Raw genomic sequence first — 288,358 nt, 5'->3', positions numbered from 1 at the left:
CTTCCCTCTCAGTTTCTGAAGACTGACCCAAAGGATAGACTGTGGCCCAACCTCTGGGCCAACATGAGCGGACAAGATGTGCTAAGACCCCTGACTGACCATGTGTTTGCTGGTACATGATGCAGGTAATTGATGGAGCACACTAGACTTTGCAGTATGTGTGCCCCATAAACTAAGGACCAGCTGAACTTGCATGGCAGAAAGACAAGCCTCCAGTATGTGTGACGATACTAATTGGCACAGCATGGCAAGGTAAGGCCGTGATGCTGTGAACAAGCAGGTAGGTGTTAAGTGAAAGATTGCTCAGAGAGCAAGCGAGCATCCCTGAGATGCAGCCAACTCTAGTCCACAAGCTGAGTACCTGTTCCTGAGCAGAAAATGTCCCTGTTACAGTCATTCAATACAAATTGCTGATGTGCCTGGTAAGGTAAGTTTGTGCTTCCAAATCACACTCAGATGTCAAATACCAAAGTCCACGGAGGAGGAATGGTATACATGTATCTTGCCCTGATCTGCTGTCTGGTCTCAGGTAATGTGGAGGTGACTTGGAGCAAGTGGTGAGCTGAACCTGCCAGGGACCCATTCTGGTCCTTGTTGAGTTTTTCCAACATTGATCTTGTTTGGCGAGTTTGGTAAGCTGAGAGTGTGAATATTAATGAGGTGAGTTTTGCTGAGTGAGAATCTCACCATGCCACTCGCAAAAAACAAAAAGGACAGATCGAAAAAATCTTGAGATCCAGATGGGCCTCACTGCACTCATCACCCAATTCTGGCATACATCTTACCATAGCCCACACCACTCAGAGCTCTGTTACAGACCACCACAATTCCAAGTTTCTTGAAGGGGCAAGTGTGTCAGAGGATTGAAGAGGCCAGTCTTGGCTCATTTTAAAGGGGAGACAAAAGTAATCTAGGTAGTAGCGCCAGTTAGTTTAACGTTACTGCTAAGTCAAGAATTATGATCTTTAATTGAAGCTGAAACTGTTGAACTAGCTGAAGCAAACATAATTTTAAACAGCCAGGTGGAAGTTTCAGATCAAAGGATCACGCAAAACCAACCAGATGGCATTCATTGGGGTGTGATACATGTTGGGCAGAATGTGTGTGTGTGCGTGTGTGTCATGTGCATGTGTAACATGGCGGGTTGGTGACGACTAACATTCCTCAAGATTATGGCTGATCACCCCTGGCCTCAACTTCTCTTTCATGCCAGATCCACATTGTCTTCATTTCCCCAGTATTTCAAAATTTTATCTACCACCTCTTCGAATACTTTCAGTGATTTAGCCGACACAAATTTCTGGAGTAGACAATTCTAGATGTTCACAACTTTCAGGGAGAAGAAATTCCTTCACATCACAATTTTAAATGGAGGCCCCTTACTCTTTTACTGTACCCCTTAGTTTGTGTTTCCCCCATTAGTGGAAACAGCTTCTCAGCATCCATTCTGTCTGAATCTTGTGTGTCTTAATGAGATCACACCTCATTTTTCCGAACTCACATATACAAAATTCTAAGCTGTTCAATCCCAGTTCATTCTTGTTCTCAAGAATCAGCCCTGTGCAGTGCTTTTGAACTGCCTCCATTGCCTGGATATCCTTTCTGAAATACGAGAATCAAACTGGACTCCAGATGCCAAGCTGAGGCCCAGAAATGGCCATTAATCATTAACATTTAAAGGCCTAAATTAGTGGTGAGTACAATTTACATGTTCTAAAGGCTCTTGTGGTGCAGAGTTAGGGTCCCTACCTTTGAGTCAGGTAAGGCCAGGTTCAAGTCCCACCCATTCCAAAAGGGTCTCTGAACAGGTTAATTAGGAAAATATCCATAATTCAAAACTCCTTCAGTCATAAAAAGGATGTTCAATTTAATAAGGTAGAATTGGTCATCAAAAGGGTAAGGGCTGATTAGGGATAGTCAACATGGCTTTGTGCATGGGAAATCATGTCTCACAAACTTGATTGAGTTTTTTGAAGAAGTAACAAAGAGGATTGATGAGGGCAGAGTGGTAGTCATGATCTATATGGACTTCAGTAAGGCATTCAACAAGGTTCCCCATGGGAGACTGATTACCAAGGTTAGATCTCATGGAATACAGGGAGAACGAGCTATTTAGATACAGAACTGGCTCAAAGGTAGAGTGATAGTGGAGAGTTGTTTTCCAGACTGGAGGCCTGTGACCAGTGGAATGCCACAAGGATCAGTGTTGAGTCCACTACATTTCAGCATCTTTATGAATGATTTGGATGTGAGCATAGGGGGTATAATTAGTAAGTTTGCAGATGACACCAAAATTGGAGGTGTAGTGGACAGCAAAGAAGGTTACCTCGGATTACAATGGGATCTTGATCAGATGGGCCAATGGGCTGACAAATGGTAGATGGAGTTTAATTTAGATAAATGTGAAGTGCTGCATTTTGGGAAAGCAAATCTTAGCAGGATTTATCCACTTAATGGTAAAATCCTAGGGAGTGTTGCTGAACAAAGAGACCTTGGAGTGCAGCTTCATAGCTCCTTGAAAGTAGAGTCGCAGGTACCAAAGAAGACATTTGGTATGCTTTCCTTTGTTGGTCAGAGAACTGAGTACAGGAGTTGGGAGGTCATTTTGCGGCTTTACAGGACATTGGTTAAGCCACTTTTGGAATGTTGCGTGCAATTCTAGTCTCCTTCCTGTCAGAAGGATGTTGTGAAACTTGAAAGGGTTCAGAATAGGTTTAAGGAAGTTGCCAGGGTTGGAGGATATAAGCTGTAGGCAGAGATCCTTCCGGCAGGAAGGAGACAAGAATTGCACGCAATATTCCAAAAGTGGTTATTTTTCCTGGAGCGTTGGAGGTTGAGGGATTACCTTATAGAGGTTTATAAAATCACGAGGGGCATGGATATGGTAAATAGACAAGGTCTTTTCCCTTGGGTGGGAGAGTCCAGAACTAGAGGGCATAGGTTTAGGGTGAGAGAAGAAAGATATAAAAAAAGACCTAAGGGCAACTTTTTCACGCAGAGGGTGGTGCGTGTTTGGAATGGGCTACCGGGGAAGTGGTGGAGGCTGGTACAATTGCAACATTTAAAAGGCATTTGGATGGGTACATGAATAGGAAGGGTTTGGAGGGATATGGGCCAGGTGCTGGCAGGTGGGACTAGATTAGGTTCGGATATCTGGTCGGCATCTCTAGAAGTGCTGTACATCTCTATGACTTTCTGACTCTAATTAAAAAGAGGGTGAAGATTCCCATTTTCAGAGGCCATCCTGTGTGCCCTAATTACATGGGAGAAAAATTCAAAGTTATGCTGGCTTCAAGAGACGTTCAGATGTCCAAGACATCGAGGCACGTATCGATGCTAATGAATGGTCCACCATTTGTTTTGGGATGGAGGGAATGAAGGGTAATGAGAATACAACAGTAAAGTGGAGTTGAGGATTCTCAGAGCACCCACAATCTCATCAATTGGCAGAGCAAACTCAGTGGGCTGAGTGGCCTACTTTTGCTTCAACACCTTGTCTTAGCTGAATAATCTTCCGCAAATGAAGCAGGCATTAGGCTTTGCTGGATGCTCTATGGGCTATCAAGTGCACCTCCACTGCAAAACTCTTCCCTTTTGACACTGCTGGCCATGATCAACCTTGCCAATGTTCTTGTGCCCCCACCTCTTCTGACCCTACCTGAGGGCACTGCCAGCAAGCCAAATGACGCAAGATTTAATTCTCTTGATTATCCAGCTGCCCCTGTTGTTGCAGCATACACAAGCAGTTCACCTTTCTGTTTGTGTGACAGTTTCTGAGACCAGATCAAATCTCCTCCCTCAACTGGGAACAGACTCGAAAATGACAAGCATTGAGTCATCACAAGGCTCAACAATATCACAACACATAATGGAAAAAAATAAGAGTAGGAAAATAAATTAAATATATGGAAAATGACTAAAATTGCCTATTTACCATAAATCCTGAAACTGTGTATCCCTTAGCAATATGCATCCTAAAATATCGCAACACAATTACTGTGAAATTGATATTGGATACCAAAGCTACTTCTGTGATTTAGGAAGAAAAATAAGCAAGGTTGTCACAACTCCATAAATCACTTGCTCGATATGTTATTAAACTAAGGTAATGGGCTTTATTGTCATGGCAAGTAAATATTCACATATACAAACAGATTGCCAAATGCTATCAATATGTGCAGTGTGTCAAGCAGCAACAGCAACTTACATTTAAATAATGCTTTGGTGCAGAAAAGTATTCGAAATATTTCACAAAAGTTAGCTGACAATGTGAACACTTCCCAATATCCTCTGCCACTGCCCAAACCCTTAAAATGTGCTGTTATCACCCTCTCAATGAAACAATCTTAATCCCTTTACCTTTTGCAAACTATCATTTCAAATCAAAGCTCCCTCTCGCCTTCAAAATTCTTGACATTTTTGTTGCCTTCCTAAGCTGTCCCCACTTTCCTTCGAATTCCATTTAATAGGATAGGGCAGCAAAGTGAGAATAGGAAGAGGAGTAGGCCATTCAGCCCATTCAATTATATCATTTCTGATCATCTCCCTCTCTACCAATTTCTTCCATATCCCATGATGTCATTAGCCTCCAGAAATCTATCAATTTCTATCTTGATGTTGCTCAATGGTTAAGCTTCCACCACCTCTAGGGTAGAGAATCCAAAGAATTCACCACCCTTTGAGTGAAGACATTCCTCCTTAATTTTAATTTTTTTAATTGCCTGCATGTTACATCCCCACCAGCCAGGCCACCACACACTTATTCACATTGTATTTCATTTGTCATGTTCCAACACATTCACATTGTCTGCCCAAGTGCACTTGCATCCTCCTTACAACTTACCTTCCCAAGTAGTTTCGTGTCATCTGTAAATTGTAACATTATTGGACGAGTAATCCAGAGGCCACAACTGACACCAGCAAAACTCCCAGCGTGACAGTTGGAGAAATTTTAATGAAATAACTGGAATAAAAAGTTGGCCTCAGTAATACTGACAATTTGACTGTTGAATTATCTTAAAAACCTATGAATGGACGACTTGCATAGGAAAGGAAACATTACACCCTTGGTTTGGTCTCTGAGTGATTCCAGTTGACACTAAGATACCTCTCATATGGCGTAGTAAATCACCTTGGTTGTGTCAAACCATTAAGGAAAAGTAAGATTAAAATTAAATGGACCACCCCATATTAATGAAGGCACATCCAGCTCACTCCACTTTGCAAAGTTTTCTTCGAACATTTGCAAACATACGAACAAGGAACAGGAGTCCACTCTTTGATTCTGGATTAGTGGTGCTGGAAGAGCACAGCAGTTCAGGCAGCATCCAAGGAGCAGCAAAATCGATGTTTCGGGCAAAAGCCCTTCATCAGGATGAAGGGCTTTTGCCCGAAACGTCGATTTCGCTGCTTCTTGGATGCTGCCTGAACTGCTGTGCTCTTCCAGCACCACTAATCCAGAATCTGGTTTCCAGCATCTGCAGTCATTGTCTTTACCTAGTCCACTCTTTGAGCCTACCCCATCATTAAATAAGATCATGGGTGACCTGATTTGAACCTCCACTCCACATTCCTGCTTATCCTGGTAATCTTTCATCCCTTTGACAACCAACACATCTACCCGTCTTAGAAATATTTAAAGTTTTGCATCCATTGCTTTTTGAGAAAGGGAATTTTAAAAGCTTACAATTCTGTGAGGGAGAAAAAACAAGCAAGACACAAAATTGGAGATTTGTGTCAAAATTGGAAGGGTTTAGAGACAGGTCAAACAACACCCTGACATCATAATACTTACAGGATTGTATCTTACAGCTAATATCACACAGACCATAATCGCTATCTCTGGTCCTTCGTGTCCCATCGATAGGACAGACTTTTCAGAGATGTTGGCCAAATGGTATACAATCAAGAAGCAACTGTAATGAAATCGAGAATTATACACCAGCTAGGGAAATGGTAAATCTAAACAGGAACACTTTATTGAAAATGCTCACACTTCCAAAGCCAGTTCTAAACTGGACCCACATCCATCCCTTCAAGTCACCTGACCAGCTCTCCTAAAGGGAGATATAAATAACACCCCTCCCCTATCAATTTAAAAATCCCATTAATACACATACATATAACAATTATAATAAGCATGCAAGCATTGTAGCTAACATAAATACATTGTCACAAATATATACAAAAAATTATGGAAAAAGAAAGTTACTCTACTGTAGTTTAGGTTGATGTGATCAGTCTCTTGGGAGGGATGGTGATACTATGAAGACCATCTCTTCATCTCAAGTACCTGTTCTAGTCTAGTCTCCCAGGCTTCCAGAAGCCCCTGTTGTTCTGCTGGTATATCCCTTTTTGACCGGCTCTTACTGCCCTATGACACTGCTGTTGTTCTCTCCCTGGGTAAGGCTTGGAGACACATGACTTAGTTGACACTATCTGGACTGGCTCGGTGTTTTGAGAGACATCTTTTCATTGCTGAGGTGCAGCAACCAGCTGGACCATGTGCCTTCTCCAGGCCAGTTCATCCCTAGTCTGTACCATATATGACGACGGTCCTGTTTGAGCCACCATCACCACTGTGATCTATTTATCCCCTGACAGATAATTCCAGGCCAATATGGTCTCTCCTCTGTGGATACCCTCTGTGGTCACTCAGTAACACAAAGTGCCTGACATAAAGGAAGTAGGTGAACCTTTTGACTCTGAATACGATGCTCAAACCTATTTTTTCAACTTGAGCATAATTCTCCGCCCACTTTGTTAGTGATCTCAATGCAAACACAATGGACCTTTCCTCCACATTTGGTAACATGTGACAGTATAGTAACGCAAACCACCAGCCGCCCACCTTCCCCTCTCCCCACCCCCCCCACCCGCGGAGGCAAAGCATTGCATGTTGTCCATGAGGTTCCCACTCCTCAGGCAATCTGTCATTCTTGATTTTTTTCTACCACCTCTCTGCTGTCTTCCGGCCACAGTAAGTCAAACATGTTTCTCAGCTGGCAGTTGAACATTAAGGACATCGGCGAGCATTGAGTCTTTATGTGTGGCCTGATACTGTACGTGCTGAGGGCCTAGTGACCCCTTCCCTTGTGAGGGCTTAAAGCTTGCTTCAAGGTTTGAACTAATCTCTCTGCCTGGCTGTTTGGCACAGAGTGATATGGAGCCAATTTCACATGTCTGACTCCGTGATTTTCTAGATGTTCCTCAAATTCTTGTGCTACAAACTGTGCACAATTGTCACACACGATTTGTTCAGGGGTTCCCAATCCTGGTAAATATTTCATCCAGGTCCGTCTACCATTTCTTCTGCTGATACTTACTTCATGACCGTCACAGCATCCACAACCAGCAGTAGTATCTGTCCCTCTCCTTGAATCCCCAGCCACGGTGCTTGAGACCACTCCCGTGGGTGAAAGGATGATAACTATGGCACCTTTCTTACTAATGTGCAAGGCTTTCATGTTCTCATTTTCTCTTCAATCTGGGAGTCCATGTTTCACCACCAAAAATAGCTCCTGACTATCTCTTTCATTTGCATCATACTTGTTCCAGCACCTTCCCTCTTAACAGGGAGGAAGAACAACTTTCATTCACCACATTAAATACCCATCCAATACAGACAACTCTCACCTCCTGGACAGGTAGGGGCATAATGCTGAGCAGTTTCCATGACTGTGCTCTCTCTCAGGACTACCCAGCTCAAAATCGGTTTGCTCCAAGTAAGCATTTCCCACCTGACAGCAGCACCTTGTCATCCTGGGAAAAGTACATTATTTTTAGTTTCCATTCCGTTACCTTTTACTTCCCTTGGTAGTGGCAGCCTTGACAGGGCATCTGCATTTCTGCGTTTCTCCAATTGTCAGTATTTGATCTCATATGAGCGGACTGACAGAGCCAGTGCCCACCTCTGATGGTATTCCTGTGTATGGGTCAAAGATGGAGGTTAGAGGTCCATGATTGTTCAGTAACATGAAATGCCTGCCATAAAGGAAGTGGATGAATGTTTTAATACTGAATATGATGCTCAATCTTGCTTTTCCACTTGAGCATAATTCTCAGCCTACTTTGCAAATACAATGGGCCTTTACTGTCCATTCAGTAATGTGTGACAGTACAGCACAGACCCCCTAAGGCAAGTCATAGCATAGCAACCGCAGTGACAACTTCTGGTCAGAACGCATTAACACTTCCAACTTTTTAAAGGCTGACTTCACCTTCATGTACTCTTTATGGAGTCTTTAAAACACTTGTATTTCTCCCTTTTCACTTGTAAGCCATGCTACTGTAATCTTTTTAGGGTTGTTTATACATTTTTAAAATGCTCCTCTTTGGAGGATCCAGTAATCAAAATATTGTCCAGATTACATTGGACTCTTGGCCCTCTTTGGTAATATTTAACCCATAGTGCCTGGAATACAGCTGGTGCTGACGTGATGCCAAAATGAAGTCCATTTCAGTGGAAAAATCCCCAATGTGTCATTATTGTCGTCATACCTTGGTGCACGTTTTATGGCATGACCTGCCTCTATAGCACGCAAAGCAACACTTTTCACTGTATCTAGGTACATGTGACAACAATAAACCAATCAATCAATCAGCATTGGCTGAGACTCCATTGTAACCTTTACCTGTAGGTAGGCATGCAACAGATCAACCTTTGAGAATTTCTTTCCCCCGCCAATTCACGGAACAGGTCCTCAATAGGTGGAAGTGGGTATTGATCTGCACTCAGAGCTGGGTTGACTGTAACCTTAAAGTCACCACAAATCCTCACCATGCCACGATTGGTTCCAACATTCCCAGATTCACCAGCCATTTCACCTCCACCTCTACCTTATACTGGATGGCACACTATACCCTTCAGACTCCTGGGGCAAGGCTCTGGCTTCAGCTGAAATTTAGTTTTGATTCCCTATATTTCCTCCAGGGCTCCTTTAAAGATATCTTTGTCCTTGTCCAGGATCTCTTGTAAACTCATGTCTGAGTCCATTAGCCCATTAACCATGCCCTAGTTCAACCTTAATTTTTGTAACAATAAGTGCCCAAATAATGCAGGGAATTCACTTTTCAATACATGATGTTGCAATTCTGCCCACTGGTCCTTTAACTGAACTTTCACCAATACATAGCCCTTCAGTAGCACCACTTGTTCCATGTATGTCTGCAATATAATCTTGACAGGCTTCAACGGTAGTGCCCTCGGTTTCTCCCTGTAGACGGCTTTGAGAATCAGGGACACCACTGCGCCTGTATTGATTTCCATTTTTACTGCCTTCACTTCTGCTTTGGGAAGAATCCAGAAGTCATCAGCTTCACCCCATACTGACAGGATGTTTAACCAAAGCCCTGCTGACTCTGGGCCCTCTGCTACTCCTGCAGATCCAACTGACTCCCAGTCTACTCCCTGGTTGGCAGCATTTATTTTATGTCTTGTCTCCAGGATTGTTTCTTCATGTCTGAGGCCAGAAACGAAATAGCCCTGCAAAGCATTTTGGAGGAGGTCTCTGAATTCACATTACTCCACTACTCTCTTTAAGGTGGCCACAAGTTGGGCGATTGACCCTTCTATGTACTGTACCCATTTGTAAAAACAGAAACATTGTGTGATCATCAGAGGTTTGGGTACAAATTAATTTCATAACACTGGTATAATGATGTCCTCAGCCATTTTGTTGACCATTAAGAACAAATGAAAGTGTTCTATGTATAAAGTTCACATTTTCAGACACTTCATCAAACGGTCCCATCACTCCAAAATGGCCTGCCATTTTGTTTTCCCATCACACAAGTTGAGGAGCCATTTACAGATGAGTCCTATTGGGTGAAGTCTCCGATGTTGGCTGCTCCTTCACCGGCTGTGTTAGTTACCGCTCGTCCCTGGTGTCTCCTGCACCCCGAGACTCCTTGCAACCACCCTCTGAGATAACACCAATAGCTCTTGGGTGTGTACTCGACTCCTCAGCTGTCATCCCAGCTGCCACTCTCAGCCTGCTCCCAAGTGAGTACCTTCTTTCCTGCTGTTGACTGCTGCCTGAATCCCCTTACAGATGCTTCCCTGAGCGTTACCTCCTTACACCATTTATAAAGTCGTGGCAATATCTCCTTCAGAAAAACAAATATGGCGTTTGCACACAGTTCATGATATGAACTGACAGCCTCACAGCACCAGGGATCCGGGTTAAATACCAGCCTCAGACAAATGTGTGTGTGTGTGTGGAGTTTGCATGTTCTCCCCATGTCTGCGTGGATTACCTTTGGGTGCTCCGGTTTCCTCCCACAAACCAAAGATATGCAGGTTAGGTCAATTGGCTATGCTAAATTGCCCATAGTGTTTAGGGATGTGTAGTTTAGGTACATTAGTCAGGGGTAAATGTAGACCAGTATGGAAATGGGACTGGGTGGGTTACTCTTCGGAGGGTTGGTGTGGACTTGTTGGGCTGAAGGGCCTGTTTCCACTACTGTAGGGGTTCTATGATTCTGTGAATGCCGCTTTCATGTAATGCTGATGTTTCCTTTGGACCAGGAATCATACACAGGGTATCAATGGTTAATCTGAATAGGAACACTTTATTGATGGTACTCATGCCTTCACAGCCAGATCTCGACTGGATCCAAATTCCTCCCCTCCAGGTCACTAGACCAACTGATATAAAGGGGCAGCACACCCAAATACCTACATACTAGTAGTGACCCTGGAGGTACTCAATACTGATTCTGAATACCACAAAGCCTGTTGGAAGTAGGTCAAAAATCCTAATGATTAACACCTATTGCCCTCCTTCAAATAATGAATCAATTACAGTACCAAGGCCTCAGCATATGTTCCAAAAAGGAACTTCAATGTCCATTGATGACTGAGCTGACTTCTGAAATACATATCTTCCAGACTGGACCTGTGGCAGGTGCTGGGAGAATCTACATGACAAAAGTTCTCACTCGGTCATGTCCTCCATAACTGTATTCGTTCTATCAGTTCCAGAACTAGCCCTCCCTGTAGCTCGCCATTCTAGTACAATTGGAACACCGGCATTTGCATCTGTCAGCAATTGTCAAACCAAAGTCCACTAGTGCCTTGAAGGACCAGGGTCAAACTCTCACCCATTCTTGCCTTCAAATCTATTCCATGGTTTGATCCTCCCTATCTCTTTCGCGTCCTACAATCCTACATCCCTCTGAGATATCTGTGCTCATCTAACTCTGGCCTCTTGACCATTGCTGATTTTGTTTTGCTCTATCACTGACAGCTACGCTTCCAGCAATGCCCGAAACTATAGAATGTACTTCCTACAACTCACCACCTCTTGATATCTTTTCCATCCTTTAAGATGTTTCTTCCAACCAAGCTTTTGCTCACTCACCTTATTCGTTCCATATATTGTTTAGAAAAACATTTTGTTTAGGAATGTTTCTTTGGATCACGGTGTTATAATTTACAATGTTAAGGATGCTATACAAAGAAAATAGAACAGTACAGCACAGGAACAGCCCTTCGGCTTATGATGCTGTGCCAAACACGATGCCAAGTTGAACTAATGGGACGACATGCTGGCTCAGTGGTTAGCGCTGCTGCCTCAGTGCACCAGGGTCCCAGTTTCGATTCCAGCCTCGGGCGACAGCCTCTGTGGAGTTTGCACATTCTCCTCATGTCTGCGTAGGTTTCTTCCCACAATCCAAAAATCTGCAGGTTAGGTGAATTGGCCATGCTAACTTGCCTATAGTGTTAGGTGCATTAGTCAGAGGGAAATGGGTTTGGGTGGGTTACTCTTCGGGGGGTCGGTGTGGACTGGTTGGGCCGAAGGACCTGTTTCCGCACTGTAGGGAATCTAATCTGAATCTAATCTAATCTAATCCCTTCTGCCTGCCCATGGTCCATATCCTTCTATTCCTTGCTTATTCATTTGCTTGTCTAAAAACCTTTTGAGCATCCCTATCATATCTGCCTCCACCATTACCCCTGGCAACAAGTTCCAGGCACCTATCACTCTCTGTGTAAAATCCTTGCCTCTTGCATTTCCTTCGAACTTTTGTCCTCTCAACTTAAATGCATGCCCTCTATTATTGGACATTCTAATCTGGGAAAAAAGATTCTGACTGTCAACCTTATCTATGCCAGCTTCTAGAGAAAATAACTCTAGTTTGTCCAGCCTCTCCTTATAGCTCATTCCTTCTAATCCAGGCAGCACCCTGGCAAACATCTTCTGCAGCTTCTCCAAAGCCTCCACATCCTTCCTGTAGTGTGGCGACCAGTACTCTAAGTTTGCCTAATCAAACTTTTATAAAGTTGTAACATCACTTCCTGACTCTTGTACTCAGTACTCTGACCAATGAAGACAAGCATGCCATATGCCTTTTTTATCACCCTATCTATTTGTATCTGCTACACAACTGCACATTATTGTTGTCAGATGTTGTGGTGAGGAGTTTGTAGTATGCAAAGTAAGAAATAGTCCTGGGAGGATTTGGTAGTTGTGCAACTGCTGGAGCGATGTGAGTACAGCACACTGTTAGTATAAAGGGGCAAAGGAAAAGGTGCATGCCCTTGGAATAAGACAGATGTTACAATGTGCCCTTGTCATTGTATGTTGAACGATGTAATAGAGAGAAGGGATTTTCTATAAGTGCTGGGAAAGTAGAAAGAGATTTCATTGCTGCAGTAGGTGGAAGATCAGAAGCAGTGCTGCTTCTTTGAGCTCACAGAATCTCTTCCTACTGAAACTCTGTCTTGGAGGTCACGTTAATGGCATTGATTCTTCAAATCTGCAACAAATTAGCTCTGAGGAATCTCTGATGGAAGCTGAGTCACACTAATCATTCTCCTTTCTCTGACCTCCTCTACAAGGACATACAGGAAAATCTTAGGGATTTCCTTCATAATCACTAATCAGTAATCCTTGATAAAGCTCCAAGAAGTACATTTTCACATTTGCTACATTTCTAGTAGTCTAGCAGAGCAGATAGCCCGCCAATTAAGTAACCCTTCCAAACTTTCATTCCATTTATTGACTCTTTAATTTTTAAAGTCATTTTAAATTTCATTTCAACAATTTTCACTCGTATTTCCAATGCACCCGAGCCTATACATAGTTATAATAATCTGATCACAAGATATTTCACACAAGCAGCTTAATTCACTTTAGTTGAGCTCTGTATTTGTTTCTAACAATTTAGGAGCAAATTACACCACAGTATCAGTACAAAAGGGAAAACATTCTCCCTAAAGCTCTACAAATAATCCATTGCCTTTGTTCAGTCAGAACAGGAAACAAACATTAACCCCCATTCTGAACGATCACTTTTCCACATAGCATGATATCAATTTGGTTAGTTACCAAGGTTTGAACACTGCCAGAATCCCAAAGTATTCAGTTGTGCCTCATAAGCTCTTTTGATGGTTAATTAAAATGTAATTTAATGAGAACATTTCAGCAATAAGTTCATTCTTTGCAGATGTTAAATGAAATAACAAGATTTGGGGTGAACGAGGGAGTTACTGACAACCCACTGCTGAAACACACAAACTTAGCAGAACTTTCTTCATTATGTGTAATTCATCACGCCCTCAGTGAGACATTTTCATATTATTAGAGTTCCTAGCTGCATCTGGGTAAACAAATCCCCACTGAATTCCCACCTACTGCTGCCTGAAATGAATATATTTGCATATTACTAAATTTCCCTTCATTTACAGCCCACTAGGAAAACATTAAAATTGCATTTCAGCAGTAGAAGTGACAACTAATGGGGATTCCCTGCAACAATAATGTGCTTGTGAACTAGAAGAGTAATTAGCCTGTCTGGTGCAAATGATAGGTTCCCAATGGCCGCAGTGCCGAGCTGTGGTAATAAGTGTACACATAATGACAAGCTAAGATAAAATTGAAACGATGTTAGACATGTAACAACAGTAAATAAGAAGTAGAAATGAAATAGTATTTTCTCAAGTACAGAAATATTGTCTGAAGCCTGCTACACTGTCTTGTCACACTTGCTTGTCCAGCATCCAGTACTGGGCAATCAAAACTTCCCTCTGGTTAAATGTTGAGAAGGTCAATGCTTTTGTCTTTGATCCCAGCGTAAATGTCTGTTGCCTAGTTGTTTATTCCATTTCCCTTTCTGGTCATTCCAGTTTAGTTGGCATCCTCATGTCCTGCCCAACAGCAAGACGGCCTACTTACATCTCCATAATATCGCCTGTCTCTGCTGCTGGAAATCTCATCCATGAATTTGTTAGCTCCAGTCTGGACCATACAAGTACTCGTTTAGCCTAAAATTATATGTGAAGTGATCCAAAACTCTGCACTTGCATGCTAAATTATGACATGTCAGGCTCACCCACTCCTGCGCTCATCTAGATGTTACACCTATAAACCTGGTGTTCAAATTTGTCCGTGGAGATGCCTTCTTTCAACAAACTTTTTCAGCCCCACGACCTTCTAAATGTTAAAACTGCTGTATTATAGCCTCTTTGCATCACTCTGCCATTGGTGCCTGTGCCTTCAGTTACCATGTCAAGACCTAAGTGCTGAAATTCCCTCCCTACACCTCTCTCCCATCCTTTAAGACACACGTTAACATATAACTCTTTGGCCAACTCTTTTTTAACTCATTTGTGGGATGTGGATGTCGCTGTTTAGACCTGTATTAATTGCTCATCTCTAGTTGCCTTTGAGAACCTTGTAGTGAGCTGCTTACTTGAACTGTGGGAGTCGATAAAATGTATGTAGACCATGAGAGAGGGAGTTCCAGGATTTTGAGTCAAGGTTTGGTCACCTGTTATTAAATTTGCTTATGCAGTTCACATGTTAAATTTTGTTGGTAAGGATTCTGGTGTGTAGTGACTATTATACCGCACTCCAACATAATATAATTGCAAGTTCTTGTTATCAATTTTCAAAAGCTGTTGGTTGAAGCACCATGTAATGGATCTATTAGCAACATTGAAGCTCAAAAGAAAAATGGGCAATGGAAGCATAAGTGTAGGGATAGAAAACAGTGAGTTGTGAATTTTTGAAATGAATGGAGGTGTGCATTGAAGTTCACAAAGGGTCAGTACCAAGACCACTGTTGTGTTTGATATGCATTAATGACTTAGAAGAGTATAAAGGAAGTAGGAGTATACTTAAGCAGGAAATCAGGAGCGCAGAATGGGGACATGAGATAGCTTTGGCAAATAGAATTAAGGAGAATCCAAAGGGTTTTTAAGGATAAAAGGGTAACTAGGGAGATAATTGGGCCCCTCAAAGATCAGCAAGGCGGCCTTTGTGTGGAGCCACAGAAAATGGGGGAAATACTAAATGAATATTTTGCATCAGTATTTACTATGGAAAAAGATATGGAAGATATAGACTGTAGGGAAATAGATGGTGACAGCTTGCAAAATGTCCAGATTACGGAAGAGGAAGTGCTGGATATCTTGAAACAGTTAAAAGTGGACCTGATCAGGTGTACCTGAGAACTCTGTGGGAATCTAGAGAAGTGATTGCTAGGCCTCTTGCTGAGATATTTGTATCATCGATAGCCACAGGTGAGGTGCCGGAAGACTGGAGGTTGGCAAACGTGGTTCCACTGTTTAAGAAGGGCGGTAAGGACAAGCCAGGGAACTATAGACCGTGAGCCTGACCTTGTTGGTGGGCTAGTTGTTGGAGGGAATCCTGAGGGACAGGATGTACATGTATTTGGAAAGGCAAGGACTGATTCGGGATAGTTAACATGGCTCTGTGTGTGGGAAATCATGTCTCACAAACTTGATTGAGTTTTTTGAAGAAGCAACAAAGAAGATTGATGAGGGCAGAGCAGTAGATGTGATCTATATGGACTTCAGTAAGGCGTTCGACAAGGTTCCCCATGGGAGACTGGTTACCAAGGTTAGATCTCATGGAATACAGGGAGAACTAGCCATTTGAATACAGAACTGGCTCAAACGGAGAAGACAGAGGGTGGTGGTGGAGGGTAGTTTTTCAGAAAGGAGGCCTGTGACCAGTGGAGTGCCAGAAGGATCGGTGCTGGGCCCTCTACTTTTTGTCATTTACATAAATGATTTGGATGCGAGCATAAGAGGTACAGTTAGTAAGTTTGCAGATGACACCAAAATTGGAGGTGTAGTGGACAGCGAAGAGGGTTACCTCAGATTACAACAGGATCTGGACCAGATGGGCCAATGGACTGAGAAGTGGCAGATGGAGTTTAATTCAGATCAATGCGAGGTGCTGCATTTTGGGAAAGCAAATCTTAGCAGGACTTATACACTTAATGGTAAGGTCCTAGGGAGTGTTGCTGAACAAAGAGACCTTGGAGTGCAGGTTCATTGCTCCTTGAAAGTGGAGTTATAGGTAGATAGAATCGTGAAGAAGGCGGTTGGTATGCTTTCTTTTATTGGTCAGAGTATTGAGTACAGGGGTTGGGATGTCATGTTGCGGCTATACAGGACATTAGCTAGGCCTCTGTTGGAATATTGCATGCAATCCAGGTCTCCTTCCTATCGGAAAGATGTTGTGAAACTTGAAAGTGTTCAGAAAAGATTTACAAGGATGTTGCCAGGGTTGGAGGATCTGAGCTGCAGGGAGAGGCTGAACAGGCTGGGGCTGCTTTCCCTGGAGCGTTGGAGGCTGAGGGGTGACCTTACAGAGGTTTACAAAATTATGAGGGGCATGGATAGGATAAATAGGCAAAGTCTTTTCCCTGGGGTCAGGGAGTCCAGAACTAGAGGGCATAGATTTAGGGTGAGAGGGGAAAGATATAAAAGAGACCTAAGGTGCAACTTTTTCATGCAGAGGATGGTTCGTGTATGGAATGAGCTGCCAGAGGATGTGGTGGAGGCTGGTACAATTGCAACATTTAAGAAGCATTTGGATGAGTATATGAATAGGAAGGGTTTGGAGGGATATGGGCCATCTGCTGGCAGGTGGGACTAGATTGGGTTGGGATATCTGGTCGGCATGGATAGGTTGGACCGAAGGGTCTGTTTCCATGCTGTACATCTCTTTGACTCTATGACTCTATGACTAGCCTTTTGGAAAATTCCCGGGCACAATTTCAAAATCTTCAACTTACATGTGGAATTGCAGTAAGAAAGTAATAGATTTCTCGAGATTGTAAATGTGCTGGTGGAATGAGAGGACAAATGAAAGATAAAAATCGAAGCATGAATACATGAAATAATGCATTTTAGTAGGAAGAACAAAGAATAGCAATTCTGGGCATCACTTTTTAGGAAGAATATGAAGGCTTTGGAAAGGATCCACAGGAAATATCGCAAGGATTTTGCGAGAGATTGGAGTTACTTGAATAGACTGTGAAGGTAATATCATTCTGCTTTGAGCAGAGAAGGAGGACATTTTATGGCTTTTTTTCTTAATCACCAAGATTTAGTTGAGTCGCAAAGATAAACTGTTTGTAAAAGCTGGGCAATAATCAAAAGAAAGATATTTAAGGTGATAGACAAAAGAATCTGGACAACATGAGGCAATGTTTTTACGCAATGAATGATTAAGATTTGAATTGCATGCCCATTGACAAAGTGATCCAATAGGAGATTACAAAAGATTGCAGGGCTGTAGGGAAAGATCTGCAGAGTGATACTTACTGGATTGATTTCTTAAAGAGACTTGATGGGCCAAACGGACTGTTTTTGTGCTATTCCATTACATGATACTACGTCATGGGTCTTTTTGCAATCATTTGCCAACCACATTGAAGCAGTTAAAACTCAGGGCTGGATTTTCCTAGGAGGATTGCAGCTTGTCTTCTGCACACCACCTTGACTCGTGCTTTTATTTGTAAGGACCAATGGTAATGTTTAAAAAACACTTCATTCAGGAAATGTGTAATTGCTTATTTTGTATGAAATTTTGATACTTTCTAAAAGTTAAATTGTAAAGTTCATTGTGAACTAATTCTTACACTGAAATGGTTTGACATTTAATTAGAAATAAGGTCGCTGCTCTCTTTTATAGCATTACTTCCATGTGTGATCTTTGAGCACTGATCAATCAAGTTTCCAGGTACTAATTAGACAAAAGCATACTGAGAAGTATTCAGATACAAGCAAAAATAAAATGAAGCCAATTTCCTGGCATGTCTCTCCATACGGTGTGCAATAAAGGGCTGTTGAATTTGTGGATTGACATGATGCCACTGCAAATGGCTTAAAGAATAACTGTACTGTACATCAACATAAATACATCTATTTTCGCCAAGATAATGTATAGCATCAAATAAAAATACAGCAATGGAACAAAATTGAATTTCATCATATCTCAAGTAACAGATGGAGGCGAATGTGCAGAACATTTATTCCATTACCCACAGTTAATTGATTCTCTTGAACACCCATTATACCCATGATAATAATATCACTATATGGCATAGTTCCACTCTAAAAGAGCAATGCTTTGCTTACATCAAGTTGTAATCAGGTTAGTCAGACAGCAAGGAGTAGCTACAGGAAAAAAATGAGGCAGTCAACCTTGAACATTGATGACTTCAATCATTGCTCAACTACATTGCTCCTTGGTTGAATACCGATTGCTCAGAGTTCTGATTCCTATTGGATTAGGAAGGAAGGAAAAGAATAAAGGAAAAGGGGAGCAAAGAGAAATGTAATCCTTGGGAGAAGATGAGAGAAAAGAACAAGATTTCTCTCTCCATTTTCATATATTACCAGGCCTCATAAGTGAAGATTATGCCTCTGGTCTCAAAATCCACATCCTTGCCATCCTGTAACACCCAGAATGAACTGGGTAGAAAGTGAAACAACTGCATTTTATTAGGTTTGGGAATTGAGGATTAGTCAGCAAATCAGAAGAAAACCAATGGGAACATTCCACAAAATGTTATTTTTCTCTTTGCTTCAAACTTTTCTATTTATCAATTATGAAGTATTATAGGTGGGGAGGTTGGTGGTGAGGAAAGCTCAACTGCATTTTACAGTTTTTGCTGGTGTTGGTTGAGGGAGGCAGAATGGAAAATAAATGGTTGCCTTGCTTTTCCCATGCTGTCAGCTCAGTGAATCAAACATCTGACAGCACATTTGCAACCATCCAGCAGAAAGGCCTCCATTTTGCAGTAGGAGGATGGTCTCTTGCATCAGACAGAATGGTGATGCCATCAATAGCAGGTTAGTTACAGTTACCAATCTGAAGGACTCTGCTCTCTCATTCCCTCCTTGTCTCTTATGAAAGACATGAAATAAATGAATTTTCAAACATAGAATGCTGCCACCTTCACAGCAGACTGTATATCCACATGTAGCCACGATTCTGTCTTCAGTCCTTTTCGTCTCCTTAGACTTTATGTAAATCACTTTCAATCCATCCAATGCTTGGAAAATAGCAATCAACGAGACATTGTATTAAGCTGGGACTTCAGCTAGTTTAATGGCTTGTTAATTGGTTATTTTAAAATGGTGGATTAATTTCCAATTTTCATGCTCACTCACATTTTGTGATATTAGAAACTGGTGTGATCACACATGAATGCCTCACGGACATTATCAAGCTGGAGTTTATGTAAGCTCTCGGGGCTGGGAGTGGGAGTGTGGTGCAGATACCCACCCAGGTCTCAGCTGTAAAACTAACTCACTGGACATGGTTGATCCAACTGAGTAACAGAGTCTGTTCCATTTCTAACTGGCATTGGAGGGCAGTGGACCTGGGAAATGGTTTGTGATGTTTAGAGGATCTACCAGATGGCATCCAGATGCTATGAGGTAAGAGGCCATTAAATCCCTAGAAATACAGCAAATGACTCTTGCTACCTTTGCTGAGTAGCAATTTGCTAACACCTCACATTACAACAGTTTCAGGGTGGCATTAGCAGCTCTGAAATGTCCATGTTTGTCATCAGCAACTCAATAGGAGAGACAACGGAATGGACCAATAAGTAAGCAGGTCTTTAATTATAGGGGAATCTTGTTGGGAGGGGCAGGGATTGTGGCTGCCCATGGCAAAGCAGGCAAGATCCCAATGGCAATAAAAGCAATGCACTGCTGATACCACAGACCTGAAATAAAAACATAACATGCTGACAGGAATCAGCAGATCTGGCAGCATCTGTGGAGAGAAAAGCAAACCTAATATTTTAAGCTTAACATGACTGTTCTTTGGAACTGGACCCAATGTTGCCTAATTTCAGGAAGACCCAAAGTATATCATTTAACTCAGGATCAAGGAGCTTGAGACTTGAAATCCTGTCTGCCAGGCAATCAGAGGCCCAGAGCTCTCCTGTGCTCAGCAGCATCACTGGGAAGGTAGTGTTTGCATCTGGCATAATATATCACCAGGACTTTAGATCATGGAGAATCCCTGGGATTAACAATTCATGAAGGGGGTCAGCAGCAAGGGTCGGGGAGCATCCCTGTGGCCACTCCAACACCTCCTCCACCATTCTTGATATTGAGACCTTCAATCAGATGCTAAGTTCCTTTGAACAAGATAGCATCCCATCAGGAACCCCTTAGCAACATTGAAGAGTTTGCCTGTTATGTTCCCTGCACAGCAAAACACCCTATCCATGACTGGGTTAATGTCAGTGAGGGTGGGTTGAAATTCTTAATATCCACTATGAGTACCAATTTCCAAACGGGAAGGCCTCTCACAGGTTTTCACACCCATATTCAGGGATGGAGTCCACAACAAGAACTCTCCTGCCCAGTTAGATGTTCCCCCACCATCAATTCACAAGGGAGAGAGAGGTGTCATTGAATTCAAAACATTGACTCTGTTCCACTCACCACAAATGCTGCCAGACCTGCCGAGTTTCTTCAGCAATTTCTGTTTTTGTTTCAGAGAGTACAGGCTCCTGCATTAGGAACTATATGAGATAATTCAGTAGCATTTGCTTTCCCCTTCATTTTCCAATAATAAATTACAAAAAAGAATTCAGATATAAAGTATTTCCACAATTTCCTCTGCCTGATTATATGCATTTACCCAGGCATCTCAAAGGCACAACACTTTGAAGTTCACTGCCTATCCTGTATTAGTAAAATCCTACAATTAGCAGTGAGTGCTGAAAAAACATGTTATTTTTGGCTCAAATGCCAAATGTTTGGACATCAAGTACCTGGATCTGCATCAAATAGTTCAATGGATCTCAATGGAGGTAAAATAATAGAAAATTGGAGCTTTTCTTCAAGATCTCTTTGAAAAGACAGTAAAGCAACAATTCAGGTTGGTGCTGAGGTCTTCCATTGGGTCCTAAGTTATTAGCTGCCCTCCTGGCTGAATCTACAATTTGTATGGATTTGAGGGTGCTAACTGTTGAACCAAAATCTTCTTGAGGAGCCAGGACCAGGTGGCAAGACAACACAAGACCTGTGTTGATACCTTAAGACAAGACCCACCAAATCAAATGCCAATCTGGCATTGGTAAGGACACTGGCAGGCTTTCATGTGGCCTAAGATCTCACACTCAGAAGTGCTACCGAGAAGGGCATGTCTACTGCCAAGAGGACACCAAGGATGGTGGAAGACCAAGTTGTAAGTGGTTTGTGGTGGAAGATTTTAATGAGTTTGGGGGTCACGGGTTAATTCCGTTTGCAGCTGGGTCAGTCCCACTACGGTAGATGATGCCTTGAATGGTCCTTAGTTTAAAACTTTGGGACCTCAATTTGCAGAAGGGTGAGAAAGTCAACTATTGACCTTTCCACCCTGAACTTAATTTGGGTGGAATTGAGAAGCTGAAAGGGCTCAGGTACACCGTCATATTGCTTAGTTAAATGTCCTTCTCCTTTTCACGTTCTCCACATCTGGGAGCAGCGTATTCTACCCTGGGCTTTAACAGGATTGGGAATAAAGGGCTTTGTGACAGTAAATGAGGAGAAGTAGATTTGACAGGTGGGAGTTTGCCTTACCCTGAGGACACAATTGACAAAAGAACTGAAGGATAGATAAGAAAAGATTTATTCTCTACAGTGAGCTGTTGTTAGTGACTCAAAATGGCAGTGAAAGCGGAGTTCCAGTAAAAGGAAATCAGATATACGCTTGAAAATGACAAATTTGGAGGAAATGGGAAAGCAGAAAGGGAATGTGAGACTGATTTGACGGCTTTCTTAAAGATTCAGTGAAGGAATAATGACTTCATCCTGTATTCTCTAATACTGTTTTCCTGATCCTTATTTGACAGCATAAAATACTGAGTTTTTTTCAATAATCAGACTACAACATGTCTTCAATTGTTATTAAATGGAACTAGCGAAGGAATTGGAGAATGCTATTTCCTCACTACTGGCACGGTTTTATAATGAAGTACAGGTACCTGAGAGAGGTTTCAATACAGTAATCTAATCAAGATACTCAAATAACATAATAAACCACAGAAGCAAAGTCCTCATGATTTTGATGCTCATCCCAAGATTAAATTGCAACCTTGAAGCCCCTCCAATTTCTTTTACTGTTTGTAATGTCTTGTCTCAATTTCATACAGGGAGTCTAGTCCATTTGTAATCAGTTTTGATGCTGGTAGTGGCTGACAATACACTCCATGTCCTTGATGTCTAAATTTAATTTCTTTTATTGATTATGGTGGGCAAAGCAACAATGAGAATCTTGAAACAGTTGCAACAAATCCTGAAAAAAATCATCTGTCTTACAGGGTCACCTTAGAGTCTTGGCAGCTGACAAGGTGTCTCACCACCAGGGGAGAAGGGATGCTGGAAAAGCACAGCAGGTCAGGCAGCATCCGAGGAGCAGGAAAATTAATGTTTCGGGCAAAAGCCCTTCATCATGAATGAGGCTGGGAGCCTCCTGGGTGGAGAGATAAATGGAAGGGGGGGTGGGGCTGGGGAGAAGGTAGCTAAGAATACAATAGGTGGATGGAGGTAGGGATGAAGGTGATAGGTTGGAGAGGAGGGTGGAGTGGATAGATGGGAAGGAAGATGGGCAGGTATGACAGCTCATGAGGATGGTGCTGAGCTGGCAGGTTGAAACTTGGGTAAGGTGGGGGCAGAGGAAATGAGGAACCTAGTGAACCCATTGATGCCCTGGGGCTGAAGTGTTCCGAGGCAGAAGATGAGGTATTCTTACTCCAGGCATCGGATGGTGAGGGAATGGCAGTGGAGGAGGCCCAGGACCTGCATGTCCTCGGCAGAGTGGGAGGGGGAATTGAAATGCATTCCACCCCAACCTTAAATTCACATGGACCATCTCTGTCACCTCCCTCCCCTTCCTGGACCTCTCCGCCTCCATCGATGATGACTGACTTAACAGTGACATTTTTTTTACAAACCCACCGACTCCCACAGCTACCTGGATTACACCTCTTCCCACCCTACCGCCTGTAAAAATGTTAATCCCATATTCCCAATTCCGCTGCCTCCTCCGCATCTGCTCTCAGGAGGATCAGTTCCACCACAGAACACACCAGGTGGCCTCCTTCTTTAAAGACCATAATTTCCCTTCCCACGTGGTTAAAGATGCCCTCCAATGCATCTCATCCATGTCCCACACCTCTGCCCTCAAACCCCACCCCTCCAACTGCAACAAGGATGGAACCCCCAGTCCTCACTTTCCACCCTACCAACCTTTGCATAAACCACATCATCTGCCGACATTTCCGCCACCTACAAACGGACTCCACCACCAGGGATATATTTCCCTCCCCACCCCTATCCACTTTCCACAAAGACCATTCCCTCCATGACTACCTGGTCAGTTCCACGCCCCGCAACAACCCACCCTCCCCTACTGGCACCTTCCCTGTCACCGCAGGAATTGTAAAACCTGTGCCCACACCTCCACCTTCACCTCTATCCAAGGCCCCAAAGGAGTCTTCCACATCCATCAAAGTTCCACCTGCACATCCACCAATGTCATTTATTGTATCTGTTGCTCCTGATGCAGTCTCCTTTACATTGGGGAGACTGGACGCCTCCTCACAGAGCGCTTTAGGGAACATCTCTGGGACACCCACACCAATCAACTCCACCGCCCCATGGCTGAACATTTCAACTCCCCCTCCCACTCTGCCGAGGACATGCAGATCCTGGGCCTCCTCCACCGCCAATCCCTCACCACCCGACGCCTGGAGGAAGAATGCCTCATCTTCCGCCTCAGAACACTTCAATCCCAATGTGGACTTTACCAGTTTCTACATTTACCCTTCCCCCACCTTACCCCCGTTCCAAACTGCCATCTCAGCACCATCCACATGACCTGTCCTACCTGCCAATCTTCCTTCCCACCTATCCGCTCCACCCTCCTCTCCGACCTATCACCTTCATCCCCACCTCCATCCATCTATTATACCCTTAACTACCTTCTTCCCAGCCTCAACCACCCCCCCCACCTCCCATTTATCTCTCCACTCCAGAGGCTCCCTGCCTCATTCCTTTTGCCTGAAACATCGATTTTCCTGCTCCTTGGATGCTGCTTGACCTGCTGAACTTTTCCAGTACCACTCTAATCTAGACTCTGATCTCCAGTTCTCACTTTTGTTGAGAAGATCAGAAACCTGAGCACAAGCTCCCCAGAATTTTCTGAACACTTTCTGTAATCCCCCTCCACTTGAAGTTTCTTGGAAATTTGTCCCATGTCCTTTGTGCCTAAGAAACCTCTGAAGATGTTTTGTTTAGTTCAATGCCGGCAACCATCTGACAACTCACTTCAGCCAGGTCAGTGAGAGTTGACATAGGGACCTCACAGCCAAAGTGTTCATTGAACTTCTATTCTATAATTTCCACTAGATATTGACCATAAGATCATAAAACCATAGATACAGGAGCAGAATTAGGCCATTCAGCACATTGATTGTGTTCTGCCATTGATCATGGTTGACTGGTTCTCAACCTCACTCTCCTGCTTTCTCTTTGTAAATCCTTGACCCTCTTATTGATCAAGAAGCTATTTTTCTCTATTTTAAAAACTCTCAATGACTTGGCCTCCACAACACTCTGCACCAATGAGTGCACAGATTAACCACCCTCTGGCTAAAGAAATCCCTCCTCACCTCGTATCTAAATGATTGTCCCTTCACTCTGAGGCTGCACCTTCAGGTTCTAGTCTCTCCTCCTAGTAGAAACACCTTCTCCATGTCCACTCTGTCCAGGCCTCTCAGTATTCTGAAAGTTTCAATGAAATTCCCACCTCATCCTTCTAAACTCTAGTGACAACAGATACAATCGATTAATCACAGGTATGTGCTCTGATTGTACAATTTCTTGTCCTGCTTGAGATGATTGAGCATTCTACTGCAGCCCTTTTAAAGAGTTAATGCCACCTGTTTTTATCTTTACTGGTTACTCAAATAACAAGTTGTAGATGGCCCAAATGAAAATGTGACTGTGTGAATTACTGTAGCTCTCCAACAGGATCAAGCTGACAGCTGGAGAATTTCAATCATCTGTGTGGCATGGTGGGGGAGTTTAATCAGACATGACTGTTCTCAAAAATCACTATACGTTAGCAGCAAGCACGAAGAATTGAAATTTTATTAGCACCGTATATATTAATGGTCTGAATTTTCTGACATCCAGACAGTCGTTATATCATCAGAGATGGCAGCTGCCCATTAAGACACTATGCTCCTCTTCTCCCCACTCTTGACTCAAATTTCCGTTTCCTCCAGATCCCTCTTTCCCCACAGGTGGATGTGACCCCCCCCCCATCACCACCCCTCCACTCACTCCAGTCCGCATCCCACTTCAACCTCTGGGTGCTAACATCCCTTAACCTGCAATGGACCCAATCTGCCTCCACACATACACTGCCAACATGTTTTGGTTTTAATTTGTCATTACATCAGGTTTTTACTTAACCTAAAAAGGACAGGATTATTATTTCATAAGAGAAATTGAACCGGTATGTATGGATTCTACACATCCCCTAATTCTGGCAAGAAGCTGCTATTTCTTAAGACTCCTATCAGCAACTCACAGAGACCCAAGAGCACATGTTGTATTTCAGCTTTGAAGACCAGAAGCCTAAAAGGTACAAACAGCAAAATGTCCCATGTCACATATTAAGTTGCAGCTGGAAGCTGTGATTGGAAAACAGGGAACTGCTGGAAAATGCGATCAAAACCAGAAATAAGAAATTGTTAACAAGAGAAGGAAAACTGTATTATTGACAAGTGTTACAGAAATATTAGGGTTAACTAATAATGGGACCCTTACATATTCAAACAAAAGACTGACAAGTCCTTCAAAAAGCACTAATTAAACTGAGGAAAAAAAATCAACAAATTGCTAGAGGAACTCAGCAGGTCTGACAGAATCTGTGGAGATAAAACAGAGTTAACACTTTGAGTCTAGTCAGAGTGGACCTTGCATTTCCTCAGATTATTTCTAATGTGGAAAGTCTGAAGTGACAGTCTTTGATTGACACCATTTTGCATAACTCAGCCATGGAGTAGTCTGGAAACTGTGCTTGCCCTGAGTTCAGAAATTGCAGTCTAGCCATAGGTTGGTGGTTGAACTAAAACAATGTTAAATTATATAGCACAGATATACATTAATATAAGGACCAAGTTCATGACAGTAGCTTAATGTAATATATATAGCCAGCTCAACATGATGACAGCAGCAACTAAGGATTCTTGACCTCACTTTCCTCACTCTTTCAATTAGTATAGCATAGAGTGCAACTATCTTTCATTCAACAAAAATAAATGTTATATATAGACTTTCTTATTCTCCAATCCAAATGTTCAGTTGCCCCTAATCCTCACTACAGGACAAAAGTGAGGACAGCAGATGCTAGAAACCAGAGTTTAAATCAGAGTGGTGCTGGAAAAGCACAGCAGGCCAGGCAGCATCCGAGGAGCAGGAAAATCAACGTTTCAGACAAAAGCCCTTTTTCCATTCCTGATGAGGGACTTTTGCCCGAAACCTTGATGTTCCTGCTCCTCGGATGCTGCCTGACCTGCTGTGCTTTTCCAGCACCACTCTGATCTAAACTCCTCACTACAGGAACCTAATCCTTCCCCTCTCCCAGCTGCTGCCCAATTTCATTCAATGAAAAAGAGGGATAAAGATTTTGGATAATTCTTGATAAATTCTACTTGAAATGTTACTGAGCAAGATCCAAGGGACTGGAGCAAGTGGATGTTGTAACACCCTAATTACTTTCTCTATGTAAATGTGAAAAACCTTTTACTTATCCAGCCAAATATTACATGGGGACACTTTTTTCTCATTTCCCAGATGCACTGTTTGCTCTATCTACCCCTTCACTGGGTTTTTTTTCTTTTACTAATAATCCTTAGTTCTCCTTGAGGACAACTCTGAGGATGGTTAGCAGTCAACCACACAGCTCTGCAGGTCTGGAGTCATAAGTAGGCCAGACTGGATAAAGCACATCAAGAAGGCAGCTCACCAACACTTTCTCAATTTGGAATGGGAAGTAAATGCTGGCAGCCAGTGATGGTCACAGTCAATGAGTGAATAAAAAAAGCCAGCTAGGCTTTTCTGTTAAGTTGGTGTTTTCATCGCCACCCTTACTACTATTTGCATTTATATTCAAGATTTACTTAATTAACTAAACTTAATTCCCCCAGCAGCCATTATGGGATTTGAATTTAAATCTCTAGCTAATCAGACTAGGTTATTGGATTACTAGCCCAGTAACATAACCACGATGTTACCGTATCCTTATCTCAATGTTGGCATAATTCTTTCCCTCCATGCCATTGGTCTTTCCTATCTCCTGAATCTTCTTCCCCTGTCCAATTCACAGAAAGGCTTTCCTTCCTATTGCCTCCAATTCATCAAGGCATTCGCCTTTCCTGATTTGAGTATCAGTGCTCATGCCTAGTACTGCTGTAATATTTGAGATGGTTAGTGGAAATTATGGTCAGAATTGGTCGGCTGTTTTGTAAGGTAATGAATTTGTATACATGGCACATAACAAATCATGGCAACATCAAATAGCAGGAAACAATTTTCAAAGGAACATGGAGACATACATTCTGTAAACAAAGCAAAGAAATTGCGGAATAATTATCCGGTGACTCCGTTTCTATGTATTTTCTTCTGCCATTTCCTAGGAGGCTACACCCTAAGAGAAACCACAAGTGAGACCCATGATTTTCTATTTTCTTTAGTTACAATTAATAGATATAAATTCACATATTGTTTGTCTTGTAAATGTCCTGTAACTACAGCTTCCAAATGGGAGTAACACATCATGGTATCAGTCCTAGCTTCCTACTTATTTTCTTTTTCACTTTAGAATACATGGGGAGGACCTCATAAAGACAGACACTAACTAGTTGGACCATGTGTTTTATAATATCATACACGGCGAGCATGCACACATCATGACACAGTTCTCCCATGTAAAAAGTAATTTTTACAAGAAACAGCTCACAGGTGATTGAAGAACTTCTAAAACAAATCTTTGCAAACATGTAGATTTGGCAAAATAATGACTATTACATAAACATTAGAAATCAAGTCCAGAAACTAGTTGACAAAATCATTCTGAAATTAACCTAGGCTGTGCTGTAGAGTCAGGTACAAAAGACCTTTCTTCTTTGTTTCAGAGATGTGCTCTATTTACTGTAATGGACCAGACCAGATCCCACCCCCACCCACCCAAATATTTTAAGAAGGGAGCTAGACCCTAACTTTTTCTTGTTTTAAAGGTAGATGTTAAGTGTATGTTCCAGATGGATGATCAAACTACTTAATGTTAAGCAAAACACAATTTATTTAAACACGATAGCTGAAATGCAAACAAAAGAAAGAGGAATTTAGAATAACTTAACTGTTGGAAAACTTAAACAAATAACAGATCAAGTACCGATCATTAATTAACTGTTCCAATAAAGTGACGGTCCATACACATACCCCTTGGCAAAAAGAAAAATTCAGACACAGATTCTTACATGCAGTTCTCCAATCCAGGAGGAAGCAGTATCAAGGAAACTTTCAGAGACAGTAGCAGCTAGGAATCATTCATTGAAGCTTTCAATTCTCCTGAGACCCCAAACAGCTCCTGATTGCTGAAAAAAAAAACAAAACCTAGAAATCCTGATCTGAGAGAGTTGGTCACACCCATTCAAGGTCTCCTAAACTGTTTACTTAAGCTATCTTCAGGAACCAGTTCTTTGCCTCTGCTCTTAAAGTCTCACTTTAAAAAAAATGGCAAACTAACCTTTTCAAGTGACAGTATTGTCATGTTGCTTTCTTTCTGAGCCAGTTTGTTGTTCATAATCTCAGCAAATTTATTAGTAGCCTGTGTATTTGGTGCGCATTCCTGGTTAATTATCTTTGCACGATTAGTTTTCATGTTGTTTAAGTGTTTCGTTCCTTATCTGGGAATGATTCCATTCATTGTTTGTCAGTTAGATGTGATTTAAGTGCTGGACTTTTCTTGAACATCATCCATGACATGCCTGATCATGGCCACATCTCCATGGCTTGAAGAATCACATGTTAACTTCGAGTTATGACTTCAAGTTCAATATAATTTGAGTGTCTATGATCTTTTGCACTAATTTGAGAAGCTTTGCACTGGAAGCTTACAAAATTTCATGGCCTAAACCTATCCATGCAACTTTCTTTTAATTGCACCTGTTTAGAGATTATTGAAAAAGTTATTTTCTTGGTCCAAGGCACTCCTAATCATATTTTAAAAGCTTTTGAACTTTTTTCCAACTTACTAAAATTCTGACAACTATAAAAATAAATTAAATTAATAAATGATTCCGTATAGCTTTCTAAGTCATTCTTAGATATTTAAAGTTAAATGTCACACAACACCAGGTTATAGACCAACAGATTTATTTGGAAGTACAAACTTCCAAGGCATTGCTCCTTCATCAGGTCGCTAATTCTGTGTCCTATGATCCTACTCCATTAACTACCTGACAAAGGAGCAATGCTCCGAAAGCTAGTACTTCCAAATAAACCTGTTGGACTATAACCTAGTATTGTGTGATTTTTAACTTTGTCCACCCCAAACCAACACCAGCATTTCCATATCTTAGTTATTTAAAAACACAGGTTGCTCATAAGTGGTAAACTAGATACTGATTAAAATACTAATTTGAACAATAAATCCATTTTCAGCTGTTTTAATTTGTATGGAAATGTTACCATGTTTAAATGTACTGAGGAATATTTTTAAAACATATTTTGAAAAATTATATTCTAAAGTATTTCCAATTATGTTTGACAATATGCAAATAGCTTTCTGATTGGAAACACACTTTAAAAACTGAAGCATTTTTGGGGGCATTTATGCTTAAATTTCCAAGTCTGCCAAAGTGGCTAAAGTTTTAGAATGCTTAAGGAAAAATCTTTCTTTTGTCTTGGCTTGAGGTACTGAAGGCATAATGAACATACAAGCCTGCATGGTGAAACTATTTGAATGTTTTGCATGCTTTTGCAATTCTAACTGTGTATAAATTAATAAGTAAACAAACTTGTATTTATAAAGCACCTTTTACAATTTCAGTGCTTTTTCGTTTACTTCAAGCCAATACTGCAACCTGCACACTGCTCTTTATCCCTAAGTAAGGCTGCTTCACTCCTATATCTGCATCTGTACATTGCAGGTTATCAAATACAGCTCTCTAGTGTACTGTATAAGACCTTTCTCTTCCAACGCTCATTCTGGTCTGTTGTTGTCCATCCTAGTGATGTCAGAGTATGTCATCAGTTGCATTATCACCCAGATTGACATGGTTCCAGAAGCCTCAGAGGACTGGGGACAAGTAGTTGTGGGGGTCAGTGACATGTTGAATGGGCTGGTAATTTTAATGATTCCCTAGGACTGCAAGTAGGTTTGTATCCTCTAACCTATCCTGGGTAAATATTAAGCTTAAGGGATTAGAATCCTAAAAGTTCATTGGCTTTAATGGAATTTTTAGTGAGATCACCTATTGGAAAATATAATTTCCAAAGCAATCCCAATGGAAAGCTGCATTGGGAATTTCACATGATCTTAATGCATAACTCTAGTCTATGTTGTGTCAACATCTCTTTCTGGCCATTGGCATATCTGGATAAAAAATGTGGGTTCTTTAGTTGCAGGTAAGACTGTGTACTGACAGTGTTCATGAGTAAATCATGAACAGTAGATCTGACTTCTATCATTGCTGCTTGCACTCAAATCAGAGTGCATGTTTTAGGACTAATGAATCACAACATATCAAAGTGGGTCATGACCAACAGTAGTTTAGGGCACGTTTCTTAAAAGTGTATACGCATTACATCACTACAGGTCCTACAAACAGTAATATGATCAAGATCTATTAAATTGTTATCTGCAAGGGTAAATTGAAGGTTAAAAAATTGACCAGGATTAGATTAGATTAGACTTACAGTGTGGAAACAGGCCCTTCGGCCCAAGTCCACACCGACCCGCCGAAGCGCAACCCACCCATACCCCTACATTTACCCCTTACCTAACACTACGGGCAATTTAGCTTGGCCAATTCACCTGACCCGCACATCTTTGTGACTGTGGGAGGAAACCGGAGCACCCGGAGAAAACCCACGCAGACACGGGGAGAACGTGCAAACTCCACACAGTCAGTCGCCTGAGTCGGGAATTGAACCCTGGGTCTACAGGCGCTGTGAGGCAGCAGTGCTAACCACTGTGCCACCGTGCCGCCCACTCTCTACTCTCTACTCTTCTTCAAACAGTGACATGGAATCATTTCTCTTTAACTGAGAGTTCAATTGTTTGATCCAAAAGATGTCACATCTGCTCAAGGGATATCGTGACTAGATGGGCTGAATGAAGGCCTTTCCTGAAGAAGGGCTTATGCCTGAAATGTCAATTCTCTTGCTCCTCAGATGCTGCCTGACCTGCTGTACTTTTCCGGCACTACACTCTCGACTCCGATCTCCAATATCTGCAGTCCTCACTTTCTACTTGATGGGCTGAATGGCATCTTTCTATTATGTCAATGACTGTGACTCTTCCTTTGTACTGCTAACTATTGAAGGACAATATTTTTATGACTGCATTTACACAATTAGGAAATGTGACTTTTTTGAAAAAAAACTAATGATAAAATGTCACTGTCCCGCACTGCTTATTTAGATATGATGTATTAGAGCTGCTATGGGGGAAATATTTCTGAGGACCACACTCTTCCATAGAAGTAATCTCATTATGTCATGTCAAAGCATTAATTGGATCTGTCAAGCATAGATATGGGTTGAAACATTTAGTAATCGAGTAGCTGCTTGCTCCAGATGCTGCATTTGGTCCTTGTTCATTATCATAATTGGCAGTTCTATATTCAGAGACCTCTCAAGCTGGGATGAATATGACAATTTTCCGCCATTTATTTAGTTCATGTTTTCCAAATAGTGAACTTTGCATCATTAAGCACTCAATGCAATTAATCCTGACACAAATGTGTATATAAAATGCAATTTGAGGAGCAAATTCTTTTTATTTTACTGGTTTAATGTGCTTCTGGATATATTTATATCTCACAATAAATACATGTTTGTAGCATACGCTAATCTATATGGACTGGTAGCATGGCGCTTTGCCACCTATACAACAGAACAGAAGTATACAGTGAATGTTTTATGCTTTTTCAAACAGAAATATCAATGATATAAGTGTAACCTCATTGCTATACGTCCTAAAGAGGAGCAGACATGCCTTTATAAATAAGAATGAAAAGGACTGAGGATGCTGGAAATCAAAAACAAAAATAGAAGTTGCTGGAAAAGTTCAGCAGGTTTGGTAGCATCTGTGGAGAGAAAACAGAGTTAACTTTGAGTCCAGTGGCACTTCTTCAGAACTCTGATTTCTGAGGAAACATTATTAGGGGACTGAAATCATTAACTCTGATTTCTCTCCACAGATGCTGCCAGACCCGCTGAGCTTTCCAGCAATTTCCATTTATGCCTCTATAAGTTGAGAACTGTGACATGTTCCATCACACTCCAATCCAATTGCTCTGAGATTATCCAATAGAAATGAAAGCAACACATATGTTCAGGTTTATTGTAAAATAACATCTTCATTCAATACTAGTTCACTACAGAATGATAAAATATGCTCAGTTGCAATCCAAATGTAAGAATCTATCTAAAGTAAATAACTTCATCACTTCTACATTTTATTTCATGACACTCAAATAAATCTTATTGATTTAGAATGCAAGAATTATTTTAAAGTATTCTATTGTCTTTATTGAGATGTACTATGTTTATTGTGATCTGGCTTTGAGGTTTCAATTTTAGTAATGTGGTATACTTTATAGGTTTTGCTATTAAATATTAAAAAAGAGACAAGTTAAATACTGATGTGAAAAAAGACATCCATGTAATCACTCACCTAAATATAACTGTTAATTGATCTTGCCCACGCTAAATTTAAAAGGAGAGTAATACAATAGATGACGGACATTATGACTGATTTGGAGGACAGTCAATTGAATTAAAGCACAGGTATATTCACGTAACTGAGAAATGAGGTCATTTTGCAATACAGAATTAGCATTTCTCAATAGTCAGTTATTATTAGAGAAACAAGCATTTGTGGAGTAGATTCTGTCACTGGGTGTGTCAAGGCCACTTTAAAATGAACTTCTGCAACAAAAATATCTTTAGAAATTAGTTCCTACCCCTCATTGCCCAGACCAATGTTAAACAACACACTGAGTGCATCATTCAAAATGTACAGTTCAATAAATTACACAAGGACATTATTAGCCAAACAAAAAGAATGAATATGAAACTAACGACGAGAAATTATTGTTCCCTGCTTGTTCGTTATCTGTTCTTTACAAGGAAGGAGCAATAATGTGCCTTAATTTAACAGTTCATTCGAATGGGTTGCAAATTCAAGAAGTGTGGTACGTCATTTACACTGCAATAATGAATACAGAGCACAGAGAGCAAGCTAATTGTTGAAGCAAAAGACATGTTTATAAAGAATAGCCTTTGATTCTAACAGTAGTGATGTGAATCCAGACCGTATTCCTTCTGTTTCACATGGAATACTCTGCATTGTAGATTTGCATCAGCTGAAAATGTGTTGCTGGTTAAAGCACAGCAGGTCAGGCAGCATCCAAGGAACAGGAAATTCGACGTTGCTCAGGACATGCTCTGGCCCGAAACGTCGAATTTCCTGTTCCTTGGATGCTGCCTGACCTGCTGTGCTTTAACCAGCAACACATTTTCAGCTCTGATCTCCAGCATCTACAGACCTCACTTTTTACTCGAAGATTTGCATCAGCTGCTTGACTTACCTTCTGTCTGTCCAATAAACACAGGTGGCCTAAATATGAAATTTGCCATGAACAGGATCCCAGAGCTAAAATAGATTTTGGGAAGTGATCTCAAAGGACAGCACAAGTATGATTTTAGTTGTGACACTTATGATGAGGAAATTCCCACATCTGTAAAGAAATAGAAATGCAAATTTCCATATCATGTGCTGTAAGATTGGTCAGTTGGTATTTACATTGCAGTGATGGCCCTGCAACAAGTATATTTTACTCACATACAAACAAATCAGCAACTGGAATTGGCCATCCAGCCTTTCAAGCTTAATGCAAGGTATGACTCCAGCCAGCAAAGAATTTTCCCCTTAAATTTCAGTGACTCCACTTTTGCTAGGACTCCTTGATGCCATACCCAGCAGAATGTGTTCTTCATGTCAGAGGGCTGTCACTCTCACCTCACCTCTGCAATTCAGCTTTTTTCGTCCATGTTTGAACCAAGCCTGTAATGAGGTCAGGAGCTGAGTGGCTCTGGCAGAGACCAAACTAGGCATCACAGAGCAGGTTATTGCTGAGCAGGTGCTGTTCAGGGTAAAATGTTTGATGATACTTTCCATCATTTTACTGATGATTGAGATAGACTAATGGGGCGGTAATTGGCCACTGTTGTTACTGTACTGGAACAGCTTGGCTCAGAGGGCAGCAAGTTCTGGAGCACAAGTCTTCAGTCCTATTGCCAGAATAGTGTCAGAACCACAGGCTTAGTAGTATCCACTGCTCCAACCGTTCCTTGATTGAACATGGAGTGAATTGGATTTGCTGAATACTGGTATCTGTAATGCTGGGAATCACTGGAAAAGATGGATCATCCACTTGGCACTTCTGGCTGAAGATTAATGAGAATGCTTCAGGTTATTTTTTGCATTGATGTGCTGGGCTCTTCCATCATTGAGGGTGGGGATATATGTGGAGTTTCCTCCTCCAATGAGTTGTTTAACTGACTACCAGCATTCTCAACTGCATGTGACAGGACTGCAGAGCTTGGATCTGATTGATTGGTTGTGGAATCATTTAGCTCCATCTATGATTTGTTGCTTATGCTGTTTGTCATGCAAGTAGACCTGTTTGGTAGCTCCACCAGGTTGACACCTCATTTTCATGTTTCGCATGCCCTCCTGCACTCTCCATTGAACTAGGGTGATCCCTGGCTTGATGGTACTGGTTGAGTGGGGTATATGTTGGATTGTGGTGGAGTACAATTTTGGTGCTGTTGATGGCCCACAGCTTAAAGGTAATAGTACCACACAAGTTGGTGGAGAGTATTCTCAATGTGAAGGCAGGACTTTGTCTCTACAAGGACTGGGCAATGGTCACTCTTACCAATGCTGTTATGGGTGATGCACCTGCAGATTGGTAAAGATGAGTTCAAGTATGTTTTTCCCTCTTTTTGGTTCCCTCACCACTTGCTGCAAACCCAGTCTAGCAGCTATGTCCTTTAGGGCCCAAACAGCTCGATCTATAGTACTGCTGCCAGTGGACATTGAAATCACTCACCCAAATTAACTTGCACCCTGGCCACCCTCAGTGTTTCCTCCAAGTCTTGTTCAATATGGAGGAGTACTGATTCATCAGCCAAGGGAGGACAGAATGTGGTAATCTGCAGGAGTTTTCCTTGCCTCTGTTTAACCTGAAGCCATGAGACTTCATAGAGACAATGTTGAGGACTCCCAGGGCAATTCCATCCTGACTGTACACCATTGTTGTGCCAGCTCTGATGGGTCTGTCCTGCCAGTGGGTCAAGAATAGTGATGGTGATGGTGCTATCACAAATGCTGTTCATCAGGTATGACTCTCTGAGTATGATGATGTTAGCCCCCAGGGTCGACAGGGCTGTTTCTGTTGTCTTTTTTACTGCTTGGGTTGATTCCCACTTGTACGTCTGGTTTCAACTCTTTGTTGAGACTTCATAGCATGGTTTCATCATTAGACTCTGAATTCTTATTGAATTCAGATTCCACTATCAGCCACGGCAGGATTCGAACCTGGGTTCCCAGGACATTACCTTGGTCTCTGGATTAGAGGACTAGCCTGATGGATAATAAATCAATTCCTCATCAATATTTTCTCACATTATGCTACTTTTGCCAGAACTTTGACCACTCACTTGACTTTTCTATATCATTTTATAATTTATGATCATTTTATAATTTACTTGTCTCCCTATCTTTGCGTCATCAGTATATTTGAGACCCAATACCGTCTCTCCTTTCATTCATGTCATTTACATAAGCAATGAAAAGTTAACAACTGGTTCCTGTGGCACTCTACTCAAGACATCCCACAAACCAGAAAATGACCAATTTCTATCAACAGCCATCCAAACTTCTATCTGTATTTGCATATTACCATTAGACCAGTGCAAAGAGCTGTCCTTAACCCAATGTTGCATTATGGCCCATTTCAAAGCCCAGGATGACATGCTGAGGATATGCACTAAAGGTTGGCGCATCTGTTGCCAAGACGTGGTGGGGCAAGATCACTGTCTGAGCCCTTCCTGTCAAAGTGTAGACAAATGCCTGTTCCACTGTTAGAGCATCTCGTTGCATCAAGATGAATGTAAACAGTTTGTTACATGAGTAGACATGTCTTTGTTTTTGCATCTACAGGAACACTCTGAGGAGTGTCAAATTCCAATGTATTATTTGTTTCTTCTCTGCAAAAAACTGTACAGAACTGTTTTCAGACTTGTTGTATGGACATTTTTTTTATGAACAATAATTCTTTGTGCAATTAAAAGAATCCACCCCAAAAACCCTCACTCTCATTCAAATCAGCTGCAAGAAATTCAAACCACATCAAATCTGAAATAAAATAAATGAAATGACACTGCAAGTCAGGCAATTACAAAGGTTGAGACTGCTTTCCTTCTGCCTTCTGGGTCTCCTTCTCTGCTTTAGCTGCATTACACTCCCCTATATCTAATAAAATCAGAGAACCCTAACCTTAGGGTAGTGATTGCCTCCTGGTACAAAATGCCTGGGTAATCTTTCCCCTTCCTAATGTGTCTCAGTGCCTGTGGATCGGCCTCCAGTGTGACAGGATCAAAGCTCAGATACTTTCTGCAGATGGATTTGCCTAGATCACACTGTACTTCGGTTCTGAAAAAAAAATCACTGCAAACTCAAACGTTAATTCTGTTTCTCTCTCCACAATTGCTGCCAGATGTGCTGAGTTTCTCTAGTATTCTATGTTTCATTATAAAAAGTTAGCATTTGAGTGTAGCAATAAATTAAAAAGGCGGATGGCCTTTATTGCTGGGGAGCTGGAGTTTGAAAACAGGTGTTGTCTAGTTGTTCCTTAAAACAGGTTTGACAACTCCGACCAGAGTATTATGAATAAATTTACCCAGGTGCCCCACAATACCGAAGCAGTCAAATCACCACAAACAGAAACCGGTACCATGCCAAACATTCCTAACTTTATTAGGAAACAAGTTACAATAACCTTTAATACTAAACATACTATCTCTAATCCTATTTGGCCCCTTAAGCTTACAATACTTCCTGAGTCTCTTGTTGATTTACAGCAGTTATACTCTTCCTGGCTCTGTCTCTGGGTATGATTCTGGGTCTGCGAAGCTGCTTTTCTCTCTTCCTCTCTCTCTCTCTCTTTCTCTATCTTTCTCTGGATGGTCAGCTAGTCTCGGCCTCTTGCCATGTTGGTCTCCTCAGAAAGGCTGAAGAAGTGAGATTGCTCTGTAGGTGAACCTTGTTTTTATAGAGGAACTTTGATTATCCAAATTTCGGATTATCCGGACAAGATCGCAAGGTCCTGATGCCTGGCTAAATAGTGTTATCTGACATTCGATTATCCAAACATTCGATTTTCTGAACAAAATACTCACCGCCCATGTCATTTGGATAATCGAGGTTCCTCTGAATACCTTTTTGGAGGGTTCTCTGGTACTTTCTGCAGTCTGGCCAATGAGGGAGACACAATTAATAGTTTGAAACATTGTCAATCATTTGGATGGCTTGCTACTGTTTATTTCTTTGTAGCAGGACCCAGTGTCTTTCTGTCTGGACCTTCCTTTGTTTGCTGGGTAAGTTGTTGGGGGTGTCTGTCCAGGATCACTGTTGCCTTTTACGTTATGCTAATGTAATTAGCACCTGGCTGTTGTGTTTGCATTGTGTCTGGTGTATGGCTTTTGTGATTTCAGTGTTTTATTTGGCTAATGTACCAGCATCCTTTGTTATTTGGCCAAGTTAGCATCTATCGGTGTTTTGGCAGATAGGGGGCTGCTACACAGGGAAGTTTTAGATTAGATTACTTACAGTATGGAAACAGGCCCTTCGGCCCAACAAGTCCACACCGACCCGCCGAAGCGCAACCCACCCATACCCCTACATTTTACCCCTTACCTAACACTACGGGCAATTTAGCATGGCCAATTCACCTGACCCGCACATCTTTTGTGACTGTGGGAGGAAACCGGAGCACCCGGAGGAAACCCACGCAGACACGGGGAGAATGTGCAAACTCCACACAGTCAGTCGCCTGAGGCGGGAATTGAACCCAGGTCCCTGGCGCTGTGAGGCAGCAGTGCTAACCACTGTGCCACCGTGCCGCCCCAGAGTCTTGGGGGAAGTGTACACAAATGCCAGCACCGGGGAGTGTGTCAATTTTAACATGACATTCTTGAGGCTGATGGACTCACCAGTCTCAATGACATCTACAGGGCTTTTAGTAATTGAAAAGATAAACCAAGGGTATTTATTGGGGCCTGGTTCTGGAAAAGTGCCAGATGGAATTATGGTTGAGAAACACAGAAATGCAGAATTTCTTACTCACCATGCAGTTTAACCCAATAGAACCCACGAATGCATCTCTATTCTCTGAACTTCTTTATTCCAATGTATTTCTGGCCAGTACCCCCAACATTTCATACTCCTAAATATGGGGTCCTTTCACAACTCATTACTTACAAGTTATGTTCACCTAGAGGAGAAAGTGAGGTCTGCAGATGCTGGAGATCAGAGCTGAAAATGTGTTGCTGGAAAAGCGCAGCAGGTCAGGCAGCATCCAAGGAACAGGAAATTCGACGTTTCGGGCATAAGCCCTTCTTCAGGAAGAAGCCCTTCTTCCTGAAGAAGGGCTTATGCCCGAAACGTCGAATTTCCTGTTCCTTGGATGCTGCCTGACCTGCTGCGCTTTTCCAGCAACACATTTTCAGCATGTTCACCTATAACCTATGTCATCACTGACCCACATTGATTTCTGGTTAAATGATGCTTTGATTCAAATCTCTCTATGGCCTCAACACTTGCGCTCTCTGTAGTCTCCTTGAAAGTCACAATCCTCCAAGATCTCTGACTTCTTGAGCATCCCAATTATAATTGCACTACCATTGGTGAGCATGCCTTTGCCTGGCAAGGTTTTGAGCTCTGAACCTCCCTCCCCATGGCAAAAAGTCAACCTCAAATCTACACTTGCAGCCAGGTGTGTCTGGTCTATTCTGTTTCTGGTCAATGGTAAGCCCCGAATTGTTATGCTGGGGGGTTACAGTGATGGCAGTATTGTAGAATTTCAAGGAAAGATACTTTTGACCCTCTTTTGTTTGAGATGGTCATTTCCTCATTATTATGTGGCACCAAAGTTATTTCTTGCTACTATAAGTCCAAACTTGAACATTGACCACATCTTGCGATATGATGAGCCAAGCTTTTGGTGACACCGTCTAATATTTGCTTTGGCTCCGAACCAATTTTTTTCTCCATACACCTCAGCGAAGTGCAGGAGGACACATTTATGCCAGTTAAAGGTACTATGTGATTGCAAGCATATAAATATTTTCAATAATCTGATGCTGACAGTAAAAATATGGGCGCGTCTGGATTATGACAGGGAGCGATGTAGTACACCTATTCATCCTTCAGAAGGTTAGCCTGGTGAATCAAATTACAGTATCATTTGATATACTGATGGAGACTCTGAGTTGTACATCATTAAACCTGAGCATCAGCCTGATAGCCTTCACAGACCACAGAAGACAGTAAGCTGTTTATTAATGTTTCACCCTGAAGATAACATTTCAAATTACAGCTGAAATGTTATAATTATTTCATTAGTTCTTAGAAAGTCTTGCATTTATATGGCGCCTTGCAGAACCTCAACATATCCAAAGTTTTCTTATCTATCCACCAAAGTACTTAATGTAAAGTAGGAAGCACCACAGCCTCTTTGTGCTCAACAAGCTTTCACACAATATAACAAAAAAACAGCTAATCCCTGAGTGCTGTTAGTCCAAGAATAAATACTGGCCAGGACACAGAGGAAGAATGCAACTTCAACTAAAGCCATGGAATCATAGCCAAGACAGCAGCTTCATCCAAAATACAGTTTCTCTCAATGCAGTTCATTTCATTCCTGCAGTGGAGTGTCAGCCTGATTTAGTATATGGGACTTGAAGCTATGTCAAATGAATTCTTGAAATAGGTATCAACTCATTGCTACACCATGCTATAAATAATGCAATGCAGTGCCAATACTGTAATTTGACTAGCCCTAGGATACTCAATTAAACTAATTTAGACTGCTGATATATATCAATTCAAATTTTATTAATTTGCAATCATGCAAGTCGATTCAGTCCTGATTTTTTCAAAGAATACTTTTAAAAGCACAATACTTTGTCGTCAACAGATTCAATACAATCAAATCTTTGCCATTTGACTAGTGGGTTCTGTAGGTGTCCCACTGGAAAATAGTAAAATTATACAGATATTTTTTTCATCCCTTAATCGTTGCCAAGGAATTATATTCACCATTTTCCTCTGTCCTTTAAGCGTAACCCTGACCAGGAAAGCAAGCAGACATTCATCGGGTGCAGCCTGGATAACACACCAATCATATATTTCCATAGCTGTGGAAACAGTTGCCAAGCAACAATTTACGAAGAATTCCTCACACTGATTGTTTTTATCAGGGCCCACAGTCTTGAACTGCACAGACGTCTTGTTATTTGATGAGAAACCTTGTATTTTAAAAGCTCAGTTACAATCAGAACAACATGTTGTCCAATTTTTTTTTCAGATTTGAGTTTGAGTTCAGCTTTGAAGTTCCAAATGCTTATGCAAAGCTGAGTTCATGCGTTTATTTTCTACAATTCAATATGATGGTCGTGTTTGACATGATTTAGCTGATAACAGTTTAAAAAATGTAGCTATAACCATAGCTTGTGGTTATAGATTTCACCCTTTTAAATTGGATTTTAAAAAGAAACTATATCCATGTAATATTAATAGAACATCAATTTATATAGCAACGTTAGCATCAAACATTCCAAAGGCGCTTCACAAAATTTGCCACCACAAGGAATCAATAGAACAAATGACTGAAACCTTGTCTGAAGAGGAAAGATTGCACTGAAGGCAGAAAGAGAGAGAGGGGGGGAGAGAGAGAGAGAGAAAGAATGGCAGAAATGTTTGAGGGAGGAGGTTCAGAGCTCAGGAACTTGCCAGGTAAAGGAATACTCACCAATGGTGGTGGTGCATTCAGAGATGCTCACTAAGCCAGAGATCTTGGAGAATTGTGAGTTTCAAAAAGGTTGCAGCGAGAAGGAGCATTGACATTATAGAGAGATTTGAAATCAAGGATGAGAATTGTTAAATCTAGCATTGCAAAACTAGAAATTAATGCAAGTTATTTTGCATGTGGCTAACAGATGAACAGGACTTTGTATGAGGAGTGAGTTTTGGACGACCCCATGTTTAAGGAGGTTGGAGATTGTGGGAATCCAGAGGCTGCAAAGGTGTAGATGGGGGCTCCCTGCAATTAAACTGCACGATGAGAAAGGATTCCTGCATTTCTAGGTTTCCCAACCAGAATTCCTATTAGCCCTGCTCCAAAATAAATACTGTCAGTTTATCTTTACAATTACTGAAAGCTCTGTAGGCGACCTTGAGCAACTGTTGTGTCCATGAGATGGTGTAGTCGGCCATAAGTTTTGCCTGAATAATCAGACTGCTTATCTGACAGCCAGTACGGAAAGAGCACAAATACTAGGAAGTTCAAAGTCATTGTCTTTGATCCTTGCTAATGACTCCATTCCTCTCTTTGTCAGAACTTTCCAAACATGACAATTGACAACCTTTATGTTATTTTTGACCCTGAGATGAACTTCCAACCACACATCTATGCCACCTCAGAGAATGTTTGAATTTTTTTTGCCAGGGCTGCTATCTAGAAACAGGCCTACTTGACAGGGTTGGCTGGTTGGTTGGTTGAAACCCAATGAGTCTTGTTGTGCCGTGTCTCTACCCGGGTTCAACTCCCACCTGCTCCCGAGGTGTGCAATAACATCTCTGAACAAGTGGATTAGAAAAATAGGTTAATTTTTTTTAAATAAAGCAGAACCAACATTTTGATTTAGTCCCTTCCTGCTCTCCCAACCCAATCCCCCCTCAACTTTAATAGTTAGCATTGCCCATAATTGGATTTGCATGTAAACATTCAATTGGCTACATGAGTGTTTTACTCGTGGTGTTTAACAGGTTAAAAAAAAGTGGTGATTTTGGTGGTGGGACAGTCACTTTGTTGAGTGTGATAACATTTCTGGGTATAAAAAAAAAGCAGACGCACAACAAGTTCAGGCACTGGAGAGGCCTATCTGCCTACTGTCTACCCCTCTTTTGCAGATATGTTTGGGGCTGGGTGTCCTTGGAGAAGGAGCACATGGTGTCCAGCAATGCTTTTGTTGCCTTTAGAGAGAGGTGGGTGCCGCTGGGGATACAGTGCCTTATTTCCCCCGCCAACTACATTTTGATTTAGCTGCTCCTCCCTCTCCTTACCTCCCCTTCAGTTTTGATGGTTAGCACTGCCCTTAATGGGTTTTGCAAGCTAATATCCCATTGGTTATCTGCATGATTAAATCGTAGTACCTCATGGATAAAAGCAAACATAGAATGTCACAGTGATTTGATAATGGGAAAATACTTGAACGAACAGTTCTGCCAACCATCTGCCCAAATTTTGGGTCTGCTACGTGGATGACACCCTTTGTCATCACTAAACAAAATAAATTAGACGAAACCTTCAAGACCATCAACAATATCCTTACCATCATAAAATTCACAAAAGAGGAGGAAAACAACAACAAGCTGCCATTCCTAGATGTCACAGTAGAGCAAACTGCCAATTGGGAACATCAAACGAGCATCTACAGGAAAACAACACATACGGACCAAATACTGAACTACAGAAGCAATCATCCCAACACCCCCACATGAAATTGCACCAGAACATTACTTCAATGAGCAACCACACACTGCAGCACAGAGGAACTACGAAGAGCAGAGGAGAATTACCTACATGGTGTATTAAAAAAGAACAGGTACCCAATGAACACAGTCTGCTGATCTCTCAGCAACAAACCCAAATAAGCAGATAAAATGCACCCAAACACCTTAGCCATTCTCCCTACATCAAAGACATCTCAGAAATGACTGCCAGACTACTCAGATCTTTTGGCATCATGGTAGCCCACAAACCCACCAAAATACTAAAACACCAATTAATGAACTTAAAAGACCCTATACAGACAACAAGCAAAATGAACATCATTTACAAAATACTTTGCAAAAACTGTAACAAACACTACATTGGATAAACAGACAGAAAACTAGCCACTGGGATACATGAACATCAACTAGCACAAAAAGACATGACCCTCTCTCATTAGTATCCTTACATACAGATAAGGAAGGACACCACTTCGACTGGGACAACACATCCATCCTAGGACAAGCCAAACAGAGACATGCACGAGAATTCCTAAAAGTATGGCATTCCAACCAGAACTCTGTTAACAAGCACACTGACTTGAATCCCATGTGTCACCCTCTGAGAAATGACATCACCAATACAGGAAATGACATCAGCACAGAAAATGACATTACCAACCCAACATAGAACATAACACCAGTGCTTCACCAGAGGCTCACTAATGATGTTACCTAGTATGGTGATGAAATGTCTGAAAACGAACCTTCCAGCTCAGCGAGCAAACTTACATCCAGAATCTCAACCTGAGCTGCAAATCTCAAAACTTGCTAAACACCATTCTGTTGTGTGTAAAAGCATTTCGGGTTTTAAAAAATAGAAATTTAAAAAGAAGTGAAGCAGACCCAGGGTTAGGTCTACAGAACTGTCTGTCCCAGGCTGAGATGAGTGTGTGTACACCATAAGCAGGGGCTCTACTTTGGTGTTCAACAATAAACAAAGTTCCTTTCCAGTCAGACTTCTTGAGTTATTACTTTCTCACAGAGACAACCTCATTGTTGCAGGAATCAACCTCAAGAATCTTTTTCAAACTGCCTTCAATGAAGTAGATCATGCTTTAAATCAGAAGATGATACTTGCTTGTGACACATCAAAGGACGATATTTAATGAAGGCGATGGAATCTTGCCCACCAACTGAAGGGTTGGTGAGACTCCCATGTTTCATCTCTTGTCAATCCAGTATTTAATCAGGAAAGTTCATGTGTTACCCATGATCAAAGATTCTGGAGGCAGAACTCCTGATCTGTGCTCTGAGAGTTGCTAATCAGGCTGTGCATTGGTCAATAGCACCATCAGGAGATTAGTGGCAGCTACTGGCAATGCACCCAACTGAGGCCCAGAATTTATTGAGAGCTACAGACCAGCAAGTGCTGGTGTAATATGGATCACAGGGTACCTGGGGCCTGGTGGGAGAATGGTCTTGGCAGCTAGAACAGGAGATGGTTCTGACTGCTGTGCAAGTGCCCACTTTGAATGAGGGAGCTCTCCGAAAGCCCACAGACTACTCTACCAGGAATTGCCTTGTCGGCTCCCCACAAAGACCATCTCTCACCCACCTCTGTGAAGACCAACAGCGATAGGATTGCAGACCATCTTCCTGAGATTTACCTATATCATTAATATTTAAATAATGACCACAATAATTGGATAATTCATCTCCCACTCAAATTCCCCTCTGAGGCCTGAGGAGATATTCTTGACCCTGGCATGAAGCACAGCCTTTGGGAATTATGGTCTGAGCTTCATGGAGCAATAACTACCCCTTCAATGTACTGTCCTCTACTACCACTTCAACCCTTTTTATTTCCCCAACTTAAATAACTCTCTGATTGACAGTGCTGTGGTCAGTTTACTTATTCTCTCTGCAGTCCCTGTTCTTATCTACAAAAGAGCCTTGTAGGCTTTTGGAGAAATAGAAGAACAGAAGCTCCTGTTTTGCTCATAGCTGGATGCTGATATCCGCATCATTTATAGTCATACTGCCTTGTTCCTGACCATGGATCAAATCTGAATGACTTGGCCTTGGGGGCTATGACTGTCTCTAGGGCAAAGCGTAGAGGCAACATTCTCCCTCCCTGATGCATCATAAAGCTCAGAATCCAACTCATCAACTCTGAGCTGATGTTTCTCAAGCTGCAAACACCATACCAGCAGAGATGACTAACACTGGAGGCCACCAGATGAATATCACTTGCCCTGCCATCTGTATGGTGTTTTATTTAACTATTTAGGTTTTCAAGTTTTTAAACATTGTGCGGCCATACAGGCCAATGGTGAGACCACTTTTAGAATACTGCATTCAATTTTGTAAATAACAAAATGTTGTTAAACTTGAAAGGGTGCAGAAAAGATATACATGACTATTTCTGGGGTTGGACAGTTTGAGCTCTAGGGAGAGGCTGAATAGGCTGAGGCTGTTTATCTTGGAGCATCAGAGGCTGAGGGGTAATGTAAAATAGGTTTACAAAATCATGAATGGCATGGATAGGGTGAATAGCAAAGGTCTTTTTCCCAGGAGAGGGGAATCCAAAACTAGAAGGCATGGGCTGAGAAGTGGTAGATGGAGTTTAATTCAGATAAATGCAAGGTGCTGCATTTTGGGAAAGCAAATCTTAGCAGGACTTATACACTTAATGGTAAGGTCCTAGGGAGTGTTGCTGAACAAAGAGACCTTGGAGTACAGGTTCATAGCTCCTTGAAAGTGGAGTTGCAGGTAAATAGGATAGTGAGGAAGGCGTTTGGTATGCTTTCCTTTATTGATCAGAGTATTGCGTACAGGGGTTAGGACGTCATGTTGCGGCTGTACAAGACATTGGTTAGGCCACTGTTGGAATATTTTGTGCAATTCTGGTCTCCTTCCTATCGGAAAGATGCTGTGAAAATTTAAAGGGTTCAGAAAAGATTTACAAGGATGTTGCCAGGGTTGGAGGATCTGAGCTACAGGGAGAGGCTGAACAGGCTGGGGCTGTTTTCCCTGGAGCATCGGAAGTTGAGGGGTGACCTAATAGAGGTTTACAAAATTATGAGATGCATGGATAGGGTAAATAGATAAAGTCTTTTCCCTGGGGTCAGGGAGTCCAGAACTAGAGGGCATAGGTTTAGGGTGAGAGCGGAAAGATATAAGAGAGACCTAAGGGGCAACTTTTTCACGCAGAGAGTGGTACGTGTATCGAATGAGCTGCCAGAGGATGTGGTGGAGGCTGGTACAATTGCAACATTTAAGAGGCATTTGGATGGGTATATGAATAGGAAGGGTTTGGAGGGATATGGGCCAAACTATGGGCAGGTGGGACTAGATTGGGTTGGGATATCTGGTCAGCATGGACGGGTTGGACAGAAGGGTCTGTTTCCATGCTGTACATCTCTATGACTCTATGAGAGGGGAAAGATTTAAAAGGGACCTGAGGGGCAACTTTTTCACACAGAGGGTGGTGCGTGTATGGAATGAGCTGCCAGAGGAAGTAGTGGAGGCTGGTACAATTACAACATTTAAAAGGCATCTGGATGAGTATATGAATAGGAAGGGTTTAGAGGGATATGGGCCAAATACTGACAAATGGGAAATACTAGTTTAAGATATCTGGTCAATATGGATGAGCTGGACCAAAGGGTCTGTGTCCATGCTGTACAATTCTATGACTCTAGAAATTGGCTATTTATAGATTTTACTTCAAGTAATAACTTTATTCAATTGATTGATTACCTTCCCTGGTGGACTGGTGGTTAGGGTTCGGTACTCTTTCCACCGTGGCCTAGGTTTTATTTCCAGTCAGGGAATGGGAGCTTTCCTCTGTTTGTTTATCATAGTGACAGTGTTCCTGAAGCAGGAAATGAAGTGTGTAGCTGAGAAGTGATCCGTTTTGGGGTGTCACAAAGACTCAGTGATTTGCACTGCTGCCTCACAGCACCAGGGACCTGAGTTTGATTCCAGCCTCAGGCAGCTGTCTGTGTGGAGTTTGCACTTTCTCCCTGTGTGTGCGTGGGTTTCCTCCGGGTGCTCTGGTTTCTCCCACAATCCAAAGATGTGCAGGTTAGGTGAATTGACCATGCTAACTTGCCCATAGTGTTCAGGGTGTATAGGTTAGGTGCATTACACAGGGGAAAATGTGGATTAATAGAATATGGGATTGGGTGGGTTGCTCTTCGGAGGTTTGGTGTGGAGTTGTTGAGCTGAAGGGACTGTTACCACACTGTAGGGAATCCATGATTCTGTAGGGAATCTACGATTAAATTCCGATAAATGCTTGAAGAATTTACCATAACTTACCCATGTGAGAAGAGGCTCCAGATGGCAGCACATGATAAACAGGATGTATTATTGTGGATTCAAGAGCCTTAACAAATATCCCTCTGGACCATCAGCTGACTGAACAAGGAGTGGCCACCTACATCAAAATGAATGTCAAACTTATTTACTAATGGATTCAGACTCAAGAATGTCTGGAACTCTAAATGCCAAATATCATTTGGCTTGCAGTGGGTACTTTAACCAAACGTTTATGTTCAAAATGCTGATGTATTAACTGGAAGTCCATAATATACTGAAGCATGACACCGATTGAATTTTTAAATTGTTTTAGTTCTTAATTTAAACCAATGTCCTAATGTAGAGAAACTGAAAAATACTTCCCAATGAATCACTTAATCTGCTTTCACGTGAAGTCAGACTTTGATAAGTTGTGGGCAGCACGGTGGCACAGTGGTTAGCACTGCTGCCTCACAGCGCCTGAGACCCGGGTTCAATTCCCGACTCAGGCGACTGACTGTGTGGAGTTTGCACGTTCTCCCCGTGTTTGCGTGGGTTTCCTCCGGGTGCTCCGGTTTCCTCCCACAGTCCAAAGATGTGTGGGTCAGGTGAATTGGCCATGCTAAATTGCCCGTAGTGTTAGGTAAGGGGTAAATGTAGGGGTATGGGTGGGTTGCGCTTCTGCGGGTCGGTGTGGACTTGTTGGGCCGAATGGCCTGTATCCACACTGTAAGTCTAATCTAATCTAAAAAAAAAGTTTCACAATTTTTAATTCAAACATTACCCAGGGTTTCTGTGATGATTTTACTTCTCCCCTCTCCCGCTGTACGTTGTTGATTTGTTGTTGATGATTTAGGTGATGTTTCTAAAATCCCCTCATCCTATTGTACTTTAGTGTTCTTCCCTAAGGTTTCAGTAATCATTAATGGAGGGGAGGAGTTGAAGCAGGAACTGGCATCTACAAAGTGTTCGTTCTTCATTATCCTGAGGAGCTCCTGGCAGTGGTAGGCCTGGAGTGTGGACTTTTGGCAGTGATAGTGGTGTTGGGAGGCAGGACGCCTGGTGGTTGTAGGCCTTCAGCCTAGCTTCTTGGTGGTGTTGGAAGGCAGAAGCAGAGTTGGGATCTCCTGGGGCATCAGCAGCAGCATTGCTGTTCTCAGAGCGGGAACGTCTTGATGCCTGAAACATATTGCAGAGACCTTGTAGAAGTCCCTGAAGCTGTGTTTGAGATCTTAATTTGAACTGAAGGTGAACTCTTACTTAAATAATTGTTTTAAAATCCTTATTGTAAATGAAAATGACACCGGATTGTAGCGACAAAACACTTTTCACTGTATCCTCAAGATAAATGTGACAATAAATCATTCATAAATCAACAGTTTACAGAGGAATCTTCAACAAGAAATGATGCTGTGAGCTATGGAGAGGCAGTGCCAGCAAATACCCTGAACTGGCCAAAGGATTTTGCCCAAAGCAGCTGGTCACAATGCATATTGGGTCGTAGTGAGTAGTAATGGAGATAGTGGTTGTTGACTGCACCATTCAATGCATGTGATGCAGCATCAGAAGAAAATCTCCTGTCCAAGTCACAAGGTTGGACACTGATTTGTTGTGCTAAATGTCAAATATGGTCTGCATCCCCACAACAATAGATAAAAACAATGAAGATATATTCTGCCTTTAATGTAGAAAATGTCTCTGAAGTGCTCCATAGAGATGCAGTTCCCATTTACATCGCCAGTTTCTCAGAAGTTGCTGTGTACCAGAGCCAAGAAATTTGGTTCCATTTTTTATTCTCTCTCTGTCATTTGTCTTGAGTTGGCTTGTGTTCAAGAACATCAATAGGATAAGTGAGATTCACTGTTTCAAATCACATTAGCAACAAGGTCTCGTAAGATTATGATATTAAAAATGTTTTCAGACCTTTATTATCAAACATGCCTATAAGGTTCCAAAGGGTTTTTTGTAACCATCTAAGTTTTATTAAAGATCAAAGCAGTGCATTTGTACACTGTGTCATGTGTGATTTCATATATGGTATTACCTTTACTAACGCTGAAGAAATATTCTGATACTTCAATACGCTTTCAGATTGAATTGGAATATGTCAAGTGTGGTAAAGCCAGAAAATATTCCAGTAAGAAAATACTCAGACCCACAGTATAAAAGTGTTATGATAACAGAATTTATTCAGAAAACACATTCACATCGTGAAGACTGATTTACAGTGTTACTCATATTGAAAAATTCTTATGCAACTATTAATTATGTTAAAAACATGTAAATATACAATAATACAGCAACAAAATAGATCAACAATTCTGCAGCCTACAAGGCATGCTGAATGTTATAATAAAGGAAGGTAAGTGTTTGGAAAAATGCAGTTGCACACTGTAGCCTGTACAGTATAACTTGCCATGGTCGTGTGACTTGAGGTGTTCGCTTTCTATATTGAGGCATGAAAGTGAACACCATTAAAACCCAAACATGAAGCTGTAAAGGTGAATGCGAAATACAATAAAATTAGGAACCAATACTCTATATCTACACAGAGACACCAAAATGCATATAAATTCATCAAGGTCTGGAAATACTTCTCTGTGTTGTTCACCGCCCGAGCTGTTCTGCACAAACAGGGTTCACGGCAGGTATCAAATTCTTTCCTTTCAAAGCATATAGCTATCCTTGGAAGTCCCTGGGTTTCAAAATAACTTATTTCTCATTTCAGTCCATAGATTTAAAAAGTACATGGACACAGTCTTCTCAAGAGGTCAGAATGTACAAGAGGTCAGAATTGGAACACCCGTGGGTAGACAGCATTGTAAAATTGGAGGAGTCTACTGTCAAGGGAGAGAATTGAAAACAAGGATCAGAATTTTAAAAGTGAGGCAATGGTGGGTCAGTAGCCACAATTGCAAATTGCATAAAGAATGTAGAGAAATTGAGGTTGACAGCACAGAAAAAGGCCCTTCAGTCCACCAGATCTGTGCCAGTCAAAAACAAACACCTAACTATTCTCAACACTTGGCCTTATGTGCCTTGGTATCACAAGTGCACATTGAAATAGATCTTAGATAAAATGAGGACTAACAGCCACACTCACCACCAAAACCTGGGAATAGTACATCAAATAATAACCATGTGTTGCTGGTTAAAGCACAGCAGGTTAGGCAGCATCCAAGGAACAGGAAATTCGACGTTTCGGGCCAGAGCCCTTCATCAGGAATGAGGAGAGTGTGCCAGGCAGGCTAAGATAAAAGGTAGGGAGGAGGGACTTGGGGGAGGGGCGATGGAGATGCGATAGGTGGAAGGAGGTCAAGGTGAGGGTGATAGGCCGGAGTGGGGTGGGGTGGAGAGGTCAGGAAGAAGATTGCAGGTTAGGAGGGCGGTGCTGAGTTGAGGGAACCGACTGAGACAAGGTGGGGGGAGGGGAAATGAGGAAACTGGAGAAATCTGAGTTCATTCCTTGTGTTTGGAGGGTTCCCAGGCGGAAGATGAGGCGCTCTTCCTCCAACCGTCGTGTTGTTGTGTTCTGCCGGTGGAGGAGTCCAAGGACCTGCATGTCCTCGGTGGAGTGGGAGAGAGAGTTAAAGTGTTGAGCCACGGGGTGGTTGGGTTGTTGGTCCAGGCGTCCCAGAGGTGTTCCCTGAAGCGTTCCGCAAGTAGGCGGCCTGTCTCCCCAATATAGAGGAGGCCACATCGAGTGCAGCGGATGCAATAGATGATGTGTGTGGAGGTGCAGGTGAATTTGTGGCGGATATGGAAGGATCCCTTGGAGCCTTGGAGAGAAGTAAGGGAGGAGGTGTGGGCGCAAACGTGCGCCCACACCTCCTCCCTTACTTCTCGCCAAGGCCCCAAGGGATCCTTCCATATCCGCCACAAATTCACCTGCACCTCCACACACATCATCTATTGCATCCGCTGCACCCGATGTGGCCTCCTCTATATTGGGGAGACGGGCCGCTTACTTGCGGAACGCTTCAGAGAACACCTCTGGGACGCCCGGACCAACCAACCCAACCACCCCGTGGCTCAACACTTTAACTCTCCCTCCCACTCCATCGAGGACATGCAGGTCCTTGGACTCCTCCATCGGCAGAACACAACAACAGGACGGTTGGAGGAAGAGCGCCTCATCTTCAGCCTGGGAACCCTCCAACCACAAGGAATGAACTCAGATTTCTCCAGTTTCCTCATTTCCCCTCCCCCCACCTTGTCTCAGTCGGTTCCCTCAACTCAGCACCCCCCTCCTAACCTGCAATCTTCCTGACCTCTCCGCCCCCACCCTACTCCGGCCTATCACCCTCACCTTGACCTTCTTCCACGTATCACATCTCCATCACCCCTCCCCCAAGTCCCTCCTCCCTACCTTTTATCTTAGCCTGCCTGGCACACTTTCCTCATTCCTGATGAACGGCTCTGACCCGAAACGTCGAATTTCCTGTTCCTTGGATGCTGCCTAGCCTGCTGTGCTTTAACCAGCAACACATTTTCAGCTCTGATCTCCAACATCTGCAGACCTCACTTTTTACTCAAATAATAACCATGTCTTGTTTCCCAAAGCTGACTCCTTAATCTCACTGTCATGAGCATGACAATGTGACAGTCATATTATGGGAGCCTGTGTCATGGGACTATATCTGAAAATTAGGCAAATTGAGAGTACACTGTCCTTGGTAATCTTCTTGAGTCCAGAAAATGTCATTTTAATGTGTATGGAAGGTTTACTACCTCTACTGACATCACTAGGAATTTGAGGGAACAAATCATATCTAATGAAGGCTAACCACCTTTGAAATAAGACCATAAGACGTAGGAGTGGAAATAAGGTCATTCGGTCCACCGAGTCCACTCCGCCATTCAATCATGGCTGATGGGCATTTCAACTCCACTTATCAGCATTCTCCCCGTAGCCCTTAATTCCTTGTGACATCAAGGATTTATCAATCTCTGCCTTGAAGACATTTAGCGTCCCGGCCTCCACTGCACTCTGCGGCAATGAATTCCACAGGCCCACCACTCTCTGGCTGAAGAAATGTCTCCGCATTTCTGTTCTGAATTGACCCCCTCTAATCCTAAGGCTGTGTCCATGGGTCCTAGTCTCCTCGCCTAACGGAAACAATTTCCTAGCATCCAGCCTTTCCAAGCCATGTATTATCTTGTAAGGGTCTGTTAAATCTCCCCTTAATCTTCTAAACTCCAATGAATACAATCCCAGGATCCTCAGCCATTCCTCGTATGGTAGTCCTACCATTCCAGGGATCATCCATGTAAATCTTCATGGATTTACACGCTCCAGTGCCAGTATGTCCTTCCTGAGGTGTGGGGACCAAAACTAGACACAGTACTCCAAATGGGGCCTAACCAGAGCTTTATAAAGTCTCAGTAGCACAACAGTGCTTTTATATTCCAACCTTCTTGAGATAAATGACAACATTGCATTCGCTTTCCTAATCACGGACTCAACCTGCATGTTTACCTTTAGAGAATCCTCGACTAGCACTTCCAGATCCCTTTGTACTTTGGCTTTATGAATTTTCTTACCATTTAGAAAGTAGTCCATGCTTTTATTCTTTTTTCCAAAGTGCAAGACCTTGCATTTGCTCACGTTGAATTCCATCAGCCATTTCCTGGACCATTCTCCCAAACTGTTTAGATCCTTCTGCAGCCTCCCCACTTCCTCAGTACTACCTGCCTGTCCACCTAACTTTGTATGATCGGCAAACTTCACTAGAATGCCCCAGTCCCTTCATCCAGATCATTAATATATAACGTGAACAGCTGCGGCCCCAACACTGAACCCTGCGGGACACAGTTTGTCACCGGCTGCCATTCTGAAAAAGGACCTTTTCTCCCAACTCTCTGCCTTCTGTTAGACAGCCAATCCTCAATCCATACTAGTAGCTCTCCTCGAACACTATGGGCCCTCACCTTGCTCAACAGCCTCCCGTGTGGCACTTTATCAAAGGCGTTTTGGAAGTCTAGATAGACCACATCCACTGGGTTTCCTTGGTCTAACCTACTAATCACCTCTTCAAAGAATTCCAACAGGTTTGTCAGGCATGACCTCCCCTTACTAAATCCATGTTGACTTCTTCTAATCAGAGTCTGCTCTTTCAAGAATTTAGAAACCTCATACTTAATGATGGATTCTAGAATTTTACCAACAACTGAGGTTAGGCTAATTGGCCTATAATTTTCCATCTTTTGTCTTGATCCTTTCTTGAACAAGGGGGTTAAAACAGCGATCTTCCAATCATCCGGGACTTTCCCTGATTCCAGTGACTTTTGAAAGATCTCAACCAACACCTCCACTATTTCCTCAGCCACCTCTCTCAGAACTCTAGGATGTATCCCATCAGGGCCAGGAGATTTATCAATTTTAAGAACTTTTAGCTTTTCTAGCACTTTCTGTTTTGTAACGGCAACCATACTCAACTCAGCCCCCTGACTCCCTTTAATTGTTGGGATATTACTCATGTCTTCCACTGTGAAGACTGACACAAAGTACTTGTTAAGTTCTCCTGCTATTTCCTTATCTCTCATTACTAGGCTTCCAGCATCAGTTTGAAATGGCCTAGTGTCTACTTTTGCCTGTCGTTTGTTTCTTATGTATTGAAAGAAACTTTTACTATCATTTCTAATATTATTAGATAGCCTACCTTCATATTTGATCCTCTCCTTCCTTATTTCTCTCTTTGTTTCCCTGGTTTTGTAGCCTTCCCAATCTTCTGATTTCCCACTGCTCTTGGTCACTTTATAGGATCTCTCTTTTTCTTTAATACATTTCCTGACTTCCTTTGTCAGCCATGGCTGTCTAATCCCTCCCCGGATAATCTTTCTTTTCTTGGGGATGAATATCTGTACAATGTCCTCAATTATACCCACAAACTCCTGCCATTTTTGCTCTACTGTCATCCCTGCTAGGCTCTGCTTCCAGTCTATTTTTGTCAGTTCCTCTCTCATGCCCTCATAATTAACTTTATTTAACTGTAACACCATTACATCCGATGTTGCCTTCTCTCTTTCAAACTGCAGACTGAACTCTACCATATTATGATCGCTGCCTCCTAAGGGTTCCCTTACTTTAAGATCTTTTATAAAGTCTGGTTCATTACATAGCACTAGGTCCAGAATAGCCTAGTCCCTCGTGGTCTCCATGACAAGCTGTTCCAAAAAGCCATCCTGTAAGCATTCCATGAATTCCCTTTCTTTGGATCCACTGACAACATTATTTATCCAGTCCACCTGCATATTGAAGTCTCCCATGATCACCGTGACCTTGCCTTTCTGACATGTCTTCTCTATTTCCCGGTACATGTTGCGCCCCTGGTCCTGACCACTGTTAGAAGGTCTGCACATAACTCCCATTATGGTTTTTTTGCCTTTGTGGTTCCTCAATTCCACCCACACAGACTCCACATCATCCGACACTATGTCATTCAGTGCCATAGATTTAATTTTGTTCTTAAATAACAAGGCAACCCCACTCCCTCTGCCCATCTCCCTGTCTTTTTGATAAGTTGAAAATCCTTGGATGTTTAACTGCCAGTCCTGACCCCCCTGCAACCACGTCTCTGTGATGCCTACCACATCCTAACCATTCACGATGATCTGTGCCATTAGTTCACCTGCTTTGTTACGAATGCTATGAGCATTCAGGTAAAGTGCCTTAATGCTAACTTTCTTATCATTAGAGATATTGGGAGTCATAAGATGTCCTGAGTTATCCTTCCTTTTTGCTACATTCCCAGTCTGCCTCGAGTCTAAATCCGCCTGCACATATGCTGTCCTGTTGCTAATCTTTCCATTTAACTCCATACTCCCTGTCGCTTTCATTTTTCCTTCCCCCAACTCAGAAGTTTAAAGTCCTACTGACCACCCTATTTATCCTCTTCGCTAGAACATTGGTACCTGATCGGTTCAGGTGGAGACCGTCCTAACGGTACAGATCCCCCCTGTTCCAAAACTGATGCCAATGCCCCATGAAGTGGAATCCCTCTTTCCCACACCAATCTCTTAGCCATGTGTTTTCTCCCCTAATTTTCTTATCCCTCTGCCAATTGGCACGTGGCTCGGGCAGTAATCCGGAGATTATGACCCTTGAGGACCAGTACTTCAATTTCCTTCCTAGTGCTTCATAATCCCCAAACAGGTCCTCCACCCTAGCTTTCCCTATGTTGTTAGTACCAACGTGGACCACGTCAACTGGATCCTCTCCCTCCCATTCCAATATCCTTTCAAGCCGGTCGGAGATGTCCCGCACCCTGGCACCGGGCAGGCAACACACCATGCGAGACTCCCGATCCGGCTTGCAAAGGATATTATCTGTTCCCCTGATTATAGAATCCCCTATAACAACTACTTGTCTTTTTGCTCCCCCCTCTTGAATGGCCCTCTGCACACGGTGCCATGGTCAGCTGGCTCATCCTGTCCAGAGCCCTTTTCTTCATCCATACAGGGAGCAAAAATCACATACCTGTTGGACAAGGTCAAGGGCTGAGGCTCCTCCACTCCTGAACTCAGGTTCTCCCTACCTGCCTCACTTACAGTCACATTCTGATGTCCCTGATCACTAACTGAATGTGAATTACTTAATCTCCCAGGTGTGACTGCCTCCTGAAACAAAGCATCCAGGTAACTCTCCCCCTCCCGGATGTGCTGCAGTGTTTGAAGCTCAGATTCCAGATCATCAACTTTGATCCGGAGTTCTTCCTGCAACCAACACTTGCTGCAGATGTGGTCACTGCCATTCACAATGGGATCAGCCAGCTCCCACATCATACAGCTACAGCACACCACCTGCCCAGCCATCTCTGCTTAGTTAATTACTTTGTTACTTTGTACAGGTTTGAGTTAAAATATTTTCTGATACCTCTCTGCTATAGTCTTTTCCTAAAAAAGAATTAATGGATAAACTGTTTATTAAAGCTAACAATTACATCAGCTTTCTCAGAGGTGATCAATGTTGACATAACTGAGTAATAGAATTTTGCTGGGAATTCCCCCGATTGATAGCATTCATTTATTTTTTACATGTTCCATTTATCAGTAGCTAAATTTAAACCAAGGGGAACAGATCACTCTGTCACAGTATGCAATTTATTTGTGTGACAAGTAGCATTGTGCAATGCAAGTAAATTCTCACTCTTGATAGGATCTACCACTGGATCTTTATTTTTACTTAATTTTTTGCTGTCACTAAAGTCATAGAATCATAGAACTTGGAAAGAGACCCTTCGGTTCAACACATGCGCGCCAACCAGACATCCTACTCTGACCTAATCCCATTTGTCAGCAGTTGGCCCATAGCCTTCTGAACCCTAATAAACTGATTGGCTCTTCCCAAGGCCTCATTTACCATTAATGGGTTTCTTCCAGATGTGCCAGAACCAATTAACAGGTACTGGCCTCATTAATAGCTAACCTCCACTATCTGTTGAAAGATGCTCCTCCTGGAGTCTCTGTGTCTGTCAGAACTCCTTTAATCAAGAGTCAGGCTACAATTAGGCCTCAAACCAGGCCTGTTCTTTTCCTTTAACTGCAAGAGAAGTACAGTAATAATTCCAAAATCCACAAGTCATTTCCAGTCCAATTCAAAATTGATAAAAGAATTTAACAAAAATATTAAAAATTCAGAAAGAATTCTAACAGCAAACTTTGCAGCAGATGATTATTGCTATTTGAAACAAAATGCCTTATGGTGATAGCAGCCTTTTAAGTTGTGACAGCCATTTGCTTTCAATTGTAAACAGAAAATTAGCCCGAAGATGCATTTTCAATTTGTGCCACTCACTGGAACAACACAAGGTTTTAATGACTCAGCAACTATTCAGGACTGATGCTCAGAGCATGATACAAAGTATGCAATACCTATGATCATTTTCAAAAAATCTTATTGGCATTCCTTTCAATGATTTTAAGTAATTTGCTGTCAGGAATCCACCATTGCCTTCTCTTTGTTTAGGGCAATCTAGTGATTAATGGATATACCACCACCTACAGAAGGGGCATTAGTCTGAGATAAAAAAAGATTTATTGCATGATATTAATAAATATTAGTTCATTTGGTTAGGTATAATTACTAGGATCTTAGGGAGCTGGTATCACTACATCTGCTCCCTCTGAAAGTCAGACTAAAACTGCTTATCTCTACCTGCAGAATTTGTGTAGCATCAGTAGGATAGGTGAAGCCATTGTAACATAACTATTAGGAGGAGAAAGTGAGGACTGCAGATGCTGGAGATCAGAGCTGAAAATGTGTTGCTGGAAAAGTGCAGCAGGTCAGGCAGCATCCAAGGAGCAGGAGAATCAACATTTCAGGCATGATCCCTTCTTTCCTGAAGAAGGGCTCATGCCCGAGACATTGATTCTCCTGCTCCTTGGATGCTGCCTGACCTGCTGCACTTTTCCAGCAACACATTTTCAGCTCTAACATAACAATTAACCTCATAAGAATCATTACTTTATACAACATTTCCCCAAACATCTTTCCCCAGATATAACCATTTGTACAAGCATGTGCGTAACTATGTTATAAGTACCATTCCCCCCAAGATGTCAGAAATGCAAAAGTTTGAAGGCATTTGATAAGGTTCCACATCAAAGGGTATTGCAAAAATAAATGCTCATGGTATGGAGAATAACAAATTGGCACAAGAGAAATTTGACTGTCTAACAGCTAGCAAAGTCTGCGTGAAAATGGATCTTTTTCACTTTGGCAAGATGTAATGAGTGGTTGCCACAGGGATCCATACTGAGAACTCAAATGTTCATAATTTATAAAAATGATTAAGGTGGAAGGATGGAAGGTATTGATGCCAAATTTGCTAATGACACAAAGGTAGATAGGAATGTAAGTAATGAAGAGAACATAAGAAGATTACAATTAAAATAATAGTTTAATTGAGTGGACAAGGGTGTTGCAAATGAGTTGAATGTGGGAAAATGAGAAGTTGTCCACTTTGACAGGAAGAATTAAAAACAAAAAAGGGGTGGCTCAGTGGTTAGCATTGCTGCCCCACAGCACCAGAGATCCAGGTTCAATTCAACCCTCAGGCCACTGTCTATGTGGAGTTTGCACATTCTCCTTGTGTCTCTGTGGGATTCCTTCCATAGTCCAAGGGTGTGCAGGTTAGGTGGATTAGATGTTCTAAATTTTCCCATCATGCCCAAGGATGTATAGTTTAGGTGTGTTAGCCATGGGAAATACAGGGTGACAGGGAGATGGATCTGGGTGGGATGCTCTTCGGACTGTCAGTGTGGATCCATTGGACCAAATGGCGTGTTTACACACTTTAGGGATTCTATGAAACATTCATTTAAATGGTGAGGATTTGTGGTTCAGAGATATTGAGTGATCTGGGTGTCCTAATGCATGAATCAGTAATGTTAGTAGGGAACCATAGCAATAATTAGGAAAGTTAATTGAATATTATCACAAGGGGAAATGAATACAAAAGTGGGCAGCTTCACTTATTTTACAGGGCACTGGTGATTATGCAACTGGGGAATAGCATACAGTATTGGTCACCTTCTTTACAGAAGGATATAAATCCATTGTTGGCTGGTCAGAGAAGGTTTGCCAAACTAATACCTGTAATGTATAGGTTCTATTGTGAGGAAAGAGTGGAAAGGCTAGACTTGTATCTGTGGATAGAAGAGAAAAGGCAATTTGATTGAAACATATAGTATCCGGAACGGTCTTGACAGGCTGGATGTGGAAAGTATGTTTCCTGTTATGGGAGAATCAAGAACTAGAGGTCAGAGTTTAAAAATCAGGAGTAACTGATTTAAAACATGGATGAGGTATTTATTTTTTTCTCTCAGAGGGTTATATGTCCTTCAAACTCTCTCCTGGAAAAAGTGGTGGAAGCAAACAACTTGAAAATTTGAAAGCAGGGGTAGACAGGCTCTTGATAAGCAAGAGGTTGAAAGGTTATTGGGGGTGGAAGGAATATAGACTTCTGGTCAGATCAGCCATGATCCTATTGATTGGCAAAGCAGGCCTGAGGGGCAGAATAGCCTTTTTCTGCTTGTTATTCACATGTTCATATCCTTCTTTAAATAAGGTGACCAATATTGTAGACTATGCTCCAGAAGTGATCTCACCATTGCACTCTGAAACATATTTTGTGTACAATTCCCCTCACAATTAATAATAGCATTCAATTAGCTGTATCTGCATGCTAGCCTTTTTTAATTCATGCACTAGGACACTCAGATCCCTCTGCATCTCAGTATTCTGCAATTCCCCACCAATTAAGAAAATGTGCTTCATTTTTATTCTTCCTGCTGAAATGGACACATTCATGTTTCCCACATTATTCTCCATTTGCCTGATCTTTGTCAATCACTTAATGATCTATGTCCCCTCATACTTTCCTTTGACTCCTTAACTTTCTTATCTATCTTTCTGTTGTCAGCAAATTTAGTAACCATATTTTTGACTCCTTCATCAACATTACTGATATAAGTTGTAAAAGGTAGAGCATTATGGGACCAGGCCAGACACCCTCAAAATATTTTGAGAAAGTGGCCAAGACCGTAACTTTGCTAGTTGTTTTAAGGTGGTGTAACAATCCCCATAAACACCCCTTCGCACAAAAGGTCATATCAAACTTAGGGTCTTACAGGGAGATGTCAGAGAGGGAGAGGAGAATCAGCATTGACCTGCTTCTTTGGGCCCAGCAGCTTTTACAACTGCCTGAATGCTTTCAGTGAACAGCCAGACCAAACCAAACCGGAGAAAAGCCAAGCTGGGAGAACTGGCCACTCGCCTTTCATTGTTTTTTTTAAACTTAAAACCTGTTGCCTGAGGTAGTATCTGTTAGCCATAATCAAAACCGGCCTAAAACCCTTCAACTTAGACTTTTCAGAGTCCGTGTCTTTTACAACCTCTCTGAAAGAAAAACAAGGATGGCACAACCTGGTTAAGGGAGCAGCATCATCACAAGAGGTCCCAGCACAAGAGGTACAAGAATCATTACATCTAGCCAAGTGAAAAAAGACATATTTAAAAATTCTGTATGCCCTTCTGGCTAGAAAATCTTCTATCCATGCCAATACATTGCACACTGCACCATGAGCTTTTATTTTCTGTTATAGCTTCTGTGGCCAGCAGCGAAAACTCAGAATGGTGTGTTGCTTCCCTGGTGCCAGGATCAGGAATGTCTCAGAGAAGATGCAGAATGTTCTCAAGGGGGAGAGGGGCCAGCAAGAGGCCATTGCCCACATTGGAACCAACGACATAGGAAGGAAAAAAGTTGTGATTCTGAAGGGAGATTACAGAAAATTAGGCAGGAATTTAAAAAGGAGGCCCTCAAGAATAGTAATATCTGGATTACTCCCAGTGCTATGAACTAGTGAGGGCAGGAATAGGAGGATAGAGCAGATGGATGCATGGCTGAGGAGCTGGTGTATGGGAGAAGGATTCACATTTTTGGATCATTGGAAGCTGTTTTGGGATGGAAGTGACCTGTACAAGAAGGATGGATTGCAACTAAATTGTAAGGGAACTAATATATTGGCAGATTTCTAGAGCTGCTTGGGATGATTTAAACTAGTAAGGTGGCGGGAGGAGAGGCGGGGAGGAGGTGGGAAGAGAGCGTGGAATAGGACTCAGGGAGATAGTGAGGAAAGAGATCAATCTGAGACTGGTACAGTTGAGAATAGACATGAGTCAAACAGTCAGGGCAGGCAGAGACAAGGTAGGACTAATAAATTAAACTGCATTTATTTCAATACAAGGGGCCGAGCAGGGAAGGCAGATGAACTCAGGGCATAGTTAGGAATATGGGACTGGGCTATCAGAACGATTATAGAAACATGACACAGGGATGGGCAGGACTGGCAGCTTAATGTTCCAGGATAAAAATGCTACAAGAGGGATAGAAAGGGAGTCAAGAGAGGAGAGGGAGTGGCATTTTGGTAAGGGATAGCATTACAGCTGTGCTGAGGGAGGATATTCCTGGAGATACATTCAGGGAAATTATTTGGTTGGAACTGAGAAATAAGAAAGGGATGATCACCTTATTGGGATTGTATTACCTAATAGTCAGAGGGAAATTGAGAAACAAATTTGTAAGGAGATCTCAGCTATCTGTAAGAATAATAGAGTGGTTATGATAGGAGATTTTAACTTTCCAAATATAGACTGAGACTGCCATAGTATGAAGGGTTTAGTTGGAGATGAATTTGTTAAATGTGTACAAGATTATTTTCTGATTCAGTATGTGGATGTACCTACTAAAGAAGGTGCAAAACTTGACCTACTCTTGGGAAATAAAGCAGGGCAGGTGACTGAGATGTCAGTGGGGGAGCTCTTTGGGGCCAGAGACCATAATTCTATTAGATTTAAAATAGTGATGGAAAAAGATAGCCCAGATCTAAAAGTTGAAGTTCTAAATTGGAGAAAGACCAATTTTGATGGTTTGAGGCAAGAACTTTCAAAAGCTGATTGGGGGCAGATGTTCACAGGTAAAGGGATGACTGGAAAATGGGAAGCATCCAGAAATGAGATAACGAGAATCCAGAGAAAGTATATTCATGTTAGGGTCAAAGAAAAGGCTTGTAAGTATAGGGAATGCTGGAAGACAAAAAAAAATTGAGGGTTTGATTAAGAAAAAGAAGGAAGCATATGTCAGGTATAGATCGGATAGATCGAGTGAATCCTTAGAAGAGTATAAAGGCAGTAGGAGTATACTTAAGAGGGAAATCAGGAGGTCAAAAAGGAGACATGAGATAGCTTTGGCAAATAGAATTAAGGAGAAGCCAAAGGGTTTTTACAAATACATTAAGGACAAAAGGGTAACTAGGGAGAGAATAGGACCCCTCAAAGATTATCAAGGCGGCCTTTACGTGGAGGCTCAGAAAATGGGGGAGATACTAAACGAGTATTTTGCATCAGTATTTACTGTGGAAAAAGACATGGAAGATATAGAATGTAGGGAAATAGATGGTGACATCTTGAAAAATGGCCATATTAAGAGGAGGGAGTGCTGGATGTCTTGAAACGCATGAAGGTAGATAAATCCCCAGAACCTGAACAGGTGTTCCTAGAACACTGTGGAAAGTAGAGAAGTGATTACTGGACCTCTTGCTGAGATATTTGTATCACGATAGTCACAGGTGAGGTGCCGGAAGACTGGAGGTTGGCTAACATGGTGCCACTGTTTAAGAAGGGTGGTAAGCCAGGGAACTATAGACCAGTGAATGAGACATCGGTGGTGGGCAAGTTGTTGGAGGGAATCCTGAGAGATAGGAGGTACATGTATTTGGAAAGGCAAGGACTGATTCAGGATAGTCAACGGGGCTTTGTTCATGGGAAATTATGTCTCACAAACTTGATTGAGTTTTTGAGTAACAAAGAGGATTAGTGAGGGCAGAACAGTAGATGTGATCTATATGGACTTCAGTAAGGCGTTCGACAAGGTTCCCCATGGGAGACTGGTTAACAAGGTTAAATCTCACAGAATACAGGGAGAACTAGCCATTTAGATACAGAACTGGCTCAAAGGTAGAAGACAGAGGGTGGTGGTGGAGGGTTGTTTTTCAGACTGGAGGCCTGTGACCAGTGGAGTGCCATAAGGATCGGTGCTTAGTCCACTACTTTTTGTCATTTATATAAATGATTTGGATGTGAACATAAGGGGTATAGTTTGTAAGTTTGCAGATGACACCAACATTGGAGGTGAAGTGGACAGCGAAGGAGGTTATCTCAGATTACAACAGGATCTTGATCAAATGAGCCAATGGACTGAGAAGTGGCAGATGGAGTTTAATTCAGATAAATGTAAGGTGCTACATTTTGGGAAAGGAAATCTTAGCAGGACTTGTACACTTAATGGTAAGGTCCTAGGGAGTGTTGCTGAACAAAGAGACCTTGGAGTGCAGGTTCATACTCCTTGAAAGTGGATACACAGGTAGATAGGATAGTGAAGAAGGCATTTGGTAAGTTTTCCTTTATCGGTCAGAATATTGAGTACAAGGGTTGGGAGATCATGTTGCGGCTGTACAGGACTCTGGTTAGACCACTGTTGGAATATTGCGTGCAATTCTGGTCTCCTTCCTATCGGAAAGATGTTGTGAAACTTGAAAGGGTTCAGAAAAGGTTTACAAGGATGTTCCAGAGTTGGAGGATTTGAGCCATAGGGAGAGGCTGAACAGGCTGGGGCTATTATCCCTGGAGCATCGGAGGCTGAGGGGTGACCTTATAGAGGTACATCAAATTATTAAGGGCATGGGTAGGATAAATAGACAAAGTATTTTCCCTGGGGTCAGGGAGTCCAGAACTAGAGGGCATAGGTTTAGGGTGAGAGGGGAAAGATATAAAAGAGACTTCAGGGGCAATTTTTTCACACAGAGGATGGCACATGTATGGAATGAGCTGCAAGAGGAAGTGGTGGAGGCTGGTACAACTGCAACATTTAAAAGGCAGTTGGATGGGTATATGAATAGGAAGGGTTTGCAGGGATATGAGCCAGGTGCTGGCAGGTGGGACTAGATTGGGTTGGGATATTTGGTCGGCATGGACAGGTTGGACCGAAGGGTCTGTTTCCATATTGTACATCTCTATGACTCTATGACTCTATAACCTTTGCCATGGCAGCTTATAAAATGCCGTCTGAAAATCTAAGCACAATACATGAGCCTGTTCTACTTCACTCAAAGCACATATTCTTTCCTCAGAGAGCCCAATAATCAGTTAAAAATGATTTTCTATCACAAAACCATGCTATCTCTTGACTGACCACCTTGAATGTTTCTCAGTGTCCTGCTTTAAAATATTTATTCATGGTTTCTAACACCTTTCCTGTGAAAGATTTTACAGTAGATTCCTGATATTGGGTCTCCCATCCTTTCTAAACTAAAGGTGCTCCAATCACCATTATTCGTTCTCATGGAACATCTCCTGAACCTGTGAAATTTTGGAAAATTACAATCAATTCACCAACCATCTCCCAGCCATTTCTTTTAAGATCCGAGGAAGATGTATTTCAGGACTGAGGGACTTGTCAGAGTGGAAACATTGAGGCTAACAAAGTGGATGCTTTTATTCCAGCACCTGTATTGACGCAGCTAAGCCATGTTACACTGATACAGCCAGTGTTCATATAGACAATAACAAAATAGTCAGAGGAGATCATTCAGCCTTGAGTTTGCTCCACCATTCAAGAGCATCATGGCTGATCTGACTCTGCTCACGTCCACTTTCCTGCCCTTTCCCTTTAACCTTTGGTTCCCCTCCTTATCAAGACTATATCTATCCTAGCCTTAAATATATACAAGGACTCCGACACCTCCCCCCCACCCCCAATCCTAACACACAGTTCTTTGCGGCAAGTTACAAAGACTCACAACCTTCTGAGAGAAGAAATTCCTCCTCATATCAGTCTTAAATTGTTGTACTTTTATTCTGAGCCTTTGCCCTCTGGTCTTAGACTCTCCTTTGAGGGGAAACATCCTCTCAGCATTTACCCTATCCAGCCCCTTAAGAATCTCATGTTTCAATTAGATTACCTCTCATTCTTCTAAACTCCAGTGGGTAGAGTCGCAACCTGTTTAACGTATGTTCTTTGACAATCCTTCCAGTCCAGTGGTGGAACTTTCTCAGAACTGCCTTTTTTTTTACTTTAGGGGACTGAAACTACAATTTCCCTTAATTCCAGATATTACAGATCAGTAAAGTCTAAATGAACTCATTCACTGCGGCAGATGCAGCTTGTAATCATGCCACTCCTGGGTATTAAAAAATAAGATTGCTGAGTTTGTTGAATTTGCAGCATTTTGATGGTACTGATTCATTTCTGGCACAATCTGGCTGTAGTTATTAATATCCATCCCTGGAAGAAACCTCTATTTTTTTCCATCAACTCTATCAAGCATTATGCTCTCAAATCAAGTACTTTCAGTCCAACTCATGCACTCATTTTGCAATGTGAAAAAGCTGACTGGCACATAATCTCGCACAAAGGCATTAATCAAGCTACATTTTGAAGAAAATGTCTTATAATTCTTCAGGAAATTCTCACATGCCCTTCTGAATAATAATATTCTTTATCCCATTGCATGTGGTGGTCACTTGTGTAACTTCCAAGTGCTGCCTTTGTAACAGAGGGCCACTGATCCTGGTTTAAAGACCTCTGTTTGTCAGCCTTAGCATTTGACCTTGGTAAGTTCTAAATGGATAGGTTCTCGTTGAAACCGTAAGAGAGCCAAAATCAACAGTTTTTTATGCTCTTTCCATGCAGATTCCAGTGGACTCCTGAGGAGTCAGTCCCTTAGCCATCAATTTCTCTTCTGACTGCAACCCCCTCCCTCCCACGCCACCCCTCCCCACCCCACCAACCCAATCATCAGCATGATGGCTCAGTGGTTAGCACTACTGCCTCACAGTGCTTGGGTCCCAGGCTCAAGTCCACCCTGTGAGTAACTGTCTGTGTGGAGTTTGCACATCCTCCTGTGTTTGTGTGGGTTTCCTCTGGGAGCTCCACTTTCCTCCCACAGTCCAAACAATGTGCAGGTTGGGTGGATTATCTATGCTAAATTGCTCACAGTGTCCAGGGATGTGTAGGTTCACCACAGGAAATGCAGGGTTATGGGGGTGGGGTGGGTTTGGTTGGGAAGCTCTTTGGAGGATAAGTGTAGACTCAATATGTCAAATGGCCTTCATCTACGCTGTACAGATTCTATCTGCCTTTCTGTTTGAATATGATTTAGTGCTGCAACTTCCAATTTTAAAGTGACATTATAAGTGTATGTTACTGTTAAAAATTGAGGGCGGCATGGTGGCTCAGTGGTTAGCACTGCTGCCTCAGAGCGCCAGGGTTCAATTCCAGCCTTGGGCGAATGTCTGTGTGGAGTTTGTACATTCTCTCCATGAGAGAAAGTGATAACTGCAGATGTTGGAGAGTCAGAGCCAAAAAGTGTGGCGCTGGAAAAATACAACAGGTCAGGCATATCTGAGGAAGAGTTTTGACATTTCAGCATAAGGACTTCCTGATGACTTTCCAATTCCTCAGATTTTGTCTGACCTGTATGTTTTTCCAGCACCACACTGTTTGATTCCCATTTTCTCCTCATGTCTGCATGGGTTTCTTCTGGGTGCTCCATTTTTCTCTCACAATCCAAAGATGTGCAGGTTTGGGTGGATTGGCCATGCTAAATTGGGTTTGATGTCTGTGGATGTGTAGGTTAGGTGGATTAGCCATGGGGAATGCAGGGCTGCAGGGAGAGGGTGGGGGGGGTGAGTCTGGCCCGGATGCTCTTCGAAGACTTGGTGTGGACGTTTTGGGTCAAATGCCCTCTTTCCACACTGTAGGGATTCTATAGACTGGAATGAAAATAACAAGAAATTCAGTTTGAGAATGAGACTTTTAGAGGCTAGAAATAATTTATTTTCTGGTACAATTGCCGCATCCTAAACCTTTTCCAACTGTGACCCCAATTTGAGGCTTGAACATTTTTGTGTCCCCCTTACTGAGAACTGAGGAGGAGTGGGATGGGAGAAGAGGCCTGTGGGAACAGGGGCGTGGCTGTTTGAGTGGGAAAGCAACTGTCCTAACCCAGTCACACAGACTTAGTGGCCATTGCTGCCTCAGAACACATGACCCAAAATCCTCAATCTTGGATCCCGACCTCCCCCTGAGACTGAGAAGCCTTGATCTAGGATTTAACACTGTAGTATCAAAAAAATGTTTTTGTTTAATTAGATCATTTGTCCCAGATTGAGATGGGAATGGACCTTATGGTTAATTATTGTTCTATTGATTTTCTTCTTAACAGTATCACACAGTACCGATCAAAGTCAACTCTTGCCAAAGTGAGAATTCTAAGAGGAAGAGATAAAGCATGTGGTTTCAAATTACTGCTTAAAAATGAAATTGAAAGAAACTTCAAATCTGTTGAGCATGGTAATTAATTCTAAGAGGCACCAGTATTTTATGACTCTGATATTACAACAGGTTGACTTTGGGATGATCTTACTTGCACCACTGATTCTAAGTGTATTTATGTACAATAGAGAAACAGATTATTTGGTCCAACTGGCCTAAGCTGGAGCTTAGTTTTCACAGAAGCCTTCTCCAAAGCAAATGCATCTAACCATATCAGCATATGTTCTGTTTGTTCACTCTCATTTACTTATATAACTTCACCTTCAACTATTCCATGTGATGGCAAGTTCCACATGCGTTGTATAAACGAGTTTATCCTAACTTTCTTGTTGGGTTTATTAATGACTATCTTATATTTCTGAGCCACCGGTTGTGGAAATCTCTCACAAGTGAAAGCATCCGTCTGGAATTTCCAAGGAGTTGCAGCTTCCTGCACATTGCCACACTGCTCCTTTTTTATGAAATGAAAATACTCCATGGATCTGACAGGAGATTTCCATCAGGGCTCCTTCAGAAAAACAGCAGTTGGGAGAAATGAAAACATCCTCCAACTTTTTCACAGCAATCAGTTTCAGTATTCTGTAATGTAAGGGTCCAGGATCACAAACAGCCACCTTGACAGTTCCTGTGAAACATTAAGTACACAGGGTAAGTGTGAGGTCAGAGTGCTGGGAGATTAAGATGCCTGATGGCTGGGGTTGGATGGTAGGTCTATGGTGCCAAGTAAGTTGCATGTGATGTGGGTAAGTAGGTTGGAGGAGGCTAGAGAGTTAGGGTGATGAATGGGAAAGATGCCATGGTGTAAAGTGGCAAGGCAGCCAGTAAGCAATGATTGCTTAAGGTACCTCGGAGAGGGTGGAACATATTTGGCTGGAGGTACTCTGACAAGGTAGAGGGGTCTTGGGTCCAGAGCGCAGTGGGCGAGGAACAACCCCAATCCAGGGCAGGAGGTTCAGTCAGGCAATGGGAGAGGAGATGTCAGGAGAATTGGGTATCAGATCACGGCTTGTAAGGAATCTTGGGGAATTATACTGTGGTTTATGTTGGAGGAGTGGATCAGATTCATAGTTACTCAGGAATTAGATGGCATCTAATAGTCTAGTGTTTCCTTAGTAACTCAATAACTCTGTAATTAAACTAGAATTGCAGCAGGATCCCCCACATTCTCCAATTTAAGTGGAAACTTTAAGAGGGTTCCAGGCATAAGTGGGCATTGCATAGTGGAATCTTCAATTTCCCAGGCAATTCCTTTGGAGTCTGCTGCAGTGCCATACCATGCAGTTGTTAAATGCAACTTCCATCTGCATTTCAGAAACAATTAGCTTGCCATTAAAAAATTAGGGTCATTTTCCTCTCTGTCTACTCTAGCAAACCCCCTCACATTCGAATAGAGGTGATGTCAGTGGTCAGGATTGGCAAGAAGGTGACGTACGGGAAAATGTACGGGCACTGATCAGAAGTCAGTACAGTGCTGGAAACTGGATATTATTCTGTTCAGTTCATGGAAGCCCTACAGTATGGAAGCAGGCCATTTCCCAGGGTTAACTCACCTACCCTGCACACCCCTGGAAACTATGGGAATTTAGCATGGCCAGTCCACCTAACCTGCACATCTTTGGACTGTGGGAGAGAACCAGAGTACCCAGAGGAAACCCACACAGACACAGGGGGATGCATAAACTCCACAAAGACAGTTGCTCAAGGGTAGACTTGAACCCAGGTCCCTGGTACTGTGAGGCAGCAGTGCTCACCACTGAACCACCATGACGCTGCCTTACGACCAGCAATTCCAGATGTGCATTTGCATATCTGGCATTAGGTCTCTAAATATTCTGTCATCACTAGAGACAATTCTGGAGTGGAAGGTAAAGAACCCAGTTTCCTAGTCCGTGTAGGAACCAATAGTATGGGTATTTAGGTCCATGTTTCAATACAGAACCTCAAAAGTAATCAGCACTGAATAATGGGGAGCAAAAGAGCTCAGATGAAAAGCAACTTACAATCTACAAGTCAATAGAGCTAAATGAAAGTGATGTGGATAGAGATAATTAAATACAACGAGACAGGAAGGGACAAAGGGTTCAATGCTAATACTGCACTAGCAAATAAAGCCCATCCAAAGAATAATATGGCTGCTTAATCAGTAGTTTGCCAGATGGGCAGAGTGGCAGACAAATTAGGCAGCAGGTACATTGGATGCCAGATAAGGGATGGAGTGTTGAGGCTAATTTGGGGAAGGGCTGTTAGGTCTGGTGACAGGGATGGGGACATTTTTGGAGTGGGTTACAGAGTGGAGTGGTGGGCCATTTTTAGCTCCCTCAAGTGGCAGAGAGATTGTCGTTCATTACTCAGAAATTGTATCTGTCTGCTGAGTTGGGTAGATGGGCTGTCCAGGTCCAGCAGCTGAGGTTGTCACCTGTGATCCCATCATGGTGCCAGGCTGGAGAATTGGATGGTGGTGTCTGGTGTGGAATTGTGTTTGAGGGGATTGTTTTGGTGGAGCTGTAGGTCAGAAGCTTAGGGGTTCAGTTTAATAGTTAGCGAGGAGCTAAACTAGTTTTTTAATCACCTGATGTTTCATGGGCTACAATTAGCTAAAGTGAAGCGGAATCTTCTGAATTCTGCAGCTTTAATGAATTCTTCTATAAAATTCAGGAAGCTGGAAATTGTGCTCTGGAGTATTCAATTTACTGGGCAATTTGCGTAGAGATCCTGCATGGTTCCAACACACAATCTGCAATTCCCTCCCTAAGGGCATTGTGGGCAATAGGGACTGCAGCCATACCAGAAAGCAGTCCGCACCACCTTCTTAAGGGCAACTAGGGATGGACGATAAATACCAACTGGCCAGTGATGCCCTCATTTCACAGCCTGTGCTGCTTCAACAACTATCTGACTACCAGAATATATGGCTCGAAGTTCCAAAGGTTCAAAAATATATTTTCCAGAGTGCATAACGTTTGAAAAATAAACAGAATGAGAAAGGTAGTGTAGCCCCAATAATAAAGAAAATGGTTTAAATTCTGTAGTAAGAAAGAATATCAGGTCAAATCAAGAAGTAGAGTTAGAATGGTTGGAAATTAAAAACAACAATGGTCAGAAAATGCTCGTGTAAATAGCTTATAGGCTTCCTATTGGTACTTATATAGCGGGGCTGAATGTTAAGCAAAGAAAATTGGAGTTTGTAACAAAGACGCATGTAGTAATTGTGAGGGAATTCACTTCTTATATACTGAAGATGAATTTGTGGAATATTTTCTGACAGCATTACAAAAATGAAGTAAGGTAAATTAGTAACATCATACTAATTTACTAATGGGAAAAATGACCATAATACAATTGAATTCAAATTTTGTAATGGAAGTTTATATCTTTCAAATCACCTTTTAACTATGCATGATTTTTAGGACATTTCACCATGTGAAAATACTATTATGTTGAGGTTGGGTAGGATGTTGGTGAGGCCTCTTTTGGATTACTGCGTCCAGTTTTGGTTGCCCTGTTATAGGAAGGATATTAAGTTGGATAAGGTTCAGAAGAGATTTATCAGGATGTTTCCAGGAATGAAGGGTTTGAGTTATTAGGAGAGGGTGGATAGGCTGGGATTTTTCCTTGGAGTGAAGGAGCTTTAAGGGTGATCTTATAGAGGTTTCTTAAACCATGAGGGGTATAGATAAGGTGAGTGGCAGGTGTCATTCCCTAGGGTGGAGGATTTTAAGGCTTAGGGGCATTTTTAGAGGTGGGAGGAGAAAGATATAAAAAAGACATGAGGGACAATTTCTTTTCCACGGAGAGTGGTTTGTGTGTGGAATGAACTTCCAGAGGAAGTGTTGGGTGCCGGTACAGTTACAACTTTTAAAAGACATTTAAATAAATACATGACTAAGACAGTTTGCAGGGATATGGGCCAAGCCCAGGCAGGTAGGACTAGTTTAGTTTGGGATTATGGTCAGCATGGATTGGTTGGTCCAAAGGGTCTGTTTCTGTCTATACAACTCTATCAGACCAGATTTAGCAGAAACATCAATTTCTAGGGCAATTTCCAGCTGTACATGAAATATCTTAATTCCTATATTTCTTAGATCTTATTTAACCTTTTGTGTTGCTCTAAGGGGAACAACTTAGCTTCTTCCATCTCTCCAAATATCCAAAAGCATGAATAAAGGTCATTTTTAAGGAACATCTCAGATCATATTGGTACTCTTTCTCCTTCCTACTAAAATATATCCCAAATCACCTTTTAACTATGTCTGTTTTGACTGTCAGCAATGTCATGTCTGCATATTTCACTGGCCTGAGCAAGGCTGTTAATATCTTTTTTATTGTTAATAACATTTCCAAGTTTTGTATTAGATCCCAATTCTGAAATAATGCCTTATAGACCCAAGTTCAGACCATTATCATAGATCAAAAAAAAGTTGAGGCTTTAGCGCTGACCCAAGCGCTGACATGATGATGCACTTCCCTTCAGTCAGAAAATCAACTGTTCACCGCTTTCTATCCCTTAACCAAATTGTCCCTTGAATCCAATGAACTTTAATCTTGTTGACTAGACCACAGTCATTTGTGATACCAGTTTGAAATTTTTAAAATTAATTTTCTATTGGCGGTCATATCTCTGAAATCACCTCGTTTCAATGTGCTTTTTTAAAGAATGTTTCATCACGCAGAAATATCACACCATATTTAGCAACAGCTACAGGTTTGGGGCAATTTTCAACTGTACATGGAAGAGCTTAATTGCTGCATTTAGCAAATGTTTCATGTCCATCTTGTCAATATTCAATTCTTTTTAACTTTGAGCTGTTCTCAACTTTGGAGAAATTCCAAATAAACTGCAGGATGGTGCAGGGAGATGAAGAAGTGCTAACGACTCATGGGATTGAAAGGAATTATTATCAGAAAGGGTAGACAACTCATTAGACATATACTCAATTGTCTTTGAACACGGCTGTTATTAATAGACTTTCCTGATTAGCAGGCATATACTTGCATTGCACAAGACTAGACTGTGAAGGTGAAACAGTGCCATCTTTTGCAGATGTTTGTGTAATGCAATGCTTCAAATAATTTAATCTGAATTATTCAGTTTTACAATAATCTGCTCTAAGTATAGTATTTCTTAACATCCATAAAGAATGAAATTCAGTCCTGGGAAACATGGATCTTAATCTCACCTTCATCTACATTCTCAGCATACAGAATATGCCCTCTTTGTGATCCATACATTGATCTGAAAGAACGACAATTTTACACATGAAATAATCAGATTAAAGTACAAACAGGATAAAATGTAACTGTTTTATATTCCTCTCCTGCTATTTTCTCCATATACACTGTTAATTTAGTACAGAGATCTACGGACAGAAAAAGGCCTTTCAGCCCAACATGCCTCCGCCAGTCGGAAACAAACACTTCATTATTCTCATCACAACTAATATCATTCTAACCTAAGTGAGTTCACTTTATTTTTTTATTGTCTGCACGGACCTTGATCTGTGTTGCACTATTACTATTTAACATTCAGTTCCTCCTTGCTATACTCAGTTTATCTTTCCCCATTGATATGACCTCTGTAGAGAACAGTAACATTTTTGTTATTTACTTTTAAAATCCAATATTCCAAATGTTTACTGAAAGATTTAATACACAAACATAGAACAATAGGTGCAGGGATTGGCCATTCTGCCAGTCAAGCCTGCACTACCATTCAATATGATCATGCCTGATGAAGCAATTTTTGTGTCCCTTTCCCGTCTTTCTCCATACCCCTTGACCCCTTTAGCCGTAAGGGCCATGTCCAGCTCCCTCTTGAGTATATCTAGTGATCTGGCCCCCACAACTTTCTATGGTTCACAACTTGACATAAAGAAATTCTTCTTCATCTCAGTCCTGAATGGCTTACCCCTCATTCTTAGATTGTAATCTTTCATTATGGACTTTCCCAACTTTGGGAATATTCTACCCATATGAAGCATGTCAAGTCCCATCAGGATTTTATATGTTCCTATGAGATCCCTCCTCATTCTTCTCGATTCCTGTGAGTACAAGCCCAGTTGATCCAATCTAATTTGCTGGGTTGAGGCTGTGGAGGGAAGCCACAGGTCCGAGGCTTCTCTGATTCACTGCACAGGAATAAAGGTGGGGAACTGGCTCTCCAGTTAGAATCACAGAATCCCTACAGTGTGAGAGCAGGCCATTGAGCCTATTGAATCTACACCAATCCTCCGAACAGCATCCCACCCAGACCCCCACCCACACCCTTCCCCCCTCTCCACAACCGCCCCCCCCAACACACACACACACCCACCCCCCTCCCCGACTCTATCCCTGTAATCCTGTGTTTCCCATAGCTAGCCTACACATCCCTGAACAGTATGAACAATTTAGGATGGCCAGTCTACCCAACTTGTACATCTTTGCTCCAGTCAATTCATTAACATCTAAGTATCAATTTACCCCATCTTTTACCATACATCACACATTTTCCCAATTACTGATATTGACAGGCTGAAAGGTCTGTCAATGCAAATAAATTCCTAATTTTCCCTTATACTTCGTTCTTAAATCGTGGCGATACATTAAGAATTTATTTGCATTTGGAGAAGCAGAGATTAATCAAGGACTGTCAGCCTGACCTCTGACCAACTTGATCGACTTTTTCAAAGAGGTGACCGGTTGTGTGGATGAGGTGTCTTGGGTCACAGGATGTGTCCAAGCAGTTTGTTTTGGAATAAATTGTGTAATTAAGAGAAAACTGGACAACAGCAATTTGCTTAAAGGAACATTTATTGAGTAATAATAAAAGGAAGGAAAAAGGAAAGACTGAACTATGAACATTTGTTAATAATAAATAAAGATAAAAAGGAAGGAAAAGAAAGCAATGAGCCTCATTCCCTCCTGCACTTCCTTCAGTTGTCAACTGGTCTGGAGGCTTAGATTTATTGCTGGCACCATTCGTGTTTCTGGTCCGAGGTGAAGTCTGGTGACTTGGAATGAAACTCTCTCTCTCTTATACCACGTAACAACTGGCCAGCACAGAAAAGCAGATACAGAAAACAAGCTGCTTGCAAATACAGAAAACACATTTTGATTATGCCATCTGCACTGCATCTAAGGATGTTCACAGGACTCATTCAAGATTATGCAGCTGTTGAATATCATCAACTATTTTATCCCTTCTGCTTATCCTATACACAAGGGCAATGCTTTCTACTTGGATTTCAGCAAAGCTGTTAATAAGGTCCAGCATAGAAAACTGATAATGAAGGTAAGAGCCCACGGGATCCAAAGAAATTTGGTAAATTGGATTCAGAATTGGCTGAAGATGCAAAAAGTTGAGGTGTATTTTTTCAACGGGAAGCTAATGTCCATGTGGGGTTCCAGAAGGATCAGTGTTGGGACTCTTGCTGTTTATGGTTCATACAAATGATTTAGACTTGAATGCAGGAGGGTTGTTCAGTACGTTTACAGTTTTTTTTCAGTATTTACCACAAAAGTTGGTGAGGTGATAAATAGTGAGGATAGCCTTAGATTACAGGAGGATATAGATGGGTTGGTCAGAGACAAGTGGAATCCTGTGCTGTTCAATAATATTGCCATGAGAGTTAGGGCACCTGAAGGACATGGGGCTGTCTTAATTGCAATGTGAACATTCCCCTAGAGCTTTGAGAAAGTTGGACCCACTAAAAGGGAATCAGAATATAGACTGGGAACAACTGGGTAATGGCATGTACTGGACAATCACAGGGCAGAAAGGGATACGGAGTTTATGCTGAAAACAAGCAGTGGAAATAGGAACTGTGTGTATGTGTGTGTGTATGTTGGCGGGGGGAGAGGGGAGGTCGCAGGGTGGTGGGGTCAAGGGGGTGTCGCTGAGGGCCTGTCTCGGACAGATGTTGATTGCATTCAATAGGCAGAGGCCAGACTCTGAGACAGGGATGGGTTGGTGCAGGCTGGTGTTCTCCTGGATAACCCTGACATATTCCAACAGAGTAAATACCACAGAATTGGTTGACAAGAAAAGAAAGCCTCTGCTCACAACCACACTAGTAAGGGGAGCAGAGATCGTTTACCTCATTATCACACCGGGCCCAGGAATGACTTGGTTATAGTACCCGCAGGAACAATATTGTACCACAGGGTGTAATATCACGTCACTTCACACATTCTAAACCTGATTCTTTCACAGTTTCTGGGCAGGTGTCCATTTGAAATAGAGCATTTGTATGAAATCCTATTTGATTTATGGGGATGACTAGTTGTGGGGTCAAATATATTGTATTCCCAGGATAAGGAGAAGGGTCAGCTCTTCGTGATACAAACAAGGATTGTCAAAAGATTTGTTGTTGCGTCACCATAGTCTTACCAGACCATAGTGGATGCTCTCTCATTAGAGAGATAGAGAAGCAACTGGTGGCGATTTAACCTGAGGGTTATCAGACCTCAAGCGAAAGAAAAGGTTGAGAAGAAGAGTCCTTTATGGTAACCTCAAACCAGTGATGAGAATTGAACTCACACTGTTAGTATCACACTGCTTTGTAAACCAATGATCTGGCCAACTGAGCTAAACCAATTCCCTGTCAAAAGATGCCACAACTGCATTCAGCACAGAGATATCAATTATCAATAGTCAAGATGATACTGAACCTTCAAAGATCAGCTACAAAAAGTTCCTGGGGATGAGAATGTGATACAGACAGGAGAGGTACATGAAGATCAGACTATAGCTATCCATTTAAACAAGGTCATAATGCAGTTGGAGTCTCATGCACACTCCATTAATGAGTTAATCAAGGAGGACAGCAATGCTTCTGCTCAGGCAGCAAGGAATGACGCATGTAAATTTTATGCCAATTGAAGGACACTATTGGTGTAGGGGACTCGAGAGAAGCCCCTGCTCCTTCTTGCATTAGTAATCGGCACCTCATGACACCCAATCCTTACAGCAACTGTCTGAGCCCATGTCAGCTCTGGCTGGCTACTGAAGCCTTACCAGTTCCTGTGGACTGTGGTCAGTCAAGCCACATAATCACAGAATAGTGTAGAAGCTGATATTAAGAAAGGCCCAACAGCATGCAACAGTATACCCCATGGAAAACATTGGAGTCATTCAAAGTGGGCTTTCTAGGCGTTTCCACCGTATGTGGTGAAGTGGAACACACTATAACCTTTACTGTCCTCAAAGACTAGCAGGTGAGGGGAGAACTTTTTAGATGGGTCCATGAGTGAGTTGAAGTCTGAAATCGCATGGAGGTGATGGCCCAAGTCCATGCAGCACCTTAGGTAATAGATTCTGGCAGTGGAACATACTGTCTAATGACTAGCATCAATTAGTACAGAGCTCACAACAACACCTGGTGTCCAGTAGCTGAGCGGCCCAAGGAAAGAACAAATATTTGAGGAGTGAAAACAAGACTGGGAAATTTGGCCAGCTTTAGTCAGAGGAAAAATTCTCCAGAAAAATTAAACACCATGAAAGGCAGCCCTGGAGTTAAATATTTCCAGACTGGGAAAATAAACATATTGGGAGCTCAGAATCATTTCAGTGTTATTGGGGGGGAATTGGGTGTCTATGTTTCATTTACATTATTCTTTTATAGCAATGTGTCACTTACAAAGCCAATGTGTGCAACCCATCCCCAATTGCCCTTGAAATGAGTGACTAGCTAGTCCATTTCAGAAGGCAGTTAAGATTCGATCACATTGTTGTAGATTTGGAGCACGTGCGCCAGACGAGGTAAAGATTGCAGATTTCTTCCCTAACACATTAGTGAACCAGATCAGTTTGATTGATGGTAGTTGTCTTTGGGTTTGCATTACCAAAATTAGTTTTTTATTCCAGATTTATGAATTAATGTTAAACTCCATCAGCTGCTATAGTAGGATTTGAACTCATTTACCCAAAGTATTTGTGAGGGCTTGTGGATTACTAGCCCTTAACATTATCATCATCAGGATTGTCTCTCTCTGTTTTCTGCAGTCAAAACCAAGTTTAAAACTTAAGGAAATCAGTTCATCTTTCCTTCAGCAGTTGTTGTCAGATGTGCCTTCTAACGGGTAGTTCAGTGACCTTTTATTATTAAATCAGCCATCTCTTGCAAAGCAGTGGAAGCATCCAAAGAAAGACAACTGAAAAGCCACAATCTGTGCAGCATAAGAATCACAAAGATCATCTCAGAAACCGATGATATAAACCATTGAATAGGCTCTGCAGTTTTTCTGCCCATAACTCTGTCTGTGTTGTATAAGAAGGATCTTAGAAGGGGATGAGAGTTTTAACTTGTAGTGTTATGTGCCAACGATGTCAAACTATTTACCTATAGCTAAAGTCTAATTACTTCTAATAAATGGTCATTCTTGTTAAGTGCAGAAACCCGATTTCTGTATTCTGTCAATCTGGGTCTGCAAATCAAGTAAACTGGGAGGTTTGTGTACTTATTTCAAAATCTTGACATCTATGATGATTCGAGAATAGTGAGACTTGATTGCTAGCACATAACTCTAGTGAGACGTAATATTCAGGACAGTCAAAGAGTTGGAACTGGTGTTCCTACAAATTGCAAAATGAAAGAAGTAGAGTGAATGTTAATTTAATAATGGAGGCAAGAGTTCAAAATTGGGAATATGTAGTGGATCAAAGTGTGAGGAAAATGCAACTGAGGGGGAAAAAGAATGTGGGAAATGATAAACAGGTGACAGGAAGGGATAGAGAATGCAGATAAACAGATACAACTAAAGATTACAAATATAATAAATGGACAAATCTGAAAGCACTTCATGTGAATGCATCTAAAACAAAATAGGTGAACTTGCTATACAAATTGAGATAAATAAGTACAATCTAGTGGCCATAACTGAGACATAGCTGCAGGATGCGACCTGAATTTTGAAGGGGATGTGGCTTTTAGGAAGGACAAGAAGCTAGGAAAGTTTACAGATGTGGCTCTGTTAGTCAAAGATAACAGCAGTTACAAGAGGACAGTAGTTACATTAATTCAGGAAACCAGGATATAGAAATAGTGTGCAGGGGTGAGGAATGATAAAGGCAAGAGGTCACTTGTGGGAGTTGTGTGCAGGCCCCCGTAACAGTAACCACATGGTCGGACAGTATCAAGGGAGAAATAATGGGAGCTTGTCAAAGGGGTACAGCAATATTAAATACCCGTTCGTAAGTACAGGGAAATGTTCATATGTCACATCATTAAAACTACCTCCACACATGGGATCGTGTTCTTTAGTACAACCATTCATCGTACTTACAGAAGGATATTAATACATTGGAAACAACTTCTGTTTTTGTTTCTGATTTATAGCATCCACAGTTCTTTCAGTTGCCTGCATTTGGTCAATATGCCTCTAAACCTTTCCTATCCGTATACCTGTCCAAATGTCTTTTAAATGTTGTAACTGTACCTGCATCTGCCACTTCCTCTGGCAGTTCATTCCAAATACCAACCACATTGAGTGAAGTTGTCTCTCAGGTTGATTTTGAAATTTTCATCTCTGATCTTAAACTTAAGCCCTCTAGTTTTGAATTCCCCTACGATATGGAAAAGACCTTTGCTATTTACCTTATCTATGCCATCATGATTTGATTTATTGTAATCACGTAAATCTCTACAAGGTCCAAAAGACCATAAGACATAGGAGTGGAAGTAAGGCCATTTGGCCCATCGAGTCCACTCTGTCATTCAATCATGGCTGATGGGCATTCCAACTCCAATTACCCACATTCTCCCCGTAGCCCTTAATTCCTTGTGACATCAAGAATTTATCAATCTCTGCCTTGAAGACATTTAGCGTCCCGGCCTCCACTGCACTCTGCGGCAATGAATTCCACAGGCCCACCACTCTCTGGCTGAAGAAATGTCTCCGCATTTCTGTTCTGAATTGACCCCCTCTAATTCTAAGGCTGTGTCCACGGGTCCTAGTCCCCTTGCCTAACAGAAACAATTTCCTGGCGTCCACCCTTTCCAAGCCATGTATTATCTTGTAAGTTTCTATCAAATCTCCCCTTAACCTTCTAAACTCCAATGAATATAATCCCAGGATCCTCAGCTGTTCCTTGTATGTTAGACCTACCATTCCAGGGATCATCCGTGTGAATCTCCGTTGGACATGCTCCAGTGCCAGTATGTTCTTCCTGAGGTGTGAGGACCAAAACTGGACACAGTACACCAAATGGGGCCTAACCAGAGCTTTATAAAGTCTCAGTAGCACAACAGTGCTTTTATATTCCAATCCTCTTGAGATAAATGACAACATTGCATTCGCTTTCTTATTCACGGGCTCAACCTGCATGTTTACCTTTAGAAAATCCTCGACTAGCACTCCCAGATCCCTTTGTACTTTGACTTTACGAATTTTCTCACCGTTTAGAAAGTAGTCTATGCTTGTATTCTTTTTTCCAAAGTGCAAGACCTCGCATTTGCTCACATTGAATTCCATCAGCCATTTCCTGGACCACTCTGCCAAACTGTCTAGATTCTTTCGCAGCCTTCCCATTTTCTCAGTACTACCTGCCTGTCCACCTAACTTTTGTATCATCGGTAAACTTCGCTAGAATGCCCCCAGTCCCTTCATCCAGATTATTCATATATAACGTGAACAGCTGCGTTCCCAGCACTGAACCCTGCGGGACACCACTTGTCACCAGCTGCCATTCTGAAAAAGAACCTTTTATCCCAACTCTCTGCTTTCTGTCAGACAGCCAATCCTCAATCCATACCAGTAGCTCACCTGGAACACCATGGGCCCTCACCTTGCTCAGCAGCCTCCTGTGTGGCACCTTATCAAAGGCCTTTTGGAAGTCTAGATAGACCACATCCATTGGGTTTCCTTGGTCTAACCTACTTGTCACCTCTTCAAAGAATTCCAACAGGTTTGTCAGGCACAGCCTCCCACTACTAAATCCATGTTGACATGTTCTAATCCGATTCTGCTCTTCTAAGAATTTAGAAACCTCATCCTTAATGACGGATTCTAGAATTTTACCAACAACTGAGGTTAGGCTAATTGGCCTATAATTTTCCATCTTTTGTCTTGATCCTTCCTTGAACAAGGGGGTTACAACAGCAATCTTCCAATCATCCAGGACTTTCCCTGACTCCAGTGACTTTTGTAAGATCTCAACCAACGCCTAAGCTATTTCCTCAGCCACATCCCTCAGAAGTCTAGGATGTAGCCCATCGGGGCCAGGAGATCTATCAATTTTAAGACCTTTTAGCAACCATACTCAACTCAGCCCCCTGACTCCCTTTAATTGTTGGGATATTACTCATGTCTTCCACTGTGAAGACTGACACAAAGTACTTGTTAAGTTCTCCTGTTATTTCCTTATCTCCCATCATTAGGCTTCCAGCATCAGTTTGAAGTGGCCAAATGTCTACTTTTGCCTGTCGTTTGTTTCTTATGTATTGAAAGAAACTTTTACTATCATTTCTAATATTGCTGGCTAGCCTACCTTCATATTTGATCCTCTCCTTCTTTATTTCTCTCTTTGTTATCCTCTGTTTGCTTTTGTAGCCTTCCCAATCTTCTGATTTCCCACTGCTCTTGGTCAATTTATAGGATCTCTCTTTTTCATTAATAGATTTCCTGACTTCCTTTGTCAGGCATGGCTGTCTAATCCATCCCTGGATAATCTTTCTTTTCTTGGGGATGAACGTCTGTACAATGTCCTCAATTATACCCACAAACTCCTGCCATTTTTGCTCTACTGTCTTCCTCGCTTGGCTCTGTTTCCAGTCTATTTTTGTCAGTTCCTCTCTCATGCCCTCATAATTACTTTTATTTAACTGTAACACCATTACATCCAATTTTGCCTTCTCTCTTTCAAACTGTAGACTGAACTCTACCATATTATGATTGCTGCTTCCTAAGTGTTCCCTTACTTTAAGTTCTTTTATAAAGTCTGGTTCATTACAAAGCACTAGGTCCAGAATAGCCTGCTCCCTTGTGGGCTCCATGACAAGCTGTGCCAAAAAGCCATCCTGTAAGCATTCCATGAATTCCCTTTCTTTGGATCCACTGGCAACATTATTTACCCAGTCCACCTGCATATTGAAGTCTCCCATGATCACCGTGACCTTGCCTTTCTGACATGCCTTCTCTATTTCCCGGTACATGTTGTGCCCCTGGTCCTGACCACTGTTAGGAGGTCTGCACATAACTCCCATTATGGTTTTTTTGCCTTTGTGGTTCCTCAATTCCACCCACACAGACTCCACATCATCCGACGCTATGTCATTCAGTGCTATAGATTTAATTTTGTTCTTAACTATCAAGGATCCCCACCCCCTCTGCCCACCTCCCTGTCTTTTTGATAAGCTGAAAATCCTTGGATGTTTAATTTCCAGTCCTGACCCCCCTGCAACCACATCTCTGTGATGCCTACCACATCATAATCATTCACAATGATCTATGCCATTACTTCACCTGCTTTGTTACGAATGCTACAAGCATTCAGGTAAAGTGCCTTAATGCTAACTTTCTTATCCATAGAGATATTGGAAGTCATAAGATGTCCTAGGTTATCCTTCCTTTTTGCTGCATTCCCAGTCTGCCTCGAGTTTAAATCCGCCTGCACATATGCTGTCCTGTTGCTTATCTTTCTATTTAACTCCATACTCCCTGTCGCTTTCACTTTCCCTTCCCCCCAGCTCAGAAGTTTAAAGTCCTACTTACCACCCTATTTATCCTCTTCCCTCGGACATTGGTACCTGATCGGTTCAGGTGGAGATCATCCCAACGGAACAGATCCCCTCCGTTCCAAAACTGATGCCAATGCCCCATGAAGTGGAATCCCTCTTTCCCACATCAATCCCTCAGCCATGTGTTTACTTCCCTAATTTTCTTATCCCTATGCCAATTGGCATGTGGCTCAGGCAGTAATGCGGAGATTATGACCCTTGAGGAACTGTACTTCAACTTCCTTCCTAGTGCTTGATAATCCCCAAACAGGTCCTCCACCCTAGCTTTGCCTATGTTGTTAGTCCCAACGTGGACCACAACAACTGGATCCTCCCCCTCCCGCTCCAATATTCTTTCAAGCCGGTCAGAGATGTCCCACACCCTGGCCCCGGGCAGGCAACACACCATGCGAGACTCCCAATCCGGCTTGCAAAGGATACTATCTGTCCCCCTGATTATAGAATCCCCTATAACAACTATTGTCTTTTTGCTCCCCCCTCTTGAATGGCCTTCTGCACCATGGTGCCGTGGTCAGCTGGCTCATCCTGTCCAGAGCACTTTTCCTCATCCGTACAGGGAGCAAAAATCACATACCTGTTGGACAAGGACAAGGGCTGAGGCTCCTGCACTCAGGTTCCCCCTACCTGCCTCACTTACAGTCATCCCTCAACCTCATATGCTCCAGGGAAAAAAGTCCCAGCCTACCCAGCCTCACCTTATAACTCAAACCCACAAGTCCTGGTAATACTCTGATAAATTTTTTCTGCACCCTTTCCAATTCAATAATATCCTTCCCAGAGCAGGGTAACCAGAACTGTAGACAGTACTGCAAACATGGCCTCACCAATTTCCTGTACAGCTGAAAATGACAATATTACGACTAAATATTCTGACCAATGAAGGCAAACGTGCCAAATGTCTTCTTTACCACCTTGTATATCCATGACACCAACTTCAAAGATCTTACTGCAGATTAAACTTAGAGCAGTCGTGATCTTACTGGCTGGCAGGGCAGGCTTTTACCCCTTGTTCATAGTTAATGACTTCTGGGTGTCACACATAGGAGGCCGAATGGATTGACTCCTGCTCTGTCACCTGCCCCCTCAATCGCAAATTAAAATTTACTTTACAAATCCCTAACTGATGTATAATCTCATCCCGGATTTTAAATTTTCATACATGTGGAAATATCTAACGCGCTAATGGGATGCACTCTGGAAAGGTCAGAAAATTATCATCTCCAACATATTCTCCAATGTTTCATTGAAGTAGCTTTTCATTTGTTATGAAAGTGTATGTGTACTGTAATAAATGTAGATGTTTTCATTGTACTTATTATAATTTCACTCATAATTGTTGCAATTCCTGTAAGTATTTTGTTTATTTTACGGGTACAATATTTTTTGACAAATAACTTGTACTATTACAAATCTTTCAATGCCACATAAAATTTCAAACAGAATCTAATGTAACATCTAGAATATTTAAGTACATCTTTTACCTTGAAGAAGCTTGCCCCAGACATCTAAATACAGCAATCTTACTTCTACATTCATATTGATGAAGAGGAAGTAATTCATTCTTTCCTGTCACACTTAAAATATAATACTCTTATCAAAGACTTATAATTCTGTAGAAATGACATTGTTTTGAGGCCTCTTCTAATATACCATTTAACTGACAATAATATGAAGTACATAGGGTTAGGATTAGGTCACCTAGTCCCTCAATCCTGTTCGACCACTCAATACGATCATGGCTACTGAATCATCTTTGCCTCATATTCCTTAAAAACTTTGGCTGCCAAGAATGAATGCAGAAAAGATGCCTGAATCAGCACAAGGCATACCTAAAAATTAGGTTCCAATCTGCTGGAACAGATGGGGGTGATATGGAATCAGTATTCTATCAGCAGAACAAAACAATCCTACAAACAAAGGACCAGATCACAGCTCTGCAGATCTTCCTCATCCAGTTATGAATAAATGTGAGGAATGAAATAATTAAGAGGAGAAGGCTCTATGAACTCCCCATCCTTAATGCCTGAAGAACCCAGCACTTGAGTCAGCTCCACATTCAATGAGAACATTACTGGTCTTTGATTTGCATCCCTTAATACTTCAGTCTCACAAAAGAAAATCAATCTCAGTTGCACAATTGTTTATTGATCAACATCAACTCCATTTGTGCAAGATAGTTCCAAATGTCTACCATTTTTTGAGGAAGAAGTGTTTCCTAATTTCAGTCCTGAAAGTTATGGTTCTAATTTTTCAACTGTGCTCCTAACTCTCGACTCCCAACCAGTGGTGTTTCTCCTAACTACTGTTATCTTCATATCTTAAACTCCAATGATATCACCCTTGAACCTTCCAGATTCCAGAGACTTTAATTATATCTTGCACCTATTCACATGTATCTGGAAATCAAGTCTCTTTGGTTTTTCACTGTTTCTAGCATTTCAGCATTTATAAAGTTTGGTCGAAGATGGATGACCTCACATTCTCATTCACTTAATCTATCAGTGTCTCTTTAAACTTCAGATTTCCAAAATACACTGCTTACGATACCATTCAACTGTGTGTCAACACCAAATTTAGATAAGCGGCATTGATCATCAAAATCATAAATAAAATTAAATGTTACCCTTTGTTTTTGAACAGAAAGTTATGTAACAATATTATTTCATGTAGCAAACATTTAAGCAGAGTAATTAGTGGTAAATATTGAGACATAGAAAAAAAGCAATGCATATGTTGTGTGTTAATTGTAAAGTTATCTTGCAAATGAAGTGCATTCAGAAATCTATCCTAGCTAATTACTGATCACACAATTTGTTTGTCTAAGTTTTGTTGACTAGCTAAAGATTGCAAGGGTCTTTTATTTTTCTTGAACTAAAAGTGCAACTGAAATACTTCAAGCTGCATGGTGCATAAGAAGCTACAAGAAATCAATTTATAGCTATCATACAAATTTAAATAAATTTGACCGTCCTGAGGCAACATTCCCTGAATCGAAATAAAATAATCTTGTGAAACAACTAAGTTTGGTTCCATAATAAGAACAAAAGAAGTTACACAGTATTAAGGATACAAACGGGTGGAATTTATTCTGAGGAATGGCAGAGGAAACATTTTAATAGCAATTAGCCCTGTTTCATAGGTCACTATTGAAAATGGAATCAGAAAATGAATTGAACATAATTTATCCTCTGAGCCTGGTTGAGTGCATTGTTATACAGGCATTAACCAATCAATTGCTAGTGAAACTATGTTTTTACCACTTATAACTTATTTATGCCTTGTTTTCAAGATTAGCTTCCATTTCAAAACAAAATATGCCAGAAATTATACAGTGAGTCTTCAACATTTGTAAACAGAATACAAATGGACATTCCTAACATAACCACTTGACAGAAATCCTAATATGAGCTAACCAGCCACAATGTGCAATTTGTCTACTACCAAACAGCAGCAACATAAATCATTAAGAATCTGAAAATGAAACAATATTTTATTGGCATTTTTATTTCTTGCATATAAAGTTATAAAATCTTACACATAATGTGTACAGTTTTTTTTTAACTGAGAGATAGCATCTGGGAGACTACATATTTTGTAAGGTGAGAAATAAAACATTTAAAATAGTTACCTAGGAACTTCCATTATAGGAAGTGTTGGTCAGCATTTTTCAACTGTTTACATTTCTAATTGAGGCACTATTCTGAGGTTTGCAATATTCTGCCACATCAGGAAATCTATGCCCAAATGCAAAACATTGTTAAATTCAAATATTGTGCTCCAATAAATATTCTACTGACCTGGATGTATTTTAAATGAAATCTGAGATGTCAGAACAGTGCTTCTCCAGTATGCTGTACCAGAGTCAATAGTATTTACAAATGTATGATTTAGGAGCAGCAGTAGGCGACTTGATCCCTTGAACCTGCTCTGTCATTCAAGAGGATAATGGTCACCTTTAATTTAATAAAATGTCAATTTTATTTGTAACCAGTGAATTTGTATTTTCCTAGTTTTGTAATGCTGTAGTAAAGGAAAAGGAGCTTCCTTGGGGCATCCAGGAGATCAGACAAGGCACATTTTCAAAGGAGCAGTTTCTTATGCTTCCTCTCTTTAGATTTGTAATCTCCTCCAATTTATTTTTGAATGTGGATAATAGATAATGTAAGGTAATACATGAAATTGTTGGTGAACAACTCTCATCAAAGTACAGTTCACCTTTGACTTTTTTCCATTATACTGTTTTTTACCCAAAAAAACTAATAACTAGCTCTCAGAATAGTTTTTCCTGCTCTATCTTTATTATACTAGAATTTCAATAATATGAAAATACAACTGTGCAAATTAAAAATTATACTTTCAACATACCTCGAATGATCACAGTATGATGGGTAGTAGGGATACCACAATTGATCTCAGCATCCCTCAGTTCCAAGACTCAATTCTTCCAGGGCTCTTGGAATGATTTCTTATAAAGAGGGACCCATAGAAAACTCATGTGACTAGATATCAAGGATAAGATAGGATATCTCTTACAGTTAAATAAATCTCCCAACACTCACCATCATGGACTACAGTTTCCCATAAGGGACGAATTTGCCAAAAGGAAATTTAAAGTAGTTTGATAAGCAATTTAATTACTCATTTCTTGGGATTCAAAGTTAAGTCAAAACCTTAACCTTAACCTATAAACATAAGTTCAAATTTAAATTACCCTTTATAAATGTATTGTAACTATTTACCAAAACTCTTCAAAAGAAAACTGTATGTTGATGAATTCAACAATTATAGCTTTACTAAAACCTAATAACCAATCTCAAAAGCTTTATAATAACAATGTTATGGTAGTGAATAATAACTCACAACAAAATACAACCTTGGATTCTCAAAAACATGAAAAGCATTAAAATTATTTCAAGCTGCATCAGCTGAAAAACTATCCTTCAGATTTGTCCAAATTTTTTCCCTCACTATACAAGGGATTAAGCCAATTTTTCACAAACTAATAGGTTGAACGTTGGGATGTTTTGACAGTTTTATCAGAAAACCAGGTAAAATAAATCTTGTCATTCTTTGTATAGTTTTTGAACCAGTGAAATGTACTCCATGTTATCACCGAGAAAATATAGTATAAGAACTGGTGAAGACAGAACATATTCAGATTTAACAGAACAGTTCCACACAAATTTCTTCTGTAGAGTTGAAAGAAAACAGATCCAAATTATGAGCAAGTGCTACTGCATCAGGAAAACATGTCCAAGCTTTTGTTTTACATGTCACAAATATTTTCCAACACAGTGATGATTGAGGAAACCCCATGAGAGTAAAATCCAATGTCTTTCAAGATTATTCCATGTCCATTTACACAATTGCGTATTGTTCATATAAGAGGTCCCGTATTTTATAATAATCTTCACATAAACATCCCTCCAGTCCAATACGTCCTGTCTCAGTCTGCAAAGAAAATACAAAGTGCAATAAGAACTTAAAAGTGGATCCATCCCCACTTCAGAAGCAATTGTAGGAAAATAGGTCTTAGGAGCAGAATTAAGCAATTTGGCACTTCAAGTTTACTCCAACATTCAACAAATCTCAACTCAACTTTCCTATCTGCTCCCCCATATCTCTTGTTTCATGCAGGAATCACAGAAAACTAGTATGTAGGTACAGCAGGTAACTAGGAAGGCAAATGAAATTTTGGCATTTATTGCGAACAGAGGATAAAAGTGGGGGATATTGCTGCAACTGTGCAAGCATTAGCGAGACGACACCTGGAGTTATAGAACATAGAACATTACAGCGCAGTACAGGCCCTTTGGCCCTCAATGTTGTGCCGACCTGTCATACCAATCTGAAACCTATCTAACCTACACTATTCCATAAGACATAGGAGTGGAAGTAAGGCCATTCGGCCCATCGAGTCCACTCCGCCATTCAATCATGGCTGGTGGGCATTTCAACTCCACTTACCTGCATTCTCCCCGTAGCCCTTAATTCCTCGTGACATCAAGAATCTATCAATTTCTGCCTTGAAGACATTTAGCGTCCCGGTCTCCACTGCACTCTGCAGCAATGAATTCCACAGGCCCACCACTCTCTGGCTGAAGAAATGTCTCCGCATTTCTGTTCTGAATTGACCCCCTCTAATTCTAAGGCTGTGTCCACGGATCCTAGTCTCCTCGCCTAACGGAAACAATTTCCTAGCGTCCACCCTTTCCAAGCCATGTATTATCTTGTAAGTTTCTATTAAATCTCCCCTTAATCTTCTAAACTCCAATGAATACAATCCCAGGATCCTCAGCCGTTCCTCGAATGTTAGACCAACCATTCCAGGGATCATCTGTGTGAATCTTCGTTGGACACGCTCCAGTGCCAGTATGTCCTTCCTGAGGTGTGGGGACCAAAACTGGACACAGTACTCCAAATGGGGCCTAACCAGAGCTTTATAAAGTTTCAGTAGCACAACGGTGCTTTTATATTCCAACCCTCTTGAGATAAGTGACAACATTGCATTCGCTTTCTTATTCACGGACTCAACCTGCATGTTTACCTTTACAGAATCTTCGACTAGCACTCCCAGATCCCTTTGTACTTTGGCTTTATGAATTTTCTCACCGTTTAGAAAGTAGTCTATGCTTTTATTCTTTTTTCCAAAGTGCACGACCTCACATTTGCTCACATTGAATTCCATCAGCCATTTCCTGGACCACTCTGCCAAACTGTCTCGATCCTTCTGCAGCCTCCCCACTTCCTCAGTACTACCTGCCTGTCCACCTAACTTTGTATCATTGGCAAATTTCGCTAGAATGCCCCCAGTCCCCTCATCCAAATCATTAATATATAATGCGAACAGCTGCGGCCCCAACACTGAACCCTGCGGGACACCGCTTGTCACCGGCTGCTATTCCGAAAAAGAACCTTTTATCCCAACTTTCTGCCTTCTGTCAGACAGCCAATCCTCAATCCATACCAGTAGCTCACCTGGAACACCATGGGCCCTCACCTTGCTCAGCAGCCTCCCATGTGGCACCTTATCAAAGGCCTTTTGGAAGTCTAGATAGACCACATTAACTAGGTTTCCCTGGTCTAACCTACTTGTCACCTCTTCAAAGAATTACATCATATGCTTGTAATGTACTTAAAGTTGGCGAATCTACTACCGTTGTAGGCAAAGCATTCCATACCCTTACTACTCTCTGAGTAAAGAAACTACCTCTGACATCTGTCCTATATCCATCACCCCTCAATTTAAAGCTATGCCCCCTTGTGCTCACCATCACCATACTTGGAAAAAGGGTCTCCCTGTCAACCCTATCTAATCCTCTGATTATCTTATATGTCTCTATTAAGTCACCTCTCAACCTTCTTCTCTCTAAGGAAAACAGTCTCAAGTCCCTCAGTCTTTCCTCGTAAGACCTTCCCTCTATACAAGGCAACATCCTAGTAAATCTCCTCTGCACCCTTTCCAAAGCTTCCACATCCTTCTTATAATGCAGCGACCAAAACTGTACACAATACTCCAAGTGCAGCCGCACCAGAGTTTTGTACAGCTGTAGCATAACCTCATGGTTCTGGAACGCGATCCCTCTATTAATAAAAGCTAAAACACTGTATGCCTTCTTAACAACCCTGTCAACCTGGGTGGCAACTTTCAAGGATCAGTGTACCTGGACACCGAGATCTCTCTGCTTATCCACACTACCAAGAATCTTACCATTAGCCCAGTACTTTGCATTCTGGTTACTCCTATCAAAATGAATCACCTCATACTTGTCCGCATTAAACTCCATTTGCCACCTCTGCAGCTTATCTATTGTCTCTCAGCTTTATTCCCGATGAAGGGCTTTTGCCCGAAACGTCGATTTCGCTGCTCCTTGTATGCTGCCTGAACTGCTGTGCTCTTCCAGCACCACTAATCCAGAATCTAGTTTCCAGCATCTGCAGGCATTGTTTTTACCTTATTGTCTCTCTGTAACCTACAACATCCTTCGTCACAATCCACAACTTCACTGACCTTCGTGTAGTCTGCAAATTTACTAACCACATTTCTACGCCCTCATCCAGGTCGTTTATAGTGGACCCAACAACGATCCTTGCGGTACACCACTAGTAAGTGGACTCCAAGATGAACATTTCCCATCAACCACCACCCTCTGCCTTCTTTCAGCAAGCCAATTACTGATCCAAACTGCTATATCTCCCACAATCCCATTCCTCCGCATTTTGTACAATAGCCTACTGTGGGGAACCTTATCGAACACCTTGCTGAAATCCATACACCCACATCAACCAGTTTACTATCATCTACCTGTTTGGTCACCTTCTCAAAGAACTCAATAAGGTTTGTGAGGCACGACCTACCCTTCACAAAACCATGCTAACTATCCCTAATCAAATTATTCTTTTCTAGATGATTATAAATCCTATCACTTATAACCTTTTCCAACACTTTATCAACAACTGAAGTAAGGCTCACTGGTCTATAATTACCAGGATTGTCTCTACTCCCCTTCTTGAACAGGGGAACCACATGTGCTATCCTCCAGTCTTCTGGCACTATTCCTGTAGACAATGACGATTTTAAGATCAAAGGCAAAGGCTCGGCAATCACCTCCCTGGCTTCCCAGAGGATCCTAGGATAAATCCAATCCGGCCCAGGGGACTTTTCTATTTTCACAATTTGCAGGATTTCTAATACCTCTTCCTTGTGAACCTCAATCTCATCTAGTCTAGTAGCCTGTATCTCAGCATTCTCCTCAACAACATTGTCATTTTGTAGAGTGAATACTGTCGAAAAATATTCTGACTCCACACACATAGTTTTGCATATAGTTTTGGTCCTCTTACAGGAGGATTGATATAGATGCATTGGGGCAGTTCAGAGGAGATTCACTAGATTGACTGCAGAAGTGAACAGTTTGTCTTATGAGCAGTTTAGGCCTATACTCTGTAGAAGAATGAGAGAGAAAATTGAGATATGTAAGATGCTAAAGGGGATTGACAAAGTAGATGTCAAGCAGCTGTTTCCTCTGGTGGCAATCTAGAATGAGAGGTCATAGCTTTAGGTAAGGGATAGGAGATTTAAATCAGACATGAGGAAAAATTATTTCTCTCAAAGAGTCATGAATCTGTGGGATTCAGTATAGTGAATGCTGGTACATTGAATAAATTTGAGAAGGATGTAGACAGATTTTTAATTAGTAATGGGTTGAAAAGTTATCAGGAGTGGGCAGCAAAACAGAGTTGAGGCCGAGATGAGATTGCTCATGATCATATTGAAAGACGGAGAAAGATCAAGGGACTGAACCCATATTCTTAAGATTCGAACACATCCCCAGAACATTAATCTGAATCACTAACCCAATTATATGACCGCTACACCAGCGCCTCCACTGGAGTGTTATAAATCAGTTTTATTTTCACTTTAAGGTATTTCATCTCAGAAAGGTGTTTATCATGAACATCAATCTGAGACTAGAAGACAGTGCAGCAGCGCACAAAACTTTCTGAAGTTTTATATTTATAATTGGTGCTGTAAAACAGAACTAGATAGAAAAAGGTTAAAATGCATTCAGAAATGTTGTCTATCACTAAAGAACAGTATACTTTCCCTGTGCTTTTACCTAGATACAGAGCAAAGAGCAGGATGAATAGCTTATTACACACAAGCTTCATCTTGCTGTACAACTTACTGTAACAATGGGTTTTTACATACTCAAACATAAGCTAACAAACATATGATAAAAAGAACAAAATGCTTAATTTGCATTTTCCTTCCAACTAATTTTGCTCGTCAAGGGTTTTACAAAGATAAACCCAATTTGTTTTCCTGACTTATCAGATTATGACAAACCAAAGGAGATTCATTTTCGCCATACAGGAATGATAAATCTTATTCTGTACAGATGTCTGTTACCTGCTGTTGGTCTTTTCATACCGTTAACTTCTAAACAAAAATACTTACTCTTCGAACAGCGACCAAATTGTTGCAGACCAAAACACCTCCAACAAATTCTGCTTGAATACCTTCCCGCAAAAGAACTTGTTTAAAATCAGATAACCTTGGCTCATTAATGAAGACTGCTTGATGACCAGGAACCTAAAAATGTTGGAGTAAAAATTCAATTAAAATCACTCTGCAATTTTGCATTTTCACGGTTATCTTACTGAATAAATGAGAACTTTACACAATTAGTGCAACAAATTAGATGGCTTACAGGGTAGAGTCAGAAACAATTTAGTAAGTAGATTTTTAATTAGTAATGGATTGAAAAGTTATCAGGAGCGTGCAGCAAAACAGAGTTGAGGCTGAGATGAGATTGCTCATGATAATATTGAAAGACGGAGAAAGACTAAGGGACTGAACCCATATTCTTATGATTCGAACACATCCCCAGAACATTAACCTGAATCTTAATGACTGATGCCAGAAAATGAGTTTTTTTATTCAAAGCAAATCCATGGTTGAATGATATGGAGTAGAAATAGTGGGCACATAGTGAGAAAGCACAGCATCTTGCTTGTTGATAATTTTATCACTGACCACTACAATGTTTTGTTTTAACAGGATTAGTGCAGCAAAATTTTGTCAAGTTCCAATATTGCATCTGTATTCAACATTTTACCATATTTATAGAAACAAGGTATGCCTCAGACTGTTTTGTTACTAAAAATGAGAAATTGATGTGTAACTTTTCATGACTGGTCTTAGATGATTCCAGAAGAAAATATTTGAAGACCAACTATCAAGAGTTTAGCAGAAGTCAGCCTTAGGTTTATTTCTCTGCAGATACTATTTGACCTGCTGACTGTTTTCAAAAGATTATGTCGCTATTTCAGAAGTTCTTTTAGGTCATTGGAAATTGTGAGAAATGATTTGCATTTGTATTTTATCTTGGAAGTTGGGTGATTACATCAAGATCATATTTATTGCCTATTCCTGGCTGCTCTGAGGTAACGGCAATGACCAATCCTCACTGTGATGCTGGCCCTATTAGGGTAGGGAAATAAAAGTTTTGACCCAATGATGATAAAGGTGGTAGCAAGATATATCATGTATTCTCATGAGACTGATGCCTTATGCTTTCAAGGCAACAAAACTTATGGGAATGAAAACTGTTGCCAATGTATGTGTAATAAACTAATGCACTAAATGTTGCAGACAGTCTGTTCTAACCGTAGTGGTTTGACAATGTTTGGAGTTGCTCATGAATTAAGTGATAGGGGGATATAATCAAAGGGTCTGCTTCGTCCCAGATGATGCTGTATCCAGCTGGTAAGTAATGACCATTCCATTACATGCATGGTTTGAACTTTATAGCCACTGCATTGTTGAGATTGGTCTGGTTAAATATTTGATCTATGGAAACCTCAGGACATTGTTGATAGGTAATGTTTAAGGTAAAAGGGGAATTTCTTTTGTTGGAAATGGTCAGGGCTCATATATAGTTTGAATATTACCAAGCACATATCAGCCCAGGGCTGTTTATTATTCACATTCCACTAAAGGCTGACATGACTAATCAATTAGAGAATTCCACACATTCACTACCCTGTGGGAGAATAAATTCCTTTGCATCTCAGTTTTAAATGAATTCTGCCTTATTCTGTTACTTCAGAATTAGAACTAAATTTATTCTCACATGTAAAGTACAAAAGTAGTGAAAAATTTACAATGTTGCCCCTCAAAGCACTATCTTAGGCACAAATCTTAGATACAAATAGAGAAATTAAAAAAAAAGGTTACTTTGTCCCCTAGTTCAAGATTCCTTCACTAGAAGAAACATCTTCTCAACATCAACACAATCATGCTCTTTCAGAATGTTCTGTGTTTCAATAAGCCATCCTTCATTCTTCTAAACTTTATTTAATAAAGGTTTAACCTTCCTCCTACAAATCAGCCTAGTGAATCTATTTTGAATGACTCCAATGCCAGGCTAGGCTTTATAAAATACAGGGACCAAACTGTACATGGTGGAGTGTGGTCTCACTAACACCCCTGTAACAAGACTTAGTTGTTTTTAAAGTCCAACCCCCTCTGGCAATAAAAATCAAAACATCATTTCCCCTAATTACTTGCTACATCTACATGCTAACTTTTTTGTGTTTCATCCACAAGAACACCCAGATCCATCTGCGCTGCAAGTTTGTGCAATCTGGCAGAGATGAAAATGGTTATACAAAGCATGTTGCCCTGAAGTCTGGCACTGATTCCATGGGGATGCAACGATTGCCCTCAAGTAAGCAGGCCAATACTCCTTTCTGTTGCTAAGCCACCAACTATCCTAATAAAGCCAGTTTTGCCAAAGCTCACTAGTGCTTAAGCAGTCAAATATTCTCATGATGTCAAATGTAGCTACTTCGTTTCTCAAGCATTCAATTCTTGTATGGAATAGGTTGATGAAATTCAGAGTCAAAAAGTTCTGGCAGGGCTCAAACTGAACATTTGCAAGCAGTTTATTGATGAGAGATGGACCCTAAGACAGACAATCTGCAGCACCTAGCAAAACTGGTGAGAGGAGAAACTGGGACTGGGAATCAACATCACCAACAGATATGTCAAGAAAAGGATCCCAGACAAGCAGTTAGAAACAGAGACAGATTTATTGGAGTTGATTGATGAGTAATTTTACTTTAAACTGAAGAAGGGAAGAAAATTGTAATTAGCCTGAAAGTAGGGAAGACAGTTTTACTGCATTCAATGCCCATTCTATGTCATGTGTGGTTGATACTTCATGTGGCCTAAATCATCGCATGTGTCTATGTCTCCAGCTGTGAAAAAATTGAGAGTGAGATTTTGGATCCGTAGCGATGGCTGGAATCAATGTGATACATCTGCAAAGCTGAGAACTACATGGATAACACATTTAACAAAATAGTCACTGTTGGGTTAGCCGATGGCCAGAGGTTGCACAAGATGGCTGCCCACTGGCATTTACTTGGCATAAATATGGTGGAGAAGATTTTTAACTGCAGGAACAGAATTAGCTTGCTGTGTGCAGAAATGAAGTGAGATCATAATTTAGGACAATGGTAGTTTGGAGAAGCAGATAAATTCCAGGTAACAGGGTCCAGGCTGGACAAAGGATCTTACAAATTTATATAAAAGGAGTTCTGCATAAACCCACAGTTGCAGGTGTCTGTTAAAGACAGTCTGAGAAGACAGCCCAAAGTTTGTAGTTTAGCAAGAATTTTTTTAAAAGTATGATCCCACAATAACAGAGACAAATGGTAAGGTAAAAGAAAAATGACATTATGTCTTGTAAAACCCTAGGAGTTCAGACAAGTTCACTGAGCTGTGAAAGTAATTGAGTTTGTCTTATTAATGGAATAGTTGTTGTCTTATTGAGTGAATGAGTTAGTGGAGAAATATTTAGAGTCGGGTCAGTAAATTTAATTTAGAAGACATCATGTGACTAGAACGAGTTATAGTTGCAGCTGCAAGATGGAGGGACAGAGTTTAGGTCAGGTAGGAAAGAAGCTGCTGAACTCATAGGCTTAAGAGTTCTACCATTAGGTGTAACCATATAACTCCGTACATAATTAATCTTCTATTAGAACTTATATAAATTTGATAGCAATTAATAAGAATTAGCATCATTTTGTATCGCCTGTGATTAAAGTAGTAAGAAATAATAAGATGGGTAAGAGAATTTGATAAAGACAGCAAGGAATATAATGAATACCAAAATTCAAACAATCCTCAGAAATAAACAGGTCTGGTAAATGTCTGAAAAAAGAACCCCCATTAACATTGGAATGTAAATTAATGGGATACGCTGTAAGATCCCAAGGCCAGATGTTAACGATGTCTGGTAAACATCATGAGATCATACAGGGAGCATCCACAGGGGTGTCCATCATTGGTCGGGTGTTTTACAGAATTAGATGCAATCCTGTGAAAGGATTAAGGGGAATGGAACAATGACATCAATGTTGCATGTAATTATTGTAATGCAAAATGTATAAAAATTATGTATTTGGCTAGGGAAGCCAAAGTGTCACTGAACTCTCTTCCAATCTGAGCAGTGATTAAGAGGGCAACTGGACCCCACATGAAAGCCAGATTCGGAGTGGTCTCTGGCTTCTCGCACGTGTGGTAAAAGATCACTTGTATTGCTGAACACAGAACTGGAGACTCCTCTTTGTATCTCTCATCTCTCCACAATGAACACATCACAGTTTAAGACAAGACTGGTAGACAAGGAACAGGGGATGGCTAGGCAATCTAGAACAACTAGGCAGGATGTGTAGTGCCCCCTGAGTCTATCTAATTCATGAGCCATTTTCCATTTTGAAGAGTGGACAATGAAATAAATCAATGCATTGGCTTTTCTGACAGTATGCATTTCTCTAGAAAAGAACCAATTTGTTTTTATACAAAGTTATAGCTTCTGACAAGGGCAAAGGCAGAATATTAATTCCATTTGTAATTTAATTAAATCTAAATTTTAGTCATATTACCAACTGTTAAATTTCAGTTATTTTGTTTACAAGCTTTAATCTATTGTTTCTGGTCACTCAACTCAACTTACATTGAAGAGGAGAAAAACTTAGAAAGGCCATCAACAAGATGTCCTCAACATCAACTCTTTCTAACATTAACATGTCTTGACACTTAACTGTACAAGGTTTTCTCTTTCAAGTGAGACAATTGAAGTGTGTTTCTAAATCTGTTCTGCCCCGTTCCTTTTTTATAAAACATATATAAAGAATCAAATAAACCCTAGTTATTTCATACTAATTACTGGCTTCCAGGAGTCAAGTAAAACTTTAATTTTGATCCAAAATGAAGTTGAGATTTCTAAAGTTAAATGAACCATGGATGTGTATGTTCGAAATATAAATTTACTTTAAGTTATACATCTTCAGACCCATGATTATGAAATGTTCCTGTTGCTAGACCTTTGACTGATAAATAATTTCACATGGTCTGTGCAAGAGAAAGCTAGAACATATTTTGAAATCCAGAGTAATAATATTGCAAGCTATATCTTAATACAGAAGCTGGATAAATAATTGAACTATGGCACTTAAATGTCAATATACATTTCACATTTAAAAAATCTTGTTTTTTACTTAAAGACTCATTAACTTTATAAAAGTTCAACAAATCACAATGCAAAGTCAAACTGATTATGGTCTGATCTCCAGTAAAACTATGATCAATAATGCACCTCTTAAACCCACAATCTCTAGAATGTACATGATAAAATCGATCCCTGCAAACTCCCCTGTAAGTCAGACATCATTCAGATTTGGAAATAATGCTGCTCCTTCCTTGCAGATGGGCCAAAATATTGGAACACTCTATCTACAGCACTGTAGGAATACCTTCACACAATGGCTGCAGCAGTTCAAGGTAGCTGCTCATCACCACAATCTCAATGCTTACTTTGCCAGCGACACCAAACATCGTATAAACAAATGAAAAATAAGTCTCTTAATTGAATTTCCATACCTCATTTGGTGACAATGGTTCCAGTGTGGGAATTACATCAAGATCTTCATTGGTCTCTTTTTCATCATCATCAAAAAGGCTCTTCATAGCTTTTTGCTGAGCTGCAACTTGGTCAGAGTTATGTGTAGATGAGGGAGCATCAACCTGCATTTCTCCTTCTTCATCCTCTCTTAACTCACCTTCTTCCAGAATGACCCCTGTATCTACCTTTGAAACCCTCATATCCAAGACACCATCTATCCAAGCTAACTCTGCATCCTTTGCTTTACAGAACTGGAGAGAGCTGACTAAAGAATCCTTTAGTCTAACCTGTGAAAATGAAATATCCAAATATTACGAAATCATAGAATAATACAGCCATTCAGCCCATCATCTCTGTACAGGAATAAATGCTGTAATTTTATCAGGAAGTAATGGAAACTATAATACTTTGATCCAGAATATAACATTTTCAAATTTAGAATGGATTAAAACTCTTTTGAAATACAATTGAAAAATAACACAATTAAAAGAACTTCTTTAGTTCTTCCAAAGATAATTTCTGGTGTACTTTTGAATGTTTTTCCCATTGTTAATTTAAGAAAATTGTTTATAACATGTAAAAATACTGAGCAACAAAACATTTGTTTCACTGATAACTTTGAGCTTTCAGCTATGGTTTTTGCGTCCTTCACTTTAACAGATTTAGTCAAAGATTAAAATTGTAAATTCAGTGCTAACAATCTCAATGCTTTAATTTTTCAACTGCTAAGCAGCTTAATACGTGTGTTGTCATAATTTTCTTTGGAAAACATCAAACTTAGGTTTCACATAAAATTAATTTGTAGCAATATTTAGTGCCTCTGGCAGAGTTCCAAAGAATTGAAGCTGCTGCAATAACAGGATGTTAAATTTATAAATAACATTCATTAAAGGCTGGGTGTTGCTGTTCAAAGCTGCAAATTAGTGGTAATTTCTACCTTATTAGAGAATCTTATATACAAATTATCTTTCCAAAAGAATGAAGATACAATCACTTAATTACATACTTTGACTAAATGTTTTAAAGCAACAGTTGTGATTTGCTGCTTCCTAGTTCTGGACTCAAGTGAACTCAAGAAATTGTACGGTTACTTCCAAATTTTATTACAAAATATGAACAGAAAAGAAAGGACTTGTTCTTATTTAGCTTCATTGAAAATTTCAAAAGCAATTCATAGCTAAATAATGATGTGGAGATGGCAGTGTTGGACTGGGGTGGACAAGGTCAGAAGTCCATGACACCTGGTTACAATCCAACAAGTTTATTTGACATCACAAGTTTTCGCAGCACTATTCTTTCACCAGACGGAATGAAGAGAAACTAGCAGGCACATGATTTATAGGCAGAGAGATCAAAAGATCAATGGAGTATCAATGGGCTGAATAACAGTTTTCTGCAGGTGATCAAAAGTGAGGACTGCTGATATTGGAGATCAGAGTTGAAAGTGTGTTGCTGGAAAAGCACAGCAGGTCAGGCAGCATCCGAGGAATGGGAAAATCGAAGTTTCAGGCAGAAGCCCTTCAGTAGCAGGTTCCTGATGAAGGGCTCCTGCCCGAAACTTCAATTTTCCTGTCCGTTAGATGCTGCCTGACCTGCTGTGCTTTTCCAGCAGCAAACTCTCAAAGGTGATCAAAAGTGTCAGACGGTGTGCGTAAAGTGTCAACAGCTGAATAGCAAGTGAAGGGAGGACTTATGGTCCGATTAACTGAGGCAGAGAGATAATTACAAAAATATAAAAGAAGATGGTGCTAGAAACAAAACCAAATGCTGGAATAACACGAATTGTAACCCCACCATACTGTTTCTGTATCTGTAAAATCTTCCTTACTGTTCTGTTTTGACACAATCACCTTGATAACTTGTTGTGATCCCTTTACCTTAATTAATTTGTAGAGTTTTGAATTACTTGTTACTTTGGTTAGACCCTTGGCACACCAATCTTACACCTATCATGTTATTCCAGCCATTTGGTTTGTTTCCAGCCCCACCTTACTTTTTAACTTTTTTATAATTATCACTCTGCCTCATTTGCTATTCAGCTCTTGACATGTTACTCACACTGTCTGGTAGTTTTGATCACCTGCAGAAACCTATTATTTAGCCAACTGACACTCCACTCACACCATTTGTACGATATTTTGATCTCTACTTCTAAAATTCTGTGCCTGTGTGCTTCTCTTAACTCCACCTGACAAAGGAGCAGCATTCCAAAGCTTGTGATTTCAAATAAACCTGCTGCTGTGTGAAATCTGATCTTAGCCAAATAAGGACAGTAACTTCACTTTAAAAATGAGTTGTGTAAGCAAGTATGAAAGTCAAATTACATGAATGCTCAAACAGTAAAAAATGAACTTAGTTAGTAGTTTTTGGTAGTGTGAGGCCAAAAGATAAATGATAGACAAAAACCTGGGAGAATGGACTGTTCTGCTTTGAGTAAAATCTTAGGATCTATTCCTCTCACCTACACAAGTTAACAGGAACTTGGTTTAATGTTGCACCCAATGCAGAACCCATTCAGTACTGCCAAGTGCCTATCAGCCCATCTTTTGTTAAACTTTTAAAGTAGGGAGGGAATCCAGCAGCTAACTTAAAAGTGTCAATTTTGAGAATTCATTATCCTGCCAACATATTAATTTTAAATTAGGTTAACAGCAGAAATCTGAATAGCTAATAATTATATATATTCTCAAGTTGTATTACCTGGTAGATATGCGTCTCACTAGTAGCATCTATTGTTTCTTGAAGCTTTGGTGTGTAAACTTTAATGTCCTTTCCACCAAATGCTTTGCATGCTTCAGCCAGATCTTGGCTAGATTCTGGAGGCCCATGAACAATGATCAACTGTCGGGGTTTCATCTGATTAATAATTTTTTTAATAGAGTCACCATCTGAGCGTCCTTCATAATCAATATATGTCACCCTGGCTCTGCAAGAAGATGGCAAATTACTTGATGAGTTGATATATTTTGTCTTAGTGGAAGAAGAATAAGCAGATTTTTATGTATGCAAGGTTTATCAGCTCAAACATTAAAAATCAACCCTACTAACCTGATTTCTATGGTTTCTAAAGCTGAGATACACTTTGTTGGAACATCAGATAAATCCTGATCCATAGGCTCCTCGCCATTACTCAGACCAGAATCGAGTTTGCTCTTCTCTTCTTCTGCTGCTTGAAGTTCTGGAACCAAGAAATCCTCAGCTCTAAAATAAAGGATCAGCAATAAACAACAAGGAAGCACAAGTGAAGGTAGCTCAAGTTTGGGTTCCACATTGGTTTTTACAGGTGCAACACTGAAATGTTTTGGTTTAAAATAAGTCTGTGACAGGAACAGAAAATAATTGTCTACAACAAGAAATATAGTCACTTGGTACTTGAATATTGCTGAAAAGACCTTTATTGAATTTTCTCATTTTCCATCAGTACAAGTATGCCATTTCAAATAATTGCACCAACTTCTACTACAAGAGAAAAGTTGCTAATTGGTTGGCAAGTCAACACTGATTGGCCAAGATGCTACTATAGAAAAGTGAAATACAATCACATGTAAAAGGACAAATGAAATATTAATAAGGTTTACGAAAATCTTGATCAAAATGTTTGGAGGAAGCTAGAGAAGGTGACTATCCCAAGGGTTGCACATGGGTCCAGGAGGAGGGAGAGACAAAATACTCACTCACAATCACAGAGAGTGTATTCTGTGCCTTTGTTGTTTCAGTTGCAACAGCAGGACTCAAATGGGCACATATTCTTAGAGTTTGGATTGCAAAAGGAGTTTGGAGATGGAACAGTAATTTGCAAGAATGAATAGGAGCATTGTTAGGATTTGAGGAAGGACATATTGTATGAAAGTGAGGGGATTCTACATCAGGGATCTGTTCTGAGTCCTCTGCTCTTTGTGATTTTTATAAATGACTTGATAAGGAAACGGAAGGGTGGGTTAGTACGTTTGACGATAACATAAAGGTTGATGGAATGGTGGATTGTGTGAAGGGCTATTGTAGGTTGCAATGGGACATTGGCAGAATGCAGAACAGGGCTGATAAGTGGCAGATGGAGTTCAATCTGGAAAAATGTGATGTGATTCATTTTAGAAGGTCAGATTTGAATACAGAATTCAGGATTAAAGGCAGGATTGTTGGCAGTGTGGAGGTACAGAGGGGATCTTCGGGTCCATGTCCATAGATCCCTCAAAATTGCCACCCAATTTAATAGGATTGTTAATAAGGTGTATGGTGTGTTGGCTTTCATGAGGAGGGGGATTGAGTTTCAGAGCCACAAGGTTAGGCTGCAGCTCTATAGAGCCCCAATTAGACTGCACTTGGAATATTGTGTTCAGTTCTGGTTGCATCATTATAGGAACGATGTGGAAGCTTTAGAAAGGGTGCAGAGGAGATTTACCAGGATGCTGCCTGGACTGAAGGTCATCTTTATGAAGAAACGTTGAAGGAGCTAATGCTTTTCTCATTGGAGCGAAGAAGGATGACCGATGACTTGATAGAGGTGTACAAGATGATGAGAGATACAGGGTGAATAGTCAGAGACTTTTTCCCAGAGCAGAAATGGCTTTCTCAAGTGGGCATAAATTTAAGGTGATTGCAGGAAGGTTTAGGGGAGATGTCAGAGGTTAATTCTTTACACAAGAGTGGTGGATGTGTGGAATGCATTGCCAGCAGTGGTAGTAGAGTCAGATACATTAGGAGCATTTAAGTGACGCTTGGATAGGCACATGGATGATGGTAAAATGAAGGGTATGTAGATTAGTTTGACTTTAGAGTAGGATAGAAGGTGAGCACAATACCAAGGGCCGAAGGGCCTGCGCTGTGCTGTACTGTTCTATATGTTCTGAATGCAGAAGCATCATAATTCCGCTCCCAACTTCAGTAATGGCATAACAGTAAAAACTCAGACTAGGGAAAAGCCAACCAAAGTTTGCTTAAAACAATGCACTAGTTATAATTCTATTGATGATTTTGTACATTTACCAGAAAATAATAGCTTGTTTTATGAAGTATATTCAAATAGCTTTTGTTGAAAAACTGAAGGTCCACAGGATGTTGAATATTAAAGGTTCACTTTGAATGTTCAAGGGTTTTCAAACTGTCTACATTTATTGAACTAACAATTGCTGTGCTGACAGCAAGCAAGAAAGCTAACATTTTGCAACATAAAGCAGAACATCTTGAATATATTTAGCAGTTTGAATGTAATTCCACTTGTTAAGAGTTTTGTGCTGTAAGTGAGTATGTTAAAAATGAATTTAAAAACTGAATAGCACGGAGCATTAATAAAATGACAGGAAGCAAGATAACGTTATAGAATGAGGACATACTTTGCAGGTCACAAATCCAATTCCTAATTCTTTTTCTTTACTGACTGATGTCTGAGAAAGACAAATGTAAGAATGAACCAGCCAAACATTAATAGTAAAGCATAACTAGAAATTCATTATAGATAGTAATAGTAATAGTAAAATGATTTTGAGAAATCTAACAGATAAAAATGAATACCACAATGCCCCAGCATCATTGGTCTCTACACAAGTAGATTACATATATTGTATTTAAAATAATACCAGAACAATTACACACAGATATCTCACATAACTTGAATATCCATGACAAAGCCTTATTTTTGTGTTCAAACCAAATCAACTACCCTAAGATTTTTGCATTGTTGAAGCTGTCCACGTCTGTTAAACCTAGAGTTTATCACAGTCACATTAGCCCAGGAAACAACTACTCAAATTGATTTTATGTGACACGAATATTTGTCATCCAAGGCACAAATCGTGACATGGATGAATATGATATATGCTCAGCAGCTGATTCATGTTCAGAATTAAGTGGAAGGAAAGTAAGTCAATAATATCACAACATTTACAGCGAATTCTGTGACACAGCACTGAAAATTTGCCTGAAAGATTAAGGAAATCCAGCACTGCATACTTATTGACTACTTAAGTGTCTGGGTTTTGAATTATCTGGAAATACAGTTTCCTAAAAAGACATAGTTTAAGAAATTAAATAACGGTATGTTACACTAAAATTACTATGTAAATTTCCAAAAATTAAAATCAACATCATTTAGTGAACCACTGGAAAGTGAGGTGTGGGTCCAACTGTATTTACTTAAATGGTTAATTTAGCCATCATCAAAATCTTTGGAATTGATAGCACTTTTAACATTCTGCATTTCAGGAATAATGTATACTCTCAGAATTCTCCAAATAGTATGTACATGAAAGTATGCTGTAGGTAATAAACTTATGAATGAATTGCCATCATGATATAGCAGGGAGGAGAAAGTGAGGACTGCAGATGCTGGAGATCAGAGTTGAAAATGTGTTGCTGGAAAAGCGCAGCAGGTCAGGTAGCATCCAAGGAGCAGGAGAATCGAAGTTTCGGGCATAAGCCCTTCTTCAGGAATGAGGAAGGTGTGCCAAGCAGGCTAAGATAAAAGGTATGGAGGAGGAACTTGGGGGAGGGGCGTTGGGAGGTGGAAGGAGGTTAAGGTGAGGATGATAGGCCGGAGAGAGGGTGGGGCGGAGAGGTCGGGAAGTAGATTGCCGGTCAAGAAGGTGGTGCTGAGTCCGAGAGTTGGACCCTTCCACCTATCGCATTCCCAACACCCCTCCCCCAAGTCCCTCCTCCCTACCTTTCATCTTAGCCTGCTTGGCACACCTTCCTCATTCCTGAAGAGAGGCTTATGCCCAAAACGTCGATTCTCCTACTCCTTAGATGCTGTCTTATCTGCTGCGCTTTTCCAGCAACACATTTTTCAGCTTAATCATGATATAGCAAACTAGCATATAGCGCCATCATGTGGTTAAGACTGACACAATGCATTAAAATAAGAGCTGGCAAGGGAATACTGTGGACAAAGAGCTGCAGTATAACGGTTCAGTAAAAGCTTTTTTTTGTTATAAGGATTGTGTGACTATATTGTAGTTACCCAAACTCGTTCTACAGTAATTTCATTAACTCAGTCATTTTCCATGCAATGATTGCACATGAGGAGGCCATTCAATCCATTTATGACATTTTGTTTTGCCGGAGCAATTAAAGTTAATCACAATGACACACACTTTCTCACTGAATTTTCATCTGCTTCAAATGTATCAACAAACTATTTCCTGTATGTTATATTCCAGAGGCCCAGATGGTAAAAGATAGTACTGGAGCCAATTATTCACAAATGCAGACATTATAAACCTGCACCTATTCACCCAACAATCCATTTCAATCTGTTCCTTTTTAAAAGGCACAAGTGAATTCCCAGTTTATTCCTAACATCTAGAATATAATTAGATGCAATGAATATACAATTACCATTGTGTCCCCAAATAACATGACCTCACTCACATACATTCGTGTCACTTGCCTCAAGTATTGTTCCTCAAGGAACTGATTGAAATGAGTAATTGGGTGAGTAAGTGTGTACATCTGTGGTCTACAGTGTGTACATCTGTGGTCTACAGTGTGTACATCTGTGAATAATTGGCTCCGGTTCTATCTTTTACCATCTGGCTTTCTGGATTTTCTGCTAATAGTATAGGTACAGTTGTGTTACATTTATATCACTGAATTAATAATCCAGAGAATAAAATTTCAAATGCAACCACTGAAGTTTGAGAAATTGAAATCAGTTGTAAAAACTCTAGAAATAAAAAGGTACTGGCAGAAGTGACTAGAAACTATCAAATTATTGTAAAAATCTACAAGCTCACTGACGTCACTGAGAGATTAAAACAAATTATTCATATTCGAAGAAACAAATATGTACTGCAGGATAAAGCAAACAGAAAATGTGAAATTTAACTTTGCAACTGACAGAAATGTAACTCAGCAAGTCAGGAGGGAGAAACAGAATTAGTCTAATAGACTGATAAAGGGATTTTGACCTGAAGCATGAATTGTTTCTCTCTCAACAGGTGGTGCATGCTGCTTAGTATTTCCAGCATTTTCTGTTTTCATTTCAAATTTCTATATTGTATTTTTGTACAAGAATCTCAGGATATATCTATACACAAATTGCACCAAATAACTATAAGCGTTTTGCACAAGAAATTAGGAATATCACATTCATAAGGCATCTTGATTTATTTACAGACACCTCATATTAAATGGCTTTCACATTTTGAACTAAAGTTTGCCAAAAGATTTTTTTATGAATAGTATAGCCATTTTAGGTTAGATTTATTCAAGATACCTTATTATTTCTCCATATTCATCCCACTTCATTCTTTCCTCTGTCGCTGGAAACATGGGGTATGATTTTTTAGCCTGTTTGAAAAAGCTTCCTTTGCGACTGCTCTCACTTTTCATCATGAGATCATGTTTGGTTTTTCCAGCCAAAGGTTGGTCCATGTCTTCTTCAACATCACTCTCATCACTGGAGTCAACATCTCGCCTACAGGAAAAAAAATCAAGGACAACTATTAGTTTATTCCACACCTGAGAGAAATAATTCAATTTCATTAATTCCAGCATTTCATGTTTTACTTAAGATTTCCAGTGTCTGCAACATCTTGCTTTTATAATCTATTAATTTAGTACCAAATAAATAATGTCCTATAGTCACTGCAGGTTAAACTAACATTGAAATAACACAGTGAATTTTTGTTCAAATGGTGAAATTTAAATATACTTTAAACATGTAATGCTCATATTTTGTTACTTTGTTAACCCTATACAGTCTGATTTTGAATCAAAGCGCTCTTGTCTATATTTTACAATGATTAGAAAAAAAACCTGCACACTATACAAAGAACCATTTTGAAAGTATTTCTTGTTATACAAAAAGTAATAGCATGTAGCTGACACCACAATGTCTTCAAAATATCACAACATCTCATTAGTGACAGCATAACTTAGTGCGTATTAGCTTTGGAACTGAGGCCACTTCAAATTTTAAAATGTATAATGGACAGTTTTAGTTCCTTTGGAATCATGCAAAGATTATGGAACAGTCAGGTCTCAATAATGGAGGTGTATTTGGTGAATGATTGAAATTTCACCTGGCTAATGTGGGAACAGGAAACAACTGTAGAATTTGCCCTGAAGGTGATTAACTGAGATACAGGCTGCGAAAATAATGGATTTGATGAAGCATTTGGATGTTTCCCATTCATATTTTATTTTTGCAACGCAATGTTCAGCCAAGTATTCAAAAAATTTGACATCTATTTAGTTATACATTCAAAGTTTGATCCTTACTTTCTGAGTCACATTCAATTGAACATTTAAGTTAATAAAGAGGAGTATGCCACATCAAAACTTTACAAAAGATTTGCAATCCAAGTTATCAAGGACAATTATGACCTATTAAAGGTCTAATATCTTGAAGTCAAAGCTGGCTATAAATTGTAGCCATATTAAATCAGAACTCTACAACATAATTCTTTAAATGTGATTCAAAAAAATTACTATTTCAAAAAATTAGAAATAAAAATACAATATTTTAAAGTATCATTAGAAAACAAAAGTTTTAGTTTATAGTTGCTCAGTGTTGTTTTAACTAGTAGATCTTTCTTCCTGCAATGCATTTAGTCTCAGAACTGTGTAAATTCTGTGCCATCCACTTTGTCTATAGCACAATAGACCATGGATAACAGTAATGTGGTCTTCATCCAAGAATAAGAGCTGCAAAACCAGACTGCAATCTTCCTTAATTCTCTGAGCCTTGGTATAAGGTGAAAAATGCTAAACCGCTAACTGAGGCACAAAAGCAATGACAGGGTATATTTTGTATGTTTTGTACATTAATTTTAGATGTGTTTATTCTTTTGGATTAATGTAAGGCCAAAGGTCCATACAATTATGAAATTTTCACTGTCTGCTGAAAGATCACCAACATATTGTCTACAAAATGTCCCATATTATATCTTCAGAAAGCAATCATAATAAAAAAGCAATCCCAATCATTGCTTTGTCAGTTTTAACAACTCGAATACTCACTCCTTCTCTTGTTCCTGCTTTTTAGCTGCCTCTTTCTTGAGCTTTTCTTTCTCTAGATACTCTTCCAACTCTTTCCCTTCTAATTTTACACGACGTCTAATCTATTGGTGAAAAATTTAAAAACATCGGTGAAAGTTGACCCACAATTACATACTTCAAGATTTAAATATTTTTAAAATCAGATGCTCAAACATAGTTGATCAAGTCACTCAAGATGTTTTCATCTGTACTTCACTAATACCTCCAATATGAAGCCTTTGTTTTTGTAGTTGCATTCTTACCTCTATATCCATTTTTTTGGTGTTAGGATTATCTATCAAGTACCGTGCCAGTGTTCCAGGTGTCGTTCTGTAAGTGAGAATTACAGAATTTTTTGGATCTTGGCACCATTGTATGAAAAGATCACGTGAAAACCCACATTCCATGTCCGACTGACTGGCCAATACAACCTTTGGACTGGGCACTCGGGCCAGGTCTGATAGGCTGTGGCACAAAGAAAGGTGACGAAACTGAAAGGGATTGTTTCGCTTGTCTTCAAAACATCTCATTAACTTGTCGCTCATCCATTCTACCTAAAATTGAAGAAATATCATTCAGTATTTTATTACTGCCCTAATACTACATCAATAAACTTAATTTGAGGTAAATGTTGCTATCAGCAGAACTTAAGTAAAACAGATTCACTATTTTAACAATAGAATGATTGTAAAGTGTTGCACACAAGGATTCACACAAGACTTCTGTTTTATCAAAAGAACATTCTAAAATTATTTTTAGCAACAGTCAAAAAAGTTTGAAAAATGATTTCCAGTTAAGGTTACTGATCAGAATCAGATCTTTGTTACTAAACCAACTGACCACTACACACAAGTGTTACAAAGAAGAGAATTATTACACATGAAAAGAAAGCCACTGTTATTGTGGGAACATTTCAAAAGGTGGGAGTCAAATCTGCTTATAAGTAAATGCTGTTATACAGAAACTTATTTGCAAAACTTCCTCCTCCAGCGAGTTGTTTAATTGTCACCACCATTCACGACTGGAGGCAACTGGACTGCAAAGATTAGATTGATCTATTGGTTGTGAGATCACTTCGCTCTATCTTTGGTGGAGTGGGGATTATGTCAGGTCATAAGGTTAGAGATTGTGATTGAATATAATTCTGCTGATGATCCTTTCTGTGGGTTTAAACCTTGCTGTGATGGGGAGGCTCGAGTCTTCCGTTGATCCCAACAGCAATACCATCAGAATTTCTCAGGTCCTGGTAGGGCTGTCCATGATGGTAAGGTCGGAGGGGAAGAAGAAGAAAAAGTCCAATCCAAGACAGGTCCTCAATGACAATTCAGGCAGAAGATACTTGTGTAATATCAATGGCTGAAACAGCGGATGAAGGTTGCAGTAGTCGGGAGATCACCAGTCTTTGAGGTTTCCTTATCACTGGAACTGGATCAACCTTCCGTCAAGGACCATGTCTGTTAAAATCCAAAAGCATTCCCACATGAAAAGATGTCCTACACAAGGTGTCTACCTAGAGGAATTCAATCCCACCACGCACACAACACAAGCCCTGCAGCGTTTGACAAGAGGTGACAGGGATAGGATTGAGACATGTGGAAGTGTCTAGCTTCAGACCAGCATGTTGGCAATGGAATTGACACAGTTGTTTTGCTCTTGGAATAGGAACAGGAGCGCACTTTGGCAGCTTTCTTCATGACTGAGCAGCCCTCTTCAGGATCCACTTTGCTCACCTGACATGGGCAAAGAGTCTAGAAAAGTAGTCTGTCACCAACATGGCTAGAAAACCATATACAGTGGTGGTTACATCTTCTTCTGGAGAGGAAAAATCCGATGGTCAACGCAGAACACATGGAATAGGATTGCTATCAAGAACAAACTCATAAACATTGGGAAGGAACCATCGGAAAGGAAGGACTCAGGAATTGTAACTCCAACAGGATTCTCCTGCCTACCTAATGTATGGGACACATCACCAATACACTGTTCCACCAAAATGACAAGTTTGACACTTCTTGGGGGCACCCATGATCAAAGGATTGTTCAATCCCAAGACCTAAAGGACGTCCTCAACCAAAGCAATGACCAGTGCAGATAACTGCAGGACAGGCACCGGCTCATCCACTCCTTCAAGTCCAACAAATGCCAACAGACTAAGCTAAAGACAAAGAAACAGTTCAGAGAAAGGTCAACTCTGAGCAGCTTCAAGCGGCAAGCATACTAGCGAATATCCAACAATGTCATCACCAGAAATTCCACATAGTTAATTTTAATGGACTGAGGAGATCTAGAAAGAGTTAAAGGCAGCCAACATCTTATGCTTTAAAGAAACCAATGGCTACCAGACCAGGAAACACAAACACTGGTTTAATGAGAAAGATCACATCATCCAAGATCTCACTGTTAATAAGAGGGAAGTTCTCCCATGACCGGCAAAACGACATCATTAATGAGGCAAAGTGGAGAACTCATCAAACAACAAAGGCAGTCACAAAGAAGAATTGGGGTAATCAAAAACCATGGTGGAGTGAGGAAGCTAAGGAACTGCAACTCCTTGCTGATAAGCACGACAGCCAAGATATCTTCACTGCTACCAAGGCAATATACAGACTCAATACTTTGGCCTTAAACCAATGCGGAGCAAGTATGGCACCCTTTTCAGAAACAGAGTAAACATCAGCCCCTGATGGACAGAACACTTCAAAGAACTCTGAAGTCATGATACAATCATCAATGAAGATGCGTTTGAGGAAATCCCCGAAATCTTCATCAAAGGTGATCTTGGACTGCCACCTAGTGTGAAAGAAATTGAAACCTCCTTTAGACACATGAAGAATGGAAACGCTGCAGGAGTAGATGGGATTCCAGCAGAGATTTTCCAACTTGGAGGGGCATAGCTCACTTGTCATCTCCATCAACTGTTCCTGAAAATCTGGGACAAAGAAGAAATCTCTGCTAAACTCAGAGATGCTGCCATCTCACTGTCTTCAAGGAAGGGGACAAGTGGACTGTGGGAACTACCAAGGAATGTCTCTACCCTCCATGGCCAAGGCGATTATTGCCTGAAATATTGCTAGGCGCCTTCTCTCAGTCTTGGAGGAAATCTTTCTTGAAAGCTGAGCCTTTTGAAAGACTTCCAACTAAACAATGTAACTATTGACTTGATTTTCACTGCTCGATAACTCAAGAGAAATGCCAGAATCAACATTAACCACACTACATGACCTTCATCTACGTAACCAAGACTTAGTCAATCAAGAAGTGCTGATTGTGTCAAAGGCCAGCTTCCAAGTGAAATTCACCAATGTCCTCCTCCAGCTCTACATCAAGATGACAGCGATGGTCTTCATTGATGATATGACAGTATCTTTTGAGGTCAAGAAAGGAGTTAAGCATGAATGTGTCATCATCCTTTGCCTTTTCTGCACCTTCATCGACACCATTCTTCATCTTGTCAAGAACATGCTTCCCAGTTTGTGACCATGTTCACAGGATGGACAGACTACTATTCAATCTTAACTGTTGAAATCCAAGGAGGAAAAGACACCGATCTCACTTGTGGACCTTCACTGTGCATATGACAATATCATCTCTGCTCTCTCAGAAAAGAAGCTTCAAGGCTCTCTAAATGGTTTCACAGAAGCATTCCAAAGAATTGGTCGCAGCCTCAACCCCAATCTCAAGAAGACTCAAATCGTTTATCAACTTGTCCCACATATAATTCTGGTCCATCTCCCCATTAAGATCAAAAGTGAAACCCTCCAAAATGGGAGCATTTCCCCTACCTGGAAAACTACCTGTTATCTAAGGCTGACATTGCTGCAGAGGTTCAATATCGCATCCAATCTGCAAGCATCATTTTCTGACACCTAAGGAGAGTCTTCAGTGACCCTGACATCCATGCTGATAACAAGATCCAAGGGTTTAAGGCAGCCATTCTTCGACTCTTCAATATGGCTCCCAAACCTGAACTCCCATGCATTGACAGCTTTGTTTGAGGCAAGCCTTCAATGTAGGCTTTCCTTTGACCGTCTCTCATTCAAGCGCCTTCATTGAACGGAGCAAAGCAATTTGCTTTAGCAGTTGGACATCTTAAGCATGTAGCCGACCCAGCAGAGCTGGTTTCAGATGATCTTGGACTACAAATAGACGCCTCCTTGAGACCTAGAAGAAATGAGGACTGCAGATGCTGAAGATCAGAGTGTGCGGTGCTGGAAACCTGATGAAAGGCTTTTGCCTGAAAAGTCGACTCTCCGGCTCCTCAGGTGCTGCTGGACCTGCTTTGCTTTTCCAGCACCTCCTTGAGAAGTACTATCAAAGTCGTTGAAATGTATTCTGTGCATCAACTGAAGCAGCTAGCTGCACCAACATCAAGGCTATGATCATCCAAAACAAACTCTGCTGAGTTGACTACATGCTTAGTACCAAGTTCCGACCACTAAAGCAAATCGTTTTCACCCAGTTCAAGGCAAGCACTTGAATGAGAGGACAACAAAGGAAGGACATCCCTGAAAGCTTCCCTCAAAAAATGTAACATAGCTGTCAAAACATGGGAGACACTAGCTCATTAGAAACCAGTTTGAATGAACTGCCTGTTTGAAGGAATCCACTTCTTTGAGAACACCCGGCAGCATGAGGAAATACAGAAAGGGATCTTCAGAAAGGAATACCAATGATCTCAAGGCTAAGGACCAATTCCATCTTCCAGAAACATCTGCCAAATCTGCAGTTGGAAATCCAGCTCTGGGATCACGTTCATCAGCCACAGAAGGACCCACAGAACCAGGACAGTGACTCCGAATTTTTTAAGTGGAGAAGGATATTCATTTACGAGAGACTGTAGGTGACAATGGTATGGGTAATGATGGCCCACAGCACCTCACAGTGTTGATTGAGTGGGGATATGTTGGGTCATAAAGTTGCACATTATGTTTCGGCTCAGTTCTGCTGATGGCCCACAAGTCTCATGGATGTCCAGATTTGAGTTGCTAGATTGGTTCAAAATCTATTCCATTTAGCACAATAGTAGTACAATGTAATGATGTAAGGTATGCTTAATGTGAATATGGGAGTTCCATCTTCCTAACGACTGTGCATTGTCACTCCTACCAATAATGCCATGGACACATCTGCAGCAAGTGGGCTGGTGATGAATGAGGTCAAGTATGTTTTTCCCTCTAGTCAGTTTCTTCACCACTAGCCATTATTGGATACACTCCAGCAACTATATACTTTAGGATTTGTCCAGATCAGTCAGACATAATGCTGCCAAGCCATTTATGTTGATGGACATTGAAGATCCTCACTCAGAGTACATTTTGTACACTCGCCACCTTCAGTGCTTGCTCCAAGTTATGTGTAACATTACAATTCATCAACTGAAGGGGTGCAGTGCATGGCAACATCCTTTCCCATGTTTGATCTGATGTCATGGGGTCCAGATTCAATGTTGAGAATTGCTAAGGCAACGATATCCTGACTGTACACCCTGTACAGCCACCAAGGAGACAAACCTAAGGATGGTGATAGTGGGTCTGTGACATCACCTGTAAGGTACAATTCCATGACTGTGACTATGTCAGACTACTCCCTGACTAGTTTGTGAGCGAGTTCTCCCAAATGTGACACTAGCTTCCAGATGTTGATACGGAGGATTTCGCAGGGCCAGCAGGCTGAGTGTGCCACTGTCATTTCCAGTACTTGGGTCAATGCCAGATCATCCACCCAATTTCATTCCTTTATGATGTTTTATTAGTTTTGATACAATAGACTAGACCAGTTCAGAAGTAGTTAACAGACAACCACGTTACTCGGGAGTCATATGTAGGCCACACCAAGTAAAGGTAGCAGTCATGAGGGAACCAGGCAAGTTTTTACAGTAATGGACAATGGTTTCATGATTATTATTAACATTTTGATTCTGGATTATTTAACTGAATTCATATTACACCATCTGCCAAGGTTGGATACAAACTGGACCCTAGATTTTATTTAAGTTTCCATATTAGGTTTGCTAGTGCTCTTTGGGAGGGTTTAAACTAACTCCGCCGGGGCATGGGAACCTGGACTGTAGCTTTAGGGTACAGGACCTTGAGTGTAGGGAGGTTATGAATAATGCAGCGATCTCGAAGGAGGGTGCCTGTAAACAGAAAGGTGGATTGAAGTGTGTATACTTCAATGCCAGAAGTATAAGAAATAAGGTAGGTGAACTTGCAGCGTGGGTTGGTACCTGGGACTTCGATGTTGTGGCCATTACAGAGACGTGGGTAGAACAGGGACAAGAATGGCTGTTGCAGGTTCCAGGGTTTAAATGTTTTAGTAGGATCAGACATGGGGGTAAAAAAGGGGGAGGTGTGGCATTACTTGTCAAAGATAGTATTACAGCAGTGGAATGGACGATGGAAGAGGACTTGCCATCTGAGGTAGTTTGGGCTGAGGTTAGAAATAGGAAAGGTGAGGTCACCCTGTTAGGTGTTTTCTACAGGCCTCCTAATAGTCTTAGAGAAGTAGAGGATAATATTGCGAGGATGATTCAGGAAAAGAGTGAAGGTAGCAGGGTGGTTGTTATGGGGGACTTTAACTTCCCAGATATTGACTGGGAGAGCTATAGCTCGAGTTCATTAGATGGGTCGGTGTTTGTCCAATGTGTGCAGGAGGGTTTCCTGACACAATATGTAGACAGGCCAACAAGAGGTGAGGCTATACTGGATTTGGTTCTAGGTAATGAACCAGGCCAGGTGTTAAGACTTGGAGGTAGGTGAGCACTTCGGGGACAGTGACCACAACTCGGTGACTTTTACTTTAGTGATGGAGAGGGATAAGTGTGCGCCGCAGGGCAAGAGTTATAGCTGGGGGCAGGGAAATTATGATGCAGTGAGGCATGACTTAGGATGTGTGGATTGGAAAAACAGGCTTCAAGAGAAGAACACTAATGAGATGTGGGGATTGTTCAAGGAGCAGCTACTACGTGTCCTCGATAAGTATGTACCAGTCAGGCATGGTGTAAAGGGCCTTGTGAGGCAGCCGTGGTTTAGTAAGGAATTGGAATCCCTTGTGAAAGGGAAGAAGGCGGCATATGTAAAGATGAGGCGTGAAGGTTCAGTTGGCGCGATAGAGAGTTATAAGATAGCCAGGAAGGATCTAAAGAGAGAGCTAAGAGAAGCGAGAAGGGGACATGAAAAGTCTTTAGCTGGTAGGATTAGGGAAAACCCAAAGGCTTTCTATAGGTATGTCAGGAATAAAAGGATGACTAGGGTAGGTATTGGTCCAGTCAAGGATAGTAGTGGGAAGTTGTGTGTGGAGGCGGAGGAGATTGGAGAGACACTAAATCAATACTTTTCATCAGTATTCACTCAGGAACAGGACACTGTTGCTGATGTGAATATGGAGTCACAAATGATTAGAATGGATGGCCTGGAAATATGCAGGGAAGAGGTTCTGGGAATATTGGAGAGGATGAAAATAGATAAGTCTCCTGGGCCTGATGGCATTTACCCTAGGATCCTATGGGAAGCTAGGGAGGAGATAGCAGAGCCATTGGCCTGGATTTTTATGTCGTCATTGTCAACGGGAATAGTACCAGAGGACTGGAGGATAGCGAATGTGATCCCCTTGTTCAAGAAAGGGAGTAGGGATAGCCCTAGTAACTATAGGCCAGTGAGTCTGACTTCAGTGGTGGGCAAAGTCTTAGAGAGAATGGTAAGGGATAAGATTTATGAACATCTAGATAGGAATAACGTGATCAAGGATAGCCAGCATGGTTTTGTGAAGGGCAGGTCGTGCCTCACAAACCTTATTGAGTTCTTTGAGAAGGTGACTAAGGAAGTGGACGAGGGTAAAGCAGTAGATGTTGTGTATATGGATTTTAGTAAGGCGTTCGATAAGGTTCCCCATGGTAGGCTAATGCTAAAACTACGGAGGTATGGCATTGAGGATACATTAGAGGTTTGGATTAGGAATTGGCTAGCTGGAAGGAGACAGAGGGTAGTAGTTGATGGACTATGTTCATCTTGGAGTGCAGTTACTAGCGGTGTACCACAAGGATCTGTTTTGGGACCATTGCTTTTTGTTATCTTTATAAATGATCTAGAGGAAGGGCTTGAAAGCTGGGTAAGCAAGTTCGCGGATGACACAAAAGTCGGTGGAGTTGTGGATAGTGAGGAAGGAAGTGGTAGGTTACAGCGGGATATAGATAAGTTGCAGAGCTGGGCAGAAATGTGGCAAATGGAATTCAATGTAGCTAAGTGTGAAGTCATTCACTTTAGTAGGAGTAACAAGAAGATGGATTACTGGGCTAATGGTAGGCTACTTGGTAGTGTGGATGAGCAGAGGGATCTTGGTGTCCATGTACACAGATCTCTGAAAGTTGCCACCCAGGTAAATAGTGCTGTGAGGAAGGCATATGGTGTACTGGACTTTATTGGTAGAGGAATTGAGTTCCGGAGTCCTGAGGTCATGTTGCAACTGTATAAGACTCTGGTGCGGCCTCATCTGGAGTATTGTGTGCAGTTTTGGTCGCCATACTATAGGAAGGATGTGGAGGCATTGGAACGAGTGCAGAGGAGGTTTACCAGGATGTTGCCTGGAATGGTAGGAAAATCTTATGAGGAAAGGCTGAGGCACTTGGGGCTGTTCTCATTGGAGAAGAGAAGGTTTAGGGGAGATTTGATAGAGGTGTATAAGATGATTAGGGGTTTAGATAGGGTTGACACTGAGAACCTTTTACCGCTAATGGAGTCAGGTGTTACTAGGGGACACAGCTTTAAATTAAGGGTGGTAGGTATAGGACAGATGTTAGGGGTAGATTCTTTACACAGCGGGTTGTGAGTTCATGGAATGCCCTGCCAGTAGCAGTGGTGAACTCTCCTTCTTTATGGTCATTTAAGCGGGCATTGGATAGGCATTTGGAAGTTATTGGGCTAGTGTAGGTTAGGTACGATCCGGTCGGCGCAACATCGAGGGCCGAAGGGCCTGTACTGCGCTGTATCTTTCTATGTTCTATGTTCTATTACTCATCCAATAACAATAACACCATGCCATCACCTTCCCTTCTACCTATATATCCAAAAGCAATTCTACTGAAAGGTGGAAGCAAGAAATTATTTGTTTCTGTAAAATATTGCTTTTCGGTAATGGCAGAAATGGAACATCTATAGCAATTTGTTCTTCAGATTTGACACCAATCAAATAATGCCATTTACTTGGGAAGTGCTGACATGCAAATTCTCCAACTGGTATTTCAAGTTGAACAGCTGAACACTAAATATCCTAACCTAAATTATTAGTTTTCATAAGGTTAGTGGTAGGTATGCCTTATTTTACATAAAACCTTTCCAATGATTTTGCATACTACCCTTGCTAAAAATATGATTACCTTTATATTTCAGTCCAATATTTTTTAAAAGAGTGAAAACAGAAACTGAGCTTTAACCCAATAAGTTTCTCGAATCAATGGCAATTTGTAAAAATAGCAATGGTTTGTTAGAATTAGCTAGAGACAGAACTGAGATAAAAACTTCTAGACAAACCTGAGATTTAGAAAACTCCACTACATTATAGCTAACATTATTGAGCAAGGCAAGAGAATAGACACTTAGTCCAGCATCCTTTGTTCTCCAAATTTGATCGAGAAGTTGAGCTAGCTCCAGCACTCTGCCTGCAGTGTCCAGTGCAATTAGCACATTGCCATCGCCACGCAAAGTTTCCAGGACGTTGGCTGCAAGGGAAAAACAAGTGGAGAGAAACGTTGATAATGCTTCCATTGCAATAAAACAATGGTAAATCTTATAACCTTCCGAAATAAAATTTTAAAAGGTCACACTTATTGCATGTCTAATTTAGAAACACCCAAATATACTCAGATATGCTTCACGTACTCATTGCTCTACTCTCATGTGTATAAGGAACCTTGTTTCCATATTTGCTGTTATGGGACAAAAGAGAACACTCTGCTTGTTACTCCTTGTTTCATGTTCTCTTGAATATCCCCTGGTTTTGTTCTCATCTGCCTCTGCTTCGCTGACAACATACACTTGAAAAATAAAAAACACTGCATTTTCAAAAATATCTCAAGATTATTGATGGCACTCTACAACATCTAACTGGGAAAGAAGAAATCAGCGCATCATAATCTTGCTGGAATAGGAAACACCAACATAAGGAGGGATACTGGTCTGAAACGAAGTTCAACAGGGCAGAAATGGAAGATTGAAGCAAACTAGATAACATAGCAGGTCCTCACAAAGTAATGGCCTAGGTATTCCATGCTTAATAGTGGCAAACACTGGGTCACATGCAAATCTGAAGTTCCAAGGAGGCAACTTATATGGAACATTTTCGCCAGAACTGGTTCTGTGGGTGTCACCACTGGTGGTTCCACCAAGACTTGTCAACGTGTAAGTTTGAACAGTTTGCCCCAAACTTAGCCACATTTTTACATTGATTTACTTGCTGGTACTTCGAATACCTTCCAGTTTACCACCAATTCTCTATCCCCTATTTGCATTCCCAACTCATACTGTCCTCATAATATCCTCACATGATGTGAATGCTCGAATATTTCAGAAATTTAACACTAGAAAACATTGTATCATGAAAACATGAAACAATCCCTTATATCTCTCTGAACCTATGTCTAAAAGCACAAAAGATTTAAGCTGTGCTCCAATGTAACAAAAGTACTGGCCTGTGTTTGGTGTAAGATGTTCTAAATCTATACCATCAATTGTTGAGCTACATACTGAGCAATTGTTCATCTCGTTGCTTTCTTCGTGGCTGAACATAGGTTGCATTGAAAGAATCTGTGATGAGTAATGAGGGCCGGCTAATCATTTCCAGTGAACACCCATTCAGATGGCTAAGAAATAAAATAAACAATTAGCTTGTAAACAGTACCACCAACAATTACTTTTGAAACTGGATTCACCAAGGGCCGAAGCATATATATGAGTGTGACATTTTTAGCAATGTGCCTGCAAAGTTCAAATATTTCAGATATTGATCTGGAAACTAGAACCAGTCATATGAAGATCTGTCTTGACTGAAACATCACAACATGTATATCAGCATTTGCATGCACAAGTCATGTGGAGTGAAAAAAATCAGTTCAAAAGGATAAAGAAATAATTCTAGTACTTGATAATTTTTCACAAATATATTTTAAGGCTAATTTTGTCTCCTAGACTGCACATCAGTTAATACTGCATCTTCTTTCCGAGCAATTGAGGATTTTTTCCATGTAAACTCTAACCTTATTTCTACTATGCAAAACATAAATGGGCACATATAACAAATTTGGGAAGGCGGGGGAGGTTATTGAAAAGAGACAAAGTAATCAGATAATAACACACAGACACTTTATTATCAAAGCACACTGTTCCTCGTGAGCTGAGCCTCAGTTTTCTTGAAAGCTTCTGAAGATCTTACTGCCCAGTGTGGTAGTAGTTCTTTTTGCAATAATGAAATGCTGCATGCTGCTGAGCTGAAATTACTCACAATGTTACTCACATTTCTCTCTTATGGTTAAAGTCAACTGCATACACAATCTCCTCTTCTCCATCTTTTACAATTTTCCAGATTGTTCCTCCAATCATATGACCTGCAGGCAAAGGAGTTATGGATAAACCATGTCCTTTACCTTGAATAAAGAAAAAAAATTAGCAAATGAATGTGAAAGGTGGCAGTTCACATACTGCATTTTAAAATACATGTTGCAGTAGAAATTTGTCACATTCCTTACAAGTACACAATTAAATGCATGCTTCCAGCCGAAACGCAAAATGAGAGACCCAAGGACTAACAGAAATTGAGCCTCCTTTTCTAAATTTTGTATCACTTCTAAACTGCCAGTGTCTGTCATACTACCAGAGGTAGCACACCAACTTACTGGAATCCAAGTGAGGTCAGCTCCCTATATAGGGGAAATCCCTATGTAAGTGCTAGGGTTAAATATGGGAGGACTGGCAATATTTCACAGGATTACTATAGAACTGGCTTTCCTGCTTCTCTTAGCTCCAGGTCAAAGTAAGAGAAGTAAAACATTAATTTTTTTGGTGTTATCTCCAGTAGTTTCCTTATGGACTACAGAATACTCTGCTTTCCTCAGTGCATTCAAAGTTGTTTGAGAGCTGCTGAAATTAATTTAGATATTCAAAAGTCCTCATGTCAGATGTCTGGGAAACTTTCTTATACCAGCATGCCCCAAGCACAAATCAGATATGGAATACTACTCTCACCACTCATATTTTGTGCCTGAGTCAAACACTTCAGTCCTATTGACTAATCTGAAAGCATGCTTAGATTATTTTTCAGTTATATTTTGCCTTCAATGGAATGGAAAGAGGGCAAAAGAAGGAGTTTTTAATGTTCTGCATAATGCCCCAGCCAAGTCAATCAGTGCCATGTCTATGACAATACTGCAATGTAATTCAAACAATCAACTGACTTGTGGAGAAGTACTCTTGAGTAAACTTTGACTTTACCTCTTGCCCTTTGGTGTCAACTATAGCTACGAGTCGCACTCTTGTTTCTGATCAGGAGGTTGTGGATTCAAGTCCAACTCCAGAATTTTGAGCACAAAATCCAGACTGTCACATCAGGAGCAGTACTCATCTTGCAAAGCACAGAGGTGCCATCTTGTGTACATGACATCAGATAGATGCAAAAGTTCCATTGTCAGAATTTGATGAAGAATTCTGTCTGCAGTCTTGGTCAATCCACAATTTTTAAATAAAGTATCTGGTGATTATCATGTCGATGTTAATGGGACCTTGCTGTATGCAATCTAACTGCCACATTTCCTACAATATAACAATGACTATTTCTCAAATTTAGAAAATAGGATGCAAAGTACTCTGAAACATCCTGAGATCATAAATAAAATAGCATTTGTATAGGTTTTTTAAGTTCTCAGGTGAAACAGATGCATGACAGACCTCTATCAATCCAGCTGAGGTTGAAACTCATGTATGCCCAGGACATGGAGACATGAACTCCTTGGCCATCCATTTACTCCAACACACTGGCATCAACCCAAACCACCAACGTAAAATGTTGATTATTTAGAGAATAACATTAATCAATATGACGTCTGGATTTCTAACCATGCATTGTTTTTGGACATACCTTTTAAGTTAACAATCTGGGAATATTTCAGTTGCTGAATCTTATCAAATGCTGCATCTACATCATCCAAAGTAAACAGGGAGAACTCTTCAGTGTTGTGTCGAGACTTGTAAGAAAAAAGAATTAATCGATTAGCAATTTTCCAGGATCAAATTATGAGCCTAATACTTTAACACTGAAAATGAACTAAAATAAACATATTTTGTTAAGTTTGGGAGAAGATTTGTAGCTGGGGTGCTCGTTGTTGTGGTGCTGTACGCCCAGCTGAGAATTTGTGTTGCAGACGTTTCGTCCCCTGTCTAGGTGACATCTTCAGTGCTTGGGAGCCTCCTGTGAACAGCCAGGGAATTCCTAGAGGCATGGCACTTATCCACTGATTCAATCAACAAGCACATGAACTTGGACCCAATATGCCGACCACTGCAACGGACAGCTGGACTGACAACCGGAAGCAGCAGATACAAATCACTATAAATGCCAGAGGAAACATCATAGAAGTGCTTCACAGGAAGCTCCCAAGCACTGAGGATGTCACCTAGACAGGGGACAAAACGTCTGCAACACAAATTCCCATATTCTGTTAAGGTTTTAATTATTTTTATAATTGTTCAAACAAAAAAAATCATACAGCAGGCTGAACAGAAAAACTTGCTGCAGCTGGCAGTTCCTGTGATCACAATAGGCATGTAGTTACTACCCAATTCGAGGTGTTGCAAAAAGTGAGTAATGGAAGACTGAAGTGAATATAAACACAGATATCCTCTAATTAACTCACCTGATACAGATCATACATAAACATCTGTCCCATCTTGTAAACTGGAATTGTGGCATAAATTGCACAATTTAAACCCAGCCTTCCAACAGCATAAGGAAGAGCTCCCAAGTGTAAGGGATCAGGATGAGAAAGGAGGATTGCATCAACCAAATGAACATATCTGCAACAAAAGTTACACTGCATTGTAAGATTGTCATAACTAATTAACTTCATGTCTAATTGATCATTTTACTCATATGAGAAAACACAACAAGTCTTTCTGAAAACTATACTTTTTAAATTGGCTCTCAGAAATTAAGCAACTGCTGATTTGAAGTTCAGGTCAAATGCGAAACAAATCTGCAAAAATAGAGAATTGATAAAACTGCTATTGTTTTGTTTTTATTTTACTAAAATCAGACACTTTTGAATCAAGATTTGCTAAATTTCTCAGGAATGTAGTGGATTTTGTTTTACCTCAGCACAATATACCATGCAATACATTGAACAATGCTGAAGACTGGAACAGATATTTCAGTCTTAGGGATAAATTAAGCAAAATTCAATGAAATTTGAGCTCAAGTACAGAGGCACCAGAACCATAACGAAATATTAAATGGGATGGATAAAATATACTCAGATTACAATGTCAAATTAAACCAAAACCATAGAAACTAAAGATATAAATTGAACAAGAGCAATACTTATACAGTTAATGGAGAGCCCTGAGTAGTGCTGTCAAACAGAAAGACTTAAGGGTTCAGGTGCATAGTTCTTGAAAGTCACAGATAGACAGAGTGGTTAAGAAGTCGCTTCATATATTTGCCTTCATTGCTCAGATCATGGAGCTGGGATGTCATTTTTCAGCTGTACCAAGACATTGGTGAGGTCACTTTTGGAGTACTGCTATAGGAACGATAAAATTAAATTGGAGAGGGTTCAAAGATATTGGTGGGACTGGATTAGAATAGTTGTTTGAAGGGCCAGATGGCCTACTCCTGCTACTGGCTCTTTTAGGGAGAGGCTGCATAGGCTGGGACTTTTTCCACTGAAACTTAGGAAGTTGATGGGTGACTTATAGAGGTTTATAAAATTGTGAGGTCCATAAATAAGGAGAGTAGCAACAGTATTTTCCCTAGGGTACGTGTGTTCAAATATAGAATGCATATTTTTAAGATAAGAAGACAAAGATTTAAAAGCAGCCTGAGGGGCAACATTTTCACACAGTTCTTATGTGGAATGAACTGCCAGAGGGAAGTTGTAGATGCAGGTATAGTTACAACATTTAAAAGACATTTGGACAGATACATGAATAGGAAAGGTTAGATGCTTGTGGGTCAAATGCAAGTAAATGGGACTAGTTCAGTTCGGGAAACTTGGTCGGAATGGACCAGTTGGACCTAAGGTTCTGTTTCCGTGCTTATGACTACAAGTCTAAATTAGAGCCAGTAAAATGCAACTTCAAGACAGATGGAGGAAAAAGTATTTTTAATGGGGCCATGAAAATATTGATTTTATCGTAAGTATAGTTAGATGGAGCTTTTAATAAATGAAGGGCATACTTTTCAATAAACTGAATGATATTTTCATTGAATTTTCCTATGTCCAATAATGTTTGAAAGAAACTTTAGTTGAAAAATAGATAGAAATTTGAATCTGTCTCAAATGCTTTAATGGCGAGTAGTCTACATAAATTCACAGTTTCAGGTGGCACGCAAAAAATGGATATTTGGAAAAGGTCATCAACGAATAAGTAAATAACATCATTTCTAATTGTGCTAGAAGATTCTATTACCTCAGTCACACATTACAAAATCACTAGCTTTATCTTATGTGGACCTGGCATTCAGTCTCTCGATTCTTATCCATCAGTCAATTAGATCAGGGCTGATCTGCACTTTAGCTCACCTTTTCTTGGCATCTACTAATATTTTTACTTGATAAAAATCTATCAGTCTAGATTTCTAAATGGGAGGACCAAAGCCGATACTTTCAGCCTCTGCCACAAACACTATTCCAAAGCATCAACCCTATTCCCCTCCAGTTAGTGGCTTAGATTAACCCAGAACATCTGCAACTGCAGCTTCCTATTCAATCTTGGGCTGAGCTACCATTTCAACCACCAAAGTATCACCTACCCTCCACCTCAGTTCATCTCCTGCTGAAACCCTCATCCAAGCTCTTCTATATCCAAATTGCACTCCTACGATGTTTAAGGAGAAAGTGAGGTCTGCAGATGCTGGAGATCAGAGCTGAAAATATGTTGCTGGAAAAGCGCAACAGGTCAGGCAGCATCCAAAGAGCAGGAGAATGGACGTTTCGGGCAAGAGCCTTCTTCAGGAAGGACTCATGCCCGAAACGCCGATTATCCTGCTCTTTGAATGTTGTCTGACCCGCTGCGCTTTTCCAGCAACACATTTTCAGCTCCTACAATGTTTACCCAAGTAGCCTCTCATTTTCCACTTTTTGTGAACCTGAGCTTGTCCAAAACACTGCTCCATCAATTTTAATACGTGTTGTCATGTTCTCCCATTACCACTTTCACCAAAAATGGCACATGACCCAGTAACACATCAAATTTAGAATTTGACTCTATATGTCCAAGTTTCCCAAAACCTGACTCATTCACAACTCTATAACTTCTTCCATTCCTACAATCCTTCAGGAATTTTGCATTCTTCCAAATATTATCTATTGTACATTACCAGTTTCTTTTAGCCAAGCATTTTGGGCCGAGTTTTCAAATATTTTGCATTAAATTATGTCATGATAAATAATAGTTTGCTTACTTTTTCAGTGCATCGATTATATCCATGGAGAAGCTTTCATCCCAGCCGCAATCAAGCAAAAAGCGGAACTCATCCACCTGCAGCATATAGCACAGAGCTGATTCCTCCTGGACTCCGGAAATAGTGGTCAGTTTGATGATAGATGTCATTGTTGATTTTAAAATAAACAATCACCCCTGGTAAAATGGAGAAAAATTGACACATTCAAATAGCTTATAAGTAATTAAAAAGAAGCAAATAAGAATCTTTAGATATCAATGCATTCAAAAGATTACATCGGATATATAGTGCAGAAACAGACCACGCAGTGCAACCAAGTCCATGTGCTACTCAAACTTTCATCCTCATCTAAATCTATTGATTAATTAATTGATTTATTGCCATGTGTACCAAAGAACAGCAAAAAGCTTTGTTTATGAGCAGTACAGGCAGATTACAATAAGCAAGGATGCACAGATCAAAGGGACTTAGATAGAGGCATACTGGTTACATTTCAACAGGGTGTGCACTAGGCAAGATCAACACTAGCAAGATCAGCACTGTTTGAGGCCAGTAATTATTACAGATTTAGAATTTAAGTTTACAAGTGTAGAATGCTTCTAAGAAATGTTAGAGTTCGATCTGCTGTAGGGAGCTCGCAAGGAGTCATACAGTGTCAACGCCATCTTGAATCAGGGACACCAGAAACATCATAACCTGTTGTATGATTCTCCCTTACATGCTCATCTAGGTTCCCTCTAAATGCAATTACACTATTCGCTTCAACCAATATTATGCAATTATTTTAATTCAGTAGCTAAATTTGAAGTCATTTATTCTTAATTAAATTAAGTCCTGCCCAAAGATCTTTCAGTTTCAGTGATAAACGGTTTAACGTTTTGGTGTTACACACAAAGGCCTGCAATTCTTAAAGATTACTGAAGAAGTGCAGCTTATAAATTTCATCTGCCACTGTCTCTTCTATCTTCCTAAAAGATTCAAAATAATCACATTTTCTGGATGAGCTATGAGATTAAGCCCGAACAGACATATTAGGTACAAAAGTCAGTAAAAGTGGAGCACTGGGAACTATGTTTGCTGCTATGTCAAGTTGCTACTACTGAAACCTTTCATTCCACAGAAATTTACATGTATCTACCTGACAATGAGTTACCCCCCCTGCATTCCAGGCCTCGTTTGGGTTCAACATTATTCCATGCTTTTGTATTCTACACCTCTAGCTTTAAAGAATTTGTTTTGCTTTCTTTCAAAAAGGGTTTACTTGTGTTATGATCTTTAGTTAACCAAGCTACCCCACAGTGAAGTTCCAATACTCACCCATTCAAATATTACTATTTGAATTATATTTTACTTCCAAAATTTATTGCTTCACATTTTTCCATATCTGCCAACTGTTGGTGTCTATCCATTTCACTAATCTATGACCTTCTGCAGACCTTCACAATTCCGTCATTATTTGACCATGTGCTCAGCATTTTTGGATTTTTCTAGGTTTTTGTGGTGTAGTGGCAGTATCTTTACCACTGGACCAGGAGGCCCCATTTCAAATCCCATCTGTTCCAGTGATGTAACTGAACAAGTTGATTAAAAATATTTATTTAGATATTCTTCCAGATCTTTTATACAAAAGATAGATTTGAGAAACTCTAATACAGATCCCATGTCTATTAAATCCAATCATGATTTCTGTAAGCATGTTATAAAATAAATAATTTTATTGAAAGTTATAGAGCTCTCACAAAATTCCACCTTACTATAGCATTACTTTTTGTTAGTATTAATACAAATTAGCTCCTAGTAAGCACAAGTGTGCCACACTGTCAGCACACTGGCAATCATAAATTCATCGTCAGAGTAATTATTTGCACATTCAGGACTATTTAGCACATATTGTCAAATTTCAGAATCATTTAGAGTCATAGAGATGTACAGCATGGAAACAGACCCTTCGGTCCAATTCATCCATGCCAACCAGATATCCCAACCCAATCTAGTCCCACCTGCCAGTACATGGCCCATATGCCTCCAAACTCTATTCATATACCTATCCAGATGCCTTTTAAATGTTGCAATTGTACTAGCCTCCACCACTTCCCCTGGCAGCTCATTCCATACACATACCACCCTCTGAGTGAAAATGTTGCCCCTTAGGTCTCTTTTATATCTTTCCCCTCTCACCTTAAACCTATGCCCTCTAATTCTGGACTCCCAGACCCCAGGGAAAAGAAATAGGAATATTTATCCTATCCATGCCCCTCATGATTTTATAAACCTCTGTAAGGTCACCCCTCAGCCTCCAATGCTTCAAGGAAAACAGCCCTAGCCTATTCAACCTCTCCTATAGCTCAAATCCTTCAACCCTGGCAACATCCTTGTAAATCTTTTCTGAACCTTTTCAAGTTTCACAACATCTTTCTGATAGGAAGGAGACCAGAATTGCACGCAATATTCCAATAGCCGCCTAACCAATGTACTATACAGCTGCAACATGACCTCCCAACTCCTGTACTCAATACTCTGACCAATAAAGGAAAGCATACCAAACACCTTCTTCGCAATCCGATCAACCTGCAACTCCACTTCCAAGCAGCAATGAACCTGCACTCCAAGATCTCTTTGTTCAGCAACACTCCCTAGGATCTTACCATTAAGTGTATAAGTCCTGATAAGATTTGCTTTCCCAAAATGCAGCACCTCGCATTTATCTAAATTAAACTCCATTTGGTACTTCTCAGCTTATTGGCCCATCTGACCAAGATCCCATTGTAATCTGAGGTAACCTTCTTCTCTGTCCACTACACCTCCCATTTTGGTGTCATCTGCAAACTTAGTAATTATACCTCCTATGTTCACATCCAAATCATTTATATAAATGATGAAAAATAGTGGATTCAGCACTGGTCCTTGTGGCACACCACTAGTCACAGGCCTCCAGTCTGAAAAATAACCCTCCAACATCACCCTCTGTCTTCTACCTTTGAGGCAGTTCTGTATCCAAATGGCTAGTTCTCCCTGCGTTCCATGAGATCTAACTTTGTTAACCAGTCTCCCATGGGGAACCTTGTCGAATGCCTTACTGAAGTCCACATAGTTCATGTCCACCGGTCTGCCCTCATCGATCCTCTTTGTTACTTCTTCAAAAAATTCAATCAAGTTTGTAAGACATGATTTCCCACGCACAAATCACGTTGACCATCCCTAATCAGTCCTTGCCTTCCCAAACATATGTTGTGCTGGAAAAGCACAGCAAGTCAGGCAGCATCTGAGGAGCAGGAAAATCAGCATTTCGGCAAAAATCCTGAAGGGCTTTTGCCCGAAATGTTGATTTTCCTGCAGCTCCGATGCTGCCTGACCTGCTGTGCTTTTCCAGCACAACTCTAATCTTGACTCTAATCTTCAGCATCTGCAGTACCCACTTTTGCCTAAATGTCTGTGTACCCACGTGAAAATATTTTACTCGGTTATGATAAAGGAATTACAAATTATTGTACTTTTAATCAAAAACAGAAATTGTTGGCAAAACTCAACAAGTCCTACAGCATCTGTGGAAAGAGAGTAAACATTGTTCTGGTGAATAATCACCGTATCCCAAAACGTTACCTCTGTCTTCTCCCCACAGATGCTGCCAGATGTAATGAGGTCACCAGCAAGGTCTGGTTTTTTTTTGTTTCAGATCCCCAGCATCTGCTGTTCTTTATTTCATGGTATTTTTAAAGTTGGTCACTCTAATGAAGTAGAGACAAATCACACGTCAACTACACCACTTGGAACTGAACTATACTGACGAGGAGACAGTGAAGATTGCAGATGCTGGAGATCAGAGCCAAAATGTGTGGCGCTAGAAAAGCAGAGCAGGTCGTTTCGGGCATAAGCCTTTCCTGATGAAGGCTTCTTCCGTCTGACCTACTGTGCTTTTTCCAGCACCACACTTTTTGACTGGACTATACTGATACAGAAGAACGCTTGTGTCAGCCCCTGTGCGTTTGAAAGTTTCTGGATGGGGAACATTTCTGAACAGAAGTGTGGAAACCTGTTGGATGCCGAGGCGGGGATCGGGGGAAGAGACAGAGGGAGGGGGAGGTCTCTGGACTAAAATCCTCCACCGCCTACTCCTAACACTTCCAGCGTTTAGTCTTGAAAACGCGACTCTTTCACAATTTAAAGTAGAACATACCGGGGTTAAAAATTAAACGCCGAGGCCGCTGCCCCGCGCCGTTTTGTGAGGGGGGGGGGGGCGGGGTGGGCCGGCTTGGGTTGCTCCCCTTCTTTCTCCTCAAAACACGAGCCAAACGGCGGCTCCCGCTGCCCAGGCCGCCATCTTGCCTCCACTACGTCAGCGGGTCAGAGGTGAATGGACCCTACCACCTCACTCATTCACCACCACCCCCCCCGCTCCCGGGTGTGAGTGGTTCTGCCGGTTGACCAGGTTGTACAGAGGAGGCCTCCTCAGGCCCAGTGCTGCAGCTGAAGGTGAGTGTGGGTCTAACTCTGCTCAGGCCGAACCCTGGCATCCCAGGTTTAGCCCTAACCTAGGTTTTCCTGGTCAGAATTCCTCCCCCGCCCCAACCGGATTGATGGGAGGGAGGGAGTTCCCCGTCACCTTCTCTCCCGCTGCAGAGGTCAGAGACGGGCCCACTGCCTCTCAAATACACCAAGGGCCACCTGGATGTGAACATATATATTTTAAAATGTGCAGAAACCACCCACAAACAATACGCAGGAAGGGAGGAGTGTGAGTGGATAAGTTCAGGTTATAAAATGAGGCAAGTAAATACTAATGAGATTTCTTGGAGAAATGGGTAATGACCTTATTTAGGGGAGACCAGGAGAGGAATTATGCGGCTGGTTAAATGTTTGAAAGTACAGGACCGAGGAAAAGAGATGGCCACGGAAGTCAGTTGCGTCAGTTTTTTTGTTAAGAATTATTAATCGTTGGAGTTTAGAAGACTGACAGGTGACCGTATTGAAATGTATACAATTAGGGGGCTTGACCGGGTGCAACCAAGTTGATTTCCCTATTGGGAGAGTCGAGGACTAGAGGGCATCATCTCTAGAGTAAGGAGTCGCCTATTTAAACAAGATGAACAGGATTTTTTTTCTGAGGATGATGAACCTATGGAATTCTCTACCACAAAGTTGTCAAGGCTGTGTTGTTAAATACAATGAAATCTGAGGTAGACCGGGCGGCACGGTGGCACAGTGGTTAGCACTGCTGCCTCACAGCGCCAGAGATCTGGGTTCAATTCCCGACTCAGGCGACTGACTGTGTGTTTGCACGTTCTCCCCGTGTCTGCGTGGGTTTCCTCCGGGTGCTCTGGTTTCCTCCCACAGTCCAAAGATGTGCGGGTCAGGTGAATTGGCCATGCTAAATTGCCCGTAGTGTTAGGTAAGGGGTATATGTAGGGGTATGGGTGGGTTGCGCTTTGGCGGGTCGGTGTGGACTTGTTGGGCTGAAGGGCCTGTTTCCACACTAAGTAATCTAATCTAAAAAAACCGGTTTCTAATCACTAAAGGAATCAAGAGTTATGGGGCTAAAGCAGGAAAGTGGTGTTGAGGATAAACAGCTCAGTCGTTATTGCATCCAAAAAAAGTCGTGGAACCAGCACCGATCCTTGTGGCACTCCACTGGTCACAGGCCTCCAGTCTGAAAAACAACCCACCACCACCACCATCTTATAGCTTTGAGCCAGTTCTATATCCAAATGGCTAGTTTTCCCTGTATTCCGTGAGATCTAACCTTGCTAACCAATCTCCCATGGGGAACCTTGTCGAACGCCTTACTGTAGCCCATATTGATCACATCTACAGCTCTGCCCTCATCAATTCCCTTTGTTACTTCTTCAAAAAGCTCAAACAAGTTTGTGAGACAGGATTTCCCACTCACAAAGCCATGTTGACTACCCCTAATCAGTCCTTGCCTTTCCAATTACATGTAAATCCTGTCCCTCAGGATTCCCTCCAACAACTTGCCCACCACCGACGTCAGGCTCACTAATCTATAGTTCCCCGGCTTGTCCTTACCACCCTTCTTAAACAGTGGCACCACGTTTGCCAGCCTCCAGTCTTCTGGCACCTCACCTGTGGCTATCGATATTACAGATATCTCAGCAAGAGGCCCAGCAATCACTTTTCTAGCTTCCCACAGAGTTCTCGGGTACACCTGATTGGGTCCTGGGGATTTATCCACCTTTGAGTTTCAAGACGTGCAGCACTTCTTCCTCTGTAATATGGACATTTTTCAAGATGTCACCATCTATTTCCCTACATCCTATATCTTCCATATCCTTTTCCACAGTAAATACTGATGCAAAATACTCGTTTAGTATCTCCCTCATTTTCTGTGGCTCCACACAAAGGCTGCCTTGCTGATTTTTGAGGGGCCCTATTCTCTCCCTAGTTACCCTTTTGTCCTTAATATATTTGTAAAAACCCTTTGGATTCTCCTTAATTCCATTTGCCAAAGCTATCTTATGTTCCCTTTTTGCCATCCTGATTTCCCTCTTATGTATACTCCTACTGCCTTTATACTCTTCTAAGGATTCACTCGATCCATCCTGTCTATACCTTACATATGCTTCCTTTTTCTTTACCAAACCCTCAATTTCTGTAGTCATCCAGCATTCCCTATACCTACCAGCCTTTCCTTTCAACCTAACAGGAATATACTTTCTCTGGATTACTGTTATCTCATTTCTGAAGGCTTCCCATTTTCTAGCCGTCCCTTTACCTGTGAACAGCTGCCCCCAATCAGCTTTTTAAAGTTCTTGCCTAATACCGTTAAAATTGGCCTTTCTCCAATTTAGAATTTCACCTTTTAGATCTGGTCTATCCTTTTCCATCACTATTTTAAATCTAATGGAATTATGGTCACTGGCCCCAAAGTGCTCTCCTACTGACACCTCAGTCACCGGCCCTGCCTTATTTCCCAAGAGTAAGTCAAGCTTTGCACCTTCTCTAGTAGGTAAACAGTAAACAAATTCCTCTCCATCTAAACCCTTAACACTACAGCAGTCTCAGTCTATGTTTGGAAAGTTAAAATCCCCTACCAAAACTGTCATATTATTCTTATAGATAGCTGATATCTCCTTACAAATTTACTTCTCAATTTCCCTCTGACTATTCGGGGGTCTACAATACAATCCCAATAAAGTGATCATCCCTTTCTTATTTCTCAGTTCCACCCAAATAACTTCCCTGGATGTATTTCCAGGAATATCCTCCCTCAGCATAGCTGTATTGCTATCCCTTATCAAAAATGCCACTCCCCCACCTCTCTTGCATCCCCTTTCTATCCTTCCTGTAGCATTTGGATCCTGGAACATTAAGCTGCTAGTCCTGCTCATCCCTGAGCCATGTTTCTGTAATTGCTATGATATCCCAGTCCCATGTTCCTAACCATGCCCTGAGTTAATCTGCCTTCCCTGTTAGGCCCCTTGCATTGAAATAATTGCAGTTTATTAGTCCTATCTTGTTCCTGACTGTTTGACTCTCTTTTGTTCTCAACTGTACCAGTCTCAGATTGATCTCTTTCCTCCCTCTGTACCCCCCCCCCACCTTACTAGTTTAAATCCTTCCAAGCAGCTCTAGCAAATCTCCCTGCCAGTATATTAGTCCCCTTCCAATTTAGGTGCAATCTGTCCTCCTTGTACAGGTCAGTTCTACCCAAAAAGAGATTCCAATGATCCAAAAATGTGAATCCTTCTCCCATACACTAGCTCCTCAGCCATGCATTCATTTGCTCTATCCTCCCATTCCTCCCCTCACTAGCTTGTAGCATCGGGAGTAATCCAGATATTACTATTCTCGAGGACCTTTTTAAATTTCTGCCTAACTCTCTGTAATCACCCTTCAGAACCTCAACCTTTTCCCTTCCTATGTTGTTGGTTCCAATGTGGACAATGACCTCTTGCTGGCCCCTCGTCCCCCCTTGAGAACATTCTGCACCCTCTCAGCATCCTTGATCCGGCACCAGGGAAGCAACACACCATTTTGATTTTTCACTGCTGGCCACAGAAACATCTGTCTGTACGTCAGACTAGAGAATCCCCTTACAGAATTAATCTCTTGGAACCCGACGTACCCCTCATTGCGTTAGAGCCTGTCTCAATACCAGAAACTTGGCTGTTCGTACTATGTTCCCCTGAGAATCCATCACCCCCTACATTTTCCAAAACAGCATACTTGTTTGAAATGTGTATAGCCACAGAACACACCTGCACTAGGTGCCTACCTTTCCTGGAGTTAACCCATCTTTGTGACTGTATCTGAGATTTTCCCTTTAACTGCCATTCATCACATGCTGTTGCTGTTGCAAATTCCTCATTGCTTCTAACTGCCTCTTCAACCGATCCATTCGATCTGATAAAATTCGCAACCAACAGCATTTATAGCAGATATAATCTGTAGTAACCCTTAAACTCTCTTTAAATTCCCACATCTGACAAGAAGCACATATCACTCTACTAAAGGCCATTTTTGCTCCTTCACAATCTCCAGACCCAGAAAATAATACTGTCTTATTCCTCTACAAAACACTGCCCCAGGTTAGATGAATAGTTACGGCTTATATTTTAAGTTTAATCAAGAGACATATCTCAAAAAACATAATCAAGAAAAAACCCACTCTGCTCATTACTGCAAACTTTCTGTAGGTCACAGTTAACTTATCTGATTCTGTACTGTGAACTTCGCCCAAACAGTTCCTCCAAGATCAGTTGTGAATTTCACGGTTTGTTAATTTTCCCAGACGCACTCCGATGTCCAGCAATACAGGAATTCAAACAGCAAAGGCAGTACTGTGCAGGTACACTCTATTTTTCTCTCTCTCCCCTGCACTGATCTCACCATGTGCTTCCTTTGTCTGTTCTTCTCCCTTTTAAAACTGCTGTTGTTTTGACTTTCTTTTCCAAAGTTCCAAAACAATGCTACAGCATATGAAACAGTAATTGCTGCTCCTCGAATTCGAGGAAATCACCTCCGGCACCTTCAGAAAGAAGCAGCTGTTAGAGCCAGAAATTTTCCCTGTCCTCCATCTTGGATTACCCAGAATCCCAGCGTTGCTGGCATTTATCATGTACTGAGATGTGGTCTTATGGATCAAGTCAGTCTTTTCTTCTCTCTGCACTTTATTTTCTGAATGACCCAAGCCTAGATATCCGCAGTGCCTGTGATTTTTGAGAAGAACTCTCAGTGCCTCCACACAGAAAGAAGGATGAGTAGTAAGCTAATGCAGGAAGAGGAGAAAGCTAAAATGAGAGAAACAAATATTTTTATGTGAGGACTGTAACAGGTTTGAATGGATGAGTTGGACCGAAGGGTCTGTTTCCAAGCTGAACAGCATGTAAATACCCTTTGGTCCAACTAGTCCTTTCCTACCTGATATCCTAAATTAATCTAGTTCCATTTGCTAGGATTTGGCCCATATCCTGCTAAATTCTTCCTATTCATATACCAATCCAGATACGTTTTAAATGTTGGAATTGTACCAGCCTCCACCACCTCTGGCAGCTCATTCCATACACACACCTCCCTCTGTTGCCCCTTTTAAATCTTTCTCCTCTCACCTTAAACCTATGTCCTCTATTTTTGGAAGCCCCCACTCTGGGGGAAAAGACCTTAGCTATTCACCCTGTCGAAGCCCGTCATGATTTTATAAACCTGTATAAGGCGACCTCTCAGCCTCTGGCATTCCAGGGAAAATAGCCCCAGCCTTTTCAGCCTTTCCCTATAGCTCAAACCCTCTGATCCTGGCAACATCCTTGTAAATCTTTTCTGAACCTTTTCAAGTTTCAGTCCATCCTTCCTATATCAAGGAGACCAGAATTGCATCCAGTATTTCAACAGTAGCCTAACCGATGTCCTTACAGCTACAACATAACCTCCTAATTCAATGCACTCACCAATAAAGGCAAGCATACCAAACGCCTACTTTGCTAACCTGTCTATCTGGGACTCCACTTTCAAGGAACTATGAACCTGCACTCCAAGGTCTTTGTTCAGCAACACTCTCCAGGACCTTACTATTAAATGTATATATCATGCCCAATTTGCCTTTTCAAAATGCAGCACCTCTCATTTGTCTAAATTAAACTCCATCTGCCATTCATTGGCCCATCTGATCAAGGTCCTGTTGTACTCCAAGATAACCTTCTTCACTGTTCACGACACTTCCAATTTTGGTCTCATCTGCAAATTTACTAACCATACCTTCTGTGTTCACATCCAAATAATTGATGTAAATGACGAAAAGCAGTGAACTCAGCATCTCTGCAAGATTTTTTACCATTTGAATGGTGATTCTTATTTGCTGTTGAGCTTTTGCGAGTGAACTTTAATGTTGGAACATATTTATTAGAGCTAGCCAACTGTTTAGTGTTATGACTAATCTTGCAAAATACTGGCATATTTCTGTTGAAGGTAGTAATCAGAATATTGAGTTATTTTGTATCAAATTGACTGTCCAATATGTGACTAGTTGATAATATTTTGAACAAATAAACTGTGTAATTAGTTAGAATATTGACAGCACTGTCATTCCATCAGTTGAAATACTTGGCTGCCAAGCCAATATGCCAAAAAGCTAAAGTTCCTAAAAAAACAAATTAATATTTGAGTTCACAATGTAACAAGAAGTATGTGGTATTCATTAAAATTCTTTACGTGAGGAAACCTAGCAGTTCTTCTATAATTCTTTTTGCACTGGAACTCATTAAAAGACAGATTAACTGTTCTTTCAGCTCATGGATATGTTGCCATCTTGGTACAGCCATTTCTCACATTAATTGTAATTTAATACCTCCTTCAGACAATTCAAAAACATATGCACATCTAGGGCTCATGTCATGTGTTTATTTGAACTAAAAAATCATAGATATGCTTCTATTAAACTCAGAGCCGATAAATGGCCAAACTGAATGGAGAATGTGAGGACTGCAAATGCTGGAGATCAGAGTTGAGACTGTGTGCTGGAAAAGCACAGCAGGTCTGGCAGCATCTGAAGAGCAGGAGAATCGACGTTTCAGGCATAAGCCCTTCATCAGGAATCTTCTCCTGTTCCTTGGATGTTGCCTGACCTGCTGTGCATTTCCAGCACCATACTCTTCATGCCAAAATAAATGGGTAGTCATGATACTTACGTAGGAGTTTTAGATATGAGATGTGCATGATATGCAGATAGGAATGCAGCACCATTTAATCAGGAATTTGGCTTGTACATTTGAGTTTTTTTGTTTTTCTTTCCTCAGTATAATGAGTCTCATTAACATTGTACGTGAACATTGGGCAAATATCCTTGTTCCTCTGGGATTTGTATTGGGATGTTATCTTGATAGAAGAAATGATAGCAAACTTACTGCTTTCAGAAACAAAAGTTTATTGTATAAACGGTGAGTATGAGATTTATAGTTTGATTCCATATTGTGTTATTTACAGGTAGGCTCTTACTTATTTTAAGACAAACCTCTGTCAATCTTGATAAGTATCATTAAGTTGGTAATTTAAAATTTTAACAAAAATTTTAAAAATGTATACCTGTTTATTCTAAGGTAGGACTTTTTCCGGTGTCCATGATTTGCCAACAATGACAATGTTTATTGGCTTATAAAATTATCCTTCTAATGTCTGTTGAGGGTAAAAAAGATGGGAAGAGATTGTTTAGACATAAGTTAGATTACTAATTCTGCATCCTAAACATAGGGAGATCCAAGATTTTGGAAAGGGTTCAGAGAAAATTTGCTCCTGCTCCATCATTTAATGCCCTCCTACATGATCCACCATTTCAATGACTTTTGTCCACACCATCCCATAACCTTTCATGCCATTGATAATCAAAGTTTATCAAACTTTACCTTAAATATACTAATTTTTGCAGTGCTCTGGGGAAGAGAATTCCAAAGATTCACCATCTGATGTTTTCAAAAAAACTCCTTATCCCTGATATTTCCTCCCCCCCCCCCCCCCCCCCCCCCCAGTCCTGTTGGCTTTTTTCCTTCCCTTTGCTCCTTTCTTAAACATTGGGGTCACATTTGCAAGCTTCTAATCTACAGGAATCATTACAGAATCTGGAATTTTGGAAGGTTACCAATGAATTTACTATCTGTACAGCCACTTGCAGAGATTTCGATATGAGAGCTGAATAGCTTTTTTCTTTCTATGAATATAAGCTGAAACTCTCATCCATGCCTTTGTTGCCTTTAGACTTTATTGTCCCAGCATACACATGGCCAGCCTCTCATTTCACACACTCTATAAACTTAAGCTCATTCAAAACTTCAGTCCAATGTCTTAACTTCCATAAAATGCTATTTGTCATAAGACTGCAGGAAATAAGAGCAAAAGAAAGCCATTCGGTCCATCGAGTCTATTCGGCCATTCAACTTGATTACAGAAAATCTGATAATCCTTAATTCCACTTTCCTGCCTTCCCCCCATAACTCTTGATTCCTTTACTGATTAAAACTCTGTCTCTCTCAGCCTTAAATATACGAAATAACCCAGTCTCTACAGCCCTGTGTTGGAAAGAAAGCCACGGATTCACTCAAATTAAAATTAAAATACTGCAGATGCTGAAAATCTGAAACAAGTACAGAAAATGCTGGAGAACTTCAGCAGGTCTGGGAGCAGTCCTCAGAGTTCTGAAGAAGTCAAATTGGACATAAAATTTTAACTCTGTTTCTCTGTTCAGATGCTGCCAGATCTGCTGAGTTTCTCCTGCATTTTCTGTTTGTTTCATAGATTCACTCACTACCATCTGAGAGAAGAAATTCCTCCTCATCTATCTTAAATGAGCAACCCCTTATTTTGAGATTATCCCCTCTGGTCCTAGATTCTCCCACAGGGAGAAACAACCTTTCTGTATTTACCCTGTCAAGTTATAGAGTCATAGAGATGTACAGCATGGAAACAGACCCTTCGGTCCAACCCGTCTATGCCGACCAGATATCCCAACCCAATCTAGTCCCACCTGCCAGCACCTGGCCCTATCCCTCCAAACCTTTCCTATTCATATAACCATCCAAATGCCTCTTAAATGATGCAATTGTACCATCCTCCGCCACTACTTCTGGCAGCTCATTCCACACCCATACCACCCTCTGTGTGAAAAAGTTGACCCTTAGGTCTCTTTTTTATCTTTCCTCTCTCACCTTAAACCTGTGTCCTCTAGTTTTGGACTCCCTGACCCCAGGGAAAAGACTTTGCCTATTTACCATATCCATGCCCCTCATAATTTTGTAAACCTCTATAAGGTCACCCCTCAGCCTCCGACACTCCAGGGAAAACAGCCCCAGCCTGTTCAGCCTCTACCTGTAGCTCACATCCTCCAACCCTGGTAACATCCGTGTAAATCTTTTCTGAACCTTTTCAAGCTTCACAACTTTCCGATAGGAAGGAGGCCAGAATTGCATGCAATATTCCAAGCAATGTCCTGTACAGCCACAACATGACCTCTCAACTCCTGTACTCAATACTCTGATCAATAAAAGAAACCATACCAAACACCTTCTTAATTATCCTATCTACCTGCGACTCCACTTTCTAGGAGCTATGAACCTGCACTCCAAGGTCTCTTTGTTCAGCAACACTCCTTGGACCTTACCATTAAGTCCTGCTAAGATTTGCTTTCCCAAAATGCAGCACCTCGCATTTATCTGAATTAAACTCCATCTGCCACTTCTCAGCCCATTGGCCCATCTGATCAAGATCCTGTTGTAATCTGAAGTAAACCTCTTTGCTGTCCACCACATCTCTAATTTTGTCTAAGAGTCTTATATGTTGTGATAAGATTGCTTCATGTTCTTCTAAATTACAATGAGTTCAGGCCCAGCTTGCTCAACCTATCACAAGACAGTTCCTCCATACCTGGGATCAGCCTAGTAAAGTCAGTTTAGACTGCCTCCAATGCTACTATATTGTTCCGTAGATAATGGGGCCCAGAACTGTTCATAGTAACCCAGCTGTAGTCTAATTAGTGCCTTGTATAGGCAGTATACAAGCGCAAGACGTCCCTGTTCTACTCTTAATTCCCTTTGGAATGAAGGCAAACACTGAATTTGCCTTCCCTATTACCTGCTGAACTTCGCTAACTTTTTGTGACTTAAATATAAGGATGTCCAAATCCCTCTCATAGCTTTCTTCAGTCTTTCACTATCTAAATTATGTTTAGCTTCTCTATTCTTCCTGTCAAAGTGCATAACCTAATGTTTTGCCATGTTATATTCTCATTGTATTAAGGAGCCTAATTGTGGTTCCTTATCAAACACTTTTTGGAAATTCAAAAGCATTCTGAAATAATTCTATTCTTGGACCTATTACTTTCCCCAATAAGTAACTTCTCAGTATTAAAATTCTCATCTCTTATCTCCACGATATGCGTTCTTCTAAGTATGGCTTCTTTAGCATTCCTGATTTTAATTGCCACATCATTGATGACTGTGTCTACAGCAGTTGAGGCTTCAAACTCTGAAATTCCATCTAGAAACCTCACTGCCTCCCCACATCTCTATTTTGCATCAATATTTTTGAAAGCTACCTGTTTATATCGTATTTGATAATACTCTGTAACACACTTTGAGATGTTCTATTATGTTCAAGGTGGTGTGTAATTGTAAATTCTTGCTTAATTCTTATGCTCCCACTTCAGTCATGAACTCAACCACCATTATTTGAATAGTTCACTAAACTTCAATATTTATAATATTTTGTTTATCCCAAATCTTTGAAACTGGATGTAGCTATTTTGGTATTTTGATGCTCTGTTAGAAAGGATCTTGGATTACTACTTACACTTCTGGAAGATGAATATCCAACATTTGTGCCTTTCTTACATGAACAATATTTATTGGGAAATTGCAATCTGCCATTGTCTAAGATGACAATACCAATGTGAAATATGTGATTAGGTATGTATTTTCCAGTAACATGTTTGTTTCAAGATGCCAGTTAGCCTCTCACAGTAAACTTCTATTTATTTATTTTGATTTATCAAAATTAATGCTTGCTCTCTTTCCTGTTCCTAGTTTTCTTTTTCTTCTGCAGCTTCCCATTTTCCTAAATGCTTTTCTTTCTGTCTATTTACTTCAGCAACTTTCCAATTCTAAATTGATTGCCCTCCTTCCTAGCTTAAGTAATTCTAGCACCACAGAGGATATATATAAAACAATGACCAATTGTAAACAGTTCTTGATGGTAACCTTGAGAATGTAGCCTTTCAGACAAGCAGTGTCCAAAGATGAATAGTTGTGTGTACAAATTCAAAAGGATCTTTATCAGCTGAATCATTGGCACTGTGGCAGATGTAATTTAACACAGGGAAATGTAAGATTTTAATTTTGACAGTTCTGGTCACAGTCATAGAGATGTACAGCACTGAAACAAACCCTTCAGTCCAACTCATCCATGCTGACCAGATATCCGAAATTAATCTAGTCCCATTTCCCAGCACTTGGCCCATATCCTTCCAAACAGTTCCTGTTCATACATACATCCAGTTGCCTTTTAAATGTTGTAATTGTACCAATCTCCACCACTTCTTCCGGCAGTTCATTCCATACAGGTACCACCCTCTGCATGAAAAAGGTGCCCCTTAGGTCCCTTTTAAATCTTTCCCCTCTCACCCTAAACCCAAGCCCTCTAGTTTTGAACTCCCACAGACCTTGTCTACTTATCCTATCCATGCCCCTCATGGTCTTATCAACCTCAGCCTCTGATGCTCCAGGGAAAGCAGCCCCAGCCTATTCAGCCTCTCCCTTAAGCTCAAACCTTCTAACCCTGACAACATCCTCATAAATCTTTTCTGAACCCTTTCAGGTTTCACAATACCCTTCCTATAGCAGGGAGACCAAAAGTGGCCTAACCAATGTCCTGTACAGCTGCAAGATGACCTCCCAATTTCCATTCTGTGACCAATAAAGGAAAGCATACCAAACAGCTTCTTCACTATGCTATCTACCTGCGACTCCATTTTCAGTGAAATATGAACCTGCACTCCAAGGTCTCTTTGTTCAGCAACACTGTTAAGTATACAAGTTTGGCCCTGATTTACTTTTCTAAAACGCAGCACCTCCCATTTATCTAAATTAAACTTCATCCGCCGCTCCTTGGCCCATTGGCTCATCTGATCAAGATCCTGTTGTACTCCGAGGTAACCTTCTTTGCTGTCCACTACGCCTTCAGTTTTGGTCTCATCCGCAAACTTACTAACTGTACCTCCTATATTCACATCCAAATCATTTATGTAAATGACAAAAAGCATCGACCCAGCATTGATCCTTGTGGCACACCACTGGCTACAGGCCTCCACTCTGAAAAGCAACACTCCACAGCCACCCTCTGTCTTCTACCTTAGAGCCAGTTCTGTATCCAAATAGTTAGTATTCCATGTGATCTAACCTTGCTAACCAGTCTACCATGGGAAAACTAGTCAAATGCCTTACAGAGGTCCATTTAGATCACACCCACCACTGTCCTCGCCAACCCTCCTTGTTACTTCTTCAAAACACTCAATCAAGTTCATATGATTTCCTTTGCACGTTGACTATCCTAATCAATTCTTATCTATCTAAATACATGTAAAGCCTATCCCTCAGGATTTCCTTCAACAACTTGCCCACCACTGATATCAGTCTCGTCAGTCTCATCAGTCTATAGTTCTGACTTTTTCTTATCACCTTTCTTTAATAGTGGCACCTTGTTAGCCAACATCCAGTCTTCCAGCACCTCATCTGTGACTATTGATGATCCAGATATCTCAGCAAGCAGGAAACTCCCTAGCTTCTCACAGTTTTAGGGTACATCTGATCAGGTCCTGGGGATTTATCCCCCTTTGTGTTTTAAGACATCCAGCACCATCTCCTCTGTAACATGGACATTTTTCAAGATGTCACTAGCTATTTCCCCACATTCTATATCTTCCATGTCCTTTTCCACAGTAAACAGTGATGTAAAATAATTGTTTAGTATCTCCCCCATGTCCTCCGGTCCCAGACATAGGTTGCCTTGCTGATCTTTGAAAGGTTCTATTCTCTCTCTAGTTACCTTTCTTGTCCTAATGTATTTATAAAATCCCTTTGGATTCTCCTTAACCCTATTTGCCAAAGGTAATTAATGTCCCATTTCTGCCGTCCTGATTTCCATCTTATGTATACTTCTACTGCCTTTATACTCTTAAGGATTCAGTCGATCTCCATTGGCTATACTGGACACGTGCTTCCTTTTTTATTCTTAACTAAAACCTCAACATCCTATGGATACTAAATGGGAATGTTGTTGAAGCCTTGAAACAGGAAAGAAATCTTGGGGTTTTAGTGATGATGTCGATAAAACAAAATATATCCAGGTTACATAAAACAAAGCAAATAAGATGTTGGATGGCAAAGATAGGATCATGATGTATAAATGCAGAGACGCTATTTTAAAACAGTCATGATTTGGAGATGCCGGTGTTGGACTGGGGTGTACAAAGTTAAAAATCACACAACACCAGGTTATAGTCCAACAGGTTTAATTGGAAGCACACTAGCTTTCAGAGCGATGCTCCTTCATCAGGTGGTAGTGGAGGGCTAACACACAGAATTTATAGCAAAAATTACAGTGTGATGTAACTGAAATTATACATAGAAAGAATGCAACTTTTTAAAAAAAAAAGTTTTGTGATTTACACACGAAAGAAGTGAAACTATCACTGTATTCTAACTGATTAAAGGCTTAACAATCAGTTTTTCCATGTATAATTTCAGTTACATCACACTGTAAATTTTTGCTATAAATTCTGTGTGTTAGGATTGAGCCCTCCACTACCACCTGATGAAGGAGTGTCGCTTCGAAAACTAGTGTGCTTTCAATTAAATCTGTTGGACTATAACCTGGTGTTGTGATTTTTAACTTTATTTTAAAACAGTATTCAATCATGTCTACATTACTGTATTCCAGCTCGATCATTTCAGGTTTTTCATATACTTCATCGTGCTGCTTCTGTGATTTTCTTATTTCTTTGGCGTTTGGAGATACGACCATGAGCTATGGATTTGATTTCAGGATTGCATATATGCTTATTTGGAAGTGGGGGATCACACTTTTGTCTCTTTACCATATTAGTCTCTCTCTTTCAAACTAATCAGTATTGGACGGAGTACAGGGGTTTTTCCTACAGTTTAAGAGAAGGGGAAAGTGACTTGTTAAAAGCATTTGGAAGGTAATCTCAACATTTATAAACTGTATGATGATATTGCATGTGGAAATATTGGATATAAATTGCCAGTCTGCAGCTGCAATGTTTTCTGGAATCAGAATATTTGACTCAAAAGCTATGAATGAATTACTGCTTTAATTGAATAGTGAAGAAAGATTGTGATAAAATTGAATATCTAGTTAGGTACTACTGTAGTTGAATAGCTATAGATATTTTTAATCAACCTGTTCAGATGTGTTATGACAATATTATGGAACATGTGGGACTTGAATCTAGGCCTCCTGGCTCATTAGAAAGGATACTACCAGAGTACCACAGTCAACATGTTCAGACATGTTATGACACACCTCTGAAGCTGTTGGGACTTGAACCTAGGCCTTCATGCTCAAAGATAGGGACATTATTACTTCACCACAAGAATCCGAATTGAAGTGTTGTACATTTTAATAAATCACACTATCATTCCTTTTAGGGAACTGAAACCAGGTGAAGAAACAACGTGGAAGTGAAGAGCTAAAAGCTATACTGAGAAACAAGCAACTGTTGCACACAAAAATCAGCCCAAATGCCGTTTTACAAGTCTTGAATCTTCAATTAGGGATCCAGTGACAGTTCATTTCAATAATGCTGCTTTGTTCTGACATTTTCACCAATCTCAATCATCTTATCTTTGTGTAACAGAAAATTGGTTTAAATTCTAAAATTTGCCCAAGATTGTCCCCTTTATATCACTGATGTAAAGTTTAAAAATGAACAGCAAATACTTCATTATTTGTTTCATTAACCTGAATATATGTAAATGGGGTGGCAGACCTAATAAAACTTGTTGTATTTATTTTCATTTGAACCTTTTCTTTCAATATTTACAATTTTAAAGTTATAAAATGTTAAGTAAGTAACATTTTGAACTTTTGATAATCCTACTGAACCTGATTGATGTTGTAAATCCTGGTGTGGAACTGTAGTATTTCAGTAGTTTAATTGCTTAACAAGATTGTTGGCAAGTATTCGAACAACTTAATTTGAAATGACAATAGAAGATGCTGGAAATACTCAGCAGATGGTGAATATAATGGCACACTATCTATCTATGCATCCGAATTGAATGCACCGTGGTATCATGTTCATGCATCTGCTAATTTCCCACCTTCCTTTTCATCCTCTCCCTTCATAAGTAAATTTTGAGATATGCTGAAAATCATGGCAGTCTGAGGTACCCATCACTGTGAAGAAGGCCAGTATTCAACAGGGGTCATCTTCTGTTTATGTGGACTGAACGTTGACTATATATTCATTTCAGAGATTGTTTCATGGTTTACCTATTAATTCTCCACAAACCCCACTCTGAAAATCATTGTCTTAAATTTGAAAGTTCCACAAACAGCAATGTGATAATGACAGATTTTGGTTTTATTGATGTAGGTTATGTGATAAACATAGCTAGGTTATGAAGAAATATCCCTGCTTTTCACACAAATAAAGGAAGAAATCTAGAGTCATAGGAAATGTACAGCATGGAAACAGACCCTTCGGTCCAACTCGTTCATGCCGACCAGATATCCTAGCCTAATGCAGTCCCATTTGCCAGCACTTGGCCCATATCCCTATAAACCTTTCCTATTCATATACCCATCCAGATGCCTTTTAAATGTTGTATTATATCAGCCTCACCACCACTTCCTCTGGCAGCTTGTTCCATACATGCAGTACCCTCTGTGTGAAAAACTTGCCTCTTAAGTCCTTTTTATATCTTTTCCCCTCTCACCCTAAATCTATGCCCTCTAGTTCCGGATTCCCACACCCCAGGAAAAAGACCTTGACTACTTATCCATGCCCCTCATGATTTTATACACCTCTAAGATTACCCCTCAACCTCTGATGCTCCAGAGAAAACGGCTCCAACCTATTCAGCCTCTCCCTATAGCTGAAATCCTCTAACCCTGGCAACATCCTTGTAAATCATTTCTGAACCTTTTCAAATATCACAAGGTCTTTCCAATAGGAAGACCAGAATTGCATGCAGTATTCCAAAGGTGTCCTAACCAATGTCCTATACAGCCGCAATGTGACCACCCAACTCCTATACTCAATGCTCTGACCAATAAAGGAAAGCATACCAAATGCCTCCTTCACTATCCAATCTACCTACAACTCTACTTTCAAGGAACTATGAACCTGCACTCCAAGGTCTTTTTGTCCAGCAACACTCCCCAGGACCAGTAAGTGTATAAGTTTTGCTCTGATTTGCTTTTCCAAAATGCAGCACCTCACATTTATCTAAATTAAACTCCATCTGCCACTCCTCAGCCCACTGGCCCATCTGATCAAGATCCCATTGTAATCTGAGGTAACCTTCGTTGTCCACTACACCTCCAATTTTGATGCCATCTGCAAACTTACTAACTATTCCTCCTATGTTCACACTGAAATCATTTATATAAATGACGAAAGTATCAACCATTCAACTGCTTGATCCTGCTTTTCAAACTATTCTAACCAAGTTTACCATTTTATTCATGTAGCACTAGAGTGTGCGTCTAGATTTTATGTTCAGGTAATTGGAATTGGACATGAAATCACAACCTTCTAACTCAGGCAAAGTGCTACAAATTAATCATGACATATCTAAAAATGTGTATTGTTTTTCTTAAAAATCTTTTTTTGTTGTCAATTTCCAAATGCCTGGACACTAGCTAGGCTTCAGCTGACAAGTGGCAAGTAATATTCATACCACACAAGTACCAGACAATGACCAGCTACAACGAGAGACCCTAACCATTGACCGTTGGCATTTAAAGTCATTTTTATCACAGAATACCCAACTATCAACATCCTGGGAGTTACCATTGGCCAAAACTCAATTATCTTTGCAAATACATTGGCTACAGGTAAAGACAGAGGGTGGGAATCCTGCAGTGAGTAACTTACCTCACCACCTCACTCACATAGCACAAGTCAGGAATGCAATGGAAAATACTTCTCACTTCTTTGGATGGGTGCAGTTTTACATTATTTGGGGCAACAGTGAACTGACTGGTAACAGAATTAAAATATTGATTCACAATAGTAGCAGTGTGAAGTATGTAGAAGGTACACAAAAAAATTCAAAAGGCTCTTTAGACAGCACCTTCCAAGCATCCACCCAGCAGATAACCACCAACTGTAAGTATCCCTAACTTAGAAATATATTGCAATTCCTTAAGTGTCACGGAGTCAAAATTCTGGAATTTTCTCCCTAACTGCACTGTGCGACCACCTAAAAAAAATGTACTGCAACCAAACAAGTCAGCTTGCCTCCACTTTCTCAAGGCATTGAAGGATGGGAAATAAATGCCCACATTCTTTGAATGAACGGGAAATAGTTGGTTTCATGAGGATGCAATATTGCAACATAATCTCATCTACCATTGGCATCTAAAGGCGAGGCAAGAGCACTGGAAAATTATACTGTCTACAAGGTTTGTTGAAAGATTTGCAGCTCAGGTACCAGACACAGCAGGAATGAAACCAAATAAATCCCAGAAGATACAGTACTGCAGCGCTTCACTGGAGGCTCCAAAGTAATGAGGATGTCACCTAGAAAGGAGTCGAAACGTGCAAAATCAACTTCCCACCTCGGCGAACATACCCACAACTACAGCTGTCTACAAACGGCAAAATCAGGTACGTGCAAATCCAACCACTGTCCTTCAATTCAGCCCTTGTAATTGTATAGCTGTGGGTTACTCTGGTGACAACAAAAAACCCTAGAAGCCCCAGGTCACTGGAAACCATGATTAGAGACCTTCCATCCTGCTCCTCACATGCTACCTGACCTGCTGTGCTTTTCCAGCACCACTCTAATCTTGATTCTGATCTCCAGCATCTGCAGTCCTCACTTTCGCCTATATCTCCCAATGCCACCAGAGTTGCACTGTGAAATTTCATAGAGATAGAAGGGCCCAACTGCTTCCTCTGCAACTCTTGTCAATGCACGTTGGCAACCTTATTCCTGAAGTTGATCAGACAGATGAAAGGTATACAGTACAGAAACAGACCCTTCAGCCCAACTTGACCGTGTCGTCCAAATTAATAGAATTGCCAATTAGGTGACATTTCTAATCTCTCATGTCTCACCATGCTGCCTGACCTGCTGAGAATCTCCAGCAGTTTGTGTGTGTGTGTGTGTGGGGGGGGGGTCTAATTTCCAGCATTTGCAATTCATTGTCTTTTGGCCTTGAGACTGATCACGTCAAGCTCGAGTACAACCTCACACTGGCTACACACATTTTACACACACACGGCGTCTTCCGACAACATTCCTGTCTGGCCCTGCACCACAGAGCGGAACAAATTGTACATTTCCGCCGGCAGCAGAATTGCGTCAAGTGGGATTCGGGAAATCCCGGGTCTATATTGATTTCTTTAAAAATCCCAATCGTTTGATCGATTTCCGTGGAAAAGTGAGTCCGGTCAGTGCAGGGCTCAAAGACCAGGCCGGTCTATGGCCCACCGCCGCTCACTGTTTACGTCGCAGGGACGGCTGTGCCTATCTGTGCGCGTGCGTGTGTCCCGGCCTTTGATTGGTTCTTGGCTTTGACCCCGCCCTCGTGGGGGGAGGGCCGGTCCGCCGCACAGGATGATGGTCCATCGTCCATCATGGAGGCGATATTTCACGAGAAAGTGAGTTGATGCGGAAATTACTGTTTAAAATGGCCGAGGTGGCGGCTGTTCGGGCCCTGAGAGGAGCGGCTGCAGTGGCGTTCGACGTCGTGCTGCAAAGGAGAAAACAAAATACACACATTCCCCCCTCCCTAAGGCTGGGGATGGATTCGGGTAGGGCAGGGGAGCTGTGAGCTTCCGAAACAGTGTAGACAGGGGAGGAGGTGTTCTTCTCTCTCACACCCCACCCGCCCTGACTGAGGTGCCTTCACACCCCACCCCACCCCACCCCACCCCACCCGCCCTGACCGAGGTGCCTTCACACCCCACCCCACCCCACCCCACCCGCCCTGACTGAGGTGCCTTCACACACACCGCCCCCCCCGACTGAGGTGCCTTCACACCTATCCCACCCCTGACTGAGGTGCCTTTACACCCCACCCACCCTGACTGAGGTGCCTTTACACCTACCCCACCCACCCTGACTGAGATGCCTTCTACCCTGTCCCCCACGTCCATCCTGACTGAGGTATCCACCCACCCTGAATTAAGTACCTTCACCTACTGCCACCCACCCTGACTGGAGTGCCTTTACCCATCCCCACCCACTCTGACTGAAGTGCTTTCACCACCACCACCACCCCCCCTCCACCTCCACCTTGACTGGGGTGTCTTCACCCACCCAGCACAAACCTTGACACCGATGCCTTCCCCTTCCCTATTCTCAACACCCTTTTCAGCTTATTATAGTCTTAAATATATTGTTTGTACCAGTCTTTAACGTCCTGTTTCTGATCACAGTATTTCTGATTATTCCCATAAAGCATTTATAGAAAAGGTTTGTGTAAAACACCTTTAATTACTGTGTGAGGTTCAAAGATGATAGAACATCATTTGAGTGTTGAGCAAAACTTGTTCTTGCATTATACAAGAGCACAATTTGTCAACTGCCTGATAATATTTGGTAAAGTTACTGTTTTTACAATTTTACTTCAATATGGATGATCATTGCTCAGTGACTAATGTGTAGAGGTTCATCTCTTTTTGATAGGAAATTGAATAGGGAGAACATACTCAGTATAGTTAAATGTCGGTTGTGATGACAATCTGACAGCTTGCACACATTTCCCACATAGTTGTGGATATTGGAAGTATCAAAATATGAAAATAAAGATAATGTAGTTAAAATGAGGACTAAATTTCAACTGCTTCCTGATCCAATTATCTTTCTTCATTTAACTTTATATCCTTTGAAGGCAGCACTCACCTTAACTTAATGTAAAATGTCACAGGATGTTACTAACTTAAAATTGTGGTAAATTTCATTGATTATGCAGCTATTTGTATTTTTTTAGTTCATATATACTGTAAATAACTCATTAAAATTAAACGATTTATACCTGGCAATGTAAGGCCTATATAATTCTGACTCTTGTGCACAGCAATATAACTGATGAGCTGCCTACGTATGTGTGAACTGTACAACATCATGTATATTTATTTACTGATGGTTGTACTTGTTGGCGAGTCCCATTTTCTCTCATTCTGTATAACAGCATAAGGAGTAGGAGTAGGCTGTATGCCACCCCATTCCCAAGAAGCCACTAAATCTGTTGTTGATCATATCTGCCCAACTCAGCCTGGAATATATTCAATGACCTAGTCTCAACTGTTCTAAGTGGAACAGTTTAAAAATCGCACAACACCACATTCTAGTCCAACAGGTTTATTTGGAAGTACTAGTTTTCAGAGCGCTGTTCCTTCATCAGATGGTTGCAGCATTCCGAAAGCTAGTGCTTCCAAATAAACATGTTGGACTGTAAGCTGGAGATTTTTAACTTTGTATAGCCTAGTCCAATACCGACACCTCCAAATCATAAGTGAAACAGAACTCCAAATATTAATGACACTGCTCGAGAAGAAATTCCTCATCTGTTTTAAGTGGGGAAATCCATTGTTTCTCTTCTGTGACAGCTCCCCCACCCAATATCAGATCATATCCACTTCACAAAGTGCTTTCTTTCTTATTTTTGTATTGTAATGAAATTTGTTACAATACGCTTACTACTTTCATTCAGATCATTGTTACATATAAAATAAATAGATGAGGTCGAGCATTGATCCCTGTGGGACTTCACTGGTTGCAGTCTGCTAAGTTGAAAATTACCCACTTATTCTGATTCTCTCATTTGTGTTAGACAGCCAATTCTCCATTCAAACTAATATAACCTCAAGCACCATGTGCTTTTAACTTATGCAATACTTATGTTTCACCTTACTGAACTATGTTTAGAATATTCAAAGATACTACTTTTGTCCGTTCAGGAATGTAAGCTTAGCTGACTAATCGTCCACTCTTTATCCACTTTGCTTGTAACATGCTCAGAGAACTGTATAACACAGTAAATACGTTTTAAATTGTTTACTTTCTACACAAACATTTTGATAATATTATGGTTTTCTAATTGTATTATGATTTTCCAAATGTCCAATTACTACCTCCTTAATCATAGATTCAAACATTTACCCAGTGACATGGTAGGCTAACTGACCTATATTTTCTACTTTGTCTGCTGCCATTCATGAGGTGATACTGGTGTAGCTGTCTAATCTGCTAAGAATTGTCCAAAATTTCATTTGGATTTTTCTTTGATGTGTATATATTTGGTATGAGTTTGAACATTGTTATAGAAACAATTGAACTAAATTTCTTGTACTTCATGTTACTGTTCAGAACACAGATTAGAGAAAAGAGGCTTTTAAAATTTATTGCTAATCTATTTTTGACTATTTCATTTGGAGTGGGAGAATAGACATTTCATTGGATGTACAAGCTTTTCCTTTCAAAGCTAACTGAGGTCACAAAATAATCAAAAACAAAAGATTATTTGAAAAAAAAAGGAAAATTAAAGCGAATGTTTTATGCAGCAATTTGTTCAAAGTTGGAATGCAATTAAAGGGTGATAATGTTCGAGAACAAGTTGGTTAAATTTCACAGAATCATCTATTCTGCCCATATTGCCACCACCCACTTTCTCCCTGTAACCTAAATATATTCCTTCTTTTCAGACAATAACTCATTTTATTCTTGAATAGATCAATTGAATGTGCCTCCAGTAAAATCTTGAGCAACGCATTCCGGATCCCCACCTACAGGAAAAAGCTTCTCATGCTTTTTGCCAGTTATCTTAGATCTGTGCTGCCTTATTTTCAAAACTTCAACTGAGGAGAAATTTTTCCTTAATTACTTTGTCCAGATTCTCCTTTTCTCTTTTATTATTTCATGTGATCAGCATTTGTTGCTCATTCTTAATTGTCCTTAAATGGAGTGGTTTGGTCAGCCATGTCAGAGAACAATTAAAAGTCAACCACGTCGTTTAGGTCTAGAGCCCCATGTAGGCCAGACTGGGTAAGGAGGATGGATTTCCTACCATAAAGGATGTGAGTGAACCAAATGGGTTTTAAATGACAGGTAATGATAGCTTTGTGCTAGCTTAATTTTATGTAATGAACCATTATGATTACTGGACAAGTCAGATGCCAGACAGGAACCTGGCTTGATAGATCATAATTTTATTTGTTTTGGCTTTAGAAAAGTGGTCTCTCACTGAGACATGAGCAAATAAGGCTGAAGATTTTGCTTCTGTGACCAAATTGAAGTTTATTGCAAAAGAAATAACGATAAAGTAGAAATCCAAACTATCGATTTATAGTACAAATTCAAAGGTTTTAAAACACATTAGAACCCCATTAATGCCCAAAACTCCTTTAAGTTTAAAAAAAAACAAAGTTGCCTTTATTTCATGCCCAGAACACTCCTGGTACAGTTCTCAACATATCACTCCTGTTACAGTACCCAAACATCACGTGTAATATTCATTTCGGTATCTAACAGCTTGGTAAGTTGTCAGTTGGGAAGTTATTTATTAAACTAGAACTCTGATAGCTTATTCCTAAGGCTGTCATACACTTAAATTTCAATGCAAATAACTAAAATAACTGCTCCATCTTTAGCTCGACATGCTAAAGTACTGAGCATCCTCCTTAGATTCAAATACATACTTATGTCTTTGTTAAATACAGCTTATCAGAAGTAGGCCATTCAACCCTTTAATTGTTCAGTAGATTTTGGTTGATCTGTTTATCCTCTGAATTCCACACAATCATTTGCCCCTGAAAGCCTTTCTGTTCCCTTGCCCAGCATGAATCGATCTACCTCTGCCTTACAAATATTCAATGATTCTACCCTGTGAAGCCGAGTTGAAAAGTCACACAACGCTCCGAGAAAAGAACAATTCTCATCTCTATTCTGAAAAGGCAACCAATAATTTCAAAAGTGTCCTCTTGTTCTGCATTCTCACAAGGGTAAGCATTCTTCTCACATCCACCTTGTCAAGACAATTCAGAAGTATTGAACGTCTATCAAATCACTCCGTCTTCTAAACTCCAGAAATAGAAATCTATGGTGTGATACCAAGTGATGACAAAATAATATGGCCTCATTTAACATAAGCACATATCATGCATGTATCTAACTTTTTACATAGGCAGGCTACAATTGCGCTTTGTCTCGAAGAAAGATCCAGCCAGTGGAGGATCATGCTTAGCTGTGTAGTAATGTTGACCTTAATGAATAGTGATCAACTATAACATTTTAGTCTTGAACAGGAAGAATAGCCATTTGACAACTTACCAGAGCCTGCCGGGATTTGTGCAACTGCACCTTGGTATGTGTGATTAAGTTCAGGAAAGGCACCAAGAAATTTATGAGAGAACTAAGTCTTGTTTAGATTCTCTCTTGTTGGAGGTTCTCATTGCCTGATACCTGCCTGCTGTCAATATTACTTACCACTTAGGCCGTGTTTGAATTTCATCAAGGTCTTTTCGCATGCAGCCTGAACTGCTTCAGCATCTAAGGAGTCATAAGGACGCTGTGTAGTCATTAGTGATGTCCTCACTTTTCTCCTTAAGGAGGAAAGGTCAGTGGCACACTAGATGGTTGAGCCTAGGGCACTACCCTGAGGATCACTTGCAGCAATAGGGTGGGACCAAGATGATCGACCTCCTTCAACTGCCGCCATCTTGCTTTATGCTTGGTGAGTCTCTAATCAGTGGAACATTTATCTCCTGATTCCCATTGACTTCAGTTTTGCTTCTACTTTTTGATGCCACACTCTGTCAGATGCCAGTTCTGACATCAAGTACAGTTGCCACCCCCCAACCCAACCTTGTTTCTTGACTTCAGTATTACCGCTAGGATATTGCCAGCACCTATATGCTGACTGTATTCAGTGTATTCAGCCAATTCTTGATATCATGTGGAGCGAATCAAATTATCTGTAGAATGACATTTGTGATTCTGTAGATGTCAGCAGTTGGCCAAGATGGCCAACACTTCCGGTTGAAGATGATTGCAAATCCTTCAGCTTTGCCTTTTGTACCAATGTACTGGGCCACCCCATCATTGAGGGTGGGAATATTTGTGAAGTCTCCACCTCCTGTTTAGTTGTTTAATTATCCATCATTACTCTCAAATGGATGTGGCAAGCCTGTATAGCTTAATTCTATTAATAACATGCTGTTTTCCCAATTTATTTTTCATACACTCTTGTGCTATAGCTTTAACAGACTTGACACTTTATTTTTAGTATACAATACCTAATGCTGTTTCTGCAATGGTTACCTGAATGCCCCATTGAATCAAGGTCGTTTGTGAGATATCCTGGGCCATTTGATTGAATGCAATTCTGCTGTCATCAGTGGTCCACAGCAGTTTATGAATTAACAGTTTTGAGCTGCTAGACTTGTTCTGAAGTTTTCCTGTTCAGCTGTGACGTTCTATATTCTATATGATTAAAGATGTCCTCCAGGTGAAAATTTCATAAACTGATATATCTGTGACGGGGGATTGTTGAGGATGAGATGAAGTAAGCTTGCTCTTAAGATTTAAGATTCAGGCCCAGTCTGGCAGATATTTGACATGTGATATTGAGCCACTATTGGCGATGGACATTGAAGTTCCCCACAAAGACTATGTTTTGGTCACTGTGTTTCTTCCAAGTGCTGTTCAACACAGGAGTGTACTGATACATGAGTTAATGAAGGGCGTTAAGAGGCACTGGTAATCAGCAGGAAGTTTAACCTGATATCATGAGACGTCATGTGCTCCAGAGTCAATGTAGGGGACTACAAAGTTCACTTTTTCTCTCCTGTATATGAATGTAGCACTTTTAAAAATCACTCATGGGACATGGGCATCACTGAATGTACTAAAATTTACTGCCCATCCATAGTTGCCCTGATCAGGTAGCCTGGAAACTAATCTCAACTACAGAAGTGACCTTCCATGTTTCCACACTCGAAAGTACCCAAAAAAGTTCCGGATGCTCCAGATGCTGACCTGCAACATAACCAGCCACAAGTGAGTACACAAACTACATGATGAAGCAATAATGATGAATGAATAACCTCTACCGAGCCTGAAGGACCATGAATGCTTGTTAGGGCAGTTTGAAGAATCCATCAACATTGCCAAACCAACTCAGATTCTTTTCCAGAAAGAAACAAAAAAACATGCAATTTTCATGCAGAATGGTTAAAGGAATTTGTTAACAACTGTAAAATATGAGAGCATTTGCTCTATATGTTACTGGAGTATATTGTTAAATAATAAGGAAAATTTGGATCAATGCCAGACAATAATGCACAGTAAATTCCATGATAATTCCCTTGAATGGGCTGCTTTTGACAAAGAAAGTTGAAGTCTGCTTTTAAAGTTCAACCATAATTTTATTCTAAAGCAGCAAAAAGTAAAGCCTGCAAAGAAGCACTGTTGTATTTCACCTTTGCCATCTTCTGGCAAACACAAGAAATCATTCACGAATGGTGAGTTAGCAAACAAGCAATGACTGTGACCACTGACTCTTTATTCAAAGACTTTTAAAATCAAATAATAGTGACAATCTGGAGCATTGCACTTGGTGCTTCCACAGTAGCATAACAAGTCGAATCTTTGTCCAAAGATGTCTTTCAGCAACAAGAGAAAGAACTAAAGGAATATGAACGCATCTTACTGCAGTTTGAATCCATCAATGTGACCAACACAGCCCAGCTGATTTGTTTTGGTGGATGTGATTTTTAAGGACATCATAACTAAATAAATCTGCTTGCCCTTTTGCGCTTGAAAGAGAGAGCAAAGGATGTGGACGTCTCCCACCAATTCAAAGGTTACATTCTTGAGAAAAAATTACAATCAAAAAATTGATTTACGGCCCAACTGATGATGCACCAGCCATGCTTGATACAAATGCAAGTTTTGTTGCATTTTGCAGAAATGATCATGATTTCCTCTTTGTCAATAACTGCTGTATAATCCACCAGCAAGCAAAGGCAAGTAACGTTATGGACATTTCCAATGTAATGGCAGTTGTTAAGTTTGTAAACTTGATTCAAGCAAGAATCCTTCAGCACCATTTGCTTAAATCCTTACTCAGTGAACTTGATGCTGTTTACAGTGAACTAAGCCTCCATGCTGTTGGGTAATTTAGTCAAGAGAAGTCCTGCAAAGACGTTTTTTTTAGATCTGATGCCTAAAATTATCTATACTTGCTTAAAGCAAGGAATGAAGTATGTAGTAGCTATCAAACAATGCATGGTTGCTTGACTTCAGCATTGATATAATGTCAAAACTGAATGAGCTGAGCTATCACATGCAGGGGAGGGGTAGGGACGTACACATATGATCAGCATTGTGAATGTTCAAAGTGAAACAAAACACTGCAACACTTCTAGGGTCTGGAGAAGATACTAAAGATAAAATAAAAATGCTTCCATCCAAACAACATCTATGCAGACCTGAGGAAGTTAGCAGACAATTTCAGGAATTAGGTGTGATAGAGCAAATCATCATGTTTGTCTGCAAGTCTATCCCTTCAAGTAGACACTAGTGAATTGGCAACCAGATTCCACCAGGAGTTTGATTTATAAGGCAGTGGAGTTGATATGGAGGTCATTACTATACAAAATGATCTTGAATTGAAAGTCAAATCAAGGACCAGTAATTTTTGTGGACTCAGAGAAAAATACCCACCTTTGTCATCCTGTGCTTTTCAAGCAAAAGCTTATTTTGACTCCAAAAACCTCTGTGAGGCAGCATTCTCCAAAATTAAGATAATCAAGTATCACAACTGCCACACAAACCCATTTGATGTGCTGCATGTGATTAGCAGTCTCAAGCTACAACACAAACTTCAATGGCAGATAATGTACATTCAGAGGTGGTGCATTGAGACTTGGTGAGCAGAGGATAAAATGAATAATTGAATATTTTTTGTTTTAGATTTGTACAGCACTAAAAATAACTTGTATTTCCTTTGGGGTTGCTCCTGTATTGCACTTAAATTTAAATTTAAAAAGTGCTTAAGAAGGTTGGAGATCATTGATCTAGATGGCAGTGGTGATGCATTTGAAAGGTGCTGTCTAAGGAGGCTTGCTGAGTTTCCACAGTGCATTTTGTAGGTGGTACACACTGCTACTGAGTGTTGAAAGGAGTGAATGTTCATGGATGTGGTGCCAATCATACAGGCTGCTTTGTCCTGGATGGTGTTAAGCTTCTTGAGTATTGTTGGAGCAGCACTTATCTAGGCAAGTGGGGAATATTCTATCACAACCCTGACTTATGCCCTGCTGATGGTAAATAAGCTTCAGAAAGTCCAGGAAATTAGTGACTTGCTAAAGCCTAGCCTTTGACTTCTGAGGCCACTGTATGTATATTGTTAGTCCAGTGCAGTTTCTGGTAAATGGTGAGCTTTAGGATGTTGATATCAGGGATTCACTGATGGTACTACCATTGAATGCCAAGGGTGATGGTTAGATACACTCATTAGAGATGATCATTGGCCTCGCACTTGTGGGCACAAATGTTCTTTGGCACTTAGAGTCATGGAGCTGTACAGCACACTTGTCAGCCTAAACCTGGATATTCTCCAGATTTTCCTAAATTAAAATCATAAGCTGATTCAGTATCTGAGGAGTTGAAAATGGTTCTGGACATTTTGCAATCATCAGCGAACATCCCCACTTCTGACCTTAAAACAGAGGAACGGTCTTTGATGAAGCAGCTGAAGATGGTTGTGCCTATGACACACTTGCAGAGATGAAGTGAGGTGGAGCTGAGGTCCTGTGACTCCAGTTTTGCTTCAATTCCCTTGCGCCATCAGTCAAATTCGACCTTGATGTCAAGGACACTCGCGCTCTCCTTACTTCCATAATTCAGCTCTTCTGATCGTGTTTAAACTGAGGCTCCACTGAGGTCATGAGCTAACTAGATTTGGCAGACCCAAACTGAGTGTTAATAAGCTGATTATTACTGAGCAAGTGCTGTTTGTTAACCCTGCTGATGACCCCTCACATCATGTTGCTAATGATTGAAAGTAGACTGTGGGAGTGGTAATTGGCTGGGTTAGATATGTCTTTGTGTACAGGACATGCCAGGAATTTTTTCACAGATGGCAGTAACTGTATTGGAGCAGTTTGGCTGGAGGCATGGCAAGTATTCAGGGCTATTGCCAGAATGTCGTCAGGACCCATAGCTTTTGCAATATCTTGTGTTTCCATTTGTTTCTTGATTTCATGTGGAGTGAGGTTGTAAGTTTGCTCACTGAGTGGTGCGTTTGTTCTCAGACATTTTGTCACCATGCTAGATAACATCAGGCGTGAGCCTCTGGTGAAGCGTTGATGTTCTGTCTCACTTGCTATTTGTGTCTTGATAGGTGGTATTGTTTCCAGTTTTGTTTTTTTAAAAGGTAAATCTGTATGTTTGTTAATGGAGTTCCAGTTTGAATGCCAGCCCTCTAGGAATTCCCGAGCTTTATCTTTGTTTGGCCTGTCCCAGGATGGATGCATTGTCCCTGTTGAACTGGTGTCCCTCTTCATCTGTATGTATGGATACTAGTGCTAGTTGGCCATGTCTTTTGGTTGCTAGTTGGTGCTCATGTATCCTGATGGCTAGTTTCCTGCTCATCTGTCCAAAGTAATGTTTGTTGCAATTTTTGCAGGTGTTTTACTGCTGACTGTGAATAGTTTTTTAGTATTTTTTAGTAGTTTTTTTAATGGGATAGTAGTTTTTTTGCCTAGGGGCCGTAGTAGTCTGGTGGTCATCTCTGAAATGTCTTTGATGTATGGTAGGGTGATTTAGAGTCTCTGGGCATGTTGTGTCTTCCTGTTTAGATCCATTGTTCAGGAATTCGCAGACTGCACTTATCGGGTAACCATTGTTCCTGAATACTGTACGTTGTATTGGTGTTTCTCCTCAGCTTCTCATAGTTCCAGGGTACTGCAGTGTATTGTGGCTTGTTTAAATCATGTCTTGATACAGCTTTGTTTGAGAGTATTGGGATGGCTGTTTCTGTAGTTGGGTATCTGGTCAGTATGTGTGGCTTTCCTGTAAACGTTTGTCCACAATTCTCCATTGGCTTTTTGTCCACCATGATATCCAGGAAGAGGAGTCTGTTATTCTTTTCTTCCCCTTTGGTGAATTTTCTACAGTTGAGGATATTGTTTGCGTTTGTCATGTATCGTGATGATAAAGGTGTTATCTACATAGTGGACCCAAAGAAGGGCTGTTTGTTCTAACCTCTGCATAACTGCTTCTGCTGCAACACCTGATTTTGGTGATCCCATAGGTGTCCCGTTGAAAGTTTTTGTATATATTGTGGTTGATGGTGAAGTGGTTTGTGAGGCACAGGTCCAGTAGTTTGAGGATGGTGTCCTTGCTGATGCAGTTGGCACTGTCAGGTGTTTATATCCCTCCTTTCTTTAGCAGTGAGGCCAGTGTTTCTTTGACCACGCTGATGTTTATTGATGTGAATTATCAAAGGAAACCGTGACCCCATCATCCTTTACCTAGGTGTCTTTGATGAGGAGGAATTCCTGGGTGGAGTGGATGAAATGGGTTGAGTCTTCTACCAGTCTTCTACCCTGTCAAAGCGCATCCCTCCACTCCAATCCCAACCTCACCATTAAACCAGCGGGCAAGGGGGAGTGCAGAGGTAATTTGGTGTACCAACCCCTACACCGCTGAAGTCAGGTTCCAACTCGTGGGCACCTCCTCCTACTGACCCTTTGACCGTGAGCTTATCTCCCATCACCAAATCACCATCTCCCTGACCACCTTACGATCTCAACACCTCAGGGAATCTCACATCCACAGCCTCCAACTTCATAGTCCCGGAACCCTGCACTGCCTGGTTCTCTTACCCAAAATCCACAAACCCAACTGCCCTAGTCAACCCATCGTCTCCACCTGTTACTGTCCCATCAAACTTATTTCCTCATATCTTGACACTATCTTGTCTTCTTTGGTCCAGAAACTCCTCACATATTCTCGGATGCTGCCTGACCTGCTGTGCTTTTCCATTGCCACACTTCTCGACTCTTCTACTATGTGTTTTAGTTTTCGTTGAAATTCCTTTGCTAGCCTGTATGTCAGTACGCCAGGAAGTGAGACTTTGGATCTGAGGGGGTCATCTTATTTGTGTATCTTTGGTAATCTGTAGAAACAGAGTGTGTTGGACCCTTCTGGTTTCATTTTTTAGAAGCTTGTCTTGTTAATTTCACCTGTTCTTGTGTAGTTTCCTCAGGGTTGCTGTAATGCGGTTTTCTAGCTGTGGAGTTGGATCCATTGTCACCTGTTGGTAGGTGTTGGTTAGTAATGTGTTAGCTAATTCAATGTAGTGTTTTTTCAGAATGATGTCATATGCCTTTTGTCTACAGTTAGGATTACAATATTTCTGTCTTTTCGGAGTCCTTCCAGGACTTTTTGTTCAAGTGCGTTTAGGGTATTCCCTTCTTTCTTTCTGCTTAGTGTTAGTGCTGCTGTCTGTCTGATGGCCTGCTGGGTTTCTTCTGTTAGTCTGTTGTCTTTTAGCGTGGATTCCAGTGCTGCTAGGAAGTCCTATTTGTCCGGGTCCCTGTCGTTGTAGTTCATCACTTGTAGTAGGACGGCTTTTTCAGTGACTGTAAATGGTGGGTCAGACAGGTTCTTTATCCAATTCTCTGATTTGTCCGTTTCATTGCTATATTTGAGCTTGGTTAGTTTTCCTTGTAAGGCTAGTCTTTTCTTTGTCCTGATCTGCTGTTATTTCATGCTGATGGCTCGTTCTCGTGTAGTTGTCCATTTGTGGTTGGCACGTTAGTGTACAGAGTTTCTTGGCGTGAAATTTCTCATTCGTATTTGTGGAGTCAATTGTGGGCATTGTTTAGCATTTCTCGTAGCATTCTGTGGCCATTCTGTTTTGCTGGTCTCCTGGCTTGTGGGGTATTGAGAGTGGTTTGTATTTGACACATCGTGTTTCCTGAGGCACGCGAGCATACAGACTAGCAAAGGAACTGCAATGGAAACTAAAACACCTGGCAGAAGACTCTATCCACTCCATCCAGGAATTCTTTAACATTGTCAAAGACACCAAGATAGAGGACATCAAGGTCATGGTTTGCTATGATATGATGGCCCTATTCTGCATAGAAGTTGTTTGGATGGAACAATTTTTTTTTGTCTTTCATTTTTTCTTTAGTATTTTTTCCAGATTCTGGAAGTGTTGCAGTGTTTTATTTCTTAATTGGGAGGACAGTAAGCAAACTGACAACCTGAGCGACAAATCTCCAAAATCTCATGTGGAGTGAATTGAATTGACTGAAGACTGGCAACTGTGATGTTGGGGATCTACAGATGTGTCATCCAGATTATTTCAAATGTTTTGGCCTTAACTTTGCACTGATGGACTGGGCTCCCCCATTGTTACGGATGGCGTTAGTTGTGGAGCCTCCTATTCCAATGCTGTCCTGACATGCCCTCCTGCTTTCTTTATTGAACCAGGTTTGGTCTCCTGGCTTGATAGTAATGGTAGAATGGTTAACCTGGTCTCCTGAGTGACAGGCCAATCTAGGGATGATGGTGTCTGAGAAACTAACCACACTGTATGTTTCATTTGACTATAGTGGGCTTTTACTTGACCAGTGGTTTGTCCCAATTTTTGGAAAAATCCTACTGATATTAATGGGAAGTTATTTGCAGGGACAATTAGCTAGAGTATGTGTCTGTTACTTCCAATACCAGGCAGTTCATCCAGTATTTTTTTCTAATCTTCTATAATGCAACTGCATGGCTTGTTTGGCCAGTTCAGGAGGTAAGTAGGAATCAATCCCCGTCTTGAGAGTCTGGAATTACATTTACACCAGACTGGTAATGGATGGAAACTCATAGAAATTCAGTAGCTTTGTGATCATTATCATGAGACTGTTATATTCCAGATTTGTTTACTCATCAAAAACATTTAATTCCACCTGCTGCCGCAGTTAGCATTCAAAGTCGTATCTCTTGAACACCAGCCTGGGCCTCTGGAATATTAATCCAACCACATTGCCATGATGCTGATTGAACTCAGGATGGTACAATCCCTGTAGTGATTGAGTTTGTTAGGATCCTATACTATTCCTGGCACACACCTAATAGTATAATGAGTCATTGTTTACCTTGAAGTGTGCTATTCCAGATACTTTGTGCATGAAAGTTAGACTTAGTGTATGGAAAATATAAACCTGTCTATGAGAGTTAAACTTTAGTCCCAATTGATAAGAAACATGAATTACAACATGCATTTTTAGTTTTATTTTCAAAATGTAATTTTAAACAATGTAGATTGGTTTCTTAATCACGAAAGAATTGAGTATTTTTGTGCAGTATTGACTGAAGTACGCCATAGTGCAGGAGATCTGAAACTGCAGTTCATATGAAAGTTTGCTGAACTTTACTCTGCTTGATTCCACAGCAAGAAGGATCCCTTTGTGCTCAGCATTGCCTCAACAATTTGTTGCAGGGAGAGTACTTCAGTCCCATAGACCTCTCTACAATTGCACAACAGTTGGATGAAGAAGAGCGAGAAAGAATGGCAGAGGGAGGAACTGCTACAGAAGAATACAGAATATTTTTACAGGTCAAAATGCAAGCTAACTTAAAGTCAGTTTCAGTGGTGCTGCTGTGCATAAGCCAGTTGTCATAACTCGGTAATAAAAGCAGAAAGTGCTGGAGAAACTCAGCAGGTCTGATAGTCATTGATGAAGACAGAAACAAAGTTAATATTTCAAGTCCACTATGACTCTTCTTCATATTTCTTTTCTGTCCAAGCTGTCAACTTTGTTTCTCTCCACAGATGCTGCCGGATCTGCTGAGTTTTTCCAACACAATCGGTTTTTATTTCAGAACTCCAGCATTCACTGTATTTTGCCCCTCTATGCCACACTGGATCGTGAAGAAGGCTTTTGGTCAGTCCATTGGATATAGGAGTAAGCATGGAGAGTCGAAAAGTGTGGCAATGGAAAAGCACAGCAGGTCAGGCATTGTCCGAGGAGCAGGAGAATTGATGTTTCAGGCATAATTCGTGATGAAGGGCTTATGCCCAAAACGTCGACTTTCCCACTCCTGGGATGCTGCCTGACCTACGCTTTTCCAGCGCCACACTTTTCGACTCTAATCTCCAATATCTGCAGTCCTCACTTTCTCCTATACTGCATGCAGTTCAGGTCTCCATGCTATAGGAAGAATGTTGTGAAATTTGAAAGGGATCAGAAAAGATTTACAAGGATGTTGTCAGGGTTGGAGGATTTGAGCTATGGGGAAGGGCTGAATAAACTTAGACTTTTTTTAAACCTGGAGCGTCAGAGGCTGAGAGGTGACCTTATAGACGTTTACAAAATCACGAGGGGCATGGCTAGTGTAACTAGGCAAGATCTTTTCCCCAGGATTGGGGGAGTCCAAAACTAGAGGGCGTAGGTTTAAGGTCAGAGGGGAAAGATTTAAAAAGGAGCTAAGTGGCAGTTTTTTTCATGCAGAGGGTGTTACATGTATGGAGTCAGCTGTCAGAGGAAGTTGTGGAGGCTGGAACATTTAAAAAGCATCTGGATGGGTACATGAATAGGATGAGTTTAAGGGATATGGGCCAAATGCTGGCAAATGGCACTAGATTTATTTAGGATAACTGGTCAGCATAGACGATTTGAACCAAAGGGTATTATATCTCTATGACTCTGTAACTCGGTAGTAGTGGGCTGAGAAATGGGAAGTGAAATTTATTGTTGATAAGTGTGAGTTCTTGCATTTTGGAAAGTCAAATCAAGGCGGGAGTTTCATGGTGAATGGTAGGGCCTTAAGCAGTGTAATGGAACAGAGGGACCTTTGAGTTCAGGTACACGGTTCTCTGAAAGTGGAGTCACAGGTAGACAGGACAGTGAAGAAGGTTTTGGCACACTGGCCTTCATCAGTCAGGGCATTGAATAAAGACATTGGGAAGTTATGTTGCAGTTGTACAGGTTGCTGGTAAGGCTGAACATAGGGTGTTGTGTTCAGTTTTGGTCACCTTGACAATGCGTTCCAGGCAGGAGTCACCATCTGGATGTATTTTTTTTTAATGTCATCTCTGATTCTTTTACCAATCACCTTTAATCTTTTTGAGTGACAGGATTTAAGATAAGTTGTTAAACCAAGGCCTCATTTGCCATCTAAAATTACAACAGTAATTTCTTGCTGATGTCAAGAGCAACTTTCTAATTGTAACAATATTCTTGTTATAGTTAAAGATCCATCCAGCCAAGGAACTATTAATTGATAAAATTATACAGATTTTTGCATGCTTCATCTGCCAGTAAAGAATAGGCACCTTTCGCATTAGTCCATGAACCGTGACCATCTTGCGTTCTGTTTTCTTTCAATGTAGCAACCTTCAGGGAACATGGATGATAGTGGATTCTTTTCAATTCAAGTAAGTATTTGATTTTAAACCTATGAATTCATTTTATTCAGCATGCTAAAAGTGATATGAAGCATCTTTTTTTTCTCTGTTGTAATTGAAAAACAGATCTTTTAAAGAAATTATAGCATACGGCATCCACAAGCTGAACTTAATTAGAATAGTTTGATTTGTTCTTTCTTCTTTGATATTTTGCTTCTTTACTTTTCTAATTTTAACTTCCTATCTGGTTTTCTAAGTCAGTTTCTTCAAGTTGTTTCTAAGTCTACTCTGCAACCACCATTTCATCTCTATGGTAGCAACATGCACTGTCTTAGTGTAGAAAAATATGCAGTAACGGAACTTTCAGTATTTGAATCCCTGTCCCAAGTTATCATTTCCATACTACTTAATTATTAAAATAGCACATGGCAAATGTGAAGCTGGCATAACCATCAAAGAATTGAAAGGGATGGGAATAGGATAATGCAAGTGAAATTTGGAGTAATTACAAATGGGCAATGTTTCAGTTAATAATAAGCATGAAGTAACTGTAATGTATTTTCATGGCTGACTTGGCAAATTAATAGTTTTAACTGTTAAATGAATCAAGAAAATGCACTTGTTCTGAGAGGTGGCAAGCATTGAAGATGTTGATGAAATGAGTAGTATTTCTGAAGCTCTCATTACCCCTAATACTTACTCATCACTGAAAATGCATTGCTCTCAAATGTACTTTTACATACTCTTTTTGGCAGGATGGAATTACCCAAACCATGGCCATATCAAGATATGATCATAAGAATGCTTTGAATGCAATGTGTAATTATTGTGTTTTTATTTTACGTTTGCCAACAAAGAAAACAAAACTTATTCCTTGAGGCAAATTTATGCAGGCTGAATAAACTTCATTTGTTCATGTTTATGCTTAGCCTGCTCAACAATTTAATGTATTTCATCTGGCAATGTAACATTAATATTTGTATAATACAATATATAAACGATGTATGTACCATCACGTTAGAGCTAATATGTGTTTCCTTGTAGGACTGATGCATGTGCTAGGTATAAACTAAAATATTTTTTGTCATCTTTTCCAAGCTTTATTTATCAAGGTATAGGTCAAACCGCAGATGAACAATAGCCCCTGAGGGCACCAATGATTTATTATCCTCCAGTAACCCTCTTGTGCACTTTCTCCAAATCCTCTTTTAATTGGACACACTAAGATTTCAACATGCTACTGTTCTTCTGATCAGTAAGGATGAAGAGATTTGATTGGCAAATGGAAGAGGGTATATTTTGCTTGTTTTAAAGTTCACCCTAAAATGGTAAAATAAACCAACAGGTTAACACAGAAATGGAGTGCTGAGAAATTAGTTGTAACATTCTGTGAAATCAGAAGTAGTTTTCGTCACAGGAGAAAGGAACCCAATAGTTTTCTTCTCGCATTCTCTCTACCTTTCTTTCACCCCACTCCCAAAACCTGCCACAACTGCCAAACACCTCTGAACGTTGGGTCAATTGAAAACATTCAAGACTGAGATTTATAGTAAGGATATCAGGGGATATATGATATAAGAAACAATCAGTTTAATTACATTTCTTTACATTGTGAGAAATAACTACAAATACTGAAGACAAATAATTATAGTCCTGAGTGTAACGTGGACGAGGGAAGGCTCCAGGAAAGTGAAAGCAATATGTTGAAGCATATACATTTGCATGTGTGAAAATAAGTTGCTTTTCAAATTAATTTTATGTGATTCCTATTGTATTGTTAATATCCAAAGATTGTATTGCTTATACCCAAAGAACTTTCAAAGCAATTTTATTTCTGCAGGTGATTAGTACTGCCTTGAGTGTATGGGGTTTAGAGATTACCCTCTTCAACAGTCCAGAATATCAACGGTTAAAGATTGATCCAGTGTAAGCCACATTAAAGTACTGTATATGTAAATACAGCATGTTTTCAGTAGTTTAAGTTTTTTTTAAATTGTAGATCTGTTTTCAGGTTTTGGATTCGGTTTGTTAATCTATGCTCTTTAAAACTGTCATTTTATTTGGAAGACAGGCTTTTTAAAAAAAATTGTTGATTCTTTCAACAAATTGCTTGTGAAATAGTTTAAGGTCTATCTCTGTTTGTTGTTTCCACAGAATTGAAAGGGCATTTATTTGCAACTACAAAGAACATTGGTTTACAGTACGAAAATTAGGAAAGCAGGTAGTTAACTCTTTAACATTAAAGAGCTGCTATGGAATTTTGAAATTCATCTCCCAATATCAGAAGAATAAGAGTATTCAATTTGCAAAATCTTTCCAGTATTTTCCACAATTGTTTGAGCTCTTTGTTTAACATTTTTTTAGCTTTGTTAAATTTGCTGTACAGACCTACAGTTAAGTTTTCCTTCTGTCGTAGGAACTTTCATTGCTTTTCATCTTACTTCTTTAACATATAGCTTCACTTGGAGTGAAAAAGAAGTGCCAGCAGATTGAGTTGCCTTTTCAAGACAAAGTTTTTAAAAATATTGTTACACAGTTTCAATAGTTTTATGGTTCAGTAGGTGTTGCCTTTCCCTACCTGAATCAGGTTTCTTTCTAAGCTGCAGCGTTAGAATGGCCCTGACCAAAGCCACAATTGAATTCTCTATGACAGTGACCATTGTGCCTATCCCTCCCCAGTTTCTCTGCAGCCTTTTACACAATTGATGACATCACCACCTTTAAATTCTCTTCTGTAGTCCAGCTTAGTGGCACTGCTACTATTTATTTCCCTTCATACCCACGTAGCCAGATAATCTCCAGCAATGCCCTTTGTTCCAGATGTCAGGATCTGTGGACTCTAGAACCATCAATCCTCAGCTGTGTCCTCTTCCTCTTCTGCCCGTTGTCTCTTTGCAGCACCATCTTCTGATGTGATATGATTCCACGTATCAGGGAATTTATGACACAGGGCTATGATTTTAAGTGCCTGCTTCAGCCCTTCCACTCAATGAAATCAAACTTGTCAGACATCCAGTCTTGTTTGAGTTGCAGTTTCCTCCAGCTAAGCAACCAAAGGCATTGCTTTGGGTCCTCAGCACAAACTTTCTAGCAGTGACAATGACTATTTCCCTCCTAGGCTACTGTTATAGTTTGACACAAGCTGTTTGTAATTTTGGAGCTTGTCTGATTAAGCTGAATCTCCCCATAGTCTCACCAATAAATTGATTTCCTGCTACCACCTCACTAACTTTGGCTGTCCCTATTTGGCTCCACTAATCAGTCACCTTCCTGTATGACCATTTCTCCTACACCCTTTGCTGTCTGCAGCTGATCAAAAGTTTTGCTGTTTGCATTTTATCCTATGCCAAGTTTTGCTCACCAGTTACCAGTGGCCCTACTAATCTCCATTGACTCTGGATCAGTGGTGCTGGAAGAGCACAGCAGTTCAGGCAGCATCCAAGGAGCAGCGAAATCGACGTTTCGGGCAAATGCCCTTCATCAGGAATAAAAGCTCTCCATTGACTCCCAGTTATGCAATGTCTTCAATTCATCCCCATTTGCATGTCCTTACATTCTGTCTCTGTCACCCACACTCACCTTTCTCTGGTCCAGTAGCCATACATTCATCCATTTTCTTTATGCTTCATGTCTACTCCCTCTCTTTGCTACCCTCATAATTGTGAATTAGGCCCACAACTACCTAGACCTTGTGACCCCTCCCGAAATTTTACATTTTAAGGCCCCCCCTTTCAACTTTGATTTTTAACCATTTTGGTCAGCCCTCTTCATCTCTTCTTTTAGTGCATTATTTATATTTTTAAATTACATTCCTGTGATGCAGCATAATATATTTTCCTCTGTTCACAGTACTTTAACAATACAAGTTATTAAATGCAAGAGAGTCAAGCTTTACATCATACTTATAATTTCAATATATTTACCTGAATTGTTACTTCTGCTCTTAATTCCTAATAAGTGATATACACATATGTTGACAAAATTTCCATCTAAAGAAATATTTGACTGATTATATTGGACAAAATCAAATTTCTTGCCTCTACAGTTTCAGTTGATAAATTTACTGCATTTTGGAATGTTGAGCTTTTGAAAACAGGAAGATTGCAGGCTCAGTTCATGATTGCTGAGTTAACCAATCTCAGCTCTGTTGTTGTGAATGTTGCCTTTAACTTGCAAATCATGAAAATTATAGCTAAACTAAAATCCGAAAGAAGTACGGATCTTGGGAATCAGGAACCAGAACAGAAATTGCTGGAAAAACTCAGCAGGTCTGGCAGCGCCTGTGGAGCAAAGAGTCACTGGACCAAAAGCATTAACGCTGCTTTCTGTCCACAGATGCTGCCAGTTCTCCTGAATTTTTTTCTAACAATTTCTGATTTTGTTATGAACATAATAGTGTCAACCTGTTTAACCAGAGTTTTACCACTAGGTGACACTATTACTCATTTCCTGGCATGGGGTGAAGAATGCAAAGCAAAATGAATGTACGTGAAAATAAGTTAATTTAAAAGTTATCATGATGTTGCAGCACAGAATGAATATTTGCTTTGAAAATTTCATAGATGTGATGAATAACTTGTGCTTTCCTTTCTGGGCAGTGGTTTAACTTGAATTCTTTATTGACGGGACCAGAGTTGATCTCCGACACTTACCTTGCCCTCTTCTTGGCACAATTACAACAAGAAGGTATCTTTTGTTCAATATCGCAACAACTTAGTTCATTGTTAATATAGGTAATATTCTGCCTAAAATAAAATAAATGAGGAAATAGTATTAATATTATTTTGGATTGCAAATTGATAGACAATATCTCATAAAGTCTCTAGGTGCTGATTCAAAGTTGTTGCAAATTTTTGGTTACTCATAGCTTTCTCTTTTAGAGCATATATGCACTGAATAAATGTCTTCAAATTTGATACAATACGTCACGTTGTAGGGAAAGAGCTGTTCAAGTTCAATTATTGATGTTACCTCTTCTAAATGTAAAAACCTTTGTGGTCAGATGCCCTGCTCATACTTGCCATTTATGCTTGCATATGAAGATTTGTTACTCAAGCTAGAAAATGATTTCAGGCTGTGGGGCCATGACTCAGCAAGGAGTTAGCTCCTTCAGACATGAATTGGGGAGGAAATTGGACAAAAAAAATAGAAACTTGCTTCAGTAACAAAATACATTTTGAATAATTTTTTTGGAAGTGAAGTTCCAAATCTGCTGTCTAGTTATTATGAAAGAAAATCAGAAATAACGTTTTGGTATTAATCAAAACTTGTAGAAGTCTGACCTCAGTAAAATAAAAGACCATTAACAAATTAGACTATTTTCAATTTTTTACTTTCCTAATGTTTCTTGCAAATTTGGTGATCGTTGGGATGAAGAATGTTTATGCTGAGGTGTAGAACGCTTACCGTTTTAGATGCTAGGTGTTAGCATCTATCAAATCCCGACAAGGCAGAGCGACAGTAAAGCTCCTTTTATTCTGCCTAACAGTGTACTTCAGCCTCAACCTTGGAATAGTGCACAATTTAATTTCCCTTGGCCTACTGTGTAAATCATGACAATAAGAAATGTCCTGCAGAGGACATTTATAATAAACCTTGATATCTTATGGGGACAAATGTAGCAATAATTCTGTGCAAGCACATTTTTGCAAACTGTAGTAAATTGATAATCAATTCATTGTCACCAGTGGTATTAGTTGGAGGGAAGAATATCCTTAAAAAGTGCAACAGGGTTGAATAAATTTCACCCTGCGTGTAGTCTAATATCCCAGCTGAAGAATGGCATGTCCCTAACGCAGCATTCTGTCCTTTGCTACATTATCTTTCTAATGATCTCGAAACCTGTTGTAGGTGTCCAAAGTTTTAGAAAAAGAAGTTGTTGTGTTTATAGAATTCCTGCATTGTGGAAACAGGCCCTTTAGCCCAACAAGTCCCCACCGACCCTCAGAAGAGTAACCCACCCAAACCTATATTTATCCCTGATTAATGCACCTAACCTACACATCCCTGAACACTATGGGCAATTTAGCACAGCCAATTCACCTAACCTGCACATCGTTGGACTGTGAGAGAAAACCAGAACACCCAGAAGAAATGCACATAGACACGGGGGGAATGTGCAAACTCCACACAGACAGTTGCTGAGGCTGGAATCGAACATGGGTCCTTGGTGTGAGGCAGCAGCGCTAACCACTGAGCGACCGTGCCGCTAATTGTATAGGGCATTGTGCTTAATCATGATGCCAGTTGAATTTTGATCAAATTTGACCCATTTAACTGTCTTGTTCTTTGAATGAAACTCACCGCTCCGAAAGGTTGGAGCTGCTTGATCACCAATCAAATAATTTAGGAGTTAAATTAGAGAATGCTGGAGAAACTCAGCAGGTTTGGATACGTGTGTGGAGAGAAAAACACACAGTTCCTGTTTTGATATAACTCTTCACTGAAGCTGAATGGAAAATTGGAGTTTTAATGCTGTTGGCATAGGGGGAGGGGGCAAGTGGAACAGATGGTCAGGGTGCCTTTAGCAAAAGATAAGGCAAGTGGTCGTGATAGAGGAATAATGGTCCTGAAGCGTGCTAACATTTCTTCCCTGGGCTTGCTGCATGCTCCAGGGAAGCCCAGCACAAGATCAAATAAAAGCATCTCATTTTCTGCTTATAGTCTTTAGGACTCGACATTGAGTTCAACAACTTCAGTGCATGAGTTCTGTCTTCCATTGTGATAAAATCTTCTCTCAGCAGCCCCTCTCCAGTATCATGTTTGTATAGGTTTGCTCTGAGTAAAGCTGACCTATTTTCTACTAATCGATTTTACTCAAGAGTCTCCCAAGCAACTTTGGTACCTACAATGACACCATAAGTGGCGATTTGTAAACTTTTCACTGTACCCTTTTGTAATGTATCAGTAAAGCTAATTAAATTCAATTTACTATAAATGTCTATTTTGCACTGATATCCCACCTCTGCTTCCATTAGTAGCCCTTTTGTCTTTTGCTGTGGGACCCTTCACAGTTTATGTCACTCACTCCTCTCAGTCTTTGTCATCAGCACAAAAACATGACTTCCAACCCGTTTCAATTCCAAGGAATAGTCATTTCAGAATCAAGTTATGTTCTCCCTTAACTCTAATTCTCTCTCTCCAGATGCTACCAGACCTGAGGTTGCTCATGTACTTTGTTTTTATCTTAGATGACCAGAGTTATTGTATTCATTGTTCACTTAGATATGCTAGAAGGTTCAGTGCTACAGCTGGTAAACTAAATAAAAATTAATATTTGGGAAAAGCTTGAGTTCATGACAGAATAATCTCAGTTGAGATGATTAACTAGACATTTGTTGTAAATTTTGTTCACTATCAACAAATCATAGAATAGCACAGGTCAAGAGGAGATTGTGATTGACCATGTCTGCAGTCTTGCTTGTTTGAAGGGTAAGCCAGTTAGTCCCCCACTGCTGTTCTTTCCCCATATTCGTGCAATTTCTTTTCACCTTCACTATTACTACTTTCTACTATTGACTCTATTCCCACCAACTTATCAGATGGCTTTCTTTTGCAAATCCTAACTGCTTATGTAAAGAGAAATCTCTTCTAATGCCACCACTGTCTTAAATCTGTTTCCAGTCAATACTGACCTTTCAGACATTGGAACCAGTTGTCTAATCAATTATTCTTTCTAAGCCCGTCATGATTTTGAATACCCGTAACAAATCGACAATCGGCTTTGTGTTTCAAGGAGAACAACTCGGCTTCTCCAACTTATCCATGTAACTCCAATTCCTCATCCCTAAACAATCCTAATAAATTTCTCTGTACCCTTTCTCTAAGTATCTTCTGCCCTTCCTAAAATTGGCCATTAATAATTAGGTAATTATTGAGGCCAAGCTCGCATCTTACCTTGATTGACCAATACTTCCTGGATTTTGTGCTCTCTCTTTAATAAGCCTTGAGTGCCATATGCTTGATTAAATGCTTAATTTCTGCAGGTTATTCGATATTTGTAGTAAGAGGAGAACTGCCAGAATGTGACGCCGATGAGATACTCAAAAGCCTGAGAGTGGTGCAACAAGACAGGCCAAAGCTAATTGGAGAGGATGCAAATCAGCGAACAGAAATCGGTCAGAGGTATTGAGAAATAAAATTGCTCAAGTCCTTCATTTCTTCCATCTCTACAATAATCTACAACTGTTTTTCCTTACTTCTAGGCTGTCATGTCATGTAAATGTCTGACGTGAGTGAGGTCTACATTGTAGGATCCATTTCCTCACACTGACAAATGTGGACGTTATGCTCTACAACAGATGTTAACTATAAACTTAAAAAGGCTCATTCACGGAGAAATATGTTCTCTATAGATTTACAGCATATGGAATGTAATACCCAGTAAGAATAAAACAACTGAAGAAGCTTTCTGTGTTCTTGTTTTAATCTTTTTTTTAAAAATTGTTTCATAGGGTACACAGCAATGACTGGGAACGAGCTATTGATATGTCTAAATCAATTACAAGTGTTCTGGATGAGGATGATGAAAATCTGCAGAGGGCATTGACATTAAGCCGCCAACACATGGAGACAGAAGATGAAGAAGCAGATCTACGAAGAGCAATTCATCTCAGCATGCAAGGTGAGGGTTAGTGCTCCACTGTGATAGGACACCTTGTTAAAAGAACCACCCTTGAAATGACACGCAATAAACCTACAGCCTGAGCACATTTATATGTGGAGCTTAAATGTCAGATCATTATTTTCAGAGAAAGGTCCTACTCATTATTTCTACAGGTTTTAGCCCATAGTCATAGCTTTGTCAGTTCTTATTGAAACTGTAATAGGTAAGTTTTACAATTTGTCAAATTCTGTATGAATATTTAAAATAACCTATTCATCTTGCATTATGAAAAATGTCAGACCCAACCTAATTTGATAGGAAAATTATGATAGCTTTCTTCAATGCTTTGAGAAAATATGTTTCCCAAAATGAATCTCGGTCTAAGCAACAGTATGTGCTGTCTGCTCAAATCATGTTGTAGTTGTTCTGTGAATCAAGCAGGAAAATTGCAGTGCCATTGCCAATGTTCCTACAAGTCGTCTTAATAGATTTCCAGTTGGACGTGATGATGCATTGATGATGTCATTGGGTTCGTAAACCGATCATGTTCTCTGGACTCAGCTTGAAGACCACCATGGTAGAATTTGAATTCAGTGAAAACGCTTCTGGAATTAAAAATCTAATGATGACAATGAAATTATTATCATTTTTTGTAAAAGCCCATCTGGTTCACTTATATCTTTCTTCTAGGCAAGGAAATCTGCTGTCATAACTTGGTCAGGCCCAGATGTAACTCCCACAATAGTGCATTTGGCTGTTAACTGCCCTGTGGAATGCCTTGCAAGCCCCACTGTTATTTTGAACTGCTCAAAATTATCAATGGAATAACACCAGGCAGACCATTTGGCATCAAGCTACGAAATTGAGAGAACGCCTCTCAAACTATTCAAGCAATCTAACTTTGTCACACTGGACATTCTCCTTGAGAAGGTGATCAAAAAGGTGGATGAGGGTAAAGTGGTTGATTTGATGGATATGGGTTTCAGCAAAGTATTTGACAAAGTAGGCTATTGCAGAATATACGGGGGCATGGGATTGAGGGTGATTTACTGGCTTGGATTAGAAAATGGCTAATTGAAAGAAGACAGAGGGTGGTGGTTGATTGGAAATGTTCATCCTGGAGTTCAGTTACTAGTGGTGTACTGCAAGGATCTGTATTGGGCCACAGCTGTTTGTCATTTTTATAACTGACCTGGATGAGGGCTGAGAAGGATGGGTTACGAAATTTGCAGATGACACTGAAGTCAGTGGAGTTGTGGACTGTGCGGAAAGATGTTGCAGGTTACAGAGGGACATATATAAGCTGCAGAACTGGGCTGAGACGTGGCAAATGGAGTTTACAGTGGGAAAGTATGTGGTGATGCACTTTGGAAGGGGTAGCAGGAACACAAGGTACTGGGCTAATCGTGGTATGGATGAGTAGAGATATCTCTGTGTCCATGTGCACAGATCCCTGCAAGTTGCCATCCAGGTTAATTTGGTTGTTGAGAAGACGTACGGTGTGTTAGCTTTTATTGGTAGAGGGATTGAGTTTTGAAGTCATGAGGTTATGTTGCAGCTGTTCAAAACTCTGGTGCAGCCACACTTGGAGTAACGCATCCGGTTCTGGTCACCGCATTGTAGGAAGGATATGGAAGCATTGGAAAGGGTGCAGAGGAGATTTACCAGGATGTTGCCCGGTATGGAGAGAAGGTCTTATGAGGAAAGGCTGAGGGACTTGAGGCTGTTTTCGTTAGAGAGAAGGAGGTTGAGAGGTGACTTAATAGAGACATACAAGATTATCAGAGTATTAGAAAGGGTGGACAGTGAGAGCCTTTTTCCGTGGATGGTGATAGCTAGCATGAGTGGACATAGCTTTAAATTGAGAGGGTGATAGATATAGGGCAAATGTCAGGGGTAGGTTCTTTACTCCGAGAAGTAAGGGCGTGGAATGCCCTGCCTGCAACAATAGTAGACTTGCCAAATTTAAGGGCATTTAAATGGTCATTGGATAGACATATGGTTGGTAAAGGAATAGTGTAGGATAGGTGGACTTCAAATTGGTTTCACAGGTTGACACAACATCGAGAGCCGAAGGACTTGTACAGTGCTGCAATGTGCTATATTCTTGGAATCATGTCATGCAAACAATGTCCCAGCCAACACCTTTGCCATCTCTAATGTATGTCCTGACCCACTAGCAAGACAGACCCAGCCGAAATGGTGACTTAGTGTTGTGCAGTCAGCAACGAGTTCCAGGGAATCTTCAACATTTACTATTGAGTCTATGAAGGCTTATGGCTTCAGGTAAAGAAGCCTACTGCTGATTAACCCCTACTGGCACAACCCAACTGACGTGTTAAGCACAACTTGGAGAAAGCACTGAATGTGGCAAGGGCACAGAATATACACTGGCTGGCGAACTTCGATGTGTATCACTTAGCATGACTCAGCAGTACCAGAACTAATAGAGTTGGTAAAGTCCTAAAGAAGTTAATTGCTCGACTGGTCCTGCGGCAAGTGGTGAGGGACCAACAAGAGGGAAAAACATACTTTCCCTCATCTTTACCATTCTGTCTGTTGCAGACGCATCTGTCCAAGATAGTAATGTGGGAATAACCAATTAACAATTCTTATGGAGACAGATTCACATTTAGAAAGCCCTATGTCATGTTGATAACTTAATATGTCACCTGTTATAGGCATTCTCATTCTTGAACTAGTTTTCATGCACACAACTTGCTTTTACCTATTTCAGGTTTCAGCTCTTGCCCATCTTATCAACTTAAGTAATTTTTTAAAATTATAGAAGTATACTACCTGACCAGCAAGTATCACTCTTATAATTAACATGAAATGTTAGACACCGTATTGTTCAGTGAGAGGAACCACTAAAAGCAGGAACTAAGCTAAGGCATGTCTTACTGTACATCAGTTTGAAGCAGTTAACATTACAATTCGGGAGAGGATCTTATATATGTGTAGAATACATCAAATTATTAAAGCTCCAAAAACAACTACAATGGACTATAACGGGTAGGAGCAAAGTAGGCCATTCTGCCATTGAGTCTGTCAATAAGAGGCTGTCTACAAGCCCACAATGCATTCTTCATTTTTTATGCATGGCCATCAGTGTCCTCATCTAAGATCCCAGAGCAGAGCAACTCTCTCTTCTCTCCCCACCTCACCCCCACTATCATTGCACTGTGAACTATTATTCCTAGCCTGGATGAAGGCTTATGGCATCAGGTAAGGAAGCCTACTGCTGATTAACCTATATCTTCTGACTCAAGCTTTTAAAGTAAGTTCAGTGCCAGAGTCTGAGCTGTTGACTGGGAATGTCACATCAAATTATGGGACCCCTATGGCTGATCAGACAGCAGTTCCTGACTTTCTGGCTGAAATGGGAGGGAAAGGTGGGGTGGCACGGTGGCTCAGTGGTTAGCTTTGCTGCCTCACAGCAGCAGAGTCCCAGGTTCGATTCCAGCCTCCGGTGACTGTGTGGAGTTTGCACATTCTCCCTGTGTCTGCGTGGGTTTCCTCTGGGTACTCCAGTTTCCTCCCACAATCCAAAGATGTGCACATTAGGTGAATTGGCCATGCTAAATTGCCTATAGTGTTCAGGGATTCAGATAGGTTAGGTGCATTAGTCAGGGGCAAATATAGAATAATGAGTAGTGGATTTGGACAGGAGACTCTTCGGAGGGTCGGTGTGGACTTGTTGGGCCGAAGGGCCACGCTATATGGATTCTAAATTCATTCTTCTAAACCCTACTGAGTGTATGCTTAAGTTCCCATCCATACACATGATTAAACTAGTAAATGTTCCTGAATTGCTTCCAATGCCAGTATATCTTTTTTTGGATGAGCTGACCATAATTGATCACAGTTTTCTAGGTCTTCTATAGAAGTAGTGCCTTCTATAGCTTTCGCAATACTTCCTTAGATACTCCAATTCCTTTAAAATAAAGGCCACAATCTATTTGCTCTCCCTACTGAACTTGGATGTGATAAGAAAAGAATGTTGCAATTCTTTGTACTGTATGTCAAATCATAAAGGAGGTTTTTTTTTTCTTTTGAGGGCTGACTGAGATTTTCTCCAGGGCTAATTTTTCATTTTGGGGGCTACTTTTTGTTTTTCAGCAGTTCCTGGGATCGAAAGATTAAAGTTAGAAACAAACGGTTTCCAAAATGCATATTTTGATGTTTACTCTTTGCCTGTATGAAAGGGCATTAAAGAAACTAGATTTACTGGCTTTAGACCTGGACCGGGCAGGTTACCTTATGAGTAAAAGTTGGACAGACTTGGTTTGTATCCACTGGTGTTTAAAAGAGTAAGAGGTGATTTGGTTGAAACATATAAAAGCTGACAGATCTAAACAAGATAGGTGTGGAGTTGATGTTTTCCCCAGCATCTAGAACTCTGGAATCACTGTTTAAAAATTAGGGGTTCCCCATTTAAAACACAGACTCAGTAAACATTATTTTTCTCCCACGGTCATGAATTGTTGGAACTCTGTCCAGTAGAATCCTTATGGCTGAGGGAGAGTTGAGCAGATTCTCATTAAGCAGGATGATGAAATGTGATCGATGGAGGTGGAAATGTGGAATTGAGGTTATCACTGACTAGCCATGATCTTATTGAATGGTGGAGCAGACCTGATTTATCTGTTCACAAACAAGAAACTGTGCTGGACTCGGATCCAAAATCCAACGACTGTTTTCTTTCGTTTCTTCCTCTTCACCCAATCCCTGCATCCTGCTCCAATGGTTGATATTGAAGCAAACACTGGACCTGAAAAGCCAGGATCTTCTGGGTTCATCAGATTCTCAACTTTTTCTACCCATCAAAACTTTTTTTAAAAAATGCTCACACACACATTGATTTTTTTTTAAATCTTGTAGATACTTCTACAGCAGAAACGGAGAATTGAAGAGAACAGAAAAAGAATAGATTTTCCCACAACATTTTTTATCCTCTGCCCCATGTTTCTCAACTTTAAACCTTATTCCCGAAATAATTTACGGAAAAAACATAAAAGTGTCAGAAAATCATTAGAAAGGATTTAACTTTAAACTTTTTGGATAGATTTCTCTTAAGTTTCTGTATACTTTTCTAAACTTGTAAGGCAGGTCCAGGAGTAAGATTTTAGAAGGATGAATAAAGTTACTTTTTTCAATAGATAGTTGTAAAATCATAAAGATTATTAAAATAACATGTAAATTTGAAAGTGAACAATGTTGTGTTTCCCACACTATTTCTTTTGGTCTTTCTCCTATCTCATGCCGAGGCCTCCTTCCCTCCCAGATTGCAGCTTCCCATCTCTCCTCCTTTCCTACTCTCTCTCACTTATAGGCAGTCACTCAAACTCCTCCACCTAAATGCACTTGCTCTCTCGCTTGCACATTCCGAGTTTACCTTCCTCACTATCCAAGTCACTTCACTTGCACTGGTTCCCCCATCATCTTGCCTGTCCATCCTGTGCTGCTGCTCCAACTCCTCCAATAACCAGTGCCCCTTTCTTGCCATTGATACTCCATGGAGCTTTTTGAGGGTCATCAGAGGCATTTTAGGAACCAATTTGCCAGCTGCCCTTTCACATCAATACTGGAACGTACAGATCATGAGTTTTCCATGCCCCTGTACTCTGTGAAGTGACTTCATAGCACAAGCACATCAAGTTCAGCAATGCTGTGCAAGGAATTAAGTAAATCAAAGGCTTGTGTCTGCATGATTAGTTCCTGATCTTAATTATTCTCAGTAATGAGGACATAGCATCTAATCACTTTACCTAAAGTGCATTGTGAAGGCTATGCTGTTGTCACATAGCTGCTAGCAGTTGATGTCTTATTTGCTAGGGAAGCTATACTTTTCTATATAAACCAATTCAAGTGGTTTTGAGGTGAGATGGAGATGCATTTAGCAAAAAGGCATTAATATATTTTGCTGCTGCTTTTTCTTACAAGTTCTCTGCCACAGTGTAATTTTCTATGCTTTATAGATGTCCACTAAGCTCAGTAGTAGCTGTGTCACTCCTGAGAGAGAAGTTTGCAATTCAAGCCCCATTCTAGAGACTTTACCACAGAATTGTGATTGCCACCTTTCAGGTGAGACTCCCAAGCTGTTGTAGGATGAATCCTCACCACAGCATATCGTGAATAAGGTCCATTTGGTAAATTTTCTACCACCATTCTCTTTTCTGTTAGGAATTTACAAAGCTTGCTTCGTCTATCGTGGGTCAAGAGTACAATTTGGTGGTCAAATGAGAAGGGACTCATAGGAACTATAGGATACCAATTATGTTAGCATTGTAGATATTTTTACTGAGATAATGAGGGTGACCTTAGTGTTAGGAGTTACTCCTTCAAGATCGAAAGCCATTCCGCCTGCTCAAGTCCATGTGGCATTATCAGATTAAGTGGTGCTTAATGCATTCTTCAGCACTATCTCTTTTAGACACCTATGCAACAAAACCATGGCATTAACTGACAATTCAAATGGATGAAAAAGTTTCCATAGAACTATTTGAAGAAAAGTCGAGGACTTTACAGAGTGTCTTGGTCAGCATTTATCTCTTGACTATCACCTAGAACCAAAAATCAGATCTTTAATTTTATTGTTGTTTGTGGGATCATGTGTGCAAAATTGCTTTAAGATTTCCGGTCTTTCAAACGTACCTTTGGCATATCTTGAGAATGTGAATGGTACTTTAAACACAATTTCTTTTTAATTTTAGCTGTGATTGCTCAACCAAAGTATGTGGAGGGAAAACTGACCCAAAACTCATCTGTTTCAATACCTCTTCAACAATTTCAAATTTGGGACTTTGCCAACTTCAGTTTGCCTTCTCATATTAGTCAGTGATTTTGATATCCCCTCTATGAAAAGCAACTTAAATAGTAAATAACTATAGGTCATGCTGTTCTGATTTATTTCATTTTTGATAAGAATAAGTTTTATGTTCTCATCTATCTATGTGTATTATTTGGACTGCCAGTAGATTAAAATAGTTTTTATCCTTTGAAACAGAAATGTACAAAAGAAGGTGATAGACTTCAGATCCCTGCATGGCTGGAAAGAGAGCAAAGCTGTACTGTATACGTATGTACATACAGTCTCAAAAGGGAGAAAGGTTTCATTATGGTTATGTTCTCTAACTGTTTCAGAAATAAAACATGAAAACTATGTTTTTATGTTTGTTTGTTTGTAGTTTTAAAACTAATTTCTGCAGAGGTTTATAGTTTTTCTTTGAAAGGTAGAATAAAGTAGTTTTCATCTAACCACACTGTTGAAGTGTAATTATACTATGTGTGAAAATAGTGTGCCAGATATTGCAATGAAATCAGAGCATTAAGGAATATCAGGTATATATCAAAATAATTCCCTTACGAGTAATCTATAATTGAGAAATTGAATTAGTAATCTAGTTGAATGCTGCTAAGTGCCATAGTATGAGAGATTTCTACTTAACATATCTCCTTAATTGATGATCCACTAACATAATTGCACTGTCAGAAGTTTCATGTTCTCAGGAATTTCAGTAAATTGGTTAGGCAGGAGATAGAATGGTGTAGTACAAAAGGAGGCCATTCACCAATCACTTGAGTGAGCTCTCCAACAGTGACAGCACTTTGCCTTTCTCACATAAACGTTTTTACACATCTATCCACTTACTTTTAAAATTATTGTGGATTCTGTTTTCACCTTGTTTTTATTTGGGCATTTGTTATTAAGCAAGTTTATACATTTAAACATAAAGCTCCTAAAATATCCCTTTATCCTTTGTGGTGATTTTAATTTCCCTAGTCCCATTAATTATTCCCTTATCAAAGTCTTTCATAAATTTGAATGCATAAGTCAGATTTGCTCTTACTCTTGTCTGTTCTAATTGGTCTTAACTATTGAAAGTTAACTATGAAGTTATCCTTCATTCTGTAACATCTAAACATTTCACTCTATAAATTTTACAAGATATGTTGTCTTATGAATCATAAAATTAAAAGTTCATTTTAAATCAAATATGCAACTAATCCACTTAAATATTTCAAATATGGAGTGTTGGAGGTGGAGCATATGATCTGACAAAATGTTAAGATATACTGAGAAATCCATAACAACCAGTATCAGCTATGCAAACTGGACAAGAATCAGTTAGAAACCAGGTGCTTTCTTACAAACAAGCTGATTCTTAACACTGGTCACTCCAACCTACTGCTGAACACCTTGGTGCAACCGTCACCGGTTTAATTTGGATAAATGTGAGGCATTGCATTTTGGTAAAACAAACACAGGCAAGACTATATAATTAATAAGTGTCCTGGATAGTGTTGCAGAACAAAGTGATCTAGGGGTTCAGGAACATCATTCTTTGAAATTTGCATCACAGGTAGACTGGATGGTTAAGAAGACGTTTAGTGCATTTGCACCCATTGCACAGACCTTAGAGTATAGGAGTTGGGATATTATGTTGAGGTTGTATAGGTCATTGGTGAAGTCTGTTCTGATCTGATATTATTGTACTGGAGATGGTTCAGAAAAGATTTACCAGAACGTTGCTAGAATGGAGGTTTTGAGTTATTAAAACAGACTGGATAGGCTAGGATATTTTTCATTGGAGCATAGGAGAATGAGGGATGACCTTACAGAAGTTTATAAAATCATGAGAGGCATAGAAAAGCTGAATGGCAATGGTCTTTCCTCTATGATAGGGGAGTTCAAAACCACAGGGCATTTTTTAGGGTCAGAGGAAAGAGATTTAAAAAGGACCTGAGGGTTAGGTTTTCTACACAGTGCTCAATGTGTGGAATGAACTGCCAGTGGAAGTGGTGGGTGGGGATACAGTTACAACCTTTAAAAGACATTTGGATAAGTCCATAAATAGGAAAGGTTTGGATGGATATGGGCCAAATGCAGGCAGGTAGAACTCGTTTAATTTGGCAACGTGGTGTGGGCTAGTTGGACCGAAGAGTCTGTTTTTATGCTCTATCACTCTGTCCGAGAAAGGTATCTCATGGCAAAATTGAAAAGAAAATAAATGAGTACAAGACCATTAGACTTAGTGGGCATAAGTTAGACAATTTGGTCCATCGAGCCTGTTCTGCCATTCTAGAAGATCATAACTAATCTGATTTGGAAATGCCAGTGTTGGACTGGGGTGTACAAAGTTAAAAATCACACAACACCAGGTTATAGTCCAACAGGTTTAATTGGAAGCACACTAGCTTTCGGAGCGACGCTCTTTCATCAGGTGATAGGCCTGATCTGACTATCCTCAACTCCCACTTTCATGTTTTATCTCCATAATCCTTGATATTCTTACTGATTAAAAATCTGATTGTCTTGGCCTGAAATATATGTAATGAGCCAGCCTTTGCAGCTAAAGAATTCCACAGATTTACTATCCTCAGAAATTCCTCCTTATCTTTGTCTTAAACATGTGATTCCTTGCATTGAGGTTATGTCCTGTGGTCTTAAACTCTTCCACAAAGGCAAGCAACCTCCCTGCATCTATCCTGTTAAGCCTGCTAAGAATTCTATATATTTCAATAAGGTCACTTCTTTTTCATCTAATAGTCAATGAGTATATGTTCAACCGACTTAACCCCGTCTCATAAGAAAATAGCTCCATACTTGGCATCAACCTCGTGAAGCTTTTGTGGACTACATCTAATGCCAACATCTCTTTGCTCAATACAGAGATCTAAACTGTCACTGTATTCTAGGTGTGGTCTGACTTGTGCCTTGTATAGTTCCAGCAAGACTACTTTTGCTTTAGTACTCCATTCCTTTGAAATAAAGGCCAACATTTTATTAGCCCTCCCTGCTGCCGGATGAACTTGAATGATAGCTTTTTGTGATTGATACGAAAGGACCCCAAATCCCTATGTGCTGTAGCTTTCTGCCATCTCTCTATTTAAATGATATACAGCTTCTGTATTCTTCCTGCCAAAGTGAATAAACTCACCTTTTATCACATTATATTCCTTTTGCCAAGATTTTACCCAATCACTTAACCTGTCTATATCCCTCTGCACCCTTTTTGTATCATCCTCACCACTTGCCTGCTCACTTACTTTTCTTGTCATCTGCAAACCTGGCTACAGTGCATTCACTTCCCTCATCTAGGTCATTAATGTAAATTGCAAATAACTATGGACACAATACTGATCCCTGTGGCATTCCACAAATTACAGATTGATATCCTAAAAACGCCCCCCTTATCACAACACTGCAATATGCTTTTTGCTGAAAATTTCTGTGCTCACAGTTCCTTTTACCCAGTACGTAGCAATATGGCAGACCTTTCCCGTGTAAACAGTGCCACATTGTATGACACACACAGATGTTAATAATTAGTTGGAGCATAGCACACTGTGATTGTGCAATCTAGCTGATGGATTTTCACAAATTACTCAATTTTTATCATTTTGATTGGTAATGAAATTTCTAGTATCTAAAATAGGGTTTCACCACAGAGTAAAATTATATTTTACAATAACATGATTAAATTTATCTACTGAATTTTCCTTTAATGCATTCCATAAAGTTTTTATTTCAAGACCACAGAATTTCCTGGACAGGAGGGAGAAGCCAAGTAACAATAGATCCTTCAATTTAATATCAGTTGTGGAGAAGTTACTGGAATCTATCATCAGAGGCAGAATGACTGACCATTTTGGACAAGTATAAGCTAATCAGTCAGCATGGAGTTATGAAGGGTAGGTTGTGTTTTGTTAATCCAGTTACGTTATTTAAGGAAGCTCTTGGTTTGCTTCATTGCGGATAGGGAATGTGATGATCTGGGGGTGCAGGTGGCCTTAGGTAAGAATACAAAAATAGAATACTGAGTGCTGGTAATCTGAAAGAACAGAAAATGCTGGAAACAAAACACAGGTAAGACACCATCTGTAGTGAGAGAAAATTAAAGTTTAAAATTTCAGGTGGATGACCTGACAGAAAACAAATTTAGTGGTCTGAAAAAGTTTTCTTTCTGTTTTGACCTGGCGTTTGATAAAGTTCACACAGGAGATTAATAAGCAGAATGTATGCTACAAACAACAAAGTAGATGGCAGATGGCCAGGCCCCCCGCACATGTATAGATGACATCAGCAACTCTTGACCTAAGCAGTGAATCATCTCTACACCACAGTTCAGGGAAAAGCCATCATTATCAGCAGTTAAGGAACAAAACCACGTTACAATTTAAATGGAAGATGAGTGGAGCCCAGTGCATTGTTATTTCAACACAACTGTGTGTTTTTCAAAAAAAAACTCACCTCACCAGATGAAATTAGATTCGGAGATTGAGGTTTGATTTGTGTGGTTTAAAAATCAGCAACCTGATAAATCCAGTCCCATTTGCCAGCATTTGGCCCCATACTGCTCTTAACCCTTCCAATTTGTATACCTACGCAGGTGCCTTTTAAATGTTGTAGTTATACCAGCCTCCTCCATTTCTTCTGGGAGCTCATTCCATAAACACACCACCTTTATCTACAATTCACAACCATCAACAAAAATGAAACTGCAAAGAATTGTAGGTAAAGTTGTGACAGGTTGATAATTATTTGGGAAGATATTAAACAGTAGAGTTTTAGTGATTGTTCTTTGATTGCCAAGATATGACAAGCATGTTTTCTGGAGATCCATATGTAAACCTATTTTTCCATTAAATATGCAAATTACCTGGCTAAAGGAGACAGGTTACAGGTACAATGGTGTGAAAGGTACAGAAAGTTGCATAGGTGGGTGCAATAAGTTACAAAGTTATGTACGTGAATTCAGGACAGCTTGACTGATGAAACTATAGCAGATGGAATTCAATGTTATCTGTATCAATTAGAAACAAATTGCATCAACTTTGTTTATATCCCCTTGAATTTAGAAGCTTGAAGAATTATCTAATCAAGGTACAGTTTTTGAGACAATTAAGGGGTTCGTTAAAATAAATTATTGTTACTGGGGGGGAAATAAGAGGGCATAATCTTAAAATTAGAATGAGACCATTTAGGATAGAGCTTCCTAAACTGGGGTTGCAATACTCAATGGTTTAGGCAGCCAAAGTTTTTAGCTTTGAAATTGGCTGCCAATTAGCTCTATACAAATTCTTACAGCTATGAGGCCACTTTAAATCTCAATTTTTTAAGTGGCCTAACTACCAGATCTAGTCAGATTGAATGCTTTCATAAAAATGTTAGGTTTTTTTTAACTTAATAAAATCTCTGTGGATGGAAATGCTTTGCCTTGCTGTTCTCACAGTTGTTCTGTCCACGCCCCTGCATAAATAAAAAAGAATTCTCTTGGGTCTGGGAGGATGGCAATTCTTGACCACCAAAGTTGGGCACAATGGGAAAAAAATTGGGAAACAATAACCAAGGAGGAAAGTCAAAACAGTGGTGTTTATCCAAAGTGTAATGAAAATCTAGAGCCCACTTTCTCCCAAAACTTGTAGTTGTTAGGTTATTTGAAATTTTGAAAACCTTGATGATTAGATTTTTGTTGGGTAAAAGTATTAAGGTTGATAAACCAAAGACATTTTAATTGGGTTGATGTGCAGATAATCTGACAGGGTAGACTTGAGAGTTATGAATGATTGAGGCTGGCGTGGGAATTGGGTCACCTGAGGGTTCCATTTTTACAATACCTGTAAGCTGCAAACCTTAGATGTCAGCAGCGTTCTATGTGATTGAAATTAAAACGCCAAAGTTGGTGATGCTCTCAGAAAATAAAAATAAAATTTGAAGAGGTGAAAAATACAAAGAAGAAAATAGAGGAAAGTGAGAGAAATAGCGACATCAAATAGGAGAAACCAGTATGAGTGTGACTATGTTAACTAACACTCAATGTACAACGCTTTGGGAAATTGAATGGATTTGTAAACAGTGTTATTTGCTAGTAAATGTTTTTTCCATTTGAATTAAAACAAAAAAACTTGGATTTTGAAACAAATACAGTAAAGGGAGTCAATTTTGTTGACAGATTTTCCAGTTATCTATTATTGTGAAGGCTAATTATAGTGTAAGCCTACTATAGACTTAGTTTTCTATGGCTAATGCTTCTCTTTTGATGTGTTGAGGTGATCGCAAAGAAATTATGGAGTTAGCAACCTCAAAGTTCTTAAGTTTGGCAGTGCCTGTAAGGGTGATAGGTAAAGGTAATGGTTTTAAAAAAAAGTGCAACAGCAGACATCAGTGCTTCACAGTAGCAAGAGATGAGTGGTCATATACTGCAACGAGGCTTATTGTATGCTGAAGATTGCCATTGAAGAAATGTAGAGTGTGAAAGGGCCTGATGAGTCATTTTGGAACTTAAATTACTAGTTGTTGTTTTGGATCTTCATAAGCTCCAGTTTATTCGCTATTGACATGTAGATTAAATGTCTTACTTTTTTGAAAATTATTTTACTTTATAAGCTATGGCTGACTTGTTTTCATTACTGTGGGAAGCTATGAAAAGGAGCCCAAAAAAGGAATGTAGGTGTAAAACAGTGCCCACCTTTTCAATAATTGTGCACTGAAATCTGCAGTTAAGTTTGCAGTGCAGTCCTGTAATCATGAAATAATATTTCATGTTTTTTTGGCAATAATACTGTGGACACTTTAAGTAATGCTAACAGATGAGAGGGTTACGATAGTAAGGTTGAATTCTAAAATTATTTTTCACAGTGGTTTTCGTTGGAAGATGTTGCTAATAATCCCAATTGAATAACAAATCACAGCGGATTCATCTGAGGTGGTGGAGAATATAGTGGTCAGCGATGAAATGGTCGATGAGGTATTGGAAAATTTGAAGATACGTTGGAACCATCTAATTTTATTATTTTAATTGGTGTAACAGGGTATGTAAAAGGAGATCAGTTATGTCTTTAATGATGATTAAAGTGCAAATAGTAGCCCATGGTCTAAACTGTATTCCAAAAATTCTGGATCTTAAATATGTTTTGATTGAAGCAAATGTTAGGAATGCTATAATGGGCAATTCAAAGCTCAAATGAAACTGTAATGAATGTTTTGGAAAACACATTGATTTCAAATTGTTCTTGAGTATATAGCAAGAGTGAAATACATAGGTTTATAAAACATTGTTTTCATATTGAGTGCTTTTGATGTCATTATATTAATTGTGTACGGAATTTCACGTTCTATATTTGACATTTAGAAAAAAAGGTAAAATTGCTACAGGACAACTGGCTGAACTGAAATATTTTGAGGCTTCCAAAAAGCTTGTGAATTAAGTATTTAAACAGGCAATAGGGAATGAATCGTAAATTTAAAAAGGCTGTTACTAACTAGTACAGTAATTTCCTAGCTAACCATTAAAGTTGCATTTTTGCAGTGCAATCAATATTAGACTTTGCAGTCAAGCATCCTAAACACGAAGACAAATTATGGGATCTGGTGTGAATTGAGTGAGGATATCCATTGTTCAAAACTTTTTTTGAACTTTCAGAACACTTTTACATTTGAAGTGTGTGTTTCTGAAAGGTAAGCTTCCTCAAAGTTAAATATTTTGGGGATTATTCTTCCAAATCATCATTCAAGACTCTAAAGACTTAGTAATAGGTCAGAGAAAATTTAACATTTAGAAATGAATGGTTCTGAATATTGGTGCCGATTGATATGACTTACAATACTAACATAAACGCTTATTATTCATGAGATGAAGCTCAGAATGAAGGTTGACAATATACTTGAACATTGGAAAAGAGAAATAATAATCGTCATAGTAAACAAGCCTAGAGGTAACAGTGATCATAACATTGTAGAAATGCACATTCCATTTGAAAGTGAAATGCACTGGTCTAAGATTAATGTGTTAAGCTTTAATAAAGATGATTGCAAGCATATGAAATAAAAACAGAAGTTGTTGAAAAAGCTCCCCAGCTCTGGCAGCATCTGTGAAGATAAATCAAAGTTAACATTTCAGGTGCGGTGACCCTTCCATCAGAACTTATGATAGCTCGGAAAATGTTGGTTTGTATGCTGAAGATAGGGTGGAGGGAGGGGTAAGGATGGTAGGTATGGACTTTAATGGTTAGCAAGGAAATTACTGTGCTAATTAGTAACAACCTTTTTAAGTATTCAGAGCTCAAACTTCCCATTTTTTCATATGGAGAATAGGTTAAAAGGTAGAATAGTAAAGGAGCAGTAGCAGTCATCTGAGGAGATACTTTATAACTCTCAACAAATATATATTCCATTAAGAAAGAAATGCATTATTTGAGAAGATACACCACCTAAGGCTAACTAACAAAGTTAAGGATGGTGTCAAATGGAAAGAGAACATTTACAATCCAGTGAACATTAATGGTAGGTCAGAAGATTGGACAAATTTTAGCAACTGGCAAAGAATGTTTTTTTAAAGAGGGAAAATTAATGTATAAAAGAAAACTAGCTAGAAATATAAAAACAGACATGTTTAAACAGGTGTATGTAAAAAAGGAAAGTAGATAAAGTAAAAGTTCATCCCTGAGAGGTGAGACTGTAACATTAATAATGGGAAACAAGGAAATGGGAGGTTTTGAGCAAGTGTTTTGTACTTGAAAGGTGAGTGATGAACTTAAAACTATCACTAGAGAAAAAGTAATGACACAACTAATGGTTGGCAGATCCTCTGAATATGATCGCATACATCCTCAGATCGTAAAAGAGATAGTTGCAGAGACAGTGGATGTAATGTTCTGAATTCCTTAGATTCTGGATAGGTCCCATCTGATTGGAAGAATGAAATTGTAACACCTGTATTAAAGAAAAAAGAAAAACACAAAGCAGGGAACCATAAACCAGTTTGTTTAACATCAGTCACAGGGAAAATACTTGAATCCATTACTAAGGAGGTGCTAGCACATGTAGAAAATCATAATGCAATCAGTCAGGTTTAATGTAATTTTGTAAAAAGAATTGTGTTTTACTAATTCTACAAAGATTTTTGAGGAAGTGACGATCTGAATGAATGATGGAGAACCAATAGATGTGATATATTCAGATTTCCAAGTCTTATGGGGAGGTGGTGGTGTAATGTCACTGTGCTCATATTTGAGGTGTCCACGTTAATGTTTTGGTACTGGTGGAATTTAAATTCATTTAATACATATGAAATATAAAGCTAGTAACCATAGTGGTGACCATGAAATCATTGTCAATTTTTATTAAAAGCCTGTCAGGTTTACTAATGTCCTTTAGGGAAGGGATCCTGCTGTCTTTATCTGGCCTTGTGATTCCAAAGCCACAGCAGTCTGATTGCTTCTTGATTACCCTCTGCAATGCCCTATCAAGTCAGTTCAAGGTCAATTTGAATGTGTATCAAATAATGCCATATGGTGATGCCCAAACCCCAAAAAAAATCAAAAGAAGTTGATAAAAGATGGGTAAAAGGTAAAATAAGAACTACCCCTCTAAAAGCATTGAGGGCATACCTGTACCAAATGTGCTACAATGATGCAAAGAAGAAACTCAGCACCATCTTCTCAAGAGCAGTTAGGGATGGGCCATAAATGCTGGTCCAGCCAAGCTAAAAGAAAGTAGCGAGTAGAGCTAAGTTCCTGATTTTCAGGTTGACAAACTAACTGATGGGGTGCCACAGGGATATGTGATGGGTCGTGAACTTTTTCATTTGAATAAAGTGACCAAGTATATGGTAGTTAATTACTTGTTAATATAAAGATATTAAGGATAGCAAGGTTGGGCACTGACCGCAGAGGGATACAGACAAGTAAGTGAACATAAGTTTTGCAGTTTGAATATAATGTGCAAAATGTGACTTTGTCCACTTTGGTAGGATACATGAATCACAAAAAAGTGTGCATGTAGGTACAGCAAGTAGTTAGGAAGCAAGCCTTAAATGTCGGACAGATTTGTCACAGCTGCAGTTGTGAGAGGCTGCACCTGAAATGCTGTGTGCAGTTTTGATGTCCTTGCTTAAAAAGCAATATAATTGTATTGGAATTAATCAATCGCTTGATTGATTCTACCGAGGAAGAGGTTGCTTTAGGCGGAATGGTTGAGCAGATTGGCACTATGCTCAATGGAGTTGAGAAGAAAGAGAGCTGATCCTATTGAAGTTTAGAATTTTGAGGCAACTTGATAGAGTGGATGTTGGCGGATGTTTTAACTTGTGACTAGTCTAAAACAAGGGAACATAGCTTATGGGTAAGGTTTTTCCCAATTAGGACGGAAATAATGAAATTTTAATGTCAGAAATTTTTTAGATTTTGAATTCTCCTGTGAACAATGACAGTTGGATTACTGAATATATTCAAAGCCTAGTTGGATTTAGGATCTAGGGGAGTCCAGGGTTATGGTGAATAGGTGGGAAATTAGAGTTGCAACCACAAATGAATGGTGGAGAAAGCTTGATGGCCTACTTGTGTTTTTTTTTATAATCTTACAAGAAATTGAGAGGCAAAGATAATACCAAGAATTAACCTGCGGAATACCACTTGTTTCATTTTTAAAACCTTCCACAAATTATACTGTACTTAGTGATTATACTACAGAAACAACGGCAATGCAAATAGATAATGTTAATAAAAAGATAACTTTTTTCTTCTGGTTTTACGTTGAGCTTTGGAATGCTGTAAGGATTAAACTTACTTCATTGGAACATGATTAAAAGAACATAATCTGAACTCACGAGTCGTGAGTTCATGGAATGCCCTGCCAGTAGCAGTGGTGGACTCTCCCTCTTTATGGGCATTTAAACAGGCATTGGTTAGGCATATGGAGGATAGTGGACTAGTGTAGGTTAGGTGGGCTTGGATCGGCACAACATCGAGGGCCAAAGGGCCTGTACTGCGCTGTATTTTTCTATGTTCTATGTAAAACTGATGAGATTGCTGCTGTGTAGCATTTTGTGGTTATAAATTGAGCAAGCCAAAGTAGAAGGCATGATTTCAAAATGGCAAAAACCAAGATCCACATATTGTTCCTCTTTCAGTGCTGCATTTTACCATCCTCTTGTGAAAGAAGTGATTCTCTTCTGAGAAGCTGTATTTTCCTATATGGCCATCTTTGGTGTTTTTTTGAAAGTGATATTGTCTCACAAGCTGTTTATAAGCTGTTGTGTCTCAGCTGTTCTTCAGCCAATCTGAATCCTGTCCTCTTCTGGTGTAATCTCACTCTAACCTGCTGCAAGGTTTGATCCCTGGCTGATTATTTTTTGTCCCTCTTTTGGGTGAGCAGCTTTCAAGCTATTTATTGAATTGTACACCTTTAGTGCTTCCTTTCCCGGATTGAAGTGAGCCAATCCAATACTTACTAAGGGTCTAACTTGTATCCTTCCTGATTAGATTAGATTTGTTCTTCAGGGCACCCCAATGATTGCAGACTCCGCCAAATAAATTGATAGTTTATTCTTTACTCATTCTTAGTTCCAACATTAAATACGATATGAACGGTAGCATAAATTCACCATTAGCATTATCTATTGTAGTCCTGTATCTTTGTGTATGAACACTGGAACCTCTCTCCAGTTGCTTCCGGAAACATTTTCATTCCTGTCCAACAGGAAAATGTCCTTCCCTGGTTTCTGTCTCATTTGTCAGTCCAGCTTGCCAACACAGTCGTAAAATTTCCTGTAATTTACCCAATAACAAAGCAACCAGGCTCGATAGGTCAACAGGCCTTTTGGGATTCCTGTATATCTCGTCTCAACAGTTCCACACTCTCTCTTTCTGTCTAATTTTCAACTTTGGTCACTTTTTAAATGTACATTTCCTACTTTTCTCCTATTTGAATTTCTGTGGTGTGCACAATCTGTGATCAGAAAGATGGATACCCAGTGGAGGCTGTATCAAATAGATGGTCAATTTTAGTTCAGTTTCCTCAGGAGTGAGGTTGTAGTTTTATTTTGCTATAATTTTCTAATTACTAAATTCAGTTGGAATTGTGATGAGGCCTTTTCTGTAATGGATGCATTAATGTGCAAAATAGGAAGTCCACCTATTATTGTATGAAGTTTACAAATAATATTTTTAAGCAATGACAGGATGAAGTGTTTTGGAACAAAACTCTTGGACTTTTAAACTTATTTCTTCATTCAGATGTTTCAGAACCAGCAAAAGAAAAGTACAATGAAAAAGAAATTAGATTTGTTGTTTTAAAAGTGGATTGAATGTTCAGAGAATACTTGTTAATGAGTTGTATTAATTACTGACATCAAAGGAAGATGTTCAATGATCTGGTTGGCATGGTATAAACAACAGGTCCCAAAGGGAGAATATTATAGAGTAATTACACCCCTTAAGGTATTAGAAGATAAATTGTTTAAGAAGGCATATCGGATACTTGCCTTTATTAGTCAAAGCATAGAGTTTAAGAGTTGGGGAGTTGTGCTGGAACTGTATGAAATGTTGTTCGGCCTCAGTCAGAGTATTGAGTGCTGTTCTGAAATCTACATTATAGGTGGGGTATGATAATACTGGAGAAGGTTCAGAAAGGATTTACCAGGATGTTGCCTGGGCTAGAGGGTTTCAGTTATAAAGAGATATTTGACAGACTAGGGTCATTTTTCCTTAGAGTAGAGGAGATTGAAAGGGGACATGATTGAAATGTATGAAATAATGAGGGGCATAGCTAGGGTAGAAAAGAAGAGACCTTCCCCTTGGTCGAGATTCAAAGTGTGCAGATTTTAAAGTAAGGGGCCAAAGGTTTAGAGGAGATTTTCATCCAGAAGGCATTGGGAATCTGGAACTCACTGCCTGCAAGGGCAGTAGAGATGGAAGCTCTCGGAACATTTAAGAAGAATTTAAATGTGCACTTTCAATGTCAAGGCATGCAATGTTGTGGACCAAGAACTGGAAAATGAGATTAAAATAGTTAGGTGGCTGTTTTTGACTGTCACTGATGCAACAGGCCAAAAGACCTTGTGTTCTGTAGGTCTCTATGACTTTTAAATCAGATGGCCCATTTGGCCTGATTCTACAGTTCTGTAGTTAGTTAAATACTTTGTTATGAGTCGTGCTCTGGTAGTTCATTGAATGTTGGAGAATTAATTGATTATTTATTGTGGAAATGTCATATAATATGCTACTTAACTGCATAAATTAAGACAATTTCAGACAAAACCCAAGACAATTGCATATTTAATTAATAATACTATTAGATTTAAAATAGTGATGGAAAAGGATAGACCAGATCTAAAAGTTGAAGTTCTAAATTGGTGAAAGGCCAATTTTGACGGTATTAGGCAAGAATTTTCAAAAGCTGATTGGGGGCAGATGTTCGCAGGTAAAGGGACGGCTGGAAAATGGGAAGCCTTCAGAAATGAGATAATGAGAATCCAGGGACAGTATATTCCTGTCAGGGTGAAAGGAAAGGCTGGTAGGTATAGGGAATGCTGGATGACTAAAGAAATTGAGGGTTTGGTTAAGAAAGAAAAGGAAGCATATGTCAGGTATAGACAGGATAGATCAAGTGAATCCTTATAGTATAAAGGCAGTAAGGAGTATACTTAAGCGGGAAATCAGGAGGACAAAAAGGGGACATGAGGTAGCTTTGGCAAATAGAATTAAGGAGAAGCCAAAGGGTTTTTACAAATACATTGAGGACAAAAGGGTAACTAGAGAAAGAATAGGGCCCCATAAAGATCAGCAAGGCAGCCTTTGAGTGGAGCCACAGAAAATGGGGGAGATAATAAAAGAGTATTTTGTCTCATTATTTACAGTGGAGAAGGACATGGAAGATATAGAATGTAGGGAAATTGATGGTGACATCTTGAAAAATGTCCGTATTGCAGAGGAGGAAGTGCTGGTTGTCTTGTAACGCGTAAAGATGGATAAATCCCCAGGACCTGATCATGTGTACCCTAGAAGTCTGTGGAAGCTAGAGAAGTGATTGCTGGGCCTCTCGCTAAGATATTTGTTTCATTGATAGTCACAGGTGAGGTACTGGAAGACTGGAGGTTGGCTAACGTGGTGCCACTGGTTAAGAATGGTGGTAAAGACAAGCCAGGGAATTATAGACCAGTGAGCTGACATCAGTAGTGGGCAGGTTGTTGGAGGGAATCCTAAGGGACAGGATGTACATGTATTTGGAAAGGCAAGGATTGATTAGGATTAGTCAACGTGGCTTTGTGCGTGGGAAATCATGTCTCACAAACTTGATTGAGTTTTTTGAATAAGTAACAAAGAGGATTGATGAGGGCAGAGCGCTAGATGTGATCTTAATGCTTTTCAGTCAGGAGTTTGACAGAGTTCTCCATGGGGGACTGGTTAGCAAGGTTAGATCTCATGGAATACGGGGAGAACTAGCAATCTGCATACAGCACTGGCTCAGAGATAGAAGACAGAGGGTGGTGGTGGAGGGTTGTTTTTCAGACTGGCAGCCTGTGACCATCAGAGTGCCACATGGATCGCTGCTGGGTCCTCTACTTTTTGTCATTTATATAAATAATTTGGATGTGAGCATAAGGGGTACAGTTAGTAAGTTTGCAGATGACACCAAAATTGGAGGTGTAGTGGACAGCGAAGAAGGTTACCTCAGATTACAACAGGATCTTGATCAGATGGGCCAGTGGACTGAGAAATGGCAGATGGAGTTTAATTCAGATAAATGTGAGGTGCTGCATTTTGGGAAAGCAAATCTTATCAGAACTTATATACTTAATGGTAAGGTCCTAGGGAGTGTTGCTGAACAAGGAGGTCTTTGAGTGCAGGTTCATAGCTCCTTGAAAGTAGAGACACAGGTAGATAGGATAGCGAAGAAGGCGTTTGATATGGTTTCCTTCATTGGTCAGAGTATTGAGTACAGGAATTGGGAGGTCATGTTGCAGCTGTACAGGACATTGGTTAGGCCACTGTTGGAATATTGCATACAGTTCTGGTCTTCTTCCTAACGGAACGATGTTGTGAAACTTGAAAGGGTTCAGAAAAGATTTACAAGAATGTTGCCAGGGTTGGAGGATTTGAGCTATAAGGAGAGGCTGAACAGGCTGGGACTGTTTTCCCTGGAGCGTCGGAATCTGAGGGGTGACCTTATAGAGGTTTACAAAATTATGAGGGGCATGGAAAGCATGGGGTCGGGGAGTCCAGAACAAGAAGGCATAGGTTTAGGGTGAGAGGGGGAAGATATAAAAGAGACCTAAGAGGGAACTTTTTCATACAGGGTGGTACGTGTATGGAATGAGCTGCCAGACTGATACAATTGCAACATTTAAGAGGCATTTGGATGGGTATATGAATAGGAAGGATTCGGAGGTATATGGGCCGGGTGCTGGCAGTTGGGACTCGATTGGATTGGGATGTCTGGTTGGCATGGACAGGTTGGACCCAAGAGTCTGTTTCCATGCTGTACATCTCTATGACTCTATGACTGATCTGAGCCAAGGAAGTGATTATTTGCTGAAATAGCTGTCTAAGCTCGAAAGGTAGGTTGCAATCTAGTCACCTGTGCTGCAATGTACATTGTGAATAATGGCTGTGGTTAGATATGGATTTGACCGTGATGCTGCGCTCACATTTGATACTTGCTATCAGGCTTGCCCACCACTGCAGGGTTCATTTACAGGAATGAAAGATAACGAGGTGGAATGGAATATATCTTTTTGTACTTGGACTAGCGAAGATAATCTTTCTAATAAATTTAAAAGAAGAACTTCACCCTCCAAGCATTAACTAGGTATTCATATGTATCATGATTGTGAAATCATGCTCTTATACCGTTATAGTCACTTAAGTTATTACTTTCATTGCTAATGATCAGATCTGGGGATGTCAGGAGGCTAGTAAGAGCACCAAGCCTCCTAATCTAGATTGCTGTAGCGTTTTTAGTAAAGCACTAGTACCAGGAAACATGGCTTTACCAGTATGTTGTGCTGTACAATTCTTTGTACCATGATCTTCAACATGGAAAATTCCCATACCTGATGTTGAATATCAAACACAATACTATTTTTTCCAATGGGAGCGAGTGGTTAGATGTATACACCCTGCCACATCTCTCAATAGTAGTCTGTGTTGCATGTGCCATGTACCAATCCATCCTTTCCCTTGTTGCAGAGGGGCAGAGATCAGCTCAAGCGATTTGGAGCAGCATTCTGTAATGGGAAGAAATACCCCTGTAGGCTTGATTGATCCTCATGTCCTGATTGAAATGTCATATTTTCAGCATTTGAAATTATGATGTTTTAGTAATGTAATTTTGTTAATTAATTTTTAGGTTTTAAGCAAGGGACAGAAAATTCTGAAGTGTCCTCATCTTGGAATGATGTTGCACAATCTTCAAGAGCCAATCAAATGGAAACTCCAACAGCAGAGGAGCTACGAAGACATAGACAAGCGTACTTTGAGAGGCAAGCAGACCACAGACTTATACTGCTGCAAAATTTCATTTAGTTTCCATGATGTGTGACTTTGTCTCTTTTAAGGACTATGTTTCTTTGCGCTTGCGCGGTATTAAGACATATTCAGATTTCTTCATTAATTTTTAAATTTGGCTTTGCAAACATTTTTCATTGATTAACGTTTGTGTTCATCATAGCAAGGAATATTGAAGTGAGAATTAGGATTTCTATATATCCAACAGTGTCAGTTTTGAGCCTTTACAGTCAGATATATGCCAGTCAGCTACAGCTTCAAGGCTTTTTGCTTGCTCACAATATCTCTGTTAGGTTCAATGACATTTGAGCACCAAAGCTGTGGAGGAAAAGTTTCTGGAAAATCGTTGGGATGGTTTTCTAGAAAAACATGTTGAACTGGAAAATGAACTATTTTGGATCTAATAATATGTAATGGAAACATGGTTAACTAATCTCTTGTTGCAAAAGAATCTTCAGGGATGAGTGACCACCAAATGATAGAATTTTACATTGTTTGAAAGTGAGGTAGTTCATTCTGAACAAGTGTGTTTAATTTCATTGAGAAATTATGAAAGCATGAGACACAAGTTCGCTGAGCTGGGTTGGAAAAATATACGAAAAGGCATGACTGTACATCGGCAATGGATAATCTCTGAAGAATCATTACATGACTTACAGCAACTATATTCATTCAAGGTGCAAAATCTCTAAAAATAGTCAATCAAACATCGCTGAAAATAGAAGTGAATGATTGTTTAAGATTTTTCTTAAAAAGGCTTATAAAGCAGCCAGAAGTTATCATAAATCTAAGGATTCAGACGTTTTCAGCTTACAGCGAAGGAAGACCAGAAACTGATTGGGAAAGGAGCAATAAAATGTGGGTACAATCTAGCAAAAATCATTAAAATGGATTGTAAAAACTTCTACAAGTACAGAATAAGGAAACGCTTGTCTAAAATAAACGTGGGTCTATTAAAAGCAGAGTCAGAATTTTTAGTAGGAAGTAGAGAATTGGCAGAGAAAGTAAATGATATTTTGTGTTTCTGTGCTCACTGAAGAAGTGACTAGGGAGAGTGAAAAATTGAAGGAAATTAGTACTAGTAAGAAGATTGTACTAATGAAATGACTGCAGGTGAAACTTGATAAGTCCACAAGGTCTGATAGTCTACATCTCAGTATTGAGGGACATGTGAATAAGGTAATTGATACGTTGGTAATTATCTTCCTAAATTCCACAAATTCTGGGATGATTTCTGCAGATTGAAAGCTTGCAAATATCACCCAACCCTCCTTAAGGAATGAGCAAATGGAAAAACAGGAAACTACAGGCCTGTCTAGTTCAGCCATTTCATGTTCAATTCCCAGTTCTCCATATTCCTTATAATTCATCTTCCAACATAATTGCTCACCTCCATTCCTAATTTACTTTGATTTCTTTTGGTTTCACCCTTCACCCAGTTCCTCTGTAAAAAAAAAATGTTTTCAGGTCTTACTTTCAGTCAACTTTATCTGATTTCAAATATACGATTATAAATTCCCTTTAGTGTTTTAAATTTTTCAATTTTTTAACACTTAACTTCCTCACTGGCCAAAAATATTATGCACTGCCTTTGCTCTCATAGTTAACTCCCTCATTTCAGTATCATCTTGAAATTGTTGCTGAGTTTTGTTCAATCTTTAGTTTAAGTTTATCTTAAAGTGTCATGCCAAACATTGGCCATGTTCTTCCGTATGAAGCCTAACCAATGCAATAATACTTGATGACTTTGACATTTTATTGGTTTTTTTTGATGAAGCTTAGCATTCCTTTTGGGCTTTTCATCACCTTTGCACTTGCCAGCTTGATTTAATGACTTCTGTACCTGTGTTCCTAGATCTCTGCATCCATCTACTCTTGCCATGATTACATTACACTATACCTACAGCAATAGTATCTCTGACGAGACCTAGGCAGCATTCAGGCTTGGGCTAATAAGTGACAAGTAACATTGACCAGGCAATGGCCAGGCACCATCTCCAAAAATGGAGAATATAACTGAATACTTCCTTGATGTTCAGTGTCATCATTAAAAATGAATATTCCATCATAAACATAATGGGGGTTTACCATTGACCAGAACATTAACTGGACCAGGCATATATTATTGTGACTATATTACACCTGCAAATTCCCATCCAAATCTCACACCATTCCAAATTGAAAGTGTATCAGTACCCCTTCACTGTTGTTGAATCAAAAGTCCCCAAATTCTCTCATAATGGTGCTGTTAATGATATACACCAGATGGACTGAAGCGGTTCAAGAAAGCAGCTCAGCACTATATTGACATCACTACATGCATACCATGAAGGAGTATAACAAAAATAAGTAACATAAATGAAAGCTTCCACTTAGAAGTGTTCTTGTTTTGTGAACCAATTGCTTTGGAATGAGAGATGATCATTTCATTAGTATGACTTCCATAGAATCCAGTTGCCTTGAATAAGTTGACTTTAAGAACTGAGTGCATGCAACATATTAAATGCTCTGTGGAAAAAGAAGCAATATTCTCTAGTGTCCTGATCAAAAGGCAAAACTCTTCTCCTAACCCATTTCTGCAATGATCTGATGTAAAATAGATAGTGATCTTCAAATGAATAGTGACATTCCTTAAGAATATCCTTACATTCTTGAACCCTTTTTTGGAGTTCAGCACGTAAATATACCACATCTTGCAAGTTCAAATTTTAGTTAGTGTTGTTCACAATTATTTTAACTACATAGAAATGCCAGACTACATATTCAAAAAAAGCAGTGAACCTACTGTGTAATTATATAATGCTTACATGTTTGTTTCCACCAGAAAACAGCGAGTACAACCAGAAGTTTCAGATCAATCAGAAAAACAAAGTTGTTCAATACTGAAGACCAATTCAGGTAAAATTCCTGATCTGTTCATCCTGTTGAACTGACAACACAGTGTAAAATATGTCAGTTATATACTGTTTAACCATTAAGCTTTGCTTTTTGTAAAGCCTGTAATCCCTCTTAATAAAATCTTGCATGTAAGAATTGTATCATAAGCAGTTGCTGCATAGCCAAGACCTGGGTTTACATATAGGCACACACTGACAAGTATTTTTAAAAATTTGTCCATGGGATGAACCCACCTCATGCTAGGCCAACATTTACAGTTCATTCCTAAGGAAAGTAAAGTAGTTGCACCTTCTTAAACCTTTGCAAACTTTGGGGTACATCGACACCCACAGTTCCCTTAAGAAAGGAGTTCCGGGATTTTTGCTGAGTGACAGGGAGGAATAGGGATCTACTTCCAAGTCGGAATTGTGAGAGGTTTGGAGGGGAACTTGCAGATGGTGGCATTCCAATGCATTTAGTATCCTTGTCTTTCTTGGTGGTAGAGGTCACGAGTTGGGAAGGTGCTGAATAAGGGAGTTTGCTGAGTTGCTGCAGTACGTCACTGTTGCCATTGCATGCCATGGTGAAGGGAGTAAATGTTGAAGGTGACAGATGGGTTGCCGATCAAAGCAGGCTTCTTCATCCAAGATGATGTCAAGCTTCATGAATGTTGTTGGAGTTGCACTCATCCAAGCAAGTAGACAGTGGAAAGGCACTGGGGCAACAGAAGATGAATTACTTGCTGGAGGAATCCTAACCTCTGACTTGCTATTGTTACCACAGTGTTTGTATGGCAGATCTAGTTACGTTTCTGGACAATGGAAACCACTGGGAGGTTTGGGATTTAGCATTGATAATGCATTAGACATTAAAGGGAGATGGCTAGATCTTGTTGGAGGTAGCCATTGCCCAGCATTGTGTTGCAGAAATGTTACTTGCCACATATCACTCAAGCTGGGATGTTCCTGCACATGAACACATACTGTTTCAGTATCTGACATAATAGTTTTCTGAATACGAAAGACATTCTTCACATTGATGTTCCCTTCCATTGTGTTGTGTGGCACTTCCTCTGTGCTAAAGTTTCAAATGTATCTAGCAAATCAAAACTGAGCACCCATGAGGTACTGTGGACCATCAGTAGCAGCAAAATTTATTCAACTACGATCTGTAATCTCACGGCCAACAATATACTTGCCTCTACCATTATTATCAAGGAAGATGATTAACCCTGGTGTAATGAGTGCAATAGGGAATGCCAGGAGCAGCGTAAGACCTATATAAATTTGAGGTAAAGCAACAACACAGAGGTACTTGCATATCAAACAACAGATATGGCATGCCTTGAAGGTATCATCATTCCGACAATCAAATGATGATTGCACAATGTTCACAATTGATGATTGATACCTCAGTTACTGAAGCAATATATGGAAATATGCAGCAAGAGCTGGACAAGTCCAGACTTGGCTGATAAGTGGCAAGTAACCTTCACACCACACAAGAGCCAGACAATGACTATATCCAAGAAGATAGAATATAACTACGGGCCCCTGACATTCAATGGCATTACCATCACTGAATTCTTCCAGTACCAATATCCTGGAGTTGCCATTGACTAGAAACTGAACTGGACTAGCCACATTAATGCCATACCTACAAGAGCAAGTTAAAGGCTAGGAATTTTGGAGTAATTATCTTGTCTCCAGATTCCCCAAAGCTTGTTCGCTATCTACAATGCACAAATCAGGTAAGTGATGGAATATTCCCTACTTGCCTGGATTGGTGCAGATCTCTTCCTTGGTTCTAAATATTTATTAGTCTGTGATCTTTTTTTACTCCACTTCACAGCTGGCATGACTGAACAAGAACTGCCTCAAGCAGATGGGCTGAAGTCGTTAGAAGCTGGTGCCAATGATGATTCAAAAGGGGAAGGAAGTTAATGTGAAAACTAAATACCAGCAATAACTCTTTCCCATTGCTGATCCATATGTGCAGCATTCCACCTTTACTTCAGCCACAAAGACAAATATGTGTGTTTTCACAGAGAGCAAAAGGTTATTTTCACTCTTAATGCAAAGAACTTTTGTGGTTGTCTTGTGGGATAATTTGTAGTTAAAAGAAAATGCAAGATTTTCTCTTTCTTAACTTCAATTGTAGCACCTTATCTTCTGAAAAACCCTCTTCATGCACAATCTAATTAAGAAAATTACAGGGAAGAAATTCAAGATTTCGTAACCAATTTAAAAAAAAAACGTTTTTGGTATTTTCTGATCTACCAATGATGGGACCTAAGAAGGCAAATGCTCAAGTGTTTACTTTTTGAAAACATACTTTAACTCTCTTAACTATAGCTTATATTCAAATCAGGTTCAATTAAAACATTGAACGTATCAAGAGAGATGATATGCAGCACGCAGTTGAGCTTTGTGGCATTTTGTGACGCTTGAAAGTTGGTAGATCTGTTTTTATCTTTGAATTTTGACCTTGTCTTCGTGTTTAATTGTTCTAACACAAAGTTCCTGTTATGTTGAATGTTTATTGCAGAGCCATGCAGATATTTGCTTTTAAAGTCTTTTGTACTTGAACCTGTTCCCTGTATTTTGAGAAGATCATACCAGGGAACATAAATGTATAAAATGGAGTTCCAAGAGTTAGGTAAAATTACACTTGAGTAGTCTGTGATAGGTCAGCTTCATCTTTTAAAGCAAAATGCGGGTTCATATCATAATTTTCACTGGGAAATGTAAAGGAGTAAATGGGAGCTGTGTGTGCTTTGCAGATTGTTTGCTGTATTCCTGATTACATAATATAAACAAAGTCAAAATTGCTGTGTATTGAGATTTTTTGTTGCTTACACTACATAATAATGTCTTTATGAAGTTAATGAGTTAGGATGGGCCAAGTTTAAAAACAAGATAACGTGTCTTTTCTTTGGCATGCTTTAAAAGTCTTAACCTTCAGATTAAAGTGGCTATTTGTCCATAGCTCAAACATAGGCCCTCAGTGTAATACTGTAGTTCCTGCAGCTTAGTACAGGACCAACGAATCAAGGTTCCAAGCCTGCTATGGCAGGTTTTAAAGTTTCAGTCAATAAGTCAGATAAGAAGTGAGAATGAAGAATGATGGATAGGGTGAATAGCCAAGATCTTTTTCCTAGGGTGGAGGAGTCAAAAACTAGAGGATATAGGTTTAAGCTCAGAGTGAAAAGATTTTAAAAATACCTGAGAGGTAGATGGTGCATGTATGGAATGAATTGCTAGAGGAAATGATGGAGGCTGGTAGAATTACAGCATTTAAAAGGCATCTGGATAGGTATATGAATCGAAAGGGTTTAGAAGGATATGGACCAAATGCTGGCAAATGGAACTAGGTCAGATTGGGATGTCTGGTCGGCATGGATGAGTTGGACCAAAGGTTCTACATCTGTCCAGTATGAGTCTATGTCTCTGTAATTGACCATGACATTTCTGTCATTTAAAAAAAAACGTAACTAGTTTTCACTAATGAAATTTTGGGAAATGAACTACCTTCCTGCAGTCCTAGGCTCTTTACTTTCAGGGCAACAAAGGTGTGTAATAAATGCAGGCATGTCTTTGCTGCCCATGCCCAAGCACATATTTTAACTTGTTAAGTACATTATTTTTAAGTGCAAATTTGAGCAAAGAATGACAGCATTTTTATTGCATTTCTTTGTTTCTGTCTTTGCTCAAATATTTTGTCTTGAGAATGACTGAAAAAAGATTTTTGTCAAATCTTCATCTTACACTCAGGACAATTCATGAGAGTAAGGAAAGCTACCATTTATACTGAAGCGGGGAGCTTGCTGATGCATTGGTAATTGGGCTGCATTGGGAGAGGCTTTGGCATAGGGCAGGCACTTATTAGTTATGTGACAGCCGTTTGCTGCACTGTCTTGACCAATGTCCTGCTCAGAGTCATTCTTCCTGGCTTAAAATTTCAGTTGAATTAGTATTCTTGTGAAATATCCTGATGAGTGCAAGATGAAAAGCTTTGACAAACTGGCTTTTTTCAGCAATACTCTAGTTCAGTACCAACAATCTATTTCATTTAAGCAAGACTACAGTTTTGCAGCTACTGGCAATAATTCAGCATTATGGTTTGAATGGTACTCCTCTCATACTCTAAACAGTGCATTCTAACATTTGGAGGGTGAAGTGAAGCAAGGTGGCAATGTAGAGTCAGACTGAAATATCTGCATCGAAAGAAACACACAGAAACCTATGATTAGGCTAAGGAGGGACTACCCATTTTTGCTGTCTTCAGTTATTTAACTTGGAAACACTGAGACTAATTAGATCAGTTGATTCATCTCAATTTGAATGGCAAAGGCCAGGAATGGAATGTCAAAGCTTCCTACTTTGTGCTAGAGTGCTATATCTTGCAATACCTTTAACTATTGGGTTACCACAAAGATTAGTATTTTCATTTAAGCAAGAGACAAATTTGTCAGGCATTTCTGTAAAATAGTGTCTTGACTAGAATCAGTCCTTGGACTGAGAAGAGTAGCCTGATCGCAGTTGGTTTGACAGTGAGCACAGTCATTGATCGCCAAGTACTTGAAGGAGTAGGAGGAAAAAGCAAACCAAGTCCAACTTGTGCTCTGGTGAAACAGCCCATTGATGCTCAAGTGTCAAGGCTTATGGGAACAATAGATTCTTATGTAAGGAATGAGAAGGTGACTCGTGCCTGTGGAACATATCTCAGTTATATTTAATGCTTTCGAGAGAAGAAAGCATTGAGCAGAAAATGAAAACCAGAACTTGTATCTGTTTGCAACTGTGTTTTTAACAATGTTGCCTCCAACATTGAAACTACCATAATCTCTAGTATGTTATATTTTGAAAAAGATGTGGCAATGTTTTAAGTATTTGTTATAACTGTTGCAATATTTTTATGTTGTATTTACTAAAGTTTGAATTTAATTTCTGTCTAAAACGTTGCCTGCAGGAATAAAATTCAGCTTCTTTAAAATAGTAAAGAACTTTGTAAGAAACAAGAGTCACTTACTATCTTGTTTGACTTTACCAAGGAGGCAGATGACGTAATATACGATTAATTGTGCTTTGCAATGCTTTTTGCGTGTGCACACTGGAGATAAGATGTGTTGTTCTCTAAAATAGTAACCTTGTTGCTGTGTATCAAATAAAGTTTCATTTTTGGAACTAAGCATACGTGTTTTATTTGACGCTACGTAGAGAACTGAATGATTCCTTTTCTGTTTAGTCAGGAAGTGAGATGACGTGATGAAGTGATAAGTATTTCCAGCATATTTGCAGGCATTTACTGGTTAAGTGCTCAATTCTGTCTTTTGGAGATAATGAATCATTTGAATCTTAACTGTCTGGCGTACTGAGACAATTTGTAAAAGCTGTAAATAGAATTAGCTAACAGAAAACCGAGAGAACCAGATTTTAAACATAAGCAAAACAAATAAAAATTGAATAAAGTTGGAAGCGCATGAAAAGCATTATCTCTCTCCTTTTTAATAAATCAAAATATAATTGTGCAAATCCTAAAAAAAAACTAACTACAATGAGGTGTTATATCTTGTGATTAATACTGAAATTTGCAGTCATTTTAGGGTAAGAGGGGAAACATTTAAAAGGGATCTAAGTGCAACTTTTTCACGCAGAGGATGGTGTGTGTGTGTGGAATGAGCTGTGAGAGGAAGTGGTGGAGGTTGGTCCAATTACAACATTTGAAAGGCATCTGGATGAGTATATGAATAGGAAGGGTTTAGAGGGATATGGGCCAAGTGCTAGCAAATGTGACAAGATTAGTTTGAGATATCTGGACAGCTTGGATGAGTTGGACTGAAGGGTCTGTTTCCGTGCTGTCAATCTCTGTGACTCTATTTGTGTTTGCAAGTCCTTTTTTTAAAAATGTGTCTTGCAGTCTATCTCCATTCTAAAAGATGTCTCTGATAACTTTGTGCAAGTTATCCACTTAACAGTTTACTAGATATTTTTAATCTGAACATTTTAATGTTGTAACACTTGTATGTGGTGCTAAGCTCAGAATCATGGGTTTAGTGATGGCCTCATTCAAACAGATATTTTGTTTCCGCAAGTTTGGATGTGACATACATTTGACTTGCATCCACCTGCTGTGGATTGCAATTCAACAAATGGCACCATAAATCTCATCATCAAGATGATCTTTTAGAATTTCATGCTACTTTTTCCTGGTCCAACTGTCACTTCACATTCTTGAACCTTCCATCTGTGCCAATTAAACAACTGATATTCCAGTTATCATGCAAGTGTTCTTACCTGCTTTTTAACTTCTACTGAATCTTGTAAGTACATTTTGGTTCAACAAGGCTTTTTTGTCTGCCTTAAAAATTCTGCCACTTACATAGTTGACAGAGTACAATAAAGAGGTCTAGCTTATTATGTCTGTTTCAGGTCTGCAATAAAGCTATCCATTAATCCCACCTTTTGTTCTTTCTCCAGAATGTTGCTCTTTTCCCTTTAAGTATTTATCAAATTTTCTATTGAATGCTCCTGTTGAATCTGCTTGCATTGTCCTTTTCAAATTGTGTTCCAGATTTCAACTTACTTTAGTCATAGAGTGCTACAGCACAGAGACAGGCCCTTTGGCCCAAAATTGCCCATGCTGACCAAAATGTCCGTCCATGCTCACCCCATTTCCCTGCACTTGGCTCATATCCGTTTAATCCCTTCCTATCCATGTATTGGCCAAATGCCTTTCAAATGTTGTTAATGTGCCTGCCTCAACCACTTCTGCTGGCAGAGTCAGAAAATGAGCAGCTGGAGAAGCACAGCAAGTCAGGCAGCATCCAAGGAACAGGAGAATCAATGTCTCAGGCATAAGCATTATCAGGAATGTGGAGGGGGAAGGTCTGAGAGATAAATCGTGGGTGGAGTGGGGGGGGATAGGGATGGGGGTGGGGGAAGTGGTTAGCTGGAATGGCAATAGGTGAATGCAGGTGGCGGATAATAGTGATAGGTTGGTGGGGTGAGTAGAATGGATTGTTGGGAAGGAAGATAGGCAGGATAGATCAAGTGAGTGGTGCTTAATTGGAGGGTTCAATCTGGGATGAGGTGGGGGGAGGAAAGAGTTGGAAACTAGTGAAGTTGATGTTGATGCTGTTTGGTTGAAGGGTCCCAAGGTGGAAGATGAGGCATTCTTCCTCTAGTTGTCAGGTGGCTTTTATTTAGCAGTGGAGGTTGCCCAGGACTTGCATGTCCTTGGTGGAGTGGGAGAGGGAGTTGAAGTGGGTGGTGGGGTTGTGTGGTGCATTTGTCCTAGGGATATTCCCTGAAACAGTCTGCGAGTTGGTGTCCTGTCTCCCTGATGTAGGGGAGACCACATCGAGAGCAACAGTAGATGAACTGAGTGGATGTGCAGGAAAATCTCTGCCGGGTGTGAAACAATTCTTTGGCGCTTTGGACGGAGGTGAGGAGCCAGGTGTGGGTGCAAGGGAACGTGCTGCGAATGGAGGGTGGGTTGGTGGTGGGTGTGGACCTAACGAGGGAGCCATGGAGGGAATGGTCTCTGCGAAATGCACGTAGGAATGGGGAGGGAAATATATCTCTGGTGGTGGGGTCTGATTGTAGGTTACAGAAATTTCGGAGGATAATGTGCTGTATCTAGAGATTTGTGGGATGTAAGATGAGGACCGGGGTGCAGTTCTATCCTTGGTGTAGTTGGAGGGCTGGGGTTCAAGTGCAGAGGTACAGGAATTGGAGATGATGTGCTGAAGGCATTGCTGATCACATGGGAGGGGAAATTGTGGTCCTTGAAATAGGCGGCCATCTGGAATGTCCAGGAATGGACTTGTTCTAGCTTGGAGCAGATACAGTGGAGGTGGAGGAGTTGGGAGTAAGGAGGGGGAGTGGGTGGAGGTGTGGTCAAGATCGCTGTGGGATGTCCATGTTGAGCTGTTCGTCAGAGATAGAGACTGAGAAGTCCAGAAATGGGACAGAGGTGTCCAAGATTGTCCGTGTAAACCTTAGGTCATGGTGGATGGTGTTAGTGAGTTCATCCTTCTTGCGGGAGCACAAGGTGGCGCTGATACAGTCATCAATGTAGTAGATGAAAAGTGGATTAGATTAGATTACCTACAGTGTGGAAACAGGCCCTTTGGCCCAACAAGTTCACACTGACCCTCTGAAGAGTAACCCACCCAGACCTAACACTCTGGGCAATTCAGCAAGGCCAATTCACCTGACCTGCACATCTTTGGACTGTGGGAGGGAACCGGAGCACCCAGAGGAAACCCACGCAGACACTGGGAGATTGTGTAAACTCCACACACAGTCACGGATGGCTGGAATCACACCTGGGGCCCTGGTGCTGTGAGGCAGCAGTGCTAATCACTGAGCCACCATGCCACCCTGGATGATGGACTGTTTCACATATCCTGGAAGAGGCAGGCATAGCTGGGGCCCATGTAGGTGGCCATGGCTACCCCTTTGGTTTGAAGAAAGTGGGAGGATTCAAAGAAATTGTTGAGGGTGAGGACCAATTCTGCCAATTGAATGAGTATGTCAGTAGAGGGGTACTGGTTGGGTCAATAGGACATCCAGTCCCGTGCACGTCCATCCGGTCTAGTGAAGGCCTCCAAGTCCTCTGTTTCTTCCTCTCCCACCGATCCAACCAGTACTCCTCCATCTCTTCCTGTAACTCAGACCATTGCATCCAGTCAACATCCTTGTAAAATTTCTTCTGCACTCTTTCCAGTTTATTCTCATCTTTCCTATAACAAGGTGATCAACGCTGAGCACAATGCTCCAAATACGGCCTCACCGATGTCCTGTATAACTGCAACATGACTTCGCAACTTCTATACTCAATGTCCTGACTGATGAAGGCCAGTGTGCAAAAAGCCTTCTTCACTGCCCTGTCTACCTGTGACTCCACTTTCAGAGAACTGTGAACCTGAGTGCCAAGATTCCTCTGGTCCACTACGCTCTTTAAGGCCCTACCATTCACCGTGAAACTCCTACCTTGACGTGACTTTACAAAATGTAAGACCTCACACTTACCTATATTAAGCACCATTTTCCATTTCTTGGCCCACTTCCCCGGCTGATCAGGGTCCTGCTGCAATTTCTGATAATCTTCCTCTAAACAATACCACCCATTTTTGTGTCATCAGCAAACTTCCTAATCATGCCTTGTACATTCTCAAAAAAATCATTGATATAGATAACAAACAGTAATGGGCCCAGCACCAACCCCTGAGGCACTCCACTGGTCATAAGCCTCCAGTCTGACAAGCATCCTTCCACTATTACCCACTGCTTCCTACCATCATGCCAATTTTGTATCCAATTTGCTTTGGTTTTGTTTTTGAAAGAAACTAGTTTCCTTGGGCGTTTTTTTGGCCAGTCACAAACTACATTTTTCTCAGTTCTGCTTTAGAATCACAGAACTGACACATTAAAGCAGTTTCTTTCCACACAGATGCTGCCTGACCTGCAAAACAATTTCTATTTATGTGTATCTATCTCCTGGCTATTAACCTCTTGTGCTACTTGAAATTTTCATGGTTCCTTGATGGTCAAGAATCTCTCTACTTTAGCCTTAAACATATTCAATGACCAGACTGCCACCACTCTTGGATGAAGAAAATTCCACAGATTCTCAAGAACCTCTGAGATAAAAAAAAATCATCTCAGTTTTAAATGGAAGACCCCTTGTTTTAAAATTTTCCATCCTAGTCCTGTAGAGTAAACATGCTTTCAGCACATCAAGCCCTCTCAGGATCTTGTTTGTTTCAGCACCTCTGTGCAACATCCTCATCTTTACCCCTGCAAGGAAATGTCTTCTGCACTTTCTCCAAGACCTCGACTTCCTTCCTATAATGTCAAGCCTAAAGACACAAATACTCTGACCAAGACCAGTATTTGACAAAGATTTAACATAGCTTCTGTGCTTTTGTATACTCTGAGTGAAGATTCCAGCATACATATTTAACTATGTACTTTATTGCCATCTTCAAAGATTTACGTATACATTTGCAGACCTCTCTGATCCTGTAAACCCTTTAAGTGGTTACATTTAGTTCATTGTCACCTCTCATCATTTTTTCATTAAAAACTATCATTTTTCATTTTCTGCATTAAATGTAAAATGCCAATTGTCTGTCAGTGTTATCAGAATGGCTTCCTGAAATTTGCTACCATGTACCTCAATATTTACTACATCTTGGAATTTTGTATCTTATGCAAACTCAAAAGTGTATACCTTCCATATCCAAGCCAAGATCATAAATCTATATCAGAAGAAGCAGTATTCTTAATATTAACAAGTGCCTTCAGTCTGAAGAACAACCATTGACTACTAATCTGCTTTATGTCCCACAACAATTCGGTACCTGCGATACTTACCTTTTAGTCCCAAGGGCTTCAATTTTGCTAACTAACCTATTATTGTACATTTCAAAATATGATTTGAAAATCCATAGAGTCTCTGAAACTAACTTCTTCAGTGGTGTTGATCAAGTTTGTCAAATAGAATTCTATCTTTAACAAACCTGAGCGTTTCCTTTACTGATCCGAATAGCAATTAATTTTGTCCAAGACTATTGTCTCTAAATGTTTTTCATGTTATGCTGATTAGCGTGTAATACCATATATATCCCTCTACTCTTTTTCTTTACACCTGTGTCACATATTCAGTTCTTCAGTCCGTTAGCACCACGCCCATGTCCAAGGCATAGAAGATTACAGCCAGAGCTTTTCCAAATTCCACCCTTAGTAGCGTGGATACAACTTATGCAAATTGGATGACCTTTACATTTTCAGAACTGTTAAATTGCCACACGTTTTGACTCTGATCTCCAGTATCTGCAGTCCTCACTCTAAGCCTGTCAGGCACTGGCTATTGTTCATGTTGTGAAACCTCATTGTGAAGCTCCAAAATTTTTCCAAACAGAGGCCAGGAAAGAGTAAGAATGTGTTAGCATGAGAGCCAACGGTGTCAGCAGAACCACTGCCCTTTTTACGCCTTGTTGATCTTGCTTCTACGTGCTGCAGCAGGCTGTCAACACAGACACTGATTCATGTGCATCCTGTATGGACATGTAGTTAAGCATCATGCTGACACATTCAGGGTTACGGAGAGACTCAAACAAACAGATGTAATGCCAAACTAATAACATTTATGCAAATATAATTTATATACAGTGCAATGTCTGTGTACTACATAATGCCATGTAAAGATTTATTCTCACTTTGCCTCCCACTGCATCTCTGCACTTTCTCAGGTTCTGCAGCTGGAGTGTACTGAGTTTGCTCAGGACTGGAGCCTGTTGGCCTTGGACGTTTGATTGGGAAACACTGGGGGGTGTGCCTGGATGGCCTAGCCATGCGAAGGGCCTTCTTGCCAGATGCAAGTGAACCCTCCTTGGCTTGAACTTCCCAAGGGTCAGCGGAGAGGGCAGTCAGGGTAGAGGTGAAGGTAGACTGTCCTGAGAGATGTCTGAGAGGTGTGTATATGTGATTTCTCCTCCAGCAGGTTTCCTCTTAGCATCACCCTGTCTCTTTGTGAAGAAAGGGAATTGGAATGTGCAACAGGTTCCCCCCATTTACCACCATCCCCCCCCATACAACCACCACCACCTCCATCCCACACCATGCCTTCAATCATAAAGACCAACAGACATGGTGATGATGTGCAGGACATTGGTTAGGCCACTTTTGGAATACCACATTCAGTTCTGGTCTACCTGCTGTAGGAAGGATGTTGCGAAACTTGAAAGGGCTCAGTAAAGATTTACACGTTTGTTGCCAGATTTGGATGGTTTGAGCTATTGGAGGAGATTGAAAGGCTGGTTATTTTCCTTAGAGCGTCAAAGGTTGAGGGTTGACCTATGAACTCAGATTTCTCCAGTTTCCTCATTTCCCCTCCCCCCACCTTGTCTCAGTCGAATCCCTCGAACTCAGCACCACCTTCCTAACCTGTAATTAGATTACTTACAGTGTGGAAACAGGCCCTTCGGCCCAACAAGTCCACACCGACCCGCAACCCACCCATACCCCTACATATACCCCTTACCTAACACTACGGGCAATTCAGCATGGCCAATTCACCTGACCCGCCCATCTTTGGACTGTGGGAGGAAACCGGAGCACCCGGAGGAAACCCACGCAGACACAGGGAGAACGTGCAAACTCCACACAGTCAGTCGCCTGAGGTGGGAATTGAACCCAGGTCCCTGGCGCTGTGAGGCAGCAGTGCTAACCACTGTGCCACCCTGACCTCTCCGCCCCCACCCCACTCCGGCCTATCACCCTCACCTTTACCTCCTTCCACCTATCACATCTCCATCGCCCCTCCTCCCTATCTTTTATCTTAGCCTGCTGGACACACTTTCCTCATTCCTGATGAAGGGCTTATGCCCAAAACGTCAAATTTCCTGTTCCTTGGATGCTGCCTGACCTGCTGCGCTTTTCCAGCAACACATTTTCAGCTCTGATCTCCAGCATCTGCAGTCCTCACTTTCTCCTTATATAAGTTTATAAAATCATGAGGGATAGGGATAGGGTGAATAGTCAAGGTCTTTTTCTCCCCCAGGGTAGCACAGTCTAAAACTGGAGGGTGTAGTTTTAAGGTGAAAGGGGAAAGATTTAAAAGGGATCTAAGGACAACTTTTTCATGTAGTGATACATGTATAAAAATGAGCTGCCAAAGGAAATGGTGGAGGCTGGTGCAATTACAACATTTAAAAGGCATCTGGATGGATATATGAATAGGAAGGGTGCTGGACCTGACTCTTCATCACGGCTCTCCAATGTGGCCATGCAGCCAGACAGTCGTATGCTTGAGATATTCCTGAACCTCTGGCTAGGAGGGCAAATGGCTCCCACATCTCTGCCTTTTGCTCATGAAGTGGGGCCTTCAAGCCAACTAGAAATTGTGGAGTTAAAATGATTCTTGGATGTTAAGCTTACGAACAAAGCAACTTTATTGTAGACATGTGAGTCACACGGTCTGTTTCGATAAACAGTACTGCACATACATCTCCTGAGGATATCCTGCTGGATGATTGGTGCTTGGCAGCCACTTTGATCCTGCAAGTCTGTTCTGGACAGACACTCAGTGCTGATGTTGCTAATCTTAATGTAAAAGATCTTCTGTCTTTCTGTGGCAGGGGTGATTAAGCATTGTCTGCGGTCACTGCTTGTGACAAAGGTCACCTCCATTTTTAATTAGATTACATGATATTGGTTATCCTGTGTAATTTTTGTTGTCCAAAATTCCAGTCCTTCTTGATATTATCAGCCCTGTTGTAGGTGGCACTGTGATTGGAACATAATTAGAATAATATAAAAACAACTTGAAATGGCTATTGTTGAAGATGTCTCCTGATTGTCTTCTCACCTGTGTAAAACAAAGGCTGCTTGACATTTGAATGAATTAGAATTAAAATTAGGTTTATTGTCACGAGTACTCAAGGGCAGGAGTACAGTGAAATGTGTACAATGTTGCCACACAAAGTGCCATCTTAGATACAAAGTATCGAAGTACAAATGTTACATACTACATTAGATTAGGTACAAATATAGAGAAATAAAGAAAAAAGTTCTACATTACAGTTCTTCATAGTATAAATTAGGAAGTTAAAGAAGTAAAGTTAAAACATAAACGTCACAGTCCTTCTATAGCCTGCAGTATCTCCATGCAGTGGGCTTTCTACACAGGGTCTCATTCTCCCTGCACTGCCAGGCTCTGTGACAGGCTGACCACACTGGGCCCCAGTCCACCTGTCACCTTCTCCAGGTCCCCAGCCCGCTGGCTGCTCCGCACTGGCCCGTTCCATTCTGACTCACTAAAATACCCTGTGTTGAGTTATTATTAAAATGCTCCACAATATGTTATTCCTCTCTGTGCATTTAGGTGAAGCCCCTGATTGTTGACCCCACAGGGTCCTCTCTAGCCTGGGGTTCAGCAGGTATCTGTTTCCTGGCAGTCATAGAAACCTACAGCATGGAAACAGACCCTTCAGTCCAACTCGTCTTTGCCAACCAATCTAATTCCACCTACCAGCTCCTGACCCATATCTCTCGAAACACTTCCTATTCATATACCCATCCAGATGCCTTTTAAATGTTATAATTGTATCAACTTCCATCACTTCCACGGCAGCTCATTCCACACACGCACCACCCTCTTTGTGAAAAAGTTGCCCCTTACATCCCTTTTAAATTTGTTCCCCTCTCACCCTAAACCTATGCCCCCTAGTTCTGGACTCCCTCACCGCAGAGAAAATACTTTGTCTATTTATCTTATCCAAGCCCCTCATGATTTTATCAGCCTCTATATGGTCACCCCTCAGACTCTGACACTCCAGTGAAAACAGCTCCAACCTGTTCAGCCTCTCACTGCAGTTCAAATCCTTCAACCCTGGCAACATCCTTGTAAATCTTTTCTGAACCCTTTCAAGTTTCACAACATCTGTCCGATAGGAAGGAGACCAGAATTGCACACAATATTCTAAAAGTAGCTTAATCAATGTCCTGTACAGCCGCAACATGACCTCCCATCTTCTATACTCAATTCTCTGGAAATAAAGGAAAGCATACCAAACACCTTCTTCACTATCCTATGTATCTGCGACTCTACTTTCAAGGAACTATGAACCTGCACTCCAAGGTCTCTCTGTTCAGCAATACTGCCCAAGACCTTACCATTAAGTGTATAGGTCCTGCTAAGATTTGCTTCCCCAAAATGCAACACCTCGTATTTATCTAAATTAAACTCCATCTGGTACTCCTCAGCTCATTGGCCCATCTGATCAAGATCCCATTGTAATCTGAGGTAACCTTTTTCGCTGTCCACTACACTTCCCATTTTGGTATCATCTGCAAACTTAGCAATTATACCTCCCATGTTCACATCCAAATCATTTATATAAATGATGAAAAGTACTGGACCCAGCACCGATCCTTGTGGCACTCCACTGGTCACAGGCTTCCACTTCTATATGTTTCAAAAGATCCAGCACCTCCTCCTCTTTAATGTGGACATTTTTCAAGATGTAATCATGTATTTCCCTATATTTGTATCTTCCATTTCCTTCCCTACAGTAAACACTGATGCAAAATGTTTGTTTAGTATCTCCCCCATCTCTTGCTGCCCTATACATAGGTTGCCTTGCTGATCTTTGGGGGACCCTACTCTATCTCTAGCTACCCTTTTGTCCTTAATGTATTTATAAAATCCCTTTGCATTCTCCTTGACCCTATTTGCCAAAGCTATCCCCTCCAAAATGCCAGTTGCCAAAGTGCTTCTTCCTCAGTCAGCTAAGGAACTGTGGCAGTGATTGTGTTCCCATATTTTCTAAACATAGCACTCACAATAAGGTATCAGTGTCTGAGCTGGGAGGGGGTTCAGGAGGCAGCCTTGGCAACCCTTCCTGAGTCCTGAAACTTCTTCCGCAGAGATTGAGGAGGTAACTTCTGGTGGAGCATCTCTTTTCTCCTCTGGAGCTGTGAACATCCCGCTGGTATCTGGAATACACCAGGAAGAGAAGCGATTGCAGCCAATGGTTCAAAGTGATGTGCAATGAATGGGGTTACTGTGAGAGTTGCAGTGAAATAAACAGTGGTAATTAATTGATTGGATATGGTGCCATCCCCATAGGACTGTTTCCTGGGCATAGATAAGGTGAATTCCAGGTGTCTTTTCCCTAGGGTGGAGGATTTCAACACTATTTCTAAGATTTAAGAAAAGATATAAGGGACAGCTTTTTTCTACCTATAATGGTTCACATTAACTTGCAGAGAAAGTGGTGAATTGTGGGTACAGTTAGAATGTTTAATAGACATTTAGATAAGTACATGAATAAGAAATTTTTAGAGGGACATGGGCCAAGTGCAGGCAGGTGAGACTAGTTTGAGATTATGGTCAATGTGGACTGGTCAGAGAGAAAGGTCTGTTGACTCTTCTCCTGCGATTAACAAGATTCCTCTCATGGGGGGTGAGAAGTTGATGTTGGGCCCCCTTCCACCTGCCTGGGCCCTTTGTTGCCCCATTGTGGCTGTCTCCTATGGTAGTGAGAGAAAGGGAGGGATTGAGTGAGATCAAAGCGGGTGGTGCAGCTATTAGTTCAGGCTTGGTGGTCAAAAGCTGGTGAGCTGTCCCAGTCAAGTGAACAAGTGGCAGAGGGTTAGTGGTGCTGAAGACTCTGGAGAAACATGAGCTAGTGAATGAATATGTTATATACAGTACTAAGAGTGGCAGAATATGAGCCTTAGGTGGGACATGGATGCAGTAGCGGAGACAGAGTAAGTGTGAAGTAGCAAATAGAAGAGTGGGACTTTCTCTGATGGAGCAGAGATGGTCATTGAACTTGCTGGCTGTTCTTCTGGACCATGGAGACTACAATGATTGCAGTGTAAATCTTGGTCCAGAGTCAGGTGATGTAAATTGGACAAAAGGGACACCATAACAATGGAATGTCTTGTTAATGAGGTGCATTTGGCAAAATATGGCAAGAGATCTTGTTGGGTCTTGTGGAGAGAAAGCCTTAATGAAGCCCAACAAAACTGACGCAGGGTCAACAATAATAGATCAGCCCAACATTCACTCACATTGTTATAGTCAGACCTCTTGTAATGTCATTAAACTTGGTATTAGTTTCCTTATATGCCATCAAACAATGAGGTTTGTTTTTATTGTGATGAAAGTATTCTTGGTTGGTAAAATCCTGTTTACAGGAATTAGATTAGCTGTTTCCTGTTGAGGGTGGAACAATTGCTAGGATTATTTCCTTCCCAATGACTTTTCCATCTTCAGAGTTATGCAATGCGTTTAAATACTGACTTTGAAGACAGGGAAAGATTTGTTGTTAATTTTCTGAATTTTAGTTAATATAACATCCATGCATGAAAGTGATAATATTTGCTATTCAACATAGCCCATAAGGAATTCCTGAGCAGCAGAGATGCAGGTGATGCATTCTTTTTATAGAAACATAAGTCGCAGGAATTGACCATTCAGCCCATTGATGCCAATTCATCATTCAACATGATTTTTGGCGGATTCTTTACCTCAGACTCATTCTCTCCATATCCTCTGACATCTTTATCCTCTATCTCCCTTAAATATATTTGATGACTTGGCTTCCATAGCCTATAACAACAGAGAATTCCACAGGTTCACCACTTTCAAATGAAGAAATCTGTCCTCATGTCAATCAATCACATATCCTGAAACTATGATTCCTTGTTTTGGAGTTACTGGCCGGGGGACATCATCCTTGTCTAGCTGTTTAATGACCATAATACAATTAATTCATATATATGTTTAGAATCATACAGATTCTTGTTAAGTCTGCACTTTAATCTGCATTTTAATCTACTAATTCCATTTTGAGAAATCATATGCAAGCAACATTAATGTGTAAAGGAGGATTACGTAAAATGAAGCACACTGCATTTGAATAACATTATGGGTGAGGGAAGACTCTTTTGACCTGGTTATGGCCTTATATCAAGGGATATTGGGGATGAACAATGATTGCTGGACTTGCCAGCAGTGATCATATCTGATGAAAAAATGGAAAATAGTATTTTCACTGGGAAAGAATGGGAAGTAGATCATGAATTGGAGATGCTGGTGTTGGACTGGGGTGTACAAAGTTAAAAATCACACAACACCAGGTTATAGTCCAACAGGTTTATTTGGAAGCACTAGCTTTTGGAATGCTGCTCCTTCATCAGGTGGTTGTGGATCATAGTTGTGTGCATTTTACTGACAGAATGCTGTATTCCTAAGAACCGTTTGAATTGCTATATATTGAAATTGATGTTGTTTTCATTATAGAATAACCAGAATCTCAATCTAAGCTACAAATCTTCTCAGAACTCATCATTATATAATAACATTTGTTAAGAAGTTTGCAAGTTTGACTGTATGGATCAGGAAAAAAACATGTTACAGTCTGCCTTTTTTTCCAAAGTACCCTAAACTTCTGAACCTTTAGCAGATGAACTATAGAAAATAGAAATAGTAGACCATTCAGCCTCTCAAGCTTGTGCAAGCGGTAATTTGTCCATTGTTCAAATTCAGGCCTTCTGAATAATACTGTTGTTTCAATAGGCTGATGGTTATTAGTAATGGAGCCAGAAATCAGGGTTCAGTTCTAACACACTAGGTATTAAAATTGAATTGAATGTCAAATAATCAGTGAGTCATTATCTGCCAGAATTGACCACTAAAATTGCCTGACCATCATCAAAATCCAATGAGTTTACTGATGATCTTTGGGGAAGAGGGTCTAATTGAACTAGAACATTAGTGTCATTTCTCCTGATCACTGAGTATTTTAAACATTTTTGTCTTTATTCCATATTTTCAGCAGCTGCAGTATTTTCCTTTTGTATAAAAAAATCTAGATAAAAAAAAGAATTTGCCTGTGTTTTTAAAACCTTGGTGACAAAACTATAGAATCATTTTAAACTACCAGAATGTCTGACTACTTTTCTTCATTTTTCAAATTTATAGCATTTTATAAACAGTTTGTACTTTAATTTCTCTGTACAAGTTTTATACAGAAATAAATATTATATTTTAAATTCAGTTTCTTTTGCATTAAAAAAAGTTAGAAGAAACCAGAATCCCTTACTATCTTGTTTCACTTTGCCAAGGAGGCAGATGACATAAATCATGATTAATTGCAATGCGCTTTACACAACAGAAAAAATGTTTTGGTCTCCAAAACATTTGAAACATATCAAAAAGGATACTAACGTTGCAGTTTTGGAGTTGAATATATGTGTTTATTTGACACTACAGACTGAGCTACTGAATGAGTCATTTTCTGTGCAGTCATGGGGTGAGATGACATAGTGATCTGATAAGCACTTCTGGCATGTGGACGTGCTTTCACTAGTTAATTCTGCAATTCAATCTTTTAGAGATAACTAGTTGTCTGAAATTCAACTGTCTGGGATAAAGAGACACTTCATAGTCTTGCTTTTGAATTAGGGAACAGAAAATGGAGAATTCCATATTTTAAAAATTAACAACACAGAAAGGGTTGAATACGCATCAGGTCAACCAGTTATTTCAAGCAGTCATCTGGCCAAAGAAATATTGAGTAAAGATGGGAGTGTTTGGAAACAATTCATCACATCAACATCATCTTTTACAAAAAGATTTGTGATATCTTAGTAAATTCCAATATTTTACTTATCCTAAATCTTTGTATAATGTTTAATTTAGATAGCTAATATATTATTTAACACAAATACAGTTTGTGAGTTCAGTAACTTGACACTTAGTTGCAATTGACATCTGCTTGTGATTATGGTTTTGCAATTGTAGAAAACACTGAAGGTTTTGTCTCTGTGAGGCTTAATGTTTACAATATTCCATTTTGTTGTTTCCTCTCTTTCCATGTTCAGAGATGCCAATGGAAACTTTGTTCTCATCATCCATGGTAATTAAATCCAATGGTTTACTGCAAGTTGTTAACAACAAACATTTTAAATATTTTATTAACACTTAAATATTTAGTGCTGAGCTTACAACCCTGCAAAATACCCACCAACAAATCACACACTCCAAAATGACCTTGGTAAATTATACAACTAAAAATGATATTTTAAAATCATTGATGCCTTTTTCATGGTCCAAGTATTATATTGCATTGCTGAATCTTCTGTTTATGTCAATGAAATAATCGATGTTCTCGCTCCTTTTCCACTTCAGTCAGATCCTGCAACTACACATTGTTCAGTCATATTTGTTTGGATCAAATTTTTTTTCATCTCACCATTCCACTGGTAATTTTGCTGTCTGCTATCCAACTTCAGAGTTTTAATCTTGAACATATCCAAGAATCACGCACAATTTGTCTTAGTCACTTGGAAAGTTTGAGGGTTTCAGTTAGTAGGATTGAGATACTACAAATTGTTCTTCATAATTCACCTCAATTTATTGGTTTGGTTAAGGGACAAATCAATAAATTATTTTTACTTTAAATGTAATGACAAGGGATCTTAGAAAAATATGTTTCATCAATGAAGATATGAATTTTTAAAACAAACCTTTGCTCAGTCGTCTCTTTTGTGATTTTCCCGTCCACTTAAAAAATTACTATGGGCATCTGATATTAGGAATTTTCTTCTTTAATCTCATAAGGAGGAATGTTAATTGACTTGAAAAGGAATACTATAAATTTACATTAGTCTTAATTCAACATTAACATTTCCTTAAAAGGTGCCTGAAAACTATTCTGAGCCCAGTCAACTTTTTCTCCCATCTGCATATATGTGCTTGTCTGTCTCTGTCCCCAAACGAGTTGCCAAGAAATATGAGTACCGCTATTAATGAACATGGAGTAGAGTGGGAAAGGGACCAAATGCATTAAGGATACGAAGGGTGTCAGTTTGTAGTGTTTGGATGACTACCATGAGACTAGACTGAATGACTAGCACTCTTAAAAAAAATCACTTTTCATCAGTTCAGATAGGTCACTGCAACCGGAAACATCAACTATTTCTCTTCTCGTGCTGACTAGTTGAGTTTTTCAACCATTTTGTTTTTATTTCAGATGTTTGGCACCCACAATTCTTTTCTTTCTGCTGGTATGAAAATGTTTAAGGAAGAAAAATACCTGTTTGAATTATGTGGGCATGAGAGAAAGACTGCCGGCATGAACATGGATATTTATAGGTGAACATACCCCATGAAATGGTGAGAAGTTGGTTAGGTATGTGTCTTTGTGAATTGAAGGGGAGTGTGATAATTAAGTAATTCTTTTAGGAAGTGATTGATCAGCTTGTAAAAAATTCAGCGGTCACTGTTTTGTCATCTTCTAGATTAAAACTCAAATCACTGCGAAATGTAAAATTGTCTCTGTTTCAACTCAATAAAATTGGTGACAGCTATTCCCTGGTTCATTTTTCAACATATTGCCCTGACAAATCAGGGTCAACTTTCTTAGTGTAAAATTTAAACAAATACTAGCAGTTAACTGTTAACCAACAGTAATGGGTTCTTTCTTCATGGCAATATACTAGTCAACTTGACCAATCAGTCAGTGCTCTCGTCACATGCAATGTCAATGTAGTTTTGGCCATGAATTTGTATTTTTGTAAAATGCCCTGATGAATGCAAGTCAAAAAGCTTCAACAAAAGGTGTATTTTTTCAGCAATGCCTTAATTTGAATTAGGAGAAAGTGAGGACTGCAGATGCTGGAGATCAGAGTCAGAATCAAAAGCATAGTCAGGCAGCATCCAAGAAGCAGGACAGTCAACATTTTGAGCAGAGGCTCTTCATCAGAACTTTCTTGATTAATCATCGTCTTTCCAATTAGAGACAACATGTCCTTGGATGCTGTCTGACCAGCTGTGCTTTTCCAGCACCACACTTTTAAACACTAATTTAAATTGTTTAACATTAACCAAAATACATAAACTCAAGCTGAAAAAAATCAACATTTATCAGCAGAGATATTCCAGCAATTTTCTGCTCAATAAAGTTTTCCTTATACATACCGATTCACATTCACCCATCTCATTTTTTTTGTAATGTTGATTAATAGAGCAAGATAGGAGTAGAGCCCATTAGGGACCAGAGCAGCAATCCGTGTGTGCAGCTGGAAGATATGGCTGAGGTTTTAAATGAGAACTTTACATCTGTACTCAATTGAAAAAGGACAATGTAGGTCTAGAATCAGGTGGGGGACTGTGATGGACTTGAACAAATTAGCATTGAGAGGGAGTGTATTAGCCTATTTAACAGGTGGATAAATCCTCACATTCAAATTAGATGATTTGTGGCATGGTGGGCCAGTGGTTAGCACTGCTGCCTTGCAGCACCAGAGTCCTAGTGTTTGATTCCAGCCTCGGGTGACTGTGTGGAGTTTGTACATTCTCCCCATGTCTACGTGGGTTTCCTCCCACGGTCCAAAGGTGTGCAGGTCAGGTGAATTGGCTATGCTAAATTGCCCATAGTGTTAGGTGCATTGGTCAGAGGGAAATGGGTTTGGGTGGGTTACTCTTCAGAGGTTCAATATGGACTTCTTGGGCCGAAGGGCTTGTTTCCATGCTGTAGGGAATCTAAGATGAGCCAATGCTGGTGTAGAGGCCAGGGAGGAGATTGTTTGGGCTCTGACATTAATTTTCAAATCTTGTCTGGTCTCAGGAGGGGTGCTGGATGACCAATGCCAGGACAACTAATATGGTACTATTATTCAAGAAGGGTGTTAGAAATGTGACAGACTGGTGAATCTAGTATCTGCAATAAGGAAACAATTGGAATATGAGCTGAGGTACAGAATTTATCCCTAATTGGAAAGGCAAGGATTAATCAAGAATTGCCAGTTATAGCTAGGGAACGGGAGGTCATGTCTTACAAATATGATTTTCTTTTGAGGAGGTGACTAGGTGTGTAAACAAGGGCAGTGCAGTTGATGTAGTCGATGTGGACTTCAGTAAGGCTTGAAGTCTCACATGGCAAACTGGTTAAGAAGATCCCATGGGATTCATGGCAATTTGTCAAATTGGATCCAAAATTTGCTCAGCAGCAGTAAGAGGGTGACAGTCAAGGATATTTTGCGACTGGAAGCTTGTGTTCAGTCTGGTACTATAGGGTTCAGATTAGTACTGGATCCCTTGCTGTTTGTTGCATCTAATGATCTAGAATGTAATAAAGATGATCATGAGTTTGTAGATGATAGGAAAATTGGTGGTTGGTAAATAAAGTTGCTATAGTCCTACTGGAACATGTGGCTGCTCTGTCATTAGATAAAGATGGTGGTTTTAACCTCTGGCAAGGAGTGAGGCTGAGAAAAAGAACCCTTTATGGTAACCTCAGCTGGTGCAGTCATTGAACCCAAACTATCGACATTATTCTGATTTGGAGATCCCGGTGCTGGACTGGGGTGGGCAAAGTTAAAAATCACACAACACCAGGTTATAGTCCAACAGGTTTCATTGGAAGCACACTAGCTTTCGGAGCGTCGCTCCTTCATCAGGTGATAGTGGAGGGCTCAATCCTAACACAGAATTTACAGCAAAAATTTACAGTGTGATGTAACTGAAATTATACATTGAAGATTTGATTGTTAAGTCTTTCATCTGTTTGAATACCATGATAGTTTCACTTCTTTCACTAGCGTGCTTTCAATTAAACCTGTTGGACTATAACCTAGTGTTGTGTGATTTTTGACATTATTCTGTTTTGCAAACCAGCTAATCACCCAGAGAGGGTTTGGGTGTCTTGGGACTCACTGCCTACAACAGTTGAAGAAGCAGAAGCGCTCAACACATTAGAAATATTTAGTTGAGCACCTCAGTCGTATTATATAAGGCTGTGGTCAAAATGCTGCGAGATGGGATAAGAGTAAATGAATGTTTGATGACCGGTGCAGACACAATGAAGCGAAGGGTCTCTTTCCGGGGCTGCATGACTCGAGATATCGGCCAGGACAATGCCCTTGGCTCTTCCTTGAATAGTGCCATGCTCCTTTTAATACTCAGCTGAGCGGGCGGATGGAAATTCAGTTTCACATCTAATTTCGAAAGGACAGTGTGGCACTCCCTCAGTACAGACCACCAAACCCTGATTCACCCTTTCCCCTGGAAAGGGAACAGACTCTGCGAGTCAAGAGGCAGCAGACAGACAGACCCAGCTGAAATCCTTTTGCACCATTTACTCAGTGACTTCCCTCACTCGAGTTGACAGGCTCTCAGCTTTGTTTTGCTTTCGGAAGCCGTCGGTCATTCCTTCCCCTTTTGTCGTTGACGTCGTTACTTCAGCCGTTGACTTTTGCAGCGGGGGGCGGGAGAGATCAAACCGCTCTCCCCCTCTCTCGCGCGCGGGGGTTGGGGGAGGCGGACAGAGGAGGGGGCTGCGCGCGCGCCGCCGGACCCGCGCCTGACGAGCAGGCGCACCCCCGAGAGCCGAGGGGGAAGGGCGGGCGGGCGCGCGCGAGCCCGTCGAGACTGCCGTTCCCTCCCCTCTTCCCCCCCCCTCCCCCTTCCTCAGCAATATAACACACGCCCCCCTCCTCCTCAAACCCTCACTCTGAGCTCGGATACAGTGAGCAGAGAGAGGGAGAAAAAGGAGGAACGAAAATCCGGACGGAGAAGTTTCTAGAAGCCGGGAGGATCGGAGAGACCGGGCTCCCGTAGGGGCTTTGGGGAGGGCGTGGGCGAGCCGCCGACCGTTGAGATGGGGCTGATGGCGGGCGGTTGGCGGCGCCTGTTCCGCTATCTGAACCACCCCGACCAAGTGGCCCGCTTCCAGCAGCTGTGCGGCGTGCAGCCCGTCCGCACCGCGCCTCAGGCTAACGGTGACTGCCGGCCTCCCGCCGGCAACCAAAGCGGCGCCACGCATCGCCGCTGCAGCGGCGGCGGCGGCGGGGGGGATCAGCCGCCCTCCCCTCACCCGGACTGCGGCAAGAGGAACGGCGTCGCCTGCCCGCCCCGGGAGACCAAAGTGAAGCAGGAGGAGGGGGAGGTGGGGGCGGCCGCCGATCCGGCCACCGGCAAGAAACAACCCAGGCGGAGGAATTCCCTGAACGAGGAGGCGGGGGGCACCGAGTTCATCATCCGCAACCGGCTGCTCTATTACCTGTTCAGCTTCGGCACGGAGCTGGGCAACGAGCTCTTCTACATCACCTTCTTCCCCTTCTGGCTGTGGAACATCGACCCGTACGTGGGCCGCCGGCTGATCGTGATCTGGGTGTGGGTCATGTACCTGGGCCAATGCACCAAGGACATCATCCGCTGGCCCAGGCCCCGCTCCCCTCCCGTGGTCAAGGTGGAGGTCTTCTACGACTCCGAGTACGGGATGCCCTCCACACACGCCATGTCGGGCACTGCCATCCCCTTCTCGCTCTTCTTCCTCACCGTTGGCCGGTGGCAGGTAATGTGGACTTTTTTCCTCCCCCTGTCCTGAAAAAGGATCACTGCTTTCTCTGCACAGATGCTGCCCTGTGAAGCTGAGTTTCTCCAGCAGCTTGATTTTTTTTTGCTTTCTTCAAAATTCAGTTTGTGGTCCAACTGTTGGTTTCTTTTTTTTAAAAAAAAACTGTTTCTCGCTCTTCCGGGATCTGTTACAGCGGATCAGAGAGTTGAGGTTTGGGGGAGGAGGGGCAGTGGTTCGATTTTTATTCTTCCTGTCCATTGTGTTGCAACTCGTCGTTTTTTTTTATTATTTTTAATTTGATTTTCGTGTGCTCGCTTATTCTCTCTTACCTGATTTGAGAGGGGCGGGTGGAGGTTTGGGCAGCTTTGCAAGGTGTTTTTAGGAAAGGCGAAAGAGTTCTCGGCTGCCGTGAAGTGGGATTGTTTGGCAAGTTTGCCAATGTTTGAATTGCTACAAAAAAAATCAAACGAATGCACTTTCGGCTAATGCTTGTGGATCACTTGCCTTCATGAGCTGTGGCAGTGAACGATGAAATTTTAGGTCAGCAAAGCTAACGAGAGCGTTTTTTATTTCGAGCAGTTTACACAACAGTAAACCTTTACAAAATAAGTACATATAGCTTTGACTTAAGCCGTTACATGCTCTATAACGATGGCTATAAAAGTAGAACTAGTAAACATAAACTCTCCCTCTATTACAAAAAGTAAATATGTGGGTACTGGAAATCTGCAAGTGTTAGTGCATTTAAGTTTTAGAGAAGTTGTATTGGATTGTAAATGTCTAACTGTTTCTGCCTTCAGCGCTTAGTTTCATTTTATATCTTTGCCTGAATTCCTTTTTTTTTGCCTAAAGGTAACAGCTCTTTTGTCCATAATTACAAGTAACCGTATCATTCTTTATAGAACTTTTTTTTAGGTTTTTTTTAAATCATTAATGCTATAAAACTCTTTGAAGCAGGGTGTAGAAATAAATGTAATACAGTTCATGTTAGTTCTGATGAAGCATCCTCTAGGTTTGAAATGTTAATTTGCTTTCTCTGCATGGATGTTGCCTGACCACCTGTGATCTCCAGCTTTTTCTTTCAGTAGAAACAGATGTGTTGGATGTTATTTCAAATTAGGCTATCTATTTTGTTAGTGTATATAGCTGTTCTTGAGTAGAATGAAGTAAGAAATATTCTTTCTATAACTCCATAAAGACTCAGATTTTCCAGGAGTTTGTATCTTCACCACCTCGTTAATGAAACTTTGGTACTGTAGTATGTTTGACATAATATTGGATAAATCTCAAACTGCTGATTTTAGTTTTAGCTAAAATTATAGAGCCAAAATTGACATTGTAATTTTCATCCATATTCTTGTTTGTAAATCGGAAGATCCTACTTCAGAACTCCGTGGATAAGGAGACTAGAATCTGTAAAGCTGAGCACAGATGATTGCATGCTTGAGGGTACACACTGCACTGGGAGCTGCTTGCAAAACAGTGCAGCCTCTTGAGAGCAGCTCATCCGGTGTTCCCTGTGAGCATAGGATGCATTTAATTGCTTTCAATCATGTCCATCTATCCAACCAGTTGATGTGGATTGTGGGTTCGTTCAGTGACTTTGCAAGTCATTTTCAAAAGACTAAGCATTCATTTGCAAGGTAGGCTTTGCATTGCTTGTGTTCACAGCACTCAACTGAAATTGGAAATTTGGAGTACTTGAGACTGTGTTTCGTGTGTGTGTGTTCCTGTATTTTTGATGTAGAAGTAGACCACTGGATCCACTCCCAGCATTCAATAAGATTATAGCAGATCTGATCTGAATTCCATTTTCTTGCCTTTCCTCATACTCCCTTTATTAAAAATCTGCCTATCACAGTCTTGAATTTACTTGAAGACTCAGCTGCAACAGCCCCCTATGATAAAGCCTTCCACAGATTCGCTACCCTCTGAGAAATGGAATTCTTCCTCATCTGTCTCCAAGGTGCAACCCCATATTCTGAGATTATACCCTCCTCCTCCACTTTCCCACAAGGGGGAAATTTGCCTTTCCAATCTACCTTGTCAAGTCCCTTAAGAATCTCGTGAGTTTCAATAAGATGACCTCGCATGTTTCTAAATTTCAGGGAGTACAGGCCCAACATACTCCACCTCTTAGCATTTGACAGCCCCTCAATACCCTGTCAGCCTAGTGAACCACCTTTGGTGTATCGACCTTTTTAGATAGGGGGCACAAAACAGTTCATTATTTCCCAAGTGTGGTCTGACTAGGACCTTTGTATAGTTTTAGCAGAACCTCCTAATTTTATTCTGTCCCATTTGCCTTCTCCATTACCCAGTGATTTTGGATGTTACCTTTTGGTGATTCATGAATAAAGACGCACAAATCCCACTGTTCTGTTACATTATGCAGCATTTCTCCATTAAAATATTCAATTCCTAAAAACCTACAGACAAACCAACGGAACACCCATGGGATTCTTAGCAAAGGCAGTAATGTAGAGACTTGAACCAAAAGCTCCATCAACCATCCAATCCAAACTTTGGGTCTGTTACATGGATGACACCTTTGTCACCACTAAACAAATTAGAGGAAACCTTCAATGCCATCAATAATACCCTTACTGGCATAAAATTCACTAAAGTGGAGGAAAACAACAAACTGCCATTCCTAGATGTCACAGTAGAGCAAACAGCCAGTGGGAACTTCAAATCAGTATCTTCAGGAAAACAACCCATACTGACCAAATATTGAACTACAGAAGCAATCACCTCCACAAACTAAACTGCATCAGAACATTTCAACAAGCCAACACATACTGCAGCGCAGAGGTTCTGCACAGAGCAGAGGAAAATTACCTCTACAGTGTATTCAAAATGAATGGGTACCCAGTGAACTCAGTCTGCCTTTTTTGTTTCAGCAACAAACCCAAACAAGCAAACAAAACAAATCCAGAAACCCTAGTCAATCTCCCCTAAATCAAAGACATCTCAGAAATGACTGCCAGACTACTCAGACCCCTTGGCATCATGGTAGCCCACCAACACACTAAAACAGCAGCTAATGAACTTTGAAAGATCCTGACATCATTAGATTAGTTACAGTGTGGAAACAGGCCCTTTGGCCCAACAAGTCCACACCGACCCGCCGAAGCGCCACCCACCCATACCCCTACATTTACCCCTTACTTAACACTACGGGCAATTTAGCATGGCCAGTTCACCTGACCCACACATCTTTGACTGCGGGAGGAAACCGGAGCACCCGGAGGAAACCCACGCAGACACGGGGAGAACGTGCAAACTCCACACAGTCAGTCGCCTGAGTCGGGAATTGAACCCAGGTCTACAGGCGCTGTGAGGCAGCAGTGCCACCGTGCTGCCCTGTACAGATAACAAGCTAAACTGATGTCACTTACAAAGTACCATGCAAGGACCGTAACAAACACTACATTGAACATACAGGCAGAAAACTAGCCACCAGGATATATGAATATCAACTAGCCATAAAGACATGATCCTTTCTCACTAGTATCCTCGCATATGGATGAGGAAGGACACCACTTTGACTAGGACAACACATCCATCCTAGGACCAGCAAAACAGACATGCACGAGAATTCCTAGAAACATGGCTGGAACTCTATCAACAAACACCTCGAGTTAGACCCCATCTATCACTCCCTGAAAAAGGAACAGGAAGTGACTTCACAGGAAATGACATCACCAACCCAAACATAAATAGAAAGCAGGAATTTTAAGCATTGTTTCACCTGAAGTCAACTGAAGATGTTAGCTAGTAGGGTGACACAATGTCTGGAAATGAACCTTCAAGCTGAGTGAGCTTGAGCTACATCAAATTCCTTTCCCTTCCACCAGCATAGGTCTGGAGATGCAGCAATCTTCCAAACATCCTTTCTTTTTAGAAAAGGAAGGGAATGATAAAAGTCCTAAGTATTCGAGCATAGGAGTATGAAATTTAGGATGCCTCAAACTTTAACTTTTTTTCCACAAAAAACCCTTTAAGATTTCCACTTCATGCTTTTGATGTCCAAGTTAATTAACAAACTAATATTGAATTCCTGCATAAACACATTGCGATTTTTCACCCCTTGGGTCGGCACAGTGACTCAATGGTTAGCACTGCTGCCTCACAGCACCAGGGACCCAGGTTCAACTCCCACCTCTGGCAACTGTCCATATGGAGTTTGCACATTCTCCGTGTCTGCATCAATTTCCTCCAGGTGCTCTGGTTTCCTCCCAAAGTCCAAAGATGTGCAGGTTAGGTGAATTGGCTATGCTAAATTGCCTGTAGTATTGGGTGTTGGGAAATGGGTCTGGGTGTGTTGCACTTCAGACGGTCGGTGTGGACTTGTTGGGTCGAAGGGCCTATTGCCTCACTGTAGGGAACCTAATCTAATCTTTTCTGGTCTTCGTTGCAATTTTTGCTTTGTTTTTTAAAGCAAAGCATTCTCGCTTTAATCCTTCTATGGTAGTCTTAGATGAAAAACACTTGGGTGAAAGATTGAGTATAACAAGATTACTACTTGGTGCTATTGCTATGTGCCTTCGGAAGGGAAGACAGCAGTTAGTGAAGCTTGTGGCAGCTGGGAGAACTACCAGGAAGGTGAACATGTATGCATCAGAATTTGGTTCTCCAAATTCAAGTAGATTATTTTGAAGCTTTATTTAAAGAAAAGGTTCTCTGACTTTTTTTTTGTCATTGCATCGGCTGCAAAAGAAAGTGGAGCAGCAGTGACCGTTCCTCTGGGTCTGCAGTATGACAGGAACTTGCTTCGTACATATGATGTCAGCCTAAAGTTGGACTGATTCATGCTCCTTGTCAGTGATAGGAGGCTGTCTTGCAGGTCCACAATGCAGTCAACATCTTTCCCTACCCATCAGCAATCTCTTTGCCCTACCCCATTGATATTATTCCAAGCCCTGAGGCTGGCCCAGCTATGTCTGCCGATTTGTGTACTACCTTGTAAAGTATATGAAGTAGCCGACTCTGAACTCGTGGCTGTGAATGTCAAATCAAATTACAGCATTCCTGTGGCTGATCCGACTGCAGTTTCTAACTGTCTAGCTGAAAGTGGAACATCAGGAGGGAAGGGTATTGGGCGACAAAGCACAATTCAAATGGTGAAACCATCTGCAGTTTACACAATATGCCAGAAAACAGCTTGAAGGTGAGCTGCTAGTTGAGGGAAATAAGACTGATGTCAAATACTAGGAATCTGTTACAGCCAAACTCTAGATGGGATGATTCACTATCTAGAAGTCGAGATGATGAAATAATAGCAAAGTAGGCCGTTCAGTCCATAGAGTTGCAGCAGCATTTGATGAGATCATGGTTAACCTGATGATCCTCAAATACACTTTCCTGCCTTTTCTCTATAGCCCTTGACTCTTACTTTTAAAAATCTGTCTATCTAGGCCATGATCCAGCCTTGACAGCACTCTGAGCTAAAGGAGTCCACAGATTGATATTACTGAGTGAAGAAATTCTTCCTCATCCGTATTAAATGACTGATTTGAATAGTTTGAGCTTATGCCTTCTGCTTCTAATTCTTAAAGGATTTTTTATATATCTACCATTTCAAATCCTTTGTTTCAATAAGGTGTTTTGTTCTTTGAGACTTTGAATATAAGCCAACTACTCTAACACTCCTCCTAGATCTAGAATCAAACTCCAAATCTTCTGTGGATTGCCTGCAACTCCCAATAGGTCAGCTGTTCTTCATCTGCATGCCTGAAACCCGAAGTCTTTGAGAACAGACCTGTAGGTATGCTGAGTTTGGGCCCTTTGGGAAGTTCACTGTTCAAGTCTGATAGGTCCATTTGCATGGCCCTATGGAGTTGTATATCAGCAAATGTCCTTTACCTTGACCAATTTGGTCCCAAGAGTTCTAGGTAAAGGATCCTGACCAGTGTATAATTCCTGTGGTATAGGGGCCAAAGCAGTTCATAGTAGTCCATCTATGATCTGATTAATGCCTTTTGCTTTTAGCAAGATTTCCATACTTTTATATGCCATTCCCTTTGAAATAATGGTCATCAATCCATTTGCCTTATCTATTGCTAGATGAATTTGGACTTTGGCTTTCTGTGATTTCTTCACTTTAGTCCTCAGATCTTCGTTCACTTTTCAAAAGTCCCCCCCCCCCCCCCCCCCCCCCCAATCTAAATCCTATCTGGTTCTTCTGTTCTTCCTGGTAAAAGTGCTGAACCTCGTGGGAGAGACTATGGCTACATGGCATAATCTCAAGGGGTTGCTCATTTGAAACCAATGAGGGATTCCTTTCATTGAGGATAGTCTTCTGTGGCCAAGAATTACAGATTCGCTATCAAGGCTGGGTCATGAAGTAAAATCAAAGCTGAGATTTTTTTTTGATCAAGGCAATCCTGGATTAGGGACAAAATTCAGGAAAGTGAAAGTCAGGATTATCAGGTCAGCCATTATCTCATTGGCTGAGCAGGTTCAATGTGTTTTATGGTATGATGGCTTAAAGAGGTGTATTAAGAGGTTGAGACAATTGCAGAGTGGTTTTTTTAAAAAGTTGGAACATAGAGGCAGCCTTAAATGGGTGGGGTCAAGTTCCCCTGGTCTTCGAGCTGGATGCAGAAGCTCTCATTCCTCGGTCTGTTGCAGTGGACAGTTGGGTTCTCTCCCTGCTGCTGGAATTGCACTTCAGCTTACCAAGGATGTATTTATCAAATATTACTATATTAATGGTTAATACTAATTAACTGTTCTTATACTACTTGTGCTTAACATTATCTTATTAAGCATTTCAATAGAATTACACGCAAGCCAGTTTTATTTTGACTGTACTTTAATGTACATTTAGTAATTTCACCAATTTAATTGCATCTTACACTTTTTCTTTAAAAATAAGTTAGGGTTTTGGCTATCTAGTTTTAAGGGGGTTTGGTCTGATCAAAACTACGACCTCCTTCAGTTCTGACATTCTACGGCCTTATAATCTTGTAATTAATCCCTCTGTAACCTTAGATGTAATCATTCTCGTCCGTTCTGCTTCTGCTCTATTCTATGCCGCATCGTCATAGAAAGAGAAGGAAGATTGTTAGTAATTATTGGGTGATACTGCATGTATTTATATAGCAGTATGGATATTGAATGATTTTCATAATTTCTGAGCGCATTACAGAGCGGACCTTTATTGCAAATGAAATGGATTGTATTTGTCCTCTTTAGAGTGTTGAGAAGTGCAAGTGTTATTGTAAACTCTTTTTTTTTTTAAAGCTGAAATTTCTCTGTGGTTTTTCTTCTGACAGAAGCCCATAGATTAAAATTTTTTGATCCCTTTAGTGTACATGACAGATTAGCAATCACCATTTTTTATGCTATGATTGGAACCATTGCTTCTCAACTGGAAGAATGATCTGGCACTGCATGTTTTGTGAGAATGTGTGTGCAAAAACCTCTTTACCATCAGAACTCTTAGTATACTCTATGGTTTAATTCATTGAGCTAAGACTAATCAAACACTTTGCAGCATTTGCTTAATTTGACTTCATCTCTAGCAATTGAGGCTAATCTACTTGAATCTTTTTTTATTTTGGAATTTACTGTATTTTTGTCAAGCTTTGTCAGATATTGTATTATCAATAAAGAGGAAGCTAGTTGAAGCTAAGTTTGAATATTGTAATTGTGCTGTTGGTGTTGTCTGTCTGTTACATTTCAGCTGTTCAAAACGGTATCTAGGTTTGCAATGCTAGCCATATTTTCAATATTTAAGAGTATCAACAAGGTGATATCTCTGGGGAATATGACTTCTGTTTTTGAATTTCCTGTGTGGCAACGTATTCAAATCTGGAATAGCACTTTAGATTTCACCATCCGATTTATTGCACTTTCTGTAGAATGACATCTGTTCTTTTGAGTATAATTTTTAAACCTGTTTGTTCTCTTTTCCATCTCCAATGAACAATACTCACTGAGGTGTGGCACTTAGTCTCAAACTGCCTCCCAATGCATAGCCTGATGAAAGATAACTATGTGGTGTCTCCATTGTACCCTATCTTGCCTATCATTTGTCCTTGTAGATAGCTGTGTACTCTTTTGGAGTCCCCACATAATGATCAGAAGTAATTGTGTTTGCTGCTTTCTTTTTCCTAAACTCTGGATGCTAATATCAAATGTAGAAGCTCTAGGTAGAATGACCAAACTGATTACAGCACAGAGGTGCAAGGAACCACTCAAGTGGAGATGAGAAGAGAACTGTAGTTGTAGTCAGACATGGACAGTTGTCTGTGACCAGGATTGATCTCATCTAGGCTGCAGAGGCACTTTGGGTGGAAGGGGAATGGTCCAAGTAGGTAAGAGATGGGTAGAAACAACAATGAAGTTCTCCTGAAGGAATGAGAAGCTAGGGGCTAAATTGCAAAGTAGAACCACAAAGGTGGTAATCTCTGAATTACTGTCTGAGCCATGAGCAAATTGGCACAGGATCAACAAGATTACAGGTAAGTGTGGGAGAAATGGGTTTGAATTCATGGCAAGTACTGGTGAAAGAGGGCTATTCCAGTGGAATGGGCTCCATGTGAACAAGCTGGTGCCAGAGTACTTGCAAACTGCATAATCAGGGCTGTGGATAAGGCTTTAAAGTAAATGTTGGGGGGAGAGGTTTTTAGTTACATGGAAAATTTTAATAGTAAATGTTAATGGAGTAGGGCTCAAAGTTTATTAAAGTTCTCAGAACAGGTTTATAGGGTAGAGAAAAGAGGTCCGGAATCTAAATTTGGGGACAGCGAGGGGAGCAGTCAATGCAGGATAGATATAGCTGCAAGGGATTCAGAGCTATAAATTGAATATGAGACTGTAGCCAGCACAAGCGGAGAGGTGGGTTTGCCTTGGTAAGAAATAAAATGAAATTGATAACAAAGTGAGAGTTGGAAGTTGTGGAATCTGTGGGTTGAGTTGTGGAACCTCTAAGGACAAAAGACCATGATTGGAGTTGTGTAGCGATCTCCTAGTAGTCAGGATATTGGGGGGAAAAGAGTAGGTGTGTAAGAAAGGCACTGTTACAATCATGGGAGACATCAACATGCAAGTGAACTGGAAAAGTCTGGTTCATAGCAGATCTCAATGAAAGGCATTCATGGAACGTCTATAAGGTTTTTTTATTTTGGAACAGCTTGTGATCCAGCCCACAAGAGAACAGGCCATTCAAGATTTATTGATGTGTGATGAGGTAGACTTGATTTAGGATGTGAAAGGTTAAGGAGCACTTAGAGGGCAGCGACCATATGATGAACTTTACAGTTTGAAAAGGTAAAGACTTAATCCGATACAATTGAATAAAGTTAATTTACAAAGATACAATGGTGGAGCTAGACAGTTGATTGAAAGGTAGCTTAGGAGAGAAGATGGTGGAGCAGCAATGGTAGGAGTTTCTGGGAGTAATTTGAAGAAACCATGGCTGATCAAAAAACTTAGGAATAGCATAAACACAAGGTGGACAATGTGATTAAGGTTAATGCAAGTTTTTAAAAACCTGTAAAGGAGACTGAGGATGGGGTGTTTTATAAAGTTTCCAGTTGCCTGCTACTTTCATATTTGTCTATCTTTCTGTGTGTGTTAGTGTCTTCTGTCTCACTGGAGTCCAACCCTACCTATCTGCTCCTACATATGTGCCCACCACCCCCCCCCCCCCCCCCCCCCCCCCCCCCCCCCCCAGTCCCCAATCTTAATTGTATATACATTTTTTTTTCTATTTTGTTTAGTCCTGATGCAGAGACACCAGACTCACGATGTTAACTCTGCTTTCTCCCCACGTGTTACAAGACCTAAGCTTTGCCAGAAATTTATTTTTGTACAAAATAGTGTTTGTCAGTATGTGGAAGACAAATTGGCTTAATGTAGATGCATTTTAAACTGTGAAGCATTAACCTGTCTCCTCTTGCCCAGTGCAGCTGGGTCTGTTGTATATTTCCAATGCAGTCTGTTTCGGATATCCAGTGTATTTGCAATTTTGATTTTTATATTTGATGAGAAAAGAAATAACCTTGGGGCTTTATAGTTTATAACCAGGAAGAGTAGAACATTTGAAAGGGAATTGTATGAACATGGTAATTTAGCATGGTACACTTTAACTATTCCACTACAATTGAGTGAGGCTAAGTTTTTAAGAATGAAAATGAAGAAAAGAGCTTGAGCAAGTATGATCAGATTGCAAAAAAAAAGTTGAGTGGGAGTTGGCAATAAATTAGTATTTCAAATAATTTGATTCTCTACAGTGTGAAATCTAATTCTAAAGCTATGAACCTTGATTTGTTTCTATGTTCTTGATTCATGCTTAATGTAAACTATAGGGGTGGCATGGTGACCCTAGTTAGATTCCTGCCTTTGGCAACTGTCTGTGTGGAATTTGCATACTCTCTCATTGTGGGTTTCCTCTGGGCACTCGGGTTTCCTCCCACAATCTAAAGATGTGCAGGTCAGGTGAATTAGCCATGCTAAATCGCTTCTAGCGTTAGGTACATCATTCAGAGAGAAATGGGTCTGGATAGGTTACTCTTCGGAGGGTCAGTGTGGACCTCTTGGGCCGAAGGGCCCGTTTCCACACTTAGGGAATCTGATTTAACCTATACTTCCTGTATTTTGTTGGGGAATAACAACATGGAAGAGGAAGCAATCTTGGTGCCAGTTAATTTGATTCTGGCAAAATACATTTGATATTAATAAGATTGGTAGATGGTGTTCTTTAATGATCTCTTGCAGAACAGTTCCACAACATGAGAAATAAAACAGAAATGGACCATTCTAGTATTCAAGCCTGCTCAACCATTCAACAAGATCTGTTAGTGTTTTGAATTCCACGTTGTGATCTATCTTGGTAACCATTATGATTCTTTGCCTAACAAGAGTCTACCCACTCCTGCTTTAAAAGTATTTAATTATTCCACCTCCTGAGGCAGAGTTTCCAAGATTGTCGTAGAGATGTGCAGTACGGAAATCGACACTTCAGTCCAGCTGGTCTGTTCTGACCAGATATCCCTGATAAATGAAGTCCCTTTTGCCAGCATTTGGCCCATATCCACCTAAACTCTTCCTATTTGTATACCCATTCCTTGCCTTTTGAATTTGAAATTGTACCTGCTTCCACCACTTCATCTGGTAGTTCATTCCATACACATGTCCTCTATGAAAAATTGCCCCTTTGGTTCTTTTTAAATCTCTCTCCCCTCTCTCCTTCAAACCTATGCCCTCTAATTTAGGACTTCTTCACTGAGGGGAAAAGACCTTGTCTATTTACTCTATCCATGCCCCTCATTTTATGAACCTCAGCCTCCAACACTTCTTCTGGAAAAATAACCCTAGCTGATTTAGCCTCCCTTTTAACAACCCTGGCTACATCCTTATAAATCTTTTCTGAATCCTTTTCAAGTTTCACAACCTCCTTCTTGTAGCAGGGATACCAGAGTTGCATGCAATATTCCAAAAATGGCCTAACCAGTGTCCTGTACAGCCTCCACATGACCTCCAGCTCCTATCCTCAGTACACGGACCAATAAAAGCAAGTGTACCAAATACTGCCTTCACTATTCTATCCACCTGGGATTCCACTTTCAAATTATGAACCTGCACTTTTTATTTTGTTCAGTAACACTCCCCAGAACCTTACCATTTAAGTTTGAGATTTTGGAGACTATTTGTAGCTCAGATTGTATATTAGATTCTAAGTTTGCTTGCTAAGTTGGTGGATTTGTCCTCTGGCATTTCATCACCATGCTAGGCAACATCAGTGAGCCTCCAATGAAGTGCTAGTGTTCTGTCCCACTTGCTATTTATTGGTTTGTCTTGGTTTGTTGTATGTGATATCATTTCCAGTTCTGTTTGAAAGTTTGGTGCATTTGTTAATGGAGTTCCAGTTTGAATGCCAGGCCTCTAGGAATTCCCTTGTCTGTCTTTGTTTAGCCTGTCCCAGTCGAATTGATATCAGTCTTTGTCTGTGTATATGGATACAAGTGATAGCTGGTCATGTCTTTTGGTGGTTAGTTGGTGCTCATGTACCCTAGTGGCTAGCTTCCTGCCAATTTGTCCATTGTAATGTTCAGTCCATGCAGGATATTTTGTATAGGGCATTGGTTCTGCTTGTTGGTATGGAGTCTTTTTGAATTCACCAGGAGCTGATTTTCAGTGTGGTGGTAGATTTGTGTGCTACCATGAAACCTAGGAGCAGGAGAGTTACCATGCTTCATTTGAAGGGAAGTGGTTGAGTAGTCCTTCATGGTAATCTGTCTGTACAGGATTTGAACCTGCACATTTGGCATCCAGCCAAATGAGCTAACCAGCACTTTAGGTTATTTACATTCTGACCAGTCATTTGACTTGTCATTTACCTTTGCATGGCTATAAGCTTTTTAATGCATTCCTTCTCTTTTTTTTTCAAAACCCACAGATTGTGTCCTCTCTCTTTAGAATTTTTTGAGGGATGTACTAATTGAGTGTTCTGAAATAATCACTAATGTTTGCCACGATATTTTTCTCAATCCATCCCCTCACCTAGTGTGCCAGTTTACCTCAGTTTTGTTCTTCCTGTACAGTGCCTTTTATCTAATTTTTAAGATACTAACTTTTTAGTCTTCTGCCTTTCAAACTGGATGTTAAATTTAAATCATTGTGATTACTGTTATGAGTGACACAACTGAGTTCATTTAATCCTGTCACATTACACAGTACCAACTCTTACTTAACCTGTTCTCTCATAAATTCCACTCTGAGAAACTAGCTCAGAACGATTCTATAAGCTCCTCATTCAGGCTACAGCTGATTTTGTTTCCCCACCCCCCCCCCCCCCCCCCCCCCAATTTTTGAATGGAGATAAGTTACCCATAATTATTGCTATTCTTTTAATATTAAGCACCTAATGTTTCTCATACATTTTTTGTCTGACATTGTGGTTACTGTTTGGGCCCATATTCACTCACTCGTGACTTCCCCAATTAGTCTTCATTGTCCATCCAAACTAATTCTACATTCTGATCTCTTGAATGAATGTCATCTCTAATGAATATTAATTACCTTGTCCCAGTTCATATTTATGCATGAGCATTACCACATTAAAATGTGGTAATGTGAGTTTTGGTTACATTACAGCTCTGAAATTCAGCAAGTGCTACGTAATGTTGTAAAATTTAAATGTCTATTTTGGCAGGGATACTGATGAAGCAGCAGATTATTTTAATGGATGGGAATTGCAGAATGAGAGTGGGGGGTAGGAGATGGGAATCTGGGTGTCCTCATACATCACCAAATGTTTAGTATGCAGGTATAGCAAGTAATTAAGACATATAATATGTTGTCATTGCCTTGGTGAGACCACCTCTTGAATGTGCACAGTTTTAGTTTCCTTCATTTAAGAAAGAAATGCAATTATCTTCTAGTCATTAGGCCAGATGTTGCCTAGACTGATTTCTTTTAATTTAGGGAGTTATATTGAGGAAAGTTGGTTGGTCCTGTATCCTCTGAAGCTAGATTCTATCCCAAGGGGGAAAAGTCTTCTCCTCTCCCCTTTTTGAATCTTGAATAATTCAACACCATTCTTCTATACTGCATGGAGTTTAGCTCTGTCTTTAGCATGTATGTAATTCTGTATAGTAGTTTCTCCAGGTTAGCATGTCACCTTTTTTTAAGGTGTGCTTAGTTGTGGTTCCAAATCGTTTACAGTCCTGATTGCAACAAAATCAAATCAGGGTTCTACTTTTGGTCAAAGAGGAATATGTCGGGTCATGAGGTTGCAGTTTGGTTGAGTAACAGTTTTGCTGATAGCCTACAATAGTTGCCCATTTTTGAGTTCGTAAATGTGGTTCTGTTCGCCGAGCTGGAAATTTAGGATTTTGTTGCAATCAGGACTGTAAATGATTTGGAACCACAACTAGACACACCTTAAAGGTGATATGCTAACCTGGAGAAACTACTATACAGAATACATCTTTGAAAGTTGCCACTCAGGTGGATAGAGCTTGTAAGAAGGCCTATGGTGTATTAGCGTTCATTAGCGGAGGGATTGAATTCAAGAGTCGTGAAGTGATGTTGCAGCTGTACAGGACTTTGGTTAGGCCACATTTGGAGTACTGTGTGCAGTTCTGGTCGCCTCACTTTAGGAAAGATGTGGAAGCTTTGGAGAGGGTGCAGAGAAGATTTACCAGGATGTTGCCTGGAATGGAGAATAGGTCGTACGAGGATAGATTGAGAGTTCTCGGCCTTTTCTCGTTGGAACGGCGAAGGATGAGGGGTGACTTGATAGAGGTTTATAAGATGATCAGAGGAATAGATAGAGTAGACAGTCAGAAACTTTTTCCCCGGGTACAACAGTGTTACAAGAGGACATAAATTTAAGGTGAAGGGTGGAAGGTATAGGGGAGATGTCAGGGGTGGGTTCTTTACCACTCCCATGGGCAGCGCATTCCATGCCCCCACCACTCTCTGGGTAGAGTCAGAATCATTGGCGACCTTTAAGCGGCAATTGGATGGGTGCTTAATCTAGGATAGATGTTCGGCACAACATCGTGGGCCGAAGGGCCTGTTCTGTGCTGTATTGTTCTATGTTCTATTTGTGTAGCAGACATTTCATCCCCTGTCTAGCTGACATTCTCAGTGCTTGGGAACCTCCTGTGAAGCACTTCTGTGATCTTTCCTCCAGCATTTATAGTGGTTTGAATCTGTCGCTTCCGGTTGTCAGTTCCAGCTGTCCGTTGCAGTGGTCGGTATATTGGGTCCAGATCGATGTGCTTATTGATTTGAATCTATGGATGAGTGCCATGCCTCTAGGAATTCCCTGGCTGTTCTCTGTTTGGCGTGTCCTATAATAGTAGTGTTGTCCCAGTCGAATTCAACTGGGAGGAAAGATCACAGGAGGCTCCCAAGCACTGAGGATGTCACCTAGACAGGGGACGAAACGTCTGCAACACAAATTCCCAACTTGGCAAACAGAACCACAACAACGAGCACCCAAGCTACAAATCTTCTCTCAAACTTTTGAAGTTCGTAAATGTATCCCGTTTGGGCTAGTGATAGTGCTACACTACATTATGGGTTGTATCCTCAGATTGTCTCCTCCATTATTGTGCACAGCTCAGATTCAGTTGCATTGCAGTTGGCCATAAAGGTGGATTTCCTTTCCTGTAGCATATGAGTGAAGCAGATGCGTGTTTATGACCATCTGTTTAGTTTTGTGATCATTGTTACCAATATTGAGTTAATTAAATTTTGAAATCCACTCGCTGTTATGTTGGGGATTTGAACTTCCATTTCCAAAGCAATAATCCTAGATCTCTACATCAAAACTCCAATGACATTGCTACTATGGAGACTAAAGGCTCTAACTTTACCCTGTTTTTGTTTTAAACCAAGATGAGATTTTTGTAGCAGCATCTGTCTGCATCTTCAAAGCAGCATAATGCATAGTGCACAAATCTGTACTATTCGATTTGGTATGACTCAGGAGGTTCACTGATAAAGTAAAATTTAGTGAAGCTGCTTCAGCAAAATATTTGGCAGGAAATTTGGAACAAGAAACCAGTGATAAAGTTACTCTCGTCCCTAATGAAGCCAAAGCCAATTCTAAAATGGTTTTTAGCTTTACACAAAAAAAGTCTGACTAAGATTGATTTTTCCTAATTTGCTAAATAATGCATTTCTTTAAACAGTAATGAACCTCTTGTCATTGTAAAGTAGTCTCTGCATTATAAATGACCTCTTTTATGATTTCTGCAGCAGTGGCCTATCATGAGAAATGTTGAATCTCTTCAGTTTCCTATCTAGTAAGTAAATTTGAGTGACTTAATTTCAGTCAGTGTTTGCATTTTTTTTGATTCATGATTCCCTGTTTATTGGATGTGGTTTAGATCGTTTTGAGTTAATTTTCTTTCTATTGCTTTTGTATGAGAGAGTTCAGGGTGATCCAAGATGAAGGACAAAATGTTGTTCCTGTGAGAGCTGCTGCTTTTATGAGAATTTCGATGTTAACTTACTCCTTACAGCCTTTTTAAAAGAAAGTAATTTTTCTTAAATTGTAGCATTGTTTTGGAACTTTTGAGGTGGGGGGAAAGGAGCTGGCAACTGGGACTAGATTAATGTAGGATATTCTGTCAGCATGGATGAGTTTGACCAAATCGTCTGTTTCCATGGTGTACATTTCTTAGAATGATCACCATTATAAAGTCAATGTCTTTGGCGTTTTTTAAAATCTTTGTCTATCTTGCAGCCTCTGAAATTTCACCCCTTGATTTTTCCAAAACTTCAACTGCACCATCCTACATTTCTGACTGTTCTTCATCCACGCTCTAAGTCACAACTTATTGCAGGATTTCCTTTAGATAAGTTATTGTTTCCTCCTTTCCTGTCACAATATCTAGGATTTTAGAAATTTAAGTTTGCCACTGCCTGAACACTTTGATTTACCTTGTAACTTACTTTTTGCAGCCTTTTAAGAGTGATTAGATTCCTGCATGGGGAGATTCTCTCTAAGTTATGGCAAGTGCACTTGTATAATTTTACTGGGTGTGTTATAGTAAATATCTCTTTTTTTACACAACTTGGGGGATAAGGCAAAAATAATTTGCCATTGTTTAAGTGTAAATACTTGCATAAATATTGTTTTTAAAGTATTAATTTACTTTAATGTGATCTCTTGGGTGCAGGTTGACTTCAATTCCCAGTTACAAAAGTATCATTCACTTGGGAACTCTACATCCTTCTGGACTGACTATGTTGTTCAACAATTTTTGGGCTTAAGGTGGCACCTATGTCCCTACCCCAGTCCCCACACGCCAGGCCTTGTTATCACATGGTCTGGTCTTTGAGAACTGCCCTTTGTTAGCCACCAGTTGTCCACTAATAGCTGTTAATTCTCCCAAGTTGATCATTGTCCATTCCTTTGTTTGTCCAATTGCTCACTCTCTTTAGACTCTATCTCCGCCTATCATTTACTCCTTTACCATCCTCCCATCCCCTTCTGTATTTAAAGAAAAAAGAATCTTTTTTTTCCCCTAGTGACCATGAGTTCTGAGGAAGTGTCCCTGAACCCGAACTGTTAACTCTGATTTCTGTCAACAGATGTTGCCAGACCTTCTGAGCCTTTCCACCAATTTCAGTTTTTGATTTCCAGCATCCACTGTTTTTGTCAATCTGGCATTCACTTTTCTAATGTTCCAGCTACAATATGCTCAGTTTCTGTACCCAAAGCTGTCAGAATTAGCTATATTCATTCCCACTGGCAGGTAACTGAGAATTCAGTTTCTGCCAGGGAAAACAGAAATGGAATTATATCCTGAGGTTTGTTGCAGATCTGCAATTATGTAACCAGCTAATAGTCAGAGTTGTAGAGATGTACAGCATTGAAACAAACGCTTTGGTCCAACTCCTCTCAACCAGATATCCCAACCCAATCTAGTCTCTCCTGCCAGCACCTGGCCCATACCTCTTTAAAACCCTTCCTATTCATATACCATCCTTTTAAATGTTGCAATTGCACTAGCCTCCACCACATCCTCTGGGAGCCCATTCCAAACCTGTACCATCACCTGTGTGAAAAAGTTGCACCTTGGGTCCCTTTTTATATTTTTTCCCCTCTCAACCTAAATCTATGCCTTCTAGTTCTGTATTCCCTGACCTGGGGGAAAAGACTTTGCCTATTTACTCTATCCATGCCCCTCATGAATTTCTAAACCTCTAAGGTCACCCCTCAGCCTCTGATGCTCCAGGGAAAACAGCCCCAGCATACTCAACCTCTCCCTATAGATCAAATCCTCCAACCCTGGCAACATCCTTGCAAATCTTTTTTGAACCCTTTCAAGTTTCGCAACATCCTTTCGATAGGAAGGAGACCAGAATTGCGCACACTGTCCTGTACAGCCGTGACATGTCCTCCTAACTCCTGTACTCAATACTCTGACCAATATGTGGGCAGAAGCTGAGCAAATGAATAAAAATTGCTTCTTAAGGTGTACAAAGTAACATTTCAGCAATTTAGTCCATGAAAGCACAGCTATTTCCAGTGTCTAAAACTTCCAAGGCTGAATAGCAGTTATCTCCTCAATTGCCTGTGCCAAAATGGGACACCAATTGGGCTACTTGAGCATTACTTAGTCGTTTCTAGCAGTTAGTGCGTAGTCTTTGAGCATAGTGTTCATATTCTGAGCCAATAACTCTGGTTTCAAGTCCCAACTGTCTCATGTCTGAACAGGTTGATGGAAAAGGTAAACCTTTTGTAGTTTTTGATTTTGAGGGATAACTTGACTTCGGTTAGCTACAAATTGATGCCTACGAAGGCTTTATCATCCCTGTTGCTAATAACTTCCCTGACCCATTTCTGGCACAACTGTCACTTTTCTTCCTTTCTTCCCCTTTTTTTTCTTTCAAGTCCTTTATTATCCAGTGAATTCTTCTAGTGAGCAGTTTCCTCTATACTTTAGATCAGTGCTTCCCAAACATCTTCACTCTCGCTGTGATCCATTTGAGGCTTGAAAATGATTGCAACTACTCCGTGAGAATGAGGGCCTGTTAGTGCGGGAGAACAGCTGTCCAAATTCCCCAGCAGCCATTACTATCGCTCAGCCCCACATGTGGTTCTGGATTCTACTTTGTGAACAACCTGCAATAGAATTACTATTGTTCAATCATGAAGAAATCAAATTAGGTCATATAACCAAAACGGAAATTGCAAGAGAATCTCAGTAGGTCTAGTAGCATCTGTGGAGAAAGTGTTAACATTTCAAGTCATGACCTTTCTTCAGAACCCTTGAGCTTGTTCAGCTATTTAATACCTTGGCTGTTCATCATCCTGAGCTCTCGAATCTCTTGATTCAATCAGTTAATTTTAACCTCAAATATATTTGGCAGTTGATCATCACTGGGGTCAAGATTCCAAAGATTCATAACCCTCAAAAATTTCTCAACATCAGTCCAAAATGCTGATCCATTGTCCTCTGGTGGACATCCTGTGATAAAACTCTGAAGTTTATGCTATATCTGTTCATAGGTTGTAAGAAACCAGTTTATTCCAGAGTTGTTGCTAAGGGACCATGACAAATTATTATACAGGAACTAAAAGCAGTTAGCAACGTCTGGTATAACCAGCCAAAGCTATACAGACAGAACTGTTAATAACTGCTGATAAGTGACTGATTGCCCTGTAGAAGACTTTTAAGGCGTTAATTGCAGAAAGCTGTCTTCAGACAGGCAATTATTGATTTTTAATGCTGTCATAAGTGCCAAGGTACAGTGAAGTGTTGTTTTGAATGCACAACAGGCAGATTTGTAGCATAGAGTATACCAGGTTTACAGAACAAAGTGCAGAATACAGCATTACAACTGCAGAGGGAGAGATCAGATCGAATCTCAAATGGCAACAAAACAGACTACAGATGGGAAGTGGAAGACCTGGAAAAATGCTGCACTGAGCAACCTAGTTCTCAATGCCAGCAAAACCAAGGAACTCTATTTTTTTTGGCATGATGTTACTCATGTCCCCCTACACATTTATCAGCACAGAGGTGGAACGAGTGGGGAGTGTCAAGCTCCTGGGAGTGGTCATCCACAAGTTTTCTTAGACTCTTCATTTGGATACACTAGTTACAAAGGCCCAGCAATGTCGTCTCTTCCTCAGGCAGCTGAGGAAATTTGCATGACTGTGAATACCCTTGCCAACTTTTTATAGGTGTGCCTTCGAGAGCATTCTGTCTGATGTATCACTACCTGGTATGGCAACTGTGCCATTCAAGATCTGAGACTGTTGCAGAGGGTGGTGAACTCGGCCCAGGCAATCACAAAGGCCAACCTGCCATCTACAGAATTCATCCACCAAGCCCGCTGTCAAGGAAAGGCTGCCAGCATTCTCAAAGATCCATCCCACACTGGCAATGTTTTTCCTACAACTTCTATCACTGGGGAAGAAGGTACAGAATTTCCTATTCCTTGGATGCTGCCTGACTTGCTGTGCTTTATATAGATATTTTTATTGGGAATTTAACATTTTGACAAATTTACAAAAATAAGCAGAATTTTCAAGCACAAACATTAATATAAAAATAGATCTTAAATATATAATCATCAAAATTCAACTAATCCACAATCATCCAGAGTGTATAGTTGAGTCGCTTACATCCTTCAAATAAGAGAAAATGTTCTCTAATACACTCATAACAGTATGATAAAAAGGAAGTTATTTCCAAACAATAAGAACAAAAAAAAATTAAACATGTTTGAATGGAGATCTTTCCCCTTGTTCTCAGGGGGCCTTACTACCTTTCCAACGTTCCACCATATCCTCTCCCAAACAGTGTCCCACCCTCAACCCGGGCGCTCCTTAATAGGATTTAGATATAATACCGAGCTAGAGTTAACAGTGAGCGCCGCACCCCCACCCCTCCCCACCCATACCTGAGTATATCTGCTAGCATCAATGCCACGTACAAACACACAACTATAAAATTACAACTCCAACAGATTACAGTTAAGTATAATAACATAGCAAGGAAGACAACCCCGCTCCCAGAGGCAAAAGTAAAGTAGAATAAAGTATCCATTTCTCCCCACGGAGTGTGGGAGAGGCAAGCCAACATAAATTGTCTCTTACGATTTATTTAACCGAGTCTAAAAGTTTCTTGGCCTCTTCCGATGATCTAAAATTATACTCAGATCCTTCGTGGGTAAAGCATAACGTCGCTGGGTAACGTAAGGTGTATTAAATATCTAAGTCCCTTAAACGTTTCTTCACCTCATCAAACGCCTTCCTTCTTCGTGCCAAAGCCGGGGAGAAGTCCTGAAATAACATAATCTTGGATCCTTCATGAATCATAGCTTTAGGATCCTTTCCAAGCTTTCTGGAGGCATCCAGGAGTATCTGCCTCTCCCTATAACTCTGCAGCCGGAACAGGACCGGGCGTGGGCGCTGGTTTGGGCCAGATCCGCGTACTGCGACCCGGTAGGCCCACTCCACCCTTACCCGGTCAGTTTCAGCCCCCAGGTTTAAAAGCTGGGGCAGCCATCGCTCCAGAAATGCTGCTAACTGTCCTTTCCCTTCTTGTTCTTGAAGGCCCAGCAACCGAATATTCTTTCTCCGATTTCTGTTGTCAATATCATCCATGTAGATATCAAAGGCCCGGACTCTCTGCTCGAGGGTTCGCACCTGTTCTGCAGCTGTTTGAGCTGCAGCCTCGGAGGTCGTGGCCTTTAGTTCCGCCCCCTCCACTCCGATAGAGTGATTCTGTTTCTGCAGCTTTTCTTCGAATGCATTCCATCTCTGTCGGGATTCTGCGATGAAATTGACGAGTGTCGATTCCAATCTAGCAATCATCTCTATAAGGCCTGTTTTTACATCAGCTGCAGCTGGAGGAGTCTTTGTTTTCTGAGAGCTGCGGGGTCCCTTTGATTTACTCATTATCCACTCAGTATTAGACTGTTTAAATATAATATTCAGCAGCTAATTAAGATTAAAGAAATTTTTTGGGTGGTTTGGCAAGTGTGGTGGGGGTAGGAAACCCACTTTTCCCAGGTTTTGGGAAGGGCTCTGTAGACTCAGACTTGCTGAGTCGCCGCCATCTTGGATCTCCGACTTGCTGTGCTTTAACCAGCAACACATTTTCAACTGTGATCTCCAGCATCTGCAGACCTCATTTTTTACAAGAAGGTACAGAAGCCTGAACACATGCACCAGCTGATTTTGCAGCAGTTTCTACCCTACTGTTGTTAGAATAATGAATGGACTCACTCTTGTGGGGTGGCGCAGACTTGTGTTGGAGCGCATTCCCCAAGATTATCTGACCAGTATGGTGTGCCATGGAGAAGCAATTTTATAAGACATGGTGGCTCTTTCTACATTATGGACTTCGGAAAGGCATTCGGCAAGGTTTGTTCACATGGTCAATCCACCTGGCCTGCACATCTTTGGACTGTGGGAGGAAACAGGAGCATCCGGAGGAAACCCACGCAGACACTGGGAGAATGTGCAAACTCCACACAGACAATTGCCTGAGGCTGGAATTGAACCTGGGGCTGTGAGGCAGCAGTGCTAACTGCTGAGCCACCATGCCACCCCAAACATTCAATGGCATGAAAATACACTGAAGAATGTCACTCCATACCAGGGATCCTAATGAATATTCTCTCAACTGACTTCAATGAAGTGATATCTTTCCTTAAGGGCACCAAAAGTGCTCCCAGATATGATCTGACCAACGCCCTGTGCAGTTGCAGGAAGTCTCTCTACTCAAACCTTTGGAACAAGAGCCAGCATTAACTATTCCATTAGCCTTTCTGATTATCTGCTACACCTATGTGCTAGCTTTGTTTCCTGTACCAGTCCCCCAGAGTCTCATTTTTGTGTTGCACTTTCTGCTGTTTTTCTCTATTTAAATAATCCGATCTTTTGTTCACATGAATAGCTTTCCATTTTCCCATATTGTCCTCCCATTTGCCACTTTTTGCCCACTCTCAGCCTTTTGAATATCTCTCTCAACTGTTTTGTATTCTTCCTGTAACTTGTCTGTCCATCTATCTTTGTCATCTGCAGTTGGCTATAGTACTTTTTGCTTCCTTCAAGTTCAAAAGATAGAGTAGAATTAGGCAATTCAGCCTTTTCGTCTGCTGTGCCATTCGATCATGGCTGATATGCAATGCACCCACATTTTCCTTTCCTCTGTGTCCCTTCGACCCATTACCAATTTTAAAAAAAACGAGCTCTTCCGTAAAGCTACGTCGTATCCACTGCACTGTTGGGTAGCTAACTCCACCAGTTCACCACCCTTTGGGAGAAGTAGTCATATTGCAGACAGTTGCAGTCCCAGCACTAATCACCTATGGAATCCCAAACTGAAAAGAGCCTCTATCCCTACTTGCCATTTCTTGCCCATTAGCTAAATCTCTACCAATGCCAATATACTACTACCAACACCTTGGGCTCTGCTCTTAGATTTAACCTTTTGTGAGGTATCTTGTCGAATACCTTCTGGAAGATCAGATGCAACCTTATTGGTTCCCCTCAATCCAATCCAATTTGAAACTTCCTCAAAAAGCTCTAAAGTTAATCAGACATGATTTCCTTTCATGAAACCATGCTGACTCTGCTTGATAAGCTAGACTTCGCAAATGTTCTTCTTTTACTTCTTCCTTTAATAATTGATTCCCAATATTTTCTCCCCATCAGAATGAGGAGACTTGTGTCTTTACACCCATTAGTTTGTCTAAACATAACAAAACAAAACTTAGAAAATGGGAGGAGATCCTTTGGGCTTGCTACACCAATCATCATCCTGCCTAATCATTCAACTCAGTAGCTAAATCCTGCTTTCTCTTCATAATCTTTTGGTCCCATTCACCCATGTGTTGTTGTCTAGCAGCCTCTTGAATGCGTTCAATGTTTTGGCATCAACTACTTCTCGTGGTAATAAATTCCACAGACTGACCATTCATTTGGATGATGAAATGTCTCTTCTGTCTTAAAATGGTCCTCTCCACATCCTCAGATTGTGACCCCTGGTTTTGGACACACACTATTGGGAAGATCCTCCTTGCATCTACCCTGTCTAGTCCTCCTAAAATTTTATAAATCTTTCCACCCCCACGTGCCAGTTTTTGGGGTTGTCACTGATTTTTATTTTTCCCCATTGCCTTTTCAACTCATTACTGTCAATTCCTTGGTAGCCATGGTTGGCTTTTCCTCTGTATTAGGATATTCTTTTGCTGAGCGTTATAAATTACCCACCATGAATGCCTGCCATTGTGTACTTCTTTTCCTGCTAATTTATCCATCCATTTTACTTACTGTATCCTCATTTCTTTGTAATTCCCTTTACATTAACGGTTGTTTTCAAACTGAACGTTCAAGTCATTGTTATGATTACTACTTTCTAGATTTTCTCAGAACTTTTTGTTCTGAGATAAATGACCAAATCTGCCTTCTTATCTGCAAACAGATTTGAGATGGCCTGTCCTTTTGGATCAGTGATTCATTGCAATCTATCCCTAATGCATTCTATGAATTAGTTGTCACAGCCATCCTTTTTCCATTTGATTGGGTCAATCAGCATGAAGATTTAAAATCACCTGTGTGTTTTTTTTTAACATGTTCCTGCTACTTGTTGATGTATAGCCTTTCCCACAGAGTGGCTAGTTTGGTTCTAGACACTACTTCTACTAATGTCTTCTTTCCCTTTTTTTTTCTTCGGTTTCTTTTTAAACTCCATTTAATAGACTGTATATCATCATCTGAACCTAGATTTGTCGTTTCATTCTTGTCCTTATTTCAATCTCTTATCAGTGCTACCCCACCACCTTTTTCTGTTCCTCACATCTTTTGAAGTAATATCCCTCAATGTTAAGTCAATTTTATCTCCTTTTTAACTCCTGTAATGACTATAAGATCATATCTGTTTACCTCAATTTTGTGCCATGGGTTTGTTTTTAGCTTCAGAATGCCTGTACATTAAGATATTAGATCGTTGGCCTTGATATTTGTGTTCAATCACTAGGTGAGACTTGAACCTAGACCTTATCATTTAAGGCAAGCTTAACCAAGTAAGCCATGGCTGATGCTACAAAAATTAACATGTCTCCATGGTACAGGATCACTCTCTCTCTTCCCATCTGAAAGCAATCTTCAGTCTTAATATGGTTACTTAATTTCTGCAGATGAATCCTTTGGCAGGGGAACAGTTTGAATAGCAACATATCCTAACACTGTTTGCCTAAGCCAGATTTAGATGGCTTAAACCTCAAGTTGTTTTCTTTTTCTCACAAACATTATGCTAGTCATGACCAATTAGTGGCATCATTGCCTCTGGATTTATACTCCACAATAGAGTCTTGAGTGCAAAAATTGAAGTTGATGTTCAAAGGAAGTATTGTGCAAGTGCAACACAGTTGTATCGCAGATGAAATATTACATTTTGGACTCCAATAAATTTAGTTTCACATTAAAGTGTAGACCAGTTCTTTTTGTCAAGTGAATGCAAGATACCATCATTTGAAGAAAAACTGCAGAGTTGCTCTACAGTGACCTGGTTGATGTTTACTCAAGTGACATTTCTTTAGAGAAATAAAAATCTGGTAGGAATCACTTTGTGGGAGTTGCTGTATTTCTAACATCATAGCAGTGAGTACACCACAAAAACTCGTATTTTATTGGCTGTAAAACCCCAAGGAATGTCTTGAAGTAAAAGGTGATGCTTAAATGCAAGAGTTTTCTCTTACGAGCATGTGAATCAACTGTCGATTGGAAGTATAAAGAAGCTTCCTGTCATTTGCCACAAATATGTTCTGCTAGTTCCAATATGAGTAATATACTGTTGACTGATTTTTATGTATAAACGTTTTGTTTGCTGTAAAATTGGACTTTTAAAGCTGTGATGAGGACTTTGAAAGGACAACTACTTCCTGGTGAATCATTCTTGTGCTCCAGCATTCATTTCAGAAATTCTATTTAACTTCTCTAATTTTTGACTTAGCACAATCACTTCAAACATTCAGTTTGTACAGTTCAGGTGATTTTTTTTTCTTGTTAATGGGATGTGGTTATTGTTAGCTGGCACAGTATGTATTGTCTGTCCCTAATTGCCCTTGAAAAGCTCCAGTGTAGTCTGGTGTAAATAGTCCCATAATTCTATTTAAGAAGGGATTTCTAGGACTTTGACCCAATGATACGGAATATGCAGTGACATATATTTCTAAGTCAGGATGGTTAGTGACTTAGAGGGAACTTGCAGACGTGGTGTTCCCACATACTTGTTGCTCTTCTAGATGGTATTGGTCATGGATTTGGAAGGAGCCTTGATGAAGTTCTGTAGTACATCTTATGGATGATGGAAATGACTCTGCAGTGTATTTCATCAGTGGGGGGGGAAAAGTGAATGTTTGTGGATTTGGTGCAATTTGAATGGGCTACTCTGACCTAGCTGTTGTCAAAATTTTTGAAGTTCAAGCTGCAGGCATCCAAGTATTCCACATGCTGGTGACCTGTCTTGTAGATGCTGAACAGACATTGGAGAGAAGATGAAGTACCTGCTGCAGGAATCCTAGCCTCTAACCTCCTCTTGTAGCCACTGCTTGTATGACTAGTTCAGTTTCTGATCAATGGTAGCCCTGAAGGTGTTGACCAGTAGGGAATAATGTGATGTCAATGCAATTGAATAACAGGAGAGAGGGCTAGATTTCAGTCTTATTGGGGATTTCCATTTCCTCGTGTGGAGTGAACATTTGTCATTTGTTAGCCACAGCTTGGATATTATTCAGGTCTTGCTATATTTGGGCATTAACTGCTTCAGTATCTCAGAAATCCTGTTTGATACTGAACATTGTGCAGTCAGCAGTGAACATCTCTCTTCTGACCTTGATGGAGGGAATGTCATTAAAGCGGCTTGAGACGAGGAAACTACCCTGAGGAACTCTGAGATGACCGACCTCTAACAATCTCAACTATCTTACACTGCCAGATTTGTCTCCCAACCAGCAATGTGAGATTCCCCTAATTCCCATGACTTCAGTTTTGCTAGATTTCCTAGATACCATATTCTGTCAACTGAGTCTGTCAAGGATAATCACTCTGCACTCCCCACCTTTCTGGAATTCAGCTTTTTATTTTATCTAATTCCATGTTTCCTTCCTTCCTTGGTATTCTGGGACATCTAAATAGTGGTAGAAAAGCTGAAATTGCAAAATTACAATTCAGCCATGTCATAAAAAAAACTATGAAAGAAATTGCCATCTTCAAAAATCCAGCTTAAAATATCATGCTCTGTAGTTAATTGATTTCAGGACACAGTTGTTTTTGTTTTACAAAGAGCACGCACTCTCTTTTTGCACTGAAGTGAAGTGGAGCTGGAGAGCAAGACACTAGTGTTGCATACAAATTAATATTTTTATCTTTTCCCAAGAATTGTCATTTTTGTATACTTGTTCTCTTGCTATTAAGCGTTGTGTATTATTCTGGTGTGCCAGATATCATCAGAATAATACTCGTTATTTGTACTAATGTACTCCAGTAAAATGAAGCAGAAGCAAGGTCCAATGGATTACTATTATCATTATCCATGTGAGAAGTTCACTTGTAAGTTACTCAGCATATACACACTGAAATAAGGCAGCAATTAAACATTAATTATTAACAATTATACTTCAGTTTTATTGTCACAAATTAAATGCATGGACTTTCAACAGAGGTTATAGTTGGCAATTTTTTGAGTAAAAAGTTAAAAGCTGGACACAGGGTATCTACATGTTTGGAAAGTCTGGTTCTTGGTAAAATTCTGTATCAACCTTAAGTTGTTAATACACTGTCAAAGTAGGTTTTCTTCAAACTGGGATTGTGCCCATCAAGTTGGGTGCTGTCCCAAACCAACTTACAACTTGCTCTTTAAAAACAAGAAGTATGATGGCTAACAGTTTACTATTTCCAAGATGCTGTGTGCAGTATTTATGTTCTCTGGATATATAGTTAATTACTTCTGAAGTGTATCAACCTATTTTGTTAGCAAAGGTTGGAAACAGTTAAGCAAATAAAATATCAGATAGGTTGCACTTCTGCAACTTCAGGAGATGTTTCCAATATATCCATTATATGGCTTCATTGTCAGTGACTGTATAGGATTTGTGTAATGGCTAGTACACCATAGTTTTACAGAACTGTCAGTAAGTTTGAGTTTTAAATGTAAGAGCCTGTCAAACTGTTTAAATAGAAATTTAACAATTTTTATACACTTTTTTTATTGTAGTGTCCTGGTGCTCTGAAATGAATTGTATAAGCATTGAATAAAGGAACTTTGAAAATGAGCTAAGTGAAGCTGAAGAGTGGGACACTGGAGAGGCAATTTCAATGGCTGCATGACAAATCTTTTGGCACCAGCTTCCTTGTTCCAGTGAACAGTGATGACGTGAACTATGATTTCAATTACATTTGGGTCAGGGATCATGTGCCAGATAGTAACCTAATTCTTGTAGTTCTAGTTTTGAAAAAATTTGCCAATATACTGAGTAAATTCTGCACCTCCTTGAATGGTGTTATAGCTGTATTTATCAGTATTAATGAGTTTTAAGCTTGTCAGACTGCATCTCCTCCAAACAACACCTTTGACCCTTTTTTCTTTTTTTTTTCCCCCAGTAATTTAATGAATTATTTTTCAATGTTCCCATTGACCACTCTTTAAAAATGTTGAAATGCCTACAAACATTGTGACGTATTAGATGAACTTTAGTTTTTAAACTTGCGATCTTATCTTGCAACGTTTATAATTAGATTATTTTCTGTTTTGACATCTCTTAACATCTAACAGACAAGAGGATCATTATAATTTCTTTATCTCGAATCACTAGCAAGACTAGAGAAGAAAATCTTTTATTTCTAGAAGCTTTCATTATAATGTTTCAAGGTGCTTTGCAGAAGCATTACGAAACAAACTATGATACAACCCTGTTGATGTTAGGAAGAATGATTTGAAGGTTTTTGGGACAAAGGTTTTAAGAATGTGGTGGAGGACAGAGTTGTGGGGGGGGGGTGGTGGTGTGGGTTGTAATACAGTTGTAATACTGGAGTTATTAAAATGTGAATGTGTATAGGGTATAAGCAGTCAGGGAAAGAGTTGAGTTTTGTGAAACAGGTTCAGCTGAGCATCACTAAGATAAAAACTTTGTTAACAATGAAATGCTGCAGGCAAGGATAATGGGTTAACAAGGTGGAAAAGCACTCCCTATGTAGAGCCATTTAACAAGATAAGGTAGCATTTGCTATGTGAGTTCAGCTTAAAAAGGTGAAGAGTATTCACCGTGAAGCCAGTTATTCACTGTGTAACAACAGCAGATGGCTTAATCTTTATTGTTGATACTCATTGTAATGGCCCCAGAATAAAGATGGAGGTAAAACTATATACTGTATCTCTGATAGCTTGATGACTATATAGTCATAGTTAGTCAGGATCCAAATTGATAGTTATGATTGGATGGTGTCAGTGGCTGCCCAGAACATCGATGTCTCAAGACAGATGGGCCCACAAGGTAAGATTTTAAACCTTGGTCCCCTTGACTCCTACTTGCTAGAGACAGTCCGCTCATTCAATTGTTGTCTATTCTAAGGATTCTTCAAATAGGAATTAGTTCAGTCAGGAGACTGCCGGCCTGCCAGCATGCTTGCAAAACTGAGGTTTGAGTCCTCTGCGCTGCATTAGGAGAAGGTGCGATTTGAGGTTCATGTCCTCTGCGCAGTACTGGGGTTAGAGTTTCCTGGGGTAGGAGCGTGTGATTGAGGTTAGAGTTCAAAGTTTAGGAGAAGATTTGTAGTTCAGGTGCTCGTTGTTATGGTTCTGTTTGCCGAGCTGGGAATTTGTATTGCAGACGTTTCGTCCCCTATCTAGGTGACATCCTCAGTGCTTGGGAGCCTCCTGTGAAGCGCTTCTGTGATCTTTCCTCCGGCATTTGTAGTGGTTTGAATCTGCCGCTTCCGGTTGTCAGTTTCAGCTGTCTGACAACCGGAAGCGGCAGATTCAAACCACTACAAATGCCGGAGGAAAGATCACAGAAGCGCTTCACAGGAGGCTCCCAAGCACTGAGGATGTCACCGAGACAGGGGACGAAACGTCTGCATCTGCAACACAAATTCCCAGTTCAGTGAACGGACGTTAGAGTTCTGGGGTTCAACTCCACTGGGCTGGATTTGGTTGAGGTTGGAGTCCTCTGCACAATACTGGAGTCCCCTGGGGTGAGGTGGTGTAATTGAAATTTGAATCCTCTGTGCTGTACTGAGGTTCAAGTCCTCTGCACTGTGCTCAGGTTTGAGTTTTGTGTTCAATTGGGATTCAGGTTCTGTGTTTTAAACGGGTTCGTGCGAAGTGAGAAAGGAGCTATAGTCCCCTAGTGGTAAGACTCATGACTGAGTCTTTTGCTCTGGGGGAAAGAGAGTGGCTTGGATTGCAGCGCCATGTGGTTGGCTATGAGCGCTTTCTCTTTTTAGAAGTGTAATTTCAGCGAGGAGATGCAAAACAAAACTGAGAGATGCTGAAATTAAGATTGTGTGCATTGCTGAGTGATAATTAAAAATTTTGATTTGTTAAAATACTAGTACAGAAAATCCTTGAGTAACTTTTTTATCCTTGTTTGAATCAGGATCTCAATGTGTTTTTTGGGCTGAGTAGTGGAGCAGATTCATTTTTGCATTGCAAGGTTTGTGAAAGTTTGTAGCTCAGGTTGAGGTTTAGGGTGTAGGTTTGCTTGCAGAGCTGTAGGTTTGATATCCAGATGTTTCATTTCCTGGCTAGGTAACATCAGTGGCGACCTCCAAGTGAAGCGAAGCTGTTGTCTCCTGCTTTCTATTTGTTTGTCCTGGATGGGGTTCCTGGGATTTATGGTGATGTCATTTCCTGTTCGTTTTGTGAGGGGTTGATAGATGGTATCTGGATGTATGTTTGTTTATGGCATTGTGGTTGGAGTGCTAGGCCTCTAGGAATTCTCTGGCATGTCTTTGCTTAGCCTGTCCCAGGCTAGAGCTATTGTCCCAGTCGAAATGGTGGTTTTTTTTCATCTGTGTAAAGCTAAGAGGGAGGGGGCGTTGTGACTTTTTGTGGCTAGGTGGTGTTCACGTATCCTGGTTGCTAACTTTCCTCCTGTTTGTCCGACATAGTGTTTGTGGCAGTCCTTGCATGGAATTTTATAGATGACGTTGGTTTTGTCCATGGGTTGTACTGGATCTTTTAAGTTTTAGTTTTTGTTTGAGTGTTGGTGGGTTTGTGTGTACTAGGATTCTGAGCGGTGAAATTTAAAGTTTAAAATTTATCAAACTTGTAACCTTAATTACTTGAGTGCCTTGAGCCCCTGATTTGTTTGAAATTCTACAATGCCTATTCTTAAAAACAGTTGGATCTGTGGTCATGCCTGACTCAGATAAGAGTATTGTAATAAAACATCTTTGTGATTTTAATTGAATGAGTAAAAAATGAGGTCTGCAGATGCTGGAGATCACAGCTGCAAATGTGTTGCTGGTCAAAGCACAGCAGGTTAGGCAGCATCTCAGGAATAGAGAATTCGACGTTTCGAGCATAAGCCCTATTCCTGATGAAGGGCTTATGCTCGAAACGTCGAATTCTCTATTCCTGAGATGCTGCCTAACCTGCTGTGCTTTGACCAGCAACACATTTGCAGATTTTAATTGAATGTTCACACAGTACATTTTTAAATTTGTTTTAAGATTTTCTAGAGAACATTAGAACTTGAGGTTGAGCTGTTTCAGTTCTGATAATTATGACTTAATTGGTCCCCTTCATATTGCAAGTTCAGAATGTTGATCTCTACCAAAGTTGCCACTGTAATTCTGACTTATGAGAAGTTTCATTTGAAGAAAATATTAAAATATTCAGCATTTGTTTTCCACAAATGAGATTTAAATCTGAACTGAAATTACCTCTTCAATTGCAAAAGCATTGAAACATTTTTGTTTTCTTGCTGTTCCAGATTTTGGAATACTTTTTTTCCTGATTTAGCTTTTACATTAGCAAAGTATTGATTTGCTCATGGAAGGTAACTTTTTTTGAATAACCTAAATGGAATCCTCTGAGGGCTTTATTTTAAGACCATTGATAGTTTACAATTGACTGAATTATTTCAGCAGTACAACTTAGTTTGTGAATTGTATAAAATTTGGTAATGCCATAAATAGAGTACCAGACTTCAAAAATTCAAAAAAGGTTGAAATAGGTAAACCATTTTTAGTGTAGTTAAATGTGTGACTCTTCAAACTGATTCCATCCTTGCCAAAAGGTGGTTATCAGAGAAAATTCAAAGATACTTGCTTCCAGCATTAACATCTTCTGTAGAGTTTCTCCATTCACAGATGAAGCATGTCTTTGGATAACTGCCCTCTCCTCCACAGCCTGATCCAATGGATTCAATCAGCTGCCCAGTCATGTGCATGAAAAGTGAAGAAACCATCAACAATGAAGATTAGGTCAGTACGCTTTTTGTCAGTGGCCTTCTTATGGACATTAAACAAAGTGAGCTTTACCTTGTCTTTAGGTCGTTAAAGGGATTTGAAAATTCACTGATCAAGCTAACATCAAAACAGGCAATTGGCTTTTTTACATTCAACAGCAGAGCAGGAGCAGACACAGCAGGAGGTTAGGGTGAATGCAGCAGCTACATTGCATGCTTAGATGCGTTGATATCCTCCATCTGAAGCATCTCCAGAAAGATGGAAGCCTCGTCTGTTTTGTGAAGCATCTAACTGCCCTTATCCAAGAATTCAGATTTCTCCAAGGAGTGATGCACAAGGACAGACTGGATTTTATTTTCAGGTTGGACTTTTACTAAAGGACGTTTTGGAGAACTGGCTCATTTCCACTCGACTTAGAGAGAATGGAGTGGTTGCAAATGACTGTGGATTTAAGAACTTTGCCGAATTTTTTCCACGGGAGGATTCTTCAAACTCTAATTACTATAAGGAACTAGTACCTTTTGTGATAATCATTGTATGCTGTGTGTCAATAACTTTAAGTATTGACTGTCAGTTTTATGAAAGCTAGTAACCATAGAGATGGTTATCATTAAATGATAAAAAGAGGGAATGAGGAGAATGTGTCAAGGGTATAAGCAGACAGGGAAAGAGTTCAGTTTGGAGTTTTGTGAAACAGGAGGTTCAGCTGAGCATGACTCAGATCAGATAAGAACTTAGTTCACAATAGGGTGCTGCAGGTAAGGGTAATGTGTTAAGGTGCAAAAACCCTCATTTCACAAGATGAGGTAGCATTCTGTATGTGAGGTCAATTTAACAAGTTGAAAATTATTCATTATTCATTATACAACAGCAGATGACTTAATCTTTACTGTTGATACTCACTCATTGATTGTAACGGTCACCGAATTAATGTGTATGTTGCCTTATCTGGATGCTTCTCCCAATAAAATGAATATATAGTTCATTGGGAAACTGCCATTCCAGAGCACACTGTGAACTCATGTCTCTGTGCACATGGGCAATTTGTTCTCTCTCCCTCCCAGGGCCCCGAATAAAGACGCAGGTAAAAGTATACAGTGTCTCTGAGCGTTTTGCTTCGACTTGTGGGGAGTGGAAACAGGGTGACGTGGACTACACAAGAAACAAGTGTTTCGATAGAGTAAAGAATTGTGGAACATTTACAGTACTAAAGGAGGTTGTTCAAATCTTTGAGGAACTGCTCCCATTGACTGGAGGGTCAGTAAGCAGAGGACACAATTGACAACTAGGGGGAAGGTTTTTGGTTATTTCACTATTTTCTAATCTCTCATATCACATTCTGTGTAGTTTAGGTCACTTAAGTTTTTAATGTGCATGTCTCAACAGGCACTAAGTTTCTATTTTTCTCTATTGACCTGGGCTCCCTCCTCCAGTTTGGCATCTCGTAAAGCAACTTCTTGATACTCCGTTTCCAAATCTTTCTTCAAAATGGTCTTGCCCTTCCATATTTCTGTCAATTCCTCTGACTCATTATTCTCCATTATTGCTGTTTGTTTAATTCTGTCATGTATCCCTTCTCACTTTTATTCCTACCCTATTCTGTTTGGTCATGCCTTCCATTGCATAGGTAATAACCTCTTGGAAGCTCCCACTTTGGTTTTAAGAATCCTTTTTCTAAAAAGGAACAAATGCTCAATCAGATTTTTGATCATCTAACTCAATATCTATAAAAGGTGGTCAATATCATACTTTGTTTTATAACGCTGTTATGAAGTAGCTTATGGTATTTAAAAGGTCACGTAAATATAGACTTGTATTGAAACATGAAAAGCCCTTTTTAGATATAATGCCTCACCAGAACACTCTTCAAACATCTCCCGAATTGAATGGAAGGGCTGTTTCCATGCTGTATGACTTTGTTTGTTTGTTTGTTTGTTTGTTTTGTTTATTTTCACATTGAACAGTCTGAGCAACAGAAGTATACAGCAGACTATACCATGTTTACGATTGCACAGTGTTAATGTTGCTGCTGTAGCCTCTAGGTTTGGAAAGCAAGTTGTGAACAACTTTTTGCTTGTAAAATGTATTTGTGGTTTTAGCAGACCTCTCTTTGATCTGAAGCAGTGCTGATCTTAAGTGAATTATTTGTTTCCTGGTTGTGTTGGAAGAACAGTGGAATCACAAGAGGAAAATAGGTGGTAGAGCTTCATTTTATGTAGTTGTGAAACATGGTTGTATAAAAGCAGCTCAATGAGTTTTGACAACACTAACACTAGCCAAGATTTATCATCCAATTTAATCTACAACCAAGTGTGCTGTTTAGCACATCCATTAGCATCATAGAAAATACAGTATACAGCACAGAAACCTACCCTTCAGTCCAACTTGCCCATGCTAAACAGATATACTAAATAAATCTAATCCACTTTTGCCAGTATTTGGCCCATATCTCACTAAAACTGTTCTATTCATACCAATCCTTTTTAAATGTTGTAATTGTACCAGCCTCTTCCACTTCAACTTCCCCTGGCAGGTTATTCCATACACTAACCACCCTCTGTGGAAAAAGTTGCCCATTAAATCCTATTTAAATCGTTCCCTTCTCACCTTTTAAAATAGAGGGTATAGGTTTTAGACACCGTCAACTCAAAGAAAAGACCTTGTCTCTTTATCCTATCCATGCCCCTCATGATTTTATAAACCTTTATAATGTCACCCCTCCGCCTCTGACGTTCCAGGGAAAATAGCCATAGACTATCTGCCCTCCTTGCTCAAGCCCTCCAACCCTGGCCGTGTCTTTGACCTTTATACCGCTGAGGCCAAACGCCAGCTCGTGGACGCCTCCTCTTATCGCCCCCTTGACCATGACCCCACCTCCCACCACCAAACCATCATCTCCCAGACCATCAATAACCTCATCACCTCAGGGGATCTCCCATCCACTGCCTCCAACCTCATAGTCCCACAACCCCGCACCGCCCGTTTTTACCTTCTGCCCAAAATCCACAAACCTGACTGCCCCGGCCGACCCATTGTCTCAGCCTGCTCCTGCCCCACCGAACTCATCTCCGTGTACCCCGACACGGTTCTGTCCCCTTTAGTCGAGGAACTCCCCACCTACGTTCGGGACACCACCCACGCCCTCCACCTCCTCCATGATTTTTGCTTCTCCGGTCCCCAACGCCTTATCTTCACGATGGACATCCAGTCCCTGTACACCTCCATCCCCCATCACGAAGGACTCGAAGCCCTCCGCTTCTTCCTTTCCTGCCGCACCAACCAGTACCCTTCCACTGACACCCTCCTTCGACTGACTGAACTGGTCCTCACCCTGAATAACTTCTCTTTTCAATCCTCCCACTTCCTCCAAACTAAAGGAGTTGCCATGGGCACCCGCATGGGCCCCAGCTATGCCTGTCTCTTCGTAGGATATGTGGAACAGTCCATCTTCCGCAACTACACTGGCACCACCCCCCACCTTTTCCTCCGCTACATCGATGACTGTATTGGCGCTGCCTCGTGCTACCACGAGGAGGTTGAACAGTTCATCCACTTTACTAACACCTTCCATCCCGACCTCCAATTCACCTGGACTGTCTCAGACTCCTCCCTCCCCTTCCTAGACCTTTCCATTTCTTTCTCGGGCGACCGACTCAACACAGACATCTACTATAAACCGACTGACTCCCACAGCTACCTGGACTACACCTCCTCCCACCCTGTCCCCTGTAAAAACTCCATCCCATATTCCCACTTCCTTCGTCTCTGCCGCATCTGCTCCCAGGAGGACCAGTTCCAATACCGTAGAGCCCAGATGGCCTCCTTCTTCAAGGACCACAGATTCCCCCCAGACGTGATTGACGATGCCCTCCACTGCATCTCCTCCACTTCCCGCTCCTCCGCCCTTGAGCCCCGCTCCTCCAACTGCCACAAAGACAGAACCCCACTGGTTCTCACCTACCACCCCACCAACCTGCGCATACAGCGTACCATCCGCCGTCATTTCCGCCACCTCCAAACAGACCCCACCACCAGGGATATATTTCCCTCCCCTCCCCTATCAGCGTTCCGCAAAGACCACTCCCTTCGTGACTCCCTCGTCAGGTCCACACCCCCCACCAACCCAACCTCCACTCCCGGCACCTTCCCCTGCAACCGCAAGAAATGTAAAACTTGCGCCCACACCTCCTCCCTCACTTCCCTCCAAGGACCCAAGGGATCCTTCCATATCCGCCACAAGTTCACCTGCACCTCCACACACACCATCTATTGCATCCGCTGCACCCGATGTGGCCGCCTCTACATTGGGGAGACGGGCCGCCTACTTGCGGAATGCTTCAGAGAACACCTCTGGGACGCCCGGACCAACCAACCCAACCACCCCGTGGCTCAACACTTTAACTCTCCCTCCCACTCCACCGAGGACATGCAGGTCCTTGGACTCCTCCATTGGCAGAACATAACAACACGACGGCTGGAGGAGGAGCGCCTCATCTTCCGCCTGGGAACCCTCCAACCACAAGGAATGAACTCAGTTTTCTCCAGTTTCCTCATTTCCCCTCCCCCCACCTTGTCTCAGTCGGTTCCCTCAACTCAGCACCGCCCTCCTAACCTGCAATCTTCTTCCTGACCTCTCCGCCCCCACCCCACTCCGGCCTATCACCCTCACCTTGACCTCCTTCCACCTATCACATCTCCATCGCCCCTCCCCCATGTCCCTCCTCCCTACCTTTTTATCTTAGCCTGCCTGGCACATTCTCCTCATTCCTGATGAAGGGCTTATGCCCGAAACGTCGAATTTCCTGTTCCTTGGATGCTGCCTAACCTGCTGTGCTTTAACCAGCAACACGTTTTCAGCTCTGATCTCCAGCATCTGCAGACCTCACTTTTTACTCGTGTCTTTGTAAATCTATTCTCAACCACTTCAATTTTCACAACATCCTTCCTAAAGCAGGAAGACCAGAATTCCACATGGTATTTCAATAATGTCCTAACCAATGTCCTGTACAGCTGCAACATGACCTCATAAATACTTCACTCAGTGCACTGACCAGTAAAGGCAAGCTTCACTATCCTAACTACCTGCGACAGCACTTTTCAAGGAACTATGAACTTGCACTCAGGACCTTTATCATAAAGTGTAATCATCCTGCCCTGATTTGCCTTTCCAAAATGCAACACCTCACATTTATCTAAATTAAACTCCATCTGCCTTTCCTCAGCCCATTGGCCCATCTGATCAGAATCATAATGTATTCTGAAGTAACCTGCTTTGCTGTCCACTACAGCTTCCCAATCTGGTCTAATCTGCAAATTTACTAACCATACCTCCCATGTACACATCCAAATCATTTATATAAATGACAAAAAGCAGTGGACCCGGCACAGAAACTTATGGCACTCCACTGTTCACAGGGACTGAAAAGCAACCCTCCACCATAACCCTTTGTCTTCTATCTTTTTGAGCTACTTCTGTATCCAAATAGCTAGTTCTCCCTCTATTCCATGAGATCTAACCTCACTAACCAGTCTAGTGTGAGGAGTCCTGCCGAATGCTTTTGTTGAAGTCCATATAAATGACATGAGCTGCTCTGCCTCGTCAGTCGTCGTCTTTATTACTTCAAAAAGCTCAGTCAAGTTAGTGAGACACACAATTTTCCATGCACAAAACCATGTTGACAATTCATAATCAGTCCTTGCGTTTGCAAAAGTATCGTAAATCCCATCCCTCGGGGCTCCTTCCAGGAACTTTCCCACACTGACAGACTGCTGAGCCTGATAACTCCTGGCTTTTCCTGACCGCCTTTTTTTTTAAATAGTGGTGCCACTTTAACCAACCTCCAGTTTTCAAGCACCTCACCTGTGGCTATTGATGATACAAATATCTCAGCAAGGGGCCCAGCAATTGCTTCCCTAGCTGACCACAGGTCTAGGTTATAACTGATCAGGTCTGGGGATGTATCCACCTTCATGCATTTTAAGATGTCCAATTCCATCAGCTCTGTACTATGGATATTTTTCAAGGTGGTGGGGGAGAGGGTGACAAGAGTACAGCATCTATACCCTGGAACATTAGGCTGCCAATCCTGTCCATCCCTGAGCCACCATTCTATAATTGCAGTGATATCCCAGTCCCATATTTCTGGTCATGCCCTGAATTCATCTGCCTTACCTGTTACAACTCTTGCATTGAAACAAATGCAGTTTAATTTAAGTCATACCTTGTTCTGCATTCTATTTCTGTTTGCCTTAGTACTTTTCCCAACTGTACCTGTCTCAGATTGATCTCTTTCCTTGCTATCTCCCCAACCTTCTCTTCCCTCAAGTTTTAAATCTACCCGAGCAGCTCAAGCAAATCTCTCCTCCAGTATATTAGTCCAATTCAGGTGTAATCTGCAGTCCTTATACAGGTCATTTCTCCCCAAGAAGACATTTGAATTATCCAAAAATGTGAATCCTCTTTCTCTCTCTCTCTCTTCCTCCCCCACCCCCTGCACTAGCTCCTCAGCCACTGATGTATCTGCATTATCCTTGTATTCCTACCCTCATCAGGCTGTGGTACTGGGAGTAATCCAGATATTACTACTCTTGAACGACTTCAAATTCCTGCCTTAAGGCCTATATTCTCTCCTCAGAATTTTGTGCTTTTCTCTTCCTATGTCGTTAGTTCCAATGTATTCAATGACCTCCTGCTGGTCTCTCTCCCCTTGAATGTTCTGCACCCTAAAGTTAAAACCTTTTGAAACACTTGATTATCTTCTGGATAAGGGTGCATTATAAAAATGATTTGATTTGAATTTGTATAGTTTGCTGCTAGATATTTCATGTAATCTGAATATACTGGTTCATAGTGATCTGCCATTCCTTTCTTGCAGGAATAAGAGTGACTAGCTTCACATGCGAGTGGGCTTCAGCAGTGAATCAGTTGGATATCCCAAGTAATCTTGCTCTCCCGCTTTTTTTTTCCCCATGAGACTAGCTAACTTGATATGCATAGGCATGAACATGTGATATTTTTCAGTCTGAGATCCTGTTCTGTGCCAAATGAAACATTCTGCAACTTTTTTTTTCCTCCCTTCCCCCCCCCCCCCCCCCCCCAAAGTATCAAGGCCATTCGCTTGGTATTTTGCTTAGTCTGTTTATTTCTAAAATGTTTTTAATGTTGAAGTGCTATCCTGTCTTCACTCATCAATGTAAATTTGTGCAAAACCTGATTTTAGTACCAAATTTCACAAGGCCCCTCAGAAGTCCTATTTGAGTGCACTTCTTCAAAGGTTTATTTAATTCTGCTCTTCAAAGCCTCTGACAGCATAAGGCTGTGGCCTTTGACTTCCAATTGCGCAGTCCAGTGTATCCCTCTGCTTAACTGTTCTAGACACTAATTTGTCGCCACTTGTTTTGAATTCAGCAAATTTTGTTGCAGGCGATTATTTTACTCAAACTGCAAAAATAGTCATACAGTTCCAGCATAAGTTCACTGAAGGCTGGTTTAGAGCCAGATGTCTGCATCCTTTTTAAACAGTTCTGGAATGTGTCCAACGATCTTCTGTTAGAAGCCACATGTGGTCCAAATGAAAATAAGTGGACAATAGAAGATAATACACAAGGACGACATCAGAATTTGTCTCAAATGTTGCTGGTAATTTAGTTTATATTTAAACACAGCAATGTGGAGTAGTCTACTGATTTTTTAGGCTTTTGTTTATAAAATAGGGGTGGATCAGCTCTTGCCGAGTGAAGTATTTGTCCTTATCTGGAACCAGTAAAATTCAGTCATAGGAGACTATATCAATGCAGATGTTTGTTAGTTTGTTAAACTGAGTAACATTAATTTAGTTTTTCTACAATCCAGTGCAAATATGCCACAGTGAGCTGCTATGTATGTGACTGACCATTTTTTTTTCTTAGAAATTACATTTTACTTTTTAAACTAGATATTCTTCTTTTGTTAGACATTTTTCTGCTGTTTTCTCATAGCATTTATGGAAGCTTGAGTGACAGCAAACATTTATGTTGATGCGTGGACTAACACTTAATCCTGTCAGTTTAACGTCAGTGATAGTATGTCCAATATTCCTAACTAGAAGGTAGACAGAAATGTATAAATGAAAAATTATAATCCAAGTCCAGAACTAGAGGACATAATTTTAGCGTGAGGGGGGAAGATTCAAAAGGGACCAAAGGGGCAACTTTTCTCATACAGAGGGTGGTATGTGTATGGAATGAGCTACCAAATGAAGTGGTACAAATACAGCATTTCAAAGACATCTGGATGGGTATATGAATAGGAAAGGTTTAGAGAGATGTGGGCTAAGTGCTGGCAAATTGGACTAGATTTAGGTTAGGATATATGGTTGGCATGGATGAGTTGGTCTGAAGGGTCGGTTGCATGCTCTATGTATAATGACTCCTTAATTAGACAATAGGTGCAGGAGTAGGCCATTCTGCCCTTTGAGCCTATACCACCATTCAATATGATCATGGCTGATCATCCTTAATCAGTATCCTGTTCCTGCATTTATCTCCATAACCCTTGATTCCACAATCCTTGAGCTCTATCCAACTTATTCTTAAATGAATTCAAAGACTTGGCCTCCACTGCCCTCTGTGGCAGAGCATTCCACACAGCCACCACTCTGGGTGAAGAAGTTTCTCCTTTCTGTCCTAAATGGTCTACCCCGTATTTTTAAGCTGTGTCCTCTGGTTCAATGCTCACCCATCAGCAGAAACCTGTTTCCTGCCTCCAGAGTGTCCAATCCTTTAATAATCTTATGTCTCAATCCGATCCCCTCTCAGTCTTCTAAACTCAAGGGTATACAAGCCCAGTCGCTCCAGTCTTTCAGCGTAAGGTAATCCCACCATTCCAGGAATTGACCTCGTGAACCTATGCTGCACTCCCTCAATAGCCAGAATGTGTTTCCTCAAATTTGGAGACCAGAACTGCACACAGTACTCCAGGTGTGGTCTCACCAGGGCCCTGTACAGCTGCAGAAGAACCTCTTTGCTTTTATACTCAATCCCTCTTATTATGAAGGCCAGCATGCTATTAGCCTTCACTACCTGCCGTACCTGCATGCTTACCTTCATTGACTGGTGGACAAGAACACCCAGATCTCTCTGTATTGCCCCTTTACCTAAATTGATTCCATTGAGGTAGTAATCTGTCTTCCTGTTCTTGCCATCAAGGTGGATAACCATACATTTATCCACATTAAACTGCATCTGCCATGCATCTGACTACTACCTAACTTGTCCAGGTCACCCTGTAATCTCCTAACATCCTCATCACATTTCACCCTGCCATCCAGCTTCGTATCATCAGCAAATTTGCTAATGTTATTGCTAATACCATCTTCTATCTCATTAACATATATTGTAAAAAGCTACGGTCCCAGCACTGATCCCTGCAGTACCCCACTGGTCACTGCCTGCCATTCCGAAATGAAACCATTTATCACTACTCTTTTTTGTTTCTTATCAGCCAGCCAACCAACTTTCAATCCAAGTTAGTACTTTGCCCCCGATACCATGCGCCCTAATTTTACTCACTAACCTCCTATGTGGGACTTTATCAAAAGCTTTCTGAAAGTCAGGTACGCTATATCTACCTGATCTCCCGCGCCCATCTTCAGAGTTACATCCTCAAAATTCCAGAAGATTAGTCAAGCATGATTTCCCCTTCATGCTGCCTCTGACCTAATCCTGTTACTGCTATCCAGGTGTGTCGTAATCTCCTCCTTTATAATAGACTTCAGCATCTTTCCCACCACTGAGGTCAGACTAACTGGTCTATAATTTCCTGCTTTCTCTCGCCACCTTTCTTAAAAAGTGGTACAACATTAGCCACCCTCCAATTCGCAGGAAGTGATTCTGAATCTATCAAACTCCGGAAAATAATCACAATGCATCCACGATTTCTCGAGTCACCTCCTTCAGTAACCTGGGATGTAGACCATCAGGCCACGGGGACTTATCAACCTTCAGACCGAACAGTCTCTCCAACACCAATTCCTGGCAAATATAAATTCCCTTCAGTTCAGGTCCTTCAGCCATTGTTACCTCAGAGACATTGCTTGTGTCCTCCCCAGTGAACACAGATCTGAAGTACCCATTTAATTCATCTGCCATTTCTTTGTTCCCCGTAATATATTCCGCTGTTTCTGTCTTCAAGGGTCCAATTTTAGTCCTAACCATTTTTTTGCCTTTCGCATACCTAAAAAAACTTTTACTATCCTCCTTTTTATATTATTGGCCAGTTTATCTTCGTACCTTTTTTTTCTCTGCGTATTTCCTTCTTAGTATTCCTCTGTTGTTCTTTAAAAGCTTCCCAGTCCTCTGTTTTTCCACTTATCTTTGCTATGTTATACTTTTTTCTCTTTTAACTTTACATGTTTCTTAACTTCCCTCGTCAGCCACGGCCACTCATGCCGCCTCCTAGGATCTTTCTTCCATTTTGGAATGAACTGATCTTGCAACTTCTGCATTATACACAGAACTATCCGCCATTGTTCCTCCACTGTCATCCCTGATGAGGTATTGCATCATTGAACTTTGGCCAGCTCCTCCCTCAGCTCCATAGTTCCCTTTAATTCAACTGAAATATTGTCACTTCAGTTGTACCCCCTTCCCCTCAAATTACAGATTGAAGCTTACTGTATTATGGTCACTATCTCCTAATGGCTCCTTCACTTCGAGGTCCCTGACCAATTCTGGTTCATTGCACAATACCAGATCCAGAATTGCCTTCTCCCTGGTCGGGGAGGTAAAAGTAGAGCGATATAGTAGATGCATGTTAACTGCTGCAAAACCAGACAAATTAATATGGTGAGAGTAAACAGCTGTGGGCAAGTAACAGAATATGATGACATTAGCTCATATTCTAATCAAGATCAAAAACTAGATATTCAGTGTGTGAAAAGATGACCATTGGAGGTCCCACAAGGTTCATTGATTAAATGGGGAGGAGTGGTGTAGTAATAATGTATCTGGACTAGCAATCCAGAACCTCAGCAATATTCTGGGGATGTAGGTGCAAATTCTAATGCGGCTGCTGGTGAAATTTGAATTTAGTGAAAAATCTGGAAAAGAAATTTTTTTAAAAAAACAAAAAAAAACATTTTCACTAATGTCCAGTAGGGAAGAAAATCTGATCTTGCGTGGTTTAACCCTGTATGTGACCTCAAATTCAGTGTGGTTGACTCTTAAATGTCCTTTGGACCCTTAGCCAGCAGCCGGTGTATCCAGTGAACAAATGGCATGGATGGGGAAAAAAATTAGTGACAATTTAACTGGAGTTAATTTTATTATGAAACTTGCAGATTAGAAATTGACTAATACAACTGTACCCACAAACATTGAATAATGTTGCAGTTCCCCTCAACCAGCTTTTAAATCCATTCGAGATATGGGCATTTGTGGCTGGGTCAGTATTTATTGCCCATCTCCTAATTGCTCTTGTATATAGTGAATACCTACCTTCCTTGGATCTGTTCATTTTTGTGTAAATAGCGCCTGTGGTGTTTGGGAAGGAATTCCAGGATTTTTATCGAGCAACAGTGAAGGAATAGCCAGATAGCTTTTTAAATAAAAAAGTAGTTTTGAGGGGAACTCGTGGCTTGTGGTGTTCCCTTGTATCTGTTTTTCTAGATGATAGTGGTTTTGGGTTTGGAAGCTGCTGTCTGAGGAAACTTGGTGAATTCCTCCAGTAAATCTTGTAGATACTGCCGAATCTCTGTAATGCACGCAGTGGATATTTGTAGATGTGTCGATTAACTGCGAAGGCTGCTTTATCTTGGCAGGTGGAATATAATTGTGGGGAAAATGTGAAGTTATGTACACTTTGGTGGGAAGAATAAAAAGCTGCATATTCAAATAGAGAAATGCTGAAATCTGCAGCGCAGGGATTTTGGAATCTTTGTGAATGAATACTGCAAAGCTTACATACAAATTCAGCAAGTATCAAGGAAGGCAAATTAAATATTGTTTGTTTATTTCAAAGGGAATGGAGTTTTTTAAAAAAAAAAATCTTGCTAAAACTATTAGGCCACAGTCCGAATTGTATTGGTCACCATATCTATGGGAAGATACACTGACATTAGAGGCATGTCTAGTTTTTGATCCCGAGTGTGGAGGATTTTTCTTGAGGAAAGGTTGAGTTACTGATTTGGTGTTTAGAAAAATGAGGAGACCTTATTGAAACCTAATATGGGATTCTTGGATGTGAAGAGGTTTTTCTCCCCTCTGGTGCAGTCTAGGACCAGAGGGCATTACCCGTGAGTAGGGGCTTGCCTATTTGAAACAGATGAGGAATCTCTTAGGAAAATGAGGTATGCAATTCTTTCCCTGAATAGCTGTCAAGGCTGTGTCATTTAAGTATATTTGTGACTCAGAAGGCAAGTTGAATTCCTTACTAATTAGTCATGGGGAAATGGAAAGTGAAGTTTTAGTTATCAGTTGAGCCGCAAACTTGATGAACTAAATGGCCTACATTTGTTCTTGTCCTATGGAAGGTGTTAAACATTTGGGAGTCAAGTGATGAGTTACATGTTTTAGGATTCCTAGCCTCTGGCTTCCTCTTTTAGCCACAGTACTTTATATGTAGACGAGCAGGAGGCTGGAAGAACACAGTAAGCCAGGCACATCAGGAGATGGAGAAAGGTGCTTAAATCTATGCCCTCTAATTCTACCCCTGGTGAAAAGTCCAGTGTCTATTTATCCTATCAATGCCCCTCATGATTTTATAAGCTTCCAAGATCACCCCTCAACCTCTGCTCCAAAGAAAATAGCCCCAGACTATTCAGCCTCTCCCTATAACTCAAACACTCCAACCTTGGCAGCGTTCTTGTAAATCTTTTCTGAACCCTTTAGAGTTCTGCAAAGCTTTACGGCAGGGAGACCAGAATTGTGCACACTTAACCAATGTTCTATTCGGCCTCAGCATGACCTCCCAATTCCTATATTCAGTGCACTGACTAATAAAGGCAAACATAACAAATGCTACCTTCACCGTACTGTCTACCTGAGACTCTATTTTCTTTGAACCTGCACTCCTAAGGTCTTTGGTCAACAACACTCCCTAGGACCTTGCCATTTAAGTGTACAAGTCCTGCCCTGATTTGTTTTGCCAAAATGTAGCACCACACATTCATCTAAATTGAACTCCCATCTGCCACTTGGCCTATTTGCTCATCTGATTAAGGTCCCATTGTATATGGAGGTAACCTTCTTCCAGTATACCACCTATTTTGGTGTCAGCTGTAAACTTACGAACCATACCTCCTGTTCACATCCACATGTATATAAAATGACAAAAAGCAGTGGGCCCACCACTGATCCTTGTGGCACTTTGGTCACAGACCTCCAGTCTGAAAAGCAACCCTCCACCGTTTGTCTTCTACCTTTTTTGAGGCAGTTTTGTAACCAAATGGCTAGTTCTCCCTCTATTCAACGTGATCTAACCTTGCTAGCCAGTCTACCATGAGGAACCTTGTCGAGCACCTTTTTTTTAAGTCCATGTAGATCATGTCCACCACTCTGCTTTCATCAATCCCCTTTGTCATTTTTTCAAAGAAAAAACTCAATCAAGTTTGTGCATGGGAAATCATGACTCACCAAGCCAGGTTGACCATCCCTAATCAGGATTAATTCTGCACCAAAATTCCTGATGAAGGGCTTTTGCCCGAAACGTCTATTCTCTTGCTCCTTGGATGCTGCCTGACCTGCTGTGCTCTTCCAGCACCCCACTCTCTACTCTGATCTCCAACATCTGCAGTCCTCACTTCATTCCTAATCAGCCTGCCCTTTTCCAAATATGTTTAAATCCTGTCCCTCAGGATCCCCTCCTACAACTTGCCCACTGATGTCAGCCTCACGATTTGAAGATTGTTGCAAATGTTCAGCCTTTTCTTTTTACACTGACATGTTGTGCTTCTCCATCATTGAAGCTGGAGATATTTGTGAACCTTCCTCCTCCAGTGAGCTGTTTTAATTCTTCACCATCGTTCACTGTTGAATGTGAGACATGTCAGAGCTTGCATCTATCTAATCTGTTGGTTGTTGGATCACTTAGCCTTATCTATCACTCGCTTATGCTATTTGTGTAAATAGTCCTGTAGCTTCAGTAGGTGTTTATCATATTTATTTGTATGTCTAATGCTACTGTTAGCATTCCCAACTATCATCTGAAACAGTTGATCACTGGCCTGATGGTTGTTAAACTTGGGTGGGAAGCATACTTGGCCATAGGGTTGAAGAGTGTGTTGGAGTATATTGCTGCTGATGTCCCACAGTGCATCATGGAGGCCCAGTCTGTGATTGTTAGATCTGTTTGAAATCCCATTTTGCAAAGTGTAGTGCCTCAACATTATGGAGGATATCCTCAATGTGAAGGTAAAATTTTGACCCAAAAGGACTGAGATGGTCACTTATGTTGAGTCAGTCATGGGTAGATTATCTGTGATTAACTGTTTCTTGCCCTCTTGGTTGCTCCCCACCTTCTGCATGTCTTTCAGCACTCCACAAAATACAAGGACATGTGAATAAAATTGCAAATATTGCTATTCTGCAAATAAATTTAAACATTTGAGAATTTGGGGTAGTAAATAAGTTGCAGGTAAAAATGGTAAATTATATACAGGACCAAAGATCTTGCACCTCTTTTTTTCCCATTTGTTTTCGGGATATGGCATCTGTGTAAACCAGCATTTATTGCCCATTCCTACTTATCTAGACTGGGGTGTGGGTCTGAAATCCACAGGTAGGCTAGAGCAGGTAAGGATGACAAATTTCCTTTTTTAAAGACCGTAGTGAATCAGTTAAGTGTTTTTGACAATCTGCATTTATTATGTGGTCACTGTGCAGGAAAAAAAGTTAACATTTTGAGTCGAGTGATCCTCCTTTTAACATTCTGTTCCAGGTTTGTTTCAGGTCTTCAGCAGTTTTTATTCAAACATGATTTTTGAAGTAGGCTTACTGTGGCTTGAATATGCACACTATTTAGTTATAACTTGGTCATTACTAATTCTTTTGAAAATTCTTTTTCAGTATCCATATGCATTTGGACTACTCCTGGCTTCAAGCTGGTGTATCCTTGTTTGCCTCAGCCGACTGTACATGGGGATGCATTCTATTCTGGTGAGTAAATCATGAGATTTTGAATTATATTATTGTTTGATTAGAGCTATTAAGATTTTTTTTGAAGTTTTAAAATATCAAAAGTGACATCTTGGCATTGCAACAGCATTTGTGTTCTATACTAGAAGCCTACAAACGTCTGTCTTTGTTCACATGCTAAAATCTACTGTCCTTGGAAATGCACTGTTCGAACATTTGAAGTCTACCATTGGTCAGTAAGGTGGTGCTCTTTGAAATTGAAATAAAAATCGATTTTATTTTTAAATCAGACCTATAACAATTTAATTTTCTAATTTTACGTAATGTTTCTTTCCATTTCTCCATCCTGTGGAAAATCAGTTGATACTGTGTACACTCATGTACACCACAATAGGGTACTGAAGAGCTACTTATACAATGATGCTTTCTCTGATCTGGAAAAACTCTGCATTAGCTGGGTTTGACTCTGAGCATATTTGTAGCCTGTTTGATTCACTGTTTCCTGTAATCATTAGCATCAGCGACATTGTAACTTTGACAACCGTGTAAAAGTAGGGTTTCATCAAGTTACTGATGCAGCTCCAAGACATTGTTGACAACTGTAGTATGCTGTCACTTTTACACTCTCTAGACTGGTACTGTTTTAAAAGTAAGCACACACATACATTTCAGCTTATGGATTCAAATCTAGGGTTAATAGCTTCAAAATTGTCAATTTTTTGGCCTGTATGTGATGTGGATTTGGCTGTTGACATTCTGACATTTTCGCACACCGAAAACCTGCATCACTCCATCTTCCACACAACCTGGAAACATGGGGTACTTAGTGTTGATTATTGATTTTAAGTACCTTGAGCAATCATTTAAGGCTTTCTCCTCATTTCTTACCTGCATAATGATACAATACTACAGGTCATTCTGCTGTAACGTGTGTTTCATTAACATGAATTTGCTATAATGCAATTGGCAAATTGGGGACGCTGTTTTTAAATGAACTTTTAAAACATGTTGGCTGTAACACGGTTACATCGCCAACATCTTTAAGTGCCATTTCTAAAGCATGATTTTTCTATACTGCATAGTTGAACAAGAATGCAACAAAGCTAGATATATTTGATGTTGGCAAATATATCCAGCTTTGTAAAACCAGCATTTTTATGTTGCTGAAAATCGTCATTAATGTGTATGGTTAAAAAGTCATAAGACTCATACAGCATGGAAATAGACTTTTTTTGGTCCAACCAGTCCACGCCAAATATGTTCCCAACCTAAACTACTCTTCTGCCTTTTAGGACTCTGCAACTGCACAGGATTAACGTCGGTTTTCACCAATTTCCTGATCTCCCCCCGGCCAACCTTTTTTTTTAATCCCAGTTCTAACCCTCCAACTCGGCACTATCCTCTTGACCTGCAGCCCCCCCGCCCCGCCCACAAGCCTCACTACTGATGAAGGCCTCACGCCCAAAACATTGCTTCTCCCATTCCTTGGATGCTGCCTGACCTGCTGTGCTTTTCCAGCACTACACTCCAGACTCTGATCTCCAGCGTCTGCAGTCCCTACTTTCTCCCAACCTAAACTAGTTCTACCTGCCTGTGCTTAGCCTGTATCCCTCCAAAGCCTTTCCTATTTGTGAACTTATCCAAATGTCTTTTAAACATTTGTAACTGTACCTTTATCAAGTTTGAGCATAACTGGGGTGAAACCATGAAGGGATCTAAATATGTGTGACTTCTAAATTTTAACAGAATTAATAGAATTTAATAGAATTAGGAGCCATTGAGTGAGAATTGCTTGAAGCATGGCACTCCAACTGGAATTCTATCAACAAACACACTGATTTGGATCCCATTTACATGCACCCACCCCTTGGGAAAATAACATGAAATGACATCAGCAGCCCAAGGAAACTTAAACACCGAAATAAAACACAGGCCAAACCACCAGTGCTTCACAGTACGCTCACTGATGATGTTACCTTTTATGGTGACAAAACTTCTGAAAACAACCTTCCAGCTCAGTAAGCAAACTTGCATCCAGAGCAGAACACCATATAAGAGACAGCTAGATATAAATCAAACAAATTGAGTCTGCCATACAATTAACTGTAGAGTTGGATAAGGAAACCACCAATTCAACAAACTTTAAAATCTACAGAAGAGCAAATCCTTTTTTTTCAAAACCAGGAGTGACAGACCAGTGAAAGATGTATCACCTGGAGTTGGTTATAGAATGTGTGCATGCCAGAGTCACTGCACTGTCATTTGCCTTTGATGCAAACATGGAGGCATTTCTTCTGGTCAAAGCGATAGCCTGAGAGTAATTAAAAGATTTTTTTTGTTGTAATTTAATGTAAACAGATTGCCCTTATTCTAGGGGACATCAGTGAAGGGGGAGTCGGTGATTTTTCTCTTCACTTTTCTGCTACTAACTACTAACGTACAATCCTCTTTTCAAAATAACAGGGCCTTGAAATATCTTTACTCTACAATATCACAATGTAGTCTAATAGTATTGACATTAGGCACAATGTTATAGTGTAAACAATATTTTTTAGTGTTTGCCTTTCACTTGGGTTGGGCAGCAAGCATTTTAAGGGATAACTTTTGACTGCAACATTATTGAATTACCTTTTTTTTTTGTGGTCATTTATTTCTGACCACATTAGTTATTCACTTTGCTTGCTGCTATATGGGGTCCAGTTCCAAGATTTAGTCCCACTGGGAAATCCAGCGTTGTGATTTTTGTTTTTAGTAGATTTGATTAGAGATGTCATGTGTAATTGTACAAAAACCAGAGGAAAGGTAAGTACAACACAGATTTAGGGAGCTTGGTCTCCTCTTTTTTTTTTATTTAATTTTAAAGCGATTTTAACAGTTTTAAAAGCATACATGCCCTTCCTATTTTTTTAAATATGAAATTATTTTGGAGAAGGGTAGGACCTGCAGGTAACCTATATAATCTCCAGTGCCAGCGACTTTGATATCAAGGACATTTTATTAACATTTGTGTTTTTCATATGCTAGACAATGCTTTAAATCTCATAAGCTTTCATTGTTGTGGGCAGGTTAGACTTGGTTTAATGCTGCAAACACTGACAAGTAGAATGACTGACTGCAGTGAAGCCACTGTTCTTTTAACAGTGCACTTAATTTTGACCTGTTGAAACTTGTGTCTGCCTCAGTTCCATGCTATCGTGGACTTTATCCAACATTCTCACTCGAGCTTCATTTGATGACATAGTCTGTTTTTCTGTTGTATATCCTATTTGTCTCTACCACTCCATACTGGTGAAAACTGGTAGACAAACTCGGGTCTGGCAGCATCTGTGGAGTGAGGAAAAACTTTTAAGATCGGAGTCATGCCAGACTTGAAATGTTAACTTTGTTTCTGAAATGTTAATTTTGTTTCTGTCTCCACTGATGCTGCCAGACATACTGACACTCCCCTGCATTATGTTTCAGATTTCCAGTATCTGCAGCATTTTGTTTATGGTACATTCACCCCTCTTCACAACTTTAAACATCTGTCTACTATCGTCACCCTCTTTATGCATTCATTTACATATTTATTTCTGTCATTTAATCAACCTCTTTGAATGTATAATGACCTCTCGAAACAGGTGGGACATAAACCCAGCCAGTCTAGCCTAGAGGTAGGGGCACTTCCCTAATGTCATAATGTGCTCTTTTTTTTTTCTCTCTTGTCTAGTTTTCCCCTGAAATGCAACTATTCTGTTTTATTCAACCATTCCTGTGGTGCAAAGTTTTACCTTGCCATAGGGTGAAGATGCTTTTTCTGAATTGTCTATTGGATTTTCTGATGACTGTGTCTACTTTAAGTTCGATCTCACATGAGGAAACGTTACTTTCTGTATCCACTCTGTCATTACAATTAAAAGCTATTGTTAGGTTACTCCCTGAGCCACTACCTCAACAAGAGAATTAAAAATCTCACAACACCAGGTTATAGTCCAACAGATTTATTTGGAAGTACAAGCATGGAGTGCTGCTCCTTCATTTAGGTAGCTACCTAACCAAAAACTTTGTACTTGCAAATAAACCTGCCGGACTATAAACTGATATTGTGATTTTTAACTTTGTGCACCCCGATCCAACATCAACACCTGCACATCACATCATGGTTTACAAGAGGGAAGAAACTCGGCCTGTCAATTTATTTCTTTCTATACCAATACAGATCTGGTATCATGGTTTGTTATCACTCTATATATCTTCTCGGGCCCCCTGCATCCTCTATGCAACGTAGCAACCAATACAGTGCACCAGATAATAAATGTGGTTCAATATAGTTTCAATATAACTTGTGATTCTACCTCTCTCTAAATAAAGCTTTGCACTTGGTTTGCTTTTCTTTACCCAGGGCCCTTTTTTTTTGGCATTTTGATTTCTACTTTTCCATCTTTTCATTTTTCCTTCTCTAGTGTCTCCCTATTCAGTTTTCCATCCTCTGCCACTATAATTTAGGGATTTTTACTGCACTCATCCACTGGATGCAACCTGTCCAGCATGTACATATCCTATGTTTCCCAGAATTAGTGTTGATGCCTCCGGGATCTCCCTCTCTCCTCTGTTATCACTTCAACCATGCATTCAGCTGTTCTCTTACGTTGCTAATCTTACTGGCATGTGGTACTGTACATAATCCTGTGACTTAAATTTATTTTGGGATCCTGTTTTGTGTTTATTCACTACTCCTTAGGCCTCATCCCTCTTTATACTCCTCTTGTTATTGATGTCAACTGTGATGTCTGTCTGGATGTTCATCCTCCCCCCTTCAGAATGTTTTGTTAGGTTTCCTTCTTGAGCTTACATGCTTGATTTAACTGCAGTACTCCAACTTCTGTGAACAGCCACAATTTATTTAAGCAATTACAATTAGGCTGGAGGATCATTTAACACTCTTGACACGCTGTGCAAGCATCACTAAGTGAGGCTTCCTGAACAAGAGAACCATCCTCCCTATAGACAGGGTTTTGTATCCCAGTCAGCCATGATGCACAACACAACCCCCTGTCACTCTATAGTCACACTCCAAAAGCAATGTGAAGTGATTAGGCTGCTCCTCAAGGTGGTCTCTGACTTGGACTGCTCCTCAAACTGCAGCATTTAAAGTATGATTTAGATTCACATCTGAAAACGGTGCTGCCAGTTTATTCCTAGGAATCTCAGCCAGTATTTAGTCAAGTTATTGACACAACATACAATGATTGATTGACAACCAGGAATTACTAGTTCATGCAGTATGTAGGATCCCCAGGATCTTCCCACGTGGAAACATGTTCACCAGTAAAGTTCTTAAATCCACAGTCTTTAGTGACTACTCCACCCCCTCCAAGTTGAGTAGTAACAAGCCAATTGTACAAAATCTCCTTCTGTAAAGTTCAACCTGTAAACAAAATCCAGTCTAGCAGGGGTTGGTTCTGTTGTGTACAGTGGATAAGGAGCCCAGGCCTCTGGAGATGCAAGGATCAGTGCTGTTCCTGCAAGGCCTTTGGGAGCACACTTCACTGCATGGAACTCCAAATGTGTGGGGTTAGGTGTAGCCATCAGTTTTGCTTTTGGCTATCTTCATGTTTGTCTTTGCAGATTCCAACCAGAGAGTATGGATTTTCAGGATCAAATCAAATGCAGTTTAATGCAGTCTTTGCTTCTGCTCGCACTTTGCTGTGCAATGCAACAAAGCCAACTGGCTGTCTTGATAGCTTGATCAGTAAATCTTCTTATCCCTTAAATGGTCGAAACTGTGGTTTAATATCCATAGGAAGGCCACTGACCAGCCTATGGATCTCCTCTTCATGGTTGTTAGCTTCTGTTTTTGTGCTCATGACTGGGCAGCTGATTGAATTTGTTGTGTCCCCCTATTCTGGGTAGGAGCAGTTGACAGAATGGGGGCGATAAGTTCCAGCGCCAATTGTCTATCAGAAGTGCTGAGCAAGGTTCCCAGGAATGTGATTTGGCACTCATTATTCCGAAACATTATTCGCAGACCAGACATGTCAGGAGGTACCTCCCACTTTATTCCCATTTGATAGTCCAGCTTGGTGTTTCAACCCCAACTCCTTATTTTGCCTGTTTTTCTCTACTCCATTTAACCTCAACACTGACTCTTCAGCACTTCCCAAAACTTAGGGTTTCCTATGTCTTGCATCTAATCCCTCTTTTTGATGTGAGTTATTCTCCCAGCTGGCCTGTTTAGATTTATTTGTTATTTCCTCAGCAATCTTACTCCATTTGGTCCCCAAATTACGTTTCCAAATTGCTTCCTCTGCTTTTAAACCTATATCTATGTTCCAAGTTCCTCCCATTGGCTGTATTTCATTTCCCAACTTTTTATTTAAGCATCCTGACAGGCGCCTGAACCATTCTTCATTTTGGGGGTCATCCTGGCATAACTGATACAAAGCGGTTCCGACATCAGACTTATCAAACGTCCGTGCCATTTTCTTTTGTCTCAACTTCCTAACTTCTCTCTATACACTAGTTCAGAGTCCTCAGTCTCCACACTCACTTCAAGGTCCAGACCTTCACCGGGGGATTTCCCCTCTTAGACTGGCTAAGGCAGAGTGATTGTCTCGATCACAATAGTTTTCCTTTTATCTTATGTACTATATTCCGGGGCCTCAGTCTGCTATTAAGGACTCTTAACCTCTGAATTCCAGGGATACTGTAGCCTCCATGGAACGAAATTGTCTGTGTACAAGTGTGTAAGTTAGCTCAGAGGTTCCATCACTAGAGTCCTAGGAGATGAGGGGTCAACTGAGTGAAAGGTTAGTGAGAGATCAAGGTAAATCTTACCTAGTTAGCCCATCCATCTCCTGTCACCATCACATGAACAATCACTTACTCAGTCCACCTAGAAGCTCCCTAATATGTTGGAATCCCACTCGTCAACAAATGTGAAGTTCCCTTGAGATTCCTACATGCTTGATGCAACTTCAATACGCCAATTTTCTTTGAACAGTCATGATTTTATTTCAGCAAGCACAAGTTGTTTTTTGGAGGATCACTTGACACACTCTGCAAGCATCTCAAAGAGAGTGTTAAGTAAGGTTCCCTGAACAAGGAAACCACCCTCCCTTTTTTTTAAATACAAGGTTTTATATCTGTCAGTCAAGCATGCAGGACAAGCCACCCACCCACATGTCCCCCATAGTCACATGCCACCAAAAAACAATGTATGGTTAGGTTATTCCTTTTTAAACTGCAGCATAAATGTATCTAAAACAGCTCTAAAGAGTATGATTTTAGATTGTCATGTCTGCCTGCAAGTGCAAGACAGAAACTCCTTCCCCAACGCCCCCTCGGGCACATCCAATTTCTTATGTCAGCAGAACAAACTAACCCTTTAACATCTCAAAATGGCCTGCTGACTAGTCAGTGACAGTTATGACCCTGGTAGAAGGAATAAAATGTCCTATTCTGGTGTCATTGATGCAGCTGCAGAAATATCTATCTATTCCCCTTTATTATAGAATCCCTTATCAATTTACTCCCCTTTTTCCCCTTTTCCCTTGTGAGTAGTGTCTCTTGGTTTCTCAGGGAGATGAAACCTCTCCCCTAGCACATGCAAAACAGATTCTCTGTTGGGGGGTGTGAAGATAAATAGCAGCCTTGCACTACCTGTCTCGTACTTTCACTGTTGATTGTCTGTTCTGCCTGCAGCTTTTGTAGATGCTCCAGTGATTCCACATACTGCTTCTGATCCAAAATGCAGGGCTGCAGCTGAAAAAGTTTCATGCACATGGAAGTGGCCCAAACTTAACAAATTGTACAGTAGTAGCATTACACGTGAATAGTCTGGAGTCACTTGAAGAATGGCAGATTCCTTTCCTAATGTAACAATCAACATTTACTTTCTGGTTGTTATTAGAATCTTGAATCTTGATTCCAGATTGTTTAAAAATTAAGTTCACACTCTACTAGCTGCCATGGTGGGATTCAAACCTGGGTACCCAGAACATTATCTGGGTTTCTCGATTAATTGTCAGCAATCATATCATTAGATCACCACCTCCTTTCTACTTAAATACTAAATCTAAATCAAACACCAAATGCATTTGCTGTATAACCAATCAATTCTCAGCTTTCCTGTGTGTGACAGCTTTTTTCCCTCAGTTGGGCCAGCTGCCAAGTCAGGTCTGACTCTGCATTGCTGTTTCTCTCCCTGACTGCAGGTAAGTCTCTCCCACTTGTTAAAAAAAAATAAAACTTCAGATTGGTCAAATGTGATTTTCCCCTTCATAAATCCATGTTGCCAATGATCACTCATGCAATTATCTTCTAAATATCCAGTGGTCATATAGTATATAATAGATTCTAATATTTTCCATACCACAACAATCTTTGTGTATCTTGCTATTTTACTACTTTTTATTCTCTCTTCCTTATTAGTAGTATGTTCAGCTTAACAGGCCTGTTGTTTGCAATTTTCTCTCTTGCTTAAGCAGTAAGGTTACATTTTGTAACTGCATTCACTCTCTGTACTCATGTCTTTCGATGCTGCTTAGCATGATGGTTATTTGGGTTCTGAGGATTGTTTAAAGTTTACTCCACTTAACATTTCCATTATTAACAACCTCTCACTAGATCCTTGGGTTTTAATTATTTCAGGTAGGCTTCTTTTCCATTCCTCTATTTGCTATTTTAAACTAACTAAACTGGATTCTCTGAAATGGACTTGCATTTGTCTTTGTTAATCTGTTTCCCTTTTTGTTTAACTTTTTTTGTTTTTGAAGCTTTTACAATCTGTTCTTGCTATTTTAAACTCCATTCTTTCTTTATTAATTGTCTGTCTTCCTCTTGCATTCTGAAATTCTCTCAATTCGCAGGTTTACCATTTTTTTGCAACTTTGTAACCCCCCCCCTTTGTGATTTTTATTCAACTTTGTTCACCACAGCACTCTGGTTTTTCCTGTTGGTTATTTTTGCCTTTGTAGAAATTTTATTCTAAGGAGGATTTCAGTTGAAAAATCAATTGTTGAGATCCTATGCAAATTATCCCTACACATCATTTGGCTAGTGGCCTTTAAATGGAATACATTTACAACTATTTTATTTATAATTGCTTCAATGAGGCGGCAAAACCCAAAGTGCTTCATTGGTGTATTTTAAAGCAATAAGGAGACAATAGGGCAAATGACCAACCAGTTGAGCAAACCTAATTTAAACCAAAAAAAAATCAGGTTTAGGGAAGAATGCACAGCTTAGACTCTTAACAGCTGAAGGCATGAATGCCAATCATGGGGAAAGTAGGAGCTGGAGTAGGCTATTCAGTATGGTCATGGCAAATCCTCCATCTCCGTGCCATACTCCCACTTGCTTTCCTTTATCAGGGCAACAAGGTTGAAATATTTGGTCATTGGTTGGTTGATTTTGTAGTTTGTGAATCTTGCTTTTTGAGATGTGGTCAGAAGCTTCATTTGAATTCCCTTATATTAACTTTGTCTGTTTTCTAATAGGATGTCATTGCTGGTGTGCTTTATAGCATCTTGATCCTGATAATCTTCCACCCAGCTTTGGACATAATTGACAACTTCAACTTGACCTACCAGTATGCTCCTTTATTCATCATCAGCCTTCACTTAGGAATGGGACTCTTTTCATTTACCCTCGACACGTGGAGCACATCCCGTGGTGACACTGCTGAAATTCTAGGCACTGGCGCAGGTATCGCTTGTGCATCTCATTTCAATCACATGTTTGGCATATTACCAGACCCCCCTCTTGATGCTCTACCGTTTTCTCCCCCAGTAATCTCAGTTAACCTTATTGCAAGAGCATTTTTACGTTTTGTCATTGGTGTAATTGTTCTGTTACTAACCAGAGCAGTGCTAAAAGCATGCACTATCCCGCTGGCCTGCAAGATATTCCGTATTCCATGCACTGATATCCGCCAGGCACGTAAGAGAATGGAGGTGGAACTTCCCTATCGTTACATGACATATGGAATGGTAGGATTTGTGGCACTCTTTCTGGTTCCCTCCTTATTTAATTACCTGAATCTCTCTTGATGGGAGGAAAGGTCCTTTTGACAGAGCCATTGATTGCAAGCTGGAATGCTAGATTTTAGACGGCAAAGTTCCAGATCGGTTGCTTGTTCTGCCTGAACCCTTGAGCAGACCTCTGTTTGTTTGGCCACATTCACTTTCAGGCAACTAACTACAGGTGTAAATTAAGATATGGTCACTTTTGAAGAAGTTGGTGGTTTTTCCTATATCCAAGTGGAAGATTTTTGAGACTCCAGTCCATACAAGAAGCTGAAGACCATAAAAGGAGAAGGAAATCTAAATTGTTATGAAAATGCTTATGAATAAAGATCCTGCAAAAGCTTATTTAAATCTGTGCAGAATAAGTACAAGTATGATGAGTGACTGAAGTTTCAGGTATCTAACAGTTTATTCAATTGTGCCTTTTTAGTTTTATTGAAATGAATTGCTGCAGTTTCACCAATGGTTATCGTTAATTTTAATTGCCTCAGATGATGAGTTGTGCAACTTTTTTTTGACATTCCATTGCTGTTTTAGTCTGTAATTTAAGTTTGGGTCACGGTCCTAATTTGCAACTGAAAGATACCCTCCAAGTGCTGCAATTAAGAAATTTTTATCAGAGTACTGATTTTTTTTTCCTCTTTTTTCCTAATTTTAGTTCGTCACGTTGGGTACCAACACCCCATATAAAACAAACACTCATTTGAAATCCTTGACACTCTGTTTATTGTTTAGATTTTCAACCTGAGGTGATAGTTAAATCTGATTACTTATGCCCCACATTTTAGACACCACATAGGATTGGACACCTGATCAAATGAAGTACTGACAACTAAAAGTTTTATTTCCCCAGTTGAAAGTTGAATCTCGTTCACTTCAACTGTCCTCCTGAAGGCACAAACCAATGTAACATGATTTGACAATCCTTTCATCATTGCAAGAAATTTGTAATGTGCTAAGTCTCTTCTGTGTTCTAAACTCTGTCAAAAGAGAAGGTACTGCAATTTGTTCAATGTTTCCAAGATGTTGGAAAATTGCATCTTTTGCAGTGAATCAATGATAAAGCAATAGCTTGATAAATGTAGGTCTTGCAGACTGGTGGGAGACACTGTGGTAATAAGGGAGAAGCAGAAATTGCTCCAAATTTGAGATTAGGCATTACTACATAGGTTCCTACATTGATAACCACTTTGTGGACAATACTAAACAATTTAGTGATTTCTTCCACTAAAATAAGCCATGATATGTTTTTTGTTTTCCCTGCATGGCTCTTGCAGCTTTGCCCTATATGTAATGATGAATCTACTACTCTGTGTATGAGGAAACTATTAAAGTACTATTCTGATTTCTTTAGTTCTTGATTTGTATTTGCATGACTTGTTACGAAGGATATGAAAGCTGACCTTTATTTGAAAGCTGTTCAATAAATGGACCATCTTGTCTTTCAAGGTTGGGGGGAGATTGTGTTTAATCTTTTCCTGCAGTTTAAACCTTTCCCAAAAAGATAACATGCAAGTTTTACATTTTGCAAGAAATTTCCTGTTTTCAGTGCATCTGTTTGTCAGTCCCAATGTTTTGCACAGTTCGTCACCTGAGGTAACAGTGTTGCTTTTTAGTAGTTTGTGAATGTGGATTGGGTGACCTGTGTAACCATTGATCATACAGGAACTGTATGTGAAAGTACACAACATTAATCGCTACCATACCGTTATGACAAAGTTGATTTTTAATCTATAGAATGAACATTTTTGTTTCCTATGCTCATTGCCTTATTCCATGTAGCAGAAAGCCCAACAGGAAGAATGTTTGTTTGAACAGAACTAGCATAACATTTTGTGCACTCATGTGTGGAGGAATTGCTGGTTGTATTTGTATTCATATTACCTGCAGTATTCCATGTCACTCTGAAGACTGACTATGACTATAACTGTTTTTCAACTGACCACAAAATTTCAATTTGTTCTTGTCTTAAAAATCAGGCACTCCAATGTCACCTCTTATGAAATTTTTTGTATCATCTGTACTTTTTACTGTGGGATGTATAATCATTGTCTGGTTGAACACATACTCCAAAGATCCTGCTTTTTTCTTTAAAAAATGTGTAGCTACAGTTTGTTGCTGAGAAAAAAATCCCTCCTTACTTTCTGTTGAAAGTTTTTTTTCTTAAATCATTTAAGACTGCAAACATTTATCAAATTTTCTTGTATCATACTTGTATCATTCTGAAATGATATCAGGCTCTGCATTCATGGAATTAATGAAAACAGAACTGTAATGTGCTGTAGGCAAGTTTTACATTTTGCAAGAGAAGGAGTGTCCTGTGGATCATGCGAATGACCAGAAAAGTTTCTTCTGAAAAAAAATCAATCAGTGTCTCTGGATATTCCTCCCATTGGGCTTTTAGCTTACTGGATTATACAGTATTGATGTACAGATTGAAGATTGACTGGTGTTAAACTATTGCTGGATTTTTAATGTAAAAAGTGTCACTCCTGTACTTGATGTGAGAGTACTTTTTTATTTGTATAATTTGTCTTGGGACAGTACATCTTATTCAAACTATGTAATTCTAAGCATAGGCATGAAAAAGATTCTACTGAACCTGATTGTTTACATTTTTTTTAAAAATCCACTTTCAAATTTATTTTGAGATGGATCTTATTTTACCTTTGCTAGAAATAGCGAGGTTGGTTACTTCTATATTTCAGCAGTATTCCATGATATTACACTTTGTCTTGTATTCTATTCCATTACACTTTGCATAGAGATGTAAATTCACTGTCATTTGATATTCCTGAAGTAAAAGTATTGATGTAACATGGAGAGGAGATGGGCAAAATTAGTTAATACATTTTGTTCTCAAAAGTACCATTTTTGTGGAAATCCAATTATCCCATAGCATTTAGTACTTGGCTAAAGCCATCTAAAATCTTTAGACAAGATGTCAGCAGATCCCAGTATGGTGAGACCACTAACCAACTATGCTGCAATACTTTGTTGAATTGTATGGAATGTTTTTGGTAAAGTGGGATGTACTTTGGTTGGAGTCTGAAGTTTTTTACTTTTGAATTAGCTTTTGTTTTATTATCTGGCATCACTACTTATTTCTCCTCTATCCCACCCACACTCCCATTCCCCCCCCACCCCACCCCACTCGTCCATCCTTACATTTTGCACCTGTGCATGCATATATATTACACGCATAGTCCTTGGAAATGTTTAAACTACATTTTATGGTTTTTCACTGATTTTTTTTTTGTGAGAAGTTTTGATAGTGACAGCAGATGCATTAGGAAGCTTCTGACCTACTGCAATGGTATCTTTCCCTTGTATAACTTCCTGCATAACTTAAGTAGACAAAATGAAGAATGACAAATTTATTCTTGTGCAAACATAGCTGAATGTCCTGGATTTCGACTATTGTTTTCCCTTCCTTTGCCAGTGATCTCTCTGCTGTTAAACAGTCTGTCAGAAATTCAAAAGCCTTTTGAACCTACCCCTGCCAAGTTACTTACCTGATTTAGGGTGGTTTCATGAGCCTTTATCTTGATGTCACTGATGTCAAAGAAGGGAAAATTGGCTTGCTCAACATAATGAATGCATTATTGAGATGCATGCGTGGAGCTTGGTAATGATCGGTCCTGATTGTGATGCAGACTGCTCTGTATGATTTGACCAGGGGTAATCTGGTGCACTGTAACATTCTCCCAAATATTACATAGTGCATCTCCCACTATCCTGATACTCAGAGAAAGCCTAAAGAGCAAATTGTGCATTTTTGTCTCTGTAAACATTCTCTCTCTCTCTCTCTCTCTCCTTTTTTGTTTTGGATCAATACTGCAAAGGTTAATTCTTAAGCAAGGATCTTCCAAAGGGGCATATGCTGATTTCTGTCATGTGTTGAACACACTTGTCAGCTCATAGCATAAAATTATGGATGTGATACATAACATTCAAGTTCAAAAAAAATCATTTTATGAAACATTTATGTACTTGAATAGGAGGTTTTTTTTGTTCAGCCCTTACTGTTGATTTTGATTTATGGAAAACCAGTTTAAATGTGGACTGTTGGTTTTAATGTAAGAATAAATGTTATATAAAACTACATTTGAAACTATATAAACAATATAATCATTCTAAGCATGGAACTTTTAGATTATTGTGGTCCAATAATCCCATTGGTAAATTTCCCTCTTTATTCCTAAGTGAGGCTTGTTGGTTTCATGCCCGATTAAGATTTTTCAATTTTTTTTTGAATGGTATGACCAAAGGTAGAGCTGAAAATGTGTTGCTGGAAAAGCACCGCAGGTCAGGCAGCATCCAAGGGCAGAAGAATCGACGTTTCGGGCATGAGCCCTTCGGAAATGAGGAAAAGGGTGCTGTTCGAGGGATTTGACTGAGATAAGGTGGGGGGGGAGGGAAATCGGAGTTCATGCCTTGTGGTTGGAGGGTTCCTAGGCAGAAGATGAGGCACTCTTCCTCCAGCCGTCTCGTTGCTATGGTCTGGCGATGGAGGAGTCCAAGGACCTGCATGTCCATGGTGGAGTGGGAGGGGGTGTTGGAAGTGTTGAGCCACGGGGTGGTTGGGTTGGTTGGTGTGGGTGTCCCAGAGGTGTTCTCTGAAACGTTCCGCAAGTAGGCGGCCTGTCTCCCCAATATAGAGGAGGCCGCATCTGGTGCAGCAGATGCAGTAAATGATGTGTGTGGAGGTGCAGTTGAGTTTGTGGCGGATATGGAAGGATCCCTTGGGGCCTTGGAGGGAAATAAGGGGGGAGGTGTGGGTGCAAGTTTTGCATTTCTTGCGGTTGCAGGGAAGGTGCCAGGAGTGGAGGTTGGGTTGATAGGGGGTGTGGACCTGACGAGGGAGTCACGGAGGGAGTGGTCTTTTCAGAATGCTGATAGGGAAGTGGAGGGAAATCTATCTCTGGTGGTGGAGTCTGTTTGGAGGTGTCGGAAATGATGACGGATGATATGATTGGATGCTGCCTGACCTGCGCTTTTCCAGCAACACGTTTTCAGCTCTGATCTCCAGCATCTGCAATCCTCACTTTCTCCATGACAAAAGTAGATCCCTGTAACTTTTTTTTAAAAAATGCATTCTAGATTGATGGAACTTTAATGCAAAAGTGAGTTTCACCATTTTAATAAGTCATCCCCCTTTTCAGTGCTGAACAATCTAATGCATCATTCTGTTTAGACAAAAAAAAGTCACTGAAAAATGAAAGTGCGGTTAGAGAACTGTGAAGCCATAGTGTTTCTTAACCCTTTATGGGATAAACAAAATACAATTCAAGTTTGTAATTATTTTCTAAAAATTCCTAAAAGGGTTAAAAAAATTGAGTAAAAGTGCTTTATTTGCAATTCCTTAGGTATCAAAAGGATTTAGTTTTTTTTTCTGAAGTTAAATCTATTGGCCATTAACAGTACACGATCTGACTGTGTTCTTCCAATAATTTGGCTTCCATAACTTCCACATACACATGAATTGCCAATTTGTTGAAAGTGTATGGATGTTCTGCTGCACCTAATTGGCTCCATGCAAGTACTGTGCACGTGGAGGTGGCAGGTGCAAGACTTTGGAAAGTGCAAGTTATACATGGGAGTGGTTCATTAGAAAGTTCTTAGTACAGGGTTAGGACAACACTGGCGATCAGTGAATTCCTGTAAAAGTTTTGCATTCAAGAATATGTCCCATCTCTCTGTAGAAACCAATAATGTCATCTTAAAGAGCCCCTGCCATTTCAGCTGGCTAAAATCTGGAGAGAGGGGTAATATAGTTAAGATTATTTGTGGAGTCCTGGCAAGATAACAGCATATTACCTGACTAGAATTGCATTAATTGTAAACTCTATCAAAACAATTCCAAGGTTGTGGACATAAATATATCTATTATGACATGTATTGCTATTGATTGTATATGGATTAGTAAATTTGTGAAGCCACTCCAAACTCAACAAAAATGAATGATAAATCTTTGGGTCACTGTGCCAGCTCATCCATGCATGGGATTCTTAGAAGTACACAGATTTGTGAAGTGATTGAAATTAGCTTATTTTTTAAAAAAAAATTTGCTTCCTATTTACTCTTTGATCTTGGTTAAACTTTAACCTTTTTTTGTTTATTCTTCAAACTAGCTAAAGGTTTTTGTGATGACCTTGCCTTTCCTTGCTGATACAACTTTTCACTAATGCTCTTAACCATTAACTTTAATTAATTGAATTGTAATCTGTGACTAAGATATGGAGGTAAGTTCTTTCTCAACAGGTTTTTTTTTAAAAAAAAAGCACTTAAAGCTATTGGAATTTGAGATTGTCCAATTTAGCCCCAAACTATGGTGAACAAGAAATCCTTTAGCCCAGCTGACTAGAACGTTTGTTTGTGTGCAACCATTATATAGAAAAATTGAGAATTTGGATGACCTGATTATGGAAATTTGATATATTGCAATTTTCAGTATATTTTTCATTACAGTAAATCAAAATTTCCGGTCAGAGGGCATGTAGGGAAGGAAATTGCTCAAAGACTAATGTAGAAACATGGTACGATTCTTGGTTGACGCGCACACCTGCAGCAGATTTGGAAAAATCCACAGATATATGCAGAGACTAAAGAGTAAATGTATGGATAATTACATTTTGTTTAATGATTTATTATTTGAATGTTGAACAGTTATGAATAAAGATGCATTGCATTATTTTACTATGTTAATGAAACATGGAACAAAGTGTTTGTTTTTACTATGTTATGTTGTATTGCTAGAAGAGTGTTTTTTGTCATGAGCATGAGTTTTTTTTTCTTAAACTTTTTTTTTAAAATCTGTTTAAAAGTTGGTTTTCAGATCACTATCTTCCCTTGGACCTTGTGACTTTTAAATATTGTAAGTTTGTGTGTTAATCATTGATTTTCATCCTATCCTCCAACAGTTATTTCTGCTGGTCAGCAATGTGCTACATCTCACAATTCATTTTATGTAATTGCAGTTTGCACTAAGCTTAAAATAAAAAATACAATGAAACTTGGCTGTGTGTGTGTGTGTGTGTGTGTGTGTGTGTGTGTATGCTTATTCCTTTTAAAGGAGAAATAAAGTGCCAGCAAAAGTATTCCTTGGCTAGCGCTTCCTAATAGTAAAATTTGTCATTTGGTAACCTTAAATCTTCTGTTTAACTCTCAGCAAAGTTGCCCAATATTTCAGACAGCAAGTAACTGTCAACAGTGACTTAGTTTCAAGCTGGCATGTAGAATAAATTAAACCTAATCACCCTGGAGCTGCAAATAATTGTCAATATAATTGTTAATAACTTATCATAGTTAAGCATTGTTCAGTTCAATTTTCTCTATTGTTGAACATTGTTCTACATAAGCTAAATCTGTTAAAGCTGTTGGATCTCTTCGAAATTGATTTATAGAAGCTTATTTGACAGTATATTTACTTTGCTTGCATTTTTAAACTTCCAGAGAAAAGTAAATTATGAAAGTAGACGTACAGCTTTTTTTCCCAAATTCTTTCAAGTTGAGGATGGAGTATAAAATACTCTAAATGCTACTAAGCTTGATGGAATAATGATTTAACTGAAAGCTATGTAATAATAGGTAATTAACCAGATTATCAGGTAGATCCCAGTGGTGTAACAATAATGGATTACTTTATCCAGGATGCAGCTAATTCTGTAGCATTTTGATTTTGAAGTTTGGTGATGTTCGATACTGGGGTCTTTAGCTGCTTATTGACATCCCATAGTGTGATCCTTTTTTGTTTCTAACAAAATATCTCTGTGCTTGTCTGCTTTAAATTTCATTTACCTTGTGGTTAGGGCATAGAAGGAACCCATTAGCTCATGGTGTCTATCCATTTCTTTTAAACTTTGTCGGCTTTAGTGTTTTTGTAATTTTGTGTTCTGAATCATTACTACTTGCTGCTTGAAAAGGTTCTTCTTTGTGTCTCCTTCTCTCTCAGCCTAAAACTAACTCCATATCCTTGTACCATAATTTAGTGGTAACAACTTTTACTTGGAAACCACTTCCTTCTAATCCTGCCATGATCTACTGCAATTGCCAACTGTTGTGAAGTACTGTCACATGTTGTCATTTATGGAAGTTCCTCCAACACAATAATATCAAATTTTCACCTTTTTTTCAATTAGACCCTCAATGGTTTTCTTGGTTATTTTGGTTCTTTTTGAGATTAGGTGCCACCCTGAGTTGTGAAAAGGACTTGGCTGAGAAGCCTGGTAGGTAGTTGCAAGGTCTAGACCAACAGAGTAAATTCCTATATGATCATCGTTGGAATGTTGGAAGTACATGCATAGGTGAAGATTCTGGAGTTTATTATGTTTGAATCTGTGTTTGCATATGCACTGCTGTAGAAATTCTCCAATGGCAAGAACTTTGGTAAGTGACCAAACCCCTCTGCCAACTAGAATAGTGGTGACAGCATGGTAGACTACAACGTGTCCTCATGTGGAAATTTAGTTATCAAATATCTAATTAAACAGCTTTTTGGAAGGCTGTGCTGACACAGCTAATTCTTAGATGTACTGATCGATATTGGAAAAACATCAAAACTTTTCCTAATGTCAACAGCTACTTTTTTAAAAAGTTCAC

The 288,358-nt window shown here is 40.4% G+C and overlaps 4 protein-coding genes across 6 annotated transcripts; 3 read left to right on the top strand and 1 right to left on the bottom strand.

Moving 5' to 3' along the window:
• Positions 1-85,398: 85,398 nt before the first annotated feature.
• cpsf2 (cleavage and polyadenylation specific factor 2) lies at positions 85,399-128,781 on the bottom strand. The gene is made up of 15 exons (XM_060829348.1): positions 128,629-128,781; positions 124,455-124,630; positions 121,687-121,846; positions 120,912-121,017; positions 119,295-119,424; positions 118,529-118,644; positions 117,317-117,504; positions 108,056-108,346; positions 107,775-107,875; positions 106,027-106,227; positions 100,866-101,018; positions 100,518-100,743; positions 97,796-98,104; positions 92,300-92,434; positions 85,399-87,789 (listed from the first exon to the last, which is right to left on the bottom strand). The coding sequence occupies exons 2-15, from the start codon at positions 124,601-124,603 to the stop codon at positions 87,697-87,699; spliced, it is 2,358 nt and encodes a 785-aa protein (XP_060685331.1). The 5' UTR covers positions 124,604-124,630; positions 128,629-128,781; the 3' UTR covers positions 85,399-87,696.
• Positions 128,782-128,814: 33 nt separating this feature from the next.
• Positions 128,815-143,474, top strand: LOC132818376 (NADH dehydrogenase [ubiquinone] 1 beta subcomplex subunit 1-like). Of its 2 annotated transcripts, XM_060829349.1 has the most exons (4): positions 128,841-128,924; positions 133,201-133,257; positions 135,698-135,838; positions 143,111-143,474. In XM_060829349.1, exons 2-4 carry the CDS (start codon positions 133,211-133,213, stop codon positions 143,145-143,147), a joined length of 225 nt encoding a protein of 74 aa, XP_060685332.1. In that variant the 5' UTR covers positions 128,841-128,924; positions 133,201-133,210; the 3' UTR covers positions 143,148-143,474. The 2 variants fall into 2 exon arrangements, with proteins under 2 accessions (XP_060685333.1, XP_060685332.1); XM_060829350.1 differs by lacking the exon at positions 133,201-133,257 and having other exon boundaries at positions 128,815-128,924.
• A 3,758-nt stretch (positions 143,475-147,232) lies between these two features.
• Positions 147,233-218,568, top strand: atxn3 (ataxin 3). Of its 2 annotated transcripts, none has more exons than XM_060829346.1 (11): positions 147,233-147,300; positions 161,106-161,270; positions 163,047-163,091; positions 164,902-164,987; positions 165,216-165,282; positions 167,660-167,747; positions 171,047-171,185; positions 171,515-171,684; positions 194,801-194,933; positions 197,783-197,856; positions 218,396-218,568. In XM_060829346.1, exons 1-11 carry the CDS (start codon positions 147,277-147,279, stop codon positions 218,443-218,445), a joined length of 1,041 nt encoding a protein of 346 aa, XP_060685329.1. In that variant the 5' UTR covers positions 147,233-147,276; the 3' UTR covers positions 218,446-218,568. The 2 variants fall into 2 exon arrangements, with proteins under 2 accessions (XP_060685329.1, XP_060685328.1); XM_060829345.1 differs by lacking the exon at positions 218,396-218,568 and adding an exon at positions 199,687-202,989.
• Positions 218,569-221,608: 3,040 nt separating this feature from the next.
• Positions 221,609-281,102, top strand: sgpp1b (sphingosine-1-phosphate phosphatase 1b). Its single transcript, XM_060829344.1, has 3 exons — positions 221,609-222,718; positions 269,682-269,771; positions 279,230-281,102. Exons 1-3 carry the CDS (start codon positions 222,023-222,025, stop codon positions 279,779-279,781), a joined length of 1,338 nt encoding a protein of 445 aa, XP_060685327.1. The 5' UTR covers positions 221,609-222,022; the 3' UTR covers positions 279,782-281,102.
• The last annotated feature ends 7,256 nt before the right edge of the window (positions 281,103-288,358 follow it).

This window comes from Hemiscyllium ocellatum, chromosome 8 (assembly GCF_020745735.1).
Source record: "Hemiscyllium ocellatum isolate sHemOce1 chromosome 8, sHemOce1.pat.X.cur, whole genome shotgun sequence".
Lineage (NCBI taxonomy): Eukaryota > Metazoa > Chordata > Chondrichthyes > Orectolobiformes > Hemiscylliidae > Hemiscyllium > Hemiscyllium ocellatum.
Note: the sequence above shows the minus strand (reverse complement) of the source record. Positions and strands in the feature narration are given on the sequence as shown.

Bases quoted from the DNA above. Each gene is read 5' to 3' on its own strand.
- atxn3 (XM_060829345.1), top strand. From the start codon at position 147,277: ATGGAGGCGATATTTCACGAGAAA. The intron at 165,283-167,659 runs GTAGTTAACTCT...CTTTCTGGGCAG, and splicing joins TACGAAAATTAGGAAAGCAG to TGGTTTAACTTGAATTCTTT. The intron at 194,934-197,782 runs GCAAGCAGACCA...TGTTTCCACCAG, and splicing joins AGACAAGCGTACTTTGAGAG to AAAACAGCGAGTACAACCAG.
- LOC132818376 (XM_060829349.1), top strand. From the start codon at position 133,211: ATGTCCAGCAATACAGGAATTCAAACAGCAAAGGCAGTACTGTGCAG. The intron at 133,258-135,697 runs GTACACTCTATT...TTCTTTCCTCAG, and splicing joins GCAAAGGCAGTACTGTGCAG to TATAATGAGTCTCATTAACA. The intron at 135,839-143,110 runs GTGAGTATGAGA...CATTCCTTTTAG, and splicing joins AAAAGTTTATTGTATAAACG to GGAACTGAAACCAGGTGAAG.
- cpsf2 (XM_060829348.1), bottom strand. From the start codon at position 124,603: ATGACATCTATCATCAAACTGACCACTATTTCCGGAGTCCAGGAGGAA. The intron at 108,347-117,316 runs GTTTGTCTAGAA...CTTCAATTTTAG, and splicing joins TGGAGTTTTCTAAATCTCAG to GTAGAATGGATGAGCGACAA. The intron at 98,105-100,517 runs GTAATACAACTT...TCATTTTCACAG, and splicing joins GTGAGACGCATATCTACCAG to GTTAGACTAAAGGATTCTTT.
- sgpp1b (XM_060829344.1), top strand. From the start codon at position 222,023: ATGGGGCTGATGGCGGGCGGTTGGCGGCGCCTGTTCCGCTATCTGAAC. The intron at 222,719-269,681 runs GTAATGTGGACT...ATTCTTTTTCAG, and splicing joins TCACCGTTGGCCGGTGGCAG to TATCCATATGCATTTGGACT. The intron at 269,772-279,229 runs GTGAGTAAATCA...GTTTTCTAATAG, and splicing joins TGGGGATGCATTCTATTCTG to GATGTCATTGCTGGTGTGCT.